This window comes from Larus michahellis, chromosome 1, assembly GCF_964199755.1.
Source record: "Larus michahellis chromosome 1, bLarMic1.1, whole genome shotgun sequence".
NCBI lineage: Eukaryota > Metazoa > Chordata > Aves > Charadriiformes > Laridae > Larus > Larus michahellis.
This window is the reverse complement of record NC_133896.1, coordinates 191,625,205-191,868,997: the sequence shown is the minus strand read 5'-3', so window position 1 is coordinate 191,868,997 and position 243,793 is coordinate 191,625,205. Positions and strand designations below refer to the sequence as shown.

Genomic DNA, 243,793 nt, shown 5'->3' with positions numbered 1-243,793 from the left:
GATCTATTAATCAGAGACCATCACTCTTCTTTCTCTGTCACAACTGTTTAGACTGTAAAGCTTTCACAAGCTTTATGTGTCTGCATCAAACTGGTAAGATTTCGCAGATGTAGCCTCCCTGCTAGGGAAGGCTTTCCATGGATTTTCCGGGTGTCTTTTCTCAACTTGCCGCTGAGTTACCAGCTCTTTCTCTTTCTTTTTTTTTTTTTTTTTTCTAAATTGCGATGTTGGGCAGTGAGTGGTGGGTGTCCGGTAGTCAGTGAGCATTGCCTGAGGCTGCAGGTCCCTGAGCGAGTGGGAGAGGCTGTGCCGCAGGGGACCGGGCGAGCATCCCCCCACTTTAGGCTACGGTCCAGGGGAGGACTTTCTTTCCGCTCCAGTCAGAAAAACCTGTTCACGTGTTTAAGAATGAACGGGTTTAGATCCCTTTCAAACTTCAGGTGGTTAATTTAGGTTTAACATCTTCTTAAGCACAATCACGTTCTAACAAGTCTCCAGGGTCAATCGTGGGCTGTGTCACATCACGGATTTTCCTTCCTGTGCGTTTCAACGTAATTAAGTGTTCTCATAAGACACAGAGTACCTCAACATGCTTTCTTCTTATCATCCATTCTTTCTGCTTTTCTTTTAAATCCCCCAATTTTCTCTCTCTCTTAAAAATTACAATAATTTCTTTCACTCTGCCTGGCAAACTTGTTCTGCACCTCTAGTCCATTTTCCCTTATATTTTTATAGCCTGTAGAGAAGCTACTTCTGAAACATTTCTTTTCAAGATAGCCTGAACACAGAGTTCCTGGGAATAAATAAGAACAGTGCTATTTTTTTATTTACGACATCCATTACGGACTGCCAGAGACAGCAATGCCAGGCCTGGTTAATTCTGAGGAAACTCCCCAAACTCCATCTCTGTCCCAGAACAAAGGTGGCAACAGGGCATTAACAAAACGGCACTGCAAGCTCACAAATGCGGTGTGCTGCCTTGTTATTCTCCTAAGCGTGCGAAAGGGATGTTTGTTACAGGGATACAAATGACTTTCACGGAAAACCAGACCATTTCCAGGGAGCCTCCCAGTGGGGGCAGAAGCCTTCTGCTGTGGCGTCTGAGGCTGAGCAGGAGCAGCCCAAGCCTGCAGCTTTCCGCAGAAACACAGTCAACCCCCGAGGGGTGAGACGGGGTCCCAGCCGGGAGGGACAGGGACAGATGACACAGCCACACAGGGCCCTGCCCTGGGCATCCCAGAAAAGGGGACGTTCAGTGCAGCATCCCATTAGGGCATTTTGCTGCCTCCTCCCACTCGCACCTCCTGCTCTTGGTACCTCCGTGATTGCTTTTTGTGGACATTTCTGCTGGGGAAGTGTTTATCTCTCAGCGCAATTTAGTAGCTAGTGATAAAGGAAAAGCCTTTAGCAGCAGATCCCAGGCATGCAGAAGAGGCTGCACGGCTATATATCAATGTGACAAAGCTTTTTTTTCCCCCCCCTCGGTCTACATACATTTACAAACATTACTGTTAAAAATAACTTGTCCAAACAAACACAAAATACCAGCTGTTCTTTTATTATAACAGTTTAATGACACCGCCCCCCTCCCAGCAAAAGCAATCCCGCCCAAGCCCTGCAGACGACTGCTCTACCCCAGTCCGAAGCTGGTGGAAGAAGAAAGCTTAACGTGTGTGCAGTGAGCTACGGGTTTTTTTCTGGGTGTAGTTTTTTTTTCAATTCAGTGACTCAGAGCTATGGATTGTTAAAAGGAGAATTGGTCATATTTTTAAAACCCGAAGAAGGCCTGGGTTCAACTCTACCATCTTGGGATCTCTGAGCTGGATGTTGAATTCTGCCTTCGCGTGGCAGCAAACACCATTGCTCCAGCGTGCAGTAAACGCCACCATTACTCTTTTGATCCACAGATGTCTTAATTAACAAAAGTTAACAGATAACCAAGGCCAAGCGCAGATATACCACCAGTGATGCTCCTGTAAGCGCAGACCCATGTCATCGATTCTGGTCCAGATTTATCTCACTAAAGCCAGGAAGGTAATGGGTAAAATGCATAGAAACCGGTACTGCAACTCCTTCCAGCTCTTTCTTACAAGAAGCCTCCTTTCTAAATCATATAGTTTAACGTTTGTATTTAAAATCTTTAGAGCAAAATTAATGCGTTGTTTTTTGACTTGCAGTGCAGCGTTATGTAGCAGTAAGTCCTGGGCGCAGTCTGAGCACGTTCGGTGACAGGTCTCGTTTGTGGCGAGACAGGTTAACTTGGCGTATTATTTTTGTGCGCAGTACGTACTGTGATGCAGTGGGGACATACCACCGCGAACATTTATCAACACTGCGCGTCTGTCACGAGGAAGTGGTCAGGAGTATCTAATCTCTTACAGATATAGGGGATTGGTTGCTAGTATATAAATAAGAGACCTTATTTGATCGCATGGGTCAGACCAAGAGGGTTAAGCCCGGAGGCTGCTGCGCAGAGGAGACACTTTCCCAAGGGAAGAGTCAGTGAAACTGCCTGGAAAACTCCCATTCACGATTACAGGCCAGCTACTAAAATATATGCCCCCTTTTTCCAAGGATGTTCAGGCTAATGGGTGACTTCTTTTGCATCCATCTCCTTGCAAGACTGTTTTTTGTAAAACCTCGTATATAAGCAAACCATTTTAAAACGGCAAAGGCTGTCTGGGAGTTTACCTGCTACTGCACCCACGCAAAGCTGCTGCCTCAAACTCCCTCCTCCTTTGCGCTCCTTGATGTTAGGATTTTTAGCAAACACTAGAAATCGCACAGAACACATGCAATGAACAACATGTAATAAACTGAAACCACAGTTTCACTGGCAATTTACTCCAGCTTTTCCTATTGAGCTTTTCCTATTCCTATCTTTCACGGTTGCACATCATTTACACTACTTTATGGTCTCTGCTTGCTCCGTTAACAAAAATACAAGTATTTCAAGTATTTCAAAATTCAAATGGTGACAAAATACCACAGGTCCTGACAAATGTCCATCCTTTTTGCGACTGTCCTGTGAAAAGAAAATTCCGTTCCTTGTCAGAGAACGCCTGGAAAAGCACGGGGCGCAGGCTCAGAAGCTGGTGGCATACTCATTTCTTGTGCTAGCGCTGGTCTCTGTGTAGCCACCAGCGTCTTTTGTTACCGTGAAAGCCCTTTCTGCAGCTCGCTGTGGCAACAGCAGCTTGTAGGCTGCTGCCCTGTACTTCTTCGAAATGAGATTGTAGAGGATCGGGTTGATAGATGCGCTCAGGTAGAAAAGCTGCAGAGCAAATATATTAAAGTACTGGGAGAACAGCATCATCCTGATGTCCCGGGTGTTTATAAATATGATCCTGCCAATGTGGAAAGGCAACCAGCAAATTACAAAGGCCAGAACCACCACAGCTATAAGACAAAATAACACATGCGACAGTTAAGGAGCGAGTTAACTTTTCAACCATCCAGTACACTACATTTTACGTAGCTGATTTTACAAGTTCTTCTAACCGGCACAAATGATACATAGAAATACGGCATTAAATTGTTGGAAAATCCCCATGAAAATGGGAATAGCAGCAAGTCTGATGGTTAGTCTTTGGATTAAAAGGTAACTGGTAAAATCTTCAGCTAAACCACAAGATGAGAAAAATGTGAACAACCAACAGTGACGTAACAGCCATATAATAACATCGGGCACAACAAAGCTTCTCCTCGGCAACGTCTGTAATGCCGTGAATGTGATATGAAAACGAAAGTCACCGTAAGAGCTGTTTTTGTGGAAACGCACGGCAGCTGCAGTTGCCCCAGTGCTGTTCTTTAACACATCCACATTACTTAAAAAGCCCGTAGCGCGAGGGCTGAACCTCAGTCACCCAAGCTCCCACTGAATTCGCACTATTGTAACGGGATGGCTACTAAAATACAGACTTACAGTGTAGTTGGTCTATTGATTTTTTTTCCACTGGAGCTCCTAAAGGTATCCCCAGACAATTACTGCTGGAGACAGATATTTGACTAGATGGATCTCTAGCCTGAGTCACTCCAGCTGTTCTCCTGGTCTTGTGTGGTGTTTTAGCACCAATACAAACAAATATAAATACAAACACTCTGGCAATGGCAACATAGCAGAAGCAGATGAGAAACAATTAAATAAGCGTATTACCGTATCCATATTTTTAAATTATTTTTGTTTATAAATGCACATAAGTAAATAAATGCTCCATTTATGGAGCATTCGTGTTTCTCAGAGCTCAAAAAAAAAAAAGGCATACAGCCCAAGCAAGTTTATGCCTGAAAAACATCACACATGTAGTTCTGCTGGCTCTTTGAGATAAGGGGGAATCGGTCTGGTTCAGTGGGTTCTAAGGAGATTGTGGACACGGCTGTTTCTGTTGGAAAACCTTGTGCCTACTCCGATGTAAATACCTTCCTCAAATAAGTTAGCAAAATGTACTCTCTCTGGCTTATTAGTTTCTGTCCTTCGTGCTACGCTATTTCCATCCAGCTATTTCCATCCTTGATAAAAGAAATCTCCCATGTAGCATATAAAACCTTTGCAAAAGGTAGGAAAATAAAATAACCAGGGCATTTTGTTTTGTGCTCATTAATCAATAGCTGGATTTCTTTTTCGTTTCCTTTTTTTTCCTTCAGATCGGTCACTATGTACAAACTTTAAAGCCCCAAGGGTAAACTGTGATCTCTTAACTTTCCAGAGCCTGATGCTAAGGTAATGAATGTATCACTAAGAAAATGAACTAAAAATTAACACCATCCTACAACAGCAGGAAGCGCTTTGCTATTATGTGATTTGTCTGCAAACAGCTCGTAAGGGTTAAGCTGCTGTTTTTCAGACTGCCTGGGCAACCAGTGGATTTACTCCGAGGAGTAAGACTGCTAAGAAAATCAAACTTTATTTTTCAGAAGCAGAAATTTACCACCCAGAGGTGTTGCTGCCCACTGGAAGAGACTACTGATGGTACCACAGTTTTTCTGAAGTTGCAGACTACCTTGTACTCGGCTCTGCCTGCTAAAATTCAGAAAAAAGGGTATTTCTACAGAAGGCAGCCACGCTGCTGGCTGTACAGTGCTACACCAGGTGAAGCCTCAGCCCTGAGGGAGCGAAATCCCTGCCGTGGCGGTCCCTAGGAGCACTGGAGGGCTTGGCAGCGTGGCTGGGATACTCCCTTGTGCTCTCCGTACCCTGTGCAGGAGCTGTGAGTGCTTTGTCCCCAGCCCTAGCCTCAGCCCCAGCCCCTCAGCCCCAGCCCTAGCCCCAGCCACGGCCCCTAGCCCGAGGGGTGATGGAGGAGGGACTCACCCAAGATCTTGAGGGTCTGGCGGTGCCCCTTCTCCTGGAGGACCGTGTTGGGGCCCCGCAGGCGTGCGTTGCTCCGCCACAGCTCCCGGCCGATGAAACCATAGAGGACGTTGAGGCAGATGACGGGCAGGACGAAGTAGGAGGTGGTGACCCAGAACATGGTGGCCAGCAGGCCGGACTCCATGGCCTGCAGGGTGGGCTTGCACTCCCGGCTGTCGGTGTGGTTGTCGGGCTGCTCCACGCCAACTAGGAAGAAGAAGGGGCTGGCGGAGAGGAAGGCAAAGGCCCAGAGGGCACCGATGACGGCCTTCACTCGGCGCTTGGTGACGACCACCTTGGCCTTGAGGGGGAAGCAGATGGCGAGGTAGCGCTCCACGGTGAGGGCGGTGATGTGGAGGATGGTGCAGTAGGTGCAGCCCTCGCTGAGGTAGTGGGAGAGGCGGCACAGCAGCTGCCCGAAGATCCAGGGCCGGGAGCGCCACAGGCGGTAAAGGTCGAAAGGCAGCCCCAGGAGGATGAGCAGGTCCGAGATGGCCATGCTGCCCAGGTAGAGGTTGGTGGTGGTCTTCATGTCACGGTAGCCATGGATGACCAGCACCGTCAGGACGTTGCCCACCACGCCGACCACGAACAGCCCCAGACAGACGGCCGTGACGGGGACGAGCGCCCGCACCGGCAGCGCCAAGCACAGCCGCTCGTCGCAGGGCGGCCAGGGCCAGTGCTCGCCCTCGCTGCCGTTCCCCCCGCCGCCGTCCCACATGCCGACGGCGAACTCGGCCGCCTCAGCCCCCTCCGCCGCCGCTGCCAGGCGGGACGCACCCTGCCGGGGGCAGCGCCGCTTCTCCGGCCCCGGCCCCGGCCCCGGCCCCGCCCCGCGGCGGGGGGCTGGGGGAGGGGGGGCGCCCACCGCCCCGCAGGTAGCGCTCCGCCCCACCGCCCTGAGGGCAGCGGGGAACTGTCCTGAGGGGTGCGCGGCACCGCCGGCCCCCGCCGTCTGAGGGGAGCGGAGTACCACCACCGCCTCGGCGCCCTGCGGGGAGCCGGGCACCGTCCTGAAGGCAGCGGACCACTGCCGCCTCCCCGCCGCCTGAGGGGAGCGGGACACCGCCGCCGCCTCGCTGCCTGAAGGGAGCGAGCCGCTGCCGCCTCCCCGCCGCCCTGAGGGGAGCTGGCACCGCCGCTCCCCGCCGCCCTGAGAGGAGCGGGGCACCGCGGCCGCCTCGGAGCCCTGAGGGGAGCGGGGGCACTCTACCCCCGGCGCCTGAGGGGAGCGGGGCACCGCCGCCCCCCGCCCCAGGGCGGCCTCGCCGCCGGGGGGAGGGAAAAGCGCTGCAAGCCGCGGCGGGACAGGCCAACAGGACGGACCGACAACAGCGAAAAAGAATGATGCTTTTATTTTCCACAGATTTTTCTTTTTTTTTTTTAAAGATACTTTGCTACATAGTTTATGTATTTTCTATATCAGACTATACAGGTTTGTCTTCATGGAGTCCGACGTTGTACAGTTGTAAAGTGATATGTTTGGTAGTGTATCTATAACGTTTTAAAAAGTTTAGAGTTTTTCTTTTTTTTTTTCCTTTTTTTTTTAAATTTATTTTTGGAATGTACAGTATATGAGGTAAAATTAAGATTACATTAAAAACTGTCTTCAATGCAGTAATACGCACTGAGGCTCAAATGGCAAATACACTATTAAATGACTATCAAAAATAGGAGCTCATTTGAATTTTACTATGAAAAACATAAGTCACTGCAGATTAACTGTAGTAACAAATCTTACCGTTTTAGACATTCAACCGTAAGAAATCTCTGGGCTGTTACACGCAACCTCATTTGCACTGCCAAACATGGCACTTTGAAGAAGGTTCTAGAAAACATCAGTTATCGCGGTATCCTGCGGGAAGGTATCAGCCTATACGTACAAATGACAGATTCGAAATAAAATGTAAACATACAGTACATTTTAAAGACAGATCGTTCTCGCCACGTGGAGGCCAAGTTCTTCACCAGTTTGTTTTTTTTTTAAAAAAAAAAACCTAAAAGCAACATTATTCTACAGCACAGATCATTGGACGTATAAACAATTACAATACATGCCCGTTCTAATATAAGAGAAATTCTTCAGAGATCTTCAAAGCACAAGACAGAGGTTCCTTTTTTTATTATTATTAAGACCGACAGAAGTGTTTAATACCATTAAAAATGCTAAACTGAACACAACTAGAAGTCATTAATGATCCACTATCTTGTAACTCAAATAAATTAAAAGTAGCTAATTACAAAGTGTATAACAAATAACGTAAGTGTGATGTGACAAGGAATTTTTTTTTTCTTTTAAAGATAAGTTTCACTACAAGCTTTGTGTCACTGGCAATCATTGACATCTAGCAAGATGTTCAATGGGATACTCGATAAAATTCAGTCTGGTCATTCAAGAACTCACAAATGCAAGCTCACAAAACATTGATGAGTTATGCAATTGCAAAGTGCTCTAATGCAACATTAACTACATGCAATCAACAATTTGGTACAGTATCCAAAGAGACATTACATTAAACATTAGGATCTCAAGAAAAAAAGCAGCTTTTAAGTTTTCTGGTGCAAATTACTACACTTCGTCTTCGGATTTGGTGCCCCAAAGAAAGAAAGAGAGAAAGGAAGGAAGAGAAAGGAAGGAAGAAAGAACAAACGAGGAAAAAAAAGAAAAGGCAGTGCTTGATTCCGGTGGATATGGCAAGTGAATGCTGGGGAAACAGCAAAATTTCCATAATGAATTTGATCTCAAATATCTATCAATAGCCAAAATCAGAGGGCACAGACGTCTGTATAAACTGCATCCGATCAACAGTCAACTTTGGAAATGTGTTTTTTCGATTTAAATAATAAGTCTAAGAAAGTTCTCTCACGCTCTCCCTTCTATATTCGTAAGAAGTAAAAGAGGCATTTTTTGTAAGTAAACATGTCAAATCCTGGGGGCAAGATAAACCACTTGTGCCATCCCCTTGTAGTCTTTCCAAAACATCTACTTGCAGTGAAGAACTCCACATTTATCAGATAAGAAGCTTCCTTCATGCATACTCTTCCATCCAGTTTATTATTTGCTGCCTGAGAAAAGCCCCTTCGTTTGTTTTTTTTTTTTTTTTTTTTTTCAGCATAAATCCTGCTTCCCAAATAATTAAGACAAATGAGGAGGTAGAAATACAGCGCTAAATTGCTTTCACAGCATCAGATTAATATTGTATACAGCACAAGTTTGTTAGTGTACGTTTGAAATGCGATCTACACATTCTTCCCTGCTATGGTAGCAACCCTTAAAAGTGTGGGCCAGGAAACCATATTTTTTTTAATTTTTTTTTTTTTACACTCCTGTTTACTGGTCAAACCCTTTTCGTTAAACACTGCTTGCCTGCCCCATAGAGAGTTTGTACTGCAAGAAGGCATATTAAAGAAAAGATTGTATTTCTGTGGCTTGCGTTCTAGTAACGTGTGCCAGCCTACGCCTACCAGTAAGCATTTTGAAGTGGCTGAAAAGGTCTGCATCAGTCCCAACGCCGGTGCTAAACGCCTGGTTTTGTAAAAAGCAAGAGAACAGAATTACTTTTAGATTATGAGAAAGTAAAATGTAATGGGCAGCGATTCTAAAAAAATCAATCTCTTCACTTTATTACGAAGTACTGAATGATAACAGCGATCAGGATGGAAAAGATAGCGAAAAGTGCAAGGATGACAGCAGCGCACACTTGGTCGCTCTGTGACCATTGTGTCCTTGTGGTTTGCACAGTGTCCTTGCTGGCGCTGGCCGGCGGTTCAGTCCTCTGAGAGATGAATAGCACTGGTGCGCTGTAGGGGCCGACCAGGTCCTGGTGACCTCCTGTCTCTTGGCACTGTCGAATGGCACACGCGCGGAAACGGTATTCGCAGTTCAGCTGGAGGCCTGTGTACCGGAATGACCAGTCCGGACCCTTATAAATCTGGCAATAAAGAAAAAAACCGATCCGTCAACTAAAAACGCCTTACAGACACATATATATCTCAGTATGGTTTTGTTTGTGGTGATGGTGACTGTAAAGAGGGTGACTCTTCACCAGTGTTTTCACCCATGCAAGGAAAAATGGACAAAAATGCCAAAAGTCTCCAGTCCTTTTGATGAAACATAGGAGAAGAACTACAAGCGCTTTTATAGCACGATGAGTACACACCAAAGAAGCTGTCAGAAGCCCCAGTGTTAAGGTGCTTTTAGTGACCACTTACAACATAAACACTACACCCTGGGATGTAATATACAATATCATATCACAGCAATTTAGGCAATTAACTCTGTATCAAGCTACTTCGTTCATTAAGTCTAATCCAATTCAACATACTTCATTGTAGTTAAGGTGTCGTGTGTTTAAACACCGTATCAGGAAAGCTGCAAGGAGTCCTCTCTGTGATTCTTAAAGGTCACCCGTTTCTTGGGATCTGATGAAATTATCGGGGTGTTCTCCGTGGGCCTCTCAGTTGGCTGGCTGACACAAGGAGACTCTCATGTGCAGTTCACAGCTCTCTGGCACGCAGTGCCTAATTCAGTGAAATCTAAATGCTGGTTTCTCTAATTAATTAATTTGCAGCTAGGTAAAGGTCCTATAAAAGCCAACGAAATCACACAGGGGTGCAATTTTCTGTTTATAGGTATATCAATAGGTGTTAGGTGGGCAGCATGGTACTATTTGATTTCTCTCTTTAAACCCCTTCACCTGGATTTGCTTTATTTAATTGGTAGCAGGATACAGAAATATCACATCATGCCAACGTTTTCCCTACAGTTATCATACTGTTAGACAGTATCTCACAACTGCAAACCACCGACCACTCAATGAGAGAAGCAGGCAATCTCTTCCCATTTTGTTGTTCGAAGAGCCGTTGCTGGGTCTGTGGCTACTCACAGTCTTGGAAAGTCCTCCGACAGCCCGGCAGCTGAGCTTTACTGGAATCTACAACCTAGAGAATCTTCTTTCTCTCGAGAAATTGTTCCCACGCGGAGACGGGGCAGGTCATCGGAAGTGCAGCTTCCTCAAAATTCTGCTAATTTTTATCATGCGTCTGGTAGCGAGCGAAGGGGCCACAGCCACGCATCCTGCTCTATAGCTGCGGCTACGGCAGCTGGCAGGGGTTACTGTCCTCGCCTGCTTGTCCCCAGCACCTTGACAGAAGTTGCCTTCCCCTCAAACGCGTTTGCTGGCGTATTTACACGGTTGCTTCCTAACCCCTTTCAGAGCTGGACTGATAGCTCAAAGAGCAGATTACTAAACTATTTTGTCTACAGCACGTAGGGAGCAACAACACGAGCAACTCGGCCGACGGACCAGGGAGGAGGAGGAGAGAAGAGTGAAGTTTTGCAGGGAAATGGTAACAAACAGCTTGGAGTGGACTTCCAGGCAGTTTATTTTTTGTCCACGTCAAAGAAAATCGCCACCATCATGTCTAAGTATTAAAAGGCTGTTTCCACAGTGTTTACTTCTTAACTGTTCCAAGTTTAACTGTTGCAAACTAGTCTTCTAATTTTATTTTAATTTACTGCACTAAACTGTTCTGGAGAGGATTTAAAAGGAATCACACACCTCAGTTTACTTTGTTATTTCCAGGCTTAACACATAACCTTTATTTTCTTCTCCAGCTCATTGGGCAATGCACGCTGCCCATCAAAGCATGGTTTGACTCCATGTCTAGAAGCAACACTGACCACACCTTACTTACATACTTCATATGTTGCATTAACAATTTTAAAGTTACATTAAAGAATATGCACATGGCAAGGAAACAATCACCTTGGATTATGGTTCGTCTTTTACTGAAAAAGTTAACAAATGGACATAATAAACATAGCACTACACCAAAGGTTACGAATTACGAAAATATGAAGGCCTGCAATCTACCAAAGCACAGACAAAATTTATTTACTATTGACCTATAATAAAATTATAATATACCAGAATTAATTGTGTTTCCTTTCTGGAAGGAAACCTGCTTGCTTAATAGTGTGAAACAGAGTTTCCAAGCCTAATTTCATGTCCATTATCAGGCAGTTTATAAGGAAGCAAAATTAGCACTGCACATCCTCTTTTAAATGCAGACTAATTTGTGGCTTGGCGTTTCGAACTGCATCTTTGGGTAACCAAACCTGAAATTAAAACACACTCTCATCTGCTCGACCCTGCACGCCCTGCTACTGAAATGCTCCTATGGTAAAAACCAAATCAGGGAATTATAGAAAAAAAGTAGGGGGTCTTTCCTATCTGCAGTTCTCTGCTCGGAAGTGTGACTTCGACAACATCAAAGCTTTTATAACATTGTTTGCTGCCTTCAAACAGCGTCGTGCAAAGAGAACCCTTTGTCCTTTTTCTCATAAGTCTCAATTCTGTACCATTGGGTGGATGTTTTCTTTTTGTCAGTTCTTCCCATTAGTGGACAATTTCTGCACCTCTTCAGGTGCCAAGCTGTAGTTAGTAAACACCAGTGTAACCCAGAGGGGCTGCAACTTCCTGCAGTTATTTGTATTACTTTAACCTCTTTTCTCTATGACAATGGTTTTACCAGATACTACCTGATATTATTTAGTGGCAAAAAGTTAGCACGGTGACTAAAACCATACTGGTATGTGATAAACTAATCTAAACTAGTTATTGCGAATACTAATTGAAGAAAAATACAATAACTGAAACATGTCATACCTGTTTGAATTCCGAGTCTTTGCCCACCATGACCTGAAGACAGTAGATAACTGGATCACCCTTCATGGGCTGCAGAACCTCCCACGTGATCTCACAAGTGTGATCGTTTATTCTCTCTATCCTCGGTGCTGCAGGAAGAACACACAAAAACCAGCTCGTTCTCCTTTCCCCGTCGCTTCACGTTATATTCTAATGTCTTGTAAAATTCTGTATTCTATCTGCTATTTTGTCTCAGTGTCCTGGTTTGAGGTAAAACAGAACCAGTTTTCCTGCTTCATAATTTTACTTTTTAGCTGGGCCTCTTCTAACTGACTAAAGTGTGAAATTAACAGCACATTGTTCAGAAACGGTTCACTCTCAGAGTGATAAGACCTGGTTATGCCAAGGAACGGTATGCACAGAGGCTCTTGCTTATACTTATTGCTATAATAACCAAGGTCAGCTAACTTCGTTATTTGCCCCGTTAAGAGGGTTGGAAGTGGAAAAGCATAGAGCGGTCCCACCTGCAAGGAGGAGGGGACAGGACAGGTGACCAAAAATTGACCAACAGGGTATTCCAGCCCATCTGCATCACGCTCAGTGTAAAAACTGAGGGATCAAAAGGTCAAATCTCTTTCTTCAATGGCCGACATCCAAGGAGGACCCTGTCTGTTCATCTGCTTTTGATCCCGATCCAAGCATTCCTGACTCCGGATCCTTAATCCTGCTCCTGTCCGTCACTGACTCCAGTCTGGGACTTTCCCTGTGCCTGCTGGTGATGTGACTGTCATCCTGGGAGCTGGATACGGTTTTGTACATATTGTGTACTTTAAAAATTTATTTCATTATTATTTATTATTTCATTATTTATTAATATTTTCATTAAAGTAGTTTAGTTCTTTTTCTAAACTTGTAAATCTCCTTATCTCTTCCTCTCCTCTCTTTGGAGAGGGGCGGGGGGGAGGGCTATCTGTCATTCTGATTGGCCAATCCAGCCAAAACCACGCCACTCAGAGAAACAAAAGATTCCGATTCAAATGTATTCTTCCTACAATATTTTCTGGAACAACAATTAACAATTGGCACAGGTCTCTGTTGCTAGTTTAGGTATCATCCGAGAGAAAGCAAGTAAAATTCGTTGACTGCAAGTGTTTATCATATGGTGGTGGTGGGGGTGAAGCTGTTATGCTTAAAATTATTCTAAACATTCTAGGAAGAATTTTCACCTCAAATTCTAACAGCCTGGTCACTCTCTCCTGGGAAGCAAGGATTCTAAGTACAAACCTTCTTATGTCAAAGAATGCATAAACCCCAAGTCTCTCATTTTTGGAGCAAATATTTTAGGCTTTAGGTAATTACACGAAAAGGGCATTCCCTTACTATCCCTCCCTGCACTTGGAAAAGGGCTTAAAATTCTAAATACCCCAAATACACCACAATACCAAAAGCAACTTGTCACGCCCCCACCTGCCAAATGAGAAAAGAAGCACCTTTACCTTTCAAGGCAGCTGGAACAGATTTGGGAGTAGTGAAAACATATTCTTGAGAAAGGGGACCTTCACCAGCTTCATTACATGCCTGAATACAAAATTTGTATGATGTTGACTCACTGAGTCTTTGCACTTTGTATGTATGACATGGTCCTCTGTATAAGGATACGAACCTGAAAATGGAAAGAGTAGCTTATTTTAAACACAGAAAAGGAATCCAGAAGTAGCTACAGTATTGTCTTGAAATCTGTTCCCATCATTTCCCAGCATCTAGTGAGAAGCCCAGAAATATTTATTTCAGAGGTAAACAGTGTGCTGGCACTACTATAGAACAATAAGCTCGTTTTCTAGGGCCATGTTTTTATTTCTCACACCTTTGAAATAAACCCTCTTTTATACAAAGAGTACTACAGACCGTCTCTTGGCAAAAATGATCCTAAGCATTTTCAGAAACCCTTCTGCACTTGAAACAACGGGAAAGGGAAAGGACAGCAGTTCTCTCTCTCAATGAGCTGCACACGCTGGTTTTTTTTGTGGCCATCTACTCCCCCAACACCGCTAGCTTTTCAGAATTAGGTAACTAGATTTTAGCTTTTTGCTCCTTTGCAACTTTCCCTTACTACACCTACGAAAGGGTCATGGACCCAAAGGGTCATGGATCCAACTGCTCTTGTTCGTCGCTGTCAGAGATGGGTGACTGATCTACAGCTCAGATCTACACAGGAGGCCAGAGCCACACTTGTACCGCTCACCAAGTCCCACTCTGAGAGCTTTGTAGACCGGCCGCTCTCCTTCACATTACAATTCTTACAGAGACTGGTCTTGGCAGCTCTCATTTGATTTTCAATTTTGGTATCCCCGGGACGCAGCACAAGTTTATCTCTTTCTGTAAGGGTTATCATCTACTTTGACTTTTCTTTTAAATTTAAAACAGATGGTACCTGCACATGACCTAGTCTTTGGTAATGGCCATGAATTTCTTTCCAGTTAAGAGTCTAACTTGTTATCCTCCTTCCAGCAGAGCAGTTTCACCTAGCAGATCTATTTTGCCTCTCTGTCAAGCCAAAGCTACCGAGAGATTCGGACACGGTACATAGTGTAGCAGTACCGTTCATTTTACCATTTAGGCAAAGGTACTTGCTGTACCATTTTAGCTTACATTCCAATTTAACATGAGAGAAGGGATCCCTTGAAATAGTAATTTGTACTATATGAGTTTATTTTCCACTAAAAATAACTGCTTATAAAGACAACAGAGACTAAAGAATTCCTCCCTTCCAATATCAAGTACATAAAATTCCCAAGACTGATTAGACTTGATACTCTGACAAAATACTTAACTATTTTGAGAGAGAGAAAAGTGTGCTGGTACAAAACATTTCATTAAACATTTCTTATTGAACTGTAAATAAAAAAAACGATAAAGTTTTTGATCTTGTGCTTTCCAGCACAGAACAACTGGAGCCCTTCTTGCCTTGCCAGACAAGATGACCTCCTACGTCTGTTGTAAATTCAGCAAAGCATATGGAATTTTGCCCTTTGCTGCCATCTCCCACGCATCAGACCACAGCCACAGGGGCAGATTAAAGCGATGCCAAAACCAACCTTCCATTCTTATCCTCCATTTGAAGGTGGTACTGAATGGAGTCGGTTAATGCTTTCGCAGTTCCCTCTCCCCACTTCAGCTTGAGAGTCTGAGAACTGTACGCAGCACATTCCAGGCGAGGTGGATCCGGGGGGAGAGGCTTTGTTTTCAGTTTTATGGTGTGGCTGAAAGGACCCGCTCCCAGACTGTTTAGGGCTTGAATTCGTACTCTAGTATTTGGAAAAAAAGAGAGAATAAATTAACTCGAAATTAGATTCTAAAAAGCAACTGGTCATTTCCACCATTCACATTCAAGAGAGAATAATGGTACCAAACAGATGGTACTTTCTACAATGAAGACTTTTATCAATATTATGCTTTGATAGACTGTCACGAATATGCAGGAGTGTCCCTTTCCTCGCCACATTTTAAGGAGCTGGATTGATTCAAAATAAAAATACGTTAGCATATTTGCATCATTCACATTAGCGAAAAGACGCAAAAGCTCTATCAGCTACTTTAACAGAAGCGGTCCATCTTCCTGACCCCGCAGGCCTTGTTCCAAAATTTTTGGTAGCCACATTGGAGAGATGAGGGAAGGTAAAAAAACCCACCCCCAGAAGAGGTGATTCCATATATCTTTGGCTATTATATCAGGTGAGTTCAAGGATGACGACAGGGAAGTTTTACGGGCTTTTTGGAACAGATCCAATTCATGTGAAAATAAAGTGATGGTTCCCAGCTGTTTTCACTGGTAACACATCTCTGGGTGCCTGCAAACACAAGCCGTCTTGGGTTTGCTTGGAAAAGGAGAAGGGGAAACTAGAAGAAGTCAAAGGACACATGGCTGAGGGGTCTGCAGAACTTGAAATTCAGGGATAATTTTTTTATTTTTTTGGATACTCCATGGAAAACTACGGTGACATTAGGTTTACAAGTAAGAATTAAAAGAAGTAGCCAAGAAATGTATTTCTAAAAAAGAAAAAGCAGAAAACAGAGAAATCGGAGGCTCTCTGCGTATCTCACAGGTAGCCATAGAGAGCAAAGTGTGTCTCATCTCATTTTGCAGAGTTAATATTTGCTTGTCTAAATAGTATCTAGGTAACTGGAAAAAAGCAAGCACAATAATTAAATTCTGAAACAATCCACCACACAATTTCAAAATATTGAAACACAAATGTGTGTGCAGGCTTATGAATAAATATTTCTCCTTCGCTACAGTAATATTTAACGTTATGCTAACTTATTATAGCACAGAACTAAGGTTAATATATGCAAATTTTTATTTGCACAAAGAGCTGACAGTGTATTCTATAAAAGCACTTCTGTGGGTAGAAGTACAGAAGTATCTCTGCAATAGAATCTTCTCATTTTTCAGTTTGTTGACACAGAGAGCGACGGCTCTTCAGATTGCCAGCATTATTGTTAAATACTTAGGAGGCACACAGAAACATTTTAGTCTTAGATGCAGCATCAAAACAAGTAAACCCAAATTTTAACATTAAGGATTCAGAAAGCTGCATACCCAGATGATATCCTAACTACACTGAAATCAGTGTAGGCTAAAATTCTGACTGCAGTGGGATTGACATTGTCCTTTGAATTTCAACACAGAGGACACGTTTTGGTAACAGGAATGTAGGGTGTCTTCAGGCAGAATTACGGATTTTTACATTTATATTTTTTAGTAACCCTTAGGCCAAACATAAGGGATGATTTTGGTAACTAAAATTCTTCAAAAGAAATTTCAGATTGATTGATAGATTTTCAAACTGATATTCTTCATGCTGACTGTCACCCAAATACTTGCTATTTCTGCAGAAAAGGCATTGCAAGATGCGATGAGCTGCCATTAGATCAGACAATACAGTCAGTAATGACTGGACATGGTGCTTCCTTGGATGGATTTTATTTTGTCAAACAGATTAGAGGCCATCTATCTATGACGCAACCAGTCCAAAAACCAGTTATGAATCTGAATCTGTAATCTGAATTCAGTTAAGCTGACAAATTAACCAGACAGATACAACAAAAAGATAATAAACAAACTAACATAAATTGTTCTCAAAAGAAAATAAAACCAAACACAGCTCATCTATTTATGATGATCATCATTACAAAGCTTCCTTTTGCTCCATGGCTATGTACTAATGCTTCTCTGAGAGTAATGCAGAGAATAAAAAAAAAATAATTAAGGAAACAAACAAATAAAGACTCTGCTCTTGTGGAAGAAACAGTAGGCTGTCGAGTAGCTGTGCACGGCATACCTGTAGGTAGTATCTGGCTGTAAGCCATCTATAAAATAGGTCTGAACCTTCCCAACAGTTATGGGCTGCTTATCTCCAAAGTCTATGCTGTAGCCAAGGATTTCAGATCCATGGTCACAAGGTTTTTCCCAGCTTATAGCAAGGCATGTGGAAGGAGAATAGTGCGGACTTTCAACTTCATCTTCACTTAGTCCCCGAAGAGAAGTCACAACCGCAGGTACAGAGGCTGGAGTCATACATGCCACTACTTCACTGAAAGGGCCTGCACCTGCAACATTCACTGCCTGCAAATGCAAAGTAGACCATGTTTTTATGGCAGGGGCGATTCCCATTTCCAGATTTCACTAACAATAGTTTTAAGTCTTTACCTGAACCCTGCAATAGTATATAGTGGCAGGCAAAAGCCCTTTCATTTCACAGTTGAGCCCAGGCCCACAATAAGAGATCTGCATGCATCCTTCCACACCGCCCCACTCCAGCCGATACTCCGTGATGTCAGCTCCGTTACTCACTGGAACCTTTAAAATGGATACGAATAGTTAGAAGTTAAATTTGCTGACTGAAAAAAATTCAACCAAACTCACCACATCTATATTGTTTTTTTCACAGGTATGTTACCCTCCTGTTTCTTTGCTGATTTGCAATGTAGTACAACACAAATAAATCAGAATGCATTATCATAGAATCATAGGTTGGAAGGGACCTTAAAGATCATCTGGTTCCAACCCCCCTGCCACGGGCAGGGACACCTCCCGCTAGACCAGGCTGCTCAAAGCCCCATCCAGCCTGGCCTTGAACACTTCCAGGGATGGGGCATCCACAGCTTCTCTGGGCAACCTGTTCCAATGCCTCACCACCCTCACAGTGAAAAATTTCTTCCTGATATCCGATCTAAATCTACCCTCCTTCAATTTAAAATCGTTACCACTTGTCCTATCGCTACACTCCCTGATAAAGAGTCCCTCCCCACCCCTTCTGTAGCCCCCTTTAGGTACTGGAAGGCCGCTATAAGGTCTGCCTGGAGCCTTCTCTTCTCCAGGCTGAACAACCCCAACTCTCTCAGCCTGTCTTCACAGTAGAGGTGCTCCAGCCCTCGGATCATCTTCATGGCCCTCCTCTGGACCTGTTCCAACAGGTCCATGTCCTGGACATTGGGTCCTGGTTCAGGACCATTACTGGCCTTAGGTCCCCTATACTGTTCCATACACGCTATTTCCTGTTGCAGACTACTCCAGAAAAAGTAAGTAACTGTGATTTCAGTTACTTAAGTACAGAGAACATTTAGCATGCAGCATTTAGCTTAGTAGCCTGAGTGGTCAATGGCAAGAGATGGTCTTGAGAGGGTGATGTGGGGTACTATAGTTTTCACTGACTGGGTCTACAGCCCAGGGATGACAACATGCAAAAGCACACTGGTGCTACTGTCTTCACATTACAGATGAAAGGACTCCTCTGGAGCACTTCACGGCTCTTGTGCGTGGAAACTAGGTCGCAAGAATAGTGGGAAGCAGAAAATTGTGTCTTTTTCCAAGATAATGTTGCGAAGTAACTGGCACAGGCACCTAAGCAACTACGCAGATGTGGACTGAAATGCCTGCTCGAGTAGCCTATTTTTCCTCACTACCTGCCCTAGGAAGCCAAACTTAGCCTCCCGGTTTTGGGAGCTGAACGGCTTTCATACTCCTCAGAAATAATAATTTGACGTGCAGTTAAAAACATGCAAACCAGTGCCAGACTAAGACATGAGCCAATGGAAAATATCAGCAGTCAATGAAGTAATAAAGATTAAAAACAACCAAAAAGCCAAAATCCCCACCCCAAATCAACAAAAAATTTCTTAGATCATGAATAAAATAAAAGAAAAATACTGCTGGTGTTTTGGACTAAATATTCCAAGACAGCAACCACATTAAGGTGCAGATAATAACTGCTCCAAAGCATGTTTTTTCTTTCCCCTTCTTTTGAAAGGAGGGTGTTTGCTACTTTCAGCATTAGGCTATGTGAAGGTAAGTGACTCAATACAAACAGAATTTCACAGGATAAGATGTGATGTTCCTGAGCTGTGACTGAGAGGGACTCCCTCTTCCTTCTCTAATTTACAACAATATGTGTTGGTCATACAGCAGGTACGCAGCTGTTAGAGGGCTGTGCAACTGCCAGTAAAGACGGAGTCATTTCTCAGTGTTATCGCTGTTGCTGCTGCAGATCTAGTGGAGTTCACCTTAAGAGAAGTAGGGGAATCCACGCCAACAAGTTCAGGGATGACAACAAACCAGGGGAAGTGTTTCATCTGGTGAAGGGTATGGCTACCAGAGGAATTTCAACAAGCTGATACAGAACTTGGGGAGTTCAACTAAGATAAAGGCAAATGCAAAGTCCTGGACCTGGGATAGACAAGTACAGGCTGAGGAGCAACTTTTCCAAAAAAGAACTCCTGGTGAGCAAGCTGAACGTAACTCAGCAACGTGGGTCTGATGAAGGCTAACTACATATTGACTGTATGAGCAAAAAACCAGCAAGAATGCTAAACGGAGTAATGATTCCCCTCTACTCAGCACTTGTGGTACTGCATCTCCAGTACTGTATCCCATCTTGGGCTCCTCAATACAACACAGACGCTGACATACTGGAGTGAGTCCAGTGGAGGGCCACCAAGGTGGAATGCAACACATGACAAAAAGATAAGGTTTGTTTGATATTAAGATGACAAGGCTGAGGGCAGATCTTACTGCTGCCTGCCATTACTCACGGGGAGGGTACAAAGAAGATGGTGTCAGGTTCTTTTTGGAGCTGTCACAGTGGCAAAACAAGAGGCAAGAGTCAACTTGCAGTAAAAGATACTTCGACTGGACATAAAGGAAAAAAAATTCTACAGCATGATACAGTTTGCCCAGAGACAGCTTTACCTGGCTGCTGAACCTTCATTCTTGGAAACAAGTAAAACTTGACTGGACAAGGCCCTGAAAAACCTGACCTAAATTTGAAGTTAGGTGTGCTTTGAACAGAAGGCTGAACTAAATGACATCTACAGGTCCACTCCTGCTTAATTACTGCAAGATTCTATAAAGCAGACATTTAACATTGGTCAAATTAATGCCACCTGAACACTGTAGGAGACTTCTTCAGAAGGCTTTGCCTGGAAGACAATTAAGGAGAGCTCCTCTGACATACCCAGCAAGAAGCATGAACTCTACCTTCCAGGTAAAATAGTTTCATCTTTTGTTTCTGTACAGTTCTGTAACTCAAGATACTTCACTCCATTTCAAGCCACTGAAAATCGGTGTTTAAACAGTATTCCCAGATAGAGTCTTCCTTTTCACAAGCTTAATTTTTATCTATTGCATTTTTTTAATCAGATATCTAAACACTATGGGTTTATAGGAAGTCTGTGAGGCTTTTGCTACATTATTACTGATGTAATTACAGAAAATTAGATCAGCTTATAAAAACAGCAAATGTACAATAATCTATTGTATTATGTGGATATATTTGCTCTGAGGAAAGATAACTACATTAAAGAAAATTTTTAAGAAATGCAGTGTGGCAGTTGTGGCAAAACTCTTAAACAAAAGAACGAAGTAAGATCTCAAGTACCTGCCGGCTGTCAACTTACAGCTGTCGTACAATGGTATGATAAAGGACTTGAAGATTTTACCTACTAAGTACTGGATAATCAGGCAAGTATATTTAAGAATGTGATTAAAATCCAGTCTTAAGCTTTTAAAGTTGAACTTAAAAATGTAGAAGGCAATCACGTTAAGATAGGCGTAACACGGCATTCTTACCTCCCACGACACCTGAGCACACGCAGCAGATCTGCACGCCACTTGAGGGGGCTTGCACTGATCTGGTGGTCCAGGTGCTGTAGTGATTTCACATTTTTCTGAATAAGGTCCAAACTATTAAAAAGGGAGTTGAAACAACTGATTTGTAAAAATCAAATGACTGCTTTTTAAATAATAGTTTACCATAGTAGGAACACAGAATAGCAGCCTGAAACTTTGTATTGCTTGCTTATAAAATAAATTTTTGTGTGCTGTGGATTCATGATTTATTTCAGTATCTGACTATTCTCCAGAATAGCTGCAAGACTCTTCTTCTCTATAAGAAATTTTCTCTCAGGCAAAACAGGACAGTTCTATCCAAATCCTTCTTTTGAAGTTACACGATGGCTGCACTGTAACAGAACACAATTTGTAACTGCCTACTTATATCTATCTAAAATAAACAAAAGATTCAAAAAATGCTTGAGCTGTAAAACACTCTTTGCAGGGGGGGGGGCATAAAATGTTAGGTCAGTGCTTTAAAGCCTTAAGCTGCAGACCTCTCCGCAAACAGTGTCAACTGGTGATGATAGTTTTTATGAAGATAAAAACTTGGATACAGAATTAAATAAAGCTTGTTCTACAGCAACAATTGATTTAAACACATTTAATATGACAAACACAGAAAATATTATTGTATCTGATAATCTGAAGCTAAACTAAATATAAAAAAAGAGAGTCAGGAAAAGCTAATTAGTATGTCCTAGCGCACCAACAGCTGTAAAAATAAAGGGCAATCAATTTACAAAGCTGTATACAGAAAATAACTTACTACCTTACTTCACATGAGATTAAAGTTGCAACAATGCTTTGATAAAGTACTTCGCATCTCCTAACCATTTCCCAATGCTATTATTCACATATAAGACATAATTAGCTATTTTCTCTTCCCTTCATCTAAAACCCCCTTTATTATAAACTGATGTTTAACTGTCTGTTCGCACATAACAATAAGATATGTGAATCAAATGACTCTACATTAGGAAATCCTCATTTTAAAATTACTGTTAAATGCTTCTTTTAAAAGAGAAGATCCTTAATAGTGATCCTTAATAGTCTCTGCAACTAATCTCATTTCAGACCGACCGCCTTACCCCAGCCTTGTTAGCTGCCCGCAGTCTGAAGTTGTACATCCTCCCTGGAAGAAGGCTGCCTACTGTGCATTCAACATCAGAGCCTTGGTAAACCTCTCTGTGTTCATCAGTTTCTGTCTGAAACATTTCCAGACCGTAACAGGTAATGGGTGAGCCCCCGTCTACCTGAGGTGGTCCTAAAAATAAGAAAGAAAGGCTTATTTAATTTTAACGCATAACACATTTGGATCCCTTACCCTCACTAGCAGTTGTAATAGAATTACCCCAGCGCAGCTGAATTTCTCTTGCTCTTGGTCTACCCTGTAGCCTTGGAGGCTGGCATGGACCAGGAACCACTGCTGGTGTCTGCACCAGTAAAGAATCAGATGCCTACAAAGGAAAGAGAGATTAATGAAGTCATCTAGGCCAAAACAAGCACTACCAATTATGCCACAAGTAAAGGCAAATACTCGAGTCAGAAACAGGATCTTCCATTTTTTGAACTACATCCTCAAATACATGAAGATGCTTAAGTGATCTGGTGCATTTTTCTCATAATGCCTATATAAAACATGCTACAGTAATAATACAAAATGCGTAATTAACCTTTGGTTTTGTGTTTTGGTACACATGCAAGGGGTAGAATTAAAAACAGTACTTAAGTATCAGTACAAACCTAGTATACATGCTTAAAATATGACTTGTTTAATGTAAAATGCTCTTTTCCATCAAACTGCACTTTAATGATTTCTAAAACCTTAATCTAAGGGTTGTATACTTGTTTCTGGGCAGAGATGTCAATCAGAAGAGATTAAAAAAATTGAGATTTCAACTTTTTGATTGCTTAGTCATACTTAATGTGTAACAAACTTCCACCTCTGATCCGAAGTGCGTGCAAAAATACACCCGCAGCAGATGGCATTGACTATTCTGGATGCAGACAGAGATGAGTCAGAGACAATGCGGGGTTATTAGCTTCAGTGCGATACAGAACAAATACAAAGTTGGTAAGCCTTTTAGTTTACACGAGAGATGCATCTTAACAGTCTCATTTCACAACTGCTTTCTACATATGTTCCAGAAAGAGGAGAGTGGAAGCTCTGCTGCTTTTCAGTTCCTTTGAAATGTATTGTTGCACTGAACAACAGATGCCACTTAAAAAGCAGAATGTTTCCTACGAGGCCTATGTCCACAACAAGCTACAGAAAAGTTTCATTACTTCTTTCTTCACTCTTCTTTTGTTGATTCCTGACACCTTCAGAAAAGTATCAGAATTTTCTGAAAGTTATCTTCTCTTTGGTACTCAAATAATGTTTGTTCTAAACTAATTGGGGTTGCAGTTGTGGTTAGGTGCTGGGAAGTATACTGCCTTTCCTCTTCCCCTGTACAACCGCAATGGCGTGAGGGAAAGCACTGCAGCGGAGCCAGCACCGAAGGCGTCCAGATTTATTCTTAAACAAGGTGGCTGTGGGCAAGGCTATTTTTGTAGGAGGCTTCTATGTGGAGGAAAAACGCATGAATTTCATATAGTAAAAGGGGCTGGGGAAGAAACGGTAAACACCAAGGATGCAGGGTTTTAAGATTTTCAGATCAGCTTAGCAGTGAAGCCCCGCTGGAGTCTGTAGAGACCCAGTTACACTTGCTGCTGGGGAGAAGGGAGAAGAATACAGCATGACATCTTGGCACTGGAGGCTGAACTACACCACAGAAGCGACAGTGGAAGTGTGCGTGTACGTAACGTGTATGTAACGTGTATGTATACGAGAGCACAGTAGGGCACACCCAGTTGTTTGGCAATACTGAAAAGCAGGGCAATGTGAACATCTTGCTTGTGTCTGAGACCACACGGGAAGAGACTACGGAGCACAACTCTGGGGAAACACTCTGTCCCCCCTGCCTGCTGGGCTGACTCGGCTGCTCAGACACAGTACTCCACCGACCACACGGAAAACCTTAAATCGACACGGCTGTCTTGGGTTAGGCCTTAAGAAATGACATTCTGTCAACATATCACACGGCAAAAAGACATAGTTTCTGTAAATAAGAAAAAGCACTTTAAACAGAATACAGTAGCTGAAAAGAATATTCACATTGATTTCTTTAAAAAATGGGCAGAAACTTGAAACACTGTGCATCAATACTGGAACCTTTTTGAGGTACTAATTATGGCTACTTTGTTAGGCACTTCTGTACAATATTTGCTTATTAACTACTGGACCAGATTTTCTTAAAGAGAGAGAAATTTTATTTACTAAAAATATTAGCTCATATTACCATGCTTTGTCCTCCTTCCCCAACGCAATATACACGTAAGCGATAGGAACAGCCAGGATTTAGTCGGTCGCACACGTGTTCCCTCGCAGCTCCGCTGTATACTGTGTCCCATTTGTTTCCTGAAAGGTTAAAAATAAGTGTGCAATGAAGCAAGGTGTTATTTGCCACTCTTCAGTACCAGCCACAGCAGGTATCCTAGCTTCACTAAATAAGCATGTGCCTGATGTTTATCAAAAAAATATAAGGCTTGCTTTGAGTTTCCCAGAAAAAGATCCAATCACTTCATAAAGACAGTTTTCTAGGTAAATTTGTGTAGATCTGGTTTAGTGAAATATCTTCCTTATTTGGTATTCACATTAACTAGGGGAGAATTTACTTTTAATGAAGTAGTTATTACTGGGCCAGCAAGCAGATTCAAACATCCGAACCAAATAAATAGGAAAGATACAAAAGAAAAATTTTGTATGGAAAAGAAACTTTTAATTACTACATTCATTTTGCACAATGTAACTACAGTTTACAGTTGATAAAGCTTGTTCCTGTGTTCCTGAATGGCCCAGTACCATCTGAAATACTGATTTCATTCTTTGCTATTCAGCCAGATTCTTAAACCAGATACTCTTTAGCGTTCTCTCTCTCTTTTTAAAGAGATTAAGCAGGGAACCTGGGGACTTTCAATTAAATCTCCAGCAACTCAATACATCACAGAATTTAGAGGACCGGCAATGAAACGTAACGCACGGCTCACTACATCTGCGTGAAAGCCTCAGGGAAGTCATTCCAAAAGAGACTTAACATGGGCACACGATGGAGTAAGAAAAGTGATAGACTTTACTATCAAAAGAACCACAGCTGAGACCCCTGACAGGGCTGCCATTACAACTGGGGGACAGTGCGCTGCCTTAATCTGACACAGCACTGGAGAAGTATAAACTTTCATTCTCAGTGTGACTGTTTCTGAATTTAATAAGGTTACTTAAGAGGTGTAGATTTTTAAGTAATTTAGATGGATAGCTTTATGTCCAGTTTAGAAATACCGTTAATTTCCTTTCTGTATGAAAGGACAGAAAAGCAAGTATCAGAGACATCCCAACTGCATCACTGTTCTACTTTAATAGTGATAAATGGAGCACTAGTTTTTCTTTCCTCTGTCACACATCCAGCAAACCTTCGTGGCCCTGTCCTCTTGCCCTACAACGCCGGGAATGTGTCATTTCATTTCCAAAACAGAATACACCTAATTAATCAGTTAAACACGGAGCATCTTTTGACACAGACTTTTGTGGCATCTTCTTTCTAAGCCAGAGAAAAAGAACCTCTTATATACAAGCATCAGGATCCCTATTTTTTTAATGGCAGTCCCTTGCAGTAACTTTCCCTATCATAATACACATTTTACTCTTCCCACAGGCATACACAAGCAGAAAAAAGAACACAGCTGAATGCCAACATATGCTCCAAATACTTACCATTTAAACCTTCAGACATTTCCACAACGTATGTATTTATTGCTGCTCCTCCATTGTCTTTTGGCGGATCTATAAAAACCAGCAATATTCCAACTAAGCGAGGTAAATTAAATGGTTTTGTAGCTTTTGGGGAGAATTTACAAAAGGCAAAACCAACAGCTGACTGGAGATGGGTGCTTGTTTAGACAGACAGCAGCCTAGCTAGCGACAGCATCCGAGTTCAGGACAGCCACAAATTACTCAAGTTCTCCACTGTGCAAGGCCACCAGCTCACAACCCAACTTTATACTCTACAGATGAAGAGTCACAAGTGAACCAGGCACCTGCCATATGCCACAGCAAACATCTCAGTCTGAAGTGCTGTAGAAAGCTGCCTGATTATGGTTTCAGGGACATAGATCCTAATGGTCCTGTAATTTGGACTGCGGAGGGGAAAAGATTATCATACCGATTTGCATATAAGAATATTTCAAAATTATTTAAAGACAGGCTTTCAAAAACCTAAATATTTTCGGAGAGAACAGAGGTCAGGAGTTCTACACTGAAAACATAATCTCTTAAATTTTTAATGCATCACTGGAAATTGAGTGCACTATCCTCCCTGGTACAATATTCATGTACAAGACATGAACCTACAGACCGATCTTTGACATATAAACCCACTACTCTTTCTCAGAGCTGACTTAAGAGAACAAGAGAATTAAAATAATGTGGAAAAACAACATTTTGGACAAATATAAAGACAGCGTGATACTTCCAACGCAGAAGGGTACTGCTGCCATAAGATAACATTGTGTATGTGCTGGCTGACATGGTGTTGGCTCTTAGGCAAGGGTTATGTATCATGTCACACCTGCTAAATAAAAGGAGACTTATTCTATGGCACAAAGCACTTTTGTGGTTGGAAGGTAACAAGTTACTCCAAGTGAAAAATAAAATTATCACGTTAATTATCACTTACTAAAAAAAAAGAAAAGAGAGTGTTAGTGTTCAAAATAATGACTGCTGAAGGTTCTTATATATGAATAGATATTTTAGATAGTTTTCAATTTACAAATCAGGTATTTCTTATAACTTCATACATTATGTATCATCCATAAAAGATCAAGTATCAGGCCCTGATGTAGAAAGCACTCTATAAAGATGCAAGACTAGACTTGCTGAGTACTACTTATACTCTACACAAGTAACTCTTCTTATTAATGCAAAAGAATTAGCATACACTATTAAACAGAAATAGGTAAGAAATTCAATTACCTGTGACAACAAATAAAACCTTTGTCTGTTTGATTTTCTGCTAAAGTACTGCATCATACAGTACTGTGTCACCTCCTATTTCACAGCATAAGGCTAAAAACCTCTGAGCCTAAAGAAAAGTTTCTCAAGATCCTTAGCAAATAAAAACATTTACCCATCAAAACCAAACACTTTGAAGAGACAGGCTGAACTTGGATCTTCTCTTTTGATAAAACCCCAGAATTTTGGGGCATCTGCCTTTTGTGCCAGAGAAACAGATCTTCTTAGTACACAAATTAACATTCCTGTTTTTTTAATTATTGTAGTCCCCTCCAATAACAGTCCCTATTACAATTTATATATTATTCTTCCTATTATACTGCCACCCTAACTATTTTTAATCAATATTTTTCTCTTAGTTCCATAAAAATCATAATGACTCAGTGACTGATGTATTACTGAAGTAAAACCTGGCCTTCTATATACAAATATATATATATATGAACTATTATATATATATGTAAAATACAGACAACATACTCTAAACAGAGCTGGACAACAATCTTACCCCAGATTATTTTAAAACTCTGTGCGTGAATTTTTCCTTTCACCATGGGTTTTGAAGGTACTCCAGGCTTGTCTGGACAAGTAATGTATTCTACTGTCTCGCTTGGACTGCTTTTCCCTTCTGAGTTATAGGCAATGACCTGCAAATATATAAAAAATATTATAAACAGAACAAACGCACTGGTTAGTGGTATGCTACTCACTGTTAATAGTACGGTCAAATTAATTTATATGTATGCTTTGACAGACAGCTACATAATAAATTTTCAGATAAGAACTAAAGCTATTATATACCTTCATTTTACATTTTCATTAGTCTCATAGTTAGAAAATCAGTGTTCTGAAATTAAAGTTTCCTGCACACTGACAGCAAAAAAAAGAAACCCTAGTAATTGTGAGCCTGAAAAAAAAATAATAAAAAATTATTTCAAAAATCAAATAACCTTCCACGTCCCCCAAATTTCAAATGTTGATGCATAAAGTTAGGCTTCTACTTAGGACAGTGAAGAGTTGCCTGACTGTAAAAGGCAATCGGGATGACATCTGTGGGTGCTCAATATAGCACAAGGCACTTTATTTCAAGTCAAGGATCTGAAAACTCGTTTTTTAAAGCCATCTAAGATACTCAGAAATTAGGCAGGTCTAAGAACAACTCTTTTTTATTGGACTTACACAATTTATTGATAACGCAATATACACATGAGAAAAAACCTTTATAAAAGCATAGAAACAAAGGATGAAAAAGACATACAGCAAAGAGGCCACTTTTAAACTTTCACTGAAGGAACTTAAAAGTATTCAAATTTTAATTGCAATTCCCTTCCCACTGAGGTAAAAATATTTTAATGTAACAAAGTTAAGAGCAAAAAGTGATGCTTTACTAACTGCTAAAGAAACTTGAATAACTGGGATAAATCCAGTAGAGCTCTCATGCTGCTATAGTACGTTCTTTTAAGGAAATACATTCAGAGATAAAAAAGTGTTTATATGGGTAAGTTGTATTAACAACAACAAAGGTGAGATAAACTCTTCAGTCCCAAGGAAAATTGTGGCAAAGGTTGTCATGGTAGTAATTTACAGGCACATGAAGGACAAGATGATTAGATTTATCAAGGGTAAATCACGTTCAATCAACCTGAATGCCTTCTACGATGAACCAACTTACTCAACAGATGAAGGGAGGGCTGTGGACATCATCTACCCTGATTTTAGTTTGATATGGTCTCCCACAACATCCATGTAGACAAGCTGGTAAGATACGGACAGGACAGATGGACCAAAAGATGGGTGTGGAAAACCTGGTAGAATGCCAGGCTCAAAGGGTGGCTGTTAATGGTTCAAAGGCAAATTGGCAGCTGCTCATGATTCGATTTCCTCAGCAGTCAATACAACGTCAGGTACTATTTAGCATCTTTAGAAGTGATGTCGATGATAAGAATGAATGGACCCTCCCCAGGTTTGCATATGACACCAAACTAGGAGCAGAGACACTGGAAGGAAGAGCCACCATACAGACAGACTTTGACAGGCTGGAAGATTGCATCAGCAAGAACTGTGTGAGTTTTGACAAAGGTAAATGTAAAGCCTTGCACCTGGGATGGAATAATCCCAGCAGTGGTACAGTCTGGGGTCTGACTGGCTAGTCAGCTTTTCTTTTTTCAGCTCTGCTGAGAAGGACCTTGCGATCCTGGTGGAGAGCAAGCCAAATGCATCAGCCAAGCACCCTGGAGTAGCAAAGGCGAATTGTTTCATGGACTGCATGAGCAAGAATTTAGCCAGCAGAACAAGGGATCCGATTATGCCACTTTACTCAGCCCTTTTTAGCCTGGAATACTAGGTTCAGTTTTGGTCCTCCCAATTCAAGAGAAACACTGACAAACTGGAGAGAGCCCAGAAGAGGGCCAGCATGATTAGAGGGTTACAGAACCTGACACAGAAAGAAAGGTTGAAGAACTTGGTTTACTCTGCCTAGAAAAAAGAAGTTTCATGGGGGGAGATCTAACCACAGTCTTCCAATAACCAAAAGGTAGTTACAAAAGAGGTGAAGATACTCTCCTCACAAGGATCTGTGATGACCGGATAATGGGCAAGCGCGTTAGGGAGAATTCTGGCTGGATATAAGAAAAGAAATTAATCACGATGAGAACAGGCTGCCCACAGAAGTGGTGGCATCTCCCTTGCTGGAAATACTGAAGTCTCAGCTCGACAGGGCTAGGACAGAGTTGAACTGCCTAACCTAAGTCCCTGCTTTCTACACAAGTTTGACCAAGATGATGCCCAAAAGTCCCTTCCAACCTAGACTCCTCTGTGATTCTAGGAAAACAAATTGCTGCTATTCTTAACTTTCTGGTTGTGTCTGCTGTTAGTTTACTATGTATTCTCATTTGTTCCTAGCAAAAAACTAAACAACCTAAAGAAAGGGATTTTGGCTTTTATATGTTTTAAAAATGAGCAGAATTGAAATGACAGCAGTAATGTTAGTCCAGATTGAGAAAAGGAAATGTGAGCTAACATGTCTCTCAGACATTAAGTCTCCCGATACAGTTTACAAGATTAACAATCATCTGGTTGTCTTTGTGCCCTTACAAATGAAGTTAAACAGGCACAGTTAGGATTTACGTATTATAATAAGGTTTCCAATGGATATAAAGCTTCTTTCAAAAGCCTTAAGGAATATTACTACTAATTAAGTCTTTTTCCCATATAATAAAAATTAAAGACCTAATTAACATAACATTTGTTTCTTCTTTATGCCCCGTGAATGAGTGGACAGAGACTTCTGTTTACTGTTAGGAAAAATAGGGTATAAACATTGATTTTTTTATTTTAATGAGAAACTTAGGATGTTTAAGTTAACTACATATTGACTAATAATGTGTAGGATTAATGTGTAGGATTACTTTCAAAGGAAGACTATGATCAAGTCCTGTAAAAGCTAGTTTCGAGGTAATTAACTGTTCCTTAGTTTAAGTTCATGTGTGGCCATAACAGCCCCAGCTTGGTACAGTCCTTGGAATACACTGTATATTTTAAATTATTTAAATATTAAATTATGTAAAAAACCCCAAGTACTGGAAGTTTCAACCCTATCATAACCTTTTCTGCTTAAGAAAGTAATCGTATTGCCAAGTGCAAAATATCTGCTATCATTTGAAAAGAAGTACTTACATGTTTTAGCGTTAACTCAAACCAAACCAACCCGTAAACTGCTACCTTTCATATTGCAAAGAGATGCTGTTCTTCAGCAGTTCCCAATTCTTCCTTTTGAAATTGTGTTTTAGGTGCATGCAAGACAACAGCTATTGACATTTTTCCCTTGTAGACGGAGATGAGACTATTCTGACTCTGCTTCATACTGTGGGAAATGCCTTTAGCTTTGTTCCAAAACCTGAGCAACTGTTCAAGAGTGACTTAGAATTCACAACAGCCCAGGTTGGAAGGGACCTGAAAGATCATCTAGTCCAACTTTTAAGGGAAAAGCAAGCCTAGACGAGATTATCTAGCACCTGGTGGGGACTCCATCACGTCCCTGGGGAGGTTGTTCCAGTGATTGACTGTTCTTACTGTGAAAAATTTCTCTCTTACGCCAAGATGAAACTCCTCCCAGTGCAACTTGCACCTATTGCCCCTTGTCCTCTCCATGTGTCTCCTTGTGAAGAGGTCCCCCTGAGCCTTCTCTTCTGCAGGGAGGGAAGATCTAATGCCTTTAGTCTTTCCTTACAGGGCAGGTTCTCCAGCCCTTCAATCATCTTTGTGGCGCTCCTTTGGACCCTTTCCAGTCTGTCTGTCTTTTTTGAATTGTGGGGACCAGAACTGGACACAGTACTCCAGGTGTGGCTTGACAACAGCTGAATACAGTGGAATAATCACATCTATTAACTCTGCTAGTAATGCCCCTGTGGATGCAGCCCCGGATCCAATTTGCCTTTGTTGCTGCTATGTTGCACTGCTCCTAGTCAGTTTGTCCACCAGGACCCCCAGGTTCCTTCCAGCAAGGCTGCTCCTAGCCTATACTGGGCTCTTTGGTTATTCCAACCCAGCTGCAGGACTTTGCACTTGTTTTTGTAAACTTCATACTGGTCTTGCTAGCCCACTCTTTCAGCCTGTCCAGGTCTCTCTGCAAGATGGCTTTCCCTTCTGATGTGCCCATCTCACCACTCAGTTTTGTGTCACCAGCAAACTTGGTGAAGGTGCTTTCAATCCCATCATCTAGATCATTTGTGAAGGTGAACAGTGTGGGGCCTCGTATTTATCCCTAGAGGATCCTACTTCTAACAGGCTGCCAGCCTGAGTAAAAAACATTGATCACCACCCTCTGAGTGTGGCCTGTTGGCCAGTTTTCACTCATCTCACAGACCACCCAGCCAGTCTGCATCTTGCTGGTTTGTCCAGGAGAAGGCTGTGGGAAACAGTATTGAATGTTTTTCTGAAGTCCACGTAAACAACATCCACTGCTCTCCGCAGGCCAACTGAAAGTGTTGCTTTGATGTAGAAGGTGATCAGGCTAGTCAGGCATGATTTGCCTTTAGTGTAGGCTTTTCCCAATCACCTACTTCATTTGGCTTGTAATAGCTTCTAGGAGAACTCTTCCATTACTTTCCCAGGGACTGAAGTAAGACTAATGGGCCTGTAGTTCCCTGGGTCCTCTTTTGGGCCCTTCTTGTAGATGGGTATAACATTTGCCCTCTTCAAATCATCAGGGATATCCCCTGATTTCCATCACTTTTCAAATATTATAGACAGTGGCCTTGCAACAATGCCAGCCACTTTTCTTAACATCCTGGAGTAGATTCTGACCTGGCCCATAGATTGATGTGGGTTGAGCCCTTGCAAGAGGCCACAGCCCGGCCCTTCCTCCACCACCGGTGGGTCGACATATGCCTTGTCATAGCTACTTGATGCTGTGATCTGGGGTCCAGTTATGCCAGTAAAGACAGAGGCAAAGAAGGCACTGAGAACCTCTGCTTTATTGGCACTATTTGTAACTTGGTTCCCTGCACTGTTTAGGGTTAGAAGCACTTCCCTGTGCTTCTGCTTACTGCTCACATATCTGAAGAACCTTCTCTTGTTGTTCTTGACATCTTCGGCCAATTTCAGTTCTAGCTGATCCTCATCCTTCCTGACTGTATCTCTGCACATCCTAGTAAGGTTCTTGTAGTCCTTGATGGCTATTTGGACAGCTTTCCATAGCCAGTATGCTTCTTTTTTGCTTTTAACCACACCCAAAAGCTCATTGTTAAGCCAGACTTCCTCCTGAGCTACCAAGTTCAGCCCTCAAGATTTATTAGAATGGGCTCAGCACAGTGGTAATATGAATGATTTACTAACTTGGGCTCAGTGCTATGCTAGCACTGACAGATGTTTTTTTGATCAAAGTTGCTTCCTACCCCAACACTTTCAAACGTGTTTAGAATCTATCAGAGAACCCTGTAGCTACACTATTTAATATTACCTGTGGATATGCAACAAAGACGACAAATAAAAAAAACCCAATTGCTAAGAATATTGACTTATAACCTGGAATCCAAGATACCTGCAACTGTGTTATGCCCTTGCAGAGGTTCTTATTCCTTCTGCAGAGACAATTAATGAAGCAGGCGTTTGGCTGACAGTTTTAAGAGACTGACATTCTAAGAAACTGGCATCAAATTTGGTTTTCCTTAAAATAGGCCCTCCCCACCTCTCAGTCAATCTCAAGCTACTCTGGTAAAAAAAAAACAACCGAAATATATGAAAAAAATCTTACCCTAAACTTGTATTTTGTACTACGCCTCAAATTCTTCACTGTGTAGGTAAGATCGTCACCATCATATTTTGGCTTGAAACCATATCCCTGTAGAATTAAATAGCATTACTGGAAACATTACATTTGCAGCCCAGACCATGTAACATACTTCATACAAATAAATTACTGTTTCAGACCGTAATTGTTATGCTCCTCTAACAAAGCAGTAAGTGCACCTTCACTGGATAAACACAAGATATTTAGAGAGGGGGAAATTAATTAACCATTCTCCAATCGCAAGAGGAAAAAAGAACAGTAAAGAAAAACATATACAGTGTCAACAGAAACTATACCTCACACTTTCAAAGGGTAGAACAGGACTCATTTTAAAACAAAGGTGGTTAGGCTAAAAGGACATCTAGAGGGACCACACTGCATCATGCAATTACTTTGATCCAGCTGTTAGAACGTTTAACTTTCACACGCAAATTCACAAAGTTAAAAGTAATTTAAAAGTCTTTGCAGCATTGGGGCTTAATAATGCTAATAATGATTACTGTCACAATAAAAAGCAGACAGCTATGTGGCTTGGTCACAGCAATGACAAGTCATTAGCTTAATTTCAGAAAATACAGTTCCTTGTAGAATATTCTAGCAAAAGTAATCATTGTTACACTTAAAACAGTAATGTAACACACACACATTGTAGTTTCTTTTCTTATTAAGAATAAGTATGCTAAACTTACTGAGTTCTCATCCTCCATCTCTAATATATACGAGATTCCTTCATCTGATGGTGTTCCTGAGGGTTTTGTCCACTGTAGGGATAACCAAGTAACTCCAGCATTAATCAGCAAAGGACTTGCTGGTGCGGTTGGGGCAGTGCCTGAGGTATGATACAGGACTTCTTCACTAAAACCACTGTTTAAAACAGACAGTATGTAAACTAACTAGACACAATAATGAATACCTAGAAATACATTACTCTTACTAAATACAGCTATGACAGTTTCTTGCACACATGCACAACTGGAAATTGCAAGCTGGTATATGCAGACGACTTCACTTGCCCATGAATCTGTTGGTAACAAAACATCTGAACAAGGTTAACATGTTCATAACTGAAAGATTCCTTTGTATGATATAATTACAACGTTTTGCTGACCGAAACGTTTTGCTTTTTCATATTAAGTCATTATTTTAAAACAGCAGAGCTCTATATGCAATAATGTACTAATACTACAGTGCCCTTCCTATTCAAAATGAAAACATGAAGACATAAAAGCATATATGGGAAGAAATTTTGCTTCCCAGGCAGCAATTATGCGCTTCAAGTAGACTGTGAAGTACTAATTTCTCTAGTGATTCAGAAAATAATAGAGTAATAGCCTCATTCAATGTTAAGTTACTTTAAGAGTTGCCAATATGTAAGTCTTATTGCAGAACAAATTAAGTTGAGTGTACACCAGTGAATCTCCTAACACAACTGTTAACCTTATCTGATGACACTTAGATATGCCTTGAAGTGAAAATACAAATAAATTACATTAAAAGACCTACTGTGAAACAGAGGGATGCAAAAGTCAGTAAATGGGTACTATGTTTGCACAGATGGTCTGTCATGTATCCAACTAGACTAAAAAAAACCCACCTGTTCTGTGCTGGCATTTGCTGCTTCTACATCAGATCTGAAGAAACATTTACAGGCTTAAGAGTTACTCTTATTTTTTCAACCATATGAGACCAATGTCAAAGATGTAATTTTAGTCTAAAAAGCAAGGCATTAACTAAGTGAGCATCAGGAAGCCCTGAAAATAAAATTCTCTGTATGGCTTAAACAACAGTACCAGTTAAATACCTTGTGTGTTGGAACCTGACTTTCCTGAAAAATCTCAATATAAATACCTCAACTTTCCTTTCTCTCTTACTCAACCTACATTATAATAACACACAAGTTTTAAATTTTGGTCTGCTCTAAAGTTTTTTTGTCAATAGTAATAACAATACTAATAATAATATCTTACAGACAACACATTATCAAGAGTGTTGACAAGCACCCAAAGCAGACATACACTTTGTGTGGACATGCAGACTGCGAAATAGATTGTGAAGCAAGAAGTGAAAAAGTGCAAAACGAGAAAACTTCTTAAATTTGGGGGGGAACAGTAGTCTTTTTCTTGCAAAAAGTCACAAGAAAGAAAATCTCTGAAATGAAGATGGTGTGATATATACAATATATCTACTAAAAAAATCTCAGCATCGTATAGGCAGGCTAGAGAACACATGAAGACAGACTAGACAAAAACTCAAATACTAAGCCTATCTCTATTCACAACGAACTATTGAAGGAGTCACCTTACAAGCAGATATAAGGTAAAAAACACCACACCTTAAACAGATTTAATCTCTTTACTTGATTGAACCACTCCAGAATACGCTGAAATCAACTAAGAGTTCTACATTTGAATGACTCTTAACAATTAAATTAGAAGTACAATAATGCTATCTATCTTTTAAATAGATTTTAGTTTTCCAGTTTTCTTTAGACACTTTTTCATGTGTGGTTAGAATTAAATTTAAAAATATGAGTAACTCAAAGATAAAACACCTGCTCTTGTTGGTAAAATTATTTAGACAAATTTCTGTCTCCAGATACCTAAGGTTCTCAACATTCTTCATAAGGAATAATCAGGCAGTCTACCCTAATAAATATTATTTCAAGAGAATTCTTAATTAAATAATACCATGAAGACAATAAAGCGCATCTTTACAAGGCCATGAAATATTGATTTAAAAATCTATTCGGCGTGATTAGTTTAAGAAGGGTACTTAATTGATCAGTGTCTTCTACCAGCTTACGCTGCAGCAATCTGTAATACGTGCGGTATTCCTAGAGGGTACATTTACACTCAGATGTAAAAGGGGAGCAGAAATGGAGCCTGAGCACTGGACCCTGTTTAACTGCCAGCTCACTCCCTGCCTTTTATTTTTTTGAACAGTTCCAACTAAATCTCATCAAGACAAAGTCCAGGAGCAACTCAGAGAATAATTAATTCCAGAAACACCATCCAGAAGGCAGTAACATAATAAAGACTGTGTCAGAGCACACTGAAAGTCATTCTAGCCCACTATACTGTCCTCTGACAATAGCCCAAAGCAGGTGTCTAAGGAAAGACACAGGAACAGGCACCATACGCTACGCATTCCCTCAGTACTCTCCAAAAACTCCCAACAAACACCTCAGATCTCCTAAGCCAGCTGTAGTTTTCGCATACTTAATACTCTGCAGAAGGTTTCTCCCGCCCAGCGTGAATTACAACCCCAAGTCTGGCTCCCTGTTCTCTACACTGTCCTTCAACACTGTCCAAGCAGGCATTGCTCCCTCAACAACCTCCTTGCACCCGCTGAAGGACACAAAAGACACATCCTTTATTTCATGCTATAAAAACTGCACTCTGGTGAGCGGCAGCACAATGCTCATAATATTTCAAACACCAAATTAAAAATACAAATGCAAAATAGCATTTTTAGGCTGATGGCTAGAGAAGCCCTGTCTTTATGCCACATAGGACCTCAAGGTCCAAGTGCTACTACGTAGTGTGGACACCACAACAGTCTGCTCTAGAGATGATGAGCCCTGGTAGTGTGACTATTAACCAGGTTTATTCGCTTTGCCTGAAGACCAAGAAACATCCCCAAGAGCTACTGCACCCAGTAGTGCAAGCATAACTTGAGAAAACAGTAATTTTTTTTTTTTTTTTTAACAAGTTCTTATTTATAGTCTCTTCTGAAGTCAGATGTGATTCGTTCAAAAATTCAAAACAAAGTTTGGTGCTCTATAACTTCTGAAAAGTAGCCATTAAAAGTAAGAGCCACATATCCTAAGCATTCATTATAAGATCTAGAACTTCAAAAGAATTCAGTGATATGGTAATGTCATATTCTGTCCATTTCCCAGGGTAACAGGAGACTAACAGAGGCCTTAGATAAAGGGACATAGCGGAATAACGGGACACCGCAAAGAGCACAATACAGATATACCTACAGGTGGCAGTGGGCGTTCTGCCAGACTTACTTCCTGCTCCAGCAGAATTACTGACACCTCTTTATACTGTCACCACTAAAACTCTCCATTTAAGGACAGCTGATAAGCCCTGGAAAATTGCTACACCACCTTCAGGAGCTACCTGAGATCTAGCACCATGTCAAACCTGCCTGGAACCAAGAGCAGCAGAGAGCATGGTAGGAGGTACCCTCTGGTTGGCACTGCAGCAGCACAAGCACTGCAGCATTTAAACTATTACCTTCTGGTCCTTAGGCTGAGTCACTTATCTTTTAGCATGATCCCCAGAATTTTAGTGTGTTTATTATATCAGACACAAAAGCCGCAATTGCACTGAATGTGTGAATCTCTACAATGTAGTGCTTCGCCAAAAACTCTACTGCAAGTACGTGCAGTAGGAGACACGTTCACGGTAGCAACTTCAGTGGTCAGCGTAGGTCGACAAAGACAGAAGCTAAACACTAGCACAGCCTACGCTGATTTCATGTGCGAGCAGCCGGGTTGTCTGTGCCATGCTGGGGCTCCCCATTCTAGAAGGATCTTACACAAATGTCTAAGCAGCCCGTTCAGGAAATAAGGCTAAGTCTGGCCGAAGTAGCTGCACCATCTGCTTCTAAGAGGGGATGAGACTTGTAGCATTTATAAGGTGAGTATGCACATAACGTAGTGGTTGTAGTATGTAGTCATACCATGCCTGGACAGAACACATTATGCTGGGAACCACAGATCAGCTGAGATCGGAAGGGATCTCTGGAGGTGATGTTGTCCAGCCTCCCCTGCTCAAGCAGGGTCAAGTGGTTTGTAGTACACAGGTTATCTGCAAACTGAATAATCCGATCACATACCGTGAATTAACTATGCAGTTGGACTAGATGATAACTGTAGGTCCCTTCCAACTGAACTATTCTATATTCTATTTCATACCAGTTGGACAAAAGACTTGTTTCTTTAAATGCCATCATGTGTTTTTCCTAAGTAAGCACACACATGCATATACATGCTTTCCATATTTATGTATAAAATAGTAATATTTACCTCATTCCCATGTCATTTTTGGCTGCTAGCCTAAAGGTGTACCCCATTGCTGGTGATAGTTTAGTAATCCTGTACTGCTTCTGTTGGCCATAGTAACACTGGCAAAACTCTCCGTTTCCTTTCCCCTAAAAAGGAATAAGTTAATCACAATTTTTCACCCCATTATACATGCAGCCATCTATTAAAGCAACACACAAATGTGAAGTAAGCTCATTTTTTGAAATGAAACATAACTCAAGAATCTCCCGTATCGTGAGGTAGTAGTATATGAAACTTTGTATATATATTGAAATAGAAGCTTTTTTCCTTCATTTCCATTTCCCAGCTTCACGGGGTTGGAAGGAAAAAGCCATGAAGTTTCTGCAGCTCTGCCATGTCAGGACAGCTGTCCAGGTAGGGAGTGGAAGATGCTTGCGGGGGCATAGTAGATCCACCCACCCCCTTTGTACAAAAGAAAGACTATTACAGGAAAATGATCCTTTAGTGTCAGCTCTTGAAAGAAGTATTGGACTACAAGTGATAAAGCCACTATTAAGAGTAGCAGAATCATGTAATTAAGATCCTATTATTTTATATTCCTGAAGAAAAAATTTGGGCAATAACCGTACTTTCATAGTTGCTTCAGGAATTACATATTTGTGACATGCCTCTAGACACAAGTCTTAATTTTCACACAGCTTGATGTGCACAGTCACTTACAACTACTTTTTAAAAACACTACAAAATTAAAAATAAAATAGAACAACTTGCTTACTTCATCCCATTCCAAAAGGTAACTGTGGATTTTAGAACCATTATCACAAGATGCCTGCAACAGGAAAAGAAGGCAATTTGAGCTCTAACTGGATACAAGACCACTTAAGAAAAAAATGCTTGTGTAGGTCAAATCATGATAAGGCCAGTGGAGAACAAATGATGCTCCCCTTATAAGATTGTTTCGCTTGCCAAGATAGTCCTAGTTCAGTCTCCGTTCAGTCAATGCTTGTATCATGTTTATGGTTTTGTTTTTTAATTTAGACCTTGAAAAGGTATTCGGCCAGCAGTGTAAAATGACAATATTTTTCTGAGCTGCCAGACTGCAGCTCTGCTTAAATCTCAGTCTTTCCAGACCACTTCATTTGCTTTGCACAAACAAGCCTGTGTTCAATAACAGAGAAAGGAATTGGTTCCGCATTACAAGAGGGGACTGGAACTCAAACCACCGTCTCTCATTTGAACTCAGTAATTTCATCTACAAAGGCTTTTCTGGGAATCCTTCTCTTTTTACTGAAGTCCACATTTAACCCAGTACATGTATTTGTGGTCATGGAACTGTAACTGAAATTAGTATGTTTGACAAAAATTTTCCGTTTCAACTAAGTGGCATTTAACTGACAAATCCAAACCAATTCTGAAGAGTTTAAAATACTTATTTAAAAGGTTTTAAAACAATTCTTACCTTCCACTGCAAAGTAAGAGAATTTTTGGTCCGATTAGTTATCCTGGGCAAATTTGGAGTATCAGGTTCACAACTCGTTGTGGTAAAACTCTCTGCTTCTGAAGGGCTCCCCTTTACACAGTTGCATTCTACTTGGACTCTAAAGTGGAAAAGAGCCAGGAATATTTTGCTTGAAAATCTGTATATACAGTTTCCAAAGAAAACTGAGTATTCAGAAGTAAGTTACTGCCTTGCCATCTCATTATTAAAATAGCACTGTTATTAATAAATAACTGGTGGAAGCATCTTGGTCAATAAAGTAATGCAAAAGAAGAGACCTTTACTTCGGATGTACATCATCACGACCTGTCAGCTTTAGTCTCACAATTACATTTGAAATCTGTCTCTTATTCGCTTTACTTTGGTTGGGAAATAATGGTAACATCTTGCAGGCTCATTATCTGTTGTAGACATATTAATTGATATTAAGACCAATTATTCTTCTGCAAGTGCTTTCGTCAGATGAGCACAATGAAGCTGCTGATACTTTTTCAGAGTACCTTCTGCACTCCTTCAGGATCTTGCTGAGTCTGTTCACCCTTTCCTTTAAAGGAAGGCTAGGAATTAACTCCCTGTGCACTTCTGAAGAGTGAATTCTTGCTTCTGTCTCAAAGAGAAATGGTTTGTTTTTCTAATAGCTTTCCTCCAAAATTAAATACAAGATTACTATCTGGCCTCCCCCTTGCTCTCCTGCTCACGCTCCTCAGCTGTGTAGTTATGCCTTGTCTCCTCCTTGGGTGAACCTGCACATTACCCTCTTCTGATTCACCTGTTCCTTCGAGAGAAAAACCAAAAACCCCCAAAAAACCCTTTCCTCTGACCACTGGTGTAGGACTTGTGTTGCCTGCTTATGAAGATGTAAAAGTCTTTTTATGTTCTTGTTATATAAACAGCAAGTCAAAAGAAATGTGGCTTTGTTGACTTCATGAACAGGGAGAGAGACACATGTGAACAGTGACTAATGTTGCACACAAAGCTGTTTGTGCTTGCATACACTTGCAAATACGTAATTTGTCAGTTATCTTCATAGTTCAGTCTTTTCTGGTCTTCACTGATTTTAGGCAGTGTTCGCGCTGGCAGAATTCACTTTAACTCCTCATTCAGGAAGAGCTTAGATGGCTAAGTTACCTATTCCCATGCATCCTCTATCAGAATTAAGCAAGAAAGAACCTGAATGTAGCCTGCTAAAAAAGGACTTATTCAGGAAAAAAAAGCATTCCTAGGCTCTGACCCTTATGCTCCAGGCATTTTCAACTTAAACATCTTTGGGTAAAGTGCATAAACTCTACTAAAAAATAGGAACAAAATCACAGGAAAAACACTTGCATATGAAGAACTTTGAGTCAATTTATCATTCATCCTTCTCCCAAACCTGTGCTGCAGGCCATATAGTGGCCCAAATTAAATGAGGCGTGTGATGAAGAACAGACTAACCCTCTTTTGCTTCCAGTTTGGTAATCGGGACAATATCCTGGAAAACAGCACAAGGAGGTACAGACCCCCTCACACTGAGACCAGGAACGCAGCTCTCCCATTTGAGCAAATGCTAATCAAAAGACTTACACAATAGAAATCCTCCTCCTCCCCACTGCTGATGTTCTAAAGCTCATGTGGGAAGAGGCACAACATTTCTCACTTGGATCCTTACTCAGACACACTTCTGTTCCCTGTGCCTCCTACCAGATGCCTCTAAATTGGTTCCCTGGTCAGTACACAGACTTGGGGTTCTCCGCAGTCAAAAGGCAAATCCTTCACACGCTGCACGTTCGGTCACTACTAAAGGTGCACTCTCCACTTGGAATTATTTCTTGAAAAGGCGGTACTTTTAAGGTGGCCTTCACTTCTGCCTTCACAATCTTATGTATTTATAAACTGCTGCCTTCACAATGTTATGTATTTATAAACTGCTGTATTCATACTGGTTCTTTTTAAAAGAAGAGATAAAACAACCCTCCAATACATAAAAAAGGAAGGAAGAAGAATACCTAACTACCTCTTTTCAATCTTAAGCTATTTCTTCATCAGGACACAGCGAAGCCTCAAATTCTGGTAGGAGTTAGATTAGCAATTTCTGCTAGAAATTACATTGAGCTAGGGGCATAATTAGTAATGCATACAGGTGAGATTTACTAGCCTGCTGGAGCAAAGCGAAAGCAGCATAACCTGCCCTTCAGGTGGCCGGCAGTGATCATGTTCCTCTGCAATGCACTTACCTCCCTCTGCTGCCTCTGGGAAACAGAGAAAGCACGCAGCATCTGTGCCTCGCTCAAAGGACGGAAAAATGTCACCGGCTCATGTCACGACATGAGAAGTAAAGAGCATGGATGGTGGATGGGGGCGCAAAAATTTTCTGTTTTCTGTGCTCAGCTAAGCCAAAAATGTTGATTTGTAGCTCACAGGAGGGTCAGATGTGGTAAAGAATCTCTGAAGACTTATGCAAATACACAGATACAACAAAACTTTTAAAACATTTCCACTGAATTTAACGAATAGAGACGGAGATACTCACTTTGCATGGTAATCAGTTGCTGGCCTGAGATCATTTACAGTAACTTTATTTTCTTCTCCACTGGAAAGAGATATGATTTAGTTTAAGAGACTGTTTCAGAATCCCATACATTTAAAAAGACATACATCATCTAATTCATCCACCTAACACTCCTTCTAAGAAATATATCTGCCAACAGTTTATTTCTGTTGCTAAATACACTAAAGTGAAAATGCACTTATCTTTGAATTTTAGGGGGTTCTTGCTTTTGATTCCTGTTGTTTTGTCACGGTGATTTGGGGTTTTTTTTGTTCTGTTTGTTTGGGGTTTTTTAAGAATAATTATTTTCCTCTTTACTCAGTAAGATCAGCTGCACGTGTATGCGTGTATTTTATTACACAAAAACCATCGAAGTACTGGGGCCTTTAGAAGCTCAGTTCAGCCTTGCAAAAACAATTATCTAAAACTGTAAATGACTGCATATACGTACTTATTAGAGCCCAGTAAACAGAAACGGTACCTCAGTGACATCTATTAGTCTGATTTTACTGACATGAGCTTAAGTTAGCAAAGCTCATTTCTTTTCCTCTAAGCTTCTAGGACAGCAATATCCAACTTGCAATTCATGTACTGCTTCTTAAGAAATCCAAGGAAGGTGACTAAGATCAAGTAGCTAAATACAAAGACTTATAATTATTAGAGCTCTACACCCTTAAAGGTTAATTTTCTGTTATATTTTTCAAAGTTACCAAAAAACGAATGAAAGCCGTTGTATTAGGAATGAAACAATTGAGGAGTTTTATTTGTTTTGCTGCTGCTAGAGTTGTGTTCTGTGTGAATCTACTTACTTTATGTCGTATCTTAAAACTGTCTCTTACCAAGAGCATTTTCAGGGAAGGGAGGGATAACCTTATGGGAGCACAAGCACGTGCTGAAGCAAATAACTACAAATACAATTTGTATTTCGCACTACTTGTATATCTCACCAATTGAGAACCCATAGTTTCTAGTGTGGCTGGTTGAAATACAGCTAAGTGACATTAAAACGCGGTTCCAATATCTAAGAACAAAGTCTTTAATTTCTAATTGATGGCAGAGACTTCAGTAATAAAACAGAACCAACTCTACTGAAAAAGTAGTTCGTTTCTAAAGAGAACTTGCACAAAACTGCTGATTACCTTAATCTCTGGACAACAGGCAGATTTTTAATGAGATTCTAAGCCACATAATTCAATGCAGCAGCAATTAAATAAAAATAATGAATACCTACACGTATACAGTTTTGTACTTTCCATCTTTTCCGGTATTTGAAATCATTACTTCGTAAGTATAAACATCTGGTATGTCATTCTTGTCAGCATCTTCTCTGGTATCACTGGATGGAGGGGACCACATAAGCAGTGCTGTTCTTGCCCGAATGTCTGATACCTGTAGAAATACAACTTTGAAACCTCTGCCATTTAAATGTTACTTGTACATAAATGCTGCTTTGCCGTGTAGAACCAAATAAAAGAGAAGAAAATCATATAGCATTATCATATCACAGTATTTATACTGATCTAATAGCTACTAATCAGTTTTTACAGATGAAATCAAGCTAGAAATCTGAGAAATGTCAGGAGAAAAGTGCAATGCGAAGGCCTAGGGCTGAACGTAACAAATTTCTAAGTAACAAATGCCACCTAGTGGGCTACATAAAAATGACTGCAACATTTATGAAGCACAAGAGATGGCAAGCACATATTGTGAATCAGTCCTTTTATTAAATGACAATGTTTCAGACTTTTTTTTACGTGACTGGTACTATGATTTATTTTTTTTTTAATACTTTCTTGCTGACTTGTTTTTCATATGAAATATATAGAAGCTCAGGAATTTCTCCAAAATGACTGGCATTACTGTAGCAGGTACATAAAGAAACTGCTTTGGGCATTTAATTATGACTGTGACAAGTAGACTCTCGCATTAGATTAGGACCCATGTGGTTAACTACCCCAACAAATTGGTTTTGATCAGGAAATTAATAGGGATACAATTGCCTGAGGATGTAACTTAATACTCTGTTAGCGAACGGAGTATTACAAACACGTAACGTACTTCGAGCCCAGGCACTTGCGACGAAGGCATGCTCACAAGGTCTGTGTACATATACCTATATACTCGCGCATATATATATCTATATGTATATATATATATATTTGCAAAAAGGCCTGGATAACAGCAGTTGCTGTTTCAGAAATAAGAGAAACACCTCCAACTGACTGAGAAGCTTTTGCCTCAACAGACTCACGCTGCTAAAGGTGGCGACCCTCGGGTGGATTACACGGTAAGCGGGGAATCGCAAAGAGACTACTGAAACGGAGAAGGAATTGTCTTCAAAAGTGTAAAAGCAGCATGAAAATCCGTACCAAGGATAAAAGATGCTGGAGTGGAACAGAGCAATGATCAAAACCTTGCCTGAGAGTGCAAGAAATTGCCCTGCCACCATTTCCGCCTCCATCCAGGCCTGATGGATGCCGTGAGTTATCGCACCCCAGCTGGTGCGACAGCAGTTTGGGGTGCAGCAGGCAGGGACCCATAGCTCGAGTGGGCACAAGTCACCTGGTGGAGAGCTTTCTCAATGGCCTGTGGATTAGCAGATTGGAGGGAACAACAGATTTTAGGGAATAACGGAGTTAAATGCGAAGCTAAAGCACCCACGTTTCCCGAAGGAGATGTGCGGTTACAGGCACCCACACTCCCACAAGAGTAGGTGCTGCTCGAAACCCACACGTCCTGCAAGGGGCTGGGGATGCTCCTATTTCTGTAGGTGAGTGCACGGGTGTGTGCATGTAATGATGACTTTTTAGGATCCGTTATAGACGGAAGTCTAGAAATTTGTGGGTGTTTATTAATATTGCACGTCTGCTATTGTGGTTTATATGTTCCACCTGTCTGCTATTTCCAATCATTTCATAAGAGAACTGAAAACACATTTCATTAGATGAAATGACTAGTTTTACAATATGACTTTAATATATATCTATTTTGTGAATAATTACTTTTGGAAATCTATTACCAGAGTATCAGAGTCAAAATGCTATCTTCACAACCAGTGCTCTTAAATCGCTATAATATGCTGAACTAAAAACCAGAACAGGCCAACTTTGAGAACCGAAGCAGAGAGCAGATGACTTACTGATAACAGAGAAACAGAAAGGAAGAAAAATCAAACACGATGAGCTTTTATGTCTTGGAAATAAGGTCACTTAGCCCTTAAATGCTAACAGGGCTATACATCACATCCTGAAAGGGATCAAATGCTAAGACGACCCACTGAAGTTCTTGGAAACACAACTGAAAGTTTGGTAAGAGAAATTCCACTATACTCTTGATGCAGTCACAAACTACGCTAACTACAACCACCTCAGTACAATTCTAGCAGTTTTTGAAGTTGTGGGAAGCATCTGGGGTGGTAAAAGCTCCCTCTCAGGCAATCTTAATCCCTCCCTCCTGGGTTGCAGAAGGCAGCAGGGGATACTGAAGGAAAGTAGCGTAGATTCCTGGAGGATCTACTGTGCTCCAGGACTAGTGGGTCTACTGTAAAATTATTTATTCCTTTGTTTAGCTACCTTAACAGTTGACATTTTTTTCCTAATGCCCAGGCAGTACCTCTCTTACTACCCAGCTAAGCCTACTAGTCCTAGGCACCATGGAGTTGAACTTTATATCTTCCCTTCTTTTCTGCAGTTGTTTCTTACATATTTGAAGACTGTTAGCATTCGTGCCTCCCCTCACTTACCTAAGTCTCTGATCATTCTCACCGTTCTCCTTATCTCCTGCTGTTTCATTACCTTAGTGCTTTGCCCAGAACTAAACATAACATCCCATCTAACACTTTCCTAATGCCAAACTGCCTTATACACTTGTCAGATTACATTTCTTCATACACCTTAGTTTGTCTATCTTCTTTCACACCAGAGAAGCAATGTGGTTGGTATGAGTGAAAGGTGGCATTACATCTTACTGGAACATTAAAAGATTAGAGGTTTCAACTGTTCAGTACAGACAGCGCAGGAAGAGTAGGAGGGAGATCAAAGACAACGTTACAGACTACAGAGTAAGAGCACTTTGACTAGTAACATTAAAACCAGAGTATTAGTGGAATCATTACATACCAACAAGCGTCAACAGAGAACAGGATGAAATGTTCTTTAAGTCACTGACTGGATGAAAAACTGTTCTCCCGAGTTACTCTCCCAGGACAATGTTTGTTGGTCAATTCACATAAACCTCATAAACCTACCATAACACTTCTAAAATAATAGATGACAACTACTAACACAGTAACCGTAACACAATGAAGCAGAATTGTGTACCAAGCTAAAAAACAGTGGCTAGGTAGGTTGTTCTGGTTGTTTTACTTTGTGTAAACAGAGTATGTGTCTAAAGAATACTATGAAGAGCTGAAGCTTTGTTGTGGCCAATTTGCCAAAGCAAGTCAATGGAACTGAACACCAGAAACGTAAAGCGAAAGGTATTCACAGAAGCTGGGGGTTAAGGACATAGTTATGGTGCATAAAAAGCTGTAATGTATAAAAACCTATATGAATTCTCTACATATACACATGCACGCATATGCACATGGAGAAAAGAAAGGTATATGTTAAGCAAATAACCTACAATTGACTAGAATTTACAAGACAAGTCAAAAGTTCCAATGAAACAAAAGCAGCTAACAGGATTAAAGACAAAAGACAGATAGATAGATAGATAGACAGACAGATAGATAGATAGATACATACATACATACATATATATAGAGTTATATATATAGTGATATATGTATATAGGTATATATAGTTATATATACAGTTATTTCCATCCTGCATTTCCAGTGAGGCAGAAATCCGGATCCATCTTATGTAACCCTGTTGCTGGATTAGAAAATTTACAACCTACACCAAAGTTACTGGGACCAGCAGATGGTGCCCAGTGAATCTGAGTGCTGTGTGATAAACCATATAATGCCCAACCCTGTGCCTCATACACCTGAATCCTCCCGAAGCTGCTCCCTTCTCTGTTTCTGCAACCCCAGCGAATCAGGGTGGGGGACTGTGGGGTCCCCAGAAATACAGCTTGTATGTGAGGGGTCAGTAATAAGACAAAAAGAACAGGCAGTAGGGGCGGAACTAAGTAACACCAAGGGTTTTCTTCTGGACCTATGTTACATACTTTGTAAGTTCTGGAGCTTTTCAGTAAATTCATCTATAGGTGAATACACATATAGGTGTATGAGTATTTTCAACTAGTCTCAGTTGCTAAAAAAAATAAAAAATCAGAGCTGCAAGCACTGACAAGAGAGAATCAGAGAATGTAATTTAAGTCCTTGTCAACTCATTTATAAAACATTTGGTACTGCTTTTCAGATTCAGCTTCCAGCTAAGAGAATGATTCTTAAAGACAAGTCTAGGTCCAGCTATATTCTTCCTTACAAAACTATTAATAAGGGACAAAAGCAAAGTATTAAAAGATGAAGAATTGCTAAAATGAAGATTTCCTGTAAAAAACTTTTCTCTATTGTATATATACACTATAGCAGTCTTAGATTACATCAGCACGTACAATTTTAAAACGAAATTCCAGCTTCACACGATGCAAACATATGACAGTAATTACCAATTGCTTAAAAAGCAATTATGCAATATTGTCCTTTATCCTTGATGTTCAATAATACCCCAATACTTGACTTCTTTAACACTAGTCAGAGCGCTATTACGGAAAAGAGTTACTAAAGTTTCAGAAATTCATGTCAGTTCTCAAGCACGGAACACTAGCATATATTAAAAAACTCTCTGTGATATAAGGAGGAAAAAAGTATTTTTGAAGAAAAAATAATTAAGATCAGAAGAATCCACTATTCTTAGGTGCCCTGACACACTCAGGAGTGACTTTTTCGGAAAACTTGGCATTACTTATTACTTTGTATGCTTATTCAAGGAGCTGCAATTGATTTTTGTCGCAGCTATGAGCACTGTGTGCTTCTGCAAAGCAGAGTACAATACTTGAGTCGGGCCCCAGCACTGAGGAAACTAAGAGGTGGGCACGTCTTCATTAGCAGTTCAGCTCGAAAAAGTGAGTGTCCTCATTAACTATACTACACATGCCATTTGGGTCAAACAAAAGAGCAGTTTTAGCATGTGCAAACTGGGTTGCATTCAGACAGCAACACAAGGTACTTAACTGGTGAGTGAGACGCATCACGTTCCAGAAGCCCCCAAGCATACACAGAACATGCACGAACCACAAAACATTATGCCCTACTGAGGGATTTACAAGCTATATAACCAACCCTCAAATTCTGAGTTCCTACTGCCTCTCCTTATTAAATACTCAGCTTTCTGCTCCATTCTTCATTTTGCTTTTGTCTTTTCAGGTCCCCTTGTCTTCTCTTCTGCTTGCTTTGTTATTTGGTTAATGGACATGACAACTGGTTGAGACCCTGCTCAAATGCTGAGGACTCACCATGGTACAATCTGCAGAACCACCCCAACTTACATCTGGGTATAGAAAGTTCAAGAAGAAGACCCTAAGTACAAGGGTCACCTGGTGGCAGTGTCACATTACGAACTTAACACTGCCACATATGAAAGGATGGGAGATCCATACAGGCAAAAGTTTAAGAAAATGAGAACATGTTCATAAAAACATGTAATGGGAGTCTAGAGGCAGCAACGCTGATGTGCCCCATACTGCACGGAACTGAAAGAGAGGTGTGAATGAAAGCATACCGTGGAGCCCACCACCTGATTTAGATATGCATGTCCTGGAACTGGGCATTGAGACATGGGACAGTCCAGGACAGGTCACAGCCTTCAGCACTACTCCGGGCTTTCTGGGGCAGGATATGGTGCAATGGACACTGTACTGGACGGCACCTGTATCATCATCTGAACACCACCACAGACAGTATCCAGTACTGCCTGTGCCAGCACTGACGTTCAACCAGGGAAGAGGGCATAGATGATCCATCAAGAGCAGCATCATGGCACAATTCCCACAGTGAGTGCTTCGAGCAAAACATTAATCAAAAATCTGCAGGAATATTTCTGACAAGAACTACAAACAGAAGGTGCGAAAAACACCACCATCTCCTGGTTCACTTGTGGGAGGGTGAGGAAATGTTTTCTTGGAGAAACGGTGGGAGGGTTGATTCTGATGCTGCAAGGCCAGAGTAGGTAACACAGCCTCACTTTCTCTTATCATGTCACACCTCCCCAAGCTGTAACATCAGCCAGTCTTCCACCCACCCACAGCTCTGACAATCCCTTGCCTTCACCAAGCATAAGCCTCTCAAGCGCTGGAAGTTTGGCTTTTTGCCTTGTGTACACTGTCTAGTCTGTAGCAGACTACTACTGCCTAAGCCTGTGATGTCTTCTGAGGTCTGCAAAGAGATGACTTGTAGGCACACAGCTACACACAAGTGAGGACATGGTGGGGAGGAGAAATAGCGTGCTTGCCTAAAAGGCGTGGATGGTTGAGTGTTGAGGGTGGAAGGAAGTGAAAGAAAAAAAGACAGTACTGGCACTCCATTGCTTTTTCATATGTCATTAGCAACATAGCAGAAGACACCACCTGTTGATCATACTTCTCACAGTCTCACTCTAACCACCCCAGGAAGCTCAGAGTTGTCATTTCCCTTGGCAATGTGGCCACTGACTGGATGCCTCAGACTTGGATGGCATCCCGTATGCCCTGACCACCAGCAGAGGACTGTCCATACATCTCGAGAACTGATCCCCTGACCTCTAGTCCGGATAGAAAGGATCATCCACATTCTCATGAAGTTAAGAAGGGCATAGCAGGCACTCGTGATTTCAGAGCTCCTGAGAACACTGTTGTCCAGCGTGCCCCAGTGACAGCACTATCTTGCAGCAAGCTAACCCTGCAGCAAAAGTTGTTTCTGCATCCATTCTGGTGCGGTATGTAGCTAAACTAGGCACGTGTTCCCTTACTGGGACAGACTCTCATGACTCAGAGTCAAAAGGGGTCAAAGACACCAGCCCCTTTTAGCTACACAGCCCTGATCCATTCCCGAAGTAGGTATGTTTTGTGCAGTGAACAGCAGGGACCATACAGAAAGAACAGCATCTTAACTGTGTTAAAAAAAAAACAAAAAAACAAACAAAAGGCTATTCTAATCTTGAACACAATGGACCAGCATGAGTAAGAAATCTTTCCTGCTTCGCTTTGAGAATGGAATAGAATTCTTAAACAGTATTTTGATGCATATTTTCCTAGAGTGTGTGTGTATATAAGTTATTTATATTTTATATATTTTTACATATTTTTTAATATATATATTTTAATAGCAAATGACTCTCTGTAATTCTTTCTGGCTCCATCCTACAGCAAGCCTGGAGCCTTCAGATTCACTGCACAAGTCTCTACTGCTGGACCTAACAGAGTGATAGCAGCAGGTGTTTGCTAACATCTGCGGAGACGAGATGCATAGCTGGGCAGTGAAACAACAGGCAGCAAAACAAAATCTCTGCTGGTAGGACTTTGCAGGGGCTTGCTGTCGGAAGAAAGATGAGACGTGGGAAAGCTGGATTACATTCCAGGTCCTGGATAAAAATCAGTGCTATCAGATGTAGACTTACATTAATTTCTTACAGCCATAACCCCTTCTGACCCTTCTTCTCCAGCTTCTTGAAGTCTGGTCCTAATCAACGGTTCCTCATTCCAGTCTGTATTCCTTGTTTACTCCACCCCAGACTTCAGCCCTTTAGTCTCTCAATAAAGTTCTGGTATCCTTGTCTCACCAATCTTCACCTTCCTCGGGTGGTTTCAGTCTCTTGCTACTACTGCCCACTATCCCCACCACTCTGAGTCTTACCAACAAGACTATCACCCTTTCGTTATCAGTCTGCTTGTAAAAATAACAAACAGCTTGCTCTTCAAACTTTTCAAGCAGGTAAAGTCAGAAGCCCACTGCTGACAGTCACCTGCCTTGACAAATTTTATGTCTCTCTTTCCTGGACGTGCCAGAGACTCTTAAAGAGAAATCTGTCACAATTGTTCTTTACTTCTCAAATAAGGTTTTCCAAACCCTCATTTTTGGTCAGGTCTCCAAAACCTTGCCAGGTATCTCTCATGGCTAGAGATATCCGATGTGTAAAATTGTTGCCTGGACAGTTAAAACTAAACAATATTACAGGAAATTGAGAACACATTTTACAGTAAGAGATGATGTTTAGCATCATCTTATGTTAAGCATCACCATTACCTTACTGGCAATGTTACAAGCTCTTTCTATATATATTTTTTATAACTATGTTAATATTGAGATTTCACAGAGTGGCCAAGGAGAATTACACATAATACATATCAAGACAATTTTAGCTTCATAAATGTTAATATACTAAAAATTACTTTGGTCATTTACATTTCAGTGACTAGAAGTTAAGCGAGTTTTCTTTAGTGAGGGAAGTTAAAGATCCTTCAAACTTGGAGAGAGAAAAGGAGGTGTAACTGTGTAAAATAGCAACAGATACATTCTGATTTTATGGAAAGCTTAATTTACTTACCACTGGCTTGGCTATATTAGAAAGAAGTGCTTCAAGTGCTTTTGTTTCTTCATCCTTTTCTTAAAAAACAAAATCAAAACAAACAAAAATTACCCATGAATATCGTTCAGTGACTTTACAGTGAAATAGCTCTTAAAAGTCAACAACTGCACATAGACTAAAGTATTTATAAAATAGAACACCTTGCCAACTTGCATTCATCTAGAGCAAAATAAAACCAAAAAAAAAACCTCCCAAAGAAGTTGTTAATCTAAAACTATATCTAAACCTGTTCTATGATTTATGGAATACAGAAAGCCTGGTTATCTTTTATTAATGTATAACTTTAAACAAACTACTGCTCCGGAGAACTTAAACTCTTGGCTGAGATATTTCCTATAGATTCCTCTTTGGATGTAGATGCAGTCAAGTTACAGTAGTTTAAATGTTACTGCACATCAGCTGGAAGACTACTGGTAACACTGCTGGCCTCCCCCAATTGCAAGGGCAAACCTCAGCTTAGCCTTCAGTTACATCTCAGGCAAAGAATCTAAGGTGTTCTGTTTCAGCTGAAGGTACAGTTGAGGTTTATAAAGTATATAGAAAGTGTTTTATGTACTTTCATCCCCCCAATATTAAAATTTTATTATTTCAATAGTGAAAGTGAATAGGCTGCTCAGTTTTGAAGCTGTGGACAGGCATTTTTAATTCACTGCCTTAAACTAAAATGAAAAATGAAAAATAAAAGAAAAAACAAAGCCTTTAAAAAACACAGGTCAAATTAAACTAATTAAATGCATTTCTGACTTCTATTTGTTATTACAAGTTTAAGTCATAGTACATAATTTTCCCAAATGTCTCCTTAATTAAATAATTTTGAAAAGTTTCCATTTTTCATATGGAATACTTCTAAGGAACCGTTAACATAATTTTCATAACATATGTAAGCAACACTACGTTTCATCGCCTGTGCCTTGGTAAAGTTAGCTCACATATAAACACCAACGAACCGAAAGTAAACTGAAGCCACGACAAATGCCAAACTGGAACTATAGCAGCAAGCATTCATTCAAGTTTGGAGCAGCTCTTCCCAACTTCTGAATTCAGGTTGTATCTCAAAGGTGTGTCCCTTGGTACTAAGCTTTCACAGCGTATCATCGACACGTTTTTAAACAGCTCCTGTAGGTTGAGATTTCCTGGTCTTGCTTAGATATACTTTCTTTGCATTCCTTTTGGTTTACAGCAATCGAATACACAGTGGCACAGAATAATCACCTCAAAGCAAACTTCAGTGAGTTGAGAAAGTCACGGTTTATTTCCCTCAGCATCACTAGTTACAGCTCCCTATTCTGAGAAAATTGCACTCGGCTGACGGCAAGTCTTTGACGTTATGTTCTGAATCTGAAGTGCCATGACAGTGACCTGAAAGTTGCATAGTGACACATCATCACATTCAACAACTCTATGACCAAGACTGAGTGAATTCAGTCCATTTATGAGATCGCAGGCTTTCCAGTGAAATAAAGGTATTAATAATAAATACACTCCCTGTGGTAGTGTCTTAGAAAACATGAACTCACACAGACTACTGTGTGAGGACCAGTCTTTTTCTACAAAGGCCTTTCAATAATGAGTTGGCAGGGACAGGTGTTATGTGAATTTTGTGTAACACAGCAGCATCTCTTTTACAAAATACTTCTCTTTAACAAGCTGAATGTACATTTCCTGTATCAGACGCCTGGTTCTTTCCATGTTTTCTGCAATATCAAGCAGGCCATCAATATTCAGCAATTCCTTAGAATGTAAGCACCAATAACTTTGGACAAAGCACAGATATTTCTTTGAACAGTGTTATGAAGTATGACTAATAAGATTTGCTCAAATCTACGTGGAGACTTGCATGTCAGTAGTTTTGTTCTCTTAGGCCCATCGTTCCAGTGTGATGAGCAGGCTGATCGCCCTTAACTCCGTTCTATATAAGTCAGGGTAATTATGGGCTACTACCCAACTCCAAGATTGTCAAAGTGTGGTTTTCTACCTAGAAACGCTATGCTCAGCCAGACACTGGAGTCACATAATGTATATATATATTATCTTTATTAACACTTACCTTCTACTTCTGCATCTGGCTGAGAATTGCTTTTTCCTTTAACCAAAGACTTGCTTTTGGTAGAACCTGTGCTTATACCAGCTGCATCCTGTCCTTTTGTAAGTCCATTATGTTCACTTGTAGGAGATGGACATTTCTGAGGAGACGACGGAGGACTGTTTAACTTATCCTTCTGAGTTCCATGTCGATCTTTTAATTTTTTTTGTAACCTTTCATATGTTTTACTAGACCTTTCGTCTCTAAAGTTGGATCTTCCATGAGCAGGCAGAGTATCTAAATGAAAGTAAACAAGAAAAAAATTAAAAAGAATCACTAAGAACAGAATGTAATTAAAAATCTATTTAAAAATGCTATGCTATGTGCATTAGCTGCACGCTTGTGTGTAAAATTACACCTCTGTTTCTGTTGGAAAACTGAAGTGTCCAGCAGGTAAACTGATATGAACTAATTGGACATTAACAACATGTTAGGGGAGAAAGTATAATCTTTCCTTCCTGTATCTTTTTCCTACTTAAAAATTATTCTTAAAATGTTTCTATAATCTTCCTTGAGCTGTAAGGTACAGGACAAAGTCAGCACAGAAAAAATGTGCTTACATGGGAGGAGGTTTGCTCTTATGCTGAATAAAAAATACAGAAGTTTTAGGTTTTGGAATGCAACTAGAGCTCTTACTTTAATGGTGCTTCAGCAGAAATCAGCTGGAAAAAAACCCAAAAAAGCATAGGGCAACTGAAAGACATTAAAAGGTTGAAGGCAGTATGGGTAGGTCTTGTAAGTACATTATACCTGTACACAGTAACCCAAGGCATTGCTGCTGTATCACCAAAGTCCCATCTCTAAGTCAAAACGTGGCTTTGGAAAAAAGTCAGTACTAGCCTAATGAAAAAAAGGAAATTGCAGATTGGTGAACTTTTCTATCCAATTCTAATATTTTTATCCATTTTCACCTTCATGCCTCTGTCCTGGTTTCAGCGGGGATAGTTAATTTTATTCCTAGTAGCTGGTATAGCGCTGTGGTTTTGATTTAGTATGAAAATAATGTTGATAACACACTGATGTTTTAGTTGTTGCTAAGTAATGCTTATACTAATTCAAGGACTTTTCAGCTTTCCATGCTCTGCCAGCAACGAGGTGCACCAGTAGCTGGGAGGCAGCATAACCAGGACAGCTGACCCAAACCAGCCAAAGGGATATTCCATACCACATGACGTCATGCTCAGTACATAAACCGGGGGGGAGTTGGCCGGGGGAAGGGGTGATCACTGCTCGGGGATGGGATGGGCATTGGTCAGTGGGTAGTGAGCAACTGTATTGTGCATCACTTGCTTTGTATGTTCTGTTATTATTCTTATTGTTCTCTCTTCCTTTGCTGTCCTATTAAACTGTCTTTATCTCAACCCATGAGTTTTTCTTTTTTTTTCCCCATTCTCCTCCCCATCCCACTGCAGGGGGGGCACAGTGAGCAAGTGGCTGTGAGTGGCATGTATTTGGCGGCTGGGGTTAAACCACAACAGCTTAGAAACAGCTTACTGACTCACGACTTTAAAATAGTGCACCACATGGCACCAAGTCTTTCCTTGGCGTAACCCTATCTATGATAAATGATGAAAGCTTTGAAAAAAATACATCCTTCAAAACTAGAATAGAATTTGTTCATTTTCAGGTAAGGTGGATCACTTGGTCTGAAGAATGAAGTTCATTATTTGTTATTCCTTATGTGCTAGGAAGTATAGAAAACAAGATCAAATGAAAACTTCCTTTCAAGAAGGATAAAATCACAAAACTAGAGAACTTTTCAGTTTCTGTTTTTTTTAGGTCAGCTTAATTCCCTGAAAATTTGACAGAGGACTACTAGATAAGCTGTGACTATTTAGAAATTTGATCTTCACTACCATTAGAGACTTAGGTGGTCTTGTTAGAGAACTACCACGGTCTAAGTGCTTCTGGGTTGCCATCCCCCCTCTTAAATTCAGATTCCTCATGTAAGAGCCTAACTGTGGGCTTTGACTTCTGAAAGCCAAAGTCAGTGGTCCGTAATTATGGAATCTGTAGCAAATATGTAACAAATCAAAGCATCCCTAATCCTCTTAATTCCCTAAATCCAAAAGCATCTTCCATATATATTTAAAACAAAGCAAAACCAAAGAATCCCACTTTATAATTTTTTGTTATATTAGCAGTTTAGCAATTATCATTGAATTCATATTTAAAGGGATATAACCGAGCAGCAGAAATCTAAAAAATGCTATGCCATTAAGAACTATCCTTTATCTTTTATGCAGTTAATTATCATACTCCAATCTCTTACTTTAACAAACTAAAAGCAAACAACTGCCATCTACAGGAAACCAAGAAATTAATAAAAACTTATAAATAAGCACCCAAAGAGCATCTAAAAACGAACTGTTATCAAAGTAGCACAAGGAACAAATAAAGTACAATTTAAGAATACAGAAACACTAAGAATTCCACCAAGATCAAGACATTAGTATATTGTTAGCTGATGGCTTTTTACAACATGACTATTTAAGCACATTGACTACATGGAGGACATTTTTAGATGATTTTAGTAGTAGCAGCACAGAACACTGAGAATCTACGCACGTAGCGACATGACAAAGTTACGTTTAGTCTCCCCCTCCATAGCTTCTAGCTTCTCCCTCTAGAAACAGCAACCTGGCACTATTGTCTTTCAAGGTCAGGACCTGCTTTATAACAGAAGTTTATCTAAAGAAAAGCAAGTCTACCAGAAATGTAAATATTAATCTAAGAATGCAGCCCCTGAGTTAGCAGACACGTATGCTTTGCCGCTAAACAGTATTAAAGGCAGATGTCAATAGCACCACCAAGGACAACTTCAACTACAATATTAAGTTTAGGTTGGTGGCACCAACTGATTTTTACTCAAGTGGGTCCTCAATACAGGCACTAGACTAAATGCATACAGTTTTATGAAAAACAGCTATCTTTTTTTTCATAATCAATACTAAGAACTGCTGTTTCACGCTTCAAACAGGATACCTGCAAGACATGAGACCTCAGAACAGTGCTCAGGTATGGATTTAAACATTTAATCTCAGGGGAAGACATCAACTGAATCACTACAAACACTTCCTGCATTGCTTTCCTGGACATGCTTAATGGATCACTGAATAGACAAGTCAAACTGACAAAAATAACTTCTTCTAGAATAATAAACTTCATTAAAAACAAGAATGGCACCCTCATGAAACTTTTGTGTATAGCTGTCATTCAAGCTATAACTTCCTTGATAAAGCCCATACATCAGCACAACAGATGCTGGAAACATGTAGAGCACTATTTCCTTTGATAGAACTTGCAATATTGGATAAGCTACTTACCCATATCGCCGTATACTTGAGAGGTGTGGTACTGTGGAATGTACTGCGTTGCCATATCACCGGCTCCGGTCACAGGTGAGTATATATGACGTGGTGGAGGGGGTATCATGGCTGGAAGAGGAAGGAAGCCAGGCAGTGGGGGATGTGGAGGCCTGTGTATCACTGCGTGACCACCAGGATGAAATTCTGGAGCCTGGGGGACCACCACAACCCTTCGAACACCGTTGTCCTCAATAACCTGTACAGGGAGAGACACCACGTATCAAAAAAAAAGAAATGCTTAGTAACACGCAAAAGAATGAATGTGCTTGGAATGACAGTCTGAAAGGTATGTTTCTATAAGCAAAACTAGTCATGGTAAAACCCTTAAATTTGAGAAAACGGAAACACAAGAGCCTAAGAAAACCCACGACTATTAAAGAGCAATTTATATTCTTTTAAAGTGTATTAACTGCAATAATGCCAATAATTTCTCAATGTGACGGGGAAAAATACTGTTAAAAAAATCTGACACTGACAACATCTTATAAACAACGAGGTACACCTACGGCATGAGCCTTCGCTTCTCCCCAGGGTCCTGTTTCCACCCTCATTCACATTGCTTGTACGCGACACTGATCCTATGGTTGGTTCTACAGTACAACAACTAGATTGCTCCCTAGAAGTGGTTTGGTGGGTGTAGGGGTCTGGTGGAGGGCAGGCACAAAGTACCGATGCAGAAAATGCTCTTCGCTAAACGAGGGTCAGTCATCAACAGGACCAGAAACAGGGATTCCTCCCTGAAGCGTATCACAGACATGGAAGACTGCCATCATGACCCTCTCTGGATGTTTGTATGACTAGTGGTAAATTCACAAAAATAGATGACTGTTGGTAATATCTAGAGATGATCTTGGCATAATTTGCCTTGTACATATCATGGTGACAGTACTTTAGCGTCTGTGATGCTGATGAATAAATTGTTCTCCACTTCCTAGTAAAATGCTGTAAAATAATGCCACAGCAGGGACTGCAATCTAAGTTCTTGGATGAAACATTTATACAGAAAAGGAGGAGAAGAAGAAAGGAATCTGGAATATCATGGCTACATTCAAAAGCAGGGGACAAGGCAACCCTATGACGTAAGTTTTCAATGACATTTGAAATGAGGTGGAGACATACACACATACAGCAATAGGTAACCTGGTGCAACAGGAGCAGATCAATATATCAAAGCACTTAGCGTTAAACTGCTTTCAACTCTACTGTTTAAGCTTAAGGGATTATGCTTGGCTAGATTTAGTCCCATGCCCTGGTGACCAAGTCCACGACAGAAAGCAGCTTGAGGGATCAATCATTGGTTTTACCATGTCCCCATTAGGGACTGGTGTGCATCTGGTACCTCTAGAACACAGCTTCTGCTTTTGTTTTCTCTGACAGCATTCTAATTTGTACACCCTAAAATTACACTGCTAGCTGAACTAATGCGAGGTAAGTGAGGTTGGTCTAGGAAATTATTTCAAAACTTCACTACTGTACTGAGAAAGACAGTTATGTAGATGCATCTGTATGCTTCTGGTGTAATGGTAGAATGAAGATCTCCATGCATATGCAATAACATTCAGAAGACATAAAAGTATGTACGCAATGGAGCTGATCCCACCTTACTTACATAAACAGAGAACTGGAAATGAATATAAATGACCTAAGTAAACACAGCTTTAAAATACATACATACTCTAAAAAATGGGCTGACTATTTTCAGTATATGGAAATTGTCCCTTATTGGGAAAGAGTAATTTCACTAAAGACAACACTCTTCACATCTGTGCAACCATAGCTGTGTGGCATCTAAACGCAGGATATATTAACAGCACTAAATACGACTAGAACTTCTGCTGTCCAATAAAATTCTCTAAACGCTGAAACACAGTTTTAATTATTTAGGTCCTTTTTGCTTACACAAAAAACCTTGCAATTCATCATGAATTTATGAGCAGATTCAGACTACACAGGAAGCAGCTTCCATAAAACCCAGGCTACTTAGTTTATAATTTATTTGTTTTCTTGGGTCTGCTAATAGCCTAAGTAACTCAGAAATACGATACTCGATTCATAGCAGCAAGGACCTTAAGTTTAATAGTGTAAAATGAAAAGTTTGACAAGTTTGTAACTATGTCTCCAAATCAAACATCAACTCAACCGTAAGCCTCTACCATGCAACTACATAGATAAAAACCCTCCAAAAAGCAGTAAGTGCACCATGTCAAGTGTATCATCTTAAGTTTAAAAAGAAACAAGTTATCTATAATCCTAATCGTGCTAGCAAAACACATAGTTCTGGCATAGGCCTGCTTGGTTGAGTGAACCAACCAAACATCACTAGAAAACGCATTACAGACAGCTTGGAGAGGATGAATAAAGATGAGATGGAGAAGAGAAGGCTCCGGGGAGGCCTTATAGCAGCCTTCCAGTACCTAAAGGGGGCCTACAGGAGAGATGGGGAGGGACTCTTTATCAGACACCGTAGTTATAGGATGAGGGGTAACGGTTTTAAACTAGAAGGGTGTGGATTTAAATTAGATATTAGGAAGAAATTCTTTACTGTGAGGGTGGTGAGGCACTGGAACAGGCTGCCCAGAGAAGCTGTGGATGCCCCATCCCTGGAAGTGTTCAAGGCCAGGCTGGACAGGGCTTTGGGCAGCCTGGTCTAGTGGGAGGTGTCCCTGCCCATGGCAGGGGGGTTGGAACTAGGTGATCTTTAAGGTCCCTTCCAACCCAAACCATTCTGTGATATGTATTTTCTTTCAGAGTTTTAGAACTACAGTTCCAAAAGGAGAGGAACGGAGAAGTAAATCGACTTATGAATCACTTTTTATTTATGTGATATAAGAAAAATAAATATGCTTTATTCTGTAGTAATCCCAAACTTCCAACAGAGGACAGTATGCTGCATCACTGTCAAATAGGAATTGAAGCAAGCAGAGGTACAATAAAACTAAATGAAAACAGATAGACAAAAGATGGTTATGCTGAAGTTGTTCTTCCAGGCTGATGGCTTTAGACATTTACCTGGTTTCCATTTTCTCTCAAAACCTGCAGTTGCTGACATTTAAAAATATACTATACCTGAAGAAACCATGTAAGTTACTTTTCTGGGACTGCATTAAATCTGGGATAATTCTTAGCTCGATAGTGTTAAGACTTTCCTGTTTGCAAGACTACTATCAAATCTTCTGGCTTGTAACAGGAACTTCCATCATAAACCACAACAGCTGGTATGTTTTGTCAGCAGTAAATACTTCAGACGCCTTACAAACTACAGGTTTTCCTGGACTATGATACTTCTACTCAGATGAAAACAGCAGATATGAGCTCATTCCACCTGTATTCTGAGCTGGATAGATGGGAGACACCTTTAGTTCCAAAGTCAGAGAGCTGTGTTAGCACCACACCTGCTTTAACTAACAAGCTCCAGTGAAAGGCTAACGAGCCTGCCCCAGCAAGGCCCAGGCCTTCAGCTTGTCTGCTGCAAGCTGGCCTCAAAGGAAGGATAAATGAATTTCATAAAGATTACTCAGATTGTCACAGGCTACACAACTTTTTAAACATTCAGTACTTCATCAATTGAAATTAAGTATGGTAAAATTTTGCATTTCAGTTATCTCAAAAATTCTTCCAGTTCTTTAAAAATGAATTCTAATAGGAATCAAAACTTTTTACGATGACCTAAAGATAAATGGACTTTTCTGATTATTTTTAATTCACATTTCTTCTGCCTGTTTGGGAACTCAACTATGCTATGAAGGATACATTAATCAACTTATCAGCCAGCTTTCAACAGATGAAAGGTAAAACCACACAGATGCCATGTATTAGTCTGGCCAACCCAACAGCCTTTTCTTTTGCTAGAGGACAATTTTTCATGCGGTGCAGATAATTAGTCCAACATCTGCTGGACACTGCAGGTTCTTTGATTGCATTTTATGTGTTGTAATCTCTTCTGAGTGTACACCATGGGGTGCACACTGAGTTGGAGGTAGGCCGGTCACAACAACAGAACATCATGGGAAAGACCTACATTATGGCGGGTGGTATTCATCTGCTCTACCTTCCAGGTCTGACCTACTGACCCCTAGGCTTGTTTTATAGTTGAGGGAAAGAAAGAGACACCATGTAAAAAGCCACACATCTCGTTATAATACAGGTGTCCAAAATAGCTGAGAGGAATCATCCTTTTAATCTGCTTTAAAGAATGTCCAGGTTATCTAGCTCACACTTAATTTTCAGGCACCTAAATTAGGAATTGCGCAGCTGTGAGAAAATCAGAGCCCTGTTTTAAGATAAGCTGTAGAAACATGTATTATGTGATAATATATCCCCAGTGGACAGCTGCCATTTTTTCCACACTGTTTGCTACACTTTTTCTAATTGATCTGTTTTACTGCTTACCTGCAGGGAACTTTCCAACATGAGCTATGTATATACATAAAATTATATTGGTGCCAAGAGAGAACATCCACTAACCCAGAATTCACGTCCTGCACAATGAGCTATTTGGGTCATGATTGTATTTTATGTTCAGAGAGCACTGAGTACACTATGATCCTGAAGTCAACAAGGAACTGTGCTTGTTATTGTCATGTAAGTAGTTAATATATAACTAAACAAGCACAAAGACCACATGACAAGTCTCCCATCACAGAGATACTACAGGACATCTCCCCTCATCTCCCCCTGACCACAGTGACTCTGAAACTTCACACATCAATTTATTGAATTAGCTATTCAAGCTCTACTCCTGTAACTTGCACGAAAAGAAATAAAATAAGAATCAAATGAAGAGACATACCTGTGGGGCATATCCAGGAGGCACATAAATAGTAGGCACTGAACCATTTGGGGACATCATTGGAACCTGAGCAGGACCTGAATGGGTTACAAAAATATTCAGTACAGCAGCATTTAAAGTTCAAAGAACATACTGAACTGCAAAGTCTCTGTGAAAAATATACAAGATAACATGGATAAACAAAGGCAATGAACTGTACAGATAAAATTATAGCAAAGGGCATTCTTAGAAACTTAAGAAACAGTTAGAAAAAAACCCCAGAAACAAAATAAAAAAAAATTCACCAGCTGATATTTTTCCCTTCTCTGTCAGTAAGCTCACAGAAGACCTTATGTCAAAATTTCTTGACAGATGACAAGTCAAAAGAATTGTCCCAAGATGAAAAGACAACAGACGTGACTTTAAAACAGAAACCAAAACCAACAAAAAAAGTATTTGAAACAAACTGGTGAAACCAGAGAGTATTCAGTTATGAGCTGTAAAGGAAATCACTTACAAAATTGCTGCTCTGTTACTATGGTCTTATCACCTAAAGTGGTCTCAGTACCAGATGACTGGGAGGTGGCAAATGGGATACTAACCAGTAAGTCTACTCCTACTAATGGGAAAAGTTGTGATACCACGATGATCCTTGTACCATGCAAACCGGAAAGAACAGAGTTCGCAGACACTTAGGTAAATATGACACAATGGGGAGGCGTTATGGAGGCATTTGTAGATAAAGTACTGCCTGGAAAATCTGATACCTTCAAAGAGCACAGGGACGCTATGACATACTCAGATTTTCAAAAAGCTTTTGACAATCTCTCTCAAAAACTCTTAAAGAAGTAATGCTGCCTTTGGTTAAAGTGGGAAAAGGGCTTCTCATGAATAACTCACCTGCTTGAGAACAGGAAACAAAGAGAAGTAGTAATTGATCGGCTTTCAAAGTGCCCAAAGTGACCAAAGGTGTCGCACAGGCAAGCAAAGAAGAACCTGCCCAATGTATTAACAAATCTTTTGGAAAAGGAAATGAACAGCGAGGTGACAAATCTTTGGTATGGTCTCAGAGAGCTGCAAAAGATCTCACAGTGCTCAATGACCAGATGATAAAAAAGAAGAAGAAAGTGTCTGTAAGTGCAAAGTAATGCACCTGGACAAAAACAGAGGTATTTATTTACAACCATAAGCCATAAATTAGCTGTAAATAAACAGACTATGGAGTTACTACATATATTTCTAAGGAAATACCAGCTGATTGTTGTTCAGTGGCATTTGCAGAAAGAACAAGAACATTAAAAATCATTACTAACAGAACAGAGAACAAGCAGAAAACATTATTACACTATGCTATAAATCCATGTGGTACCTCAGTAGCTTGAGTGCTATGTGAAAGGTCATACACCTTTCAAAAAAACCCACACAGAACCAGAAAAGGACAAAAAAAAAAAAAAAGAGAAGTTTACAGTAGCTTTCTACCTGTTTATAAGGAAAGATTAAAGAGACCGGGATTCTTCCATCTGAAGATGGTTAAAATGTAAAAAGACTAGCAGCAGAGGAATAGTAAAAGACCTATTCAAAAAAAAAACAACCCGCCTACAAACTGCCTAAAAATGGGAAGACAGATCACTTACAGTTTCTCACGTGCAAGACCCAGAGATTAAATTAGATCACCAGGTAAAAGGTTTAAAACAGATAAAGGAATTTCTCATGAAAGGCACAGCTAAATTGTGGAACTCCTTGCTTTAAGAACATTGTGGAAACTAAAGGTTAGGTTCAGAAGAAATTGAACAAATTGAGAGAGGTAATCCGTTAAGAGCCGTAAAAAATACAAGTATTACTTTTGGTTCAGGAAGCTAGAAACAAGGAAGTTATTTGTGTGTGCCTGCCCTATCGTTATGCTCTCCCCTTTAATCAGAGCAAGCACATTGGCTCAGGCTTCAAGAGGGACCACCTACAGACATCCTTATATTCTTGTGTTTAAAATACACAAGGCGACAATCACCAAAGTTTCAGTTTTTCTTTAATAATTAAACACAATATAATCCGACCAGGTTCTGTGGCAAGTGCATAGGGTTGAGATTCAGACACTCCAGGCCACATTCTCCAAATTTCCAATTCAGTGTAGTAGTGAGGCTACCAAAAGCACTGATCCAATTCTTAGTGAAGTTTCAATACTTCTGAAAGGGCGCTCATAGTTCCACATTAATGTTTTGTAAACTCAGTTAAGATCTGCAAATGGAAAATACTAAGTAATTTTAAAGTATGGTATATAAGATTAGCATACCTCATTCTGCTAAGTATGAACTTGACGGAAAAATACAGATAACTATATCCGAATGCCAAGAGCTGGGAAAAGGAACAAAAAGCAATCTTTAAAAAAGCAGCGTGTAATCCAACTTGATACATAGGGACTTCTTCACAAGATACAGAAGTTTTGAAATGTACTACCTAAAAAGAATCACAGCTTTATTATCGATGAAGGGTCAACCCACAGCTGGGGGAAGGGGGAAGAGACTTTTTAAGAACAAGGTCTTAATTGAGAGATTAACTGACCTGTGTAACAGCAAAGAATATGAGGACTACAGTAAATTATAAACTGAGAACTGAACCTTCTTCAGGTCTTTTTGCTCAGCTGAAACTCAAAAACGTTCCCACAAAAGTTTCTCCTGAATATGAGATATTCAGGAGAATACCTCGTATTCAGGAAAATATAGATATATTCAGGAGAATATAGATATATTTTCTTTCTAAAAATAAATGAAAGTGAAGTGAAAACCAGCAAAACAAAAGCTGAAAAAGTGCTTTAGAACATTAGCTTACAGTAAACAAAAAACAGGTCAACAGTAATGGAAGCATATTTATTATAAGTTGCAATTCAACCAAATAATGGTTTGAATTCTTACATCAGAGGGTGAATTTTACAGAGCTTGCATTTTGTATTGCTTTCTTGTAGTTTTTCCATAATGAATACAAAAGACCAACACTTCTACTAAACTCACAATTTTAAACTATTTAAATTTCAGGTAAATTGAGAATTAAGACCACAGTTACTTGAACTTTCTACGGCAAACTCAATGTCTTCAGGGAAACAAGGAACTCTAACAAAAACAGCCTACTTCTTTGCGAACTGACAGGTACTTCTGTGTTTGGCTTTTTTGTTTTGTTTTACTTTAAACATCTAAAGAATATTGTTTAACAATCTTTTTAAAGCTCACTTATTTAGTGCTTTAATCTCTCTAACAAACAAAAAAAAAGCAGTTATCTCCAATCAAGTACAAAGGTTGATCCACAAAGCCATTCTCAGTATACCCATAATCTAGCAGCCACAAAAATAAAGACATAAAGGCAATGTATGGACCTGAAAAATTATTGCAGTGTTAGATTAGTAGTTTGAAAATTTGCATCCCATCTTTAGCACTTTACAGTTCCACAATTAATGAAAATATATTTTTAATATTCAAGACATAAGGGTGAACTCTAATTTACTTCTGATTGGATTTCAAAGTGGCTGTGGAATGAAGTTTGATTGCAAAGGAACATTCATGAAAATGAAAAGCACAGAAAAAAAGTTGGCAGACTTTATATATTTGAATGAACATAGGGTCTTCACAGTGAAATTACTGATTTCTTGACAGAAAGCATATTACTACCTGCAAAAATTAAAACAGCTTTCCTGTATCTAAAGATAAAATGCTAATATACTGTAAAATATTATTATTTTTTTCCTTTTAAAAACAACTAATGTGAAGATCTTGACTCTACTTCAGTGAAATACACTGCAAGAGGAATTTTCATGCTTCTAGGTATTGGCTAGGCTGGTACGTGACAAAGACAGTATGTTTTACCATGAGGTGAGACCGATTATAAAGCACCATCAAACAACAGCGCCAGGAATTTGTGTTAAGCAAACATCTGATTTTCTATATTGCACATAAATGGAATTGACTTCATCCAAATCACTACATTATGGATGTTGATGACTTGACTGTTGTAAGGGGAGGTCTCGAATCTTCTATACACTTTCAGGTATGTAAGTTTTGTTGTATTAGAAGAGGAATAGTATTGTGGGAGACAAAACAAACACGTAGCTATGTTTTGCACTTTATTCTTGAAAAATGAATCAAACACAGTAATGGTTTATTTAATTCAACTGAACTCAAGAAAGAGATGTTTCACCGCACTCTCAGTTTATTGTTGTCCTGAAATTCGCTATGTCACTACTATGAAAGGGAAAACTTGTAAAGTGTCTAGGGAAGAATTTTGTTCTAAGTTTTAAAAATAATAATAATAAAAAAAAAAAAATCAAGGTGCCTATCGAAGATCACAGAAAACTTGGAATATGCGTCCTGAAACGGGAAAAACATAAAAAATCCCGAGAACGAGAGGAATACCTTCTTCCCCCCGGCCCCGGCGACAGCAGGTGAAGTTCCCCAACACGCCTGTTCGAGCAGGCTGCAAAAACCTCATTACAGCGACCACAAACGCCGAGCACAATTAAGCGCTGTGTAATCGCTAGGGTCGTGGCGCCGCCAACACCGTAACTCCTGACAATCTGAGGACACCGCCACCGCCTCCCCTAATTAGATACGCTATTTCTTTTCATTTCAACCGTTCCGTACCGCTCCATGTTGAGGCGGGCGGCGGAGCTCCCAGCCCGGCAGACGATGCTCTTCCGGGGCAGTAACCGCCCATCGCCCCGCTCTTATAAAACCCGGGCTCGCCATGGCCTCCCAGCCCGCAGCCCGCCCGCTCCCTTCGCCGTGACGGGGACACCGCAGCCCCCCTCCCCCCTCGGGCCGGCCACCCTGCCCCCTCCCCTCCGGAGCCCGCTCATGGCCGGCTTTGGCGGCTCTCGGATTTCCCCCGCGTTTTTATTTTATTTCCAGCCACCGCAGCTCTCCCCCGTCCGCCGCGGTGCCGCGCCCCGCCGTTGTGTTTCAGCGAGCAGGCCTTACCGCTCATTTCGGGCCGGGCAGCGGGCCGGGGCCGGGGCCGGGCGGCTGCTGGGCGGCAGGCGGGGCGGGGGCGGCTCCCTCAGGTGCGCGGCTGCCCGCTCCGCTCCGCTCCGCCCCGCGGCCCGCTCCGCCCTGCCCGGGCCGGGGACGCGGGCCGGCGGGCAACCCCCCGGGCACAAAGCGGCCCCCGGGCTTCAAGGAGAGGGCGAGGAGGGTTTTCGGGCGGCGACATCCCCCGTGAGGGTGGCTTCCTCCGCCATTCCGCTGGACCGCCGCTCCGGCCTACCGCTCGTCATTGGCTGGTGCAATCCAAGTTCTTTAGCGGAAAGCTTTTACGTTAATTAACATAATTAAGTTACAAAGGATTACTCCAGCCCAGGCCCTCCACAGGATTTACCTTTAGCTGAACTGCTAATCAGTTTACACCTAAGAAAGGAGGCGCACAAACAGATCTGGATGCAAACAAACACTTTCTGGCGTCGCGTTTAGAAAGCTGCAGTGACTTTGATACTAATCTATGTGGATACTGCGGCTCATGAACGCTGCTATACTTAGCATTAGTCTAATGTGAACGGCGATGAATCACTGTTATCCCCAGGAGGAAATAGCATTCAGGATTTACTGCAGCACATTAGGTTAACTATGGCTCCATAACCGAACACCCACACTTTGACATCACACAGGGCGATGATATGCATCACTGACGCAAGCGCCGACAGGGATCAAACACAAAGGCCACAGCCATTGAAACAATAGAGCGCGCGGCTGACGTAGCAGCACGCCCCTCCAACACTGGCGGGCTGCAGTAAATCAATAGTCCCAGATGCCACAAATAGTTGCGCCGCTCTGTCTTTTACATAATGGCTAAGACTTCAAAGTTTTATTTTGGGCTCCCAGCAGCCACAGTTAATTACAAAAACCAGTAACAACAACCATCACCGCCACCAGTTGGTCTACATTTGTCTTGCAAGCTGTGCCTGGAAAATATTTCCAAATTAGTACTTTAGGTTAACAGGCACTAAAAAAAAGCTGTCAAAAAGAATCAGCAACTTTACATTTATTAGGTGCAATGTAATCAAGGAGAGTAATAACAAAGATGAAAAGCAAACACAGAACTTACTGCTAGGCCTGAGCTGGGGAAGAGGCAGGAGAAGGAACAGTGAACACTGCAAGGACGCAGGCCATAAGACGACTTCAATTGGCAATGCTGTCAATTTAACGTATTCTTTATGCTCTAAATTAATCCTGACAAAGCAATCCCCTCCCCCATCCATCTGTCTACTTTTGCCATCAAGGCTGGGGAACAGCAGCTGACAAATCAGCAACACCAATTTAAATATATTAATTGGCTACAAAAATCTATCAGTAGACTGCAGGCTGGCAAACGCAAGGAAAAACTGAAGGTAAAACGTTCACATAGTTCCTTTCAAAAGCAGGGGAAAAGGCATCACTTTCCTTCACAGAGACTTTGGAATAATGGATAAAAGAGCAGAAAGCTAAGAAGCCTAACACAGTATTTCTAAAGATTACATCCTAATGAGATCCTGATCTTTCCCATGAAACCATACATACATATTCAGGAAAAAAAAAAAAAAACAAAAAAAAACAACAGGATGTGAAATCTCTTCTCATAGGCAAAGTGCAGGGATAACAGGTTCCTATAGCACTATCATTTATACAGCTATCAGTTTTCTTTTATAATGTCCTCACGTAAGTCAAAAGGAAAAAGGTAACAATGGTTTCTATGTTCAAATGTTAAATATACTTTCATTTCACCTGTTTCTAAACAACAACCACTGAGCAACTTTGTGATTTAAAAAGACTACAAGCCCACATCTTTGAATGGTGCAACTTCACCAACATGAAGTTAAACTTGGGAGCCTGCAGAAGGAAGATTTTAGTCTTTTGAGAGACTCCAACAATAAAAAGTTTTTATATATTCTTTCCAAAGCAATTGTGCAGCACAGTAATCAACTCTATCATACTTCGCTGACAAAAAGTACCCATGAAACAAAGATGTTAATGTGGTAACACGACACAGACTTTGTGCTGTGCAACCTACATTATTAAATTGCTCCATTTCGTTTGCTGTTTTAGGTTTAGACTTAAGGTAATTATTTATTGACTATATGGAAGAGTTATGTCAAAAAATTGTTCTCTCCCTCATAGTCTTCCAATTTAAATATCACATGAACCATAAATCATTGCATTTCATAGGGAGTCAAATGTGATATACCATTCTTAACGCAGAGAAACTTTGATGAAAATGTTTTTATTCTTAGCAGGAAAAATAATCTGCACTCCTAATCTAACTGCATTGCGTGTTTTCTTTTTTTTTTTCCTCAAGGAGAGAGTAATTTCCTAACACTTGTGTTGAGCAGTACTGATCTGCAACTTTTTCAGACTAATACTTAATATTTGTGCATACTGCTTAATCACGTTCCATTTCATTCACAACACTCAGGATAAGCTACAATTGAATCATCTAACAGTTTTTACCACTAGAATTTGTGTTTTTCTAATCAGATTTTTTTTTTTTGGCCATATAGTACTGCAGACCGGAAAGTTTAAAAAGTTAAGCACTAGTACTGATGGCTGTGGTTAAGAGGTGAACAGCACAAGCGAATCTCAGCAGTTCTTGGTGTGTAGATAGTGGCTTCTACAAAAGAGCACGTTGATTCAGGGAAGAGAGATCTTGGAGGGAACAAGCATTAACTTCAACTTCCTCTCCCCACCTCGTTGTGCCAAAAATGAAATTACATAGTATAATTACTTGTAAAGGCCTTTTCAGCATCATTATATTCAACTTACTATGCTGACTTATTTTTTCTCTGCATACTTACCTGGCTACATTGATTTGAAACTAGAGTGTTTTGGCTACATTGATTTGAAACTAGTTCTGTTGTCTCAGAGCTTGCATTCAGAGAAGCCCTCCCCCTTTATGCAAATTTCTTAATATTCCCCCCCTCAAATTATTATACAGACAAACACACACACACGTGTGTGTGTATATACGTATGTATATACATATATATTATAACTTGAATACGGAGTTACTCAAATCCAGTTGGTGGCCAGTCGCAAGTGGTGTCCCTCAGGGCTCGGTATTGGGGCCAGTTCTCTTTAATATCTTCATCAATGAGCTGGACGCGGGGATCGAGTGCACCCTCAGTAAGTTTGCAGACGACACCGAGTTGGGTGGCAGTGTTGATCTGCTTGAGGGTAGAAAGGTTTTGCAGAGGGATCAGGACAGGCTGAGGCCAATGGTATGAGGTTCAACAAGGCCAAATGCCGGGTCCTGCACTTGGGTTACAACTACCCCATGCAGCACTACAGGCTTGAGGAAGAGTGGCTGGAGAACTGCCCAACGGAAAAGGATCTGGGGGTGTTGACTGACTGCTGACTGAATATGAGCCAGCAGTGTGCCCAGGTGGTCAAGAAGGCCAACAGCATTCTGGCCTGCATCAGGAATAGTGTGGCCAGCAGGACCAGGGAAGTGATCATCCACCTGGATTCGGCACTAGTGAGGCCTCACCTCGAGTACTGTGTCCAGTTTTGGGCCCCTCACCACAAAAAAAGACATTGAGGGGCTGGAGTGGGTCCAGAGAAGGGCAACAAAGCTGGTGAGGGGTCTGGAGCACAAGCCTTATGAGGAGCAGCTGAGGGAGCTGGGGTTGTTTAGGTTGGAGAACAGGAGGCTGAGGGGAGACCTTATCACTCTCTACAGCTACCTGAAAGGAGGTTGTAGTGAGGTGGGGGTCGGTCTCTTCTCCCAAATAACAGGCAATAGGACAAGAGGAAATGGCCTCAAGTTGTGCCAGGGGAGGTTTAGACTGGATATTAAGAAAAATTTTCACACTGACAGGGTTATTAAGCATTGGCACAGGCTGACAGGGGAAGTGGTTGAGTCACCATCCCTGGAGGTATTTCAAAGACTGGTAGACATAGTGCTTAGAGATATGGTTTAGTGATGGGTTTTGTCAGAGTTAGGTTGATGGCTGGACTAGCTGATCTGAAAGGTCCCCTCCAACCCAGGCAATTCTATGATTCTATGAATATGACTTGTTGAATATTACTCATATGAATATGATGTATTGATTAAGAAAATCAATAGCATACACATAAATGCTGAAACAATTTTACCAAGTTCTAGGGTAAAGTATTTTGAAACTATGGATGAAAATACACAGAAGGCTCTGTGGATATAATAAAATTCTGTTTGTGCAAACTGTGATTGAGTATTACAACACATATAGTGTCAGAAACTCAAGCAGGAAATTAATACCAGAAAATGCCGCCAAGTGAAAATTTGGTGCCCAACTCAAATGTTTATTTCTACCCGTGGCAGACACCTCTAAAGATGTACTACTCTGAGTTCCTGGAACCTACTAATAACATGCACTTTCATTTGAAAAACCTCTGAGTTTAGGCTTCGAGATAATTATATAAACGAATACAATGCAGATTCAGATGGTGCACTTAAAATAAAAACAAAGCAGAACAAAAATTATTCTGATTATAAGCGGTGGAATTCCTTCTAATATCTAAAATAAATACCACACACATCTTTCTTTAAAGGGACCCCTTTGGGAGTGGTCATTTCTAACTGGAAGCCATAAAACTAAGTTAGCAGGACATGAGGTGTCTCAGTTTTCCATGAATCTCCTAATTCAAGCTTCTACATGATTTAGCAGAAAGAGGGAAAACTAGGTAAATGGCTCCACAACTAGAGTTTCTAGTGTGCAAAACCAGGACTAAATCCTGTTCTTAGTAAAAAGGTTAATGATAACTGCGGATCTAAAAAAAACCAAAAAACCCAAACCCCCTTACACTCAACAGCTCTGTCCCACTGAAATTTTACTCTCTCAGATGCAATTCTTGCATCAGGTAAGTGAGTTTGCTGTTCTGGAGAGATTAAAAGGTCTTCTGTGTCAATACAAAGAAATGGAAAGACAGTTCAGTCCTACAGCACTTCCTTTGTTCACACTCAACCCCATACAATTATTTTTATGCCTGCATTAGAGGCGTTCACTTGAGTCCAGCAACAACGATCCTACCAACATTGCACTTCCACCAACAAATGTTCAGACATAGGTTTCTAAACTATGAAATAAATCTTGAGGTAACGCTTTACAACACAGTTTTGCTTCACATCATTAGTGAGGAAAACAGTCCCTGACGCTGACAATTCAAAAGGTGACATTTGGTAATGTGAAATCCTTCTGTCATGACACAAACTGTAGGGAAGAAGCCCCAAGCAAATTACACAATCATCACACGACAAAAATGAGACATAAGGCCAAACTGAAAACATCTGATGTTACACACCTTACACTTTGCAGCATCTAAAGCAAACACTGGGCTACAGCCGGGTGATTCACTGGCTGCCTCCGGAGGACAACTCTGTGCTTCTGCACATTTATCTGAAAGCTACCTCATACCAAATGACACAAATCATTAAGCGTAGACAGCGTGTCCTCAAGTAGATATCTGGTTCAGGCCTGCTCTAGTCACTCTTCTGGCCAATTTCAGTAGAGTACATCAAGTTTTCTGAGAGTAGATTCCTATTCAGGAAAAGAAGGTTTTCCTGCTCAGTTGGTAGGTAGGCTAAATTCCGTGCTATGCTCAAGCAGACTAACCCCATAGCTTGCTCCTATCTAGGAGAACGCTGTGAACACCAGATTATCGAATAACCTGTGTCACTGCTGCTGAAGATGGACCACTAGAAACTGGAGTGCAACACACTAAGATCTTGTCCATGCTGGAAATGCTTAACTCCTTTAACCCAAGAGCTTCTAAATGGAAAATACAGAGCCAGCCTTTAAAACAGGAATCAGAACCCAGGCAATCACCTAAATCATACAGGAAACCCCATTACATCAATAGAAAAAGGCAGATTACCTTCTTGTGTAGTTTTCCTCTAGAATCTTATATTTTTTGAGATGAAGATACCCAAACTCCTGAAGACAACATGAAAAAAAAGCCTAAACTTAGAATATGCCAGAGCCTCCTGGCTAGGGGACTCTGCTGGAATCGGGAGCTACAGGTTCAGATTTTGTGGTACTCACAAAACTTCAGATCTCCTTGATTCTGAGTGAGTGCTTTAACCAATTTCCTGCTGCTGATACTGTTTGCATTTGGGGATAAACTTAACATAGCCTGAGTCAACAAATAGCCTATCTTTCTTTTTGGGGAAAGAGAAAGGCAACATCTATATACTGTCTCTATGTTGTCTCTAACTCTGGCATGTCTTTGATGGCTGGCGTCTGGCTGTCCCCTCGCAACCTCATGTTTTGTACAATTACAGGCATGTAGGGAATGCCATGGTCATGTCGTGGTCAAAACAGGAGAAGCAATGGATTCAATGGGTTTGCTAGGATTAGGTCATGATGCAGTGGATGACCTCGTCTGCGTCTGAGACTTTTGCAGCTAACAGCTTCTGAAGTTAGAACTAAGGTGGAATTCAAACAACCTGAACGTGACCCCTTGGGATTACAGTCCATCACAGAGACATACTTTTCTGTCTTTTCACCAATAATGGGACAAGCCTGTGAATGCAGCTACAATAAGGAACTTTCTGAAGAGAGTGGAAATAAAAGTTTGACTGATCTTGAAGATTCTTAGTAACGTTGCACCTGACATGATAAATACTTAAACATTTAGATTAAGACTTCTGATTCTGCTAATGACTTAAGGTCAACACACAAGAATTTTCATGTTCAGAAAGCGTTGCAGAAATTTTGTCCCAAATTAATTAACCCAAAAATCAGGGTACACATAAAAAAGAACTGATGTTCTCAGACTTAGCAACATAGAAAGGCACCATGCAGAATGCCAGAGTGCGCTATATTGACAGCTGCAGAGAAACGTTTCTACTATAGTACAGATCACTAAAACACCTTTAACCAATTCCCACTGCAAGGCTCACATATTACCGTTGAAAGCCATTTGAAAGTTTTTTCAGGGTCTGGGTTAGCTAAAAAAAAAATAATAATAAAAATCACCACAGGCTAACTTATAAAGGCTTTTAAAAATTTTATTTAAATCTTTTGAACTTGTTTTAGCATTTGAAATTTGGTCTTTTTGGTGTTTTATGTGACAAACGTTCCTTGATTCTTCACAATGAACTCTTTACAGATCCCCTCAACAAGGAACTATTTTCTTCAAATCACAAGCAAGTTATCACACAGGGAAAGTATGTAAGCTCAAACATTGAGAGCATCTATGACAAAGGTTGTTGTTGATAAAAAGCTTTCAACAATGTTAATAAATATGTATTATCAAAAAGAAAGTATCTGGTAAAGCAGTAAACAGGGATCAGACACGAAGATAAGCCTATGCCATTGCATAGGCTCTTCAAATTCAATTTGCTCTGTAACCAAATACGTTTTAGAAAGTAATATACCCACTGCTTTGGCAGTCAAAATGAACTCAGAGCCAGAAAGAACCATGTAAAGAATCTACTTACCTGTGCCAAACAAGAGGCCAGGAATGAAACAACTAACATGTCTCAGACATACAAAAGTTGTCATTCCAAACCAAAAGAAAGGGAAAAAAGACACATGTATACAGTAGAGCTCCTTACCATACATTATGTATGGATCAATATATCCCTCTACTAAGGAGGTGAGACAAGAAAATTGCTTAATAACTGGAAAGTAAACGCATCCTTTGTGCAGAAACCTTTTTATTGCTTCACTACTGTCTGGATGCAGCAGATCTAAATTTTCTGTTGCTGGACTGTCAGGGCTCAAGGACTGAAAAAGACCTCATGAATCAAGCCTATTCACCTGCAATTGCTGCTTCATTTCCCTTCTCCATTATCGTACATCAAGATCCATCACAAATGGATCCTACATAAAAGCATCAAGACCGATCTTAAAACAGTCAGTCCTTTTACCCATACATTTCCCACTGGAGAGCTGTTCCAGAGCACAGATCTCCAATGCAGCCAGGAGGTTTCTTGGAACAAGATAAAAGTTATTCACAGCCATTTGCCATCCAGTTGGGCTCTAAACCAGCTCCGGCATTAACTTTTTTTTTTTTTTTTTTTTTTTTTTTTAAATTCCTGGTGTTTACTTACCTATTCCTAACAAAACTAATTTTTAGCCAAACCAGCCACGCTCTTCTACTCTCTTTTTATAAAATAAGCTCCTCATTCCCCTGAATATCCTAATAGCTCTGTTCTACAACACCTGGAATCAGCTTCATTTCGTCTTTTTTAAACATGAATTATCAAATTACAGTTAAGGTCTCAGCAGAACCCTGTAAAACGCTACTAAACAACCCAAGCTGTATTAGCAACAACTGCCCGGATGCATTTTATGATCATAGTTACCTTCACAGATACATTACACTAGAGATAATACTTACCCTTATGAGTCAAATAGCTCGCCTGCTTCCTCCTCCTCCTTATCAAGTTTCAAGTGAGGAGATCCCCATTTATAATTTATTGATCTTATGCATGACCTTGCATTGTATGTAACTGCATTTCACCCAGTTCAGGGGTACCATTCAAACAACAGTCCTTTAGACAGCTAATGCATGTTCTTGTTAATCTTTTACCCACTTCTGGAATACAGATTTCCTATGCCACTGGAGTTGTCTGGATGATCAGCTTTGCTGAAATATGAATTGTTTCTAGAATATCTTGATAGCTGAAAGATATCTGAGTGCATCAGTCACTGAGTGATTAAGAAGGGATATATTTACATTCCAGGCTAGCTGTGCATCATGCTTTAGCATTCAATCCCTTCCTATTTCATCCACAATTTAAAACCTTAAAAAAAATTAAGGTTATAGACTCTGCTGAAGCTCTTTAGAGATACAGATCAAAAAACATTCTGGACTATGCTTTGAATTGGGCAGCATGGAGGCAGGCAATGTGCAGCTATCTGGCCTCAAGATCCACTGCATACCTGCAATTATTTACACCTGCATTCTCTCGTCCTTCTATTTACTTCCCACTGGCCTTCATATTCCCCCAAAGCTATATCCTATACAGATATAACCTTACCTGACATTCAGACTCTTTTTCTACGTGGCATGTTCCCAGGCACTTGAGACCTCGCATTCAGCTCTCTGAAGCTGCACAGAAATGTTTATCTGCTGATGTACTACTTGTCCAGACACAGCAGCACACCACCACCACACAACAAGATGATCCAGCAACGCACATTTACATGCTTCTGAAAAGAATCCCAAATCCAACACCCTTCTGTTTAACTACTGTCACCAAGATGAGACTAGACTCTTTCCCATCGAAAATAATGGATCTGTTTTTCAGATGAGAGGATGAGGCTCAGTAACTTGAAAATAATTGACAACGCACTGAAATTTTATGAACATAATGGACATTTGGAAGGCCATTATGGGAAAATCAGTGCTCTGGATGGTATTTTAAAGACCTGTAAGAGGATAAACTGGGGAAACAACCTAGCAATAAAGCTGTGTGGGCATATGAATAAGACTCCTAGTCTAGTATGTGTCATATCTTTGCTGGAAAGGAATGCAAGGACACTTGAGAGCATCTATAGCTACAATTAAGAGAAAATTTAGGGTATTTCCAGGGTACATTTTCCTCCTTTTTATGCAATCTTTCTTTGCCTAAGAATTAGAAGGGTGTAGTAAGCATAAAACCACACCTTTTACAAATAGGTGATTGAAAAAGCTGCATCCGCATCATGTCAGATCTACAATCTGTGTAGAAAAGCACTGTTCTAAAAACACACAGGCCAGAAGTCCACAGTAAAAAGTCATCCAACTGTCAACAATCAATCTCAAAATCTCATGCTTGGCAGTCCTCTTGTACCCACTTGCAGCACAAGTTGGATAAATGAGTAGAAGTTAGAGTCACATTAGCCAGTCCTCTGCATCTCTGTTCAGCATTTACTGATATACGTTTTTATTTTTCAGCTCTCTTAGCAGGTGATTTTTAAAACTTATTCATGCTGGAAAAACTTTAACTGGTTCCAGGTGCTCAGATTGCTCTTGTAACTTCACTAAGTATCTTCACTCATTGATGCATTGCTTAGTCACCAGATGCTCCCCACAATTGCACTGCCAGTACCGTCACACTAAATCAGAGGTAGCCACTCTCCTTTTGACCCCTACTATCCAATTCAGAAAAAAAAAATTTCTTTAACAAAAAAAAAAATAGTTTAGCTTCTCAAATACCGAAACTCATCTTGGGCTTTAGGCACTCCAAGGATCTGCCTGCAAGACAGCATTATTTGTATGTACTATCTTTTGAAAAATAAGAGTAAAAAAGTCAGATGAGATTTCAGATTTAAAATGGAATTTAAAAGCTAGATAAGATTAATCTTACTTTTTTAAAAATCGAACAAAATTCTGTGTCTGATCACAAATCAAGAAACACAATAAATGGAAAGTATAAGAAAAAGTAAGCATAAATGCAAACTTAACTATGTTTCATATAATTCTCTCAATCTACCTGCTACTTAAAGAGTTCTACCGAGATGTCTCTTCGCTGCATAAACCATAAGGGCTGACGCTGTCAACAGAATGGTGCCCTTCACACAACCCCTTCAAGGCTAAAGCAGCTGAGGACATAATGCACTAGCACTTCGCTTAAATGCTGTCTTTCAAGAGACTATCTTAAATGCAACTTGTGGGAAAAACGGAAAAAAGGAGACAACTCTCTAGACTCATCCTTCTCTCTCTCGTCTTCAACTTTCATTCTGATTCTTAGAAGAGAAGGCTGCAGTATCATTAAGTCACAGCTCCTGGACCTAACAGTTCTTTCCCTACCCTCTTCCTGCAAATTTGATTGTTCGATTTAGTAGTTTGGTTTGGGGTTTTGGTTAGTTTTTGGAACTAGCTTGCTAAAGCTGTGTTTTATGAGTAGGGCTTTCCCCACTTTGGGACTTTGTCTCAGCCCACAGTCCTCTTGTGGTCTTTGTTCAGCACAGTCCTTTTACTTTAAATGAAAATGACCTGTCCGTATTTCGTAAGATTTTTATAGGGTTGTTGCAATACTTCATTATGAAGAGGTCATCATGAGGAATACTCACTACCCTACTCACAGTAACTTCTTCACATCTTATTGAAACTACAATTCCATATTAATTCCTTCTACGAATTATAATGAAGCAATAATATAGACCATCAGTTTGGCATTCATAGTTCTTATTGCAGCTCTTTCTTTGGTTGCCTTGGAAGGCACATCCATTCTACCTATGAATACAACTGTCAAGATCATCTAAGTGAAACACAATATACACAGTATTTATGAAGATGGTCCATATGTAGAGCACCAAAGGGAAAGGATAAATGAAACTGCTGGAAAATGGGCTACTGGAAAAACAAACTGAGAACAGGCACAGGAGATTAAACCATATGCTAACAGAATAGATGATTTATCAAAAGGAAAGGAAGGTGTAGTCAGCTTTTCTAGGAGCTCTAATACCATTAACTTGACACCCATCTACAAGTTATTGGGTGCTGTAGAGTCACTACAAAAAATATGAGGCTCTTTGGATGGTGTCCTAGGGCACCTGCTCCAGACAACTGCTTTTTCTGGAAAGCTCTTTGCAGTGTAAGAAAGAGCTTCTCTTTGGCAAAAAAGAAAACGAGAACAATATTGTGGATAGCTGTATTTACTACCAGTGAATTTGGATCTTTCAACTTTGTTTGAAACTCCATGTAATTACACTGTTTCTTAATGGCTTTAAGTGGCTGAACTTACATGCTTGTAATTGGTCTTTAACTCACATTACACAGTAGCTGTTTATATTTGTGCACAGCTAGGCTATATGTTTGTAATGACCTCGTTATCTTGCTCCTCTTTTTCCTTTCCCTCATTTGGATAATAAACTGCTTTAGATGTAAAACAGATTGCTGCATGCCTGCAAAAGGAAGAAGGGAAAGGGAAGTTACATGACCATGATTTTAATGAAGTTAAGTGTGTCATGATCATGTAAGTCCTGCAAGCTGACAAAACCTCAGTCATTTAACAGACAGTCAAAAAAGACAACAATTTACTATTAATAACACATGCACAGCCATATCTATCAAGCAACGTGCTACTGATTCATCCATTAGAAAAAAGCAAAACTAAGAATAGAATAAAAAAAAAATATCCCTGGATTCAAAGTTGCAACATTCAGTTAGATTTCTTGCAAGAAAAGCATACCTGGACCTATGCAGACAACACAGTAGCCTTGCACGGTTGAAAATGAAGAAAGGGAGATTAACCTCCTGGTCTATTTCTGTTGCTACCTTGGCCTTCTGTCTACACAGTAAGTTTTAGCATTGAAGGAGAAAGCATGGAGGCAGAGCAATATCGGGCCCTGTAAGCTGCTGGCATGGCTGTGGCAGCCTGGGCATGTGTGGCGAGCTTGCTCTGTCTCAAGGAACTCAGGAAAAATAACGGCCACAGCCACACACAGCTGCTCCACAGACACAAAGACTTTGGTTTCCTGCCCAGTCTCTCTGCCACCCTTCACAACTACCACGTGCCTGAGAGTGCTCCGCAAAATAAAGCGGCCATGACTACTTTCTGAAGTACAAATAGAACAAGAGTAAATCGAAAGTCATTCAAAGCTATTTCTTCGTTAATAGTAATTCTTTGATAGAAGTCTGAAGTAGCTGAAGTCTGAAGTCTGAAGCTGATGTACAGCTACAGCTGTACATCAAGGATGTAGCAATACAATTTCAATCTCATAGGGTGTAACTATAAAGAAACTTCCTGAGACCTTATCTAACAATCTGTAGCATTTTCCAATCGATGACACACCAGCCTATATTCATACTGTACATGTGGTGAAAGAAGATTTAACAAAAGAAGTCCTTGATGCACAGAGTTCTAGCCTTTCCATTTTTATGAAACCCAGTGCAAAGTCAACTTAAAAACATTGAGTTTCCATAAAATAAAAGCACCATTTGTTTTTAAAGAATTAATCAGATAATGAAACTGAGAAACTTCTCTATTTAATAAGCTATCAATCTTCATGAAATGTTATTATTTCAATCAACCAGATTGCATCCAATTAAGATACAGAAAATGCTATCAGCATAAGTTATTCTAAATGCTAGGATACTAAGTGAAAATACTAAGTAAAATCTTTTTTGGATTTCTCTGCTGCATGTCTAATATCTGATTTAGTTCAAACTATGAACTACTTAAGTTAGACAAACTTTCTACTTACATTAGAAACCAAGAAGAGATCCTACATAAATTTTACCCCCATAAAGCAAGTAGTACAGGGCTATTTCTTTCCCATCAACAGCATTGTCAGGGAAGAAAACAGATGAACTGACTGCAGGGCAAGGGGACTACTATAATATTGCCAGATGCAAACTGCCAAGCTTAACATGCTTCATACAAGACTCATCCAGCTGATTCCACGCTCAACCTACAGTAGCACCTGAATCTCAGTGGTTTGAATTAATACTTCACAGCCTTGTGGGCTAGACATCACTGACTACGTTCATGGAACAAAGTTTTAGGGGCATTCTCTAGCTGCAACTTTGGGCTGTAACTCCATTCCCAACATGCACCTCCGAGTACTGTTACCTTCCTTGTAAAATGTGAGATGTTAGATGCTAATGCAAATGGATGAGTTCAAAGGGTTCAAATGCTTGAGGACAGAGACATTCACTGTGGTTACAACTGTGAAACAACACACTCAAATGAGATGTTTTCAGGATGTAGCCTTACTTATTTCAGCTCATAATAGCCAGAATGAAGACATCTCATTTAGGTATCTAAAATTATGTGTCTGCATGCAAGTTAGGCCTTTAAACTCCCATTATAGCAAGTGGAGATCTAGTCAGTACAGACAGTGGAGCCTGGAGAGCTATTCAGCACAAACTGATGTCAGCTGAAAAGCACTGACTGTACTATAGCTAGTGACTAAATCTTCACTAGTTATAATGGGAGCTTAGATCCAAGGCCACATATAGAAACACACATTTAGACACCTAAAATTAGATGTCTTCAGTATGCAGCTGAAGCACTGATATTTCAAACAAGTGTCTCCAGAACGTTCCTACAGTCAGGCTGGGTTTGCAGTGTGGAGCTTGCAGTGTAGTGAAAAGAGGGAATAAAGGAGGAGACTGGAGAAGATAAAAGGGAAGATTAACTGATCAGAAGATACAGGAAAAGGAGAACCTAACTGAACACCTTATAATCAATATACTGAATTATGAACTCATTCACATCTCAAAATGTGTGAAATAAGGCAGAATAAAAGTTAGACAAATATCTAATAGAAGAATGAGAAAATAACCAAGGCAAAAATGTTACAGACATTTTCTCCATAAAGATATTAGATCTATTTAATAGATTTTAAAAAGAAATAATGACAGAAAAAGTAAGTTTTCCCTAAAACACCCTACAACCAACACTGGGAAAGAGATATGAATTAATGCATTTCCCTTTTAATCTATTTTGGTTGGGTTTTTTTTTTTTTTTTTTTTAATTTGCTGCTGCAGAAGGTGATAAAGCAGATCTAGTTTGCTTTTTAATAAAACTTTTGCCAAGTTTAGTTTATTCTGGGAATAGCATGTTTTAGAAATCTAGTATTTATAACCCTAACAAAGTGGGCACAACAGTCACATGAGCTGTTCTGGCAGAAAAGCAGCAAAATTAAGTAAGCTTTTACAGCAACAGCTTCTTGTATAATCCCTGACTGCCTCTTTAAGGGCCGGAGGAGACTGGGACCACCAAGACCCGGTCAGTTATCAGACTTAATGGAGGAGAAGGTCAGGCAGTTCCCAGAGAAGGCTGAGGGAGCTCTGTTACAAGTCTGATTCTCATGGCCACGCTCAGAGCAGAAAGAGACAGATCTAAACACCAGACTTCTGGATTGCTATGTTTTATTCTGGTCAGGGGAATGACCTTGTTTTGCACTACTTTGCAAGTTTTGTTGAGTTAGTAAAACAAATTCAAGAGATGGTCCTGAAAAAAGTGAAGACTGCCTCTGCCCTACTGCAAAAGGGACTACAGAATCGAGTGCTTTAATTCAGCACAGTACTAGCAGTAGTACTAGAAAAGCTGCAGCAGCAGGGCTTACAGGCAAGTTTTACCTGCCAATAGTACTTGAATCCACTCTCATGAAACCCCGCCTGGAGTACTGTGTCCAGCTCTGGAGCCCTCAGCACAAGAAGGACATGGACCTGTTGGAACGGGTCCAGAGGACAGCTACAAAGATGATCCGAGGGCTGGAGCACCTCTCTTGTGAGGACAGGCTGAGAGAGTTGGGGTTTTTCAGCCTGGAGAAGAGAAGACTCCAGGGAGACCTTATAGCGGCCTTCCAGTACCTAAAGGGGGCCTACAGGAGAGATGGGGAGGGACTCTTTATGAAGGAGTGAATGATAGGATGAGGGGTAATGGTTTTAAACTGAAGGAGGGAAGGTTTATATTAGATATTAGGAAGAAATTCTTCACTGTGAGGGTGGTGAGGCACTGGAACAGGTTGCCCAGGGAAGCTGTGGATGCCCCATCCCTGGAAGTGTTCAAGGCCAGGCTGGATGGGGCTTTGAGCAGCCTGGTCTAGTGGGAGGTGTCCCTACCCATGGCAGGGGGTTTGGAACTAGGAGATCTTTAAGGTCCCTTCCAACCCAAACCACTCTATGATTCTATGAATCGTAGACTGTATTTCTCCTATATGTCAAAGCCAATACATGAGCATTCTACATGCACCACAGTGAGGTCTTAAACCCATCATTATTTCTTTACCTTATCAGAAGGGTATTTGCCATATCTTCATCCAACTTTTATGCTAACCTACCTGTAAAAGGCAGAAGGGTAAGTCTGTTCGACAAAATTTGCAAGGGCATCCATGCACTCTGTTTATCACTCTAAGCCATAAAAAGAGCAGCTCCTACTTACAAATATTTTGGAATTAGATAGCTCCAAATCAAGCTGCTACAACTGCACCTTGTGGCCACTTTCCTTATCATCTTGTTGCAACACAGAAAAGAATCAAGTCTCTTCTGCAGTCATACTCCTGCATAGCTGACCAATACCAATGTTGTTGCTATTTTTAGTTTGACAAACATCTATAAAAAAAATTTAAAACATGTACATTGAAGGTCATTTCCAAACAGATGCTTTAAAGTTAAGCTACTCCTAGACTCAGCTCTGAAACTCCACATGGACATCCTCAACCAAGACTTAATTGACATTAAGTCAACTTTCAGTTGACTTGTCTTAGCTTTCCTCAATGCCTTTTATGAAGGCCCTTTAAAGACTTCCAACAGAGATCCTAAAATTAACACGTGGAAGAGGATATTAATCTAAGTATCCATATCCAGTTTCAGCCTTGCATATCATGTTTAGTCTTCTACAGCACTCACAGAGAAAGAATGGATAAGACAACTGAAATGATTTACCATTTAGGGTGGGGTTGGTTTGTGGTGTTTGGGTTGTTTTGTTTTTTAATGAATGAACTAAAGTTTGTGTTTCATAGTCTCAGGATTTATGTGATCATCTTTTCCTCTTGACTTCCTTGAAAACACTTTTGAAAAGTATTTTGTTCCTTATTTGAAAGAGAAAAAAAATGAGGTTAAGATTGCTTAACTTTTATCCCAGAGACTAACCTTAATACTGATACTTCATTTCATTTCAAAGTATGAAGTATTTATGACTCATTCTAATTTACATAAATTTTCTTATTTTATGATAAAACGGCAGTTCTCCTTTGCACAGACATATAGAACATGGTCTCTCTTATTATGTCAAGTAACATTTAATAGCCCTTAGCAGTAACTTGGGACTGTTATAAAATGTGCTCAAGATGAGTCATCTTCATTCATTTATTCTGCAATAGGAAGAATTCATGAATGAGTGATCTGCAGTAATTCACTTCTACAAAGAAAGCCCATTCATACATTTCAAACCTGGTTTTCTGAATCACTGTAATGTAGCTGATTATTTCACTTTAACAGAAGAAAATTTTGGCTTAAGGAAAGTTTCCACAGAAGTCTGAGTATATGTGAGAACAGTTTCATATTTAAAAGAGCTCTTCTGAAAAGAAACATTTTGGTCTAACACATGGATACATAGATATCTTCCTATCTATCTAGCAAGAAAAGCACAGTGTCTTTGGAAAGTAAGAGACTGACAAATGGTTTAAATTGAAGTTGCGTCAAGAGGGGGCAGAAGTCATCGCTATCAGACAAACCAGTAGGCAGCCAAAGAAAATATTTTATAAAACCAGAAAAATGGCCATTGGCACACAGAAGCGCTCATTTGAAGCTGTATTTAAGTCAAAATACATGTAACAGAAAAGCAACTAAGATCCAAGATTGCTAAATACAGAAATATAAAGCAACCAGCTTATTTTACAGAAACATAAATGTAAGACACCAATAACACACATTATTATAAAAGGAATGTGATTCACCAAGGAGGAAAGGTCCCTTAACCACCACCGCTCTTTTGCCAACCTTAAGAGATTTCAAACCAGGAAAGCCTTAAGAGCCTTTTTCACCCGATCTTAATTGCCATGGAAGAGGCCCACATTAAGAACCTACTTCTCACTTATCATAGTTCCAAAACAGTCAAAGCTTTACAGACCATCTGTGAGAGTTATACCAGCAAAGAGATGGTGAGTCAGTACAGAGACCTGGGTATAAATGCAGCATTTTCTTCAGAAGCTTAGGCTCACAAAAAAAACCCATGGTGTGCTTCTCCATTAATTGGTGCTTTAAGTTTTCATTACTTCATTGATTCAAGGATAGCTCTAAAATAATGATTTTGTTCATGCCTCTCCTTTCTCCTGAGGAGACACTGACTCTCCTTGTTTTCAGGTTGAGAAGTTTTACCTTATGTAAAGAGTATCCAAAGTAAGGATAGTTCTCTTTACAAATAAAATAACAATGACAAGAGCAGCAGAAAGATTGATGGAGCATCTCAACAGACAGGGATATGATACAAGAAAATACAATTAACATTATGGTTAGATTTATAAACATTCCACATTGACATCAGCAGACAGTGCAATCTCAAGGTGAACTGACCAGCAATAAAGCAGAAGAGAGATCTAGAATCATCCATAGAACAGTTACTTACCAAATCACCCAAACTATGGTATCTGTACTTCTATTGGGGACCCATCCAGAAGCAGCTCGCTACCTCTCAGCTTCCATTCTTTCATTTTACTATTATGTTTATATAATTTCGATTTAAACATATGCCCATGCAACTTGCCTTGCAAGAACCTGAATTTACATTTTATCATTTTCATCTCTGGTCAATGTGTAACATTCCAAATTCTTATTATCCTTCGTAATCTCAAATTATTTCTCTTTTTCCTTGGACATCTTTTGGTAAGACTTTACTCCAAAGAGACAACATATTTATTACTCAGCATTTTGCCAAGTATAAATTAGAATACAGACTTAGAAAAATAGTACTTGAAAATTTTATGTTGCTTAAAAAGAAAGTGTACTTTGTTTAACATCGAATTGAAATCCTTATTACTTATAGAATACTGAACATACTAGAAAATATGAAGTAAATGAAGTTCTCAGAATCAGTTCATTCTTGAAAGCAAACATCAGAAATAAAGAGGTATTTATTTGGTGGTCACTTACCGTTCTATTAACAAATAAGTAAGTGTTGTGAATTATACATGTAAGCTTTACAAGCCATATTTTGGAAGGATAAGGGAATACCTGTAATAAAGTACTAAGTGTATTTAATGAATAATCTTTGCTTGTACTAACGTTTTTCCTCCAGGTGAATTCTGAATGTGATACAAGACAAAAATGTATTAATTGCAATATGCAATAAATTTGTTCTACATAATTACAATTTTTCTGTGGTCAATACATGCTGTGGTTTTGCAAAGTAGTATACAGATACACATTTTTAGTGTATATAATACTACCTCTTTTTTACATAGTATATCACAGAAAAAGATAAATATGCATTCTTCACAGAGACTTTTAAGTCAGTCAGAAAACAGTATAAAGATAGGTAAATATTTGTAAGGAAAAACTGTAAGGAAAAAAAAAAGTATTAAGAAACATTATAACAACTAAATTAACTTCGCACTGATTGCATCTCCACTGAATTTCAGCCATCTTTGCTTTCTTTATGCCTTTTTTAAAATAAGCATCTCTGCACGTCTGTAAGATTTCCTCCAAACCATACTCATTATGTATTTCCGCATCTTTAACTTTGATTTGACCTAATGACTGAGTGCATTCAGCGAAGAAAAGAACAGGGAACTGATGCGAGCTTTCTCTCTTTAGAGCCATGCAATAGCCTCCTGTGGCTGTAACCCATTTTGTGGGCTGGTCATCCATTTTGTAGCCAAGTCAAGGGCAAACTCCGTTTGAGAAGTTGTTGCAAAGCAAAAAGGACCATCAATAACAAATTACTTTCTACAGTGTACACCATCTGAAATTGTTCACTTTATACAATTCTATACACAGAAAACAGGAAAGGAGACATTCCTCACTAGCTGCGATACATACAATGAAAAAGGTACAGCATCAATTACTAAGGGAATTTCTTCTGTAAGCCAGACAGATCCAACAGGCCAAAAGGCAGAGAGATGCATTGGCATAGCACTTGCATAACACAGAAATGTCTCAGGAGTGGCAAGAATAGACCAGAAAAGCAGCATTCATAAGATCATGTGCAACTCAGATTCTGTTCTAAGATCAGTGAATGTACAGACACAAGAAAATCTCTCTGCCCTCTGTTTTACTACGAACTATAAGCCATATTTCCACGTCCCAGAAGGGAGAAGGACAAGGAGAACGTCCATATGACAGGAGGTTTGCAAAAGCTGCGGAACTGATTTGGGATGTAGGTTCCTAGATTGCCAGTGCCACTTTTCAGGAAAGCTGTAGAGACCGTACCTGAGCTTAGACTTGGTGAGACCCAGGAATAATTGTCTAATAACTGCTCACACTCACTTTCATATTTAAAGCATGAAGAAATCAGCAGCTGAATCAAATCACAATAGTGAGCTGCCTACTTGGAATGCAAGAGGGACCAGGCAAGGATAAAAGCCGTACCATGAAAGGTTAGGACCATATCTATAAAGATATGATCTCAATATTTTTCAGTTCATCACACACACTTCCTGCCTTCGGGATGATCATGCAATGATCATTCAATTCATTCCCCCCCAACTAAGCCCGTCTGATAAATAAAAATTAAAACCAAAAATACGTGCCACTCTCCTCAGTATTTTGTGCAACAGAAGAAAAAGACATCTTATCTGTTGTGCAACTTAAATTGCAAGACAAAAATCACTATGTTCCCTCAGATACCGCCAAGTAATTATTATACATCTATGTTTCCAATAAGCCCTACAGAACTGTGAGCTGCAACACAGATCCATTTGTAGCTCAGAGGAAGCAACAATACTATGCAACCAGCACAAAGTTTTGAAAAATGGTGCTAATGGACACAAACTTTAATGATTGCCAATATAAACTTAATTACAATACAAGGCCTCCTTTTAATCAGTTATTTTGCTGCCAAAGGACCTGCCCATGACACTGGAAACCAGACCTTTCATCTGTTCTCCGACTGGAGAGAGGGGGAAAAGGAGCTGGAAAATACTTACTCCAACTTCCCAGAACAGCGTCTGTTGAAGCTGAGCCAACATCCAGAAAAAAAAAGAAGGTAGGATTCATTGGCCCAACAGATAACAAGCACAGAAGTGATCCCATAGCTGAATCCGTAGATACACTTATAACACAGTATTCTAAACAGCAGCACTATCTGACTGCTCATTTCTTGCAGCTGCAGACGGGCTTAACTGGTGGCTGTTTTCATTCAGAACAGAAAACAACATCCAAAATGACTATTTATTGCAGGCAGGGATACTACACTTAGATAAAGCATTTGTATTTTGAAGCTACACTTGCTAGAACTCGGAAAGGACACAATTTGGCCCCTAGAGATAATGAAAAACTAGTAGTGGGATAACAGACAGCTACTGTTGAGACGGGAAAACAATGACACGTGACAGCAAAGAATAAAATACTCAAACCAAATTAACAACTGTAGCTTTTAGTTTGAGGTCTGTATAACAAATGAGGTTAGTCAAAAGTTGCTACAACAGCACTTCCCTGTTTGCTTTGCAAACTGAAAATATTTCCCCCCTTCTCCTCCCCAAGAAGTTTAATTTTATCTAATGTAAGAAAACGTACTCTATAGCAGTGAAACCTAAATCCAACGATTGTTTGCACCAAATCTTTTTGGTCTTTAAACTGCTCTTGTATTTAAAATAATTTCTGTCAATCTTTTACTTTCAACACCACAAATGGCCTTTTATCCTGATGCAGACTCAGGAAATATTAAAATAAATTTATCAGCTTTACCTGTAATGCACTGAAACTGTCCATCTTCTCTTCTTATTGTAAATGCTTCCCCTGGATTAACTTGCACAAGAATAACCTTAAAAATAAAAGAGTGTTTACAACCATTACACAGGTATACATTATAGAAGTCTGGTACGTGCAAAAAAAAAAAAGTAAGTTTTACTGGGAAAAAAACAATTTTTTTTCCTCAATGGTAAATACATTATTTTTCACTTCACACTACTTGCTGCCTTCATTCCACAAAAAAAAAAAAAGCAATAAGAGCAAGAACAAGTACAGATATTTTTAAACAAACATTTTTCAAAGAACCAAGAGAATACCAACTCAGCAAAACAGTACCTGTACAAATTTTATTTTCTTGACTGCTTAGCATATTAAAAAGCTGTATGTACAGCTTAAATTATTTCAACAAATTACCTTAACTTCAACATTAATCAAACCATTACATAAAGTTTCAGAAGTAAGCCTGGAATTCTCAGTGTTTGCATTTTCATCATAACCGCTTGGCAAACAGTTTTCAACATAAGGGAAATATTGTGTCATTTCCTTCTTCACATGATCCGAGCATGTTTGTACATTCATTAATGATAAAACATTATTAGAAGTCATGACAAAGTAGGTGGACCAGATGCACAGCATGAAACAAGATGTATAGTTTAATTTGTGGAAAGATGTTTATCCTAATTTTGTAAACCCAACCAATGCAAAATTGATAGCAAGGAACAGTTACGAGCCAAAATAAACAGAGGAAGTCTGACATGTACCAAAGCTGAAGCCCGCTACCATTTTAGACTTCTGTGTTTTCATTTGAAACCTGCCTTTCTGTGAGAGAACAAGTTTGTAACCACGAAGAACAGAACTAAAATTATGAACAAAGGTTAAAAAAACCCAGAAAAGCAGGTGCATTTCATAATTTCCTTTCTGGACACATCTTTCTTCCATCTCACTTGTACACATCTAAATAGAGTGTATGTCCTCCTCCTGGTGTGAATCAGACCCAGACAGGTCTTTATATACATAACTCTTCAATATTATGGCCAAAAATTTACTGTGTTAAATTGCTAAAAGAAAATAAAATTGGTCTTGTTTACAAAAAAAGAAAAAAAGAAACTTTAGTGTTACTCATTTTAGGAATACCAAAGAGAAAGGAAAGGGTGAGGAAAAGGCAAAAATCATACAAATTCCCCCCCCATCTGGTAAAGCAACTTTACAAATTAATGAAAAGATGGCCAGTTCTACTCTAACATAGCTGCAACTTCGATAAGATTTGATGGATATTTGATGGATATTTTCAAACTTGGGCCATGTGATTCAATACTGACTTAGCTCAGTTTTGAGCATGCATTTAAAAAAAATACTACTTTAAGATGCTCCATGTGGTACAGTGCTGTTACTGGAGAAAGATGTCTCCAGAAGCTTTAGGCTCTTTGAGAAAAAAATACAATGAATTATAATCACTATTTACAGTTTATCATGCTAATAATTTTTTCCAGATCTTCTAAAGTGTGTCTGAATATAAAATTCAGTAAGAGTGAGCATTCATAATATAACCTAAACTCAGAAACAACAGGATTTTAGACATGAACTTCAAATGAGACTTACAGGTCTTCAGAAAACACTGTATTGCCAGAGTTTATTATTAAGTGTTTGAAGGTAACATTTTAACAACTGGCTATCACCTTCAGAACATGACGAAGGAGAGAAATAGGGAAAAGAAACTGTAAGAACTCATCAACTCAGGCTCCCCAAGCAGGCATAACTTTTTGAAGACATATTTAATTGATTTACTTTCTCCTCTCTGCTACAACTGAAAGTTTTCGCTTGAAATTTAGACTGGAATGAAAGTACATAAAAGCTTCGGAGTACATGAGAATGTCTTTCCATCTCTTACGCGTGGGTTGGATAACCATATTTGCACAAGTCTTTTGGCTGATTTAGTATGCCCTAACTCCTGGGAGGAGCCATTCTGGCTGCTCTTGACATGTCAATCTGTACAATTTTCAGCTCAATATTCTCGGTCTCCACCATATAAACTATGAGACGCAGAAAAGCTGCAAAGCCCTCAAGTTTTAGGGCAATGGTTGGTATGATTTCCTTGATTCTTACTTTTAAAGTAACAGGGAGTGGGGCATGACTGGTATTCCTGTGTCGTTCCCATTTTTTCCTGTGTCAGTGCCTGATGTTGGTAACCTGGGTAATAACGTTACCTTGGGAACCTGAGGGTTTTCCTCCTCCAGACCTCTGCTGCAGAACATTGAAAGTGGAGGCTCCAGCTGGCAGAGTGGATCTGAGCATGGCAATACACAAGCTGGCCCAACTGCAACAAGTGGGCCCTATGCCTCCTGATTTTCTTTTGTAGCGGTTTCTCCTGTGTGAGAATCTTTGTTGTTGGCCGCTAGTCTAAGAAGGTGAAAGGCTCCGCACGCCAACCATGGTGTAACAGAGTGAGATGGGGCATTGCTCAGCAGTGGAGCTGTGCCACGAAGCAACAGGTCTCTTGATGGAGTCCAGCATCACACTGACACTCAGGATGTCATTAGATTTTCACATCTCTGAGGACATCTGACTTCCACTCAAAAGGGTGGGGAGACTCACCGACTTAATGCAATTTAATTACATACTCAATTCCCAGGAAGAAATACAGCCGTTTTGTCTACTTGATGCCTGACTGTACATTTATTTCACCAGCTCCCACTTTCAGCCTTGCTGTTATGTTGTGCATTCACATTTGTATTTTACAACTGTTCCAAGATAGGCTGTATTTGGTGCTAAGCGTGCCAAAAGAGAGTCTGAATCAGGACTGAAGTAATTTCAGAAGTTTCAAAAACTGCTGGCTTTCAGAAGCCTTTGTGTTGGGATAACGTGTGTCAATGTGACCAGCACCGTTTGCTGGACCTGCCTTATTACTGCTGAACCCCAATGGAGTAATCACTGCTTTAAAAAGGACATTTTTGACACTCACCACTTCAGTAGATGCAATTTGAAATAACAAAAATTAAAGCTATGCACACAGAGAGACACTGACACTTTTCTGGTCAGAAGAGATATTACCAAAGACACACCATCACTCACAGGGATTCCCTCTTGTCCAATAAAAGTCTGCTGCACATAATCAAAGCCACAAGAAAACATCTCTAAAGGAAAAGGTAACATGGATCTTTCACAACATCACACGTTAGGCAAATAAAATCTAAAGGTTGCTTAGTATTTATAGTTCTTTCATGTCATTCCAGGTGGCCTTCTACAGGCTTGCACATCTCATTGTCCAACATGCTACTTCATGAACCCTGACATCAGTACTTATGAAAACCAAGGGCCTTGTCTTTTATACTGAATATTCTAGACCTCAATCTCCTTCCTCTTCTGGGCAAAACATTCATGTCGGCTGGAACTAAGTGAAAAGCTCTGGAAAAATCTGATGGTTTGGCCTCTCTTCCCACATCTCAATCTTTTTGTGACAAATCCTGTTGCTTTCTCACAGCATCTCAAGCTCTGCTACCCAAAGGCTAGCGTGCATTATTCTATCCTGATTTCCATTGCCTGCTCCTCTAAGATAATTATGATAATCTGAAAAAACTCATTTGTGATGTGTCAATCTCAGTGGGAGGCATGTTTAACAGAGCCACTTTTCAAATGCCATTTCTCTTTTTATATCAACAAAAGATTAATTAAGGACTTCACAAGCTTAACAAAAGAATGTGAACTTAAGACACTGAGGCCTTGATACAAGCTCAAGAATCCTACAAACGCTTTTAAAGCATGACCAATATAACAGAATGTAATAAAACTTAAAAGTGTAATTTCTCAATGCTAACAACTTTGACTTAACATATTTTTGTCTCAAGTTCAAAATGTGTCACGGCATTGCTATTAAGAAATGGAAGCATTATTTGTGTCATTTTCACTGGAACTATAAATTGTTTCCTTTAAACAGTTATTTAACAATGATCTACATGACCTCAATACAGTTTCTGATGAAAAACAGTACAGAATCACTTTCCAGAGAATAGCATATAAGTTGACAATACAAGACTGCAGCTATACAATTATCCTAAAAATGGTTCTTGCATAAACAAAACAAGATTACCAGCCCATATGACTAAAGTTTGAAATACCAAAAACACAGTTGCCAGAGACTGTCAGTTTTAACAGTGAAATTTCATACTTTTCAATGGTACTTAATTTATTCTACAAAAGATATCTTAGAAGATAAACCCAGATCAAATGAACAACATACTAATCTTTGTAATACTTTAATTAAATAGATGTGGATTAGAGAGGTTTCTTCTTAGCACAATATTAAAAGCAAAATCCACCCTAAAAACATAGAAAGGCATTGCAACAAAGAATAGTATTAATTAAACCCACATCTTAGCATGGAATCCTTGACTTTTTCCCTGATTTTAAAACTTTTACTTCGCTGCCCATCCACCATCACTTCAAGATACGTAGCCCGGATTGGCAAAGACCAGCTTCCTAACAACACTGAATCATGCTACATATTAGAAAGCTCAACAGGTTTTTCCTGAAATTGCTGTTTAAACTCGGGCAGCTGCTCAAGCCAAATAAAAACATAAGAAATGTCCTCATGGTCTGGGTCAGCAGGCCAGGTCAGGACTCCATCTAGCCCAGTACTTTGTCTCCAATATATCAATCAGAAATGCTATTTAGGAGAGAGCAAGTGAGCCAGGCTACTTTCTGCAGTCCATCTCTGTCATTGTCCACAAATCTGCCTACATTCTTTGCGTTCACATACACTTTGAATTGCCTCCACAACCTCCTACAGCAGCAAGTTCCTGCAATTCACCTTTTAGCCATTTAAAAACCACCTCCTACTAGTTAAGTGTCCCATAGTTCCTGTGCTACGGGATTTGCTGAACAACAGTTCCGAGTAAATTTCATGCACCTCCTTCATTATTTTTTAAGCCTGAGCAATTTCCCCCTCTGAGGAGTCCTAATACTTCTAATCTCTCCTAGGAGAACTGCTTCATCCCTTTGGCCACATCAGTGGTACCTAAAACCATATCTGTATTAGCAAAGCAAGCAGTGCTCAGGAACATCACCCGGGATGTTATAGTACTCCTGAGCACAACATGGCCCGGTGTCAACGAGCAGTCTTCTCACAGACAATACTGGAAACTGTTCCAGAGACCACTCTTAACAGGCAGCCTGCACACAGACGCTCTTTCTGGAGGAACAGGTAACTTACTCGAGCAGACTTGTTCCACATGACGCTTAGCCTCAGTCTCTAGGAACATGCTTGTGCACACTTAAATTACTAACATATAAACGCTGCCCAACAGTAGCCTCAAGAAGCATTACTATGTTTTGCCTTTTCAATGGCCAGTTAAGGGGTAGCCTCTTAATTAGCTTTGAAAATCTATTCTTCACCTGAATCATAATTTGAGCTGGTCTTATATGATAAATACACTCTTAAAATACAACAATTCTATATAAAACTATTTTATAATATTTCTCTCCCTGAAGAATTCCAAATTAAAATATAACTTTATTGTAGCTGAAGTAGTATGAGCACATCCGACAGAGACATGCAACATTGACCTGGACATACTACTATCAATAGATATAATGATAACTTCACAATAATTTGATCTGAAGATCTCATATATGATTTAGCTTTAATACATCAGTGTGAGTAGGATGAGAAAGTATTCTGATTTTGCATCTAAAGAATCAAAGGCAGTATGAACGTTCAAAGAGGAAAACGCTCAATGTTTCTTATTTCTATTCAGTAAACTCTTAACTATCTGCGAGAGAAACTACAGGATGTTTCTGCAGACTCAACCAGGAAAGGAGCTGAATGTTTTTTCAAGTCTTACAGCTTATTTCTAACACTGAAGAAATGAAATTTATTTAAAATGGATGGAGTCAGAAAAAAAATTATAAGACTAAGAACACAAACAACAGAGGGTAGAAGGGAAATCTGTGCAAGACAGAACTGTAGCCACCTTGACTGAGAGGACTGCTTAAAAAAAGGGGCAAACTTAAGGCCAAATATTAACACTCATCTCCAGAAAGGTCTAGAAGTAACTTTTATCAGCACAAAGCAGAGGCTGCAGAAGCCAAAATAAGATTCTTAGAGGTACTTTGCCCCACCAAAAATGGTGACAGCAATATCTTTTAAAGGCAGAATGGCAATGATAAAAACGCAGCTGATTTATATTTTACTAATCCTTGTCTTTATGGATACAGAATACTTTTCTTAAGTAGTCCAACATTTTGCTTGTGCCAGACAAATATGCAGGTTAAGGTATTTCTCCATTGGAGCACTGTGAGGGACAGAATGGAATTTAAAATACAGAGCTAGCTCATCCTGCTTTGAATATGTTCTTTTGCACATTAAGGCAGGCCAAAAAGCCCATTAACTACACTGAAATAACAGTTACCAACGACCCCTCCTCCTGTCACTATGATCCACACTTCTACAAGCATCTCTGCTTCCACTTCCATCCTACTAACAGAAGCGATGCATTAGCAGATTGCCAGGTTCCAAGATAATTTCAGCTAGCTGACGGGAAAGAAAGGCAGCATCAAACTTGTGGCATCACAAATGCGTATTCACATTACAACATGCAGGGAAAAGTTTTCCCAAAGCTCTTGGTCACACAAAAAAAATAATGATGAACTATAAATAGGCTTGCACAATTAATGGCTGTTCTCCATCAGGTGGTTCGTAAGCAAGATCAAAATAAAATCTATGGACATTATTGTGAAGTACCAATGCCAAAATTGGATTCATCATGATAAGGGCCCTAGATGGGGTGAAAGACTATCAGAGCAGGAAAACAAAAAAGCTTAGGACTAATTCACAAGCGTGCCACTTCACTGTTTTAAGGCAACACCTTTCCATAGCAGAAACTGTAAATACAATTAGAAGTTCCAAACCATTTCTGTCCCTATGAAGGGGAAAAAAGCCACTAAGTAAAACCTGAAATAGGTCAATGAGCTCTAAAAAACTAACTTAATAAAAAATGTCTCATAGCAAGTTTGACACATTTTTCTTCTTTTGCTCACCATTACTCATGTACAAAAGCAGCGCTCTGAGTAAAACTCAAAGGCTAAAGAATACGGCTTCCTCCCCAGCTACACACATGTGGACAACACAGCCAGCCAAAACGCAGTGTCTCAAAAATATTTTGCCACTTCTATCAAATACACATATGCAGTGGATCTGTAAGGCAAGAGATTTTATTTGAAAAAATACATATGCAAATATCATTGCTAATATATCATATATACAGAGATAATATTTTTAATTTATTTTTTAGGTTCTAGAAGTTTAAATTTAGTCTGAAGTAAAAACCCTCATCTAAACAACAAATTATTATGTCTAGACCTATACTAGATGATCTTTCACACAGGCACAAACCGAAACGAATCCAGAATTGAGACAGTTGCTAACCTTCTCCTCCACCCTTGTCCATAAAGGTATAAAGACCTACCTAATTTGGGGAAATTTTTCCAGATGAGATTTGAATAAGATTTATGGAAGAGAGTTTAGTTTATTCTTCCCACATAAGGATGATCCAAGTATTATACATTGAAAGCTGCAGTTCAAATAAAACCTGTATTTCTAAAAGGACAAGACTGACTGAAATACAGTTTCTAACTCTTCTAAGCCAACACAAACAGCAAGAGATTCAATTCAGATACAGTAAAATTTTGTTTACTAGTTTGGTATTCACAACCACATTTTCAAGTCTTTTGCAGCAGGTAACAAATTGCGTTGCCCAAAGAAATGGTTTTAGACCTAAAAGCTTCTCTGTCTGTAGAAAAAGTTGTTAGCTATTGAATACACACCATCATTTAAAAAAATACCCTTTTCCTAATACCTATGGGTTTATTTCTAACCAGCAGAGTCTTAGCTGAAAGAATGACACTATCATTTCAGAGTTACTGGGATACCAGGGAAATATTTTTGTATTTGCATTGAAGAAAAATCTACTGACATCAGGGTCTCTTATGTCTCTCCAAAACATTTAGCTCTCAAACGCATCCTTCAGTAACAAGGACTATCAGCCTTCTGAAGGTGAAAAGAAAAAGGTTACATTTTTTTTAATCCTGACTGAGGCTAAAGAAACCAAAACACATTAAATACTTTGTGTCATGCGTGAAGTTGCGGGATAAACCCAGGTGAGAACTGTCACTCTGCTCTCTCCACAGGCTCGCACTGCCTACTGCCACCAAGGCAAGAAAACCAAAGGAACCGGATTGAATTTCAGTGTAAAGGGATTTTTGGAATCCTTCCCTCTCACCAGCCACCCGCCACCTCCCACCAAAGGGCAATGGAACTGAATGAGTTACTTGGTATCTTCCTCTAAAAGTAGTCAGTTACGCTTCGTGAATTTACATATTTTTCCAGAATGAGTGAAATCTGGGACAAATTTCCAACCAAGATAAAAGCCTCTAAATATATGTAGCAAGAATATAACTGATCTACCACTAAATACATCATAACAAAACAAAACAAAGCAATCTTTTAGCAGCAAAGTCAATTCATAGTCTGGTATACACATTAAAATAACAAAAAATGTGGGGAATTAAGAAAGCAAGAAGAAAGTGGGGGGAAAAAGCTAGGATACGTTACATTAATTTTATCCATTGCTAAAATCATATACAATATGAAGTAAGAGCATGTTATATTACAAATGTGGTTAAAACATACGAAATAACATAGTAAGAGATTGTTCTTGTACAACAACAGAGTACAAATGGGAGCAAAACAGTACTACTGAAGAGCACAGTTCTGTTTTTCTGTCATTATGGAGTGGGTTTTGGGGATGTGTGTGTTTTTGGGGGTTGTAGGGTGTTTTGGTTTTTTCCTCCAAATGAACTTCCTAGAAAGCAAGAGGGTAAAGTGTTCCAAAACATTTCACTGGACCTCTAAAACCATAATTTAAAGAGAATCAAATCACAATCCATTTCTACACTAGCAGAAACAATGTTCTTTTTTGAGATATTTTAATAGTAAAGAGACAAGACCTTCAGGATTGGTTTGTTCCTTTTTTTTTAATTTTGTTTCTTATTAATCTGAAAACATCTGTATTTAGCATTATATGGTTATAGGTGCTGAGTCAGTAGCAAATGATTGTCAGCAAAAATCACAAATAATGAAAGACTATGAAAGTCATATTTCTAGATGCTCTAGCAATATAATTAACATTTAAAAAAAAGACAGCAGTGGTTTGTCTAAAAATACTGCAACTGAAATTAGCTCAGCAGTACTGACGAGAAGTATTTTTGGTCAAAAAGGCAAAAATAAATTCATTTTTGAACATCTAACAATTTAGGAAAACACTGTAGCCAATGTTTTTGGTCATTCTGACTTCAAAAATTTTTAAAACACTCAACTAAAGCTGTTAAGGGGGGTTACAGCCAAGCCTTTTGTAAGATGTACACTGTATCTTTAACCGTCTGTCTGCAACAAGATTAAAAAAGGGTGTATTTCTGGAAAAGGGTGAATATAATACAACACAACTTCCAGGCAGAGACACATTTATGCTCTGTCATTAGGGCATATATTCAGAACAATTACATTTTTCTCCACTAATAGCTCCAATCAAGATGTTAATTAGTGACATGCTTTATCTCGCAACCCATTTCAAAAGCCTTAGCACTTTGACTTACTGTTGCTCGCATCCTTTTATTTCTCTCATTCAACTGGTGCTACACAGTGACAAAGGATGAAGGAAGATTCAACAGGCACCACTCCAGCTGCTCCAATCTGTTCCATTCACTTAATACTGAGGTAATCTTCGGCGATGTGCTGAGCACTGCCTCCCCCTTCTTTTAACAGGGCACCTTAACCTAAACGCCACGCCGGAGCGTCTCCCTTTACCTTCCTCTATAGCTGTGCATCCACAAAGCATGTGGAGGCAGGATGTGAAAGGTAGGGATCAATTAACAATATAGTCAGCAATACCTACCTCAAGCCTTCCTTCCTATCAAATTAGCCAACGTACAGTGAGCTTCCTGCTGTACACGAATGTATCATGTCACCATAGCAACTAAATCAACAAATAGCTGCTGCAGCATCTGCTTCTGGATCATCTAACGTCAGTCAACAGAAGGTTCAGGTTTAAGAGAACAAAGCTTCCAAATATATGCCATTTTATAACTGCATTTTTAATTTAGCCTCCCGATTCCCAGATAGGATATACTAGCTCGGAACGAACCAACGTCTGACTTTATACTTGAATCTATGATGCAGCTCATGACTTCAGCTTGCAAATAAGCCAGAAAGGAGGGAGGAAGAAAAAAACCACCAACATTTTCTAACAGAATAAAAAAACCACAGTTAAGAAATAATCAACTGGATTCTGCTGCACTTTTTCCTAAGTATCGTGTTACTCTATACTGTGCATTTATTAGGTACATTTAGAGGCATGAAAAGAAAGAAGTGTGTTTCACAATTGTTCTTTATAATTTACATATATGCCTGCCCTAAATAACACCATAACCAGAAATACCTTTTATTAGACGTTAATATTTAAGACATTTCAGATGCCTGACAACGATGGTTTCCCTCTATTAGTCTCCATGAAAGAGCTGAACTGAAAACATCCAGTATCTGTTTCTGGCAATCTCACATCTGTGGTCTTTAATCCCAATAACAGCAGGGGCCCACTGGCATACCCTCACCTGTGGGAAGAGGGCTACGTAGGGCAAAACATAGCTTCCCTCCCTTCTTGTGAGAAATTACTTCATATACCACATATGCATGATTCTGGTTTAAGTCCTAACCCAAGAAGACAAGATATATGAAACTGCTGTGTAACAGCTTGGTAGCTGGCATGGGACAACATGAGATTACTGATTAAATGTTGCCTGAGGCATAAAAAAAAAAAATCAGAAATTACTTAGAAATTGGACAGTAATGTCTTCAAAGGTAATAAGCAAGTGTACATACACACTTTTACATAAAGGGCTCACACCTACAGCCTACTTAGAACAAAAAAGTAGCTTTCTGCTATTTTAAGTTCAAGTCATATTCCTAACATTTGATCAGCGTGAAATTCTTTACGAAGTAAAAGCTTTCTAGGCTCAAGGCAGCAGTTATTCATATCCAGTATCATTTTATTATTGAAAACATTTATTTTTCAAAGTGGCTGTTTTTCCACCTATGTACAGTCTTTTGTTATAAGGAAAATCATTACATCTAGGCTGGCTCCAGAGTGTGCTCCAGTGAACAGGGAAGACTGGACACAGGCTCAAGAGGCTAACTCAGGCTTGCTGTGATTTGTGGGTTTGTCACCTCACCTATGCCAGATTTTCCCAGTTTGTAGGACTAGTACAACAGTGTTTGTATGTCCCTAAAAGCTACTGATCAAAGAACACTGCAAGACTTGAGTGTTGTTATTCATCAGCGGCACAGGAATTGCCAGATGGAATCACATCTGTGGTACAGCTAAGGTGATGTCAGTTACAAATGCGGCACAAGTCGCTTTGCCATTGACTGTGTGTTCAAAATCTGCTGTTCATATCATAATGATGCTAATGAAGCTACAAGCTACTCTTTTCCACAATCAAACCCACTAACAGTTAGAAAATGGATTAAATGGAAAAATGCAGAAGATCTAAATAACAGGTATTACGGACAGCATAAGATTATTAAATAGGAACAGCTGACACATCAGTAATAAAAGCTAAATTAAAACAGTGTCTTAAGCCTCTGGCAATTTAAAACAATTTAAGAATTTCATGGATGTGAAGAATGTTATTTCCAACTAACTCTTTCTTAAAGTCATCTTTCTTAAGATTTTTGTATCTCCGTCTTTCGGACTTCTAAAGGACTTCTTCCCTCCCCATTTATATTGGCTAGTAACCAGTAAAGAGATACCATTTCTATGGTATCTATAAGGATATTAGAATTAATGCTAGAATTTTCTTTTTTTTGCCTTAAGTTATCTTCTGGTTTTTAGTATGAATAATAGAAGAAAAACAGGCTTCTTGTCATTATTTTAAGTGTCCTATAGACATTGATCTTTGTCTAAGTAACACAATGCAACACTCAACACAAAGTTCTAAAATCTTCTATTTTCCCCCAAATTTATTTGAGCAAATTGCAATTTACAGGTTTCCCACAACTATACAATTCTCTACCCTAGCACCTGCTAATACTAACTGATAATCTAGAGGGATCTAACTGCTCCATATGTGGAGATTAACACTTTCCTAATGAAGAACAGAAAAGATCTGGGTAGTAAAGGCCATGAACAAAGCTTTGTTTTCAGGACTAGGCATGAAAACCACACAGAATTAAGTAAATGTTACCTAATACGTTGCAGTTAACAATTTACACACTCAGGATTTTGAAAAAACAAACACAATCCAAACTATTTCATCTTAGACAAGTAGTAGCACCATGTCCTGAAGAAAGCAAGAAAGAACCCGTCTTTTCAGTGACATGCTCCTGAGGCCTATGTATATTTTCCGAAGAGAGAGCAAGCAACTCTGCGGCATTTTTCTAAAAGGCAGCTGACAGATAATAAAATCAGCAAACATTTCATCTTTAACCACTGCTACAAGATACTGCCAGCACCACTGAATGCAGTAAGACAACAGAACATCCCTAGAAGCAAGCTGGAAACAGGGAGGTTGGAAAGATGACTAGACTGTTCAGTGGCACTTTCACCGCTTTTTGTAGAAAGGCAGGTTGGAAAGATCTGAGAACCGGTGATTTTTTTTTAATTTTAGCAAATATATTGATTTTATTTATGAAAAGGTTTTTTAAAATTCTTACTGTACTCATGTTTCCCCCCCCTTCTCTTCTTGTAAAAGATGATCAGTAGAAAGCTGATCACCAGAGGGACAGGGAAAGGAAAAAAAAAAAAGAAAAAAAAAAGAAAGGATGGTTTGGAGCCTTGTTTTGTAAAAATACAAAGTTTTCTGAAAATAATCAGTAAAAGATAAGTGTTAAAATCTGCATCTAATGTCACTGATAAATGTTCAAGACTTATTAGCGTCCACATACAACAGCATAAATCAGTGTATTTTCCGTTAGTGCGTCTGTCTCATTCTTTATTATTCAGAAATACTTACAATTTTGATCTACGCGTTTCTGCTTTGTCTCTTTTCTTTTGCATTCTCAATTCTCACAGCTTGGCTAAACAAAGTTTTACTTGTCTCATTTACAGCAAACCCAATCTGTTTCATTAGCATTGACACAGTCTGTGGTTAGCACAGAAAATTTGCTGCTTAAAATAATCCCACTATTACATCTTTATATCAGTAAAAGTATAAACATAAGAGTACCAGAAGTGTTTAAAAGAATTTGGATAATGCAACAGACAAACATTTGTGCTTCAAAGTTTTAAACTAATCCTGGTTTACAGGGAATTAGAAGGAAGCAGTGTTAGGGGCAGTCACTGAACTCTGGAAGTTTCTGAGGCATCTGGTCCTGGCCAGTGGTCAGACAAATCAAACTACAAATAAAAACTGGAAGACTTCAGTCAGATTACTCTCATCTCATGACGCCTTGTTGTTTGAAGTCCACAGGACTTCAGCGTTACAACACTAAGCAAAACCAGCTAAGACAGAGCTCGTACTGCAGAGCAAAGTGGTATCAAGGGCTAAGCTTTCAGCTACTACTTTGCAGGGGCTAGTCCCCTTAGTAAGCGCTTTCCTTCATCAGTTTGCGTATCTGCAACAGTCCAAAAAAAAAAACCAACAACCCAAAAAACAAACAGGGAGTGAACTTTCCTTTAAGTTGTACCTAGATGCACTGAAAGACAGACCGCCAATTTAATTTTGAAAAACTCGGTAATTTAACAAAGATTGTTTGAAGTGAAAATTACAATTAAAAAAAACCCCAAATTCCCAGTTGCTTAAGATGCTACTAAATGTTGAGAGAATCAAAAAAAACTTATTTCTAAAAAATAAAAAAATAATCTGAAAGTGCTGTATAGTGCTACACATGGCACTGTTCAAAGAAAGCCAGGCACTTTGAAGATTTTTGATCTGATTCATAACAGGTTTTTAGATATTGTATTTAAAATAAGTTAAACAAAAAATCTTCTCTTCCTGTATTTATCTTGCCTTCTTCACAACACTTGTGGAATCAAAACACCCTTGCAATTATTTCAACTGAGCATCAAAACTGAAGACTCTTTTCAGCTGTACTTCAACTGTATGTACTTTGCAATTCCCACGCTTTGGCTGCAAGCTGTACCAGCAGTTGCCATGTAAAATATTTTATGTTGAATAGGTATTATTTGGCATTTCCCTATGCAAAAAAAACCAAACCAAAACAAAAACAAAAACCAAAAAAACCTCAAACTTGTGAAGACTGCCTACTTCCAGTCTCTAAATCTGTTCTGAAGATCTTAATGCTGAGAAGAGGGGAAGAATTAGTTTGCTGGTTAGAACACATCTGAAACAAGCTGAACAGCATTGACATTGTTAGAGAGTTTTGCTAGTATTTTCCTTCCTACCTAGTGATAAATAAAATAAAAAAAAAAAAAAATAATCTTAGAAACGTTATGAAAGCTAGCCAAGATGAAGAAAGCGAGGTGGACGGTTAACAGATTTGCTAATGATTATGCAACTCAATGGCACTTTTCTTAGAAGAATTTCTTTGTCAGTAATATCTGGACATGTCTGTACCACGTCTGAAAGGGTGTGCGATGAGTTAGGCATTCACCAAGAAACAATACACAACATAATGCGGTCATGATCAACCTTTGGCCTAACAGCTGAATAGAGAATTTTATATTTCCCAACATTGCTTCTGACAGCTCAGATTCCTGTTTGGTGATATAGCAAGTTAAAAGTCCATAACATTTAACACTGATGGATGTGTCTTTAACATTTCTACCTTAAATAGAGCACAAAAGGAAGGGACAAAGAACTGTATTCTCTAGTTATTCAAAATAGCATTTCTCTAAAAGAAAAACCACATTAGAATTCTAGGAGTTTCAATAGCGCTTCTAAAGTAATCTTTTTCCCCCCTGACAAAGTTCCCTATATGCCCAGCTTTGTGCAAATCTGGGTATTGCTATATATCAGAACGCTGTATGACAACACAAACCTGAGCTAGAAGAGAAAAGAAAGGCTACGTCCTCAATTTGATAGGGTTGGGAAGGCTCGTCAGTACTGGACCAAGGGCTTGGGGAGAGAAATCTCTACAACCCCAAGCCTTTCTCATGTATTTCTCACATATTTTCTCCTCTACTTCCAAAAAGAAAGTGAGAACAATTACAGCCAATGGCCCTTTTTGCTATGGTGTGTAAATCCGAGGCTATCTCTTCCTGGAGAATGTCATTCCATCTGCTCTATAAAGTGTATAATTCTGTAACATGCAGAGGGTTAGGTGGACTTTGCCCAGTGATAAAGAAACTTCTCCATCACCAGGGGACAAAAAACAGGCTTCAGATAGCAGGGGATGTACTTCTGATTATTTGTTTGCAAAGTGTGCAATTCTCACATATTTTAAGAGTGGAGTTTCTGTAGTTAATAATATAACTTTGCAGAGCAGTTACATTTTTGTCAAAACTTACAGATATTACAATAGCTGTCTTCTGAGGAAACGTACGGAAGCAATAAAGGTGACTTTGTAAGTCTTGGACTCTGGCATTCAGGTCCTAGCTTACTGAGCGTTAAGTGTCCCACAACACAGAGAAGAGGAGAGAAGGGGATCAGGAAACATGCCCGAGTCCAGGACACTACATGGACATAACTCTACCCTTCCAAACCTTAGCAATAGAGGAGCACACAGACTCGGGAACCAGGCCCACTCGCAACAGACTGCAGAGAGGAACTGAGCTATCCCAGCGCTTATAGCTCCAGGCAACTTGTGCCTCCTCACCTCATTAAAAAAAAAAAAAAAAAACCAAACAAAAAAACCCCACGAAACCATACAGATCTTTAGTCACCTTCCTAAAACATGAAAACCGTCATCTTCCTGACATGCTTATTTCTCCCCATTGACTATATCAGCAACCTACAGTGACTAACTGACTTTAAATCCGATTTTCACATGTCATCCAATTATCCCAAATGTCAGTTTCTGAAGAGATTCATTCAACTGGGGAAATCTTGCCTCAAACATCTTGGGAGGAATCTACTGTATCAGAGACCAAAATTTATCTAGGAGTCATATCACACAAATGAAAACAGACATTTTAGAGAGAAAAAGGAGGATTACTCAGAAGTTTTATAAGGGTACTTCATTCCATGAGTTTTCATACTGAATACAAGTTGGAAAATCTACAAACTACACAGCCTTCACTCTTGTTTCTATGTTTGTTTATTTATATATATATATATATGGATGCTAACATAAATTGTGTGATAAATCGGATGCTGCTTTCTGCTAACGAAAAGCAGTATAGTACTTATACATAACTATACACCAAAGAATTTTGAATCTTCACTTTCTGCTGAGGATGATGGCTGCTTCTAGGAAATTCAAACCAAGCTTTCAACGCATCTGTAATCAAGGATACAGATTAAATACATTAGAGAAAGTTCTGATCTCAAAGACCAAATAAAAATTTACACTTAACCAAGACAAAACTTCATTCTTCCTGACCAAAAAATACTATTAATTCAGATACAAAAAGGATGTAATTACCTTGAGGCATCAAAGCTCACATCCTCATAGCTTTCTTTTTTGTGGTGGTGTTTTTTAAAAAAATCATAGCCATCAACCAGTTAAAAACTTTTAAGGAAAAGTTATTTTATATACAGAATGTCCCATATAAATTTGATTATGTATTTTCCAGTGATGGTTGCTACACAAAAGCACTCATCAATCCTGGAAAAAGTACAGCTTGATAATCAGCTTCCGTAAGCCAGCACTGCTTACACACAGAAGCTGGCTGTTCCAGTGAACACATTTCTGGTGCGCTTCAATGCTATGAAGTCACTGAAGGATGGAAGAATAATTGTCAACTAAAACAAACTTTAATGAATCTCCAAAAGGAAAAGTTAGATGCATCTGCTAATTCAATAGAGCCAAAGGGGAAGTTAAAAAAAACCAAACAAACCCAAAAACAAAATACACAAGAAAAATCAACCAACAAAGAGACAGAAGCAGCCATGCATATACTCTGTACTCTTTAAAATCAAAACACAGATAAAGGAAAGGAAAACAGCACAATATGTAAAGCAGTGAGAACAGTTATAACAGCGTATGTTGTTAAACTACTTTTAACATGGATTTTTTTTTTTTGTGTAGAGGAAAAGATCATGAAACATATGCAGTTCTAGGCTTGATTTTCAGCAGCAAGGCAAAACCAAAGCAAGCTGGAACTTGATAGTGTACCATATGCTTTTCAGAAACAGAAGTGTCAGAACTAAAACTAAGGAAAAGCATTTAGTAATCTAGTTTACATCTTCACCATTACATTTCTGCTGTGACTCCATGTACATAAACAATCTGAAATGCAAAAAAGGGGATTCTCAGAATTATTTCCTTTGTTTTTTTAGCTATCTATTAGTCTGCTGATTGGAGACTTCCTCCTATGATAACACATTAATCATAACTTTAAGATCAGAGGTATGATTATTTAAAGAAGAAATTGGTTTTAGAAATACTGCCTTGTAGATTTGATGCTAAATGTCTACTTCAGTTCAAAGAATTTGCACTTAAACTCACACACAGTATGTATATACACACACAGACACATACTACATATATACACACACACAGTGGGATTTTTTGAAAATCCACTAAGCATCCAAACTTCTGAATAAAGCTTAGAGGAAAAGCAACCAGCTTGCCAAGCCAGAAGTATTACTTTACACCTTGCTCAGAAATAAAGTTGACTGAAGGTCAAACACTATGTGTCTCATTCTCCAAAGATAAGGAAATGCTTAACAGGCTACTTTGGGAGTGCTATCTACTTTTTTGGTATTAAAAGACACCAAGGTTATATAGGGATGTCCCACTTCACAACTATTAGCTGTAGTGGAAAGGTGCAGAGAGGGTCCAGGGTTGCTGCAAACTTGTGTCAGCAATTTACTGATTGGTCTTGGAACAGCACCGCGTGTTGTAGAAACTTTCCAAAACAATTTAACATCGGTCTAATATCAGGAAAACAAAGTGTCTGTTACGGAAAGTAGTTTGAACTCTTGCCTCCTCATTTTCCTCTCAATCATGAGTTCACCTCCCCCCACCAAATCAGGACTCACGTAACCAAACACATGCTTCCTGTCCAGCCTCGGCAGTAATCAGTAAAGCCTCACTGCAGTAGTTACCCTTACATGAAAAACTGCTGTCCTCATAACTTGTTTTCTCAGTGTCACTTGGTTTCTATCAACTCCAATGGATCTTCTCCATACTTCATCCACAACCTTACTATATCCACAACCAAGATATAAGGAGTACATTACCCACACACATTGAATACAGTGATGAGAAGGTGCAAAAGCAGCACTTCCGGCTTGGTCTTTGCTTTTAATTTTCCCCAGTTTTGTTGCATAAAACTAACAGTAGTCCCCTGTTCTGTGGGACGCAGAACGCAGCAGTCTCCCATGGCAGCACTGAGTAGCGTATGAACATCCACAGAGTTTAAACTCTCCATGTTTTCTGCCTGAACACACACATTCCTCTAACTTTGTAGATTGTTTTGTTTTAAAACATGGCGGAAAGTTACAGCTTTAACCTGATCTGACACTTCCAGTCTTTGAAGCACATGACCTTTCATCTTACCATGTTCAAATATTTGTACTGCTATTTCACATTTAAGCTGCTAGCAGAACTTCAAGTATTTGAAATAGATTATCTTGAAGATACAAACTGTTCCAGAAAAGTACTGAATGGTCTATATCCACTTGGTCACTCAGTTATGCAGTATACACAACAACTGAAGGAAGGTGGAATTGATTAAAAAAAAATCCTCAGATGTTTTACAGCTCAACAAAAACTTGCAAGTTTAAGATACAGTTAACTAGTCTAACATAAGAAATACCAACATATAGACAAAATATTTAAATAAAGAATTTTCTACCAGGTTTTCAATACTTTTTTCAGTCAGAACTGATTGAAACTAATTAGAACAGCTACAGTCCAACCTACACACTATGAAGACAGAAGAAAATATACATTTATTTACATGGACAAAATAGCTCTGAATTTTGATTGTAGGAACACAATTAAATTCTGTCAGCACTACGGATTATGTTATAGATTATGCAATCCAACACCACAACACTGTTACGAAAGAAACTGGAAAGGTAGTTTTCATATATTAAGGAAGTAACCCCTACTGAATGTATTGTAGCTAAGCAAATAAGAGACTTTCAGAAAAACAAGCAACTCCACCTTGAAGGCAAAAGTCTTCGCACTTCTTGTGGCTTCAAAGTTACAAGAAAAAAAACCAAAGAATACAATGAACAATATTCTGGTTAAAATGTTTTTCAAAAAATAAGAAAAAGGCTCAGAATTACAACTTGTTGTACTTGATTACTTGAAAATATATACCCCTTTCATTAGTGTAGCATATAGAACAAACGTAACAACTAATTGTAAGATCCCTATAAATAAACAGTGGCCTGCCTGACCTTTCTGTGTTTTAATTGGGCAACCTTGACAGAGTAAGCAGTACCTGCAATCCTGGATTTCCTATTTTCAGATATACAACGTATTTTCTACTTAGTGATGGCTTTTAAATCATCAGATGCAAAAAGGGTTTCCACTAAAGTTTCCTGCTACTGAACAAATTCATTTGCAGATTCTTCATGAGTCATGTGTCAGATGTGAAAGAAAGGACAGAAAACGAAAGTTGCAGCCTTCACTAGACATTGTGGATCACAGAACAGTAGACGACATTGTGGTATAACTGCTAGTTATCATGAAATGAAGATAGAAAGTGACTGACTTTATTGATGACTGAGAATCTGCCCAATGCCTTGTGAAGATTCTCTTTTTTTATTTTTTAAAATAAACACTACCACTATCAGTTCCACTTTAGACAGTATTCTTAACTAGTAGCTTTTTTATTTTTAAATAAAAAAGGACACGTACAGCATACATGATGTTTTTCCCGTAAGAATATTAACAGAAACCCCCACAAACTCATTTCTTTGAGGAAATTCTTTGCTTGTTTTCCAGTTTTAATCTTGCTTGGCAGGAAAAAAAGACATTATTTTAATGAAAAAGTATCCCCAAAAGAACATTTAAGCTCATAACTGATTCAAAATTTTGCACCATTATGGAGTAAGCTTGACAGCACAGCTTGACAGTCTTATTTTTGGGGAAGACAGAACAAGTAACTCAGTCTCAACTATCTTCAAAAGGTCATGGTGATTAGGGGAGGTTCCCAAGTACTGGAAGAAAGCAAATGTCACCGCAATCTTCAAAAAAAGGGCAAGGAGGAGGATCCAGGAAGCTACAGGCCGGTCAACATCACCTTGAGCTCTGGGAAGATGAGCGAGCAAATCTTCCGAGAAGCCTTTTCCAAACACATTAAAGAAAAAGGTGATTGGGCGTAGTCAGTACAGATTCACAAAGGGAAAACCATGCCTGACAAACCTGGATGGCCTTCTACAATGAAACTACTATCTTGTTGAATAAGCGGAGAGCAGTAGATACTGTTTATCATGACTATAGCAAGACTTCTGACACTGTCTTGCATAACATCCTCACACAGAAACTGTTGAGGTACAGACTGAACTTAGGCAGTGAGGTGAACTGAAAACTGGCTCAGAGGGTTGCGATCAGCAGTGCAAAGTCCAGCAGGAGGTCATTCACTAGGCAACCACCTCAGTGGTTATTACTGGGACAGATTATGTTTACTATTTTCTTTAATGACATGAATGATGGGACAGAGTGCACCACCAACAAGTTTGCAAGTGATACAAAGTTGTGAGGAGTGGCTGATCCACTAGACGGCTGTACTGCCAGCCAGAGGGACCTTGACAGCAGAAGAAACGCTTTGAGTGGGGGAAAGCTGGACTGCATCATCTCCAGAGGTCCCTTCCAACTTCAAGGGTTCTGTGATACATCTACAAGATTTTTTAAACAATAGTAAAAAGAAAGAATATTCACAATTGGGTAAGGAAAAGAAACGGTGGTGATGTGTTTCACTTCGCATAGGCATACTTTATTTTTTGTTTGCAAGGCTTTAAAATCAAAGTTTTCAAGGCAGATCATGTAAGGAAACAATAACAGTTCTCCGCTTGCATGTTACAGATTACTGCTTCTAAATGTTTTGAAAGAACAACTGGAAGAGAAAGCAACTTTGGATATTGTTTTTTCCCTTTTTTCTAGATTGTTTTGTCCATACTTTCATTAAAGAGAGATTTGTCAGCTCTGTCTCTCTATTTAAGCTTCCTCTATATTGTGAGGATCTCACTGCAGCCCCAACCTTATATATGAATTGTTGCAATCCATTTTCCAGTCTTATTTTAGAGCTCTTTTCTGTGTTTTTACCCTAGAAATTAGCTCCTCTTCGTGATAAATAAGTATTTCTTCCGCATTAAGATCAAGCATGGGAATGGCAGACTATAAGAGACTTCCCTAGATCATCAAGTGCAGTCTCTTGCTATCACAGGCAGTGATCTCTCAATCTATTCAGATACTTCAATCCATTTAACTTAATTTTTCATTCCTTTTCTCCCATTGGAAGTTGCTGCAGAACTGTGCTTAGCTGGGGCTTAAAATATTCTTCTAGTGTTTTGCCAACGCTTCTTTCTCACTGGAGCTGACCTTTCTCAAGTGTTCTGAAACCATAATCATAAGTTTTTCTATCACCTTGTCTGGTTTTGTCTAAAAAAAAATAAAATAATTGGGCAGACACTAACATACAAAAGCAAGTCCCACCATTCAAGATACCCAGCTGTAAGCAAGCGTCAGTCTAGAGGCCATAGAATTGTTAGCACATGTTGTTCCTGAGCTAGTAAGCTCTACCACAGGGGAGGGTTTATTAACTTTAACAAGGTCATGTGGTAATGTAAATATATAGCTTCCAAAGTAAGACTCAAGCATGGCTAGACACCTTGGCAGCTGTTTGGTCCCATCCTTCTATGAAGATGTTCTTTCACAAGACAGGTTCTCTGCTTCATAGTCCTTACAAATCTCTTCTCTGCACCAGTTCTACACCTTCGCCTCCACCTCTAAAACACATGCATAGCCAAGGCTGCACAAAAGTATTCCAGATGAAGGGTTACTATCTTTTACAGTGTCAATGATGCTGTTGGAACGAAGGAAAAAAAAAAAAAAAAAGAAATATACTGAAGTTTCCTTACCTGTTGTGCTCCATCCCCACTAACAATAGGGGAAGTTAGAAGAGGGATTTCACTACTTATAATCGAAGTGGTATCCAGTAATGGTGGATGTTCTGCCATCATTGATGGTAACACTAATTCACAAGATCACCTGCAAAGAAAAGTTACTCAAATGGTTAAACTATACAAATATTTCTGAATAATCACCCCTAAAAACAGCATCAGTTAAAAAAAGATTATGAAATTAGACACCTTTTGAAAGTATGTTTCCACAACATACCAGCAATCGTATAAACTTGAAGGTTTTGCCAGCCAGTATAAGCCTTATTTACACAGAGGGCAGGTTTAGACCCCCTCTAGCGGCTGAACCTTAAAGATGATACATCACAGCCTTGGAGCTAACAATCCTGAATCTTTTATCTTTGGTTATAAATCAAAATATTTTGTCTAAGTTCAACTGTCACTGCTGAAAAAACACATACTAGAAAAAATAGGGGGGGGAAAAAAAAGCATAGTTGCCTTAGAAATTACATATATAGTGTTCCTGTTTATATGAAACGGTAAAAAACTGAGATCTACAAAAAGGGACACTGGTTTGTAGGGGTTTTTTTTCTTTTCGTTTTTTTAAAATCACCAACCCACTTTTTCTACTATTATAAATAATAAGACACTTATTTTAGGAATGACTAGTTCCTAAAAATGTTCAAGTGAGACATAAATGAATAAAAAAACCACAACAAAACTTCTGCACAATCTGACATTTCTTTACTTTTAAAGTGTATTAGACACAGAATTAAAACTGTGTCATTTTGATAACCTGTGGCCCTTTAGAAGCTTTACCAGCAGCTAAAACTTGGGAGGTGGGAAAAAGAGGTAATGCCTGCACACAAAATTATAATCCTCATAACTATACTATGAAAAAGCCCTCGCTAGCACACACTGTAAAGTTACATGAAATCTGATGACAATAAAAACAGCCACCAGGCAAAAGGCGCATGAAAAAGGTGATCCACTTCAACTCTGATGAGTGTCAAGTAACAGCGTAACAGAAAGCAAGATTCAGCCAAGAGTTCCTTTCAATTACATTAACAAGCAATAAGTAATGTGTTTTCTGATACTTCGCATGTTAGTGCTATATGAAGACTAGACAGAAGAATTAAGACCAGAAAAGCTGAAGATTACCATTTTTCCATGCCAGAAATACATATTGCAAGTCTAACAAGCTGCTTTTGGAATTTTATTTTATTTTGTTAAAAAAAAAAAATCACTAAGTTATGCTCGTTTAGTGTACTGCTCTTAACTCCATCCCAGCCAGACTAAGTACGCTTAGCTTTTGGGTAGAGAAAAAAAAAAAAAGAAAAAAATAATTAGATCAACAAGAATTGAGAAATCGATATTTCTTAACAAAACAACAGGTGGAAAGAATTCACTAGCGGTGAATGGTGCATTCAGAATTCCCACAAGGGAATCACATTTTGCATCTGAAAACAGAACTTAATATGAAACATAGACATAAAGATTAAGCTGAGAATAAGCTTGTACAGTATTTTTAAAGCAGAACTGCCTCTCTTAGCCAGTACTTACAGTAGCCTGGTGAAAATAAGTAGATACAATTTTAAAGTCACACAGCCTGACAGTAATGTTACAGGTTTTTAAAGTTTTGCCTTGATCTCATCTGACTAGTGAAAGTCTACAAACACTTCTAAACTTCTAACACAGATACACTGTCCGCTCATAAACAGAGATGCTTACTAGTTAGAGCATATAAAACTTACTTTAAATGAAGAGATACCTGATAAAATTCAAGGACTGATCAAGTCATCTTAATGACACTGACTTTGGTACCAAGTTCTAGAGATGATATGTGGTTAATTTACGAGCTGCTGTTACAGTTTACTACTCAGAAGTGTTCTCTAAAACTATCTCCATCCCATCCAGTTGACTGCTTTTACTGGTTTGCCCCTCTAAGGCAGATGTTGTTGTATATCTGCTGTGGGTTGAAATCTGTAATACAGTGCTGTCAGTACAAGACGACTAACACAGAACAAAGACTTCCCATTTTCTAGAAAATGCATTAACAAAGCACTACAAGCCCCTCACACAGCTACACATATACAGTATGATTTAGCTATTCCCATGCTGAAGGTTGTCCTATATAACTATAAAACTATGAACTTGGGAAAAAAAAGGCATTCTGAAATTATTTTAGTGGTTTCATTTACTATCCTGGTCTTCTCTGCAAAGATTAAAGTTGGGGGAAAAAATCCCTCTAGGTTAAAAGACTTTGAAACCTAACTGTGATTACTTAAGAATTCATCACCGCTTATGCCAAGTCATTTATACCTGCTTAGCCAGACTAATTAGTCTCTCAAGCAATGAGGACAGAGTTTTATATTCCTACCTTACTTTAAAAGCTTTCCCACTTATCAAAAAATCCTCCAGGCTACAGTCAGTCCCCACCACTTCTGCAGGTGGCAGAGGGCTGATGAAAGTTATTTGGATCATCTTTCAAGCTAGCAAGTTGGTAAGCTTCCCAGGATATCATCCAATGACTGTTTAATGTAAAATGAAGGCACAGCCTGGAAGCATGGGTTAGGATGAAGGCATCCCTTCTTCCCACGATAGCTACAGCCAGGCTTGCTCTTCTGTCACCTCTTGATCTTACAGCTCCAAATAATTTGCGCTCCTATCTACAGTGTCACAGACAGAAAGTTAATTCCAATGCTCCCAGACTAACCTGGCTTGAAGTTCCCCAGGTTTAAGTTTAACCCAGCTTATGATTCCAAGCCACTGTGCTAATGACTAGCCTCTTATATAAGAATGCACTAACTTCCTTTATCACATACAATGACTTTTGACTGAATTCACAACTTACGATGCTCTCAGTGCTATCACCATTTATTAGGCATGAATCAAAACATGTCTATCAAATTGGACACCAGTGAGAATTAAACATAACCCAAACTGACTCAAATACAACCATTATGACAACTTGTTCAGCCCTTCCAAGACAGGAGCAGCTCTAGACATATGTAAAATTTGGTCTCAGGTTCATTCATTCTCTCACATAGGTGTTTAATGATTTGATTTGTATGAAGATTAGTTTCCCAGAGGCACCTGAGTGCTTAGGTGGGTAGTCCACCTTTGCACACTGCCTTCAGTGCCTTAACCAGGCCACAGCTAAATTCCATGTCTGGATCCAAGTGTTTGATTTATTCCAGAGACAAAGCACACTGCTCATCAATAAGCCCTGACAGGAGGTACTAGGTATAGTGTTATTTCTGACACCCTCTGTAACAATAATAAGAGTGCTACCTGTCAGACTGCGTAATCAATCTAAGGGAAAAAATAAATCAATGCTTTCTTGACAATACAATATTAGATTTCTCTGCAATGCCACTGAACTAGTCTTGAAGTCTAAAGGTTTAAACTTCACACCAATGTGGGTGTATGCTACATGTATCATCAAAAGCCTTTTCCCCTATCAGTAGTCAAGAGGCAGCAATCTGTACAAGTCAGTGCATATAATCTGGTCAGACAGTAAGACATGGTACGTCCACCAGCTGCAGGTGCCTTTTCTTTTTAGCTATGAGGACAAATAAAGACAGACAGAAATTTGAAAAAGGAGAAGGTATGTGTGGCAGAAGTAGTCAGGGAAAACGGACAAAAGGCTGGCATGAAAATAAGCAGAAGTGCTTAATAAACGTATCTTGGAAATAAAGGTCATTATATCACATTGGATGCAAGGACATCAAATGGGCACAGACAGAGTTTTTAAAAATCAGCAGACTTGGAAAACTTGCATTCTCGACTTCTGTAAGAAGAGACCTACCTAGATCTTTGAAAAAGACTTGCAAATAACTGGGAAAGTCCTGGGAAAGTCTCAGAGGTCCGGAAGAAAACTGTAAGTCTTGCATGAAATGCTCTATTGTAAAAGGTCAAATGGGACAATCGAGGTCTGTTAGCCAACAGTGATCTGAGACCAAATAGAAGTAAATAGTTGACACTGGATGTTATTTGTAAAGAATTAAAAGACAAGTATGATTGATGGAAAAAAGCTTATCCAATTAATTTGATGAGAATCTTCTGGTGATGGGTATTGCTGATAAAGGTACTAATAAGAGAACTGGAAAAACAATCTTAAACTTTATTTAGCATTACATAACATTTCTCTTCAAAAAAAACACAGAACAAGTATTACATGATTAAAACTGGACAGACAGCCCTTAAACATGAACAGTAAATACAGAGTTGTTGAACATGAGGGTTTCCAATAAGAAGGAAAGGTATCAGTTTTTGACGTATCATTACAGAACATGTTTTTATCTCAGCTCTCAGGAAAAAAAAAAAGGAAGAAACAAAAGAAAAAGGAAGTCAGAAGGTAGTCTGGAAACGACAAACCATGTCAGTGATAAGAGATCGAGTCATTTTACTCCACTAAAATGGCATGAATAGCTTAAAAAGCTAGACATAACAAAAGGCTTTAATACATAAAGGTAAAGCTATTCTTTCTAAAACAAGAATGAACTCAGTCCTATGAATTCTTAAACAGATAGGATAATAGAGGTGGACAGCCAAACGCAAGCTCCCCAAAAGGCTGTATCAGTTATATCAACAGGTGTACCTCACTTAGCAACAAGGAGGACGTTTTCCCTGCCTCTGTCTGCAAATAGCTACAGCTTCTACTGCAATAACATAACAAGCTTTGTCTCCAATTTGCTGACAAAATTGTTGATACCTGTTCAAAAGAGCAGTAATAAGTGACTACAACTTCTTGAAAATATTGTTCCATATTGAAAATACTTGAAAGCAAAGTATATGCATACCATAATTTCAGCCTTACTCCGCATAAAACTGTTCTGGACGACATAACTACCTTCCAACACCAGCTAGCTTCCCAACGTACTCAGGATTTAGCGAGGTCTTGAAAAGGACACAAGAAAAGCAGCCTGCATTTGGACAACAGGTAAGGCTCAGCCTGCAGAGCCACTACAAACAATTCACTAGCCTATTGTCATATTTCCTCCACCGCTGAAAACTAATGGATGCAGCAGCCTTCAGGAGGGGTAAAATAACACGTGCAATAAATCTAAGGATTTATTTAAGGCCAACTCACTACACCATTCTTGTGGACATATTAAAAGAGACCAGGCAAGGAAGACAACACATTAGATGAACAGATAGGTAATACACTGTTGCTAAGCACAGAAACAGCCAAGAAGTAATTTTCTACCAGTGGCGCATTAAAGGCATGGTTATTTAGAAATCTATACTGACTCATGCACAGCAACAATGGCTGCATGAACAGCTATCTCATTTCTTGTCTTGCTACTGACTATACTGAACTAGTAGCAGACATTCTGAGTGTAATTCAGGATCACTAACTCAGCTGACACAGTTCTTTCAGAATCTGTCTGTCCTAGGACGCAAGGAAAGTACAAAGTCTCCTGAGATTTCAACCAAGTTGTGTACGTTAACGCTTTGTACAAGACTTAGATAGCAAACTACCTATTCCTCACTACCCCCATCCGAACTGCTATTCATTTTGCTTATGAAATGAATTTGAAAAGACTTTGAAAGATTTTTCTGAAGGCTATCAAAGATGAAAAAAAGGGAAGGCATCTAAATTTACTGGACATGATTTGTTTAGAGACTCCAGAGTTATGCCTGAGGAACCATTAAGGAATGGATTATACTAATGAGCCAATACGCTAAATGATGTTAAGGCTCTGAGACTAAGTTCCCCTCAATAGTTCAGTAAGCAAGTTTGCCTTCCTGAACTGTAATGACAACTTAACCCAACCCTTAAATGCCTTCAGATTTTGTCCTTTAATGTTGCTGTGGCACTACTCTCATGTTCTAAAGACTTATATAATTCTGTTTTTTACTCAGTCAATCGTTTATTAAGGGTTAAAGAATATTGTAAGGCTGAGATCATTGGGCAGTGCATTTCCTACGCACATGCAAGAGATCAGCATTTCCATCTCCAAGAGACTAGCAGCTGATCTTAACGACAGTCTCTGAAAAACACATCAGCATTAAATCAGCTGGATCACCAAGGTAAAACAACATGAGTCAGCAGCACGTGTCCTCGTAGCAACGAAGGCTAACAGCATACTGGGCTGTATTAGCAGAGAAGCACAGCCGATGCGCTGATGGAAGAGATTATTCCTAACTATTCAACATTTATAAGGTGGTATCTGGAATACCACGTCCAGTTTTGCTCTTCCCAGTCACCTCCTCCTCCTCCCCAGTACGAAAGAGATGCCACAAAGACCATTACTGGGCTTAGGCCCATGAAAGACAAGGAGAAGCTAAGAGCACTAGAGTAGTCAGGGGGTCACCTATTGGCTGGATTCCACTACCTGAAGGATGCTTGTCAAAAGCTTAAATCAAACTCTTCTTGGAGGCACACAGAAGAAGTACAAGAAGTGATGGACACATGCTGCAACGCTGGAAATTATGTCTGAACACAAAGCAAAAAAAAAGACATCTTCATAATGACAGTGGTGTAGCACTGGCATAGGTTGCCCTGAGAGAGCTGCATTAATGTCTATCCTGTAGATCAGTGGTCTCTAAAGTGGGGTGCACACACCCCAGGTCGTACACAAGACAATCCCTTGGGGTGTGGGAAGAAAATATTTTTTGTCACTGATGAATAAAAAATATTTTTAAACAGCATTTTTCATCTTTATCTCATCCTTTCTTTTTCTGTTTATGCTTTGTAGTGTACATACTGTATTAGTAGATGGAGTAGCACATGCATATAATTTAAAAATGTATGTATATTGGAGGCGCACGCTTAAAACATGTTTACTGATGGGGTGCATGATCGTAAGAGTTTGGAGACTACTAAGAAAGTCAAAACCTGACCATGCAAGGTCCTGACAAATGGCTGAAGAAGGCAATCATCTCCAAAGGCCACTTCTGAGAGGAATTCTTCTATGAGTTCCAGAGTATTAGTCAATCAAAATACAACATTTAATGCCAAAGTTAAATGGTTTTCAGTAGATCTGAACCCAGAGAGGGGACAACAGTTTGTCTCCCAAGCTCTTAAAAGCTGTCAGATTCTTAATTCAGAATTTCAAAGTAACAGTGATAGTGCTAATCAAAGATCAAACTCACAGACTGAAGGGTCAAACTTTGGAAGACATACCCACAGCACTGTCCATAACAGAATTACTTTATACTGGCCTTTCTTCTAAGAAAAGGAGGAAAGCTGCATTCAAGGATGACTATGAATTAAAAAGTTATACTTTTGTACTAAGCTCCCAACACACACAGGCTTTCCATTTCAGTTGGGCTGTAGATACTACTATGAAACATTTAGTGATATCTAGTAACAATGCTGGGTACAAAAAAACCCACCAAACCTAAGGAGAACTCCTTTCCTAGAGATTCACTGCTTCTGGTTATTGAGTTTGATAGAAAACACAATCAATCGGTTTTCCCTTAACTGGAGGACTTATAAAGCCACACTCCACAGTGGTATCTCTGGCGCCTGCTGAAGGAGAAATATGTATTGCCAGCTTTTTCCTCAGTTTTTGTGATTTACAGAGTGCTGCTTCTTTACCTACCTACTTACCATCATAATACTTAGAGCAACTTAATACTCTTTCACATCCTAATTCTGTCAAATCTGGTGACCAACAGATACAAATAGATTTATTATTACACAAAAGCCTTGATTCTACACAACACGAGGATGGAAGTTTAAGCAGGGACAAAAGTGCCTAAGAAAGAAAGGGCACAGCATAAGGAACAGGCTCAATGAAATCAATAATAAGTGTTTCCACACTGCATGTTGCTGTTACATGAGAAGTGATAAAAACAGGGCTACCCCGGGACTTTTTTTGTCAGTAGTGCAGTTTCATACATGCTTCAGCCTGTATCACATCACAGCTGCTAATTCAAGGTTGCCATAAGGTATATTTTCCCAGTGGGCTTGGTACAGCAGAGCAGGTGTGCATTCCACCTTCACCAGGTCCTCCTGCAGCTACGCTTCCCCAGGAACCACAGGCAAGGCTCATCCTCAGGTCCAGACAACTTCCAATAAGAAGGAAAAGCTTTTCTGAAGAGCAGACGACACTTCCTGGGTTTTGCCAAAGATTAAGGCATGAACTTACAGAATCAGAAAGACCAAAAAAACATCACCCAATCCTAATGCATGAAATGCTTTGATTTTGCCTTCTCCAACATGAAGACAGCAGATGCACTTTAAAAATAAATATATTTCAAACAGCTGAAGTAATAAAGCCCTATTTTATTTAGATTAGACCCTCACATCTGAGTGACTCTTCTTTTCAAGAAGATGCAAGCTACTATTTAAACTTTTCCAGTGACTGAGGTGTTTGTAAGTACTCACCACATCCATTCTTTAGTGCCTACTGTGAGATAAATTTATTCTTTATTATTTCCTACAGTCCTTAAAAGATATGTCCTGCCTGCCAATTTGAGACTTGTAAAATTACTATCAGGATTCCTTCCAATCTGTCAAATCGGCCATCCAGTTCAGAAGTCATCAGATAAGAGTGGACAAATACAAGCGTCCAAGACATACAAATATGCTAAAGTGAGGAAAATTCTAGAAACAAAATACACCGATGCATCCCTAGGGTGCACAGGAAAGAACAAAGCATATGCAACAGATGTTAGTCATGTCACCTGATGCGCTACGGGAAAAAGCTTGGACACAGTGATGTAGCTGATGCAAAAATGTATTAGAATATAATTACCCAGAGATCCATAAGGTTGTAGCTGAGCTATTAAAGTTAAGAAGCATGCTGAAGAGTTTTGTGTTTAAGAATCAGAATAGAGCAGAATGATTTTAATTTTTTTCTCCATACATTTATCACAATTTCTAGTCACACAGTTTTGGATGTAGCAATTACGGTATACTAGCTTTTCTTTTTCAGTTCTGCACTAATTATTTCAATTAATATGCAATTTATTTAAAAGATGTGCTTTGTTCTTCATAAAGTATTTTTCCTGTTTTAGAAAAGTGTTTCCTGGAAAATTTGATAAAACATTCTCTAATACAGAAGTTTTATTTTTTATTAGAAGAATGGTGTTCCATGGAACATTTCTATTTCACTAATTTGACAAACTTGTTTTAAGTAAAGTGAAAATGAAATGGCTGTTCCCTTTAGTCCTGTTGTTCATAATACTAAAGTTGTAATAGACAATATAGGAAAATTATAAAAAAGTATAGTTTCATAAAGTAAATCAACAAAGTCAAAGTCTGACATTCACTAGAAACTCTAAATCAAAATAGTTAAAAATGAAGATATGCAAAATGTTTTAATAAGCACTGGAACTCCCTATAGGAAAAAAGAATCTACAATCTCTACCATAAATATGGAAATACTTCAACTGTAGCTCTCAAGTGGTGTCACAGATACTCACTAAACACAATTCTCAAACAAGTCTGAGAAATGTGATACACATCTCTCTTCATACTGTGTTACCACTGGAAGGCAAACACTAAAAGTTGGAAAATGAATGCAATACTGTTATGAAGAAAATACTAACTGATGAGCAAATGCAAGTGCACTTAAACAGCCAAAACGCTTAAACAGCCAAAACGGTTATTGGATCCAACTCACTCCCAGTAGTTCTTGCCTGTTCTCCTCAAAGCAAGAATGGCCAAGCCACACATTGGTAAACTGTAGCATTGCAGGAGTTAAGCATATTATAGTAAATCAATACCTACTTCAGGTTACCTTCATATTCCAAGTTGTGAACCGCAATGATTTAGGAGCGGCTTCAAATGCAGTTCATGCATTCATGTTATGAGTACTATAACCTATACGAGAATGCATAGTAGACAACTGGAAACACTCCAGCTGTTCAAGTTTAATGCATTTGTATTTATGAGCCAGCAGTTTTTGAATCTGAGCCAAAGAGGCTAAGGTCTTACTAGTAGCTGATGTAGAATATTAAATTTTGAAGGTGAAGGCTACATAGAGAAGAACTAGACGCTGATAAACCAGTCATACAGAGAGGCATAATATGGACACTTACCACCTCATCTTGTCCAGAACGACTGTTAAATGCTTGACTGTACATAACAGGACCAGCGCAACAGAGACTACCTGAAAACACCACATTCTGGTTTTAAATGTTATTGTAATTAGATTCTTAAAACACCATCCACTGTCCTTATCTGGATCAAGTACATATAACTTGAAGTTGTTGCATAAGAAGAATTCAGTACTTTCCAACTATTTGCCCCTCCCTTTTATACCTTCAAAGAAAAGAAGCCTAAACTGGTTCTGTAACTTTTAGGAAGCGATAAGTGCAACCATATCACAAATCAGAATTAATCTGTTCATTTTACTCAGAACTAATTTGACAGCGTGCATTTTAAAAATCAATGAGTAAACTGTCAGCACCTGGGTGCAATCTTATGCCTAGCCTTTAGCAGGTACATCAATCTCATTCAGTATCACACATTGTTTGGGAGCTATCCTGTGGCCTCCTTTGTCTTACAGGAACACCTTCCTTTTAGATACTCTTGGGAAGTATCCTCAAAAAGAAATGAGGAGAGTGAACTGCATAGCGTATTTTTTGCACCACTCCAATGCAATTCCACTTCATTTATGCTACGCTGATCTGAACTGTGGGGCTGTTTTGTTTTACACTCCTGTTACTCTCAAGAACTTCCTTAAACCCTGCTAGTTTTACTTTTATACCAGCTAAATTAGGTTCTTGTAAGCCTCTGCCAGAACTGGATTTCCTTCAGTTTATTTTCTGAAAATCACACGGGCTCAAAAACAACTTGGCCTTTCCCTGTTAACCATTACTCTTGCCTTCACTTCTGTTTAAGAACGTGCTTATTTTTTGAGAAAACAAGCAAATTCAATGCCAAGAATCAAGCTAGTTCTTCGTTTGTTATCAACTCCCCCTTTTTGGTAGCTATGAGTAGCAAGGGCAAATTTTCAAAATAATGTTTCATATGATTCCTTTAAGGCAAACTAAAAACATGGCTATATTTTTATTAATGTGATGCAACTGGTCAGTGAGATAAATTTATTGCAGAGACAGCTGCTGGTGTTGGAGCTACAAAGAGTGCATGATTCAAGCAGAACAAGCGGCTTTTAAAGAACTCTTATGAAAAAGCTTTTTCCTGCTCATTCTGAAAAATGAAAACTATGCTATCCAAATGCAAAATTACATAGGATCAATAAGGCTACAAGTCTAACAGATTTTAAAATTTCCCTCCACTGATTCTCTTGGAAAACCATCACCACCAAATCCACCAAAAAAGAAGGTGTTTTGAGGCCTAACAAACACATTTGAAAGATGTTCTTTCATCAAGACTTTAAACTGCTGTTAAGTCCGTTCTGCTAAATCATAGTAGCAGCTCCCACTTGCACTCCTGCAAGCAATCGGTCAACAATACAGTGAACTGAACTGGAGGACAGATGTAGTTTAAAATTAGTCTTACAAAAATGGGTCATTTTTAACATAAAACAGTTGCCTGACCCATTTCACTTATGCAAATACACAAATGAATGCCAAGCATAGGAATAAGCAGAGAGGAACTGCTTCTTCCAGTGTCAATGCACAGCATTCATGAAGCTACCAAACACGGTAGTAAAAAAGGTCAAGAGACAGTCAACCTGGCAGGTGCTTCACTTCCCTAATATTAAACTTCGTCACAATGGTACCAAAGCAGTTACTTGCATGCCATGTAAATGAATTAAAGCCGGGTAAGTTACAGAATGGTTCGGGTTGGAAGGGACCTTAAAGATCATCTAGTTCCAACCCCCCTGCCATGGGCAGGGACACCTCCCACTAGACCAGGCTGCTCAAAGCCCCATCCAGCCTGGCCTTGAACACCTCCAGGGATGGGGCATTGACAACTTCCTTGGGCAACCTGTTCCAGTGTCTCACCACCCTCACAGTAAACAATTTCTTCCTGATATCCAATCTAAATCTACCCTCTTCCAGTTTGAGGCCGTTACCCTATGTCCTATCATAACACTCCCTGATAAAGAGTCCCTCCCCATCTCTCCTGTAGGCCCCCTTTAAGTACTGGAAGGCTGCAATAAGGTCTCCTTGAAGCCTTCTCTTCTCCAGGCTGAACAACCCCAACTCTCTCAGCCTGTCCTTATAGCAGAGGTGCTCCAGCCCTCTGATCATCTTTGTCGCTCTCCACTGGACCTGCTCCAACAGGTCCATGTCCTTCTTGTGTTGAGGACTCCAGAGCTGCATGCAGTACTCCAGGTGGGGTCTCACCAGAGCAGAGTAGAGGGGCAGAATCACCTCCCTCAACCTGCTGGCCACGCTTCTTTTGATGAAGCCCAGGATGGGGTTGGCTTTCTGGGCTGCAAGTGCGCATTGCCTGCTCACGTTGAGCTTCTTGTCTACCAGCACCCCCAAGTCCTTCTCCTCAGGGCTGCTCTCAAGCTAAGTCAAACAGCATGTTAAGCTGAATGCAGCTCTTGAAAACTAATGTGCTACTCGTGCAAGAGTTCTCCAATGAAAGTGTCTCTGCAACTGCAGAAGGGGAAGACAGCAAAACAAGAGCAGGTTTCCCAGATGACACCAGCACGCCCTTTGCCCAAGTTCCACCCCATCCTCCAAAACTTTTAGTAAATTAAAACACCGTGAGACCAACTAGTTTGATTGCCTAACCAAGTCAGCAGGACAAAGCTGCTCTCAGCTTCCTATTTTACATATGAAGTTGCAACACTGAACAGCTGTCAATTCATTAACAAATATAAAGCTGCAAAATCAGAAAATAATCTGTTTGGAGCTGTACTGCCATGATGTACATAATTAAAATAGGAGTACTTTTAAGATATATTACATGAATTATGGTCATTTATCCTCACCATGGAAAAGGCATCATTGAGTGGAATGTGCATGTATACTAATAATGTTATATATGGGGAATCAAGCTATTGGCAAGCCTGAAGAAATTTAAACAAATTGCATTTCAGCTGCATCTAAGACTGATCATTGTCAACAGTCACTGCTCACTCCTGCAGCTTCTTCTAGTCCTCATTTCTTCATACTTTGTTTCAACATCTACCTTCATACTAGACTAAATGGATGAAGAAACAGTTTTCTTCAAGTCTGGTCTTCCCCATTTACATTTTTAATAGAGTCTATAGGAGGCATGGTAACTCTTGTGGCTTATGATATTTAATCTTACTGTAGAAAGTCCCCTAACAGCCTATCAATAGATATATTGAAATATTAGTGAATAGTTACAGTCATGGTTCTCTTTCATTGCCAAGACATTGCAAGTCAACAAAGTTTTTGCGTTGAACCTTCTTATCCATTCAATTTTTGCGTACAGATTAGTTTTCAGCTACATGCACATTTTTTGCAGATCATTACTACTGGATTTGCTGCCACCATCTAAAACGTGTTCCTCTGTCCCAAAGTAAAACTAATCTAGTTGACATTCTGTTGCTTACATCTCAGTTTCCTTTTGTCAAATCATCTAGTAGATACAGCTCTTTTCAGTTAAAAGAACAACAAACTCTGAACAACAAAACCCTGCAGTCGGAAAACTATAAGTTAGATAAGAAAGATTAATTTTGTAATCCAAGGAGTAAGATATGGTATTGAGTATACTACACGAGCGAGAGGAAGAGACAGTAGCTTGGCGGTAGCCTGTGCTTGTAGGATCTTGTATAAGTAGAGCTTGGGCTTTGTTTACCACAGACGTTGGATTTGTACATTGGGGAAACTCAATAGGATTTACAAGGAAGTATTTACACTTGTGAACCACGGGCCATTTTTACTTTATACTGCACGTAGCAGTAAAGTTCTAGGTTTAAGTCCATTTTCACCTCAAGTTATTCAAGATCAAAAGACATTAAGAACCAAGCTTCACAGATTTAAATGCAACCAATGTACAAAAAACCCAAAGCAAATTAAAAAAGAACCACCATGAAGAAGGTAAAGTTAACATTTGTGTGCCACTTATTCCTTTTCACTCCCAGTTACTTAATCAAGTTACTACCTATCCACATCTGTCACAGCATAAATCCTTTTGGATCTTGTCACTTACCCTGCAGACAATTTCCCAGACTTTGATAGTTTTTTCAAATCATGGAGTACATTGGTTCAATTTTATAAATTTTCAGTTATGAAACAGTTTTACACTGTATTATAGCAGCCTGTATGTTGCCAGGAAGTAGAATGATTTGTTTTAGTGCTTCTAGAAAGCAAAAGACACTTATCACATCTTAGAAAGTGCCATGCTTCTCTCCTACCAATGGATGATAAAAAATGAGGTCTACTGCTTAAACTTGGATTGAAAACTTGTAGGTATTTTCATTTTTGACAACTCTTCATGCCCAAAGTAATTAAGTGTATAATAAGGTAGAACATTTTCCATTGCCTGTAAATGAGGAGGTTTTGCAGCATATCTTTTCAACTGTCCTAAGCGCTTCAATACAATTCTGGAAACAAAGACCCACGGGGGAGGCGCACTACAAGCATATTCAGCACTCCTATTTACCTTCTGCAAACTGCTGTTGGGATGGTGTTTGGCACCCAAGATACTGAACTGAAAGAGAGAATACCAACGTTAACCTACGTGATGCTCTGACTGTGGAACAGTATGACCAGAAGAGGGTCCAGGCATTCTGAAAAAGCAAAAACTCACAGGGAGACAAACATATAAATTCAGTTAAGCAAACTGGTAGATACACAAGTAGGTCTGATGAGACTGACACCAAAAAATGTGGCTGCTTAGACATAAATGGGGAAAGTTTATTTGGAGCTATGAACACAAAGAGGGCAAAGTATGTCCAGGCTAACTCAAATTGAGAGATGCTGTGAAGACACCACCAATGAATGTGGTGTTAAAATTTTAATAAAGAGTTTGGAAAATGCAAGAGTATTGCAGTCCTGAGGTACTACAACTGTAAACAGAAAAGCATTCTAAACCAATACATCCAAGAAGAGTAGTAACACAGTCCTTTACACAGCTGTGCCATCAAAACAAAGACCAACAGTTTCTGCAGCACATATCCTAACCAAAACAGATGATTAATATACTCAAGAAAGGGTGCATGACCCAGCAGGTGAGTATAAAAAGACTTCTCATTATACAGGGTAGTTCAGCATGAAAACAACAGCTAAAAATTCTATTTAATTATTGACAAAAGGGCATAGCAAGTTCTATTTCCATTTACATTTTGTTAAAATCATCTATGACAGCTTAGTAAAAAAGTCTGAAAGTTTTCACTGGTTACAGGCTCAAGAGCACGTGAGCAGCTGGAACAGGACCAGATCTCTGGGGGGCAGATGGAACAACTATGACAACTTCAAAAATATTTGTTCCATCTGAAACTAAATGTAAATTAATTGGAACAATTAAAGAGGACAACCTACAGTAAACATGTAATACTATTAAGCGTTACAGACACTTTCTGAACATTCTTCTTCCCCATCAGTCCTACAAAATACAGACCCCAAGATGACAATTCAAAATATTACTGGACATAAACGAAACCACTAAATTTTACGGATAGTTTAAGAAAAAGCCTAACAGTTTTTCTACTGGCATCAAGCGAACATCAGCATTAAGGAAGCTCACAGTTTACTGTATGTGGCAAAGGAGCCAAAAAATGGTCATTTCTGTAGCTCAGGAAACATTGGCCCCACGAGCAAAATAAACATGGTTTGTGTTTGCTGAACAGAAAAAGCAGCAGTGTACTCATTCCAAACTATTATTGCTTTTCTGAGATACAGACAGTATCTTTTAGTTAAACTAAAGAGTTGACAGTCCAAGTCAAATCTATTTTTACTAGATCTGGTCCTACAGGAAAAGCAATGGCTCATGATTCAATGTGTGCACCATAAACTGCAGCCAAGTTGAATTTTGCTACAAATTGCCTGGGAATTTCCCCAAGCCAAGTCTTAAAGAAATGGATGATAAAATATAGAAGCGTTATTGACAGATCCAACAGAGAGAATCCAATCCATATCTTAGATCAGAAATGCACCAATGAAACACGTTACCTGTAGACATTTTAGCAGAGATTGAAGTAAAAATCCTGGAACAATTAGAAGCTGGAGGTCAAAAAAAGGTACAGAGTTGCTGGATGATGGAGGAAGACAAGAATTCCTCAGGTTCCAGGAGGCACCAACAATGAACATCAATGGCTGCAGACAACAACGCTGTCCGGGAAGTAGGCCTGCAGCCTCACAAAAACTGTCTTCTCTAGCGTCTGTCTATCTGGGAATGAACAAGCCTGCATTTTTGTCAGTTCCCCTCACGCACCCAAAAACGCGGACTGGGCTAGGTTATAGGATTTGCCACTTTGACAGAGGTATCAACAGACAATCAGAACACCAGCACTTAACACCTTCCAAGCATTCAATATTTCTAGAGACCAACACATTTATAAAAGCATACAGTATTTCAGAAGTGACCTGCCAGCAAGGTAAATTAGTGTGTTGCCTAAAAGCATTTAGAAATTAAAACCATTTAAGAGAAAGTATTGATGAAGATGAAAAATTGTACCTCTCCTGAAGTCAGGCTGTAAGGGTTTTGCTTCCCAGTAAGTCCTAAGACAGAACACTGCAGTAGCATGTTCAGTTAAGTAGTTAAAGTTGCAATAACAGTTATGAAGGATTTCTGAGATATCTCAAGCCAAAATGATCACCAGCACAACACTGAGTTAGCTGATGTAGGTCCAAACTCGAGTAAAATTAAATGGCCACAAGGCAAAAAATAACAACCACGAGCATCCCAAGATCCACAGGACTCACAGCCCAAAGCAAATGAGTTATTAGTCTGAATCATAATTCAAGTATCTGCAATTCCATTACATTATTGCCTATAAAAATCAAAAGCTTTTGATTTTTAAGTTCACAGCAATAGAAACTCCAACTTGAAAAAGGTAGAAATGCCACTAACAGATTGAAAGCAGATAACTTAAGTGTCGTGCGTAATGACCTGAGCCTCATGTAACTCATACACCTAGAGCTTGTCATACTGCAGAAAGCCTCAGAAGATCTCCATCTGCCCTGAAAAAACTGAGACACTCATCTAATTCTGTTTTAATATTATAATCTACAGTAGTCAGCCTGTGACTCTGCTCAAAGCAGATTGCTCTCATCCTGACCAAGTGACCTAAGCAACTGATCACTGAGTCCTGGCCTTTCTGAGGAGAAGGATCTGCATCTCTCTTAACTATGGCTTCATCTGCCAAAATCAGTGTCCAATGCTCCAATGTAACCGATTCAGCATGTCAATTTCCCCTCCCAAAGTAACCAGAAAAAAACATTATGGTGTAGTTTGCCAAAACAAGTCCCAGATTCAATCCCTCTGGATCAAGATGACTTGCCTACATTCTGTATACACAGAGTGAATCTAGAACTAGATGCCATGTTTGAAAACTTGATCAGCACCCTTCCTGCTCCCCCATGCTTAGTAGGAACACCAGCTATTAAGAACTCTATCCAATGTGCAACATTGAGTACTATAGATACTCAGCTATTTCCAACTTTGACATACGTGCACAGCCTTCTCCCTACCTGAAGGCTTGATACTTCTCCATTCATCGTGTGACTAAATTTTGTAATTATTTGGGACCATTTCCTTAAAAAAAAAAAAAGAGGAAAAAAAAATTTAACTGATAGTACTTCCTGAATTTTAAGGACTGCTGAGTTGCTGTGATTCATACTATTTCACGACACAGAATATAAACACATCTATGGATGCAGATTCACATCATGGCTACAGTTAAATTTCTATGCTGCGTAAAACAGAAAGTTACCCATTGCCATAACAACAAAACAGCTTCTTATAAGCTCAAAGCTTAGCAGGACTGGGACCCATAGCTTCTAAGATAGAAGCTACCACGCACTGAGCAGCAAACAATTAAGAGATTTGAAGTCTTCATGATAATTTAAGACATTTATAAACAGATATGCATTTGATCAAATGCAGACTTAAATTCCAAAATCAAATAACATTTCACAGAAAGTAATTCATGACATGAGATATTCTGGAATAACACCTGACGTCCAAGGTAGCTAAGAAATTTCCTTTGACAAGGTTAAAGAAATTACTAGCACATCTTGATATGCCACTCAAAGCACAATTTGCTTCTACCCAACATGTTTTCCCTCGTTTCCACTGCTTATTTTCTTTACTCTGCACAATAAAAATCGTCTGAAAAGTTTCATTTTTGCTTTTAGTTGGTTTCACTTTCTAGTTGCCTGGACGCAACAAAAAGTTTCTGTTTAAGACCAATCTTGAGTAATACTCAGGAAAGGAGGAATCGGGCACGAGTCTAGCTTGAAAGAACGCATTTGCTAGCACTCAGCAAGAAGATTATAGTCTTTTCAGGGAAAAATTTTTTGTCTACATATAGAAACACACGCTTGATCCCTTTCGCTGCGAGTTCTGAGGGAACCTTCACGGCTTAGCAGGAGAACAACAGCAGCAGCAGCAGCAATAAAAAGAAAAGAGGTGTTGAAAACCACCACTTCCTTCTCCTCCCCGCCTGTCGCAACCGGCTCTCAGCTGTTCGGGTCGCGCTTCGCATCTGCTTCTCTCTCCTCCCGAACAACCGGCCGCCGCCTCCTCCTCCTCCCGCGGCAGCCGCCCAGCAGCCCTGCCCCGGGGAGCCCCGCTGACAGCGGGAGGATCCCCCCACCCACGCCCAACCCCGGCCGGGAGAGGCACCTCCGAGCGGCGGAGAAGGAAGCCCGGGAAGGAAGACACAAACTTTCTCCAGCGGTTCCCCAGCCCTCCTGGGGCAGCCGCGGGTACCAACGTCTCCTCAGGGGCCCGGCACCGGGGGCAGGTAGAGGGGCTGCCCCCGTCCCCTCGCACCCCTCTCCCCGCCCTGCTGAGGGGAAGTGGGGGGCGCGGTTTGCCAGCCCACCTCTGGCAAGCCTACTCACCGCCATGGCCCCGCCGGCTCTCCCGGCTAACGGTTCGGTCTCCGCCACCGGCGGGCAGCGGCACCAGGGCGGGGAGCGGAGGGGAGTTCCCCGATGGCGCAGCTCGGGAGGGGCGGCGCCGCGACGGCCGCTTCCCCCACCCCTTTACCCGCCCACTCGAGGTACCTGCGCTTCGGCCGCCGCCGCTCCGCCACCTTTTCCTCCCCTCCCCGCACCTGTCACTGCCTCCCTCCGCCACCGCTGCTGCTGCCGCCACCTTCGCCTCGCCGTCTCAGCGCTCCCCACCGCCTCGCCCGCCGCCGCGCGGCCGCCATCTTTGTGGAGGGCTGGGAGGGGCCGTGAGGGGGCAGTTGACTCTGGCGCGCAGTGCGCCTGCGCGGAGCACTCGCGCTGCGGGGGGGCAGCTGCCGGAGAGAGGGGCGGGCTCAGGGCTGTGGGCGGGGCGGGCGGGGCACTAGGGGGCGGGGCCTGCGGGGAGGGCGGGGCCTGCGGGGAGGGCGGGGCCTGCGGGGAGGGCGGGGCCTGCGGGGAGGGCGGGGCCTGCGGGGAGGGCGGGGCCTGCGGGGAGGGCGGGGCGGTGTCCATGGGGCTGAGGTGTGGGGCCGGGGCCTGGCCCTGGCCTTGGGCCTGGGCTGGGCTTTGGCCTGGGGCTGAACCTTTGCCTTGGCCCTCGGGCCTGGCCTTGGGTCTGGGCTGGACTTTGGCCTTGGCCCTGGTGGCTGGGCCCGTCCCTGGCCTTGGACCTGGGCTCGGCTCGGCTTGGCTTTGGCCTGGGACTGGCCCTTGGCCTTGGCCCTGGGCCTGGCCCTGGCCCTGGGCTGGTCCTGGGCTGGTCCTGGGGCCTAGCCCAGACTGGGCCCTTGCTGGGCAGAGTGAAGGGTAAGGAAGGGCTGCCCCTTCCCTATATGCTGAGGCAGCCATTAGCACAGCAAAAGTCAAAGAGCTTTCAGCCCAACTGCCCTGAGGCTGAGCAGAGCCGCAGAGTCTGTGAGCACCAGAGGTGTTCCTCACCTGGTGCCCAGGCACGCAGCATCCGATGGGAAAGAGGAAGAAATGTGCTTTTTCAGGCACTTATGCAGGGAAGAACTATCATCTCTCAACACCTGCAATGTTCAGCTGATGTCCTGAATGCTAATTTGTGATTATCCTTTGCTTAATGTTTGTCCTTTCAACCGTTATGGATTGAACTGATTTTACTACAATGTTTGGCTTAATGACCTTTTGCAGCAGTGAACTGAACAGAATGAGATGTCTTATAAAGTGATTTTGTTAATTTGCCTTAAAGTTCTCTGTTACTAAGTCAGTAAGTTGCAATCTCTCTTGCATTTCAGTAGCGTTCATATCATTTTTATAGCTTAATGGCAGACAGAAGGTAGTTCCTATCAACAAAGGATGCACCAACTGATGTTTTGCCATCTTGGTTGCTCACTGTAGGCCCCCTTTCCAAAGCTCTGGTGTTCACTTGTAAATAGCATCCTAGACTATAGTATGTCAGATCTCAAAAACTAGAGAGACTTGGGCCTGATCAATATTTGGATGAGCTACCTCGTTAGGTACTGCGGAAAGTGCTGCTGGTGATTCATTCAGTGGCATTCGTCTGTCTATGAGTCAGGGCTGAACAAATGCCACTGCACAACATTTGTGGCATTATCCAGGGGCATAAAAGCGGAGATCCGTGCCAATTGCAGCTGTTAGATCACTGATTTTCCTACCTTACTTCAGTTTCAGTATGGGTTTCCAGAATTAGCCAACGGTTTTGGTGGAATATAACAAAGGATTTCCACAGCTGCTTTTGTCAGGCACGACTCTTTGGTGTTGGGGGGCCCAGGAACAGCAATGGCAGTGGTGGCCGTGGGCATCACTGTAGGCAGCCACAGATGCTGGCTTTGTGTCAAACCGTACAGTTTTGAATTGGTGAATGCAGCACCGATTGTATGTGCCCCGCTGCCTGAGAGCCCTGGGAGAGAGCATCCCTCATGCCTTCTCCTGGCTTTCCAAGGGTGCTGCTCCCTCATGTCCCTTGCAGGTGAAATTAAGAAATCTGTGCACTGTTTTGAGCGTATGGGCGCAGACATACAGCTGGGACAAGGGAAAGCTGGGAGTGTTTTGTAGTCTTCTCCCCATCCAAACACTGGTCCTGGTGTTATGTAAGTTTGCATCGCATGACACAGTAATTTGTCTGCTTCCTTCCTTTTTAGGTCATAGATATACAAATATATGTATATAAAATTCCATTTTCTGCTGGAAGACCAATTAAGTCACCTGAAAATCATTCCAAGTAATATTAAAAGTGGGTGGAAGGCATGGGAGAACCAATAAAGCAACCTTCTTATCTCTTTTTAGGGACTTGTGCATAAATGGATTTTTCTAAAACAAAACTTAATTAGATTGGGATTATTTACCAGTCGAAATTGTCTATACAGATCTCAGCTACTTCTAGATGATTGACCAAATGCTCTTGCTTTCATCTATTGCAGAACTTCCCGGAAGGACCCATGGAGACAGAATTTCTTTACAGTTTCATATCAGATATACATCCAAATGCTAATGATGAACATTTACGAAACTGATGTTGTAGCTAAAGCCAATAGAAGAGAGGAGATAAATTCGTCAGGGGAATGTTTTCAAGAGTACCCTCTTAAGATACAGTCTTGACTGTATAGTAATGCCCCCCTTCTCATTTCTTCAGTCAAATAAAGGTACTGCCTCCAGGGAACTGTGAAGAATTGGTGTTATAACAGTCATTATTTCATGTTTGTGTTAACTTGTGTTTACTCAGCAAAATATGTAGAAATGTAGCACCTGGGGTCAGAATTGGGCAACTCGCTAATTTTAAAATCTGTGTCACTTGATCTAGTTCTCCAATTTTCTCCATCCTTGCAGGAAAGGGGGAGAACCTCCACTTCTAAAGTTAAAATAACGTGGCTTAAATTGGAGGGTTCAGCAAGTTGTCTGCACACAGCACCCCCCTCCATAGTGAGTGAACTGTCTTTACAGCTCCAGCTGAATTTGTAGGTCACCTGTAGTACCTGTGCCAGAAGGGAGAACGGCGATCACTCTTGGTAGTGACAGCTCTTCATGCTGTCACACGGAGCTCCTTGAGCCTGTAAAGGCAGTGGTTGCTAAATGCAGATCAGCAGACCCGCAGGCAAACTATACAGCATCTTGTGTACCACCAACAAACAGGTTTATCATCCAAACTTCAGTTGAAAACTGTAATAGGAACATTTACTATGGTCTCATGGACCACAAGGGCAGGAGATTGGACTATGGACTATGAAAGCCACGAGGACAGTAGCACTGCTGTCTTCTACCAGATGAGTAGTGTGTAATACCAAACAGTTAAAGAATTACAGCCAATGTTTATTTTCTAAAACAGGTAACTAATGCATGAATATAGCCCCCCTAAAATAAACAAGCTATAAGATGATAGCAGCTTTATAAGGTGAGTGAAGTTTCATTTTGATGTATTGGTAAAAAATTGCAGAAAACTTAATTATCACGAAATTGAGTTACTGATTCCTCTATGTCATCTTAAGTATACTGCATCTTCACCTGAGCTGCATAACGCTCATTGTATTGGTCCAGATAGCTTTCAAAGAGGCTGGTGAACAGTATAAATTATTTGCTGGTTTCTGATTTCTATGAAAGGATTTGAACTGTAAAAATCCCACTTTAATATCAGAATGCTGTATCAAAATCAAAGTTTGATGAGAACTGTTTAATGCTAGGCATGATTCATTTCAATGGTAAAATACGTGTTTGCAGGGAAAAAGGAGTCTGAGATTTAATTGATACGATCAGCTGTGTTTTTACATAATTTGGCAAACTAGTGGAATTCAAAACACATTGAGCAATGGCATATAATAAAATGTTTATCTTGTCTATAACTGTTTTTTGACATTTGTTAAAGAATAAATATTGTATGATATATTTTACCATACTTTTGTCAAAATGATGTTGGACACCTTAAATAGACACAAATCCACGGCTCTTTGGCTTCTTTACCTGCTTTTCAGGACATGGATGATGAAGTAAGTCATTCTCTGACAGGATTAGACCAGCTGAGATTTTAGAATGATGGTACCAAAATGAATATGAGGATTAAATGGATGAAAATGCTAATCCAGTCAAAGACAACAAAATTCAAATCCTGATTTACAGAAGTAACACAGTATCAAGAATTTGGGGGAAATTGCAGTTTGTTAAATTCAGAGAATAGCTGGAATCTGCCATTTCGACGCGTACTGATTCATCTTATTTTCTGGAAGAGATTCCACCGATTTCAATGGGATTACTTACAGAATGGGGTGTTGCTTAATAAGAACAGACATGGCAGATTGTTTGCTTAAGATGTTCAGGTGCTAAATCAAACCAAACTCTATGAGAAAAAATTAATTAGTCAAAAATTTTCAAACTTCGTTCCAAGATTTAGACTTTGAAAACATTAGCTGGAGCCTGGCTGACAGAGCATTCTAATTATGTGGCATTTAGTTTCTGATATGTTTATTTGCCAACCGGAAAGTCAGGGATTACATGCACAGGAAGAGGAACTACACAGTTTAGAACCTGAGTTCATTTAGCTCACTTTATTAAAATGGAAAAAAAAAGATATATGGCACAAAACTACTTGTTATATTATTACTTTTAAAACTTGAGTCAAAAACTCCACATACAAATTGTGAAAAATTCCAGACAATGGTGTTCACCTTGGCATTCTTGAAACAGATCATTTTGAACTTTGTAAATCTTTATTTGTGGAAATCAGCCACAAGTTGAACAGTGATTTTGCCATCATGAATTAAAGCTATGATTTCATGTTATCTACTGCCTTGAAACGGGACTTAAAGCAGTGGTTGTAGACACCAACAAAGCAGTATTTATTGACCTCATCACTTTTAAAAACCACTGATGTTTGTTTTGGCTTTGTGAGCTGAGATATTTCTGAACTCTTTAGTGATCTCCTAGTTAACAGTTGGCTTGCGATAGATAAAGCTGAATAATCAGTCAGCCCTGGTTGTAATCAAAATGTTTACCAGAAGCATACTTTGAATTTGTGCTTATGCCTGGAGTTGGTTTGAAATAATTTTGTAGCCTTCCTTTTTAAACCATGGTGAAAAGTTAAATGTTAAAAGATCAACTTTATGGAAACAGACTTATAAAATTCATGTGCGGAATGTAAGTGGCTTGGTTACCGGTCTGTATTTATTTAGAAGATTTTTCCTTCTTGAATATTCAGGAATTTCATACCCAAGTTTAGATTTTTCCAGATTTGCTCTTGGGATAAATAGCAGCTTTCATCTAATGGATCACTTGAGTGTTAAGTGTGAATTTTCTGGAAGATCGGCTTTCTTTTGGTGAAAGAGCTGTGCCTGGCAGAGTTTAGGATGGGCTGACTGTGTTTAGGACTTTTTGACCGAGATGAGTAGCAAGGAAGTTACCTTTCCCATTTGAGCAGCTCTAACTTGAGGAGTTTTGAGACACACAAGATTTCCATTATCTCATCCTGAAATGCTGGGTTTGGGGTTTCTGCTGTGACTCTTTTTTTCCAGCCCTTTGAAACACCAGGCTCATGTTGTGCTTGCAAACAAAGAAGTTGAAGAAAGTTTTCATCAACCTCTTCACATAAGGGTGTATTTCAAGCTTGTTCAGTAAAAGGCCTTGCAGTGCAAGTCCTTGTCTGGCAAGATAACAGCCTGAGTTCAATGTGCTCATGGAATACTAATTGGTCTCTTCATTCAGATTTTCCTGGTTTCTTCTTTTTTTTTTCTTTTTTTTTTTTTTTTCCAAGAAGACTGAATATTTAGCATGTCGCCAACATTCTCTGTGGTTTTCTGGAAGAATTTAACTGCTTCATGGTGGCTTGGAGAAAGCTGGTTCCCCTCATGTTTATTTCAAGCCTTTTTCTTCTAAATGAAGTATCCAGATGGTGTGAAAACATCATCTGTATGTTTAGACAAATACTGTTTGCACCTAAAAACGCCATGACACTGGAAATCAAGTATACTTCACTAGCTTCAGAATAATGGAGCCATTGAAAAATCTTCAAACCAGGATGAGCACAAAGAACAGTCTTGTTTTCTGAAGTTCTGTGCAAGGGAAAAGCTCAAGTCATGGTTGATGAGGTGTCTCAGAAATGTTAAGAGTGTCAAGCAACTGGCAATTGGTTCCTGTGGCAGGAAATAGCAAAGGCAGCTCAGTGCTACACGCAGTAGAAGCTGGCCTTATTGTTGTTGGACTTGTAGTTTCCTCCTTTTTAATCATCATGTGTTGTAAGTGAATTTGTTTTAGCCCCTGGAGAATACATGTTTTGCTTTTGTGTGGTCGCTGCTCATTTGGTAAAAATGGCACTGGGTAATGTACACACAACTCTTGGGCAAACTGAAATATTTAGCTGGTCACTTGGTTTATGCAATCAAATTTGTTGCAGAAAAGTTTGGAACATGGCAGGATGAAGAAGGGGAATAGCCTACGCTGTGAAGGGCTATTAAAAACAAAGACACCACCTCTGGCTTAGGAGTCTGTGAGCCACAAATTGCTAAGGGCTGGAAAAATATTGGGGAGGAGTATTACTGCACAGTTGCCCATTGCATTGCTGTTGGCCATTGCTGGAGACAGGATGCCGGGCTTTTACAAAGAACTGCTCTTTGGTCTGACCCAATATGCCTGTTTTCATCTGCATCTGCTTTTATATTTTGTCTGTGAAAATAAAAAAAGAACAAAGATTAGTCTATAAAGAAATTAAATTATGTTGTGTTAGTCTGTAAGGAAAAACTACCCCTTTGAAATCGAAGGCCCCAGCCAAGGCTTTGTCCAGTTCTGTATGTTGATACAGTTGGTGATGAGCATTAGTATATGTGAGGCATGAGCAGAAAACATAAGTACCTGCTATGGTCTTAGATCCTTGCCAGGAAAAATTGCTCAATGAAGTGAAATCCTTTTGTTTTCCTTGAAGCATCTCTTTGGTTCTAGCTGATTCTGTTTTAACACTGAAAAATATTTACTTCTGCTTTAATTTTCTCCCAAGTAACCTGTAATCTTTCCATGTACTTCAAGCAGGAACAGTAGGTAGTTAAACCTTGTGTGCGGCTGATTCTGAATACCACTGCAGATACTTCTGTGCAACCCAGGAGACTCCACTGACTATAGAAGTGAGCAGCTTCTGTTTATTGTTGGGTATTCCTACAAACAAATATACAACTGACAAGTACTCCCTAATAGAATACTAAAAATAAGAAAGAAAAATAAAGAAAGGTAAATAGCCTGAACTTCTATTTTATATTTTTTAACTCAAAATGTTCTTTAAATCCAAGCTATGGGTACGTTCAGTGATCATAACTCAAGCAGATTTCTTGTACGCTGACCTCCCAAGTGATAGCAGCCTTGCATTTCTTGGAAGGACCTCTCTTTGGAAATGAAGGTCACACAGCTTGAAATGTTGCAGATGGCTTTAAAAGAGAAAATTGTCTTTCTTCTGCATGGTCTTTGGTCTTCTAGGAATCGCTTCCGTTTGTTCCAGGGTAGAAAAGCACCACTCCAAAGGCCCCAGAAAGTGAGAAGAATCCTGTAGTGGTTTAGGGACACAATCTACATAGTCAGCATGACCCTCTTGCCTCAGTAGACAGCCCTTAAGCTCTGTGTCACAGAGGGAAATTCCACCACTGTCTCACCCTGGATTGTACACGCAATACTTGTCCACGTTTGCAGATCAGATTCTCTTTTGGAAAGATGATGAAATCTGGGATGCAGCGGAGCTCTCTGTGGGCAAAGCTATGATTTGAAGCTTTTGGCTGAGAAATAGGCATCAAACACACAAAAAACAGTGATTATCTTTTACACATTTTCTTCACCAGTGTTTACTTTCTATGGTAAGTACTTTAATGTTCTGAGCATTTATTAAAATATGGACATAGGAACTTCAGAACTGTAGGAACTTCATCATTATTATAATGCTTCTTAAGTAATTCTCTCCCCGTCCCTCTGGTCATAATTTTTAAGTTGAAGGTTTAAGTTTTAAGTGTAAGTCTGTGTTCTTCATACCAGTAAGTGGTGTGGAGCATCAAAGTCACACTTAAAATGAAAAAAAAGATAGTTTGCTTCAGACCTCTTTTCAGGTAGTGTTTTGGGTTTTCATCTTGCTGAGGGTATTAAGGCATGGTCCTTACTACAGAAACATTATTCTGGAGTGAGCAATTAGTTTCATGCAAAATTTGAGATGTCTGGGGAAATGTTAATTTTGGGTTTCCTTGTAAAAGGCATGAGATTTATGTGGTTTTTTTCCCATTTCAGATTCTCGCCTGTCATCGAGGACTTGGTTAACTCTTTCTCCTCTTTTCCTCCAGGATATTGGGTCTTCAGTCTTAGATCAGTTGCAGATTCTTCCATTTTAGTATCATTTTTTGTACCTTTGCTTTAGACACTATTCTTATGTTTTATTTTCAGTGCAGTGCAGTGCAGCCCACTTCAGGTTTTTTCTTCCTATTCCATGATTTTTTTCTTCCCTCTGACTTTAAATGAGAATGGATAAAGACCAAGTCTGCCAAGTTGGCTAGTGTCAGGCATAGAAGTCTCTTGCCATCTTTCTTTCCACTGGCACTTACTGGCTGAAGATATAGAATGATGCAATGTGTAAATCTTTTTTAGTCGCCTTCTGTATATCTGTAGGGATTCAGCTCCTCTGAGGCTTTTACTTGTTTCGCTCTCCAATTTAAGATTATTTTCTTGAGTTTCTTTCTGCTACTGCCACAATGGCATGTTCATTAATCACTCCAACCCAAGGTGCTTGAAAGAAGTTGTCTTTATCTGGTGACACGGTTCCAACAGCTTTTGCCTAACAGAACATGTGCTTTTACAGAGCTCCTCCCCTGGATATTTTTGTGCGTCTGGACAGAGAGCCCACTGAAAGGTATAACTGACTGCTACAGGGAGAACAGTTTGGCTGCAAGATAAGGAAAGCAGTCTAGACAGATCTGTCTCAGCACACAGGGTAAGATTATTTTGCCTATCTAAAGTTATGTTCCAGTCATTTAGTGCATGTTTAGACTTTTAGTGATGACATCCTATTTCTTCAAGGATTTTTATGAGTTCTGACTTCTCCAGCCTTACGACCTCCTGCAAACCATGGTTTGTTTGGGATTTTAGGCCTTGTTTTCAGGGCTGCTGGCCTCACAAAAGATATTTTATTTCGGCGGAGGAAGAATTTCCATATTCCTGCTAAGGGATTTTAATGTGCAATAGCTGAAGAATTTGTGTTTATTCTAGTATCAGGTGTTTTGACATTTCAGGCTTCAGGGGCATTTCATGCAAGGTGTGTGTCAAAAAAATGTGGGGGTACGTCAGGAGTGCTAAAGGCTAACATAGACCATGTTATGATACTATGTTGTTGCAGAATCAGTCGGTGCCTCTCCTGGGACAGATCTGTGCAAACCACGAGAGTAACCCCCAAGTACCCACGAGACTAGACTTGTAGGCTGTTACACAGAGAACCTGCAGTATAGTCTTACACACACAACTTAGACCACTTTTTCACTTTTCCAGGCACATTTTTGTTGCCTGCAGACAGTCTGGCAAGGAGTCTTACGTTAGTGGAAGGGTAACATGCCTAGGTTACTTCTATGTCCAGCAGTCATAGAAAACCTTGTTGGAAAGTGATATAGCTGGAGTCACCACGTTGAACTCTCTGAAAGAAGCATACAGCAGAAAAAGGTTTAGAGGAAGCAATAAAAATAGGCTGCTGTGTGAGGCAGAGACAGAAAGGTCAAGCTATTAGATGCTGTGAAGAAACAAACAAGGGATGATAGAGTAGGTATATGCAAAATTTTCCTCAGGTTCTGCAAAAGCATGAGCTCAAGGGAGTTCCCAGTGAGGTTAAAATGGCAACACACCTCAAACTGATTAAATGTGTCTCTCCAAAAAGCACACAGACTTTCAGGGCTCATTACTCAGGCAAAAGTTTTAGGAGTTGTTGAATATGAATTTCGGCTGCTACCTTAAATAGAAAATAACATGGAAGAGGTTATAAAACTTCATGTTCCAGGATGAAAGTCAGACATTTCCTATGTAGGGTCAGGAAGACACTTCCCCTGGAAGTACACTATTAAGGATTGTCCATTACAGGATTTTTTAGCTTTATATCTCAGTGCAGATCCTGTCAGTGACAGTGTTTCCCTAGATGAACCACTGTTTGGTAGCTGCTGGTCTATTCTGTTCTAAATTTAACCCCCCTTTTCAGATGTCTCAGACCATGCTGCTTTAAAATTATGATTTTTTCTTTGCCATACACGAGCATAAGAAATAAGAGGAAACAGTTTCCCTGCTGATCTGAATACATACCTATCAACTTGTTTAATTAGAGTTGTGTGTGTAGAGGAGACAGTTTTCTGGTAGTTTCTTTTCTCTAAAACACTGTAGGCTAAATTCTGTCCACCCTGGGTAACAAAAGCCAAATTGAAGCAATGGTCCCTAATTTAGTGCCAGTGTATTTGTACACTGAGAGCAATAAAACACTCCTACATTTTTGCTACGGTACTTATCGTGAGTGAGCAAGCTGCTAGTTAATGGTCATGGCGTTACTGACTCACCTTCCTGTCCGCCCTGACTTGGGGAGATAGAAAGTGGATGGGCCATTGTCAGAATAGACAACTGCAAGCAAACGCCTCCTGATGACCTACTAACGGGGCATTGAGAAGTCATCAGTGCAGAAGGCGGAAAAACACAATTAATCCTCTAAATATGAGAAAATCTGCTGTCATTTTCCACAAAATAACCTCAATCGACTGAAAATTCCTTCAGCCAGTTTTTAAAGCAGTAAAATATTAAATAAGTGCAGTCTTTCAGAGATACTAATTTCTGATGTGCTTTAAAGGGTAAATATGAAGGCTGTGTTGTGCACCCTCCCTGAAATACTTGGAAGGAAGAGTCTTGTTGACGGAGAAAGCATCCTCTTTTCCTTGATCCTCTACACCAGATGATCTCTCTTTGCCATCACTGTGTTAGCAATGGCACGCACATTTTGGGCTGTATGGCAAAGCTCGAATCATGAAAGTTGAGGTATGTGGTATAGAAAAAAGGCTTTGGTACACCAATAAAGCTGTATCTCTGGGTGGTAAAAGTATATGGGATTTTATCTCTTATTTTATTAGGTAGATTAATTACAGGGTTGTAGCTATCACCCCACAGTTAAATCACAGGAGTCTTACTTATTTTTCACTCTCTTGCTTAGTCCTCTCCATGCTTAAATCTCACTCTCACACTGAATTTAGTTTCCACGTGGAACAATAAAATGAACTCTCCTGAACCATTATGCTACTTGGAGAAGTGACATCTATTTAAAACACAGATATATTCCTTTGGGGTTTTGTAGTCAGTAACTCAAAATAGCTTGTGTTTACCACAGCACAGCTATCGTGGATTTAGTCATTCCCACCGAGGGTCTTTGTTACATTTGAAAAACACTGATTTTGAAATCAAAGGGTCTGGTTCTTATTTACACGACTGTGCCAAGAGGCCTTATAGTGGTTGCAAATGACATTGCACAGACCTCCTGGTCCCAAGCACTGAGGCATGAGACTTCCACAGCATCGCCCTGCTCAGTCTTCCCACAACGTATGACCCTTCTTCTGGCCCGGGCACAGCAGCGCCCTGTGGTCTATTGCCCGAGGTGCCAGATGGAGCCCACCCATGGTCTGTGGGCCCTTGTGTGAAATATTTCAGCTAGTTTCTCCTGATAATGCCGTGTGAATTTCTTTACATTCTTAATATTGTCTCACCTCCTTGTTACTATCTGGTTGATTTATTTTTTTGCCGTGTCTGGCTATGTCATGATTTCATACATGTATGCGCATTTGTATTATTTCATTACTCAAAAAGCTGAATAAAGTTACCTTTTTTTCACACTCAGAGAAGAGGTTGCTTACCTGGTTTGTATGCGTTTGGTTCCCACTCGTTTCCAAGGAATGTCCCTTCACAGTGGAGTAGCACTTCTCCAAAAGGTGTTGAGACAGGTCATTAGCTGTAACATCAATTTTCATTTCTCAGTGGGGGTGTTCACTGCTCCAGCCATAACTTAGGAGTAGAGATGCCTCTAATCTGCAGTCCCGTGGAGCATCCTTTACCTCTGATAGCTACTTAGGATTCCTTGAGCTCAGCAAGTTCTAAGAAGAGCATTAAGAAACATTTTTAGGTCATTTGTCCACATATCAACATGACATTTCTTGTGGAGTGCTGTCTGCTCCTATCCCAGCATTTGCCACCTGACTATTGGTGTATCAAGATATGCTCAAAAAATGCCTGTTTTCTCACTTACTTTAAAGGGGACGTAGAACAACTGGCTGATTTGTAGAGCAGCAGTCAGGTAAATTACAACTGAAATGGCGACAGGTGCATAACTGGACCCTGTGAAGCGTCCACACAGGGACCACAAGACCTGCCTGCACCTGGTGGTCTTCTTCCTCTTCTTTGGAGGGTGTAAACACACACAAATATTGCTGGAGACCGAAAGAAAACTTTTGATTTTGTGTATTAGGTATTCCTTGTTATAAAAATAATTAAATAAATTTCATAGACTAAATGATGTAATCTGGCTTTCAGCTTAATATCTGTTTATACGGTGACAATTTTCGTCTCCACTATATTGTCTTTCAGCTGTAATATTTTCTTCTCTTTGCAGCCAACTTATTGAAGTCATTTGCCACAGAAGGTTTTGAAACATGTTATTTATGGCTCCAGTCTGTCACCCTCAGACAATATTCTGAGATGATGTAATACAGCTGTACACAGTATTTCTGTGTTTTTCTATGCTTTGTTAGAGTTTTCTATACTTTGCCCTTTAAAAAAATATGGAAGATTATATTTATTTTACCTTGTGCTAGAATTGTTTAAGAAGAAACATAAAAGCTATTAGAAATTATCTTCTCTGTTCCATTTTCGAAGTTTTTAGATGAATTCCTATAGCGCGAAAGGACTAAATAAGTTCTTATCGATTCAGTTGAGTGTATAAGCAAACTCCATACTACTTTGTCTTTGTTATATCTGGATTTGGGATTTCAAAGTGCTTTGGAGACTATTTTCATTCTTAGGAAGAGAAGTGACATTTTTTTAGAATTCTTCAATGAATGAGTTCACAGGTAGCATGACATATGAGACTCATTTCCTCATTTGTTACTATTTTAAACGTATACTTATCCTCCTACTGTTCCTGAAAAAGTTCTGTTTCTTGTAGATTCTCCGCCCAAAAAAAACCCCTATGAAAACTGATGTAGGTCCTTAACCTGGCGGACAGTGGGCAGACCCTTTGAATAATGAGTAGGAATGGTTGATGCTTGTGAAGGTCATGTTTCTGTGGACATTTTGATAGGGGTCCCTTTGGCAATGCTGTGCATGTTTCTATGTACCAGCCAGTCACTCTAAGTTTCCTTATAGTCAATGGAGAGGAATGGGCACTTCTTGGGTGCATTTCATCTGCATTGAAGACAGAAGCGTAAAAGAGGTGGATGGGTTGCACTCTAACTGTAAAAGGAAAGTCAAGAGTCCTCTGCCTGGGTGTTTCTCTCATTCCCTGGCCCTGAAGTCAATCCCAGCCTGGTTCCTGGCATAGCTCATAAACTTCTCAGAGCTGTGGTGCCCGCTTACAGCTTTGGTGCAGCATCCAGAAGTGACTAGGGTGCAATGTCCAGACGTTCTACTCGGTGGGAATAGATGTTGGTCACTTTGCAAGGAATCGTTGCAGGGCTGCATTCGCTGGTTTCATGGCTTCTTTCGTCACCCCAAGCTTTGCACCATGGGTATACTCAAATGTAGAGTAGCTTAGATGCGCTTAGACTATTTGTAAATGCTTGCATGCATTACACTGGTTGGAAGTGCAGGTTTTTTCATCCCACCTGCCTCTGCTTTTTCATGTTAGTGCTATTGCGTGAGCTCCTGGACTTTGGAGATTTGCATATGTAAAAACACTTATCCTGGTTTTAGTCATCTTATAAAACTAAGCAGTCGCAGTATATGAAGAATAAGAAGTAATGAAGAATAAGAATACCGATTTGCAGAGTGCTATTTAATGCAAACTTGCCAAGTGTATCTTCTTGTAGAGATTTAATGAAGACCAGAGTTATTTGTGATGACCATATAACTAAAAGGAAAATGTTCTCTTCTCGTGGTCACTGATGTATTGATATGGTCGGTTGTGGCAAATTAAGTTGCATCTGAAATTTTGTTTCCTTCATCATGTTTGCTGGGAGACCAGCACAGAGTGTTTTAAATGTGATTCCTCATTTTAACTTTAACTGAGTTCCTTTCACTTCTATTACTCGTGGTTTGTAAAATCATTCTGGTTAGGTTTTTTTATTTGCTTTGAATCTCTGAAATGCTCACAACCTGAATTAAATCCACAACGTTTTATTCATGTTACTTTATATGTAAATCATTGTTTTCTCCAGTTGTCCTTTTAGGAGAATATCAGGAAAATAATGCTTAACCTCTGTGGAAAACTGTCTCCTAAACAGAGACCTATTTTCTGTCTTGCAGACAAAATAGCTACTCTCCAGTTGCTTTAGAGCAGACATAGTTATACAGTCCTTCTAGCAATTTTTCTGACAGCATCATAGTTAAAATAGTGGGTTTAATTCCTAGGAATTTCTAAAATGGGACACTGCTATTTTCCTTTCTCCTTTGTAGCTTTTACGGAGGGAGAAAAGAAATCAAAATTTCAATGCCCCTTCTACGCTTTTTCAAGCAATGCTTCCGCTCATAGTCTCCCATATTGATTTTACAGTCCAGACTCTCTCAGTGGTAAATATACTTGATAGAGTTATTTGGCTAAAATATAGCAATTAACAGGCAAAATGGTGTTCTTAAGATTTAGCAACTGGTTCATTAAATACAGCTGTCCAATACTTGTCATACATGATTTTACTATAAACTCTGTTTTTTCTAATTTGTCTCATCCTTGTTCTATCTGAATGTTTAATTAAACCAGTCTGTTTGGGGTATAAACGGGAGATACAGACAAGTTATGAGGAATGCATGAGTCCAAGAAAAGCTCAGCTGCAGCATGTTGATTGCATAGACCATGGTCAAGGCTCCCCAGTGACTCTCCTGTCTTACCGCAGAAGGAAAAATTTGAGGATTGATTTTCGGACCTCGTGGTTTGCCGGTCTGCAGGAGAGCTGCTAAAGATGTCAACGGAAGCATCAGTACTGACAAGATTTTTGGCTTTAACTGTAAAATAGTCTTGCGTCTTTAAAATTATTTTTCAGCCGCGGTGGTTTAGAGCAGCCAGGTTGTCAGATTATTGGTGTTGCAGAGACTTCTTCTCCAGATAAGAAATTAGAAGCAGAGGGAAGAGAGGTACAGAAGCTAAGTGTGGACATCTGAACCAGAGTTTCATCTTCCTATACAGTTAATGGAAGAGAACACGCCTGATTACTAGTCTGAGTTGTCCTTGGGAGTAACTTTCCCCTTTCCATTGACTGCCAAGGGAGCTAAGGAGGCTGGTTTTCTAATTCAGGCACCCAAATCACGTACCGAAAAATCAGTAAGATAGGAATGGTGCCACAGTAATGTTTTTTTGTGTTGTGAATTTGCCTGAGATGTGCTGGCCAGTAAATACTTACTGACAGTGGTGTTGATGAGGAATCATCAAGCGCTGAGCAGGAAATCAGAGTTGACATCCTGGTGCCACCGAATTCTTGGATGCTGAATTCATTGGAATTGGTATTTCACTCCTGGGGCAAAATGCAGCAAGATTTATAGCCATCCCGTCCTGGCCTTCCTGACCAGGTGCTCTCTGCCAGCACTTTGGGTCGTGTCAGGAAAAGATGCTCCGATCCACAATTTCAATTTACCCAACTCACAGAGGGAATTCAATTATCTCCATTATTGTGGGGAAACACAGAGGTGGATGGAAGATGTTACTAAGGGTGGAAAGCAATTTGTCGTTTCCATGTCCAAATCTGTATGACAGTGGTATTCTCTTAATTGAAAGCTGTGTTTTCCTGCAAAAGAAAAAGAAAGTCTGTCTTTTCTACCCTGCAAAGTTCATTGTGGTTGCAAGAGAAAACAGTCTTTGAAGAGACTTTAATGAATATTAAAGTCTGCTTTTACTGAGAGTTCCCCCTGAATCTCTCACAATATAATTAAATGGTGGTCTGTGTAACTGATTACTATTAGCTATTACTGGGCATATCCTTATATTTTCCTTAAGATCAGAGGTCACACACACAAATTTACCAGAATTTTCAACTCGGAGGAAGAGAGCTTGCCAAGGGGTTTGGATACATCTGAGGGCATGTCTGGGCTGTACATGGTGTTAAAAATCCCTGCTTTAGGTCTGTGTGGCTGGGTACATGCGCAGGGACCAGTATGATGCTCACTAGCTTGAGTCCCAGAAGCAGAGCACCTGCAGGGCTACCTCCGAGGTGTCTTCTTCATCTTTTGAAAGCAATGTTGGAGGTGCAACTACCCTTTTCCTGGCTCCAGATCTGGTGTTTTCAGGGTTGGTTTGGCAATCCCAACACCAGAATCCTCTGTGCACGTACCTCCACTGTGCAGAAATATTATCCCTGGGTTTTTAATGTAAAACCGTTGGGTAGGAGCTAACACAAAGCGGCTCATCAGTTTCAAAGGGATGCGCTGTTCCTTAAGAGACAGAAACAAATTTTAATGGAGTTATCCAGCAACTTAAATATTCGCACTTGGCATAAGGGAACTTGCTCACAGATCTTGCCAGAGTGGGTAAAGAAGAGTAAGACAGCTGGCATAAAAAGGTACACAGCAGATGGTCTACAAACTCCCCTGAACCTTCCCTCCTGAGTCACACTCTAATCCTACTGCAGCCACTGAACCCTGACTGCCGTGTTAAAGCAAATACACCTGAGGAAGAGGGATCAGCTGCTGAGCGAGCCTTGCCTTCCTGAATTCTGCATTTGTACCTGCCAGTGCCATTTTGGCTGTCCTAGCAAGGTGAGATCAAAGAAGCACCTTCCCTATATCCATGGGAGATTAGTTGCTGGGGGAATGTGCTTTTTTTAAAGTAATTTTTTCCCTGAAGTTGACTTGTATGAGTCAGCCAGACCCAGAAAAGGGAGAGTGCGTGGGTGTGAGAGGTTTGCACAAGATTATTACACTCTCTCAATATTCTGTGTTTCTTGTCATCCATCTGTAGTTTCAGAGAATCCGAAATTTAACCTTGGACGGGAAGCAAAGCGCAGCTCTTAAATGCTTATTTTTCTGGTGTCTTTTCTTTCACATTCAGAGGTGCTTTTCTGGAAATATACTTAAGTGACTGGCTACAAAAAACATTGGAGATGTGATTTATATGGAGCAGATGCTTTGAGCCACTCCCTCGGAGCACCGTGAGCAGAAGAGTGCTGTGTTTGGCTTGTCCTGCAGGGAAACAGAGAAACGGGTGTTTTCATCTTCTGTCTGGGGAAAACCCACCTCAAGATGCTGTTACTGTATTTTAGGGAGGGACAACTGTGTGGTTTGCTCAGGAGTCTTTGGGAAGGCTTTAAATAATTATTTAAAGGAGTCCACTAGAAACATGGTGACCAGCAGCTTCTAAAAGGAGACAGATGGAGATACCATCTTACTAGGTTATCGGGCAAGATCAGTGTAGATAGAAGGAGAAAAATAAAGTTGGAGTAGAGACACAGCAGAGTTCTCTAAAGGGGAAGGACCTCTGGGATGTCTTTGGAACTTCATTCACAATTTAGAAGTATTGTGGTGGCAGAAGAATAATGTCATAGAATCATAGAATTATTTAGGTTGGAAGGAACCTTAAATCCAACCCCCTGCCCTGGGCAGGGACACTTCCTACCAGACCAAGTTGCTCAAAGACCCATCCAGCCTGGCCTTGAACACCTCCAGGGATGGGGCATCCACAACCTGTTCCAGTGTCTCCCTACCCTCATAGTGAAAACTTTCTTCCTAATATCTAATCTAAATCTACCCTCTTCCAGTTTGCAGCCATTACCCCTTGTCCTATCACTACATGCCTTAGTATAAAGTCCCTCTCCAGCTTTCTTGTAAGGCCCCCTTCAGATACTGGACAGATGCAACAAGGTCTCCCTGGAGCCTTCTCTTCTCCAGGCTGAACAACCCCAGCTCTCAGCCTGTCTTCATAGGAGAGGTGCTCCAGCCCTCTGATCATCTTCATAGCTCTCCTCTGGATTCGCTCCAACAGGTCCATGTTTTTCTTGTGCTGAGTGCTCCAGAGCTGCATGCAGTACTCCAGGTGGGGTCTCACGAGAGCAGAGTAAAGGGGGAGAATCATATCCCTTGACCTGCTGGCCATGTTTCTTTCGATGCAGCCCAAGATACAGTTGGCTTTCTGAGCTGCACATGGCCAACTGGTGGGACAAAGGACAGGTTTTTTCTCTGCATGCTTTTCCATGGAGTAGGAAAGAGGAAAAAGCTTCAAACTCTTGGGCAGTTATTTAGGGACACAGTGAATGACAGGGCAAATGAACTGGGAAGCGGTAGAGGAGAAACAGCCTGGAGTATGGAGTGATGGGGAAGCCATGTGAAAGAAAAAACGGTTTAGAGCACAAAAGGAGACAGGAGACACGGGTGAGAAAATATAAGAAGATGGGAAATATAGGAAAAGGGACCTAAGAGAGGGTTATTTATTTTCAAAGAGGGAGAAGAGAAGAAAGAATAAGAGCAGAAATGGTAGGAGTGAAGAAAGAGGCTAAAATCAGAAACAGAGTTAGAAGAAAAGGGATTTTGTAAGAAAAGTAGGGTTAAAGAAATGTTCTTGGAGATCAAACAGTAAGTAAATTTAGTAAAGTCTTAAAAAGAAAAATGGGAGAGAAAAAGGAAAGTTGCAGAAGGAAGAATTAGTAAGTAAAGGTGAGTAAACCAGAAAAGGAGAACAAAGTCAAGAGAGAGAATTTTTATGCTCTAGAAAGCTTGATTCTGAGCTGGTTTGATATAAAATATCTTTAATACTGGACAGACAGTGCCAGAGGAACTTTGGGGGATTGGGGAAACCAATCTGCCTGGCCCTAGAAGACAGTGGTGCCTGCTGAAGCTCTGAAACAGGAAGGGGAGCTGATGTCTCTGAATTGGCAGTCCCAGCCAGTGAGCCCCGCTGACCTGTGCAAACTTCTGTTGGGCCTTTTACCAGGCCTTGTCTGCCAACAGACGGGCCAGGTTTCAGTTTTTAAGGTAGAAAAACAGTCTCAAACCACACCGAGAAACTCGGTGAAGTCAAATCACTGCCTGGGCTATACGTCCTTATTTGCAAGAGTGGGATGAAGTCGATAAGCTTACCAGGATGATATGTATTGGCCACAGAGAAGGAAAAAGAAGGGAAAAGGATATAATAACAAAAGAATTTAAATGAAAAGGGACATACTTCCCATACTCTGTGATTCCCAGTAACAGGACGAGGGGTAACGGGCACAAGCTGGGACATAGGAAGTTACGATCAAATATGAGAAAAAACTTCTTTATGGTGAGGGTGACAGAGCACTGGAACAGGCTGCCCAGGGAGGTTGTGGAGTCCCCTTCTCTGGAGATTTTCAAGACCCGCTTGGATGCAGTCCTGAGTAATGTGCTCTAGGCAATCCTGCTTTAGCAGGGGAGTCGGACTAGATGATCTCTAGAGGTCCCTTCCAACTCTGAAAATGCCATGAAATATGCACACCTCCAAAACACAATGGCACTTTATCCCCAGGCACCTTGGTGGTGCTCTGCAGGACTTACACCAGTATATCAGTGTCTGTCTTGTACTGGGGAGCCTGAAATTACACACAGTACTCCACATGAGGTTTTGCAGCAGCTTTGGGGCTTATGTGTGTAAGAGTAAAAAAAAGAGTAAAAAAAGAGTAAAAAAAAAAAAAAAGGTTACGAAGACACTGCAAATGTTCAAAAACCTCTGTAGCTTCTCTGTTATTAAACTTTCAAAAACTAAGCATTTCCATTTTAGCATAACTGTGTTCGGTGTTGTAACTCTGGTCCAAGAAAAACACTCTTCTAGTAGTCTGAAAGCACGCAGTTTAAAAATGATGCCCACTTAAGAAGTAATTTCTGTCGTTTGATATTTAACTCATTCCTTTTTCTCGGATTCCAGAGGGCTGTTTGGAGGGAAAGGAATTTTTGCCATATCACATGGCTGATACTGTGGAGATTGAAAATAGCAAAGTACACCAGTTAAATTTAGCATTACCTTGTGCTCAAATATGCTGCTGCTTATCTACTCATTTACTATGAAATAATACAGTTTAGCGTCATACATTTATGGTTCACCCGCTTTTGATCAAACGAAACCCTCTTACTTGAGGCAAGAGAAAGATCTATTAAACACAGACACAGACACCAGATGGCTCAGGATATTTGTCTTTTTCGAGGATAATGTTAGAGCGTGGAGCCAAAACTTGGTTCAGAGGCTGCCCTGAGGCCTCTTGGGGTTACATTTTTTTAAAAAGCAGCCAATAACCCTTGCGTCCAGAACAGCAAAACTCACTTCACTGACTCATCTTTCCAATAACGGTCGCATCATCATTTTGAAAACAAGCAAACCCAACGACCAAATCCAAACAATTTCCTTGAATGGAGTGGCAGCGAGAGGCTGAGCTTTTATTTTACCTACTAGCTCGATAGTGACAGTCAGATGTGCCGGGGGGGCACCTCAGAGGGTGGGGGAATGCACGTGAAATAAAATTGTGGTAGGTGCTACCTTGTGGAACGAGTATCCCTATGCCCTTAAGCAAACCCTGCTGTTATCACAGGGAACTTTTGCACCGCGTTACCCAATTTGCATTCCAAATACCCATTACATAAATATTTGTCATCCTCGCTTGTTTTGCTACGAGCTGTGTAAGCTCTTTCGGGCTGCGCCTCGTGATCTGGACACCGGGTTCATTTAGTCATGTTCGGTTCCACTTCCCTATGACTTCTCCCGTGACTTTTGACTGTCACCGGTCACCGTACTTCAGCTCACAACTCATCAAATAGAAGCCAGGGCTCTTGCTGGCCAAAGGAAAAGCCATTAACCCTTATGAGGATCTTGCAGACCCAGGTAATGAGGCTGTATCCAGAGGATTTAGGAGGACCATTAGATTAAAGAGCCGAGGTATTGTGTAAGGCCAGACACAGCCCTCTCTGACTGGGGATGTCCCTTTTGCCAGGCACGCACTTACCCACCCAGCAATGAGAAAAGGGGTCTTCAGTTGTTGCCTATGAAAATAGTTAGATGAATTTATCAGGCTCTTTCAAAAAGTTATAGAAATAGCCACTTCCTGTGTCTCCTGTGGTCAAATTAGTACATTTCTGAACACTATAAAATGCTCGCTATAGAGATATGGCAAGGTAGATATAGGGGAGGATAGCTATGAGATTGCAATGTTTTGCATAGTACGGTGTACCTAAAAGATCTTCTTTAACCAAAGAAAAAGATCAGATTTACTACAGGTAGATCAGTAGTTGTGCTGCTGGCACGTACACCAAAGGGTGAGCCGTGACATCACAGGAAAGATTTAAGACTCTTTGTAATCTGGTCACGTGAGTATGATTCGCTCTTGGCCTTGTAGGAACTGGATAATAACCTGTCTTACAGAAAGGATGCTGTGAAGACACACTGTTTTTAACCGCATTCGCTAACGCCTATAAAAGATAAGATGGTATCTCACACCATCAGTGTAGCAGAAATCAATAAGTTTACATTTCTTCACTGTGAAATCTGCTAACACCAAAACACCCGACACAACTGCTACCTTCTTCTTCTGAGTTGACATCAGTGTGGCCATTTTCACAGTGGCGTTCCTTGAGGAGCAGAGCAATGGTTCTCAGGGTATTGAGGTCTTTGTCATAATTTTTCTTTTCTTCCTGATTTTTCTTTGAATTTGGAGTTCACAAAGTGAGGGACAAGAAGCACCACCGGCACATGGTGAGAGCAAAGGCATTACTTTTTCAGTGTCAGGGTCTTTCTGAAGATATTTTAAGATCAAGATATTTTCAACATGTGTCAAAGTAATTGGAGGTACGTTTTTCCTTTTTAGAAATTTTCAATGGGGCCTGGTTATTTCCATAACGCTTACTTTAGAACCGAGCCAATTCCGCACAGAAGGAAATTTAAAAGAGAAGTTTGTCTCTTTTCTCGTTGCCTATCCTTTCCTAGGCTTCAGGAGGGGTTGCTTGGAACACGACGATTTTGCAGACAGCGTGAGCGTTATGTAAGTGTCGGCAACAAGGTATGATATCATTATCCCTTGGAAGGTGGTTTTTTTAGGCTGTTTGTGTTCCCTTGCGGTGCACCTTCGGTCCCCACCCACACCTGCTGCTGTGTCTGCTCTGAGGGGTGGAAAGATTGATTTTGTCTAATTTTACCACCCACTCTGAAGTTGGTTCACAACCTCTGCTGAGACTCTTCACGCCAGATTTTGTGAATGGAAAAGCTGCCTAAAAGCCAGCTTCTTAAATGTTGAGCCCCTTCTTTATAGAAAATTTCTTACAGAAAAGTAAACTGATCAGCCTCTGAACTCACTGTACATATGGTGGAGGCCTATATGGTTTATCTAATTTTCCTCGCGTTTTCTATCCCTACACACACATTTGCACACACGCACACACTCACAGTTTGAGGACTAGCAGAGCAATTGACATGTTATAATTCTTATCCCTTCTCTGAGCTGTGAAATTGTTAACAACGCTGACAAATCGATATCACAGGCGTGTGCTTGGGAACCCGCTGAAACTAAAAGTCAAAAAAAGTAGTTCCAGGTGCTTTGCAAAATCTAACTCTCTCTGCATCAGGCATCCACATTTCATATTTTGAGGTCGTTCCAAAGCCACCACAAAGAGAGACTTTGCTTTTTAGAAAAGAAACTAATACAAGAGGGTTTGGGTATTTTTGTTTTGGTTTTTTTTTCTTTTTTTTTTTTTTTTTTTTAAATACTAAGTTTATTTGCTAATGAAATAAAAAGGCAGAGGCTGGAGAATGTCTGTAGGATTTATCTGCATCCAGGTCCTGTTCTGTTTCTCTTGGGAAACAGAAGTCCTGGTGTATTTCCCTAGAGGCATGCTCCACACTGAGCAAAATAACATTTCAGCCTGGTAGGAGCTGCCTGCGTGCATCTGTGCAGCCCACAGAGATTCACAACTAGAGCAGCCCGGCTCCCTGTGCCTTGGCTTGTAGGACCCCAGGGTAGGCTGCCTCTGGCTCCCTGCTGTTATCCTACTGACGGCACCGCAGGAATCCCCGCTCCGTCAGTTTTTGGGAGCTGCCAGACCTAAATAACCCTAGAATTGAACGAGAAGGGAACCAAACAAGTACTCAAGAGCTTTATGATGTGAGGGCTGTTCAGGCTTGCCTTTCCCAAACTGAATTTGCTTGGTACCAGACAAGTTTGTTAGAAGTGTCACAGGATGTTTAAAGGGCAAGCGTTAGTCACGCTGGTGCAGAGCATTGTGGTGAGACTAATACGAGGCTTGATTCATAACCTGGACTAACAGAGGATACTTTTCAATGAGAAGGTGAAAGGGGCAGCTCTAACATGAAAGAGTACGCAACACTTAACAACTGTTCCCCTCCTGCAAAGAAATTGATTTGTGGTAAATGAAACTGAATTAAGATGACAGTGCCCATCATCATGTGAAATAACATGTGACTCAGTGTTGGCAGTTATCTCCATCATGGACAGAGTCTTCATGCAGACGTTTTCTGCTTTATGGAAATCTTAAAGCACATGAAGTTGGGAAAGATGAATAAAAGGCTCTACAGCTCGATTTGCTTTGCGGAGGAAGACTTCATGCTAAAACTGCTGGCCTGAACGAGAGATGAAAAATAAAAATGGCTTGTTTCAAAGCTCTAGTGTGAAAAATGCAGCAGCTTTGCCCCGTGCTTTGACCAGTTCTACAATGAATGGTGACATTTGACTGGCTTCTCACTGTGAAGGGAAATGTAACACAACTGTGCTGGCGTCTTAAAGGTCAACTGTCCCTCTCTGACATTCTCTTCTTTAGTAAGAGAGCTGGCATCACTGCATGTGGGAGCAGTCAGGGTCTTCTCGGGGTCTGCCCCTAAAAGCCCTCGGTATTGTGCACAGCTGCACGAGTCCATTAATACATCCCTCTCAGATGCCCATCATTTTCATTTAAAGATCATTTAAAAATCAAGTATACTTTTGTCCCATGCAAATCTGCATGCTGTCCTCTCATTTCTGGTGTGGAAAATTCTTTGCATCAGAAATACACTGACGCTGCAGGAAGACCTCACAGGATCATAGAAATGTTAGTTGCAAAGGGCTCTAATCCCACTTAAACAGGAATATTGTCAATACTGGGTCACATCAGACGTAGCTTTGTACAGCCAAGTCTTGGAAAACTTCAAGGCTGGAGATGCCACTGTGTCTCTGGGTCCTTGTTCCAGTGCTGCACTAGTCTCACAAGGAAGAAGCTCTTTATGCCAGAGGCAAGAAATCCCGAGTCAATAGAAGTTTCCTGTGTTAATGGGATTTTTTTCTTTGTCAGGTGTCTGGACTCCTCCATTTGGGCCACACTCAGCCGACTGGTACGAGTTGGTGTTGCCTTTCAACAGCGTAAATTACAAACCTGGTGTGGACTTAGACGGCAATGTAAAGCCTGCAAGGATTTGTAGCAAACAAATTAGCTGTGCAATGACATCATTAAACCATAGCGAGAACTTGTGTTTTCTTTTCATTGCATAAATAGGTGGGAGTCCTTGAAAGGGAGCACTGAATGACTCATTAAGTCACTTTGTGCAGTGTGGAAAGCTCGGGCTGTTCCAGTTTCTGTTGCAGGGGAGAGAGAAGCATCTAACTCCCTGCCTCTTTCTCAGACCTTTCACTGGGCCACTCTTTCCCTGCAGAGCAGAAAGGTGGTTCTTCAAACAGGTATCTAACCAGGACCCTGAATCTAAGCTCCCCCGATGGCTTCATTAGTTACCACATGTCAGCTGAGCAGGCGTCATCTACATGCATGGCTATATGCATGATCTTGTGGTCTTCAACCATGAGGTGACGTGACCTAGGTGATGTAGCTAATGCTGTGTGGCATTACTTGCCGTGGGGGTGGTCTAGGACCACGCGGTGGTCTCACAGCTCTCCTGCTGTGGGGAAATGCTGGTAGCTGTCCTGGAGATGCTGGTAGCTCTACTGGCGGATTTACAGAAATGCATTTCATTTATTATCCAAGGTCATGGTGAAATGTTACACAGAATGATAGGGGTTGGAAGGGACCTCTGGAGATCATCTAGCCCAACCCCCCTGCCAGAGCAGGGTCACCTAGAGCAGGTTGCACAGGAACGTGTCCAGGCGGGTTTGGAATGTCTCCAGAGACGGAGACTCCACCACCTCTCTGGGCAGCCTGTTCCAGTGCACTGCCACCCTCAAGAATTTCCTCGTCATGTTGAGATGGAACTTCCTATGTTCAAGTTTGTGCCTGTTACCCCTTGTCCTGGCACTGGCCACCACTGAAAAGAGCCTGTCCCCATCCTCCTGACACCCACCCTTTAAGTATTTATAAGCATTGATAAGATCCCCTCTCAGTCTTCATTTTTCCAGACTGAAAAGACCCAAGTGAAAGTGTCTCTTTGTGCTGTGGAGTTTGTCACAACGCATGACCGCTACCTAATGCAGACCAGCCGCTCAGCATAGACCATCGGTGTTCAAATCAAAAGTTCCTAAATGCTTCACCTGGTCTGGCAAAAAAAAAGAAAAGAAAAGAAACGAAACTGCATAAAGCAACACAGACCACTACATGAAGTATAAACCTTCCCTGTTTGAGATGCAAAAATGTCAGCAAGCTTTATTTATTGTTTGCTTGCATCTACATAGCTGCTTCTGCTTCTCCATTAGGGGAGGAAGTGCCAAACTACTTCCTCCGCCTGGGACTGCCTGTGGGGCGTCTGCTGCACCTCTCTACATAGGAAATGGTGCAAAATTTCTCTTCCGAGATGTCAGACTTGGGTTTTTGCACACATAAGATCTGCAGGTCTTACTGTTTGTAAAAAGCAGTGAGGCCTGTGATTATTTAGCCATCGTAGAGTTCAAACCTTTCAATTTTCTCCATAGCTTGTGCTTTAATGCTCTGTGGATGGGCTGTGCCTGCTCCTGGAACCACGTGTGCAATTCCTGTTGACTTTAATAAAAACTGCACAGGGTATCTGAGACAGAAGTAATTTCATTATATCGTTTTCCTTTCTGCCCCATATTGCTGTGTTCTGTAGCATCTGTTTAATAAGCTTCTTTTTCCCACTGGAAAATCTCCTCAATCCACAGTGGACTGATGACTGCAAGCCAACTAACTTTCTTCATTTGAAACATTTTAGTTGAATATTTGGGTCACAAACAGTGAGATCCCAGCCATAACTTTGCTTTATAGATGTCCACCTGCCTCAAGTGAATTCTTCACAGGACCCAGCTTGCAGTGGTCACCTGGAAAGTTCATGGAATCCTTTTTCTTTTTGTTTTCCTTTTCTTTTAATGTCAGAAGACACAGTTCAATTCCACTTAAAGCTGAACCTTAGATGCCTCTGGAGCAAAAGCTGCTGATCAGAAGAAATTCCTTCGTGGTCCACACCATGATTGTTAATGTGGGCTACAAACATGGGCTGTGCGGAAGCCATCAATTTGCTTCCCCATGGAGCATGAGTTGGGATCACACCGCTGTGGGAGTTGCTGTGACATAGAGGTGCTCAGAGATAGAAATGACAGCCCTTGTGCTATGGTCTCTGTGTTAGGCAGGCTGCAGTGGGGGTGTTGAAATGGCAGGGGGCTCATGGCTGGGTGGACATGCTTGCTGGAGGTTAGTGCCTCATCACGCCATGTGGCCCCTGCTCTGCAGCCCCCTTTGGGTAGGGTTTGTGCCCAAGGCATGCAAGGAGCAATTATTCCAGAACTGAGTGGACAGCCAAGACTTCATCTGGAACTTCTTGGTTGTTGGGGTTTTTTTTATTTCCTCTGTTTTTAAGCACAGTGGTGCAGATGTCCATTTTTAGTCATGCATCAACTGGGCACCAAGGTTTAAGGGTGTTTGTTTGCATGGTAGGCTCTTTTCTGTTTCCCTTCAGTCCTACTGTTCCTCCAAAAAACCTGCTGTTCTTGGGAACCCCAGTGGGTTTTGCTGGGCTTCCCCTAGAGGGAATGGGTGTGTCAAATTTGATGGCCTGACAAATTCGGTGGCCTTCTACAATAGTGTTACAGCGTTGGTGGTAGGGGAACTGAGATCATCTGCCTGGGCTTGTGCAAAGCATTTGACACTGTCCCATACGACATCCTCGTCTCTGAATTGGAGAGACATGGATTTGTTGGATGGACCACTTGGTGGAGAAGGAATTGGCTGGATGGCCGCACTCAAAGACTTGCAGTCAATGGCTCAATGTCCAATTGGTGAGCAGCGATGAGTAGCATTCCTCAGGGGTCAGTACTGGGACAGGTGCTGTTTAACATCTTTGTTGGAGATATGGACAGTGGGATTGAGTGCACCCTCAGCAAGTTTGCCAATGGCACCAAGCTGTGTGGGGCGGCTGACATGCTGGAGGGAAGGGATGCCATCCAGAGGGACCTGGACAGGCTTGAGAGGTGGGCCTGTGCAAACCTGATGAGGTTCAACAAGGCCTAATGCAAGGTCCTGTACCTGGGTCATAGCAATCCCAAGAACAAATACAGGCTGGGTGGAGAATGGCTTGAGAGCAGGCCTGAGGAGAAGGACTTGGGGGTGTTGGTTGATGAGAAGCTCAACATGAGCCAGCAATGTGCGCTTGCAGTGCAGAAGGCCGACTGTATCCTGGGCTGCATCAAAAGAATCATGGCCAGCAGGTTGAGGGACATGATTCTGCCCCTCGTGAGAGACACAACTCTGCTCTGGTTAGGCCCCACCTGGAGTACTGCGTCCAGCTCTGGAGTCCTCAACAGAAGAAGGACATGGACCTGCTGGAATGGATCCAGAGGAGGGCCATGAAGATGATCAGAGGGCTGTAGCACCTATGCTATGAGGACAGGCTGAGAGAGCTGGGGTTGTTCAGCCTGGAGAAGAGAAGGCTCCGGGGAGACCTTGTAGCAGCCTTCCAGTACTTGAAGGAGGCCTATAGGAGAGATGGGGAGGGACTCTTTATCAGGAAGTGTAATGATAGGACATGGGGTAACGGTTTCAAACTGGAAGAGGGTAGATTTAGATTGGATATCAGGAAGAAATTCTTCACTGTGAGGGTGGTGAGGCACTGGAACAGGTTGCCAAGAGAAGTTGTAGATGCCCCATCCCTGGGAGTGTTTAAGATCAGGTTGGATGGGGCTGTGAGTAACCTGCTCCAGTGGGAGGTGTCCCTGGGCATGGCGTCTAGTTGGAACTAGATGATCTTTAAGGTTCCTTCCAACCCTAACCATTCTATGATTCTATGATCCTATGATAAAATCATGGGGATATAATCATTCCTTGTATCTGACTTCTGCCAGCTCAGCTGTCGCTTCCCTCAGATGGCAGCTCTTTCTGGGTTACTGTCAGGGAACTAAGCATTTCCTTCTTTTTGGCCTCTCCTGTGCAGACCCACTGGAAGCAGAAGATGACCACAGGGTATCAGAAACCTTCTCAAAGACAGATTCTTGCTGCCCTGGGCATGAAGCAGGCCATTTTTCAGTGAGAGCTTCACTAATGCTCACAATGAACAAAAGTTCAGTTAGAAGGCGGCTTTCCTTCCTATGTAAGAAATCGATTGCTTTTTAAATTTAATTTATTTTGTATGGAAATGTCATGTCTAAGGGTGAGTGGCTGACAAAGCCTTTTCACCCTACGTGACTAATCCAGACTCTGCCTACATCTGTTGTGACTGAACATTTTACCAAACCATGTTTGCTCAGTTACTCATGTTAAAAGAGTGTAGGTGATTCAGTTGAAATGCTAGTGACCTCGTGGTGAAAGGTAGTGCCACAGCTGGCCTTGCTGAAGTAAAATACAGTAGGGGTGGATGTATCTTCTGGAATAAGACCTTCAATTGAGGACTGCACGTAGCCTGCCAGGGCAAGCCAAGGGAACTTGTGCTGCCCATATTAACGCAAGATCACCCGTGTAGTCCAGGAGATGATGGTAATTCAGTGCCTTCTGTGTGCATTGCGTTCAGGCAAAATGATGAGAAAAAAGAGCTGCTTATGAATGGCTTATGCTGGGCAGCGCAAGGCCAGGGATCGCACAGGGATGAGTCTGTGTCCTCCTTCAGCCCTGTTTGAGCTCAAGGCGGCTGCTCACGCAGGCTGTTTGCACTCTTCCATCAATGGTGTGGAGCCGCGGGAAACACAGACCTTTCTCAGCTTCTGTACCAGCTATGTGCCAGGTAACTCAGAATACAGAAGGATTGACTTTTCTGTGTAAGTTTGGAGTTTGTCTTTGCTCAGAAAAATAATCAATTCCAAAAAGATATATTTTGTTTTAACCTATGGGACAGCTGAGGTCTTCGTTGAATGCTCCATGATTTGCTCTACTTTGCCATGGATGCTTCTTCAGGTGCTTCACAGAGGCTCTGTTCAAAGCAAGTAGTTTCCAGAGCTTCATCTAGTCTTAACTCATCTCCTTAACTCTCAGAATGTTTCGATGCTGAGAAGCATTACTCAGTAGTTCTCCTGAACCTCTTTCTTAAAGGTATTTCAGCCCTAGGGTAGATTACTCTGGATTGTTTATGTGCTTTTATTCTGTGTGCACAGCAAAGGTGTGATCATGCAGCTGAGCGTGTGTGACCCTGTATGTGAGCAAGGAGAGAAAGGAGTTAGGGTTTCCTGGGTTTTCTACACAGCAAGGAAAGGCAATCCCATGCATCAGGAGTGTCCGGAGTTCCTGGGATTACACATGGAGTCTCGTGTCCTCTATTGCACTAGTTTTCTGCTAGTTTAAGTACTCTGGTAGTCACACATACACTTGTGCAGACCTGTCCCAGGAAGAGTCAAAGGAGGCAGTGGCCGTGTCTAAGCTGCATCACCTCCTCTCTCTATTCCCAGTATTTTCCTCCAGCTTTGATACAGTATGAGGTGATTTTAACTCACAGTTTAAACTCTCATAGAGTGGAGAAAACCTTGTATTCCAGTGTAATCAATATGTACTGAGGAAGTAGGACAACTTCTAGCACCATTTAATCCCAAAGAGAGGGCAGGAGCCAGAGACAACCACCAAGGCTTCCCTGTTGCTATGAGTGTAGACAAAAATAGATGCTAGCAGGGTCCTACTACAGAAGGGAGAAGGGAAGGTTTGTTGCAGATACATTCTTGTGGTATATTAGCAGTTGAAATCAAACAAAGTGAGGAGGAGGATAGGATGTACTGCTGCTTTGCCACCACCATGCCATGACACCCAAAAAAACCACCCCATGGAGTCCCTGGCCTGGTAAATCCAGAACATGCATGTGCTGCTGAAGGTCAATGTCTATGGGCAGGACTGAACTGTGCCTCAGCCTAAAAAATTGTCAACGCCCACATTCAACTCTGTAGATGACTATGAGCATTTTGGAAGTTAATGGCATCTTTCTGTCAAGACCACCTGGCTTAAGATCTAGGCCAATCCTAGCTACAGCCCTGTATTGGGGTGCTTATGGCAAGGGTGCATGGACCCAATTGAAGTCCCTAATGTGTTTGGTCGTAATATTTTAGTGATGAAATAATGACTATAGGACTTGTCTTGACAAATCTTGTCTAAGGTTTGATGTTGCTGAGGAGCATGCTTATCTAATTGCTGTCAGGCAAGCTCTTGGTATGAAAGGGCAGTGGACTGAAACATCCCTCTGATGGCACCCCAACTGTTTAGCTCTTACTCTGTTATTTTTAAAATTTGCTTTGTAACCAAAGGCACTGATTTTCTTAAATCATTTTCCTGACTAAGCAAGGGGCTCTGTTATCTCTGAGCCAGGGAAGCATTCAGTCGGTATTCATTCTGGATGGCGCAATGATTCATAGATGTTAAAAAAAAGAAAAAAAGCTCAAAGTAAGCAAATTAAGTTAAATTCACAAGAATCAGGCTGAGCTAGCTGCTTCAGATCACTAAGATATTGATGTGTTCCTCTGTGTTACTGAATTGATGGATCCCAGCTTTAAACCTTCTACACACTCCTAATTTTGTTGTTCCTCCAAACCAGAACCACAGGTGCCTTCTTTGTAATGGTTTCTGGTGGAGTTGCTAGGGAAGAGATGTTCAAAGTGCAGAACTGACTCTACGGCTCAATGCTGCATTTAAGATCTTGCTTTTTAATAAGCTGAACAGAAAATGGAGTCTCTTTATCTACAGACCCTAAAGGCTTGAAGTCCGCCTTAAAACAAATGTTTCAATTTTGTGGTTCAGGCTACTTCCTGACATGGTGATCTCAAGAATCACTATCTAGTACTTATATTGCATGAGTAGCATAATGGGGTTTCTTTATTATCATGAACATCTACGACCAGATGTGTTCCTTGCGTTACTTGATTTCAATTGACTTCACATCAGCAACAGGGCTCATGTGAATTTGCCCAGGCACTCATAATCTAGCTTGGGTGTCACCCCTATGACACTTAAAGGATGCGTCGGGAGCATAACATTGATTTGCAGGAGACACTCCAGGGGAAAGAAGTTGGGGAGGTGAAGAGACACCTTCATGGTGCCCAGCAGGGAAAGGCAGCGTCTTCACGTTATCTCATGCTCCATGGGCAGCGCAGAGCCCTCTCCTCAAGTCATCTCTGACCGGGTGCTGGCAGGATGTGCTCACCAGCTTTTGCGACAGAAATTAGTTCCCATGTTGCTTCAGATGAGCCAACTACAACTCCCCTCTTTGTCTTAAAGGTCACCAGGATGCTGAAAACTGGCTGTAATTCACAGAGAAGTGCGTGGTAGCTTCACGTCTTTGAATGCCCACTTGTTTCCTGCAAATCCCTCAGCAGAGGCCGTATCCTGAGATCTGTATCCACTTAGAACGCCCACAGGCTAGGTGTCAAACCTCTGCCCACCTCTGCGCCACCTCTACAGCTGAATCATTACAGGGCACGTAGACAGAAGTTTGTAATAGGTCAAGGCGGTAACCAGAGATTTCTTCCACTTCTAACACACTTGTTGTTTCATTTGATGAAGAGTAAAACAGGGATTTCAGCTTCCAGGGGAACAGATATACAGTGATACCCAGACTTTTCCTCCTATTTTCCAGGAGCAGCTTCAGACACAGGTGGTCCCAGGGCCATTCTCAGGAGCCCACCTAGACTGAGGAGCCAGCCGGACCAGTAAAACAGGAAATCTTTGATCCAGCTGACCTGTTGTCCCCTTTCTTGTGATCATGGGTCAGATATGTCTCCACTCTACAGACAGAGCCTTGTATTCCAGTGCCCCTGTGCCCTGCCTAGTAATGTCAGAGAGGAGCAGATTTGAGTCTCCCTACTCTCCACATGCAGCTGATGATGACGTACCTTGCTTTGTAAACAGTTCCGTGAATATCGCAGCTTATCAGGAGAGCTGAGCATATGCAGCACTTTTCAAGGTTAGCGGGCTTACAGTGTTCAGCGTTGCCGAGACAGTTGTTTAATGCAGATTTAGAAGAACTAACTTTAAATCTGGAATATATTTTCTCATTGCATCTATACATTGTTATTGTACTGTTGGACGAGAATAATTTAATTCACTATAGTTTGCTGACTAGCTTTTTACACGGGAAGAATCTCAGTAATGTAACTGAAAAATGTGGACAGAACTTGCCCAGGTTTGTGTAAGCCCAGGGGAGAATGTTAGGGGGAAAAGCCGAGCTGGGATGGAGCCCCAGCAGCAGAGCCCTGGAGAGTTGGACTTGCTCTTCCTGCTGCCACCAGGCATATGGGAGATGAGGTGACAGTGATAGCTTTGTAGGAGTCCCATCTTTCCTAGACGTAAGTCCACACATACACGTGTGTCTCAAACTTCAGCAGCAGTGAACCTGGGTTTCCGCAGCTTTTCTAGTAAAAGCAAAATGCGCAGCAGGATCATGACTCCTTGTACTCCCTGCAGTCTGCTGTCCTGGACAACTGCTTCTCTTGTCTGCCAAAATCTTGCTCTGATATGTACCGCCTCTGACCCATGCAATAGGTATATTGGTTAACATGGATTTACTCCTGATGCTTTTGCACCTGGGACAGAAAAACCCATATGACTGTTCAAGCTGAGGGCTGACTGGCTAGACAGCAGCTCTTCAGAAGAGGACCTGGGGTCCTAATAGACCCCAAGTTGAATATGCCAGCAGTGTGCCCTTGCAGAGATGGATGCATACTGGACTACGTAGCAAGAGAAGACCATAGCCAGCAGACCAAGGGAAGGGACTAGTCCCCTCTGTTTGGCACTGGTGAGATTGCATATCGATTATGTGTCCAGTTTAGGGACCACAGTGCAAGGAAGATATTGAAAAGCTGGAGCAAGTTCAGTTGAGGGCCACTACGATAGCCAGGGGGCTGGGATTGGACTGGAGAAGACAAAAGTAAGGAATGTTTTCCCAACCTAAAAGGGAATTACGCAGAACATGGAGCCAGGCAGTTCCCTGGGTACACAGAGAAAAATGAAAACCAAATTGCAGCAAAGGAAATTCTGATTAGACATAAGGAAAAAATTTTCAGTGAGGGTGGTCAAATGCTAAAGCAGGTTGCTCAAAAAGCCCACGAAATCTTTGCCTTTGAAGATATTCGAAACTTGACTAGACAAGACCCTGAGCCAGCTGATTTAACTTTGAAGATAGCCCTGGGGGATGAGAAGAGAAGAGGTCAGCCTGGGTGACTTCCAGAGGCCACTTTAACCTCCGTTCTTGTATGACTCTATGTGTTTTTCCTCTTTCCGATGTCCTGGACACACTCGTGTGCTCTGTGTTGTAGAGTGGTGTATATTTAGGCAAGCTGAGTGCAAACGCCTTGGAAAGCAGCATTCCCACAGTGTAAGAGAGAAAAGGCCCCATTCATTTCTACAAGAAGCTCCCCAGTGTGCTGAGGAAGGGGGAGCTTATGTCATCCTCTCCCCCGTCCTCCTCACTGTAGCTCTCTAGCACAATCTGACACTTATGTGCTGCGTTTAAAGGCAACAGGCAAACTTGTACTTATTTATTCTAGAAAGGTCACTTCAGACGTCGTATCTGGATTCTGGGAGGTCCAGCCATGACTCAGTCTTCCAGCTTAGCTGATTTAGGTATCCAGAAGCCAACTGTATTGCTCATGTTCACACATCCAGCGTGAGTCAGTAGCTTGGCTTAAAGTTGTAACTGCAAACCCCTGGATGCCAGAGCTTTAGTCTGTCACCTGATGCCTCCTTTTTCATATGACTTGACCCCGGTCTTAAAGGTGCATTCAGAAACCAGCTGTAGCAGTGTGACCTCTAATACCTTAAACCTGCCCGATCCCAGCGGCTGAAGAAACCACCGATCTGCAGCAGGCTTCCCAGGCACGTGGGTTTGACCTGGACAGAGTGCACTGAAAGCCCATTCTCCATCGTACCCTCAGCACTGGGCTAGCTCGCAGGGAGAGAGGGTGACCTGGTGCCCCTCGCTGGTGGGATGCAGCAGAAAGCCCCAGCACGGCAAAGGGGTGATTGCCGCACCATCTGGGAGCAGGTCCAGGTAGGCCTGGCAAGCTCAGCCCCAACTGGAAGTGCTGGCTTGAAAAGAGCAGTCACATCCCAGATGTGACTCCACTGAAATTTCCAGATAAAGAATTTATTTTTTTGTCACGTACAGTCCTTTTACTCTGCTTCGTAATGGACCAAGTACACCCCGAGCACAACCCTTCAAGACATGCTGCTTGCCTGCACAGCCCTGCAGAATGGCTCGGGCACGTTGCTTTGGGCCATTATCTGAGGGTATTTCATTTGTCTAGTCAAGAACAGTTCCGGGATGAATTACTGTTTATATCTGTGAAACACAACCTGAAACCCTATGTTTTCATCAAGGCAACCTGCACTTCTCCTGAAGTAGAAGATCGTTGTGATTTCATTTGTCCAACCTTGGAGCTTTTGAAAACGGCTTTTATATATTTAACATTTCTTAAAATTAGCATTGTGGGTCCAGACTTTCCTATGTCCCTTTGTGTTTCTGTTTGGGCACTCGGGAGGGGGGATTGCCCTGCAGCGCTAACTAGGGATAAGTTCAGGGTTACATTTCTTGGGAAGCTGCCTGGGGAAGCATAGCTGCTACAAACCCACACTGGCGTGGATGAGGTTGAGAAGTCATTTGACTGGAATCATCTCTGTGTTTAGCCACTGGTATTGCTCCATCCACAATGGGCAAATAAGACGATAGATGGTTAGGAAAGACTTGCTTTGAGTTTTGTTTTACAATCCAAACCCACAACAACGGTCACGTGCAGTTTCTGTTTCTTCTAGATTAGCAAAGTTTTGGAAAATAAAAAGTTTGTAGGTTGGCACAATGAACACGAAACCAGCAGCTGTATTCCTCCTTTACAATTTTTCTTTTAAAATAGACTGCCAGAAGAGATGACCTTCTGCCGTGGTTTCTAAATCCTCCATTTACTAAGTTTAGTTGACTTTTAACCAGATCACATTCTGCAACCCTCCCTTAAATCATCCTCTTTCTGCACAGGCTGCTGTCTCCTTCTCTTATGAATGGCTGGTCCCCCTGATGATTAAACAACAAATATAATTTTCTCATAGACTGTGTAATTGCTGTGCAGCAATGTAAAGAATAGAATAAAATGGAGCTATGACTCAGTGCTTGGCAGACTGTGGAGAAGAGGGGTGTACGAGAAGTGATGAATATGCTTGGGATTTCTGTGCAGAAATTCAGTTTTTAAATACACACTTAGCTGATACAATTAATTAAAAGATAAAGTGCTTAAGTACTTGACTAATCTAACTGGGACAAGGGAATAAAGCAGTTTATATTTCTCTAACAGTTCGCCAGTCAAAATAGCAGTATATACCACTATAGATAAATGCCTTGGCAGAATTCCTGTGATAACCATGATTCCGAAGGCTTTCTAAGTCAGCTCTTTTCCTTTCTATGGCACATAGTCAGCTGATCCCTCTGATATTTTTAATCCAAAATCCATTTTTATTTCATTCCTTTCTCATTTCTAAGAACTACCAGTCACATTTTTCCTCAGGTATCTATGCATAATTCCCATTGATTTTAATAACAGCTGGAAATTGTGGAACTGAGAGCAATTTGGTCATATTTATTTAAAAAAAAAAATGAAGCTTTACTCTGAGAAGACTTTGCCTAGATGAGGCTTCCCAAAAAGTGCTTTGTTCATGGAATTTCATTCTCAAAGTTAAAAACCTACTTTTCTGAAATAAGGAGGCAGCTACTGGCAGAAACACTTAACTTACTAGCTGACCTTATTACTAAAGAAATAAGCGCTTGCCTCAGAAATTTTTCCCAGCCTGCAAAACCCAAAAATGCCTCCAAGGAAGAAGCTCTTGGTCATTTTCCTTTCCATAGAGCCACGACTAGAGTTGGTGCCTTTGTAGCAGTAGATGAGAGCTAAGCCACTGTTGGAGTCCCAGGGCAACAATAACCGAGAAGATGAGGACGATGGGTTCAAGCCAAGAAAAAACATGCTGCTGACAAACTCAGAATGAATCAGATTAAAGCAGAGATGCTGTGTGAGTCTGTGAGGAGACAGATTAAATAACAGTAAAGACTCACCTAGAAAAAAAATAGAGTGGTACACTTCATTTGTTGTCTTAAAGTCATCCAACCATGAAAAGCTACTTGCTGTTTGGGTAGCTGGAGCTCTGTTAGATGTCCTCCTTCTCTGTCATTCCCTGGGATGCTGTGAGCTTGAGCTTGGAAACTTTTCTGGGAGTGTCTGCTTGGCTCATTCAAATGCCTTACAAGTGCCCGTACACAAGTCCTAGTGTACCAAGCCAATGGTTTGCAGCATGTAGCTGAGCACATTGCCCTTCTGGCTTCACTGTGAATCCCAGGCTAAGATTTGTGCAGCCACAGAAGATGAAGAAAATTGTTAGTGAAGGGCATGGAGGAGAGATCATTTCAAACAACTCCTCTTCTTCCAGTACAGGTTGGGGGCTGACCTGCTGGAGAGCAGCTCAGTGGAAAGAGACCTGGGAGTCCTGATGGACAACAGGATGACCATGAGCCAGCAATGTGCCCTTGTGGACAAGAAGGCCAATGGCATCCTGGGGTGCATCAAGAAGAGTGTGGTCAGCAGGTCGAGGGAGGTCATCCTCCCCCTCTACTCTGCCTTGGTGAGGCCGCACCTGGAGTACTGTGTCCAGTTCTGGGCTCCCCGGTTCAAGAAGGACAGGGAACTGCTGGAGAGGGTGCAGCAAAGGGCTACCAAGATGATTAGGGGACTGGAACACCTCTCTTATGAAGAAAGACTGAGGGATTTGGGTTTCTTCAGTCTGGAAAAAAGACGACTGAAGGGGGATCTTATCAACACACAAATACTTAAAGGGTGGGTGTCAGGAGGATGGGGCCAGGCTCTTTTCAGTGGTGCCCGGGGACAGGACAAGAGGTAATGAGCACAAACTTGAGCATAGGAAGTTCCACCTAAACACGAGGAGGAACTTCTTTGCTTTGAGGGTGGCAGAGCACTGGAACAGGCTGCCCAGAGAGGTGGTGGAGTCTCCAACTCTGGAGACATTCAAAACCCACCTGGATGCGTTCCTGTGTAACCTGCTCTAGGTGACCCTGCTCTGGCAGGGGGATTGGACTAGATGATCTCCAGAGGTCCCTTCCAACCCTATGATTCTATGATTCTATGATTCTGGCATGAGGGACTTGTGTCTCCTGGTTCCCTTGTGTGTTGGGTCTGCTCCTTCACCCCAGGGGCAGGTGGGTCCACTGGTTCACCACTGTGGTGGTGACTGCAGTCATATTAATTGACATAATCTGTATGGTGCATCTACCACCTCTCTGGCCAATGTGTTCCAGTGTTTCATCACTCTCATTGTAAAAAAATTCTTTCTTATATCTAGTCTAAATCTTCCCTCTTTTAGTTTAAAACCATTACCCCTTGTCCTATTGCAACAGGCCCTGCTAAAGAGTTTGTCCCCATATTTCTTACAAGCCTCCTTGAGGTACTGAAAGGCCTCAATAACGTCTCCCCAGAGCCTTCTGTTCTCCACGCTGAACAACCCCAACTGTCTCAGTCTGTCCTCATAAGAGATGTGTTCCATCCCTCTGATCGTCTTTGTGGCCCTCCTCTGGACTTGCTCCAACAGCTCCACGTCTTTCCTGTGCTGAGGGCTCCAGAGGTGGACAGAGTACTCCAGGTGGGGTCTCACCAGAGCAGAGTAGAGGGGCAGAATCACCTCCCTTGACCTGCTGGCCACACTTCTTTTTATGCAGTGCAAGATACGGTTGGCCGCCTGGGCTGCAAACGCACATTATTGTCTTGTGTCTGGCTTTTCATCCACCGGTACCCCCAAGTCCTTCACGGCAGAGCTGCTATCAATCCCTTTATCCCCCAGCCTGTATTGATACCAGGGGTTGCCCCGACCTAGATGCAGGACTCTGCACTTGACCTTGTTGAGCCTCATGAGGTTCACACAGGCCCGCTTCTCAAGTTTGTCCAGGTGTCTCTGGATGTCATCCCATTCCTCAGGTGTGTCAGCCATACCACTCAGCTTGATGTCAATGGCAAATTTGCTGAGGCTGCACTCAATCCCACTGTCTATGTCATTGTTGAAGATATTGAACAGTACCGGTCCCAGTACAGACCCCTGAGGGACACCATTTGTCACTGATCTCCATCTGGACATTGAGCTGTTGACCACTACTGTCTGGATGCAACCATCCAACCAACTCCTCATCCACCAAACTGTCCACCCATCAAATGCATATGTCTCCAATTTAGAGAAGTCCAGATAGGCGACATCCATAGCTCTTCCCTTGTCCACTGACATAGTCATTCCATCATAGAAAGCCACAAGGTTGTCAGACAGCACTTGCCCTTGGTGAAGCCATGCTGGCTGTTTTGAATCACCTCCTTGTCCTTAGCATAGATTCCAGGAGGATCTGTTCCATGGTCTTCCCAGACACGGAGGTGAGGCTGACAGGTCGGTCTTTTCCAGCATCCTCCTTTCTACCGTTTTTAAAAATGGGTGCAATGTTTCCCTTTTTCCAGTCACCAGGGATTTCACCTGACTGCCATGACTTTTCAAATATCATGGAGAATGTCTTGGCAACGACATCAGATAATTCCCTCAGGACTCTGGGATGCATCTTGTAGGTCCCATATGTTCAAGTTCCTCAAGTGGTCATGAACCTGATTTTCTTTTATAGTGGGAGGGACTTTGCTCCCCCAGTCCCTGTGTTGCAGTCCATCCACTTGAGAGGTGTGAGAAGAGAGGCTGCAGTGAAGATGAGGCAAAATCTTTGTTGAGTACCTCAGCCTTCTCCTCATCCATTGCTACCAATTTATCAGTCTTGCTCATTGCAGGGGTGCACTTCCTTTTCTAGCTGACATACCTATAGAAGCCCTTCTTATTATTCTTTGCATCCCTTGCCAAGTTCAGCTTCAGCTGTGCCTTGGCCTTCCTGACCCCATTGCTACATGATTGGGCAGCGTCCCTGTAATCTTCCCAGGATACCTGCCCCTGCTTCCACTGCCTGTGCATTTCCTTCTTTCCCTTTGGTTTGACCAGCAGGTCTCGACTCAGCCATGCTGGTATCTTGCCCTCCTTTCCTGATTTATTACACCTGGGGATTGAGAGCTCTTGTGCTCTGTGGAAAGCATCCTTAAAGATCTGTTCTGCTCCCTTGTCCCTGGGGGCAGTTTCACAGGGGGTCCTATTGGCTAACTTCTTGAATAGCTGGAATTTTGCTTTCCTAAAATTCAGGGTCCTCACTTTTTGCCTGCCCCATATCCCTCAGGACTGCAAATTCCATCAGTGCATGATCACTGCAGCGCAGGCTGCCTCCAATCTTGATGCCACCAATTAGCTCACTTGCATTGGTCACCAAGAGGTCCAGTATCGCATCCCCTCTCGTGGGGCTGTCTATTACCTGGCTTAAGAAGTTATCCTCAATGCATTCCAGGAGTCTCATGCATTGCCTACAGCTCACCATCCTACTTTTCCAGCAGATGTCAGGATGGTTGAAGTCGCCCAGCAGCATGAGAGCCTGTGAGCGTGATGTCTCCTGGAGCTGGAGTAAGAAGGCTTCATCAACAGGCTCCCCTTGATCAGGTGGCATGTAGTAGACACCAACTACAAGGTTCCCTTTGTTGCCTTATTCTCTAATTCTTAACCATAGGCTTTCAACCTGCTCATGGCTATTCTTTAGAGACAGTTCTTCACACTTTATCCATTTCTCAGTGTAGGGGGCAATGCCTCCGACCCTCCTTCCTTGCCTGTCTCCTCTGAAAAGCTACTGATAGCTGCACTCTGGTCATGGGATTCGTCCCACCAAGTTTCAGTAATGGAAGCTAGGTCATAGCTTTCTAGCAGCACGGTGGCTTCCAGATCCTTCTGTTTGTTGTCGATGCTGCATGAACTGGTGTAGAGGCACTTCAGGTGGGCTGTGGGCTGTGTCACCTTCTCAGAGGAACATACCTTAATTCCTGTGAGGTATTTCACTGGTGTTTTCCTGTTGGCTCCTATTACGTGAGGAGCCCCTGGCTCATCTCCATAAGACTTCGTGTTCTGCAGTGTAGCCAGCATGTACTCAGAGCAACAGACTGTGAGCCCTCACTAGCATCCCATCCCCCTAACCTTGGCATGTTGTCCCACAGCTTGTCATGGGCAAGCCTGATGTTATCCCCCTCCCCCTTCATGTCTAGTTTAAAACTCTGTCAATGAGCCCTGCTAGCTTGTGAGCAAAGACCCTCTTCCGCCTTCGAGAAAGGTGGATCCCATCTGATGCCAGCAAGCCTGGCGTTGTGTAGACCATCCCATTATTGAAAAACCCAAAACTGTGGTGGTGACGCCAGCCATGGAGCCATATATTAATAGACTGCACTTGTCTGTTTCTTCCAATGTCGCTGCATCCAACTGGAAGGATAGAGGAAAAAATAACCTGAGCTCCAGATTCCCTTACCTAAGGCCCTGATGTCTCTTTTCATCACCCTTGGGCTATGTGTTGCAGCTTCATCACCATCCACATGAAAAAGCAGTAATGGGCAATAGTCCGAGGGCCGTACCAGGCTAGGAAATTTCTTAGTGATGTCCTGAACCCGGGCCCCAGGGAGACAGCAGATGAACGTATCTTTTTGCTCGGATGAGATGTTTACTTCAAACCCACTTGTGTAGTAGAAGATAGTGTGAAAATGTATTTTTCATTGATTATGCTGTGGTTTAGTGCTTGGAAAAGGCTTGGCATTGCGTTTGCCAACCACCAAATCTATTTGAAGGAGTCAGCCTTTATTAATCTTCCAGCTATGAGAGCACTTCTGTAACCGTTTGGCATTGGGTTGGCATTGCTGTTGCTGTAGTATTTGCAAGGACTCTAAAAAATATTGAAGCACTGGCAGGGCATTATGCACTCCTTGTATCGAGTGACCTCAATGAGATGTTCTGCATGCTGTTTTAATATTTGTCATTTGTTTCTCTTATATTGAGAACTGGGAGTGTGGCGTGATGGAGGGAGGCATTTAACACACTGATACTGAGAACAGCCTCCTACATACCTTTGTTCTAGGAAACCAGTTAGAAGAAAAGAGTTCTGGTTTATGGCAATTGCATAATTTGTAGTCGTAGCTGTTTACTTTTTCTTTGCATAAACCCTCGTGAGGTGCACTATAAAAAGCAAAGGGAAAGTCAGTTTTTACTGAAGAGTGTTTGGAACAGGACTGCATGCGTGGAAGGAGCAGTTACTAGCATGGGCATTGCCAAAGTTTTCTAGGATGGTACGAACTGTCAGTTGTTTCGATCTGGGATAAAGGAATAGGAAGGGTGGGTGAGACTAAAATAGAATCGCCGCTCTTGACTACAAAGTCCCACCAAAACACATGCGTAAGGAAGTGGCCAAGGCTGCACAGACATCAAAGGGGCAGGAGTCTTTCCTTCTCTAGTTTTCAGCGTTTCCACACTGGCTCCTATAAATGTTGGCAGGACTGCAGTCTTTGACAGTGCTACAGTGGCATCTTTTATTTTTTCATTACAAGCATGAACGTTACCAGTAAATGTATAGTGACCGGAGAACTTCTCAACATAGAAAGGGGTTTATCTGTCTTCTTATTGAATGATGCACGCTTATCTTTTAATTTCACTATAGTGTATTATAAACTATGTTTTAATGGTACTGATGTGCTGATCAATCCAGATTGGTCTCTATGGCAAGCTTTGTCTTCCTCATTACTTACTTGTTTTCCTCATTACTTACCTGTTAGTCAGTGCTTGGCTTAGTCATGATTTTTGCCAACAGTGATTTTAGAGACCTCCAAATCACTGAAAAAGATTCTGGAAAAAAACCCAACCACTCCTTTGCGCAGAAATGTGTATCTGTGCTCCCTCTCCAAGATTGCTTCTTTCCCGTATTTCCGGGGGAAGATCCTAAGAAGCTTTAAAATGGGATAAAAGCATACTTATTAATCCTGGCCCTAAATTAATTTTCCAGGATCTGATTCTGAAAATGTCATAAGGAAATAGAGAAGCTTCATGTCGTAGCCCAGAGTTTTGCTCTAGGCACCTAGACAAATCAGTATGGACATCTTTAAGTTTATATGTTAGGAAAAAGGGAAAAGCCAAAAGCACTGTTTTTTTTCCCCATGGAAGAGTTTGATCTCCGAGCTAATGTACAAGAAGGCCAGTTCCAGTCCAGCCCTCAGGAGGCTCTCACAGAACATTTTCAAACCTCTGTGAGATGAAGAAAAAAAGTGAGAAACATAGATATTAAAAATGGAAAGAAAATTATTTCCTAGGCTGATATCTTCTGAGATAATACACGGAGTGATACTTACTGATCTTAACACCTGCAATTTGGTAATTTCGTTTGTTAATCTCGTTAACATGCTATTTCCCCTCTGTTTCAGTTAATTAAAAAAGACAGATCTGACCCGGCAATGGTCTCCATGGTGCTTGTAATCACACTTTCCTAAACCCTGACACACTGCTGTTTGTTATCACATTTTCTTGGGTTTCCCGTTGTTTTGCAAGCCATTTTTCACAATTGAATAAGAGCTGATAGGAGATAACATGCCAAACAAGGTTGTGTGAGTTTTCGCTTTGAAAGCAACAGTAGTGAGAAAGCCATCATTTGGTAAGATTGCTGGGCAAAGGTTTCAGATAAGCTTTTAACTGACAAAATACAGGCTGATGGGGAACTAAGCTGCCTGCAAATGTAAAGAGCAAGCCAGAGCTGTTATATCTTTCAAAAAGCAAGCAAAATCCTTCCACTGATCTTCTATTCCTTTAATCCAACATAGTAAGAAATGACTTTCCAGTTTGGGTCCTGATGTATTTGCTTGCGTCACTGTTTATAAAACAAATCAAGGAAAAAGTAAGGGAAAAGACATCTCTGTTAACCCTCACAGCCTTGCAGTTTTTCCTTGACTGATTACAAAGTTCTTTCCAAACACTAATTAATCATGTTAAAAGGCCACATATACTGATATTCTGTCAATTTTCAATGCCAAATATCTTTGCTGCCAGCAGGCAAGAAGTTAATGAATGGAAGAGATTATATACAGAAATAATTCAGCTAGTAAAATGATGAGCAAGGAAAAAATGAGACCCACTAAGTGGAGCTAAAAAGAAAGAAAGAAATGAGTATTTTTAGATGATGTCCAAAAGATTTCAGGTAGCATTATGGCTAAAGTACTTTTATTATACAACATTATATACAATTATATACAATGTTATACAATAAATAGGTCCCCACCTGAAAAAAAATTAAACTTCAATAAACTAGTCAGAAGAGAGAAGAACTCATTGTTAGTGATGTGGAAATGGCTGGTGTAAAATTTCTTAAACTACACAGTGAAATGCAAATTAACAGCATGGCTTTAACTCTTGATCAAGATCTAAGATGGCCTGCAAACCCACAGAACTGTTGAACGATAGGAAAATTTGGTTTGGAAAGGGCCTCTGGAGGTCCTCTTGTCCAATCCCTCACTCAAAGCAGATCCAGTTACAGCATGTTGTTCAGAGCCTTGCCTGGCTAAGTTTTGAATATCTCCAGAAAGGGAGATGCCACCACCTCTCCAATACCTCCTCCAATATTTTACCATCCTCATGGTGAAAACATTTTCCTAAAATCTGATTGGAATTTCTCTTTTTGCAGTTTGTGTATGTTGCCTCTCGTCTGATTGCTGTACACGTCTGAGAAGCATTTGTCCCTGTTTTTTCTTCATCGTACCATTATGTAACTGGTGTCAGCAGTGGGATCTTCCAACGTTTCTCTTCTTCAGGTTGAACAAGTCCAGCTCCCTCTCCTGCTCCTTATATATCCACATGCTTCTTCTGGATATCTGCCTTCTCAGTTGACTATAGCATAACTTGGACTCCTGAATTAGGTATCTAAACAACAATGGAATGAATCTCGGTCAGTCAAGAGAGAGGACAAAGTCGATGGTCTTTGACTGTAATTTGAGTCCTGTAATCAAAAACTGTTTCAGAAGCCCCAGGGCAAAAGAAAGAATGACTGACTCAGGAGAATGCTGTGTTTTGTGGTGGCAACAGAAGAGACTCTAGACAAGCTGAAGGGACTCGTCCAAACTAAGTTTTTCTGGAAGTGAAGGCTTCTGCCTAATTAGCAGATTTCCCCACTCTTGGATCATTTTGTTGTCTCTGGATGGTTAAGGTGGCCAGCCATGAAATGGTTAACTCTGAAATAGAAATTCTAACAGACTTTGTGTTAACAGCATTAAGAGTTCATGACTCTTGGATGGCTGTTGCTTCCATCTGTAAAAAGATGTTGCATCCAGAAGGCTGCACCTACAGCCCTGAGGACTGGAACCTTTCTTTTTCAGTGACAGCACAAGCTGCTCAGACAGTGGTAAAGTAAGAAGCAGCTTTTGTTGGGAGGGACCACAAGGTATCTGCTCTATTGGAGATTAGCAGAATCAAAAAGAACTAAACTCAAATAACTCCTGAAAAAGCTGAATTAACAATGCGTAATAGGAAGAATGGCTTAGGGAAACAAATCACAGTTACTGCTTCTGAACTTGGTAACTTTCTCATAAATAGGAAACAAACTGCAGAACTGAATCCAGTGGCTCACCTTACTGAGATCTGCTCTAACAAATGACCATGTACATTTCTTTTCATTATGTGACAAGAGGGTCAGACTGGTTTTATGGCAGAAGGATTTTGAGAAGAGGAAATGATCACTGTTGAACATACCCCATGGTCATTGCAACAGAGCTGTGATCCAGAGAATAAGAGGCTGGTGATCAGCCTAGGGGTGAGGCAATGGGGTTAGGCAACAGCCAGATTATGCAGCATATTTTTTTCAAGTGACAACTAATATACAGAGCAGCATGATTTCTCCCTCTCCATCTTTCAGTCCCTGGAAAATGACTCATGTGATGCATCAAGGGATGAGGCAGTGGGAATATGACACCAAAGACAGATTCCCCTGTGACTCCAAAGAGCTGCTCAGAACTCTGCAGGGGGAACCTGGGCTCAGGCATGTGGCCAGCAATGACTAAAGATGGGGATGTGTGTGTTGTTCTGGTGGAGGTACCTAGTACAAATTAAAATGGATCTTCTCAGCAGCAATTTATCCCATTTAAACTAAGCAGGGATTACTAGTTTGTAAAACCACACAGGTCTGCAGAGACTGAGGTGTTTCAAGGTCCACAATGAAATGAATTCAAAACTTGCTCCCAAACAAATGATTGACCGAAATTTCCGAGACTCCAGACTCTGAGCTTTGCTGCAGAGGAAAATCCCATAGAGGACATTTGGTTCCAGCATGATTAAAAGTGCAGTGTCCTTGCTTTTCCAAGAACTTCACAGGAGCTCAGCAAAGCAACTAGCTTATGTACATTTTCACTTCTTAAAAATGGTTAACTGAGTTCACGTTAATGCATCATATCCTGTGCTTTTTTCAATCACAATGAGCAATGACCATCCTTGTGCGTGATGTTTTATCTGGGCTTGCATGGGGACAGCGGAAGGAAGTAATAGGGAAAGAGATTCTCCTTTTTTTGAAGTGGGTGAGATACAGCAAGGGTGATTTAAAAGGAGAAAATCTGGCACAAAGAGAGAACTGCTTGTGCCTCTGTTCTCGGTGGAGTTTTGAGTCATTCATGCAGTGCAGTAGCTAGGGAGCCTGAGTGACTCATACATCGCTAACTATGGAGAAAAAATATATTTTCTGAAACATTCGAGCATTACTCACATTTTCACTTAGTATCAGCTGATTCTAGTAGCCTTATTCCACCTTTCGGGATTTAGTACAATGGGTTATATAAAAGACAGATTGGGCTCAAGCTCCCTTTAAACTGATGTGCTAAATATGGCATCAGGCACCTTGCCTAGATTATGAAGTATTTTGAATGCCCCTCAGTTCAGCATGGAAGTTATTATCTCTAACAGGGAGGAGCTGGGAAAATTGCAAAACTCACATTACAGCCAACTTCAAAAGCTCTTGATAACTATCATAACTTCTGTGTTGTGACTTTCATCCCAAAAGCTTCTCAAATGTTTAACCAACTGGTATACAGAGCATATCCAGGGATTTTTTACCTACTTCTGAACTGGTACAATTTCTAGGGTCTCCAGTACTCAAAATCATGGAACCAGAGGAAAAAAATTAGTCTTTTCCAGGCTCAACAAGCCCAGCTCTTCAGCCTCCCCTTGTACACTGTGTGGTCTCGCCACCTGGCCAGCCCGATGGCCCTCCAACTGGGATTACTCCCCTATGCCCATGCCTTTCAGTATGGGGGGAGCTAAAAATCAGACACAGCGTGTGGTCCAGATGTGGTCCCACAAGTGCTGAGGAAAGGGCAATGATCCCTTCCCTTGACCTACGGGCTATACTCTTGATAGCGCTTGGTCAGTGTTCGCTTGGTCTTTGCCACAAGGGCCCACACTGCTTAAGAGTACCGAGCAGTGACATGACGTGGGTCGGTGCAGATGCATCGTATGACTGCACAGTACAAAGATGGCCAGAAGACCTACATATGTCAGGAGATCTACATATGGTCACACTGTCCATAATTTCATCTACTTTGTGGAAGACTGTGTAGACTTATTGGTAGGTCCCTGGAGTATAACCAGAAGTCTAACATCATTAAGTTCCTGATTTATTGACAAAAATGAGTCATTTCAGTTTTAAAGGAAAGTGAAATGATGTAGACCTTTTTGCAAATAGTTTTGAGGTCTATGGAAAAGTGCTGTGTAAGAGCTAGGCGTCATTTTGCGTAGACTTTTTGTGAATGTTTGTGTGAGATGATAGGTTCCTGCTACAAAATTCTACCCCAAAGCAAATTTCAACATCTGTGCTGCATTATTCTAAGAACTTTAATATATCACTGCGGCCAAGAGTTTAGTATGAATCAAAAGAAAACTGGATATTTTTCTGGATAATGGTAATACCCAGTTTTATTAGCAAAGATTACAAAATAAATAAAACCTCTGTGAGTTCTGGAAAGGTTGAGGATCCTCAGTGGAAGCATGTTTGTGCTCCAAATAAATATGAGCCATTTCTGTTAGCCATTTCCACAACGGTCTGTTGCAATTCCGTGCTTCTTCCTCTGAAATCCCTGACAGCCCTTCTCAGACACAGGACATTGACCTCAGGCTGGAATGGTCCAAGATTTGTCCAAGATCTCCAGTGCTGAGAGGCTGAAATATTTCACCAGATTTCACTGAGAGCCCTCCAGTGCCTCCTTATGACCCTCCTCATGACCCCCTCCTATATCCAGGAAGGCAAAAGCATTTTTCTGCAGTTGGATGGGGAAGAACCTGACATGCTCAGCTGCTGAAGCACAGAAAAACTTGGATTTGTCTCTTCTGATGGCCTAGCAGAGCACACAAGGAAATACAGGCGTGGATGAGGACACAGCAAGCTCGATCTGGCTCTGCAGTGTGCCAGGATAAGTTAGATGTCAATCACCAAGGATAACACCACAATTAAGTCTAATTCCAACTCGTGATGCATTTGCTTAGATGTCATTCCTTTTCCTAAGAAATAAATAAATACATTTATTGAATTTAATTAGTAATTTCCAATGGATTGGACTCCTTTTAAAGTCTGGCTAGCATTTATTGAAGCCAACAGGTGTCTGTGGGGTAAAATAGTGCTCCATCCTCAGTGCGGTGTTCAGGACCGTCACAGGGGAGATGTGGGTAACCCCAGGGCTTAGTCAGGCATGTTCTGGAGTGTGTATATCTCAGATAGAGACAGATGGTTTTTTGTTCACTGGAAATATGTAGGTTAATTCCCTAGAGGAACGTATATATCTTTGTCTGATTGCGCTTAAGGGGAAATTTGAGTAGAACAACTTCAATGGGAATCGTGGGAAGCACTGAAAAGTCAGGTCATGTTTTCCTGTGGACTGAGATGTTTAGTATTAGGCAATGTCGTTTGAAACTGCTAGGCAAGAGGTAAGGCAGTGCTACTGCAAAAGGGCTTGAAGATTTTGTAAGGTAAATGTTAGGAAATTAATCAAGAACAGAGCAGAAAATGCCATTATGTTACAAAGTAATGAGTAGTGTAACTGTGAATGCAGAATGCAGTTCTGTTCCCCCCATCTCAGAGCTAGAAAATGTTCAGAGAAGGACAACCATGAGTATAAAATGGTTTCCTAACTAAACAAAATAAAGTGGACCAGGAGTCTCCACCTTCGGATAGAGGCAGCTGGGGATCTGTAGAGACCTATATATCCCATCAGGGTCCGTTGAATTTGGTATGCCATAGAGAAGGTGAAAGAATTCGAGCTTCTTCACTGTTTCGCACACTGTAAGAACTAGAGGGACTCCAGCCATCAGGAGGTTTGGCACAAACAAAAGAAAGTACCTATAAAATGATGGAACTGATTGCTGTGGTAATTGTGAAGGTGGAATCCATACAGATATTGAAGCCAGACTGAACAAATTACCTCCAACTGTGATTATTAAGCATGACATTGCAGATACAGTCTCCTGCTCAAGAATTTCCCCAACCCCTCCTTTGGCAGAAGTCACCAAGAAAACCGGTCATTTGTAAATGCCCCCGTTTCTACTGTTCCTCACGCATTTTCCACACTTACCACCATCCTTCATGGGGGAGCTGCCTTTGAAGAAGGTAGAGTTATGCATTTTTTCTGGACATCCTTATGTTTCTCCTCATCCTGATCCCTCTGTTGGGGATTTCTGTGCTCACAGGACAGCTGTAGAGAGCTCCATCTCCTGACTGCAGGAGTCTGCCTTTGTGCGTGGGGCAGGGAACAGTATCGTTCATAGGAAATGAAAGAAATGGCAGGTCGGGTAGCTGGGACCAGGTGGTCACATGAAACCTTGATTTTGGTTAGTGAGAGGGGAAATGGTGTCTGGGTAGTATCACCAGGATTGTTTTCTTCGTGAACCACATCCTTCTCTTCAGGAAAGGAGGTGGAGTCATGTTTGGGATCCTGCCCATAGAGATGGACTCCTTTCACGCACAACTATACAGCCTCTGTGTGTGTGTGTTCTTCTGCCTTGGATGGATGCTCCAAAGCCATAGGTGAAGGCAAAGCTGGGTGTCTCTGCTGGGGGCAGAATTGAGAGTGCTGAGATGTGAAAAGCTGGGGCAGTGTGGTGGGTGGGCTGGAGCAGAGCAGAGCCTGCTGCCAGCTGGGTGACACCACAGGGCTACCTGACAGGCAGCCATGCCTGCCAGGGCTGCGGCCACACCACAGGGCAGACATGGCATTGTGGGGAGTCCTGCAGGTGGTGGGACATGCTAAAGGAAGGACCACAGGGAGCCAAGGCTCACTAGGGCACCCTGGAGAGAGCCAGTCTTGCAGCGGGGGTGGAAACGCCAGCCACCCACCCGTACTGGCCCTCATCTCTCACTGCCCATAAAGGGAGCTCGTATCTCTTTGCAAGGCACTGGGGGAAATCAAATTATCTGTATCTGAGGACATTCAACACCTCATCATGCTCAGGTGACCAGCGTTGGTGTCGTCAGTGGTGACTCACCATGCAGGTCTCTGGCAGAGGAGACCATTAGTATGAGGACCCTCACTGTCCTCCCAGCCTCAGCTCTTCTGCAAAACTCACTCAATGGCAATGGCACAAAGTGTGCTCTGCTCATGACTGACCCTCGGAGCAGCTGTGCCCCTCAGTGTGACCAGCCTTTGTGCCCCAGCTGCCCCAGTGATGGGACGCTCCCCAGGCTCTCACAGCTTCATTGGACAGAGCTGCCACCTTCAAAATGGCATGTCTCACCTCTTTATCCATCTCTTCCACCTTCCTCCTGCCTCTGCCCTCCCTCATCCCACTGCTAAGCAGGGATGGACATAGCCACAGCAGGGACCTGGGAAAAGAGCTACATGACAGTCCAGGCTTTGCTTTGTCAAATGTCACCAGGTGTGCACTGTGCAGGCTTGTGTGATGGGGGAAGGAGGACATCCCCTTGTCAATCCCAGCCTCTCCATCACATTAAGCCTCCACTTTAGAGTGGAAACTCTGGAGCATACGCTGCCATTTCTAATTACTCTGTGCACGACTTGGCGCAATAAGGCCCTCCGTGGTGGGTTTCCAGGAGCTACTGTAACTCTCTGTATGCACCCTGTACGTTCAGGAGGAATCGCTGGGGAATTAACACTGCTGGTTTCAGCCTGCCACTGTGCTGCATGAATAATCATGGAAAAAATTTGCATTCATTCAAGGGTGTGTGGGAATGTTTAAATTATAAAACCCATTTTCATTTAATTAAGGGGGAAAAAAACAACCAAAAAAATCATCATTCATGTTAGATAGCTGTAGATCCTTAATTTGCTTTAAATGAAAAGGTTGCTGTCAGTTTAGATTCGGTCTAGAAAGATGAATAATTTGTTTGATCACCTGAGAAACAGGAGATCATGTTGCCCAGTAGTTTGTTATTATATTTCAGCAATAGTATCCTTCTCATCCAAGGTTAACGAGAGTTATAGAACTGACAAAGCACCACGCGGCTGTGTCTCTGGCTTTATGTCCTTTGATAACTACAGCTGAAGCAGAAGACATCCTGACAATGAGACACAAAAATATGCAGGAACCACTAAGAAAAAAACCTTTCTCTTGCACCTTTGTAAATCCAATTTACATGTAAGTGAATCAGCTGTATTTTGTATTTAAAAAAAAAAAAAAGAGAAACTTAGGAATTCGCTAATTATTTTTTTTGGAATCACAGCATTTTGACCAAAGAAAGGCCTTCGGGGGTATTTTCTTTTTTCGGTTCACAGCAGAACAGAATCTCCCTGATATAGAGACTGTTTCTTCCCCTTGCCTTATTAAACGGTACAGTGTAGGTCAGTCACATTCTCATCCCTCAAGTGGACAATGCCTTAATTAGAGGAAGATCCCAGATGAAGGGTTTCTGGGTTCCTCAGGCATAAGGGTCTGCAACAAAGTGACAGATGTGCAGGTCCGCGCCAGCCCGCTGGCTCGTGGAGGAAGATGTGTTGAAGCTATGGGACTTCGGTGGGGATGGTGTTGCAGGGGTGGATGGCGGTGGGGGACACTAGTGGTGCCTGTGCGTGAGACCCACCTCTCTCCTTGCACCTGTCCTGAGCAGGATTTGCCCGTCAGCTCCCTTCACTTTAGGCGTAAATGCAATTGCAGACTGCAGGTCCTCTCCTCCTAAGGGAACCCTCAAAACGCATTTGGACCTGTTCCACCCCAAAAGCACTGCCAGACTCCTGAAAGAGCCGGGGGTGACAACCCTGTGACCTATCTGCAAGCAAGGAGCCCAGGGAGGGTGTCCAGTCCTGTTTGGCATGTTGTGTGCCAGAGGCAGATGTGACATGCCCTGATTTGGGATGAAACAGCCTTTTCCCTGCATATTGCCTGTCCGGCTTGGCATTTACAGCAACAATGCCAACGGGCTGCAAAAGGTGGGAAAACCCAGACATTGACCTGCCCTTGCTGGCAAAGCACTTGGTTGGCCTCTCTGAGGGCTTTTCACACCCAGGTGATAATACACTGACATGTCACCGTAGCCTCTCCCTGTCTCCTCCATCCCGTCATGCGAACAAATGTCAGTCTGGGAAAGGTCACGGGTTTCTCGTGTTTCTCCCAAGGATCTGTGCTCAGCTGCTTTCTCCGCCCCATCTCCTGCTGCCGGCACCGCCGCTGCTCCCCATGCACATGCCACTGGGATGTTGAAACGAAAAAGTGGGTCTTTTTGTTTCTGATGGGAATCATCAGTTTCTAGGAGGCACATGCAATGCTCTTCTTGATCACAAGCAGTCATCGTGGCTCGGGGAGGGACTGCTGCTTCAGTCCTGGGCATTTTATTAACTAGAAGAGAATTTGTTTGAGAACCTCAGGTTCTGGGCAAATCTGGGTTTGTATCCGCTGTGTCCAGTGTAGCAGGTCCAAACTGGTGTTGCTAATGTGGACACAGGCTCGAGAGGCCCCTTGTCAGGGCTTCCTCCACCGTGTTCTCCTTCATGGCACATCCTCTGGAGTCTCCTCAGGTGGCTCTGCTCCACCATGGGAAAGCCCTCAACTAACACAGCACCTACTTGTCATACCTAAACACTGGAGCAGGAATTTGTCATCAGACCATGAAATCCTTTGTTCATCCTTTTTTTTTTTTCAAATAATCCTCCCCAAATCCCACCAGGCTGAAACCACTACACTGTGCCCCAACTAAAACGTTTGACTCCTCAGGTGCATTTCGTCACACGTCATTCAGGCAGATGCCTGGCATCCCAAGATCCTTTTAGAGCTGGCTGACATCAACAGGCCTGTCTAGAGGGTGTTCTATGTGACATGTTGCATGTCCTACCTTAGGGCATGAGGACTACTCTGGAGGTATCTAGTTCTCCTTGTCGGAGTGCTTTAATTAGATTAAACTAATCCCTCTGCTCCTATACCATCTCTTCACCATTTTCTTTTCCTTTTCATTGTATTTCATCCATCTGTAGTGCCCTGAGATGTTAACTGGTGAGCTTTTCCCAGCACAGACTTTATTTGTGTTTTTACAACACCTGCTAGAGAAGCTCCTTGAACTTGACCCTTTCCTCCGGAGGCTACTACAAAATAAACTGCTGCAGAAAGTAAGGGGGAAAGAAAGGTGTAGCTGCTGCTGTATGTGGTCCAGGGGTGCCTTACTTGATCCACACCAAAATACCGGCTGGTGCAGCTTGTGTGTTCACTATACAGCATGCATCTGACATGCAGGAATAGCTGTTTTCTGACAGCCTGCAGTCCGATCCTGGGGCTGTCTCCTCCAAGCAGCGACGTCGGGACTGTTAAGCAGCACTAACACATCAGCCCTGTTGTTGCTGTGGCTTTCAGGCGAGGTGGTGACTGTTGCATGAAAAACCGCCTCTCCTCTCAAGGAGGCAAGCGAAGGCTGATGAGAAAAGTCATTGCACAAGCTAGTACTTCCTAGCATATACAAAATGTTTTCTGGTTCTTCCTGCTATTTCACCCTCAGCCTCACTTTTCATTTAAGCCATCTTGCAACAACCAAGGATTTTTGACCAGTGAAGTGGTCTTTCTCTTTTTCTAACCCCAGCACCATGTAGAACAGGACCTCGGTGCAGAGCACATGGTTTGTGAACTGTTACACTAGACACAACACCAGTACCAGGGGTAATGAAAGGGTGCAAACCCCTGACCCTATGTCTGTGAGACTGGGCTTCAGAAACATGGGTGGTAGTCTAGCCTTGGCTTCCTGGGCACATTGTCTGAGGGGCGTTACACATTCAGACCAACAGGCCTTTTGCAGTCTGTGTTTCCCAAACATTAGTCTCGGCTATTCTATATCTGGCATCAACCTGCAATCTGGCAGAGTTTGTAGGTTGTTTGTTTGTGGGTTTAGGGTTTTTTGGGTTTTTTTTTTTTTGGTTTGGGTTTGGTTTTTTTTTTGGTATGTGTATGGTTGGACTCGATGATCTCAAAGGTCCCTTCCAACCATGAAGATTCTATGACAGAGGGACATTGAGGTGTTGGAGCGTGTCCAGAGAAGGGCTACAAAGCTGGTGAGGGGCCTGGAGGACAAACCTTATGAGGAACGACTGAGGGAGCTGGGGTTGTTTAGCCTGGAGAAGAGGAGGCTGAGGGGAGACCTTATCACCCTCTACAACTACCTGAAAGGAGGTTGTAGAGAGATGGGGGCTGACCTCTTCTCCCTGGTGACAAGTGATAGGACGAGGGGAAACGGGTTCAAGTTACGTCAGGGGAGGTTTAGATTAGATATTAGGAGACATTTTTTCACTGAAAGGGTTATTAAACATTGGAATAGGCTGCCCAGGGAGGTGGTGGATTCACCATCTCTGGAGGTGTTTAAAAAAAGGGTAGATGGGGCACTGAGGGACATGGTTTAGAAGTGGCTCTTGTCAGGGTAGGCTAAAGGTTGGACTCGATGATCTTAAAGGTCCCTTCCAACCTCAACAATTCTATGATTCTATGATTCTATGATTCTATGATTTTTCCTGACTTCATACTTTTCCTTTTAACTTAAAATTCTTTGGGTGCAGTCTAAGTTCTTGTTTCAATGAAGTCATCCAAAAGTAACATGAATTCAGGCTGGAAGTTAGGAAGATGTGTTCAGTGACCAGGCGAATAAAGGGTAACTCAAGCTTTCCATTGAGTAGGTGGAGTGAAAGAGCAAACCATCCTTGAGGATGGTGTCTGAAAGGAGTAACACAATATAGTTGCCTGAGATAGCCCAGGCATCCTTTTAGGCCCTATGATTCACATGACATTTGTGCCTTATTCACAGCTTCTCAAACGTCTGCCTCCTACTGATATTATTTTTAGCTTGGTTTGCTAAAGAAACAAGGCTGATGTGATGAGGCTGCCCATCTGCCTGGCTGTCTATTGGTCCCATCTGTCCTTTCTCCCAAAACCCTGTGAACCTGCTGGCCCATTTCAGTCCAGTCTGATGGTGGGATGGAGGTCTCAGCGTGAATTATCCTACATGTGCCGTGAAAATTGGTTGGTCCTCAGGGAAGGACTAACTCAGCCCTTGGTGGAGGGAAGGGCAGGGCGAATCCAGCTGTTGGTATCCTGTCTGTGGCAGCAGCCAGGTGGGTGGCGGACATGCACATACTCACCAGGCCATCAGGACACAGGACACTTGAAACCTGAAACAACATGTGCTGCCTCTTGCCTGCGGGAGGATGTCCTAAAGGAGATGGGGTATTTGGGCTATTGTCATGCAAAGAGCAAAGGGGTGAAGGACACATTTCTCCTGATAAACCAACCTTCCCCATGTCTGCAGCTCGCTGAGAAGCACCTGCATCCGTAACCCTGGGTAACTCTCCAGGTAAAGGATTCATCTCTCGGTATGTGGCTGATTTTGCATGTTAACTGCCTCCTGACATGATCTATTTCAGGCATGGATTTGATTTGACTTCTGAAGCCGTGCATGCCTGTGTTTACACTGCGTACCTACCTGAGTGTGAGAGGAGAGCAAGGCCTCTTTGGGGGGCTTTGCCATCCGTGCAAGAGCACAGAGTGATTAGTCCCAACCCTGGATTTACAGAGATGCTGACTTGATCTGTTGTCCATCTTTCCATGCTGCCGAGGCAGCATTTAAGCACACAAACAGATGCTGTAGCCTGGCAGGCAATATAAATGCATGCTTGGGTTTGTCTGCTGGGGCTGCTCAACCTCTAACATTAACTACCCATCTTTGCAGGAATGAGCCCGCTCTGTGCAATAGTCTCGTGGCTCCAAAAGATTTTGAGACTGGCTGTGTGTCCTGCAGATTCTCTTACTCTGCATTTTTTATAAGCTGGATAATCACGCCAAAGATGCATTTCCTTTCCTGCAGGGCATTTCCTTCCTTCTCAGGTCTTTCCGTCGTTCATCATGGGCGCCTTGCCTTTTTGCAGGTACGAAGGATGTAATCCCGCTCAGGTGCTCCCAGGATCCCCCATGACTGGCAGCCGATGAACGATCCTCTCTTTCTGTTTTCATGCTTCCTTTCTTCAAAGTGACTCAACAGCCTCCGCAGATCCTCAGCTTCCCTCCCAAATGGAGTGCCTCTCATTTCCACGCCTTTTTAAACTTCCCAAAATAAAGCCCATGTGTTTAACAAGGAAAGCAGTGCAGGGTTACACATCCTGGCAAGGATGCTAATGGCAAAGGCAGGGCCGGGGCAAGGAGTTGCCAGAGGGGGACAGCTCGTGCCCTGCTCCTTTTTCACCACTTCTGTTAGGATCCCGCTCTGCAAATGTCACGCTTAGTGTTTTGATGCCCAAATTTCAATTGCAACCACATGATCTGCCTGGCTATAAGCAAAAGACTTGCCCTGTTTCAGAGTATGAATTACAGTCATGAATTCACCCTTGGCTAAATTGCATGTTTATTCCTGGTATGAAGCTGTGAACCCTGCCGCTGCAGAGAGGAAATCATTACCCACGTCAATGCCCTGACAAGGGGAGGGACTGAGGAGGGAGAAGCACAAACATCACAGAAGAAGCCTAATGTGCTTGTTATGAATACAATATGCAGCTTTAATCATGGAACAGGATGGCTCCAAACAGTATCAGAGGCCTGGTTTACAAGGCATAGGATTGATACTTCTCCCTCCTGCCACAAGAGTTTTATTTTAGCTGATAAAAACAAGGAGAAAACACTGATAAGTCGGGAGAAAGTGGAAGGATCCTTTGCAGCGTAAGTGTCAGTTTGCATCTGTGCGGTGCGGAGTAAAAAAGCAGCCTTGCCATGGCCTGACCTCACTAAAGCTTCACTTCCATTCCCAAACACGGGCTTCGCTGGCTGTCAGAAATGAGCTGCTCAGAGAGGCTAGGGCAGACGGAGGGCTGGCTGGGGACACTGCTGCTCCCTGCCCCTTGGGTGCTCTCTGCACGAAGCGCAGGGAGGCATCTTGAAATGCCCGCTTGCCTGCCACGCAGCCAAGGATTCCCCTCCACCGGGGAAATCTTCAGCAGTTTTCTTCCTGGCACTGCTAGAGGACACATAGCTACCATGTGTGACATCCACGGGGATGCTAAAGTCCCCTCTTTTACATGAAGCGGAATGCGTAAGCTGTTCGGGTGCAGCCTGACAGAGACGAGGCTACTGCAGCTCCAAGCCTCCAGATCCAGCTAGTGACAAGGTTGGGCATGTATTCCCCATAGGTGCACACGCAAGCACACGTACACCACACACGTACACATGGCCGGACACTCGGATCTACACAGACAGATGTGGCCAGCCCTCACGTAAACACAAGCAGCACCGGTGGCCTCATCCCGTTCCCCTCTGGCTGAGCAGGATGACAGTCCATCGGTGGAAATTATACATATACATATATATATGTAGAGTGTGAATCCCTGCAGCAGCCGGGCTCAGATGCTCAGCCTGCCCAGTGGATGCCCCAGTGGCCAGCAACTGGGCATGCAAGCCCCCGACGCTGCAGCTCCGGTCTCTCCCATGGTGGCACCCAAGGCACGCGTCTCTCTGACCTGCTCCTGCTCCAGCTGCTGCACTCAGACCCCACGTACCCATGGACACTGAATGGGGTCCCTCACTCAGGAGAAGTTAGAAATGGCATTTAATGTGCAGACAGGACAGACTGCACTCGGCAGGGCAGGGCATGGCCAGACAAGCGCAGTGACCAGCTCTGGTGACCTTATCCCCTTATCTATTTTCCCTCACTTGTTACTCCCCAAGTGACCTTGATCCCTCCCTCTCCTGGCTTTGGTTCCTCCTTGCTTCTGGGCTCCCCCAGCTGCCACACTGCCTCCAGGTTCCCTGTGTGCCTGAGACGGCCCTTCGATGGGCTGATGGCTCCAGTGGGCAGCTTGGGAGGAGCGGGGCAAAGAGGGACTCGCCAGAAGTCACCTCAAATTGCTGGGCTCTTGCAAAGGAGTGTGTGTCCTGGTGCAATAACACTGGATGTGATTTTTTTTGTCCAATGTAAGATCCTCGGGTTAATAAAAACTGTTGTGGACATTATGGCTGATATAAGGGATACTGAACCCTCTCTTCCCTTCCCAAAGGTCATTTTTATTTTGCTGGGAAAGGTTTTTAAAATACTGCAGAGCTGTCTCCGCTGCACACAAGCCTCTGTGCACCACTCTGAGCACTGTCCCAGCACTAGGCAGCATTCGTGCGCTGCCTCGGAGCTGTGCTGTTTGTGGCGTGTCTTCCCAAAAGCAATCACATCTGTATGATGGTAGAGGTTTGGGGCACTTCCAGATAGCCGATTCGCTCCCACCATTCCTCAAGGGATGACCATGAGGAAGCCATCCCTTTGTAGTTTTTCTTCCAAACTGGCAATTGTTTTACGGTAATCTCCTTTATTGTATATGAAACAATAACAGGCTCTGGTAAATTACTTTAGTAATCAAGCCCTTGTTTTATTTTGTGGTTTAATGTAGCAACTATTAATTGCCTTGTGTACAAAAAGAGATTTTCCCCTAATTGTTTAATAGCATGAAGGACAAACACTTTTACGTTCTCAGTGCATTACTTGGTAGGTTTCTGGTGATCAGGATTTTCCTCAGAGTCACCACTGGGTTGTGGTGAAATAATAGAGAGCTGGAGCAGAGCCTTGGGTCAGTGGTAGCCAAATAAGAATGTCCTCCAGTGTTCATTTGGCAGCGCTGGCTGGCCCTGAGTCCTTTCTTATCAACAGAGAGAGCTGTAGAACACTTTGAGAAGTGTCAGAAATCAAAACTTGGAGGTGAAATAAAAACCAGCACTACTGGCCTCCCTGTAGTACCATTAACTTGCCTGGTTTCCATCAGTAAAGCTCTGCTACAGCTTTCACTTGAGCCTGAGGAAATCTATTGCTGTTTTGTTCTTTTTGCTGTCCTCAGGTCAAGACTAGTCAAATACAGCTTTTGCATAGAGTTGAAAGCCCATAAGGCTTAATGGAATCATGGAATCATGGAATCATAGAATCATAGAATGTGTTGGGTTGGAAGGGGCCTTTAAAGGTCATCTAGTCCAGCCTCCCTGCAGTAAGCAGGGACATCTTCAACTAGATCAGGTTGCTCCGAGTCTCATCAAGCCTAGCCTTGAATGTCTCCAGGGATGGGGCCTCTACCACCCCTCTGGGCAAGCCCCCATAAGGACTTGGATTTATTAAAGGTGCTTAATACTGAGAAGTCCGACAGGGATTAGTGAGTAGTGAGCATCTCTGGCAGTAAGAAAACTCTTGATCAGATGTCTAAAGCTGAATGTTGGCAACTGTGGAGACAGGTCTTCTTCCACCATGCCTTCCCTACCACGTGGGAAGGTAGAGCACCAGCAGGGCACTCTGCTGCCATGCAGTGACCACAGCGCAGACAGGGATCTCTGGTTCTCCCATAGATACTGCTGCAAAGAGCTCATCAGTACTCGCCTTGCTGCCGCTACTGCTCCTCATGAGACTTCTTGCAGGTGCTACACAGATCAGCAATCCCCCTGCATGCCGACTCCCTGCCTCCTCTTCTCAGTATCGCACCTTGCTGTCATGGACGAAAGCAGAGAGCTGGGTTTTTTTACCTCTCAAATTAGCTGTGAAAATTCACGTGGACATTAAGTTCTTCAAGCTTCCGGTACTAATATTCCATTTATTTACATTCAAATCCATTTCTGGCCTATTTCAGAAATTAATCATTGCGTGTATAGCATCCTTTTCCTTCAGCTTAATATGCAGGGAAATCCTCTCCCACACCGTCAAGGTTTCCTGCATTTGCACTTTGTCTTTTTTATATGGCAAGTTTGTACCTGGATGACTGAAATGGTTTCTTACAATTTCCAGAGCTGGGAGATGAAACAGGTGAGAAGGTTCAGGACCCCTGCATCCCACCTCCTGCCCTTGTGCAAGGCGACTTCCCTGTGTACATGCCCGAGTTACCAAAGCAGCTCCCGGGGATGATGATTCCTGACGCTTGGCACCGAGTATTTGTTGAAGCCTTTCTTAACAACGTGTAAAGAAAACTCTCTTCTGTTTGGTGTGGTGTAAAAGAGGAGCAGTGCTGTGAGACAAGGGGCTGCGTGTTCGAGCAGGGGGTGCTGGTACCCACCAAAGGAATTGTGTTCCATCAGACAGAGCAGGGGCAGGGATGTGCCCCGCCACTTTCTTGGCTCAGGGACTACCTTGCCATTTTCCCTTGAGGAATTGGTTTTCGAGTAACCAATCTGTAAAATGGGGGTAATCGCGCTTCCCACGGCCATGCCCAAAAGATCCAGTAATGTTTTCCCCAGTGTTTTCAATCTCTGGATGTCCCTGGGGATATCACAGGACCTTGCTCGTGGTCTCAGCAGCCAGCTCTCCCAGCAAGACCTTCATCTCTGACTTGGTATGACCATCGGTGACTCAGCTCTGAAATACAGTGTTTTTCCGCTGAAGCTCTGAAATACGGTGTTTTTCCACTGATAATTTTGATAAGTATGACCTTAAACTGGGCTACATTACAGATGAGAACCCAAGAACATTTTTAATCTCCTGTTATTTACTTGTAACATCATGAATCACGGCGCTGCACGGTGTGTGTGATATTCCCTGATGATATAATTACAGTGCTCTCTATATACTGTGCTTTCTTAATTCATTGTATTCAACATTCACCTTTTAGCGAGGCATGCTGTAATTTTCACACGCACGTTACTCAGTTCGAGACTAAACATGGGAATCAAAAATAAGACTCCTGCTGTAACAGCCACATCGTGCCGGCCGTGTATCTGCTGTGTTTGCCAACCTCCCGCTGTAGCTTTTGCTCCCATCCCACACGTGGGCGGCACTGGGTGGCTACGGGATGGGTGCAGTTGGATGGATTCTTCGAGCTGGACTTTATAACGTGTGACTGGAGCTTGTTCCCAGCCTTATCAACCGGGGTGTGCTTACATGATGAGAAATACCTCTGGGCAAGGTGGGAGTCTGGCTCACAGTCCAGCACCCTCACTGGTGCCCTCAGCTCTCTCCTCAAAGGCCGATTAAGCTAAAAATTGTGGAAAGGAGAATACTAAGAAACACACTTTCCCCTGGTGTCTCCACACAGTGTGCCCCCTAGGGACAAGCAGGGGAGGGGAGGGGAGTGCAGGGGCTCCACAGATCCAGGGAGCTGGAGCTGCGGGTGGCCAGGGCAGGGAGAAGCCTGTCACCCCATCCCCAGGCTCCAGCAGGATAAGCAGGGCTTGTGCCCACATGGACAAACTCCCCTCCTTCCCCCAAGGATTGCTGCTCTCAGGCCGTTACAACTGGTCCAGGATGCTGGTATCTGTGTGCAGCCAGTGCTGACCACAGGTGCCTTCACCCTCTCCCCCGCCATGTTCTCCAGGTTGGTCCCAACTCACATTTGTACTGTGAAGCTTACCAGGCAGGAAGGAGAAGGAAAGCAGCCTTTCCAGGTCCAGGCTGCGTGGTCCCTCATCTGCTGCTAGTTCAAGAAAGGCTGAAGCTGCTTGTTGAGGCTCAGTGTCAGATTTGAGAGGCTTCAGTTACTGAGCTGCAGTGGATCTGCCTGTAGAAAAGCCCTTGAAATGGCAAGCAGCTTCACCTCCAGAGCCTCCTCCAATGGTGCAAGTGGGGTCGTCTGAGTCTGGGGTGAGCAGGGAGCTGATCTGGAAAGCTTGATGCAATTCCAGGGAAATGACCTCTTGCCGAGGTGACCATTGCTGGACCAAGCATCACTGAATCACATAATTATAGAATGGTTAAAGTTGGAAGGGAGGTTAAAGATCATCTGGTTCCAACCCCCCTGCCATGGGCAGGGACACATAAGCAGCACCCTCATACTCAAGCTTTTTACCCCAAGCTTTCTTAACATTGTAAGTTCATTATCTGTTGGGCTCCCAGCCCTGCCTTAGCTCTCCCTTAGCAGTTACCAATACAAAGATTCGTCCATAATCTGTTTCTCCAAACCTTGCAGGGAGGATGCCAGTAATTTTCCAGGCTTGCCCCCTCTCCCCGTTCAGCTGTGACACCAGCTGCTGCTGCATCACTGAGGGGGCTGCAGGCATGACAAAGGTGAGTAAACAAAGCACAGGCTGATCAGCAAACAGCCTTACAGGTGCCTTCCCATCACGGGGCACATCCTACAAAGCCTTGGATTTTCTTTTGTTTCCTTTCCTTCTCCCACATCTGATTTTCATACTTATGAACATGCAAACGCAACAGGGAAATTTAGGAAATCTGTTACTAAGGCAACTGATTAGGTGATGATGCAAGTTACCTTATTATTTGAAAGTCAAGGTGCCCTGCGTTGCAATAAGCTCCTACCAAAGGGGAGAATGAAAGTTTTCATAATACTTACCCACTCTAAGGCAGCACAGCCCTAAAAATGATTTGCCTTGAGAATACACCAAGAACACCAGAAACCAACAAAATCCAGCTGCCTTACGTGTAGTGAGCGCAGGCAAAATCTCCTCCTTGCTTCCACGCTGGCAAGATTGGGCAGGGGGCAACTTGCCGTCAGCAGTAGATGTCATGCAGTCCATGGGAAAAAGCACTCATGTGAGGCGAGTAATTACCCAGACATCCACCTATAAGTACATTTAATTATAAAGAAAAGAAATCAGAGCAGCAAAGATGCGGGTCCTTGGACCTAAATGTTGTACCCAAATGCAATAATATAGATGACGTTGGACTGAGGACTATGGCTCCCCCCAAACAGTTAACTTGGGTTAACTTTGTTTTCAAGAGGTCATTTTCCTGCAGCTGATCCCGGGCCAGTTCTGCTGTTGCAGACCCTGCCTTTCTCCAGTTTGACCTCCCACACCTCAACCGCAGGCTTTTCTCCTGCATTGTCCTTCACCCTTCGTGGTGTCTCATTATTTCCAGTCTTCACACATGTTGCCATCCATCCTTCTACACAAACTTGGGCCCAAGCAGCGTTTCTTTCACTTGGATGGTGCCCAAAGACTAGGTCTCCACATCAGAACTTTGCCTTCGACCTCAGCACTTACCGAGCTGAGAAAGAAATGGGCAGGAGCCAGCACAAATGATGGGGACCTGGTCAGCCCCCAGTGAGGGTGATATCTCCTGCCTCTTTCTCCATGTCCATCCTCAGCACATTGAGTCTCTTCACAGCCTACAGCCCCAGGCCTTTGCAGTCCAGGAACCTGCTGCCCATGCTTCATGCAGACTTCCCTCACCGGAGGAGTCACCTCAGGTCTACTGGTGGCTCTGGGACCCTGCTCAACCCAATGACTCTTGCAACTCAACTGCCTTTGCCACCTCCCACTGTGACTTTCCATGCATCTCCGCACAAATCTGAGTCCTTCCTACATGCTAGGATACACATCCTGGTCTTTTTTGGTTTTGGCCTGTATTTTCAATGTTTTTCTTAGTAAGTCCTCCTTTGCTCACAGACAAGTTGCAATTATTTATAGGGCCTCACGAATAGTGGTGGAAGAATCAGTAAAAGGCAGCAGATATGGACCTGGAGTGTTAGGTTTTGTCAGGAGATGCCAGCCATGGCTGTTGGGGCTTCCTGAGGGCTGCCAGGGTAGACAGAGGCGGGGACAGTTCATGCTCAAGGAAAAAAGAAAGCAATGCAGAAAGCAATACCATAAAGCCTTGTAAAGGAGCAGGAGATGTCAACCTGCTGTCCTGGACTTCACATTGCCTCTTTATTACCATGTTACTGCCTTTCTGCAGCTGCACAGGTGGCATTTGAAGTGATAATTTTCAATAGCTTCAAAAGCAAAAACCCGTCCGAGAAGCAAAAACCTGTCCGAGTCAGGGCTTGCGCAGTGAGTCTGGTTTTGCACAGCACCACAGAGGTTCTGAGCTGTGTGCATGGCATCAGCTAGGTTGGGAAGCACGGGCATTGTGTGCCCTACCAGAAATGTTGGAGGTAGTGGTGTCCAAAAATGCTGTGGAGAAATACCTTCTGAGGGACCAGGTTGGAAGAGGACTGCAGAAGACCTGCTGGTGCTTGCACTGCCTTGCTGACCAGCAGCTTCCCAGAGCCAGCTCGGTATTCAGAGGATGCCACAGCAGTGACTGCACCATTCATCTCCACAGATGTCACCTTTACCATTCTGCCTCTCTCTGCCTGCCTGCTCCTTGCCCACATAGTCCTGGTCACCTCTTGTCTTCAAGATAGGGTGCTGAGAGGGTGCCAGAGCTGCCACCGTGCACGGGCCAGGCAAAACAGGCACATTGCTTCTGCAGGATGATTGTAATCTTGCAAGTGGTGCCATTGTCCAGGATGAGCTGCTTTCCTGGCTAAACTGGGAAGCCAAAAAATCATAGAATTATGGAATTGTCTAGGTTGGAGGGGACCTTTAAGATCATCTAGTCCAGCCATTAATCTAACACTGACAAAACTACCACTAAACCACGTACCTAAGCACCACGTCTATCCGTCTTTTAAATACCTCCAGGGATGGTGATTCAACCACTTCCCTGGGCAGCCTGTTCCAATGTTTGATAACCCTTTCAGTGAAGACATTTTTCCTAATATCCATCCTAAACCTCCCCTGGCACAACTTGAGGCCATTTCAATTTTCCAGGACGCTGCTCCTCCTTCTTTGTTGGGAAGACACTCCACAAAACGCCCCAAAAAGCACAGGGCAGAGGTCAAGAGGGCTGAGGTATTAGGTATTATTAGTAGTATTATTAGTACGAAGTATTAGGTACAGCCTAAGGTGTTTAAGCAATATGCCATGGCTTATGCCAGCAGAGGAAAGCTACTGCATGGTCTCCTTGCGGCCATTTGAAATGGGGCCTGTATTTGGCTAAATCCACCATCTCCAGAATTTAACTTGCCATTGAACCCTCTTCTTGAGGGGAGAAGGCCAACCCTGCGGTGTGAATCCCCCCTGCACACAGCCTGCCCGCGGGATGCAGCGGGTGCCTGGCTCCGGGATGTCCCCTCTCCCCAGCCCCGGGGCAGGCCTGGCCTCGGCCGCCTGCCATGCGCTGCGCTGCGTGCTTTCCACAGTGATTTCCCAGCGGGCTGGGGAGGGAAAATGAAAAGTAAAACAAAATTGCAAAACCGCCTCTGCTCTGTGGGAAATGCTCAGGTAATATGAATAGCAACGGAGACGAGGCAACCCCCTACCACTTTCTAAATAGAGTCAGCATGCGTATGCAACACTAGTAAAACTAAAATGATCATCCCCTTCCTCTTGAGGAATTCGTACACTTCTGATTTTTTTTTCCTGATTGTAATGTAGTCTGTTGTTTTTCCTTTTTCTTCTTCTTTTTTTTTTTTTAATAAATGCAGCATCTTGCAACACCCTTTTACAGCAGGGCTTAGGGACCACAGTTTTACAAGAGATGGCAGCTTGACCGCAGTCGGTCGGTAGCTAGATGTTGAAATCCATGACAGCAGGCAGGGCCACGGGGAGGTCCTGTGGTGAGAAGCAGAAGTGAAAAAGTCATTGAAAAGTGAAAAGGCAGTGAAAAAGTGGCGGGAAAAAGTGGCTGGGGAGGGGCTGAGGGTGGCTTGGGGAAGCAGTCCTGTGTGGGCAACATCTTTCACATTTCCTTCTGCCCAGGCAGCCCCTGGGCTCACGTAGTAGGCATTCAGATATGATGTCCTTGATGCCTTGGCTTCTCAAAGCCCCCCTCAGCTCTAACCTCCTGCCCAGGGTTTAGGGTTGTTTCTGAAGTGGCTTTCCTCTGGTGACATCGTCGTTGAATAATATGGACATTGCAATACATGAGATGAGAGCAGCTGGGTTACGCCTTTCCTTTCCGCTCTCCGAAATGGGGAGCAGCCCAGGCCTAGAGGCAAAAGCAAGGTTTGCTTTTACCTACCTGAAATAAGCCCGTTGACTTCATGCATTGCCCATGACGTCTTACCATGCACTTCACGCCGCTTTATGCCAGAGCAAAGAGGGTGCAAGGCCATGACTTTACCATGGTGTTTCCTGCCCTCATTTTGCTGAGAGGCAGTGGGGAGAGGGGCCCACTGGAGCACTCCAGATGTGCAGGGCTGCTGCCCACATCTGCCTCCAGCCTTAGAGACAGCTGGGATGGCTGCTGAGACCCCCTGGTGCCCGTCTGTGCTTCAGGTACTGCGTATATTGCCAAGGAGGGGGAGCACCCCACCAGCCACCACGATGTGCAGGCTCCCAGCACAGCTCGGAGGACCATCTCCACCCTATAGACCACGGGAAAATCCAGACACAAAACCGTTTAATTCAAGTCTCTCCAAAATGGTGGATGATTGTCGGGAACTTCCTCCCCTTTTCTCAGTACAGCTTGAAACTCCTGCCCTCACATAACACTCCTCGGCAAGTTGTTCGCTTTAGCTTTCGCTGCAGAGAAGAGTTCACTCCGAAAGCCACTGTTTTTTTCTTCCTAGAGGCAAACGTGACTGGACTTTTGTGCATGCTTTCTGGGAAACTTTGGCTTCAGTTCAGCTCAGAAGGGCTCTGTGGTGCCTCGGCAGAGCATCTTAAGGAGATGGAGCTCCCCGTAGGGTCCAATTAGGTTTTCTGCCTTTACATATTTATTTTCTGATTGTAATATACTTTTATGGCCAAAGGAATCGGAGGATGTTTTTAGACAGAAATCACTCTTTATTTTTATTGTAATATTTATTTATTTGTGGCAATAATTAGGGGTTAATTGTGATGGTCTGTCTGCTTCCAACTTTTCATGCTCCTGTAACAACTTCCGTATACAGGTGGAGCTGTGTTGAAGCTCACTCTGAAGGGTACTGCAAAACTGCACAGTTATAGGATTTTTCATGTGCATTGTTATATTGCTCATGTGTCATATCTGAATTGAGGGTGAGTAATAGAAATTCATTGTCATCGAAATATCTGCCAGAGCTGAGCCCTTTACAAACTCTCCTGCCCACCTCTGTCTCTTCTATCATTTAATTTGTTCCTCTGTTTTTTAATCCAGGAGCTGGTACTTGCACTGGGCTTCTGTAAGAGAGTATTGTACAATATCATGAGTGCTTTCTGGGAGAAGGTGCTATATAATTACAATCGCGGAATCACAGAATGGTTGAGGATAGAAGGGAGCTCTGGAAGCCACCTGGTCCAGATGTAGTCCATGAAGCCCGGCTTCATAGAACAAAAGTGTGATCCTGTTCCTAGCTCATGGCAGTGTAAATCAGGAGTTAACATTTCCTGTTAGTTCTAAGATGCAGACCCGTGCTTAAGCCTGTGTTGATTTGCTTTGGTGATGTGCTTGGACGGGGAGGCAAACCCCAGAATTCCCCAGAGGATCTCAGAAGTAACGCTTCACCTATCCCCTGGTGATCTGGGCTTCCAATTAGGATAGGACTGATTTGCCTTGCAAAATATTTCACAGCAAATGAAATACTACCGACTTACAGAGTCAGAGAAGCACTCTCGGGCTGGGCAGGACCTCCAAAGTGCATGTCCCCACCAAGTTCCTTGCCATCTGCAAACTTGTGGGTGCGGCTCATCCCTTTCTCCAGGCCACTGAGAGGTATCCAACAGGCTGCTAACAGAAAGCGGTAAAACACCCTAGCATGGACAGAAGGTCAGTTTGAAGTCAGAAGGTACGTCAGTGTAGGGAAGGAACAAACCAAAGCCAGGACCTGAGGTAGACACAGCCTGGCCAAGAGACCCCCTGTTACCTGCACACGGCAGCAGCACACTCATCAATTGCTGGCAGTGGCGCCAAATCCTATTTTCCAGGTCATCAATCTTACCAGTCACTGTAAAACATTATATAACTCAGCTCTACTTGATATTCAGCCCGCATCACATCTCTGCAAGGCTTAAGCCAAAGATCTGGGCAGATTTTTGCAAAATCAGGTCCAGCCTGTTAATGGATGCCTCATGGCTTTGTTGTTGTGGCTTAGCGCATGCTGCTCCCCAGCCCCGCAGCACCGTGCCTCATTCACATGTGCTGTGCAAGGACCCCCAGACATCACCCCAAAAGCCTACTAAAGCGTGCTGCCAAGCTTAACATTATGGGCTATGCAGTTAAATGCCTGAAAGAAGGACGTATATCCAGGTGAAGGAACGAGTTACTCAGCTTTGCTGGAGTAGTTTTCTATAGCACTGAGCCCGTAGCGGTGCCCCAGCCCTCCCCTCCATCCTCTGCTGATGGAAGAAATACACAGACCAGGGTGAAGGATAAATAGGGAGGATTTGCTTGAAGGAGGAGCTCGTTGCTTTGAAACCCTGTAAAAGGCTGTGTGCCGTGACAATGCATTCCCAGTGCATCCCTTAGGGCTGCCACACAGCCCACGACGTTTCTTTTTTGCTCTCTGCACCATCTTTCCCTAAAATATCAACTCACATCCATTCCTGGTCCTTCATGTGACCCACAGCCCTCGGCCCAGCGGCACCCAACCACACAGAGCTCTACAGTTCCCTGTATCTCTTCTCCACGTTTTCCTATTTGGAAATTTTTTAAGAGGCAGGGGACAGGTTCAAGAGGGGAGAGTCCAAGAGGTAAGAAAATCAGGACAGCCTCACTGGGCCAGACCAAAGGTCCATGTAAGCAAGATTTCCGATGGTCTCTGGATGGAGGAGAGAGTCAACACAGGAAAGAGCGCAAAGATGGGGTGAAAGAAGAGGGCGCCTGTCCCTCATGCAGCTTGCCGAAGGCAGACTTGCCCAGCTGGAGGCTGTAGCAAGCCTACTGCATCTAAAAACCATCTAAGATCATAGAAGTAGGAATAATCACAAGTCTTCACACCTCTGCATGCAAACTGCGTTGCTGCCTTTTTTTTTTTCCCCCAACATGCCACGTGGGTGTATCAACAAAAACTGACAAAAATGCTGGAAGTAAACCCTTCACAAAAATCACCATAGGGCTGCTAAAGCAATTGTCTCCTGGGGGACCGGGCGAGCGAGGGGACCAGCCACACCTGACAGGTGCAAGTCGCTTTGCCAAGGCACTGATAGACAGCACTCGGATCTGGTGGAGATGCGGGTCATGGCTGGCCCTGCCTGGAATTTAGATGTGGCTCCTGTTGGCAAAATCTTTCCTGCCTGCTCTCTGCTAACATTTAATATCTGTGCAGTTCATGCTCACAAGCACTCTAAAGCCCTAGCCAGTCACCACAGGCTAACTCTGCATTTAAATATTTGGGGAGAGCAAATATCACATTATGTGTTTAGGATGAGAAAAATTGCTCTTTGCCTTGAGTTGGTTAGACGGATGACTAGCCGGTATGAATCACAAATGTTACAGTCCAATACATAATTCCAGATTGCGCATGGTGTTACGGCACATGGTTATGTTCCCTGATTTGATGGCTTATTTAACTAATCAGCACAGCAGGAGCAGTTCATTTCGACTATTCCGATAAATGAGAGCTCTGTAATTTGCACATGCAGCTGTAATAGTTGTAATGCTTCATTCCTGCTGCGCTGCTTAGTTACATAAACCATCTAGTCAGAATCAATACTTATTTACTGTACCTAATCAACACAGTTTGAATTACAAACACGCGGAATTTGCATATAAGCTGAGCCGCTGAATTTTCCCTCAGGTACCAGTATCTGAGGGCTTCTTAATCCATTCAAAAGGGCAGGAGAAAAGGATGTAAAAAGCAGTGGAATAACAAATAGCCCGCGTGAAGGCTTTGTTAGCTCTTTTCATGGGAAACGCAGGGATTTGACATTCATAACAAGAGGCTGCTGGCAACCACGGAGGAAATCCACAAGAGCAGCCGCTCCTCTGCTGCAGAAACTTTGACTAGTAATTTCCAGGCAGCTTTCAATTACCAGCGGATGGGCTGATGGGCTGGAGATAGAAGGAACAAACGAAGGTCCGGATCTCATCATGAAGCCTGGTGGCATTCACCAGCCCCCGGGGCGGACAGGGGCTGGTGAAAACCTCCGAGCTGCATCAGGGCTTGTATATTGCTGACAGTGAGCAGCGCTCCCAGAGGAGACCTGATTTAGAAACAATCGATCATGCTCATTTCCTACCTGATATCTAATATATAGCAGCGATACGGTGTCCCTACCTAAGGCATATGGGGCTCACCAGGTGTAACGCTACTCCTCTTCGCGCACCCTCAAGGCTGATCTTTCACCGATACTGGTATTGGCAGCAAACAACATCTTAGGGGATGGTTGACCACTCACTCCATAGCTTCTTCTGGCATCCTCCTTAAAACACTGGCCAGAGCGTAGCCCAGGTGCCGATGGGGTGAGCTGTGCCGTGCCATGGGTACCATCAGCCACAGGCAGGGAGGTCTCTGCTCTCATGGGCAGAAGGGCTGATGGACCAAGTGGGACCCGGGCTCTACTGGACCAGCCAAGGTGGCAGCCAGGATCTGCCTGCCTTGTCCTCACAATGCATGCCTTGAAAGATTACAAAACCACCTTACTCTGTCCATTTGAAAAGGAACTGGACAATTTTGATTCCGAAGATAACTTCCCCCTTGTATAGAAAATGTCAGAAGGGAGAGGGGGAGATTCGGAAAGGAAAAGGACTTCATCCTCCAATAGACATGGATTTGAACTCCCAGCTCTCAAACAGGTTTGCCTTGTCATTTTTGTTTTTATTTCAATTCAAGATTATTTTTTTTTTCATTTTTCCTGCATGAATGCACAGCCAGTTTGTCACAAACATGTTTAATCAGAGCAGATGGAAGGCAAAAGCTGGTGGTTGCTGTGAGCGCATGAGTCTTCACATGGTACATCTGGGGTTGTCTTCCAGAGCTGGCTCCAGGCTTCGCAGTGGTCTACGCAAAATTGAATTTTACTACCCAAAGGAGGCAGATGAAATGAACTTGCTTGGGGAGGCAGGTTTGCTGCCCTGGGTTGGGAGAAGAGTCCTTCTGCCAGGGACTACCTGGTGTCCCAGCATAGTCCCTGTCCTTGGGAACAGCAGGGTGGGGAGCTCTGCTTCTTAGGATGCCCAATGTTTCTTAGCAGTCCCTCAAGCTTAACTAGCCGCTTAACCCACCTGCACTAAACACAGGCACCCGGACCTCTTTTCAGTGCCCCAGAGTGTCTGAGATGTCCTGCTTGGGATGGCAGAGGTGGCACAGGTCACGGGGCAGCAGCTAGGGGGAGGTCTGGTTCATTCGGGCATCTCAAATGCTCACTTATCGAGCCCCAGCTTTTAAAATAGGGTTAAAAAGAACTTTCCTGGCAGGGAAATTGCTGAGTATTGTCATCCTGTGTTTGAAAAGCACAAAGATATATGGAAGGAGCATGTAGACTCGACATATCATATGAAATTAATTTGCCTTCTTACTCTCCCTGGAGCAGAATACCTGCTCCTTGCTCTTGCTGCACTGTAGAGCAAAATGCTCAAGTACCGCAGCACAAGAATACCTTGCAAACCACCGCCCTTTGGGCATCAGCTTGCTTCTTGAATCTCCCTCTTTGGTTTTTCCAGCAGAGCTACAGTAAATTACAACAAACTGCCAGCCTGTTCCTCTAGGCTTAGCCCTAGGCAGGGTAACATGGCAGAGCCCCAAAAAACGGATTTACACAGCAGGTCCCTGTTAGGCATGAGGGCCAACAGACAAAGGGCAGTTTCTCAGAATAATTCAAATGCTTCTCAGATCTTGTCTTCCTCTCGTACCCACTGTGCTTAAACCCTGTGATCAAAAGAAATAGATTTAACACAGGCCGCACCTAGAGGGTGGTGGCAAATAGCTTTTCAAACTGGCAACCTGTCACAAGTGGGGTCCCCCAGGGATTGATACTGGGCTCAATGCTGTTTAATATCTTCATAAGTGATATGGATGATGGGATCAAGCGTACCCTGACAAAGTTTGCTGATGACACCAAACTGAGTGAGGAAGCGGACACTTTGGAAGGGAGACCTACCCTGCAGGAAGACCTGGATAGGCTGGAAGAGTGGGCTAACAAGAATCTTATGAAGTTCAACCCGAACAAGCGTAAGGGTTTGCACCTGGGAAAACATAATCCAGGAGCGCAGCACAGTCTGGGATCTACCTGGCTCTGTGGAAAGGAACCTGGGGGTCCTGGGGGACAAGCTCAGTATGAGTGAACAGTGTGCTGCTGTGGCAAAGCAAGCCAACGGGGTGTTGGGTCACATCAACAAGGGCTTCACCAGCAGAGATGAAGAAGTCATTATCCCACTCTACTCAGCACTTGTCAGGCCACACCTGCAATACTGTGTTCAGTTTTGGTCCCCGCTATGCAAAAAGATGTGGACAGGCTGAAGAGGGTCCAGAGAAGGGCCACCAAGGTGATCAAAGGACTGAGAAGCCTGCCATATGGGGAAAGGCTGAGACAATTGGGTCTGTTCAGCCTCGAGAAAAGAGGGCTTAGGAGAGACCTTATCACTACATTACAGTATTTAAAGGGTGGCTACAAAAAAGATGGAGACTTGCTTTTTACAGGGAGTCACACGGAAAAGATGATGTGTAATAGGTACAAGTTACTCCTGGGGAGATTCTGATTTGACACAAGAGGAAAATTTTTCACAATGAGGACAGTTAGCCATTGGAATAATCTCCCCAGGGAAGTGGTGAATTCCCCAACACTGGACACTTTTAAGGTTCAGTTGAATAAGGTGGTGGGCCATCTTGTCTAGACCGTGCTTTTGCCAAGAAAGGTTGGACCAGATGATCCCTGAGGTCCCTTCCAACCTGGTATTCTATGATTCTATGAACACAAGCCCAAACAGATATTGCACCAGCAGCTGCTTTTTGAACTTTCCAGGATCATCCTGGGAAGTCTGCCTGTGTTTGAGGAAAAACTCTTGGCGGGTTAAGTTGAACTTCAGTATCACTTTGGGCCTCAAAGGACCCCCTCCCTTAAGATACAGGTGAACTGGCGCAATCCCAGGGTGTGCAGGCAGTTATCCTTGTGGAAAACCATGTTCCCCAGTGTAAGTTCATCCCTATGAATATGTTTTCTCAGTACATGAATATGAAGGAGAACTGCCCTGAGGTGTCCAGCTGCATGGGCGCAAAGCCTTGGATGCAGACCAGAAGGAGCATCCCTTTTTGTTCCTCCCCATTTTCCTTATTTGCTGACTATCTTCTGCAATTGCCAGTTTTGCAGCATTGCAGAGCGCCACAGGCCAGTACAACTTGCTTAAAACTCATTGTGGCTGCTATTGTGTTTGCATTTTGAGTTTGGCCCTCAGGTTTTGGCTTTGCTACTTTGGGCGGGGGTGGGGGAGGGGGTTCTGTTCATGAGAACTCTGCATTGGGGCCCTCGTCACCCTGTTTGGGCTGTGTGTAGAAGCTGGCGGAATAATGCAGGCATGTACCCCTTCGTTTTTTGTTTCACTCAAAATGTGTTTTCAGTCCTTATCTATTCTGTATCCGTGAGCCTTTCAAGTGACTGACTGGAGGTGGATGTGCTGATATGAGCTCTGGCCATGTTAACCGCCTCAGGCTTCGCTGGGTACAGCCAAGACAGGGCTCAGAAAATTTTCTCCAAGCCATGACAGAAAAATGTAAAATAATAATATTAAATAAATATAATAATAAATATAATAATAACTATAATAACTATAATAACAACAACAACAATAATAACATAATAGCACAAATACCATACATACAACTACATAAAAATAATATGTATAATATAACTATAAATAATATAATTACTATAAGTATAAATAGAAGGGAAGGGAAGGGAAGGGAAGGGAAGGGAAGGGAAGGGAAGGGAAGGGAAGGGAAGGGAAGGGAAGGGAAGGGAAGGGAAGGGAAGGGAAGGGAAGGGAAGGGAAGGGAAGGGAAGGGAAGGGAAGGGAAGGGAAGGGAAGGGAAGGGAAGGGAAGGGAAGGGAAGGGAAGGGAAGGCAAGGGAAGGCAAGGGAAGGCAAGGGAAGGCAAGGGAAGGCAAGGAAAAAGAACAAGGTCTGACCATTTCTCCACTGCTTCTAATGTGTGTCTGCACACAAGCACTTACTGTGTGGGAATATGGCAGTTTAAACTGAGGCCCATTCAATTAAGTCTTAGTTTTCTAAATCTCTCTGATCTTCTTGTTCTGTTTCCTCCTAGTGGGACAATCATTCCCCTCCCTCTGACAATCTTCAAGCCATTTTCCTGATGAGTAGCATCATGCTCATCACAGCAGGGAATGGAAACAACACCCTTGACCAAACTTACCAGCATAGCCCAGATTCCCTGTAGGGCATCAAGTGCTCACTGAGAGCAGTCGGCTCCATCCCTTGGGGAGCCATCCCAGGCAGATTAAGCAAATGTGAACCACGAATAAGTTAAAAAAAGATGTCCTGTATAATAAACAAAAAAAATACAGGAAAATAAATGAATAAAATGCAGAGGGCGATATTCTCTACAGAGTTCCTGGTGGCCACTCACCCTGACCTGCCCAGGTTTGCAGCAGGCTGAGGCAGGGTCTGGGAGCAAAGGGTGCTTTGTGGGTCCGTGGGTGTTCATTGGAGCAAACCCTGCAGTGGGGCCAGCACTAACCAGCAGAGGGCAATGCCAATATGTATTTTACATGTACTTAAAAGGATGGAGGATTTCTTGCTCCCAAGCGCTGCAGGAGCTGCTGGGACATGACCTGACCAGCAATGGCAAAGCAATCTTCTCAACCCAGCTCCTGGTTTCCCCGCTCCCCATGGCCATGATCGTGCAGCAAAGCCCAGCGCTCAGCAAAGGCAGCTGCCCCCATCCCCTGCCCCTCTCACCCTGGCACGGTCCATTTATCAAGTTGTACGTATGATGGCTTCTTCGGTTATGATCCCGTTAAGAAAAACACTGAGAAGTATCACATAAAATGCTAGTTATTAGGCTTAACAGTATAAAGAAAGAGGGAATAGTATAGATAACCAAACATCCCTTTAGATGCTGGGAAGTCCCAGTTGTGCAGCCTCAGACTGGCCTCCCATCGGGGCACAGCACGGTATGCACACCCTGTCTGTAGAAAGGGTTACCCCATTTTGGTCATTGAAGCTATTCTAGGATTTCCTTACAAGAAAACAACCCTGTTCGTCATTTCCCCTGTCCAGATGAGCTGTTCATATGAGAACTTGTTGCTGCGCTGTTAGATAAAGGCAAGGCCACGCAGGTGGCATAATCGCGGTACCGAGTGGGAGCTGCCTGGGAGATCTTCTGCAATGACCCAGCTGAGTCTGTCCTGTACTGATGGAGAAAGGGCAGTGTGGCACAGCCCTGGAGCCAGCCAATACGTGGCACACTGTTATGTGGATCACCAACTCCTCCCCTCGGGACCACTACAGGTGCTGTCTCCCGTCTCCCCAGTCTTCGGAGGACTAGTCATCATGTTGGTGCTTGGGTTTACCCAGCAGCTTCAGATACAGACAGCTGAAAAATAAGCCTAGGAGAAATCAAAGCATTTAACAATGTTTTAAATGTTTTGGTGTGTTTTTTTTTTCTTTCTGCACAACAAAGGGTGTTATGTTCCCCTGGTATGCTGGTCCCAGTTTTTAAATAGCTGTTTTCCCTCCTGACAAAACAGAAATGCTATCAGTCTGAAAGATACTCCCTTCATTTTTATCTCACATTTCTGCCAATAATCGCATATGCACTTATATTTATTTCTATGTCTCTATCCATGATAGGCGAGAAAGCAATTCTGGCATGAATATACTTGTTCACATGCCGAATCCACATTTGCTTGAATAAAATTCCCTGTCCAGACATCTGTCTACCCATCTATCCAACTACTCATCCATCCACACAAGCAGAAAAACTCATAAAAATATTTGCAGAAAAACAACAAAAAAGAGGTACAGTTGTGACTGCAATAAACTGTAGGTAATTGAGACCCCTGTTTTTAGGGTTTTTTTGACAGCCCATCCCTCCCTGATTTGTGCTATGCTGCCAGTATATTTATGATAGGAAAACTATATGAAGAAAACACATAGTTGTTGACTGAGTAGTTTTTAAAAACTGCTGCTGTTTACTCTCTGAAATATTAGGAAATGGTCAGAAAAGATAACATGGAGAGAAATTCTGCTGTCAGCTCTCATCTGTTTTTTCAAGCAGGCGTATTAAATAACAGGAAGAGAGTTCTGCTTTCTAACAGAAGTCAGGCAGGTAAGAAACCTAGATGAAGTTTTGATAAAAGAGCAATCTTTTCACTGCTCTTACAGCTCGGTGGCTATAGCCGAAAGTGGATGAACTCAATACGCTGCTGGACCACCTGGGAGAACCCAGGGTTTGGAAGGGAGGTGTCTCTGTCCATCAATCTTCAATTGTTGCTGAAATTTGTTGAGTTTTCAAACATCACTATTGAATTTTTATCCTAGCCCAAGCTTGTAACAATGAAGAAGATGAAACTGTGGGCCAACTGAGAGAAAAAGAGTATCTTGATGACAAGATACATCGCTCAGAGTTCCTCGGGATGTGTGCCGTTAGGATTAACATGGCATTAGCAAATGTTGGAGGGAAGAGCTCTGCAGTAATGCTCAGGTGGATTATCTGGTTAAATCTTCCAGCTGCGACTTCTGTGATCCTTCAGTAGGCAGAAACAGATGCAAGAGAGATTACACGAAATTAAGTCTGAGTCTGGTAAATTAGTATATCTGAGGAGAAACATTTAAATAAGACTGCGCATTTACTCCTTCATGTGGTGTTGGCACCAAAGACCAGTAGATCTTATTGTGAACACATTAAAGCTGTCTTTTCTTTCCATTTGACCCACATTTCCTTTTGCTTCACGGGTTGCAAGTTTGTGATAAAACATGGGAAACCCCAAGAACACTGAAACAGTGACAAATAAATGCTGTTATTAGAAAATTGTCCATTTTTGCATCATCCTTCACCTTCTCCCCTTCCTCCCTGAGTGCCTCATCATTTCTTAGCCTCACCTCTCCTGGTCATGCTAAAGCATGGCCGAAAAATAATGGCATTATACACCCTGCCCTTCATCAGGCCTTTGCCCCTTACTTCCTCCTTGGTCTCCATGGGTTTTGCCCAGACACCTCCCTGCTCTTTCAGCAGCTCTCCAGCTCCTTCAGGCAGTGCTGGAAGCTTCTTTCCCTTTGGGTGGTCTGTCCTTCTCCCTTGAGTCCAGCAGGACTGGGAAGAAGACTGTGAAAAACAGCAAGTGAGGGAGCTTGCTGGTGGGAATTTCCTCCTTCATCAGCTACTCTGAAGCCTCTGCTGGGAGGGTACTTGTCTGCACCAATCACAGAACTGTTTGGAGGCATAAGATTTCATAGAAGGGATCTTCCATCTTACTTAGGCCTAACATTACAGGGATTGTCCCTACCGAAATCAGCACGGTCCATGCCACAATACAGTCCTGAGCTTCTGCTGCTTCCCAGGATGTTTTCCATTATTTATTCCTGATAAACCAAAGCCATTGAGTTATTGATATCTTATTATAAGGAAGTGTTCAGATTCCCTCATGGTTCTGATACCATCAGTAATTTAGACGTCGCTTCATGTGCTGCGTGACAGCGGTGAGCATCGCTTCTGATGGTCCCCACGGGTGTGCCCTGCCCTGGGCTGCTCTAACTTGGGCCTCCTCATTGCTTTAGGGAAGATGATGCTGATCTGTCAAAGCTCTGGCACCACACAAGAATGTGTCAGAAGGAAAGAAGAAAACTCATAGGTGATTAGACTTCAGCGTCTTTGGTTTTAACGTTAAGACTGTAGCACATTTCAGTGTACGTACATTTTATTGCCACTAGAAAGATGTGTTAAAGATGGTGGAAAAAATAGTCTTACAGGGTGCTGTAAAGTATTCTCTAAATTAGAGAAATGGGGCAGTTAGGATATAAAAATGGAACATGGTAAGCTGACACAAGGAAAGTAAATTCCCTGGCAGTCCTCAGCATTTCCAGGACAATTTAGGGCATGCACATCGCAGAACCTGGCAGCGGGGAGAAAACAGATATCTTACATTTTGTTCCATGCCTTTCAACTTCCGATAGCAATGATGAACTCTGGCCAAAGCAGTTTTTTGGGAATTTATGATCAATCAAGGTTATTGGGCCTTGGCCTTATTAATGACCCACCAATAGGGGTTCATTAATCAAATGCTCCGCATCTCTTTTATTGCTGTTTAAATGAAGAGTAACTGTGAATTACAAGAGCGTCGTTGTCATATATCAACTGGTTTAAGGTTGGTAAATCTGAAATAAATTAACAGAGGCAAACTGAGCTCTAATTTGAAGCTTGTTCCCACTCACCTGTACCTTGTTGTTTCTGTTGTAGAGCTGGTGGCTGGGCTGAACTGAAAAATAATGTGAAATAAAGCTTGCAATGTTTTTTATAAGGAAGAAAAAATATGCTGGAAAACACAATATACAATTATCTTCTGCAGTGCAGTTTATTAAACAAAATCCCTGTCCCCTTATATCAGAGGTACACTTTATATTGGCAGCATGAGTCTTGGAGGAGGAGTGAAGCATAATGATAAAGAAAAAACAATGAAAGAGGGAGTGAATTTTACATACTGCTCATCCTAGCAAAAGATAAAAGAAAACATGAAATGAAACATTTTTTAGTAGATTGTGCACTCTCAATAGCAAATAAAACTGATCTGAGAATTCTTAACTTTATGTTAAATCGGTCACAATGGCCAAAGTGATATTTACAACACGATTTAAAGGGGAAAAAAGAACCAATGAGAAGGGGAAGCTGCTGTGAGCCAGAAGTGTTTGTTATTTACAAAATGAAAAAGTCCAACACACCTCTCAGGAAAAAGCTAAGGCAGGATTGCATACGCAAAGTGCTTATGGCCCTACACTGAGAAATCGGTATGAGATTTCCCAACATTGGGTGTAGAAATTTGCCTGAGCCACCTCTCTGCAGAGCACCTTTTCCCCACGCAGGGTTGTGTGTGCACACTGGACTGGACGCATGGAGCAATTTTGGCAACTAAGATACCACTGACCTCTGCTGGGAAGAATCAGACACGTTTAGGTTTTGTCATGGGCCCAGGGCTGCTCAGATGTGATGCAGATTCCTCTGGCAGGGGCAGACATGTGTGTGTTTGTGTGTGTGTGTAGATAGATATTTATATATTAAAAAAAATATATATATAATATATATGCACACCTATGTGCAGCAGCATGCATCCTCCGTCTTTGCTGTCACTGCAATTTCCCAGGTGGCCAAGCTGTGCAATACAATAAAATCCATCCCAGTACTTACACAAAGAATTTTTCTTTGCAGCAAGGAAGACTTAGACCTCCTAAAGAGAAGCATCCCTACCAGTTTCCCATAGGATATAACATCATACACATGTAAACGTGCAAGATTCAGGGATCTTTGGGTTTCTAAGAGTTGAAGGGTGGCGATGGGGTCCATCAGCTTGTAAGCGATGTGACTGGAAAGCAAAGGTGTTTGTGATGACTGGCACATCTTCCAGGTGGCTCCTAATGAGAACATTGCAAATGCACTGAGCATGAGCAATACAGTTTCAGGTAAGTAAAGCTTTAAAGTGGCAATGCACAAAATACGTGGGGAAGAGAGACAGATTGTGCAAATAAAAGAGCTCAAATAAAGAAGCAGCATAGAGGAGTCATCATCTTTCCCATCTGAGTAGGGCTAGCACTGAATCACTTTGCAAGTAAAGAAAAAAGTCCTTTCTCTTTATGCCATCCAGTCTAGGCATGTCCCGTTGGTGGCTCAGAGAAGAATGTGAGCTGGAAACGGTCCATTGGAGAACATATTTAGATGGGAAGAGTCAGAGCTTATAAGTTGAATTAATTTTTTCACGTATAATGAGTGGCATGAAATAATTACTGTGGAGAATAAAGCAGATCAGATGACCCTGCAATGGAGCAGCAAAGGAAATTCAAGATACCATACGAAATTTTGTTCAATACTAGCTCAGGTCAAAAGTGGTACTGGCCATACAATTAACAGCACACAGAACAGGGCTACATCTGAGCTCTGATTTGTCCAAAAGGCAAAGTCAGTTTACGATGGGGTAACAAATCATTCAGATTGAACAAAAAATGTAGACGAGCAGGATTTATTCCCTTACTGAAATATTCTAGCAACATTCCAGCTGCCTATCTGTTACAGGAATTTATTGCCACAGGGACAGAAGATGAATCAGGTGTTAAGACTGGAGATAGCAATGAAAAGACTGAACTTGATTATATTAAAAAAGAAATGACAAGATTTAATGAGACGAGATTTAGTGTGGTTGAAGGAGAGAAAAGGGTCCAGATTACAAGACAGAGAGAAGAAAATGGAGTTGTCCACAGTGATAGACGAAGCGGAAAAGGCCAAAGGGAAAAAATCTGGGTTTCATCTTAAAGAACTTGCGTTGGGATGGTGGATAGATATGCAAAAGCAAATGTCAAAGGAATTAAATGCAAAGCTGAGAAGGAGAAGTTGAGCTGGGTTTGAGGCTCAGCCAGAGAAACGGTATCTGAAACTCTGGGAGAAGGTACAGTTGCCGTTAGAGAATATACAAGAGGAGAAAACAGAGAAATGAGAGGAGAAACCATGAAGGAGAAAAAATTTGTAAATACGCAGTGAGAAGGATACAGCCATTAAAGGAGGAGAGAAAGAAGCCCTGTGTTTTTTTCTGTTCTAGCAATTCAGATGATCTGGCACTGTCTTCACCTAAGATGTTTTTTAAATATGGAGGGAAGCTGTTAGAAACAGACGACACCAACAAGAAAGGGTCAGAGTAAAAAAAACCAAAAAATGGTTAAACTATACTTCAAAGTGCAGCAGGAGTTAGTCCCATTTTTAGACAGCAAATAATGAAGGCACCAGTTAGGAAACATTCCTAATCAGTCATGGAGATACATCCTGTGCTAACCGAAATTTCCATATGACCCTCAGCTGCACCCTCATGCAAGGCTGTTTAGCATCCTCCAACTGGGAGGTGGCAGAAAAGAGAACTGTGGCAAGTCACCATGTGAAAAAGGAAAACCACATCCTTCGTGCTGTACAGTGAGAAGAGCCAGCGCGCTATTTCTTTGTTTCCTTTGGGCTATATGTTTTTTTTTAAAGCAGCTCAGCCTTTGACAAACAAGAGTCACTATAGGCTGTCGTCTTCTCCATCCCCATCCCTGGAAGTGTTCAAGGCCAGGCTGGATGGGGCTTTGAGCAACCTGGTCTAGTGGGAGGTGTCCCTGCCCATGGCAGGAGGTTGGAACTAGATGATCTTTAAGGTCCCTTCCAACCCGAACCATTCCATGATTCTATGATTCTATGATCCAAGCTTCAATGGCCATCCAGCCACTGTAAGCCTCCCAATTCCACCTCTTGGTGGGTAACATGGGTCTTTCTCCCAATTGTCTCATCTAAATCCAAACTACGTTTCAACGTCTTTATATATTTTTAGCTACTTTTTTACTTATCCAAGGGAAAAGACACTCACTTCAATCTTCCCACTGCTTCAAATTCCTGCATAAATACTTTGGGCCATCCTTTCTGACTTTGAAGGACTTTTAGGCATGTTCGCAGAGGCAGTTAAACACAAGACTGTCTGTCCTTATGCAGGCCAGACTGTGGTAGTTTTTTCCCATACACATTTTTGTCAGACCCCATATTAAGGATATCCGTAGAGAGCTTTGCACGGCCACTGTGGCCTGTCCCAGTGAATGCTCCCAGGGGCTTGTAAGTCCTTACGAGTTCCCCGAATAAGACAGGAATGGATTTGCTATGTGAGCTTGTCAGAGTCATAACTCAGCCATACAGAAAGTCACTGGAGGAAATATATTTTGCCAAAAGCAGGTGCACATAAAGATCTCCCACCGGATTTTGGCTGTGCTGAAATACTGAACTAATCCCCGCTGTTGGGTGGTAATTGTGGAGCAAGGTAACTAGCACAAGATACTGGGACCAAAATTTCAGCAGAAAGCCTAAGGCTTCTCAGAGCATAAAACCTCATATTGCCTTGCAGCCAATATTATGCTTCTTAATAACAGATACTGCAGAATTAGCAGGGGAGGAAGACAGGACTAGTGTAGCAAAAGTTATTTTTAGACGTGTTTATTTGATTACCTGGAATAAAGTATGGGTAAAAGCAGTAGGAGCTTTGTACAACAGGGTAGGTTGTACTCATCAATATTAAAGCAATTAATTACCTATAAAGATGTAATATCAGTGATTTGTTATAGTGACTGAAATACAAAGTGTGAGTATATTGTGATTACGTGCTCTTCTTGTCAAATGACTAGGGAAGGATCCTGGATGGCCAAATGCCAAAACCCTCTGTTCAGTCTTTGTCTTAGGAGGTAATAGCTCAATTTACCAATGTGATTTTCAACTGGGGAAAGAGGCAAATAAAAAGTACTTGACTGAGCGTCTTCTGGGTTGATTTGAGGCCCTGCTGATATTGACTAAACTGTGCTGAAAACTCAGAGGCAGAAGCTGCAGTTTGCAAATTTCTTTGTGATTTAAATATTTGGGGTAGGATCCAGGTCCAGCTCAGATTAGTCTACCTAGATGTCCATGCTACCAGCTCCAGCCATGTGCAGGACTCACCTGGTGCCATCTGAAATGCCCTGTGGTCCCATGACACCTTCTCAGAGCTGCCAGATATGACACACTAATTACAGTAGACCCATGCTCTGGTAAGCCAGGCAGGATATCCTGCACCATTTAAAACAACACCAGGTTGACACCACAAATGACTCCATAGGGATGTTTGGACAACTGAAACCCAGTTCCATGCCTGTACAGCCAGAGGAGCCTAAACTTTCACTGAGCTGACCAGTTGTGAGAGGAGCATCTCTGTTTGCATCCATTGTGCCTGGTGCCATTTGGGATGCCCTTGGGTATCCCAGGACTCATTGTCATGTCTGTTACGCCCCTGAGGATGTTGAAGGACACCTAAGTGTCACTACAGCCCTATGTGTGAGTGACTAAATTGAGCCTTGAATCACCAGCATTGGAAATTTAAACCTCTCACTGACATGGAGACACCCTCGCCTGGTTGTGTTAATGATCTACATCCTGGCCATGCTGTGTGTGAGTAGGAGAGCACTGAGTGCATGTTGACCTGTTGAGAGAGGGGTTTACCTGCACCCTGAGATCTGGTAACCCCACACAACAGCTCCATGACCAGCAGGTAAGCACCAAGAGGCTTGTTTGGGAATAGGTTTGTGCCTAGGAGACTTTTCTCCTGCGCATGAAAAGTCTCTGGTGGACTGGGTTTGTGCCCTGCCTTTCCTAGATGTGGTAGTTCAGAGCCGGCTGTGCAGTGATCAGCAAAATAAAGGTGGGTAGGTTTCTGTAAAGTAAAACATGCGGAGACACGCAGAATGGGTGAGGTACATAGAGATGTGTCTGACTCCAACAAGACACCACAAATTAAAAAAAAAAACAACCACGTTGAGCGGTCACTCGTAAGACCTTTGTTCTGTGTGTGTATATGTACGTATGAGTCTGTATGTGCGTATATGTGCTGGGAAGCAAGGGTAGGATTTGAGACATTACCACACTACCTCTATGGAGAAACCCTTCCAGGCTTCCTCCGCATACAAAATCCAGGGGCGTTCCCAAATAAGCAGGAACACATCCTGACTTTGCACCCATTAGTTCTTTACCAGAAAATCACTTTTTCTTGTACTGTGGGAAAACAAGATGCGTTATAATAGGAAGAAACAACAAATCTCTGTTTTACCCGTGGCACCTACAGATTCCTGTACCCTGCTCCTGCTCCCAGTGCAAAAATCCCACACCCTTCTGTGTCCCTTACGATACCAGCATGTTGATGGTGTACCTGGCAGGACAGCTGACTGCTCAGCCTCTGCTGCAGCCTTTTGCTCTGTGGAACAGTGAATCTAGGTGTCCCTTGCCTCCCCAATGCCATTATAAAACATACATGCCTTTAATATAAAGACCTACTTCTTTAATACCTTCACTCCCCATTGTCAAACATGGTCAAGACTGGCTTGCGCATTCAGAAGCTTGTGCAGGGAACAACAGGCTGATGACATCCTCATTTAACTTTGTTTCTATTGTGAAGCAGGATAAAAAATATGCATGACAGCAAGCACTTACTGGGCTGAGACTCTTAGGGAAGAACAGGTGCTGGTGGTACAGTCACAGCAGAAAAAACTATCTACAAAGGGGTTGCTGGGGGATCCCATCGATAAGTCTCCTGTGTCCTCTGCTTGAGGCAGCTCTGGAAGTTCCTGGGATGGAGTTACCAGCTGCAGTGGGTGCTCAGATGCCTCCTTTACCCTTCTCCATCCTCTGTTAGGTGGGGTTCAAACACTGGATCATCTTTTACAAGAGGTTCCAGGTGGGCACCACCCATGAGTATCCTCAAAATCCTTAGACTGTGAGCAGGTAACAAGCGTGACCTACTGTCCAGCTGAGGACTTTTACTTCACACCTGTTTCCTGAGGTCAGCTCAATGGCTGACACAGCTGACCCTAACTTTTCTGCAGGCAAAGTCACAAGCAGTGATGTCGTGGATTGCCTTTGACCCTTTCAGTTGACTCTCACTTGCCTGTGCAGCCTCTTCCCCTTGTGCCTGATCTCCATGTTCAGTCCAGTTCTGCTGCTTTTGTTTTGGGACCTCTGAGATAGCAACGAATGGCTCCCGAAAGGCACCCAAGGGACCCCAGCCGTGGACACATCCCATCTTGCCAGGGATTTCCACCCCAGCAGTCAGGTTCCTCTTTCTGCAGATTTGTGCTGCTCTTTGTGGGCAAAGTCCCGCGGACTCTGCATCTTGCCTCTGCTGCAGTCCCTGAAAGGTTAGGGACAGGGCACAGAGAATTAATTTCTTTACACATATATATATATATATATAAGTAAAAGAAACTCATGTCAGGCTATGGGGTTGTCACGTAAGTAGGAGGCGGTGTTACTCATGCCTCTGGCAGCCACTCCTGCTGAAGGACTGATTTTGCTCCATTTCCATGTAAGGCAAGGCTAAGGCCATACCAACTGGACGGAGTTCCTTAGAAATGAAACCCGAACATAAAAATCTCACATGTCTCAGCTTGTGATTGCTGTGAAGGCTTCTTTCCCAAACAGATCATCAAGGACTCTGGTCTCACAGCCTTCAGGGAGTTTATCTTCTTGGAAAAGCAAACAGGCTACAGGGAAATGCAGGCTCTTCGGGATCCCTGCAACATCCTTGCCCAGATACATAGCAGATCCAGAGAAGGGCAAAGAAGATGGTGGGGGATTTGGAGCACAAGTCTTATGAGGAGCGTCTGAGGGAACTGGAGTTGTTTAGCCTGGAGAAAAGGAGGCTGAGGGGAGACCTTTTCACTCTCTACAACTACCTGAAAAGAGGTTGTAGAGAGGTGGGGGTCGGTCTCTTCTCCCAAATAACAGGCGATAGGACAAGACAAGATGGCCTCAAGTTGTGCCAGGGGAGGTTTAGACTGGATATTAGGAAAAATTTCTTCCCCAAAAGGGTTATCAAACATTGGAACAGGCTGCCCAGGGAAGTGGTTGAGGCACCATCCCTGGAGGTATTTCAAAGATGGGTAGACATAGTGCTTAGAGATATGGCTTAGTGATGGGTTTTGTCAGAGTTAGGTTGACAGTTGAACTAGCTGATCTGAAAGGTCCCTTCCAACCTAGGCAGTCCTATGATTCTATTCTACGATTCCATGGCACCTGGCATCTGCAAGTTAGATGCCAGGGTCAGCTCTGAATGCTTTTGCTGGATAATATCATACCATCTCATCTTCCTGCTGCTGCACAGACCATTTTCACAGTGTATGCCTGGGCAGAGCACCTGTTCACTGAGAACTCAGCTGGGATAATTTTCTGAAAGAAGGAGCTTTTAAATCCAAGCCGACACATGCTGATGCTCTGTCCCAGAAGACTCTGATACTCATCCTTGATATTCATCCTGAAAGACCCACCTTCTCGAAATGTGGCGTGTCTTGAGTCCTTTCTGTGTATTTCAGTTCTTTTTATCTTTCGAGGTGCATTGACATTTCCAAGCCTCAAGCTGTGCAAGGACTCTGACTGATGGCAACCACATCTCTTCTTATCCTTTCTTTGGAGTGCTAGGGACTGGAAATGTAAAAGCCCAGACCTCCACTCTCATATGTCACTATGCATGAGCATCATCCCATCACCATGGAATTGCTCTAAAGTAGTGGGAACCGCACAAGCCCAGCAGAACCTCTTGACAGCACTGGCAGATATTTTTAATTGTTTAAGAATATCACTTTAAACACCTTAAATCAGTCGGTGATGGCACAGGACCATATTTGTACTCAAATCTCAGAGGGCTCTCCCTGCATTTTCATGTACAGTTTGAGTGCATGTGATTTGCTGGTACAGTGTATTTTTAGCAAGAAGACAGGTTTCTTTCGTATTGGCTCAGGAAGGTGAAAGTTTGTCATTTAAAGAGCTTGGTGATATCATCTGTACCTAGGGATTTACTTTTATGAGCTTGCTCTGTTTGCTGCTATGTGATGGCTGCATTTTAAAAACTTGCATTGCTTTATTGAAAAATCATATTTAGAAACACCAAACTGCACGCAGTCATTAATAGTATGAAGTCTATCTAAACGTCTAAGTGATGGAGCAGGATTTGCTTCATTTTAATTCACAATTCTGCAAGGCTGCTCACATTTTGTATTCAATTCCACTTGTAGAAATTTGAAGCAGTCGTTGACCTCTGTGGAATTACACCAAGTTTATACATTGGTGCGACAAGAGAAAATTATTCATACTCTCAGGGCCCTACTTCTAGCTGAAATCCTCCAAACACTGATAAAAGTATGCTCGCTGCACTTGCAGATCAGGAGCGTGGCTATTACTGTTACAGCTGCTGTTTTAAGTAATGCAGTTGTTTATAATACTTGTTGCATTTTATTTAGGGGAGAGTTGAAACGCTGCAAGTTTAAGTGAATGGGTCAAGATCACACAGTGGAGAAGTGGTAGAGTTTACTCGGTGCAGCATAGCAACAGGGATAGTCCAAAGCAGGCTGCCAGCGCACCAAAGCAGCTTCATCTCTCCTTACTTTAGACAGTTCCATTGTAATCAGTGCCACAACCCAGACCTTCACCAGATGTCACCAGCTATACATCAGCTATACAATGGTCCAGGGTCTTGTATTTCACTCTGAGACCAAGTGGTGCAACATGGCTTGTGCCCACACAATTAAACTCTCTTCCTTCCCCAGGTCCACGTAGCCATGGCCAAACTGCCTCCTAGCCCATGCAGTACCTCAACTGTCCAGACATTGCCTGAGTTGGGGTTGTTCAGCCTGGAGAAGAGAAGGCTCTGGGGAGACCTTATAGCGGCCTTCCAGTACCTAAAGGGGGCCTATACGAAAGCTGGGGAGGGGCTGTTTGCAAGGGCATGTAGTGATAGGACTAGGGGTGATGGTTTTAAACTAGAGCACGGTAGGTTTAGATTAGACATTAGGAAGAAGTTCTTTACAATGAGAGTGGTGAGGCACTGGAACAGGTTGCCCAGAGAGGTGGTGGAGGCCCCATCCCTGGAGACATTCAAGGCCAGGCTTGATGAGGCTCTGAGCAACCTGGTCTAGTTGAAGATGGCCCTGCTTACTGCAGGGGGGCTGGACTAGATGACCTTTAAATGTCCCTTCCAACCCAACACATTCTATGATTCTATGACTGTTGACATGGGCCAAAACCTGCCAGGGAGCAGTAGTCTGGCAGTATGAATGAATATGTGCTGGTGCTCAGCCTGTGCCCTCACCCCTTTTTGGTTACCAGAACAGATGCAGCCAGGAAGTTCAAAGCCTATTTTCCTTTCTTGATGGATTCTTCAAAGCTTTAGCCTCCAGCTCAAGAAAGAGAAAAGCAGCATTACTCCGGGAGTTCCTGCCCCAAAACTGGGTGACTCCTTGTATCTTGAACAGGGAATGCTAGGTTAGGTTTTTGTCGAATCCCCAGCATATATCCCAGGAACAAGGGTGGGACTCCCACTCACACCTGCAGAACTCCAACTATGAAAGGAGCTGCTTCTTATCATTCTTTTCAGTCCTCTTCCCAGCTTTTACTCGTCTCTCTTATTGTGTCGTATGCACCCCACAGCCTTGGGAAAATATTCAGCCAGGCTCAGGGCTGCTGATTCTTCGAATTATTAACAGTCCACAGGTCTAAATAAAGCATCTTTCCAAGAACTAATACTTGAGCAATCCCTTTTAGACTAGTGTCTCAGACTCTCTTGCCCTCTCTAACATGCAACCCTTTCCCATCATGCAAGTGATGAGTTGTATTGGGTTTAAGTAGCAGTCATTGTGAGACATAGTGACATATGTTAAGCTTTTCTATACAGCTGCTTTAACTGAAGCATGCGTCTTCCTCTCTGTCACTGAATAGCTTTCCTTCCTGAACTTCAGCAATTAGACTTTCTTTCTGTCTCCCTTTCCCTCTCTCTTCTGTCCCTTTTCTTTTCCTTTGCTCGTACTTTTCTCTATCACACACTGTTTCTCCTTTTTTTTCCTAGTTCTCATTTCCACGCCAATGTGTGCTTTCCTTCCCTTTGCTTCCCTCTTCCTTTCTTTGGGTTTATGCCACGCCCCCCAACCCCCCCCAATTTTCTGTGGCTGGAGAAGTAACATGTTTAACTAATGCCAGAAGTTAGCACCAAAACACAATTATAACCATGCCCACAGAACCATGGAGCATCTTTTAGCATCCTTTCCAGTACAAAAGTCTTACTCACCAAGGCAACAATTTTATCATCACCTTTCCCTGATTGTCCTCATCAAGGCCAGGTCCTGACCCTTGGATCTTCCATGTTCCCAGCAGTAGCAGCAAGGAACCAGGGTCTGCCTGGCTGACTCCTCACACTTATTCTCCTGGGACAGGCCATTCACTCAGCCTCTGACACCCATTTCTCATCTGACAGAAATGTGGAAAGCCAAAGAGAGCTATCCCATGGGAAAAGTCCAGGCCTGGTGTCACAAGCTGGCTCATGCTGTGATAAGTGATTCCTCTAAAAAGTTTCTGTTTCTGTTCTCTTTCCTAGTTCCTCTTCTCCTCACCACTGATTTTTCCTGCCTTGCATGTTCTTTCTCTTTTCTTTCGTTGTCCCCTGCTTCTCTCTCTTTACATTGTTTCTTTTGTGCACAGGCTGGTGTGACAGACGGGAAAGTCCCTTCTTGACCGTGTTGATCATGCTGGTCTTCCTAGAAAGCTGCTCCCTGACAACTAATTTGTAGACCTATCCCCACTTGAACCCACTTCGGGCTCCTTAAGTTGGTGTAACTACATCCACATCCTCTGATGTCACCTCCAAGAAAAAAGTTTCAGTATCTCCCTCAAGCCAGGGAGCACTTACTGACCAGCTCTTGATCTTCTTCTTTTACTTAAGAAGGAGAAAAAGAGGTGTAGGTAGAGGGGGCCAATAAAAAACTAACAGTCATTTATCCTTCTCTATAGAAAGGTCACAACAAGTAGTGCTGGAGGAAGGAGCTGGAAGCTGGAGGGAGCTTTGCATTGTGGGTCCTCCAGAATCAGACCTGAAACTCACCCCCTTTTACCTTATTATTGACAATCCTATCACCAAAAGTGGACACACAATAGAGAATTTAAAGCAAAGAACTCCTGCATCATGTCAAAAAGCCTATGGGAAATGGAAATCAGGAGCAACTTCAGTAGTGCAAAACATGAGACTGGGCACTCTTTGAGTATCTCCACATTCCTAGATAGTAGAAAGCTGGGCCAAGCACAGAAACTGAATGTCTGCTTCTCTGCAAGCCTGTTATTTCACTCCCAACTCCATTTTGAAGGGCTCCAGCTGGTTCTGTCCAGGGCACTTCCACATGACAGTGTGGGTGTGAGCTGGTCCAGCCTGCTTGGCCTCATCTCCATCCATCAGCGTAGGCATTACCATAAAGACTCAACAAAGAGCAGATGCATGGCCCTCCTCTGATGGAAAAAACCAAAAGAGGGGGTGGATAGAAATATACTATTTGGCCACAGCACAAATATGAGCCTTGGGAGCACCATGTAACCATAAAAAATACTGTGCTGTTTGGGGATGTATTAGTCAAGTAATTTATCCTTCACCCGAGTAAAGACAGGAAAATGTGTCATTGTTGATTTTTATTTCACTTGAGCTGAAACAGTGTGTACAGTCCTGAACATGCACGTCCAGGAAGATGCACTCAGCCTCAAATGGGTGCAGAGAAGAATGACCAGGAGGATCAGGCAACAGGAGACACTGTGACAAGAGTATGTGACATGTTTAGCCTAGCGAAAACTAAACCAAAAATGTTTCCCCTCGATAATATATCTGGCAGATAACCTCCAGATGGAGAAAAACAACTATGAAAAGCACAGGAGAGTGTCAACATATGAACAATGATTCTATCGAAAGGAGAGCAATGAAGCAATGAAGCTGGTGAAGGGTCTAGAGCACAAGTCTTATGAGGAGCAGCTGAGAGAGATGGGCCTGTTTAGGCTGGAGGAAAGGAGGCTGAGGGGAGACGTTGTCACTCTCTACAACTACCTGAAAGGAGGTTGTAGAGAGGTGGGGGTTGGTCTCTTCTCCCAAGTAACAGGCGATAGGACAAGAGAAGATGGCCTCAAGTTGTGCCAGGGGAGGTTTAGACTGGATATTAGGAAAAATTTCTTCCCCAAAAGGGTTATCAAACATTGGCACAGGCTGCCCAGGGAAGTGGTTGAGTCACCATCCCCGGAGGTATTTAAAAGGTGTGTAGATGTGATACTTAGGGACCTGGTTTAGTGGTGAACTTGGCAGTATTAGATTGGACTTGATGATTTTAAAGGTCTTTTCCAACCTAAATTATTCGATGATTCTAACAAAGCATCCATGACTACATGTAGGGTGGAAACTGGAAAATTGCTTCTTGCCATCAAAGCACCATCACCTGGAAAAGAAGTGCCAAGTAAATGTTTTCCTGTAGTAGTCTAACTGCTTTTCAGGTGCCTCTGATCAGTTTGTGTATATGCACATATGGTGATGTTGTTGCTAGCAACAGAACCGCACCATTTCCCAGAAGATGTCTTTCAGTGCTGTGTCCCTGAGGTATTCATGAGCAAGAGCGGAGATATTTAATATGGGATTTGTCTTACCCAAGTGTAGCTATCTACAAGATAGAAAAAGGGACTGAGCTAATCACTGTGAGCTGCCATTAAAGTCAACAGGGGCAGCTCATACATCCCCCACTTTAGAGTGGAACAAGTTGGTGCTGGGAAATGCCCACCTCCTTCTGCTAATATGGGGAATAAAGAAGGACGTGCCCAGATTTATTCATCTATCATTTATTCATCTAACCCATGACTGGTTTCTCTGATCATCCCGCAGTGAGCCAGCACCCCCTTCACAAGGCATAGTCAGAGCAAAGAGTTGTGTTGCCTCTTATGGGCTGGTTTAGGGTTCTGCAAAGAAAGTATCACTAAAGGCACCCATCTGCGATCACCACCGCTCCGTGGCATGACAAGGCAGGGTCTGCCTGTTGGCTGACCTAAACAGAAACGGCAGAGAGTGTGCATCGCAGTGCTTCTGGAAGAAATTCTTTGAATTACAGCCAGAGATAGCGCCCCTGGTTTTCCACTACTCAACTTATTAGGAAACCACGAGCAGCCATCAGGGTCGGAAATACAGACAACTCTTGAGTCTCCCTCTTGCAGGATGACTCATGGAGCAGGTGGAAACATCTTGACTGATACAAGCGCTGACCTAATATCTGTCCCTTGCAGCCGGCGTTTGCACAGGAAACCTGCGCCAGCCGATAGCGCCGGGGAGGCTCGGCTGGCGGGGAGGCTCGGCTGGCGGGGAGGCTCGCTGGTGGGGAGGCTTGACTGGTGGAGCAGCCGCCAGGCTGCGGGTAGTGCTTGGTGGGCAGCAAACCTGCAGGAGGGTGGAGGAAGGAGGAGTCGGCCTTTGCAAAGACAGAGCAAAACCCACCTGGAGGGAGAGAGACAATGTGAAGCAACTACTGAAACCGGGCACGTTGGGGAAACATCAAGGAATGGGAGCTGGTTTCTTACATCACTGTCCTGGTTTCAGCTGGGATAGAGTTAATTTTTTTTTTTTCCTAGTAGTTGCTGTGTTTCAGATTTAGTATGAAAGGAATGTCAATAATGTGTATTGTTCCAGTTGTCGCCAGGTGATGTTTGTATTTTTCAAGGACTTTTTTCAGCTTCCCATAGAAACTGCTAAGGAGCGCAGATAGAAGGATGGAACGGCCAATGGAGTACTCCATACCATAGACGTTATGCTCAGTGTATAAATGGCATTAGCCAGGGGGAGGGTGTTACTGCCCATCACTGCTTGGGACAGTGCCAATTTTCCAATTTAATGGGTGGTGAGAGTGACTTGTGTCTTGTGTATTCTTTTACCATTATTATTGTTGTTGTTGCTGTTGTTTTTCCATTTCTGTTACCATTCCATTAAGTTGTCTTTGTCTCAACCCATGAGTTTTTTTCCCTTTCCCCTCCTTTTCTCCCTCTTCTCCCTGCCATTCTGGTGAAAGCGGAAGAACTACACGAGCAGCTGCGTGGTCTGAGCTGCCTCTTGGGGTTAAACCACGACAATCATAAATCTGAGGGAAATTATTTCTGTCCTATGCTCTGTATTTTATGGGAAGAAATGACACAATGTTTAATGCACGGGAGCGTTTTCTTAAAATCTACTGGGGCTTTCTTCACAGCCCTCCTGCTTGGGACACAGGTCTCCAGCCAAGGTTATCTGAGGTGAATCTCCAGCTCTGGAGTTTTATACCCGACCGTAGACAGGTGTACTTCGGATGCTTTAAATGCACGTCCTCATTATGTCACCTCTTTATTTTCTCTGAACCTTGCACTGTTATGATTTCTATCCTAGTGTGGTTTACAAGATGGAAATCTCAGTTCTTTAAGGCATTGTCTTGCTGATTGCCATGCAGTCCTGGTTCAAACTTTGGACTTTGTCTCCACGCCCATCCCGTGCAGGTTTATTGCACACCACAGTACAGTACAGACATATCGAGGTCTAAATAGTCTGGCTGATTTTAACCAATCTTACTTGGGCCAGGAAAACCTCTGGCCACACCAAGACCCACATCCATGCACATGAATTTGACCTTCCTATAGTTATGGTCTTCATATTCACTTCTCCCTCTACTCAAATTTACTTTTTTACCTGTCTCCTTCCATAGAAATTAAGATAATTATTAACATACTTTTCGGTGTTACTTGTTTTCGGGCACTTAGTAAATACTCTGCTTGGATTTTGCGAATACAGCATCAGTGCACTTTGCATCTTATTTTATGTTTTTCCACATTTGCTAGAGGCAGCTGGGCAATCCCACAGTGTATGAGCAAAAGTCCCCAGAGCAGCAGAACAATCTGACTGTGTTCTGTTACCACCTCCGCTTATGGCACATCTTTTCTGAAACAATAAAATTTGATTGCTTCTTATACATTTGTGTATGGGAAAGAAGATATAATACTGTCTTCTACTGGAGGAAGATTATATTGGCCTTCAAATCAATTTCAATTTCTCATGAGTCTTCAATATAATTTTATTTCATCTTTATTTTGGGGTATTACATTTTCATCGCTTCATTCTACTTTAAGAATTGGAATTCTCCTGATGCCTTCCACAATGATAAATTAGTTGTAATTGGGAACATTGCTCTTGATGGGAGACTGGTTTTAGGTTAAAAGTCCTAAATATTTTAAGAGAATCCCTTTACTTTCTTCAGTGTGGTGTTGAAGAGTTTGAATTTTTGCTAGATCCCTTTCTTTTCCTCATGTAAATGGAAGTGCTCAGGAACCCAGCCAGTGCGCAGCGCTCTCCAATGGAGCTTGCACAGAATTTCCCAAAATCTAATTTTCAGCCTTGCTGCTTTTACACTCTTGTTTACTCACTCTGGCAGTGCAAGCATTTGCATTTTGAAAAGCAACACGTCCACATTCCGGAAGGATGATTTGTGACAGCTTTCTGCTTTCCTCTGGAAGTGTGAACCCCCCAATAGCACATGTAATCTGATTGACAGCAGATTCGATTATTTTTTTTTAACTTATTCTGGTCTCTTAGAAGGATCTTTGGATCCCACCGGTCTGCACACCATAGAGCAAGAAACATTGTTTTACTGTACTAGCATCAGGCCAAAAATCTGTTCTTAATTTCCCAGATGTCAGTAGAGATCTTTGAAATCTTTTCCACATGGTTTCCATGTGTGTCAAAAATAGACAGCTTGTCAGTTTAAAAAAGGCAGCAGGCAGCGTGTCAAAGGTTTTGCCTACTACTTCAGGCCAAAGTGGGGGTCTCAATGAATCTGAAAGTAGAAATTCTCTCATAATAAGGGTGTTAAGCAAAATTTAGCAAGATGTAGGACAAGAGGTTTTGGGATTAATTTTTGTGTTGTCTCCTAGTGAGGAACGAGTTTCACCAAGGCAAGTATAAACTTCGATACAACATTTAGGAACTGAAGTTTCAGTTTCTTGTACTTCAGCTCTGTATTGTAATTTGGTGGTGGAGTAGGGATGGTTGGCTGGTCTGGAATGTGTTCTTTTTTAAAATTCATTACTGAGATGTTAATGGAATAGGGGTATACAAGACATTAATTTTGAGAAGTTTGGTGCTGACTACCTAATATTTATTCATTGACTTTGTAAATTAAGATCTATGTATATAAACATATGAACATATAAAAATAAATTAATAAATAACTGTGAGAGTGTGTATGTGCCTGCATATGTCTATATATACATATATATACACATGCTTTTTCTTAACGTGCTACCTGGCTGAAAATACTTAACGCTCTTACTTATTACAGTTAAGGTATTTTATTTTTCTGCTGCTGCCTTTAATTAGTGGATGCCAAATATAAAATACAAGACTAAGAAATGTGTACTGAGAAGTCAGGAATGGAGCTGGGCACTCCAAAGACAAGTGTATTTATAGCACCACGTGATGGTGATGATAATGCTCATTACAAGACAGGAATTAAACATCTTGAAACATACCGAATATGAAACATAAAGAAAGTTCTTGGTTGTGAGGCAGAGTTCAGGTGACTGGGGCATACTCCTCTGTGGCTTCTGAGGCTACTTCCTGGTAGACTGGTTCAAACTAGGTGAATTTCTGAAATAGAGATTTTGCCATGACTATTTGTTGCTGGTAAATGTTTCATAAGTTCCTTGCTTTTTGTGATTTTCTGAGAAATGTCTCTGGCATTATTTCCCTGACTGTTGGTTTCTCTTTGCTCCATGACCCTAGTTCCTTATGAAACATGCAAAAAGTGCCTTAAAGTCAGTATTAGTCACGGTTAGTTTAAAATTTTCCCTCTGGTTCCCCATCTGTTGGGTTGCCAAGGTAAGAAAGGTGTCATGTGCCTGTTTGGGTGGGGAGTGGGGCAGGGAAGATGGGCAGATGTCAGGGTATCCTTTGCTCCTCCAGCTGCCTAGGAGGTGCAGGAATGACTGCCATTCTTGCCCCTTCTCTTCTGACCAGGTACAAAGCCTCTGCCAACGTGCCTTGGTCTGTCTCCAAAGCCATGTCATTGTGCCAGCCCTGTCCTTAGATGGGTTATAAACTGTTGGGGTGGAAACAGGAAGGTGTACTCATCCAAGAGAGAACGTGGGAGAGGGGGTATTTTGATTTGGGAGCTCCCTTTTATATGTGGGTTTCTCTGTATCAATGTTACTGGTTTGGTTGAATGAGTAGCTGTGTGTGCAGTCTTGCTTTAGAAGATGACTTAAGAGGACATGATTGCCCACGGGCTTTCATGAAGAGATACTGTAGTTCTTTTAAAGACGCTTACTGCTGTCTTATTTAGGGGAAAAGGTCTTACTTGGGGAGTGTTCTTTGGAAAGGTTTGTATAGATGCTGTCTGTCTTTGCCTTAGCACGCTGGTGGCCCTGATATCAGCTCAGTTGATGATGGGTTAGGAATAGCATCCACCCAGACGCATTGCGGTGCTGCCTTGGCTTAAGGCCGTGGGAGAACTCTGTGGTGAGTGGTGGCTTTGAGGGCCTGCTTTTTGCTCATGGCTTTAGAGAAGCCCAAGATAATTTGAGGGGAAGACAACAATAACACTTTTTGGTTCTTGCCAGTGTAAAGTGCGTCACTGGAATTGGTGTCTGAGGAAAGTCTAGCATGTCCATATTTATCTCCTCCCATAGCACAACCCAAGGAACACCTTCTTCTCCCCATTGCCAGGCTGCCCGTGTCCTGTCCTTGTGTGCTGCTGAGCTTTGCTGATTTTGAGTCAGGTCTTCAGGATTCCTCCAGAAAGATAGGACAGGCAGATGGTCAGAAAATTGAGGCACCACAGACCATATCGGTAGGCTTTGAGCTCATCTTGCTCCTTGCAAGCATGTAGGTAGATTCTCCCTCTGAGAACACAGGCTGCTATTTGAGCTGCGATGACCCTGAAAGTAAATGGGAAAATGAGAGACCCTGGAGAAGCATCTGCAGGTGGACATCGGCTTCTTTCTCTTTAAGCATTGGCTTGAATGTCCCATTCCTCTGAGAATGGGGCAACATGTTCTCCTATGCCATCCCCGACTGGGCCATCTGCTCATCCATTCTTACGCTTCCCAGGGCAACATTCATCTACAAAGCCCAGCTAGGTCAAGTGTAAATCACTACCTTAGTGCAATCGGAAACTTGAAGGGAAAGGAACTGGGAAGGGGCCAGTCTTGAATTGTACCGGGTACTAACAACTCTGTGAAGGTGGTGGTATGGCCAGACACACCATGTGGGTGTGCTCCCTTTGTCATGCAGGTTGGTGGTCTGCTGGAGAATGTTCTTCCCACCTGGTCTCTGCACACTGTTTTCTTTTCCATGGCAACCAGCACACAAAGGTGTGGGAAGGGCCGATGCACAGGCTGTGTTTGTGTTGGCATGGAGTCAGGTGTAGCTGAAATGTGCCCAGGGAACAGGAAGGTCCACGAACATGGATGGCCAGACAGCATGCTCCTACCCGGGTGCACAGACTGCCCAAGTGAGTGTGTGCCTGTGAAAGGCTGGTGTAGCAGCACTGAGCTGCGTCCTCCACACACCACCTCCACTTCCAGGTGTGCCTGTGCTGCCACCAGCGGCTTTATAAGGGGAATTCTTCATGCTTCAATGTCTTCAATAGTTAGGTTCAGTGAGATTCAAAATTAAGAAAAGAAAAAAAACCACAAAACCCCTCACCATTCTGAGAGCACTGTTTTTCAGAGCGCACTCACATTCCTGATCTGGGTTTATATTTTTTCTTTTAGTGGTGAGGGGCCACCAGAAAACACTGCTCCAGCTGCAGGAATAAAGGCCTTCAGAAGATGTATGATGGCTCTTGGGCTGGATTATTTTTCTCACTCTTTCTGGATTGTTTGTCCTTGTAGTCGCCAAGAAAAAAAAAAAAAGCTAACTTGCAGCATGCAAGCAGTACCTCAGCAATGAGCAAAGCACCCTTAAACATCCCGAAACTCTGGTGAGACACTAGTTGCAAGGAGAAACCAAGAGCAAGCAGGGATTTCTCTGCCATGGAGGGCTTCTGGGGCTGGACCTCAGAATGGGCTTGGAGCTGGCCTGCTGGAGACAGTCAGGCTCCCTGCCTCCAGAATTGAAAGCTGCCAACAATGTAAGAAACATCTGCACGGAGTGCAGATCCCCTCTTCTGGGATTTCTTTCCCCAGAATTTTGTATGTTATGAAACACAGCTCTATTCTGAGTGAATCATCCCCAGTTGCATCTACCACGGCTCCTCAGAAGATGACATATCATCCAACAGATAACAGGCTCAGCATCTCGACATCTAGAAATGCAGACAGCAAATGTGAGGAGCAAACGTGCCAGGTGCTACTCTGAGCATTTGTCATGGTTTCAGCTGGGATGGAGTTAACTTTCTTGCTAGCAGATGGTGCAGTGCTGTTTTGGATTTGGGATAAGACTAGTGAAGTAGTGTTGATAGCACACTGGTGGTTTTGGTTATTGCTAAGCAGTCAAGGTCTCTTCTGCTCCTCACATCACCCTGCCAGCGAGTAGGCTGGGAGTGCACAAAACGCTGGGACCAGACACAGGTGGGACAGCTGACGCCAGCTGACCAAAGGGATATTCCATACTATATGGTGTTGTGCTCAGTATATAAAGTCGGGGGAAGAAGAAGGAAGGGAAGGGAGGGACGTTCAGAATTATGGAGTTTGTCTTCCCAAGTAACCGTTACATGTGATGGAACCCTGCTTTCCTGGAGGTGGTTGAACACCTGCCTGCCGATGGGAAGCAGTGAATGAATTCCTTGATTTGCTTTGCTTGCCTGCGCAGCTTTTGCTCTACCTATTAAACTGTCCTTATATCAAGCCATGAGTTTTTTCTCACTTTTAGTCTTCCAATTCTCTCCCTCATCCAAACTAGGGGGTGAGCAAGGAGCTGCGTGGTCCTAGTTGCTGTCTGGGGTGAAACCACGATAGCTTTCAAGCCCTACATGAGGGAATACGGGTGGTGGACCAAGGTCCAAAGCTTTATTTCTCAGCTTCAGAAATAAAGGCTCAAATTTTTCTCCTGTGAGCAGCAATGTGACTTGAGTGGCCAGGCTTTGGCCCCTGTGTTAGGCAGCTTTATCCTTTCAGCTGTAAAATGAAAAGGAGGGGAAGCAGTGGTGGAAATCTGGCCAGTTTTTCTGAAAGGTGAAAAGGGATTTTGGGACAAAGGAAGCTATTTAATTTCTTTGGCCTCCTTAAGCTGTTGACTGGTGGATGAAGAGATGTAACTACATAACGTCAGCTGCATGCAATTAAATATATTGTTTGTCTTTGCAGATGTCTAGAAAGATTCTTGTATATACACAGCACAACTGTGTGAGGGGTACAGGACTGCATAGCCACGCGACGACAGTCACAGTCGGCGCTGGCCGGAAAGCTGAAGATCCTTGAACAATACTGAACTCTCTCAGGGAATCTGCACTTGCACTTCATTTACACTGTCTTTTAAACAGGCTGTCATTTAAACTGGCTCAGATATGGATGCAGGAAATCAAACCATTAGCCCAGGGATAGTGTTACTATCGAAACAGCATCTGATTCCTAACTGCGATTACACTTGGTTATTTTGGATGGATCTCATTTCCGCTGCCATCAGCTAGAGGGGCAGCAGGTCATTTCTATCTTGCCCATCCCAAAAGATCAAAAGAAGCACCAACAGCCCTAAGACAGGGAGGAAAAGTCCGATGCCTGCTCTGCTGCCAGCACAACATGCTGTCGAAGCATAGAAGAATGTGTACCTCAGAAGGAGATACTCAGCAGCAAAATGTGCACCCCTTTCTCCAGACACTCTTAGGAGCTAAAGCAAAACATAAGCTATGGTAACAGGATGTATGTTGAGGAAAGCAGAGGATATATCATGAAAATGAATGGGATAATGCATTGGTTAAGTTAAAATGTGATGTTCCCCTGCTGCTGCGACATCACTCCGTCAGGCAAACATAGCCACATGTGGGCCCAAACCAGGGCTAAAAAGCAAATGTGAAGAGTGGGATTTCCTTGTGCTGAGGCCGAGTCATTCAGGCTTCCGTGAGAGTACTTTGTAAAATCTATGTCTCTGGTGTAGCTTTGAACTGAAAAATTGCCTTTGTCTAGAAATACCAGCGTTTCCCTGAATGAGAAGAAAACATGCATATGAAGCTAGAACATTTGCTGTCGCTCAGGGGTACCAGTCACTTAAAGACTTACTCTGCTGTTCTTATGTCTCCTTCAAACCCAAAAGTTTACTGTTGCTTTAACTTTCCATGCACACAGCTATTCTTAGATTTTGTCTCCTGGAAAATTGAGGAAACATATCAAAATACTTTTTAAGTGGTAGGTGGTCCCCTGAGGTACCTAGAGGCATTGCTAGTAATTTAACTGTCAGGAGCTTCATTTTTCAGAATACGTAGGGTGTCTTTTTTTTATTATATTTTTTACCATGATAATTCCACAGCGAAGAACCTTGTCCTTCAGCTGCGTGAGAAGAAACATGCAAGACTACCAAATGGAGAAATGGCAGTAAATGGGAACGTGACATGCTATGCAAGTGTTGTTAAAGCTGCATGTATGGATCCCTGACAGGGATGGTCTTGAATCCTTTTGCAAGTAAATCATAATTAAAAAAAAATCTGTTATTTTATCTGCACCCCAGATTTTGGCTGATGATCCCCACTATTTTGCTGGTGAAGCAAAGGCAGCAGTAGAACGCTCTCCCACCTCCAAAGACATTTCTGTCTCATGAAATGACGGCCCACTTACAGAAACTCAATATCTGTTTCTTGGTCTTTCTCCCCCTGCGCTCTGAGGAGATTCCTTGTTAGCTGTGCAATCAATAAAAAACATATCTTCAGCAACTAGTAAATCTAGTTTATTAAAACACAGGTTTGACAGTTAATTCAATTGCTAACAAAGTTATAGCACGGTCAATAAAAAATAAAAAAAAGTGACCTCTTAAGTGAGATACATATATTATCAAGATGCAAAATTACCTGGTAATAGGGTGCATTTGAATGGATACAGACAAAAACATGTTAGTGAGATTAGAGTGTGGCAAATTTTTTCCCGTTCCCTTGTAGCATTTAAGGTGTACGGTATCTCGTCAGAGGCTCCAAGATTGTCACTTGTCCCTGCTGAGGTCTACTCCTGAAAGGGAAATACTGCGGAAAAAGAGTATGCCCCCTTCCTTCCAATTATTTGTCCACTATCCCTCTGCACAGGCTAGCATCTCGATCCCATTCCATTGCGAACCAGTGGTAACATTCCCTTTTCCTTCAATAACATGGGACCAAGCACTGCAGGAGTTCACATGGCATCCTTAGGTCAGCTCTCAGGTATGCCGCTGAGTTACTGAAATAAGGATTTGGAGCATGAACTTTAGCGAAGACTTATGATAAAACTCTGTGCTTGCGTCAAAGGCAGCATAAAGTGACTGAAATAGAAAGGCTCTGCAATTGAACATAACCCCTAGATAGCCAAGAAAAAAGTGACTTTCCCAGTGATTTACCAAGTACGTTTCCACCTGACCAGCAATGATTTGTTTTCTGCATATTTCAGACAGAGCTGAAAATAGCTAGCTGCAGTTATTTTTGTTTGGGAGCAATAACATTCAATTTATAGAGTGCTTTCTCCAAAAAAAGTTCAGAGCATTGAGGAAGCATCTCACTGACAGAAACCTTCCTTTGGGGTGGATTTCACAGGGGGGCTTTCAGCATTTTTGCTTGTTTTCATGCGAGACGGGCTGTTTTCCTGCAAAACATGACAAAACTTCTTGTCTTCTTTTAATTCAAAAATGAGGTAATTAAAAACTAAATCTCAATGTGGTCAAACTGAATTTGGAGCCTGTTTTCACTTAACTGCAAGAGGTCTGATTTCTAGGAAATATATTTTGGAAAATATTCAGGGACTTAAAAATGTAGGCAGCCATTTGGTGAGGTTTTCCAAAGAACACATAGGTGTAGCTCCCCGTTGCTTTCTAAAACAGCCCTCCTCCTCCTCTGCTGCCCGTCTTTCCTCCTGTTCCTGGCTTAGTGCTTCCCCGCGTTTGATGGCAGGGAGTTCAAAACAACTGGAACTTAATCCTATGAAAAAAAGGGACCAGTTTCCTCCTCGGAGCAGGCAGGAGGTGAGGGATTAGGGATGCCTTTGGCAGCAGGTTGCTGTCAGACTGGTTTACCTGCGCCGAGGAAACAGCTCCCGAGCTCCCCATTTGGAGAAAATAATTTTAAAAGTTTGTCTTTTGATCCCTGCATGGGATCTGAGCTGCCTAACCTTGGCTTTCAGAACTGAGTGTAAAAACAAGTGCTGCAATGACCTCGAAGGAGTCGGCGCACACGCGAAGAGCTGCAGGATGCTACGTGGTCCCGCATCCTGCCCTCGCTGCCAGCAGTCATCTTACTCATAGCCCTCCATGCCGACGCCGCTTACTTGAAATCATTATCTCATTTGACAATCAGTGAAACGTTAAGCAAAAATACCTCAGTGGCTGCCTCAGAGTGGAAAATTTAGAAATGTTGTTAATGGCTTCTGAGCAGCCTGAGCCGGTGCCGGGTCCTGTTTGGCTCTCTGTCCGCTTTGTAAGTCAGCCTCAGCAGAAAGTATCAGTGATGCTTTACATTTCTGTTACGTGCAGACCTTTGGCCAGTGTTTGCAAAGGGAGCTGACGGGGTGCTATGAAGCTGTTGGGTATCACAGCGTCTGAACCACACGCCTCTGCACACACAGGGAAATGGGGCACAGAGAGGTTCAGCCGCAGACAGTGAGGTGGTCAGGGGAGCAGTTTCCCTTCAAGCCGCTCGTTGAGTATTGTGAAGTGAAATAAATGGACTCTAATAGCAAGGTAGATCCCTTTCAATCCCTTGTCCTGGGGAGGATGAACACTAGTGGTATATCTACACTGCTAAATAGAAGAGGACCAAAGACGGCACCCAGGCACCTGATCTCTGATCATCCTGCCTCAGCTTTGGCCATCCCCAACAACCTCTTTCCAAGACACTTTTGCTCTAGAGATTCCTGGCACTGAGCGGCATGGCTGCAGGCTGGCTTAGACCACACAGCCTCTGCCGTTGAACAGTAGGAACCCAGTCTAGATGTCCCGTCGCCACCATATATATATCATTTTGCAGTTCTGCCTCAGCTACCTGCGGTACAAACTTCTGATTCTGGCTTTGAAATTTTCAGCAGCGAAGTAATAGAGGACGGGATCGAGGCAGCTGTTCATGGCAGCAAGGCAGAGAGTGACCACCAGCGCCTTGTGCACGGGCACGTTGGCCTGGCTGCAGCTGCTGTGCATCAGGTGGACAGTTCGCAGTACGTGATACGGCAGGAAACAGAGGAGGAAGAGGATGAGAGTGATGACGATGGCTGACAGTGCCTTCTTGTGACAGACCGCCTTCTTGTGCTGCGGAGTCCTGGACTTGAGCAACGCTTTGATTGCAAAGACGTAGCAGACAATAATTGTGCAAAACGGCAGAATGAAGCCCACGACGAGGACAAAGCTGTTCATCATCAGGAGCCTGTGCGTGTTGGAGGGGTGGAGATCCAAGCACTTGTCTGGGTCTCTGTACCCAGCGATCTCCTTGCATAACAGAGGGCTGGAGGCTGCCAGCACGAAGACCCATATGGCCGCGCATATTACCTTGGCATACCTCATGTTGGTTACTTTCCAGCTCCTGAATGGGTAGACGATGGCTATGAAACGAACCACGCTGAGCACGGTGAGAAAATAAATGCTGCAGTACATGTTCACGTACAAGGTGTAAGTCATGATCCTGCAGACGATATCACCAAAAACCCAATGTGACCCCAGCAGGAAATAGGTGGCCCGAAAGGGCAAAGTGCTCACAAACATGAGATCCGAAACAGCCAAGTTCTGCATGTAAATGTTTACTGAGGTCTTCCTCTGCGAAGGCTGGAAGAAAACATAAATGGAGAGGCCATTTCCAACAGCACCCAGGAAGAAGACAGAGAGATACACAATGGGATAAATGGCTTGCTTGAAGCTGTCAATCGAACATTTGAAGGAGCTGTTAGTGAAGTTGGCACCTGGCGCCATCTCGGAAATGTTCATAGTCTGGAGCCAGGCTCTCCGTCTTTCTGCCAAAGTAAAAAGAAGTGGTTTGAGTGCTGAGTTGCAGGCCGGGCAGGGAGTTCAGCAATTGGAGACTATTTTGCTGAGGGCAGAAATTGCAAGATGCAGAGGGCAGCGGAAAGTAAAGATTCGTTAATGAGTAATTGCTTGTGATGTCCCAGTAGATACACATCACATCTCAAGGCATAAAGCCCCAAATAATCTCTAAACAGTTTCTGTATTACAGCAGCTGATTGTTGTCTCCATCTATGAAAGTGATACCTTTTAAAGATGAGTGCTATGTGTACGTTTTAATGGTAATTCTCTGATCTTCGCTGTGCAAAACAAGTCAACTTACTGTCAGCCGTTTTGTAGCAGGGAAGTTTTGAGCCCCAGTTACCTACCATGGGAATATCAAAACCTGATCACAAAAGAAATCACTCTCCACTGGTAAGTCTGCATTTCAAATTAGGATGAAAAGCCAAAAGAAATGAGTTTGCCGACTGGAACTGGTGAAATTTTTCTGGTACATTGGCTACTGTTGGCAGCGTGTCACTGAACTTTCCTGAGCAATACCAGAGTTATATTGATATACCTCAGAACCTACAAATTAAGGATGTTTTGACCTTAAACACTGCATAAATACTGTGCTAATTATGCATAATTCCTTTTTTGACTCCTTCCTCCTTACACTGTATTTCTCCTTCCCTTTAAGTTTCTGATGGCTTTCTGTCTCTTTTTCTTGGGCCTTTGCTTCATTTACCACTTTCTCAAGTTTTTTTGTGCTCAACTGCTCTGCATCAGGCAGTTGTCTACACGCACTGCAGCTTCCAGGGCAGCCCACGTTTGCAGCCCTAATGGAAATGGCCCGTGAGAAAATGGGCTGTGTTCACAGAGAGTGACATTTTTCCTCCTATGAGGCTATAATTCAATCAAATCAAAACCACTCATCACTAAAACACTCTAAATAATATTTTTTTTCTCATTAGTTTCTATTTCCTTGCTGAACTCCCGATTTCTTCTCTCAGCTGACCTGCAGCTAGTAGCATTTTGAAAGGAAGGTTTCAGTATTGTTGCTTGTCTAATAGTGGCTAGCAATTCCCTCTCTGCCAACATATTCTAGAGATGGAGCATGGAAGATTCTAGCCTAAACCCCAGAACTACATGGCATTTCTAGATGCACAAAAAAGAAGCTTTTAATTTGCCCCAGTGAGAATAATAATGAGTCGACGGTATGTGACTGCATCTTATCTCTTATTCTGGACCTCACTGGCTTCATGATTTGCAAATAATTCACTCACACAGGTGCCATCTCCCTAGGAGGAAATGTAGGCTCTAGATTCGGGTGCTCTGGACTTGCAGTTACCCAGTGCAGTATTCCCAGTGTGCTGTAAACGTGAACTAATTTGCAAACACAAGCCACGGTGTGGGAGCCTGAGCTATGTTCACAGCAGCCCATGGTATCTTCAGGGCGGTGTCTCAGAGTCCATCTGGATCCCTTAATATAGCAACAAGATGTGCCCCAGCAGTTGCCTTTTATTGAGCCCCACGGTGACAGGGAACGTGGGAAGCGTGATTCCCAGGCTGTGTTCCCAAGGAGCAGGATTTCTGCCCCCCTGCTAAGACATGGGAGCGTGGTGGCTTGGGGAAGGGGGACATTTGCTCACATTGATGTCATACCCATCCCTGCAGTGGCTGAAATTATCGCTGTAAAAAATAAAGAGAATACTACCTATTGAGCTTAGGAGCACTGCAGACTGGCAGCGGGCAAACTCAAGGTTCAGCAAAGCCCCAGACTCAGTAAAAGTGTGTTCCTATAGGAAATCTCCTCCTTGTTTGAGATCCTCTTCCCTCGTGGAGGGGAGAGACAAGGTATACTTCCTAACATTAAGTCTTTTGCAATCTGAGGAGGCTTTGGTTTTCTGTACAAAGCGACTGTCTGACATGTAAGTTTTCTGCATGGGATCAAGAACCAGCTTTTCTCCGGATTGAAGCTGATCTCCCCATTTTGCAGAGAAACATGGCAGCCTAAGGTACTGCAAAGAGAAGAGCGCTTTTGGCTGTGTTTTGCTATGGCCCAATCATCCTTGCCTTTAGAAACCATAAACCACAAGAAAATACCAATGCCTGTTGAAGCATTCCTTCCACCAAACACTCCTCTGTGAAACCTGTGCGTTAGAGGAGTCAAACGAGGACAAAGAACTTGGAGCCTGGGCAAATTGAAAGCCCTGCTGAGCACCATAAGTGATGGTTTGTGGCCCTACGTTATCTGCTGAAGGACAGGATTGGGGCAATGGAAATTCAGTTGATGAGAACCCTTGGGTCCCTGAACCCTAGGGAGAACACTACGAGCACAGAGGCTGAGGCACTTTGCTCAGGCTCTTCACATGAGGTTATCAAGCTAATAACTGCCACTAAAGCTATTTTGTCCTCCACATTTCTCCTGACAGCTAGAGACCTTTAGGAAACTAGATGTGCACGTGTAATTGAGAAAACTCAGCATCCATGGGCCTGGCAAGAAAGCCAATGCTCAGACTCCTCTCCAAATTATCCGAACAAAATGATCAAGCTGTAATGGGATGTCTAAGAGAAAAAGGCTGGAGACCAGCCACCCGAAAGCTGTTAACCACCATAGTGCCTTCCCTCAGTTGAGGCAGGAACAACCTGTGCGATTGTCATAGGTAGATGCTCCTATTAGCTGTGTTTTAACACACAGATGGATGTAGAAAGGAAGGTGCAGTGAAATATATATTTCACACAGGACTATCTCAAGCAACCACCAAGAAGGAGAGAATTTTACCTCTCCTTGAAGCCAAGAGCTGTTTGTTAGCCAGCTAAAGTGAGAAAATGGCTTACAGACAAACAGAAAGAATGGCATATCTAAGGACAGGCAATAAACTTTGTTTTCAGCAAGAGTGTCCAGACAGTCTCCTGGATCAAAAACAGGTTGGGTTTTGGGTGAGAGACTGGACCTATAGGGTCCCACAAAAGACTTCAGAAGGGAGATTGGCAGTAAGATCCAATAGCTCTCTGAGAAAAAAGAGGAGAGAAAGGGACAATCTGAAATGGGAATCTCTCCTAAGTGGTACTGCAAGACTTCTCTGATGGAAACTCAGGAGATTTTTTTCTATGTATGAGTTTCCTTGATGGAAGCTATCGAGTAGAAGCAGCTGACACATGCCCTGAGGCTCTGACAACCACACTGGCAGGAGAGAGAGAGCACATCAGCTGAGCAAGAAAAAAGGAGGCTTTTCTGAAATAACTGCTGCATAAGTAGATTAGACATAGAGTTTTGGTGGGGTTTTTTCTTTTCTTTACCTTTGTGAAATCTTTCAGAAACATTTACAGCTTAATTAGTATGGATTTTATGAATAAATACTTACCTTTTATTACAAATTACATATATTATAAATTACGTATATGTGTTATGAATAGATATTTTACCTTTTATCTTAGCCTGGCTTGAGTGTGATTTAAGGGAAGGGGATAACAGAAAGACATTCCTTGCCTAAGGTGAATCTAATACCCTCAAGAAATGAATGGATGCGCAATCCAGGGGGGGAACTGATAGAGCAAAAGTAAGAGAAGATTTGTTTAATTGGAGGAGATACTAAACTAATAAAAGTGCCCTAAAACTACCAGATTTTAAGCTCAGGCTGCAGGTAGTGGTCTAGCAGCAAAGTGGGGGCTACCCCACAAACTGCCCAGCATGTGACGTGTATGGCGGCCGCCTGCCTGGGGCAGATTTTGTGCATGTGTGTGCACAGCAAGGGGCTGGGGACAGGGAGGGACGAGGCTGGCTCTCTTGAGGCAAGAGTGGCTCAGCAGGAGCAGGACAGAAGCAGGTCCACCGAGGAAGCAGACCTGATGAGAAGTCTGTGCAGATTGCTTGGGGATGCAGGAGAGGAGCCGGTGGTGGCTGTGGTCATTGGGTCACCAGTGTGGTTATTGTGGGCATTAGGGAGGAAGGTGGGATCTTTGGGGCTCAGCTACAGGGCAAGAGAGAAGGTCAGGTCGGACCAAGTGCTTCAGTGCATGGATGAGGCAGCAGAGAGGAGAAATCTAGGTATGTAAGGAACTGAGGGATCTTTTGGGATAAAGGCAAGCGATACAGAAATGAGAGACTGCACCATACCCAGAGTGGATCCAGGCTGCCAGCACTGCAGACTGAAAGGTTTGCAGAGGAGTATTCAATTAGAAGCAACAGGGGAGCTGACAGGCACAGGAGGGCAAGAGGGCTGGATTGACAAGAACTGCAAGGACAGTGGACTCACATCCAGTGCACCTCTGACAAGGCCAGGAGGTAAATAAAGCCCAACTGCAATAACTAGGGAAGGCAAATCCAACTGCCTGCAAATCCAATCGGCTGGCACGTGCTATCTTGAGTGAGTGATCAAAAGCAAATCTTACAGCAAATTCTGCACTGATGCTCAAAGCCAAAAATGAGACAGAGGAGCTGGAAGGCTTGGCATGAGACAGCAACCCTGGTGCAAGGGGAACCTGAGAGACCTGCGGGAGAGAGGATAATCAATGGGAGCCTGTGTTGCCATGCTACCAGCTTTATGGTAATGATAGTGTAGGATGCACAGGTGGAGGAGTGGCGCTGTGCATGAAGGACTATATAACTTGTAACAACATAAAAATACTATGGCTAAAGAAAAGGACTACAGAGTCCTTCTAGGCAGACATCCCACACACTAATAATAAAAATATAGCACTAGGAATGCACTACCAAACTCCTCATCATGACGATGACAGTCATCAGAAAATGTTAAGTGTGGGTAGGAAGCTGAAAGCAGGTAGCAGTAGCAGGAGATTTTGGGTGCCGTTATAAAGACGCGATGCTGCAGCAGATATAATGCCCATATGCAACAACTGCCTGATTCCTAGAATAATTTGTCCTGCAAACAAATCCACAACACAAGATTCTATTCTGCATTTGATCTTTAGTGCTGCGCAGGTCCTAGTTCAAGCAGGTTCTGGTGGATGGAACCCTGTACTGGCCATCACAGTAGAGCTAGGTTCAGCAGTGTTGTGGGACAGAGAAACAATCCCAGAAGGAAGAAGCCTACATAATTTCGGGGCTGTTTAGAAAAAAAAAAAAGAAAATTCAACAAAACCTGTGTTAGAAGTCTACATTCCAAAAGAAACAGACATTTTAATAAATATTGAGCCCCGTGTCTATCAGTAGAACAGTTGACAAGACTATTACAGGAAAAAGATCACCATTTAGAAAGCAGAAGGCTTGTCCAAATGGGGAGAACAGGAAAGCCTGTATCATGGCAGATCAAATATGGAGAGGAAACTAACAGCGTTAAAAAAAAACAAACATGAAAAGCACCTAGTAAAGGATGCTCAGGCCGATTGTGAGTTTTGTAAACCCACTGAAAGACGACAGACTGCTAGGGAATTGGTAGGGCTGCTAGATGGCAAACGATGTCTTAGGGACATAGGCCATAGGAGAGAAACTCAGTGAATTCACTCTTCCCCACCAAAGATGTTGGGGTATTTTCATTTACGGATGGCCTCACTCAAAGACTTGTGGTCAATGCCTCGATGACCAAGTGGAAACCAGTGATGAGTGGCGTTCCTCAAGGGTCAGTACTGGGACCAGTGCTGTTAAACATCTTTGTTGGCGACATGGACAGTGGGATTGAGTGCTCCCTCAGCAAGTTTGCCAATGACACCAAGTTGTGTGGCGCATTCGACACACTGGAGGGAAGGGATGCCATCCGGAGGGGCCTGAGCAGGCTTGAGAGGTGGGCCCGTGCGAACCCCATGAAGTTCAACCAGCCCTAATGCAAGGTCCTGCACCTGGGTCATGGCAATCCCAAGCACAAATACAGGCTGGGCATAGAATAGCTTGAGAGCAGGCCTGAGGAGAAGGACTTCGGGGTGTTGGTTGATGAGAAGCTCAACATGAGCAGGCAATGTGCGCTTGCAGCCCAGAAAGTCAGCCGCATCCTGGGCTGCATCAAAAGAATCATGGCCAGCAGGTCAAGGGAGGTGATTCTGTACCTCTCTCTACTCTGCTCTGGTGAGATCCCACCTGGAGTATTGTGTCCAGCTCTGGAGTCCTCAGCACAGGAAGGACATGGACCTGTTGGAATGGGTCTAGAGGAGGTCCATGAAGATGATCAGAGGGCTGGAGCACCTCTCCTACGAAAAAATGCTAAGAAAGTCAGGGTTGTTCAGCCTGGAGAAAAGAAGGCTTCACGGAAAAGAGCAGCCTTATAACCTGAAGGGAGTCTACAGGAGAGATGGGGAGGGCCTCTATGAGAGTGTGGAGTGATAGGACGAGGAGTAACAGTTTTAAACTGTTAAAGGAGGAGAGATTTAGATTAGATATCAGGAAGAAATTCTTTACTGTGGGGGTGGTGAGGCACTGGAACAGGTTGCCCAGAGAAGCTGTGGATGCCCCATCCCTGGAAATGTTCAAGGCCAGGCTGGATGGGGCTTTGAGCCCTGGTCTAGTGGGAGGTGTCCCTGCCCAAGGCAGGGGATTGGAACTAGATGATCTTTAAGGTCCCTTCCAACTCTAACCATTCTATGATTCTATGATTCATGCCTGATGCAGCAAACAGATCATAGGAGCCAGCTCCACTCAACAGATGTGTGCAGGAAATATTAAACCAACCAGATAAGTGAGAGGCTGATAAGTGATCAGGACCAGATGGCATTCATATAAGTATCCAGAAGGATCTCAAACGTGAGACTACCAGCCAAGGCACGTAACACACCATTACAATCAGGTGCTGTGCCAGGGGACTGGCACATCACCAGCACAATTCTCATCTACAAGGAAGGCTTGAGAGGTCAGCTCGAGGGCAATAAGTCAGTCATCTTGGTGCTGGGAGCTACTGACTGCTGAGACCAATTTACACCTCTGGTACATTGTGGAGGGTCTGTAATGAAGAACGAAGGTGCTGCGCTTGTTGAAACACCGTGCTGCTGAGAAAGAGTCTTCTGAAAAGGGACATCCTGCCCCACTCACCCGCTGAAGGGCTGTGAGGATGTTGGATGAAGGGGGCCCAGTGGTCATTTTATATGTACACATTTATACAGTTGCATTTGTCAAAGCCATTAACAAAGCTCTGCACCAAGGGTTTCTGAAGGAACAAAGTTGCCAGAGAGCTGGAAGGCATGTTCTTTTGTGGTCTGAAAGCAGGCTGAAGGGTAAGAAACAAAGTGTGGCGCTTAATGAGTCAGCAATGGGGTCCTCTGGTGTTTGGTACTCAGACCAGATTATTCAATACCTTTATCAATAACCTGGAGAAGACAGTTATCCAAGTTGTCATGCTGAAAGGGTGGCAGGTGAGCGTTAGTGTATTTTAATGTAAGGTGATGCATGATGGGAAAAATAATCTAAACCATGCCTACATGATATGAACTTGAAAATGGCTGTTACGTTCAGGAAAGGGCAATTGGCATTGTCGTCATTGACCATTTACTGAAATCATTTCTGCATTAGCTGCAGCAGCAGAAGCAACCAAAAATGTCAGCAACATGACGGGCATCATCAAGAAGGTTATGGAGAACAAACCTTGTATGAAACCTCCGTGCATCTCCATGGTGAGCAGTTCTGGGCTCTACATCCAAAAAAGAGGTTATGAAACTAGAGAAGGTGCAGAGAGGGGCAATTGAAATGATCAAGGAGACACAGCGAGGACTAAAAAGCCTGGGAGTCCTTGGTATGGATAGCAGGAGACTGAAGAAAGATGTGGTCAAGGTTTACAGAGTCAGGAAGGTGGTGGATAGTGTGGATGCACACTGTTATTCATAGGGTCCCGCAGTACTAGGACGTGGGGTGCTCAGCAGAATTGTTGGGAGTCTGTTTTCAAACAGATAAGAGAGGGCGCCCCTCTAAGCAGTGAGGAGCGGGCAGCGCTGGGAGCTTGTTGCCACTGCAGGCAGTGAGGGCAGGCAGCATCAGCAGGCTCAAAACAGGATGGGACAAAGGCAAGGACAATAAACGGGAAACAAAAGACCGGGTAGGGATGCACCGCCCAGTGCCTATGGACAGCAGTCAGGAAGCTGTGGAAATGCAAGGGGAAAACACTCTGGAAGGTGATCAGGCAGGTTATCAGGCTCTCATGTTGTCTCCAACCAGCCTCTCCTACTGCTACTATCAGAGATTGAATACCGGGCTAGATGGACAGCCAGCACATTTCTTACAGTCACAATTTGCTCCTGATTCCTGGCAGTGTAACAACCACAGCTGACTTGACTGCATTACCCCAGACTCTTGCTGGTGAAGTGAGACCGATTCCTGTAGTGACATTAATACAGAGCTTCCATCCTTTATGTCAAAAAGCTGTCACTGGGAAAGCGGGAACAGTCAGCAGCCCTGGGCTACCCCCAGTTCTAGTGGAGGGCTAAACCAAGAGCAGGAGATCAAGCCATCCAGCATCCCAGCAGAGAGTGGGACCAATTTCTCTGCCATGCCTGGACAGAAGGACATGCTCCTTTTGGAGAGGTGTGGCGGAGGGGTGCTGCTGCTAAAGGGGTGAATATGAAACCTCTACTGTCTCTAAAGGCGTAAACACGAAGCTCTCAATTTCCAAACTGCTGATCTCAGATTTGTTGCTCTGAAACACTCTGTTCACTATCACATGAGGACCTATCAAGGAACCTGTTTTTAAGAACATGTCCGCATATACAAATCTAAATAGGGAAATCAGGCTGTTCATTCAAAATGCAGCTCTCTCCTATGTTAATCGATCAATATATAGATCCTCTTACAGGCCAAGGAAAAGAGATGCTCTCTGCATTTATCACAATAACCCTTCGTCTGAAGAGGACCCCAGACACCACAGTCTCATGTTCATTACCCAAATAGGAAGGCAGTTATGATATCGCTGCCATGTAGGAGATTACTTGCATTTGCCACTGCACTTCTGAGAAAAACAGAAACTCTCAAGTTTTTTTAAAGTTCCCATTGGCTTTTTTTCTAGTACTCACTCTGTGTTTCAGGAGCAGCGTTACTGATAGTAAATGTAACAGAATGTAATGTTTAGAATTAATACTGAATTCATCAAAGCATGGCATTTTATTAACCTTCCTACATGCACAATAATTAAAAAAAATGAAGTCTGACATTTAACAACTTTTATTTTAAATGTTTGCCATAAACCAAATGTATATTTTTTTATCTAGTTAAAAAACTAGACTCAATCAAACCCACAACTTCATTGTTATCTTCCATCTGGAAAACATTCTTAGTTACATAAATCCACCTTTTTTCTGCCAAAAAAAATTCTCAAAACTGGCTTTGTCACAGAGAAGTTTAGTCAACGATCACAGCTTCTGGCAAATAAAAAGCTTACTGCAAGTAACAAGAAGTATAAGTGGGTTGTATTTTATTTCTTGCAACTATTTTTATCTAAATCAGAAAAAGCAAACAAATCTCATCTTACCTCAGCTCGTGTGCCTGCTGGTGTGTTCAGTATTTCCTTCTTCTTCTTGCTGTTGCTCACAACTTTCAGTTTTGTTTGTTAGTAGAAATGAAAAACAGAAAAACTTGATGGAAAACCCAAGTGCTATTTATGCAGAAGCCACAGAAAAGCACTGAGTAGTAGGAAAGGGAGGTAAGTCCTGATTAAAAGACCTTACATCTTCTTAAAAGAGAAATGTTCTCAGCTCAAGGAGTGGTGCTAGCAATCACATGGCAATCTTTCATAATTTTCACCCAATGAAAGAGGCTCTGCAGCTACGTGGTATGCTGGGAAGCTTTCTGGATTTTTGTATTTGGGTCCACGCTCCTACATATGTTCTTTCAATAATCGGAGTTGCTCAAAATATTAGAGATCTCCGTATAAGCTTCACATGGATTGTTAGAGATGTAGTTCTTGGAATTATGGAGAGGGCACGCGCTGGGGTTATTTCCCAGGCTTTTCATGCAGAAATCACAGGAAGAACAAAACTGTAAGCAAGCTGCTGAGAACTGATGTGTAACCTCATTCAGCTCACAGTCCAAGGCTGAGTTTACAGAGCTGAGGGACTAATTTTCCTTGAATTTTGATAAGAATGGAACACACAGCTCTGCTAGGCCATGAGCAAGTGGCTGCAATGAATTCTTCACTGCCCCTTAACGTTTTAGCACTTCTCGGTGGAGCAACGCTGACTGCACAGGCAGGTATCTACACGTACTATAGGTATAAGAGCTTGGCTATTCCTCTTCTGTGCTGTCAGCACATGCAGGCAGACCAGATGCACTCAAGTGCTCTCTGGCTGCTGTGTCGTATTTCATATCGGCAGCTGGTTAGAAGACCACACAGGGCTGCTTATCACAGCTGAGAGGACGGGGAGTCTCCCAAAAAGCCTTCTCACCACCCACATTTATAGTTGTCTCTGCCCCAAAGTGCTTTGGATAATCGTGTTTGTAGTCTCTCCTCCGTTGGCCACCTGTGCCTGATTCTCACTTATCGCAAGGGCTCTTCACTCTGATTGTAGTCCTGGACTTGAAATAGTCCTCTGGGTGTGCTCCCCATGCAGGGTCACGCTGGCAGCGTGCAGTGGCTGTGAAGGCTGATGTCGCCAGAGATCACAAATGCCTATGACCAGGGAGGAGGCATGTACAGCAGCAAGCAGCTCCGTGGGGTTTTTTTTTAGCATGAGGCTGAAAAAGGGCATGGAAAACCAGCTTAGCTAGTAACTCGTCTAACACTTTCAGTCTCCGGGGTGAGCACAAAATCCATGAGTGGTGTTTTTGAACATTTATCAGCATTCACGTTGACAGTGCAAAGTAAGCTTAAAAAGCTCCCCGATAGAGATCCACGCCAAGTGAATTTTCAAGGAGCAGTGTGATGGGGAATTAGGACCCTTCTGAGACCACTCCACTGGTGCCTAACTCAGACATTGCCAACTCTCGTGGCACCTAAGGCCGTGGATAGGTGTCTTTTTCCAGCTCTGGTTGCTCTGGCTGCTTCGGTTACCATCCCA

The 243,793-nt window shown here is 42.2% G+C and overlaps 3 protein-coding genes across 10 annotated transcripts; all 3 read right to left on the bottom strand.

The window, feature by feature from the left end:
• Positions 1-1,542: 1,542 nt before the first annotated feature.
• MLNR (motilin receptor) lies at positions 1,543-6,603 on the bottom strand. The gene is made up of 2 exons (XM_074565896.1): positions 5,312-6,603; positions 1,543-3,399 (listed from the first exon to the last, which is right to left on the bottom strand). The coding sequence occupies exons 1-2, from the start codon at positions 6,069-6,071 to the stop codon at positions 3,086-3,088; spliced, it is 1,074 nt and encodes a 357-aa protein (XP_074421997.1). The 5' UTR covers positions 6,072-6,603; the 3' UTR covers positions 1,543-3,085.
• An 83-nt stretch (positions 6,604-6,686) lies between these two features.
• FNDC3A (fibronectin type III domain containing 3A) lies at positions 6,687-130,159 on the bottom strand. Of its 8 annotated transcripts, XM_074565839.1 has the most exons (27): positions 126,864-127,217; positions 125,356-125,403; positions 110,892-111,021; positions 88,680-88,755; positions 62,425-62,501; positions 57,594-57,831; positions 54,232-54,504; positions 52,143-52,201; positions 43,844-44,001; positions 42,595-42,654; positions 40,047-40,185; positions 39,363-39,416; positions 38,609-38,733; positions 34,257-34,431; positions 33,532-33,618; positions 27,787-27,925; positions 25,983-26,051; positions 24,514-24,632; positions 22,524-22,629; positions 22,261-22,436; positions 21,128-21,241; positions 17,711-17,860; positions 17,343-17,626; positions 15,096-15,305; positions 13,497-13,663; positions 12,022-12,149; positions 6,687-9,282 (listed from the first exon to the last, which is right to left on the bottom strand). In XM_074565839.1, exons 3-27 carry the CDS (start codon positions 110,991-110,993, stop codon positions 8,968-8,970), a joined length of 3,600 nt encoding a protein of 1,199 aa, XP_074421940.1. In that variant the 5' UTR covers positions 110,994-111,021; positions 125,356-125,403; positions 126,864-127,217; the 3' UTR covers positions 6,687-8,967. The 8 variants fall into 8 exon arrangements, with proteins under 8 accessions (XP_074421940.1, XP_074421921.1, XP_074421931.1 ...); XM_074565820.1 differs by lacking the exons at positions 125,356-125,403; positions 126,864-127,217 and adding an exon at positions 129,977-130,159; XM_074565830.1 differs by lacking the exons at positions 125,356-125,403; positions 126,864-127,217 and adding an exon at positions 129,927-130,119.
• A 99,475-nt stretch (positions 130,160-229,634) lies between these two features.
• Positions 229,635-242,468, bottom strand: CYSLTR2 (cysteinyl leukotriene receptor 2). Its single transcript, XM_074565805.1, has 2 exons — positions 242,269-242,468; positions 229,635-232,878 (listed from the first exon to the last, which is right to left on the bottom strand). The coding sequence occupies exon 2, from the start codon at positions 232,850-232,852 to the stop codon at positions 231,920-231,922; it is 933 nt and encodes a 310-aa protein (XP_074421906.1). The 5' UTR covers positions 232,853-232,878; positions 242,269-242,468; the 3' UTR covers positions 229,635-231,919.
• Between the last annotated feature and the right edge of the window lie 1,325 nt (positions 242,469-243,793).

Bases quoted from the DNA above. Each gene is read 5' to 3' on its own strand.
- MLNR (XM_074565896.1), bottom strand. From the start codon at position 6,071: ATGTGGGACGGCGGCGGGGGGAACGGCAGCGAGGGCGAGCACTGGCCC. The intron at 3,400-5,311 runs GTGAGTCCCTCC...TTTGTCTTATAG, and splicing joins CCAGACCCTCAAGATCTTGG to CTGTGGTGGTTCTGGCCTTT.
- FNDC3A (XM_074565820.1), bottom strand. From the start codon at position 110,993: ATGATGGCAGAACATCCACCATTACTGGATACCACTTCGATTATAAGT. The intron at 21,242-22,260 runs GTAAGGCGGTCG...CCTTTTTAATAG, and splicing joins GGGCAGCTAACAAGGCTGGG to TTTGGACCTTATTCAGAAAA. The intron at 17,861-21,127 runs GTAAGAATGCCG...TCCATTTTAAAG, and splicing joins GTGCTCAGGTGTCGTGGGAG to GTTCCAGTGAGTAACGGAGC.
- CYSLTR2 (XM_074565805.1), bottom strand. From the start codon at position 232,852: ATGAACATTTCCGAGATGGCGCCAGGTGCCAACTTCACTAACAGCTCC.